Below are 245,932 nucleotides of genomic sequence, written 5' to 3' on the forward strand. Positions count from 1 at the left end.
CCCTTCCCTTCCCTTCCCTTCCCTTCCCTTCCCTTCCCTTCCCTGGAGGAACCACCAGCACAAGCAGTGTCGCACCTGGAGCATCACCTCTCTTTAATGCACTGCCCCTGGATGCTGGAAGCACAGGGAAGCATCAGGGCATGCACGGTATTGGCAGCTGTGGGCATGGTTTGAGATCCAGTCATGGTGGTTTAGGTGGGGATGACAGAGGAGGCACCTGTTGTGCACGGAGATTTCCAAGGCAAAGGCCCCATCTATTCTCACTTTCTTCAGAGGCTCACAGTGCCAGGAAAAGTTTCTCTTCCATGTGCCAGGAAAAGGTTAGTTCCGAGATGACCCAGCCCTTCTCTGAGGGGACTCTGCATCCTCCCCAGCGGTGGGTACCAGTAATGAAGCGTGAGACTGGGACAGGAAACAAACTACACCGTGGCCTGCAGGGTGGGAGGAATCATCACTGTGGCTGGTGGTGTCTGGTCCATGGAGGAACCTCAAGGGGAATCCAAGGCAAAGGTGGGGCTGCATGGAGAAGGACAATCAGGATGCTTAGCCCCATATTCCCACATCGAGATGACAACAAGGACCTAATCTTTAATTGCAACAGAAAGAGGTCCCAGTTTCTTGCTTTGCTAGACTTCAGAGACTGCTTCACATTACTGAGGTTTGTTTTACAGATAGTGTAAGGGCATTCCAGGCTTTCTCCACGCATGATATGTGCCTTGTCCAGGCCCCTCTAAAGTCTGCTTAGAAAGGGTGGGATGAATCCTGAATCCTGTGCAAGGACACATAGATTCAAGCAGGTAGATATTGCATGCAGGCAGATGCAACTAGTTGCTGCAGATGCACCTGGTAGGTTATCTGCTGTAGTAAATAGCCTGGGTGTTACAGTGACAGGAGGCTTTTTCCACAGTGTGGTTTGTTTTTCTCAGGCCCTCTCCAAAGCGTAGTTGGCTTGTCCTCTTCCCATCACCTCCCTGTGTGCCGTGCCCTAACGTGAAATGACGAGCTTGTCTCTCTTCCTTCTCCACATCAGAGCCAAGAGAGCCGAGATGTGCAGTGACACATTCACCCTCAGCTGAGCTTGCAGAGCTGCTGCCTGAATGAGGCTGTTCCCCTGCTCTGTGAGTGCACGTCTGGGAGGTTGTGTTTCCGCTTTTTGGAGGAGTGGAGCACATAAAACTGATTCTGTCCGAGCCTGGCATCAGAGTGTGCAGCAGGTTTGTCCGTCATAGTTTTCACTGATCTTCCCTTACCTCACCTCCAGTGTTTGAGTGTTACAATATGGTCACATCTCTCTTTTGCTCCCCTTATCGGGCTTATCCAACCATGAAGACCAATTACTGGTTTTAGTAAGTTAATTGTTTTATGAAAATTGAACCACTTAGTTACTCCTGGGACAGATCACTCTACATATTCATGGTGACACTCTATATATTCACTGTGACTTTCAAATGCAAGTGAGCACAGCGTGACTTCTGCTCATCTCCAGAGCCAGTCCCACATTCCAAGTGATAACAGACAAATGGAAGGAGGTACCAGAATATCATCACTGGCATAAATAATTTCCATTAGAAAGATGTAGAGAAAATGTTAGAAGCTTTGTCCCCTGCTAGAAGTGATTTTTTTTTTTTTTTTGGTAATGTGTTAAGATCTTGCAATGAGAAGGACCAGCAGCGTTATAAACTTTCAGGAATTCTGGTTGTAAAGACATGCTGCAAGTACTGCCACCTTTCTAAGAATGTCATGTGCATCTAAGTGGGCTGAAAATTAGAAGCAAACACTTCTCACACAGGCTCTCCCAGGGTTTATTAAACAGATTAGTTCTTCAAGTGTTATTTCAACACTGAAGGGTTGTGGGAGGTGCATTAGCTACACGAGAACAGAACAGGGATTTGATGCTTTATATGTAATTCCAAAACACACAATGGAGAGAAATCATTTGGAGCCTGCATGAATCTGAAATCCAACCAGGTTTAATGTGCTACCAAAAAATGCACATGGAAGAATTTGCTTTGGACTTCTCCCTCGAATTGCAGCTGTGAACGAGCATCTTTGAAAATACTCAAGCTGGTTTTCCACTAAAAACTGAGAAACAAGAATTTGGATTTTGATGTGTTAGACTAGAACAAAAAAAAAAAAAGGAAGACAAAAAATAACAGAAAGGGGTGATTCATGTGGAAGACCAGGGCAGAAAATAAAATCTCTTCCAAGTGCTTTGGGGAAAAATGGACATATGCAGCAGGAAATAAATTTATCACATGTTGTTGAGTATTTGCCAGCTTTAAAGTGGGATTTATTTCTTCCAGAGTTTTACATATGCAAAACTTGTTGTGAATATTTAATAATTAATAGCAGATTATCATTGCTGTGATTATAACAGGTGTTCTAAGCTCCTCAGGGCAGGACCCACACCTTTAGTAAGACTCTTTCAAGTCACAAACATTTTATAAATAATAGGCAGCATCAATGGTTTGGTTACTGCATTCCCTACATGTGGCTCCATAAATTCAATTCTGTCAGCTTGACAAGGCAAAACTGCTTCCAAAGGGAAACCCTCCCTGCTGGGCCATGGACAGGGAGCAAAGCAGGAGCAGCACAGCCTGCCAAGGCCACTGCCCATCCTTTGCTGCTGGGGCTACTCCAGGGCTACAGATCCCAGCTTCAGCTGCAGCTTGGAGCCTGCACTCCTCCTTCCAGAGGAAAAAAGTGCATTTGGAGGTTGTAGCACCTGTTACTATATCAAAAGTTTGACTACAATTTATTTCAGTTTTAATGCAAAGAGAGGGAGAAAATGATCAAAAAAATTACATATTTTTTTTTCAATTTCAGCTGTAGTTCTAAAGCCTGAACCGAATTGTGGATCTCCCGATGTCAGTGCCCACTGCCTGAAAGTCCAAAGGGCTGCAATGAGATAGGACAAAGGTACAAAGCAAAAACCTACACGTTATCCATCTCAAAATGTATAAGATTGGTTTTAAAGACTGCCACTTTCATTTAAAAACTTGTTTAGCTGGATAACATCATTTTTGACTGAGGGACCAACTCACAGATGGATTTTTTTCCCCATAGGAGAAGAGGAGGGGGCAGTGGTGAGAAACACGGCTCCAGCCTTACCAGCCACAATTGGATACCAAAAGCAGAGCCAAACAAAATCCCTTGAACAGATCTGAAGGCAGGAGGTTTAAGAGAGACCAATATGCTCTGGTCGTGTGGTTTTTGTTCATTGTTCCGTGTCCTCTCAGGAGCGGTGCGGGTTTGTCGGGCCGGGGACTGCGGCGTCCCCGGGGCCGGGCTGGCGGTCCCGTGCTGACATCTAGCGAGCACCGGCGGCGTGCGGGCACCCACCGGCCCCGGCACCCCCCGGCCCCGGCATCGAGACAGAGGTGGGCAAAGTGCTACAAATTCCCAAGTGACCCCCAAGGCTGAGCGGCACAGTAAGAGCCGTGAGCGCGTTCGGGTCTCAGGTTGCAATCCCACACCTCTGCTATGGATACCGGGAAATACAGCCCTGCTCGCTGCTGCGAGATCCTCAGGGCTCGGATCTTACCTCCAGGCAAACACAAGGAGGGTGGAAGAGGTGTGTTCGAGCATCAAAATATGTGGTTGGATCATCTTCTGCTGGGTACAAATGGTGGTGGGATGGGCGGAGTTGCTCTACTGGAAGGTCCCTGGAATTGCTGGGGGTGGTGGGTGAACACTCTGTCGCCTGCGAGTAACAGCAGGAAATCAGCAAGAACAGCTGTGCAGAAAAAGCATAATCAGTGGCAATGCTGTGCTGGAAACGGTTGGTAGGTAGAGAGAAAAGCTCAAGGTGGGGAAAGCAAGCCAGATCTCAGTCTGGCACGTATGTGCCAAAACCACAGGTCTGGACTAGCCAGAGGGCATGGAAGCGTAACAGGAGTGCAAGAAGAACTGGAGCTGCTGAAGTGTTTGTGTTTCTGCTGACTCCTTGTCTGTCACCTGTCTGTCACACAGCTGAGGCTTTCCTCCCGAAAATTCCTGAGGGCTGCAGAAATGTGGCATTTTTATTTAGGGGAAGGAAGATCTTAGCCAAGGCTGAGGCACAGGACTCTGGATTTGAGATTCTGTTCCCAGTCCTGAAGCTCACTCAGGTCCTAATGAGGAGTTTGATTCCGCTTATAAAACCTGCCTGAGAAGTTAGGTGGGTGTGTAGAGATTGTGCTTATGATCCTCCTGCAGTAATTGCATATTCATGGTAATATAGAAGCCAGTGAACGCTTCCATTAGTGCCTGATCCTGCAAAGACCACCACAATTCCTACAGCTTTTAAGAGCAGCCTGAAGAGTTTCAGTACAACAAAATGGTCATTCTTGGATTGCTCTTCAGACATAAGTGATGACAAAGTAAGGCTTGTCCATTAAGGACCTAGGAGTGCGCTTTCTGAAGGAGATTTCCAAAAGGGAGCTCTTCATGCAACTTTGAAGGTTGTTTTGAAGCAGTTTATTCAAAGTTAAGAGTTTGTTTAACAAGTACAAGCCTCTGGGATAGGTTTTGCTCTGCTCATGTCACTCAAGTCATACTTTTTCCCGTTCACTAGATGGCAGCAAGAAGATAGCTATAGGGATTTTCAGGATTATTATTATTATTTTTAAATACAGGAGAGAGTTTTCAATTGTTTTCTTGTTTTTGAATGGATTTCTTTAGCAGTCCCCGTAGAGAGAAAGCCCTCAACAACCAAACCAGCCAGCAGAAAGCTGGTCAAGAGCAATGGTAGAGGTGTCTGAAACATCTCTTTTCCAGATAGGAGAGGAGACACTCAGCGTACCTACGGGGCTCGGTGAGTGTTTCAGCAGGGAAGGAGCGATTATCCGGTCTGTACTTCCCTCTGCTGGCAAAGTCTCTTCTTGCATCAGCCGGGCTCGGAAGCAGCGGTGACTCCGGCAGAGCCGCGCTGTCGCAGTGGAGGCTTCGGGAGGAGGGACAGGCGCACCCAAGCAGCCTCGGATGTGCTGCCGGGGCACAGGGCCACAGGAGACCCTGCCCCTGAAGAGAACAAGGGGACATCATCCTCTCTTTCCCATCTGGCTCCACTTCAAGCTTGCAGATGAGATACAGGATGTTTAAACTGGATGCACAGTTCTTGCTTCTCCGAAGTCCCAGTCTCCTTCTCCTTTTCCTCTTGAGTCTCCTGAGACTACGAGTCCTTTAGCACTAGGATGAAGTTCTTTATGGCAGCTGGAAATGCGTGGATGATCCTTAGCTCTGGCTACACCCTCTAAAAACTGCACAGCCCTCATTATTGCTTCTGCTGAGGGAAAGGACCTACAGATAGCGAGCCCTGCACAGAGAGGAGAAAGCAGGTGTTTTCAGGGAGAGCTTGAATTCTCTTATGCAGAACCACCCCAGAACATGCAACTACTGAAGAGAAGGCAGTGACAGGGACCCCAGCTACCCCCTTGGAGTCCCAGCATAGGTGTTGCCTCCCTTCAGTGAAACAAAACCGAGTGCCAGGGGGCAAGCACAAGGGGCTGCATGACACCAGTGGGAAGGTGCTTGGTTTGCCAAGGACGAAGTGTTGATGGAAGCAGCAGGATGCAGAAGGAACGGGTGGGCTGACTGCTCAGAGCTGAATAACTCTGTATAGTCATGATGTGGTTAGTGGGACATGGATGGTCAGGCTGGCAGTCACGGGTTTGGTGTCTGTGCTCAAGCCCATGTAACAACCCCATGTTGTCATATCCTTAAACCTCAGAGGCACTAAGGAAGGTGAAGGGGATTCTCCTGCTCACTGACTTTCTGGCTTCTCCCACTGAGTGTGCTTGTTTGGCTCTTACACCTCTGCAGAACTGACCCATGAGAAGAGGAGGTGATGCTTGAGGTGCTTGAGAGAGCTGGATGTGACAGACGGCCCTGAAGAACAACTAAAAGTGAAAGATGTTCCAGTGGGTCAGGGCTGGCAGCGGATGCAGGATGTGCCACGATTCACAGAAGTGGGGCAGGCTTTCCATCAGAAGGTTTTTAAAGTAGGAGTTTGGGTACAGGATGATGTCTAGGCTTCTGCCCCAAACATAAATGCTTTGTTCTCTTTCCAGCTTTTCTAGAGGTTTGTGCTTCTCTGGGAGCTTTCAGTTCCCTCCTGCGACATGAACATCCCAGCCTAACAAGTGAGGGAAAACTTGGCTGTTCTAATAAGACAAGGGAGCAGTCGAAAATGGATTAAGAAGGGATTGAATGTGTCTTGTGAGAGCTTGGCTATTGATTTCTAACCCTCCCATTCTGATGTTATTGCAGAAATGATTTTCTTCTGCACTGTGCAGAGATTAAATATTAATAAATAGAAAATTAAAAAAAAAAGGGGAGAAAAAGACCAGATCCCAAGACATCCTGCTGCACAATTAAAAACCAAATGAAGGATTTCTAGAATGAAAAACTTTATTTCCTGAAGTTTTCTTGAGCTCTGAGTAAAACATAAAGGGTTTTGATAAGATAATTTGTAATGTTTCTATTTAGTGTTTTGCAACAGAGATGTGTGATTTTGAGCCACATCTCACTGCAGTAGGTTGAGGATAAAGACAGAATAAAAAAGGGATGGAGATTTACTTCGATCTGATTCACCAGTGACCCATTTACCCACTGATGATGAAGTAAGGGGGAACACGCAGGTCTGCTCTGCCTTCACTTGCACTGCATCCTGCAGCCATGCTCCGTTCCATTAGGCTTCTATTTATTATTTAACAGAGGAGATGGAAGACAAGGCACACAAAGGTGATTTTTATGTCCTGGAGGTTTCATTTGCACAAAGAATGCACAAGCTGCTACTTCCCATGAACTCTGTGGTTTCCAAGTGAAACCCGCATTCCCTGGGTGTCTGAAGGAGGAGGTGAATGGACAGGCAGGCTTTGCATGCAGGGCAGGGCTCACAGGCTCTGCAAGGAAATCTGCTCCCCACTTGGAGCTCTCCTAGGAGAGCTCCACTGATCATTCTGCCCCATCTTCCTCCTCATTCCATTGGACTGGGCACTAACTGAGGGGAAAAAGGGGCACAGCAAGAATCTCATGTCCAATTTCTTGCAAGACCAGTATTTCTTCTGCAGCAAGATTTGGGATAATGGAAAATGGAAATTAAATTTGAAGGCATTTAATATGGAAGACTTTTATATATCTTTTTTAAGGGAGTTGTAACCATGAGAAAGGGATTGTTAGGGTCTTACCCAAATCATTCATGTGCTCTTCCAGCACTCTAAAAAGTTGCTTATGTTGGTACATTGTCCAGCAAATTCAGAGCAAAATCAGGGAATGCAGACAGAAGGGGAAAGAAGAGGAAATAGGTCTATGGTCTCATGAGCACAAACAAAGGCAGGATTTGACCCACTGCTTTTCTCCAATCCACCTGCAGCAGTCAGTGGTGTTGCTGGCTGACTTCCATCCTAATTCAATAGTTTTCAAGCTGCACAAGATGTTTGATCAGTGTTTTACATCCCAAAGAGACCCATCTTTGACAGACTCATAGCTGGATGTACCCTGTCTGTTCCTGTCTCTATTAATCTTTTTAAATGATCTCTCTTGAATTTCGTGGCTGTGGCTGGTTGTGGCTTTGCTGCTGCCAGTTCTCCATGGCCTTGATGCTCAGCTCTTTCAAGTCAGCTCATTGACTTTGGATCTTGTCCCCACATTACTCATTTCATTATGGTCCTGCAGCCTGTCTTTGTTTCCTCAGCAAAGTGAGCTCAGATGGAACTTTCAAGCCTGTAGGGAGAGACCCAGCACTGGGATGGCAGAGGTACTGAGCTGTTCCTCTGGATTTAAGGGAATTTGGTAGGTAAATTTGCATCAAACATGTGGACAAGTGGAAATCTGGCCCTGGGCTTCAGATTCTGCTATAGGGCTCAGCAGATGAGGCTCCAGTCTTTAGTCTTTTACTGATTCCCTGTGCACCTGAGGTGACCCAGGTCTGTGAAATCAGTGGGAATCAAGAAGCTAAAAGCTTCTGGAACCCTGGTTATAAATTGCTGGAGCTTCTGTAGCTTAAAGAGTGGCTCCTGTCAGCAGAGCTGGAGTACCTCACCATGCACACTCTCAGTCCATCCTGAAAATAAAACACCCTAAACTGAGCAGAGGTCCAAGAATGCTCATAGAGGCTGCTGTGAGGGCTCAGCTGATGGCTGCAAACCCTGGAAGCCACAGGAGATCATTGCTTTCTGCCATTCCTCATGCTCTCAGCTGCTTTCTGTGCTTCAGTCCCTTGTCTTCAACAGAGCAGTGTGTGCAGTCCTGGGCCCTGAGAGGACCACACATGAAGGGTTGCAGAGCACTGATATGGTGGGCAGGGCTCCATCCCCTGCTGGCTCTCCAGTGTAGCAGCAGAAAAAAGGGAGTCAGTGTCCTTCCTGGGTGTCTAAAAAGAGCGTTCCCAGATTACCCAGCGTGTCACACCCAGGTTTAGAAGCACCATAAGGCATCATTTGGCAGACACCAGGCAATATTTAGTGACTACGGGAGCTATATATAATGGAATTACGGAGGGTGTGAGAAAGCAGTGCCTCCTCCCATCTGCCCCCTTAAGGGACGCAAATGCTTTGCTGTAATACTGTTCCCTGAGAGCTGGAACTTTAGCAAATAAGGGACTTTATTAAGTTGTTAATAAGATTTCATTTTCTCACTAATGCTGTGGTGCTACATTATTAATTTAAAACTGTATTTAGCCTGACATGCTAAAGTGCTAGGCCTCATTATTAATGCATAAACCCGTGCCTCTGTTGTTTAATTAAACACCATGATTATGAAGTTCTGATGTGGTTTAATGATAGCAGGCTGGAGTGGCAGTACATTCCTGTGCTCAGATCTCCCCCATTCCCCCCTCCTGCTACTTTCCCCTTTCATTTCCCTTCAAAAGCACAAATGCAGTTGTTGTTCTGCTGAATAAACACCACACAACAAATGATGTTGATCTTTCCAAGGTGACAGAGCACTGCATTTTTATTTTCCTAGGCTTAGCTTATTATTGACCAGAGATTTCTCTGCTCCTTCTGTTAATGGCTCTGAAGGTAACTGTTTGCATTCCCCCAGAAGACAACATAATCCTTGCTCCCAGTAAAGTCAACAGCAGCTTCCAACTGGCATCAACAGGGCAGAGTTTCACCCAAAGACAAGAAGAGACCTAGAGAAAAAGCCCAGGTTTTATATGTCTGTTTAGACGTGGTAATTCCTGAACACTCCTTATCTTGGACATGGAGCTTGGTCCAGGGAAGAGGGTGTTGTACTGAATCCCATAAGAATTAATGGATTATTACCAGGGTAATAAACCATGTGGAGATTTTTTTCCCCACCAGTATCCTTCTGAATCAGATTCAAGTGTTTCAGAGTCCTTGTTTTGTGCAGCCCATAATTGTATTCTCTTTGATGTCCTTTGCAGGACCAAGATTTTCTGGGTGTTTCTGGCATACTTTCTGCTATGTATTCCCCTCTTTTCTCCCTCAACATTTGGCTTCATCATCTTATTCCTCCCCATTTCTTGTGATGATTCTTTCTGAACAGCAGCTTACCCAATCTGGCTTGCAGAGCCTCTTACTTTATTGACTGGGAGTAAAATTAAACATATTCTTATGTACTCTCCTGCTTAATAAGGATTTGCACAGATCAGCCTTCTGTGCCTTTGTTTCTCTCCACACCCCTTGCCTCTTCGTCTGTTCAAACAGGAGGTTCTTGGCTTAGAGTGTCCCATCTCCCAAACTTTGGAGTCTCCTCTCTCTTTTGAAGGCAAAGGGGAATTTGCTGTGTCCTTCGCTGGAGCTAAAATTTTACCCCAAGCATTTTTTCAGCCGAGGAGGAGAGGGGACAAGGAAAAAGTTGCATGACAGCACCAAGGGTTCAGGGGCACTCGTCATTCTGGGCATTTCTAGCAGGACAGGTAGAGCCCCTCTTTAATGCCATCCAGGAGAATTCACAGCTGACAACCAATGCTTTGCTCAGCAGAGCCCAAATTCTCTTTTAAAGTAGCCATTTCTTTGAAACACATCTCAGATTCTCTTCCTTGTACCTCTCAAAGAAGAAAATTGTTCATTATAATCAACCATCCTTCACTTTCCTGCCCTGAAAGGGAGTGCACAGATCTGTTCTCTCCACGTGCAAATACAACAGAAATGTTACCAAGCTTAACTTCCTTTAGTAGATTATTTTTTTAAAGTATGTGTTCAGCAAAGTAACCTTTTTCTAACAAAGAGATGACCTTTTTGCATTTATGTAGTGCTTGTTGCTAGGATTTAGATCTTTGCTGAAAGCTGTTATTTCTAAGTACAGGAAAAAGTGCATTTTCACCTCCATTTGGGTAAACTGTCATTTTCGACTGTTCACCGCTTTTCTCACCATGGAATAATAATTTGAGGTTCAGTGGGTTTTTTGAGAGAATGCATTCCAGGAGTGTGGTGGGGCCTGGGAAGTCCTCCACGTTTGCTGGTGAGGGAGAAAAGGAAGAGGAGGGAGAAGGCTTCTGAAACAGTTCAGGCTCCTGAGCAGTACAGTTGCTCAGCTTCTGCCATCAAATGGCATTCAGTTTAGGAGGGTCATGCAGGTATTTTATAATCACACACAAAAAGCAGCCTGTGGGTAGCAGGGAAGCTGTACCTGTATGCACAATATATTATTTTTTGGTGGCAGCACCAGCATTCATAGGAAGCCACTTTAGGCAGATTTAAGAGGTTTCTGTCCAACCGTGATACTGATGAATAACAGAAATAATCTAATATTACTCTTTGTGTTGCTCTGTTCCCAGTGTTATTGCAAACCATCCCATTAATATGGGATGCAGGAGGTACCAGTGACTGCACATGCAGTGGGCTGTGACTGAGGGGAGGGCAGAGTTACTCACACGTGTGCAGATCCCTTATTGAGACACAGAACTGAGTCTCATCTCTCTTAAACCATTTCCCGTATTAGTTTCTGTAGATAGTGAGAGACTAAAAGAGACCACTGAGAGCAACTTGACTTGGGAGATCTCTTTTCTCTGCAAATCGAGCATGAAAAAATCCCTCAGACCCCTGGAAACCAGTGAAGACCCTGTCTAGTGGGGGAAAAAGACCCAAATACTTCCAGCATGTGCAGCTGAAGTTGTCTCCAAATAGAAACAGGCAAAGTCAAAATGTTCCCTAGGAATGTTCACACTTTTCTTGGTCAAAACTGCTCTTCAAACAGATGACTCCAGAAACTGGATGTGCTGTTTGCCAGTCTCACAGAATTTCAGGAGGTGGAAGGCAGTATCATAAGCATTTAGGAATCATGTGGAATAATTGAATTGAATTTATTGCTCTGTGCGGAGTGCAGTGGGTGCTGTGGTGTCCCAAAGCCCAGCCAGGCCAGCTGGGATGGCAGGAACAGTCCCTCTTACATCCTCTGTCTCTGCCTCACATGCACTTAGAAGAGAGCAATTGCCAGTTTCTCTACAATTGAAACAACTAAAATTAATCAGGTCCAAATCCATCCTGTCCAAGAGACCATGAATTCAGCAGGATCAGAAGCCCTTGGTTAAGCAGCCTCTGAAAGTCTATCAGAAGTTTATTAGTATGGTAATTTATCTGGGTAAGCACATAAAGATGCTAATTGAAATGCTTTTTTGGCATTATTTTTTGAAGGCAGAAAGGTTTGAGATTTTCTAGGTAGAAAAGTAGAGTTGTCAATTATGTTTCATCATTTCATAATGTTACAATTTCATTATTTTCTTATGCTTCATTTTAAATTTATTTTTTATTTTTTATTTTAAGCATAAACAACAAAGACCTGGATACTCCAAAGACTTGGGGCTCGTGCCACGTCTGGTTCTGGCCTTGATGCATGGAGATAGATTGAATTAATCAAACTTCTTCACACTGCTGTTTAATCGGGTTTACAATTAGTTGAGGGCTGCAGGTCTCCCGGGCCTATCAGCTGTAATACAGCAGCTCTGCAGCCACACACTGGGAGTGCCTCACAGACCAGATCGTCATAATGTGGCATGAAATTAAAGCGTGATGTTACTTGACAACAGAATTTATATCTCTCCCTCCCCCCCCTTTCTCCTCCCTAATAAAGTCCCTACCTAGAGACAGGCCTCCCTGTCGAGCTGCACCCACCTGCTCTAAGCTACACAGCTGCCTTCAAAAGAGTTTCTGATACTATTAAAGCAATCTGTGTTCCTTTACAGCCACTCTGATATTCTCCACTTTCAATGGCAGATTATTTGGCTGTGAGGAGCTAACAAGCATACAGCTCTTAACTTGTTTCAATTCTTACTCCAACCTACCGATCTCATCTCTCCCTCTCTTCTTTCTCACAGCACAGAGGCTTTCAGTGGTGTCTGCTCTCCCCAGACCTGCCTGCACAGTGTTTTCCAGCCTTCTCAAACCCACTGCCGTTCAGACTGACAAAAACAAAGAGGACTGGGGAAGCTGGTACTGGGGAACCTGGTTTTTCCATCCCTCACCCCTCATCTTGTGTCAAGCAGCATGGATGTACAGGTAGGAAATGGGATTTGTAACTCCACCCTACACGAACAAGTCAAGATCTGGTGGACAACACCCACCACCACCACTAACTAATTAACTGGCTGTTGATGATTTTGTGTCTTTCAGTAAACATAGGAAGAGCTGGAAAGAAGAGCGTAATGAACCCAGAAGAAGGCTGGAAAGAGGTGAGGATCAGGTTGAGCTGCTAATGGAGGATGTTATTCCCTCTTTGAACAGACCTGGACTCCAGTCTAATTCCATGTACACCTTAGAAATCCACGGGTAGATGATGAAGTGCTCCCTGTGGCTGAGAGGAAAGGGTTGGGGAAATGTTTCTGACGTTGAGGTTTGACTGTGGAATATTCTCCCCAGCTGCAGCCCTGGAAGGTGCTGGAGTGCCATGGACATGGAGAACCCCACACTAGGACAGGAAGCCTGGCCAAGTGGTGTACAGGGGGATCCAGCTCTGGCCCTGCTGAAGGGAATGAGTGAGGCTCCTGCAGAAACAAGGTCTGCCCTTTGATGACATGGTTTATTCTCTGCTCCTGGCTTCTTGTGACTTCTCTGGGTCAGGGAGGTGACCAGACCCACTGGTGGCCTGGCCCTTCGATTTGTAATGATGGATTCTGCTCATTAGCTCTGAGCATTTTTCTACCTCTGCTACTGAATTGAAAACCAAATCATATCCACGGAACAGCATCCGGAGAGAGGTGACGGAGGTGAGATTCATGTAAAACAGACAGAATTATAACTCCTACATTCACTTCAACTGTATCTGTTGCTTGAAACAGCACAGATCTACAATTCTGAGCATTATTTGGACATAATTAATCAGAGTAACCTCCATTTAGTTATCAAACATGGGAACAAAATGAATTTTTCTTATAACCCCCCCCCCCGCCAAACTCTTTAAACCTCTGTCTCCCGTTGCTCTCCAGTCTTTTTCCCTTCCTGCATGGTCCTGAGCATCTCCCAAGGAGGAAGTGATTATTCAGAAAATTGATTCTGCTCCCATTGAGGGTGATTACTTCCCCCATGCTGAACTCCACAAAAGCACAATCAGGTGCACAGCCAAGGTGGTTTGAAGCATTTGCATCTTACACAGGTTGTCCTGCAAAACACCTGTAGTTTTCCTGGCTGATAGCAGCCATTGATGGGCATAGGGGGTAAGGAAGAAATCAGGGAACTTTAAAAAGAAAAAAAAAAAAAAAAAAAAAAAGGCATTTTTCTGATTGAGAAAAATCAAGCTTAATGAACTGAGATGAAATTATTTCCTCAATTTACTTGGACATTTTAAATTACAAGCAGAGTGTAACCTCTGCTTGCAAATTGCTGTAAACATTTCAATCAGTCTCTAATTCATGGTAAAAGGGAGGAAAGGCTGGACTATGAAATACTAATCAAGGATCACTCCTGGGAAAGCAGAATCTTTGTTTTCCAGTGGTTTTTTTTGAGAACAGAGTTTCTAGGGCTGTCACTTTACAAAATTGCATATAATATATATATATGTGTCTATATAGACACACACATATATATACAAAATATGAATATTTATGAAGAGTTTGCTAGTGACAGACCAGGCTGGCCCTGCAGACCCAAAGGAATTAATGTAAATTCCAGTCAGCCATGAAAACCCACTAGAATTGAAGTGTATTTCAGCATGGTGGATAAAGCACATCAAAGAGCAGAATTTCTATAAGATAATTACACACAATGCAACTCTAATCACAGAAAGACTGTGGATATTGCTGATAAAGCGTAATAAATCTTTTATGACTACGCCTTGTTCTGCTGAATCAGCTTTCTGTTTCTATTGCACTAAACTCTAGATTCTTGCTCTTATTTATATATTTACAATTTTAAAAAACCCACATCAGCTAACAATTTACCGTAGATTCCATGAAAGGTTTGAGCTTATTTAGATTTTTGTTGTTGCACTTGTTGAAGAGCAGTGAGATCAACAACAGCAGATATTCTTCTCTTCTGTCTGGCAAATCTGCAGAAATAAATTGTCTATAAGACGAGAACTCCCCTTTCTCTGGTATTTTAAGAAATTGGAATAATTTCAGTTTTGACAGCTCAAAAAGCTCAAAATTCAGGCTCCTTCCTCCATACTATGGAGCAGACTCAGAGAATTGGTGAGGTGTCAGAGACCTCTGGAGATCATCGAGTCCAGCCCTCCTTGGGCCACCTCAGGACCATGCCCACACCCCTTTTGAATGTCCTCAAGGGTGGAGACTCTGAAACCCCTCTGAGCAACTGGTTCCTGTACTTCACCCTCACAGGAAAATGTTTTTCCACACATTTAAACAGAATTTCCCACACTTCAATTTGTGCCCATTGCCACTCCCAGTGGGCACCACTGGGGAGGATGTGTCTGTTTCCCTGCTTCCCTGAGCTGCTCTGTCCTTACACCCAGGTGTAAATCTGGGCACAGAGCCAGCCCTAGCAGCAGTGACCTGTGCAAGGGGTAGGGCCCAGTGCTGGTAAAACCCCAATCCTACATCTGTAGGGCAGCTGGAAACACAGAGCCTGTGGTCACCAGCTATTTCTTGACTGTTCTTGGGGACTCCTTGTGTTTCACTGTGGATCTTGCTCGTTTATCAAAACATCTGGGCACCAGAAGACACCTTTACAGAAGGGTCTGTACTGTTTTTTAATCAAGAAGTAAAAAGTTTGCCTTCTTCACAGGAGCTTTGCCCTTCATTTATCTTTCTGGCATATGGGCAGCAGAAGGTCTCTGCTTCTGACAGAGTGAAAGAGTCTTACACATGGCTTAATTACAGTAAATTATCAGCAGAGGGAAGGGCTTGCAGGGGGACAGCTGAATCCCGCTCATGGGCTCAGTGAACGTCCGCCCAGGATCTCAGTGCTGTGCCACATTTCACAGGGACACTTTGCTCCACCCCAGAGGACAAACTGTTCAGAGAAAAGTCCATCCTCTGGTGTCTCCCTGGGCTGGGAACCTTTCTGGAAACGACAGCATGGGAATTGTCTGGCTTCTCAGCCCTTTTGAGCACCATGACATCAGAGCCTGATTGACATTACCAGCATCACCCTGAGTGTCACCCAATGGGAAGTGCCTTTGCATGCAGCTCCCCAGGACGACACAAGAGACCGTGTCAGGACAATGGAGGGTTGCAGAAAATGTTCTTCCTTTGCCTGGTTTACGTCACATCTTTGAAAGTGTACCCCTCCTGTGACAGTCTGAAGTGAATAAACAAAGTTCTGGGGAAATGGTATGCAGTGTTCAAACACTTTGCTGAACTTTAATGTTCTGTAAGTTGTAAGGAAATGACTACAAAAGCCTTGGAAGAGCAAAGAGAGAGTTAGCTCAAGGCAAGGTGATATTCCCTCATTAAAATCTATTTGTGCAAAGTTAAGACGTCAAAGAAATTTCACTTGTTCCAGGAGGGTATGAAAGCCCATGTTATTAGTGATCAGAAGGGACTTGAGAGTCCTATTTGCCAAACAGGAGGGTGTAGGGAAAGAAAGGAACAGAAAAAAAAGCATTTGAGCATTTAATGTTATCTGAGAGGAATAACGAATTCAACTGCCTTAAAACAACAACTCTTTGGATCATAGAAAGTAGTTTTAAGGAAAAAAGTCTTCTAAATGTGGGTTGAGATCCTGTGTGCAGTTTTTCAAGCCAAACTGCTGCACAGCAATACTGACAGTCCAGTCCCAAGGGCAACCAGCCTTGTGTCCCTTCACCCATTTTATAGAGGGTGAATGAGGCTGTCAAAGACTCGATTATTAACTCTTAGATTATCTGGATGTGTGCTTGTGTGGGTGGTGTGTGCTGCAAAACCACAGGATCACAGGCAGATATTTAGCATTAAACTTGACACTTTTCATATTATCACTGCTCAGGGTGACATTGGGGTTTTTACGATCCAAGAACCAAGCCTTCCTCAGATGGAAGCTGTTTTGTGGTTGATGGTCGTTTGGCCCTTCAGATGCAGGGTTTTGGCAGAATTAGAATGCACCTGCATTCAGAGTTGTCTGAGCAGAGACTGGCACAGGTTGCCCAGAGAAGTTGTGGAAGGCCCATCTCTGGAAGTGTCCAAGACCAGGTTGGACAGGACTTGGAGCAGCCTGGTCTAGGAGAAGATGTCCCTGCCCATGGCAGGGGCTGGAACAAGATGACCTTTAAGATCCCTTTCAGCTCAGGCCAGTCTATGATTCTATGATTCTACGTGGCAAGAAACACCTCCTTACTCCATGGCTTGTAACTCCTGAGGATTTGTGCAGTGTTTGCTGAGCGTTCTTTCTCTTTCCCTGGGAAATCACCAGAATTCTCCCATCTCTGCCTGGGCTGGGCTGTCTGTCTGTTTTAACAGCTTCTTTTATCACTGGCAGCCATGTGAGGAATGACCATATTAAAAGGTGAGGCTCTCTTTCTGTGCTGATAGTAGCCAAGGCCCTCCCCCAGTTCTGCATTAATGCAGAATGGTGAAGTGGCCACGGGCTGATTGCATTTGCTAATGCTAATCACCGAGGGCCAGGCGAGGTGAAGAAGTGAACTATATTTTATTCAGTTTGACAGAAGGAGGAGTCAAATGGAAATGATTTTTATCTCTGGTTGTGGCCGAGCTAAATTAATGCTGAAAGGCTCATGAGAGCAGATGTCAGTATTTTATGTGCTCTCCTTGGTTGGGGCACCAAACTGCACATCAGCTTGTGCATTGACTTAGGGACAAAGCTGGGCTCTGTCCCCAGCTGCATGGGCTGAGCAGCCTGGAAGATGAAGATGTAGGGAGTGAAGTAATGGTTTATTTTGCCTGCTTGAAACAAAGACAGGTCACCAGAGCTGAATTCCAAGTGCTGTCAGGTCCTTTCCCATGACGTGCACAGAGGGAAAGCAGGGAGAGAAAAAACCCTAGCAACCCTTCAGCACAACACTAATTAATTGCTGAGCACCAGTGATGATTAGTACCCTGCCAGCACTGTAGACCTCTGCCTGTATTGGTTTTATCTGAGGAGCTCTGCACCCACGGACCAGGTAAATACAGCTGTGTGTTGGGCTGTTCCCCAGAGTCATCCAAACCTTGCCATCCTAGGAATCCTGGAAGCTTTCAAGGTTTAAACAGGGGGTAAGATACTGCAAGGGATAGATAGAGTTGCTGCTGTGCCCAGGTGAGAGGGGGGGTGGGTGAGAAAGCCTGGTAAGGACCCCTGTCTCTTACCTCCCTCTGGGGAGCTGTGGGCTCCTTGCCATGGGATCCTGGGTGCTCTGTGGCTAAGGGCTGTACAGGGGACTGGTGGGAGAGTAATCAAGGCCTGCCATTACCCAGGCACCAGGAAACCTTTCAGAAAGCCTTGCATCTTGCATTTTTTCTTGTAAAAGCATCTTGCATTTACTTCTTGGAAAAAAACCACTGGGCTAATGACAGCTGGGTGAAAGCGGAGCAGTCACTGGAAAGAGAGAGGATGGAAGAAGCTCAATGAAATCTGCCCAGTGAATGAGGGAGAGATGGGAAGAGAGCGAACAGGGAAGCAAATGTGATAATTGGCAGAGCATGGTGAGCAGTGCCACCCACACAGCGACGGGTGGGATGCTGGGAGCTGAGACAGGAGCCACTGCAAGCACATTTCCACGTCTTTATTCTCCATATCATGCTCCTCTTCTAATTTCAAGGTCTGATCAAGCCTTACTATTGTCACCCCTTTTTGCTGTAAAGACACCTAATAATGTTGACAGTTGAGGTGGCTGGGGGATGTGATATTAGTACTGACAAATGCTGGTAATTTGCAAGCAATGTTTTCCCTCTAGCACCAGTGGGAAATCACCTAACCTTTGCCAATAATTCTCAACATAACTCACAAAATCTCATCTTCTATCATTATGAGGAGCGGCATTTCTGGAAATTATCAGCTTCTGCTTGAATTTATCCATGCTAGACTATACAGAGGAGGCGATATTAATCAGTGTGTGAGGCCCACTGTAGTATTAAGGATTCTCTTACAAGATCTTTTTGCCATATGCTCTCTGATATTAAGCATACTTGATTATGCTTTCAGATAGTTTTTCCATCCTGTCACGTTGGCTTTAACTATTTTTTAGCTGTTGTTATCAGATCAAATTTTTTTAAATCATAATTTACTTAACATGTCTGGGGAGAGCACTTGGGTGTGTTTATGCTTGAAACCAACACTGATTAATCAATAGCTGGTGGACTGGTATCAGTGTAACTGGCACAGATTTGAAGGTTGCAATGGGGACAGTGAGCTGAGCATCTGACCTGCCACACTGAGCATAAGTAACAGATTTTCAGAAGTGCTGGGCTTAGGGGCAGCTTCTTTGGAGAATACATTGAGCTGTTGGCCAGTTAAGTCTTTGGCAAATCTTGCCTTAATTTTTCAGTTGAGAATATACAAAGAAACCACACTGATAGAAAATATCCCAACACCTGTGCCGAGCCAAGGAGCCTCCCGAGTTCACACACAGCCTGAGCTTATTTTACAGAAGCTGTAGCCAAACAATGCTGGTAGCAACTGTCTTTAAAGTGAAATTAAAATGTAATGAGGGTGGGAGGCAGGGACGAGCTCGCATGGACCATCTGAGCTGTTGCAATTCTAGAATTCATCAGTGCTGCTGAAAGCGGAGAGCGGCTGTTGTGTTATTGATGCAGGCGGGGAGCAGGTTATTGCATTATTGACATGCAGGAGGTGGAGAGAGATTACCATGCTAGCAGCGGGACAAGAAGAGAGATTATCCAAATGTAATAAGTCATTGTTACAGCAAAGACATTTTTCCACACCTCCTCCCCCACCACACTCCTTACCCCATCCTTTCCACCTCCCGCCTGCATAATATGAAAGGTCAGGGATATCCAGACAGATGGTTGGGAGGGTTTATGGAGAGGGGATGCTTTCTTTGGTCATTTTTTCTGAAATGGTGATTGTGCTCAGGAAAAAAAGGGAAAGCATTTGGGTTTTCTGCCTGGGATTAACTCACCCCAATGCCATACTAGGCAAGGGAGAATGTGGGTGAGGAGATGGTCCCTGTCATGGACATCTGTGCTGCTTTGTGTGGCAGCTCCGAGAGGCACAGCTGCATCCAAGGCACTGGAATAACCAGGGCATAAGTGCCACTGGATTCTGGCTTTTTATTTAATAAATAACTTCACTAATTTTTTTTTACTGTGTAAAAGGGGCAGTCAACTTTTCGAGGAGGCAACAACATCCTCAAAGGACTCTGATTGCTCATTGAGAGAGTATTTATCTCTCGAGTTCACTTATTTGCTTGTAGATAACACCTGTCTTTTATATTTCAGTTCCCTGGATTTAGTTCTCTCTTCATCTGGAACTGCCTGCTCTTAGAGCAGGCTTCTTAATACCAAAGCCTAATTGAGGAAAATTATTGCCCACTGTAGAGAAAGTGACTCACTATGTAAAATATCCCCCCTGGAAAGTACACCAAGCTGCGTTCGTGGGTCAGAGCTGCTGCTCAGAGAAGATCATGCCAGGATGCCCCATGGATAACTGTGAATTTTGGAGCTGGCCTGAAGTGATCAGCTCATATCCTCTCAGATTTAATTGGGTTACGGGGTGACTTCTGATCCCTGATCCCCAGGGAAGGAGCCACAAAGATTGCGGCATCTGCAGCAATCTCATCTGTCCACGGCCGCAGTCAGGGAGAGAAGAATGGCTGCTTAATCAGACACACAATCTAAAAATGTCACATTATTATTTATGAAGTGTTTAATAATCACACCACAATCATTGGACGCAGTGAGGTGGAAAAAGAAAATGTAATTTTTCAAATAATATATTCGAATTCTGTTATTTGGGGAAGAAAAAAAAAAACCCTAAGTAAATTATTTCTTTTAATTTGAAGAATACAGTTTGTGCTCGTCTTGCAACAATGCCTCATTTATGTGTGGATGAGGAGCCACAGGCAGCTGGGGCAGTCTGGAATTTAGCAGTTTGAATGAGCCTGATGTGCCCTTCTGCTGTCCACGTGCACCTTTCACTTGCTGTTGTGAAACCCTGCAAACTTTGTTCAGGAAGACACCTTGTCCGTAAGAAGCAGCACACTGGGAAGTTCAACCTGGCTGTGATGTGAATACTAACAAAAATCCATAACTTTTAGATAAAGCTATAGGATAATGGCACTTGCAGCTGGGATAAAGAAACAGCTCTACCACAGAAAAACACTTATTTATCTGTCCCAAGGGTGGCTGGAGAGCTAAGTGCATGTGCAGAGATGTGGGTCTGGGACCTGGACGGGTGCAGGGGGCATTTCTGCTGTGGGCATGAATTTCTGTGATGCTGGAGAACGTGACTTGTCTCACAAGAAAGGCAAGCAGACCACTGCGCTTGCAGAGGCACAAAAGGGAATACAGAATGTGTCTTTTCAGACAGAAATTAATCTGAAAAAATGAATTGGTGTATTTTGCAATTATTTGGCAGTTACGTCCGGTTTTGTCTGTATGTTTCATCTGATATCTTTTCCACCTACTATCTTTCCCCTTTTTGACTGGGGAAGTATTTTGTAGAAGAGAGCTAAGCTCAAAAATGTAAACCCTTATCCTGTCTTGTTTCATGTCCTTCCTTCCAGACTGGCCTTGCCTTTACTGGTGTCTTGCTTCATTTTCCTATTTTCAGATCACTGCTCATGTTTGGAGTAGGGTCCTCTGAGGAGCTGAGCTGTTCCAGGTCCTGTTGCAGGAGAAGGGAGTTCAGAGCACATTACTCCTCCAAGGCTGGCACCTTTTGCTGCCTCCTGGTTCGTGTGCCAGCATGATCAGCAGTCAAACAGCCGAGGGGATGGCAGAGTCCAGGCACGTTGTGCTGCTCAGGAATTCATGCTCCCTCTGTTGGCTGCCTGGCTCTGGAGCCATGGAGGGAAAGAGAAATGTCATTGGGTTATGTCAGGCAGAAACGATTTCTCTATTTCTAATTGCTGGGTGACCAGCAAGCCAGTTCTGGAGGTGACTATAAAAATAATTTTTTTGCCTCAGGAGCATCCCCCAACTGCTTCTGAACTTGGTGTGTTGTGGATAACTCCAGGTATTAGACCTTGGTTCATTTAAATGCTTCAATCTGAGTCGGGTGTCCCTGTGGGAGGAACAGTGGGAAGCTGAGGTCTGTGCGCTCAGGTCTGGGCAAACTCAAGCAGCTTTAGGGGACCTCCAGCACATCCCTGGGGAAAAGAGCCTTCACAGTCTGCTATGTCCCCAGATTTGTCACCTGTGCTTTGGGCCTGGCTGTGGGGATGGTGCAGAGCGCTCGGCGTGTGATGCCATCAGCTCATCTCAGTTTGCCTGCGCAGACCCTTGCAGGAGGAAAGGGCCTGCCTGCCTCCTCACACCCTCCTCCACACCAGCACCGCCCACCCCGTGGATGTGTAAGGGATGGGATGGGGAGGAAGGCAGCCCAGTCCCACACAGGTCTGTGTTCCATATAGCTCCCATGGATCGTATCACCTCTGCTGATTAATGCAGTGCAATCAACAGTTTAATATGTTACTACTAAATACGTTAATTATATTATTCCTTTCTGACACTGCAATCACTAGATTTTTATGCTTTGATGCTAAATCTAGTAAAATTTTAAATTGTAGTAATTAAATAATTAGCTGTAATATGTGACAAGCCAACAAAACGATTGCTGTTTTATTATTTTTGTGGTGACAATGTTGCTTCTGTTTGTGTTCAGGCAGCCAGGCCTTGAAAGGAGTTTGCAGTCAGAAATACCATCCTACTCCAGACCAGAGATCTCTGCCAGAGTCAATTTTGACTGGGGGAAGTAATTTGTATTGTCTTTAGCTCTAACAATAGCTCTCCATGTTTTTATGACTTCTCTGTCTTTAAGATATACTTCACCACCCCTCTCTCCTAAAGAATTATTTCTACACTTTTCCAAAGCTCTACTGTCCCTAATGGCTTTTCCCTCTCCGTTTAACCTTACACTTCAGTGCACTTGCTTAGGCTCTTATCCTTGGTTCAGGGCTCTGGCTGCTTTCTGCATGCCTTTTCTTTTTTAATGTATATATATTAGGTTCCCGACACATCCCTGTGACAACCAGAAAAACAAATATCCCCATTTCTGCCTGAGGAGCTCCTCCTGGGGAAAATGGGTTGGGTGAGGTTTCACAGCGCAGCACTGGCAACTTGAAATTTATAAAACTGGACAGCCCTGTAACAGAAATAGATCTATCAATGCTGTGTTATGACATGCTCAGAAATCCAATATCAGTGTAGATGAGCAGAAAGATTGGCAGCACAGGCTTGGGTTCTTCTTCTCTTTTGTTTTGCCTCTTTATCACTTCTTCCACTCCCTCTGGCTCTTCCTCTTGCTCTCCTGTTTATTCATGTGACCACTTGTTCCTTGAGCAGCACACAAAGTGCTTGGGATGTCACTGGTTGCAGCAATTATAATTAAAATATTTTATAAATCTTCTGGAGAACATGGAGATTTTTAACTTGACAGCTGAGCAAGGTTCTGCTAAGGAGGGTGTGAGTTTTTAATGGAGTTTTTCTTTGCTTGTTTGTTAATTTTAATGCCAGCCTGCACTTCTTACAGGTTACCAGGAGGAAATCCTGCTCTTGTATATTATTCAGGACCCTTTAGGTGGGTAGGGTCCTCCTGGACCACAGGCTTTGCCCCTCCTGCACAGATTCACCTGTTTCCAGCAGCTTCTTCCAAAACCTGAGAGCAGCAGTGATATGTTTTACAGCCCCACAGAGTGTGAGGAGAAGTGACAAGATTTTCCTATAAATATGACTCTAATCACACAAATGTGCAAACCCCTTAGGAGGGATCCAGGTGAATTTCACACTCTGTGATAGGTTTTTGTTGTCATTTCATTTTCTTGTCCTTTTTTTTTTTTATCCCCCCTAATTTTTTACATTGCTGCAATTTCTGAGCTGCACCTCACCTTTTTTCTTGTAGACAGCTCAGGCTACGTCCCCAGAAACACAAAAAGGATCTAAATTAAATACTTCACAGCAATGCAGCACTTTACAGCCTTGAATTGACTATCAGTCCTCACACTCTCTCTCTCGGCCAGCAGCATAAAAATAGGCTGTCTCCTCTAAAATAAGTGGAAAACAAAGAAAAAGAGCCAGGTTGTCTTTGGTTGCCCAGTAGCACCATCAGATTTAGTGGGCTTACATCAGGGGTTAATTTGCCTTAGAGAGATTCTGTTTTTTTAAAAAAGAAGCCTCCAATTTTCCTCTCACTCTATCTGTGCTTTTATTTGGTGGGTACCAACCCAGTAATGACACCCATGTCCCTGTGAAACACGAAACTGCCGAGCCTGTCGCTGTTGTTGTTTTCTGAACACTACATATATTCCTAATTTCAAGCATTTTACATCACCTCTATGTGTCTGGCATCACTGCTCCCTGAGAAGCTGCTTGCTGGGCTATGAATTTTGTTCGCTTCCCTGGGGAAAATTCATTCTCTCACTTGTTTTAACTTCTTGTTTTAATCTTAAAAAGGAGCAGTAGGGAGTAACCTTGCAAAGTGAGATGGATATTTAAGGGGAAAGAAAAAAAGAAAGTAATTGTTGAGCAGGCCTTTTATATATATATAAGAAGCACTATTTTAAAATGTTAGAAATTTAAGTATAGAGACACTCAAATGGATTTTTAGCAAAATTAGTGGAAACCCAAAAATAACACTGTAAGAATAATTAAGGCACTTTGCTATTCACTCCTTAGGCATTTGGTAGGCTTGGCTCTTGTACAGCAGGAGCTGGATATCATTGCAGGGGGAGGGCTGTAAAGTAACTTACACCAGGTGAAGTCTGATGAGATGTAACTTAATAGGTGCCTTTTAGGGAATGTTACAATAGCTCTACCTTTCAGCCCACTGCAGCAGCCTGCTTGCATAGCAGTGGGATTTATTGTCCGTCACCTCCGGTGCTATTTATATGGGTAATTTAATTTAACGCCAGCAGGAGACTCCAAATAACTCTCCCCAGCATGGGAAGAACAATAACCTCGAGTGCATATTCACACAATATTTCTGACCTGCAGGGCTGGCCAAGTTTGGGAGCGGATGTGCCTTGTTCTGCTTGGAGGAGAACTGAAGGCAGATATGCCCCTGCCCTCTTTCTGTTTCATTTAAGGGGTTTCCTAATTCTCCTTTCTCAGAGCTGGGTCTCCAGGGTCCATCCTGTCCCTGCCATCTCTTCCTCCCAGCTCTTGCATCTGCTGTATTATATTAAACTGCACAAATCACATCTGCCTTTATGACCAAGCCTTGATCCTGGATTTTTTGACAATACACAAGTCCAGTTTCAACAGCTGACCCAGGAGCGGAGTGTGTGGCTTTTAGGGGACAGGGACATGGTGGGTAAAGGATAGGAAACTCAGAACTGCATCCCTCACCTCGTTGTGCCAGCCTGTGTTTGGGGTGATGGCCCCTCTTGTTTTGGCTACCATGACATTAAACCTCACTGGAAGTGCCAGTTCCACCAAGGTTCTGTCCCACCCATTGCAATATGGTGCCTGTCTGTGTTGAGAGAGCATTTATAGGCTTGTGGAAAGGTGCCACATGCTTCCTCGCCGGTGAACAGAAATAAGGGAGCACTAATTAGGTCTGTGGTGTTGGCAGGGGGATCCATGTGTCAGGAAAAGAAAGCACAGGGCTCTGCAGAAATCCGGCCATCTCTCCAGTGTATTCATCAATATGTGTGAACCAGGAGGAAGAGTAATTCCACATTTAAGGATCACAACACAGGTTTCGGCGCCAGGCTCCTGTGAAAGATGCAACCTTCCCAGCCGAGCCGTGTCTGAATACATCATTTAACGTTATCTCACAGTGCAGCTGCCTCATGTGTTCCAAATGTCACCAAGTTTGGGGAGATTTCTGAAAGGGAATGTGCTCAGTGCTTCTTCAGCTGCCTTTATTAATGGAACCGGTGAGGGAACAACTGGAGACAAATGATTCTGCTTGGCACATGGGATATGTTGATGCTGGTATTTCATCCTGCAAATATTATTGGCTGGAGTGGAAGTTTTCCAAGGTGGGTACCAGTTTAATTTAGTGCATTCACGTGTCTGGGGGCAGCTGGTGGCCTTATCTGCAAATCTGGTGGCCCAGGTGAGCACAAGATGCTCTGACTTTGCCTGCTGATGTTACTCCTCACCTTACATTTCCTTGCAGCACTAAACCCTCCTTTATTTTGGCTTCTTCCAAACAGGGCAACGAGAGCCAATTCCCTGCATCAGCTCCACTGCCCAGGCCTGAGCACGTCCAACCCCAGCATTTTGCATTGGCTGCATCACATGAAAACCCTCTGCTGCATCCTGCCAGATGCTGCTGCTCCTTACACTGCTGCTCCACAGTAGGTGAGTCCTGGCAAATCCTGGAGGCATTCCCACCCCTCACTCAGGGTGCTGATGGCTGAAGAAACATTCTCAGCTTTTTTGGGATCTGTGTTTAATTATTGCACTCAATTAGTCACTTCCCCCACCCCCACACTTCATTTATAATTTTTTTTTCCACGAGTCATGAGAAGGTTGTAGCCAAAAGAGATGACAGATGATTCACAGACAACCTTCTCTCCTGTTTTGTACTCCCAAGAACTTTGGGAGCCAGAAAGGAAGTAATTTTTGGACTAATGAAACAGCTCCTGCTGGGGCCGTGTAGCGATCAATTACCCGGCCTCTCCGTTCTCCTTCCCTTTGGAGGCTCTGGCACCTGCACATGATGATTAACACAGGCATTGCAGGTAACACTGAGCACATTGGAAGGTTTCCACGAGCCAAAGGCCATTTCACAGGCTGGAACGAAGGCTGTTAGGGAAAATAAGGGCATTGCAATTTCATACAATACATGGAGAGCTGGCTCTAGAGGAAGACACACCACCCTCCTTTGAGAGAGCACCCCAGAAAGGCAAAGCTCTATTTTCCCAGAGCCTTTTAGTGCCTGCTTAAGTTCTTGAGCTGTTACAGAAAATAGGAACATTTGGGCCCTATCAGTGTAATAGCTAATAATGGCCTCACAGTTTACTTATCTTCCCAGGAACCCTTTAATATAGCCGGCCATTTGCTAACAGATGGGAAACAGGTATGGAGGAAACCTAAGCAGCTGGTCCAAGGTCGTAAGGGAAGGCTGTGGCAGAGCCAGGGCTGAGTCCAAGCCTGCAGATCCTGAGCCAGATCTGTGACCAGTGACATCCTGGTGACATCCTTGCCTGGGGAGCATCAGGAGATGACACAGGGAGAGCCAGGCCCTGTCCTGGGCTGTCCTCAGCCCCATCTGCTGACAGAGGAGCTCTCAGATTGCGGCTGAGGCTGAGCTGCCCGGACAGATGTCGCAGCCTGACCCGGAGCAGGAGCCTCAGGAGGAGGATTTTTATGAGTGGTAGCCAGGATTTGGCTTTGTTCAGCAGCACCTTTGCTGGGAGACCTGAAGGAGCTGCTCATCTTGCAGAATGCAGATATGCAAATACATCTGTATCTATAAACCTGCCTCCCTCATGCAGCTGGGGAGGTTCAGCTCAGCACCAGGGGCTTTGCTCCCTTTTTTACTGAGCCCACCCCGCTCAGGCTCGTGATGCTCCCGATTGATTCCTGTTTATACAGAATTTCCATGTTAATGTTTTGTTTGGTGCCTCTCACAGTGAGATGCAGCAAGGCGTTTGTACAAACACCTCCAGGGAAAAGAAAGGGACCTCCTGCCTTGCCCTGCAGCTCACTGACAGCCTGGGAGCACCTTGCAGAGGGGATGGTCACTGCTGGGCTCCCCAACACCTCCTCTGGGAGCCCCCAGACCCAGGAGGTGACATCTTAAAATCTGTCAGGCTATTTTAAAGAGGGCCATGTCTTTTTTTGAAAACGCTTCAGGGAAACAGATGCTTGAGTTGTTCTTTAATGTAGAAGGTAACTGCTAATTAGTTTTGTATACAGCATAAGCCTTCGCTCCACATGGCATATTTTGTGTCAGCGAAGGATCCCTGTCAGGGACTTTATCTGCTTGCTGTCCTCCCCCGGCACTCAAGAAAGAAATGGAGTTTCCATCTTCAACCCTACCTTTCCATTTTCATCATTTCTCTCTTAAAAATCAGATCATGCATCCTCTGTGGCTGACATGGGGCGTTTGGAGGAGAGGACCAGCCCCTTCCCCCTGGCCCTACTCACCCTTTCTCCACGCAGCCTGCCCGCGTTCCACGTGTGTGCTGTGGTGGCAAGGCAGGTTTTTTTTCTTTCAGCAGGGCCCCTCTGCCACATGGGGATTGCACATATGTGGGAGGAATACAGTGCATGGCCCATTTGAAGTCGTCTTTATAAATATTCAATTCCCCTTGACGCAACGGGCAACACAGCAAAGCAGCCCCTCATGGTCTTGCATGCCAATAATTTGCAGATTAAAACTCCTCCAATGTGCATCTCCACAATGGGGCCTGCCTTATCTGGAATGGGCCTGTGAAACTATTGTGGTGATAATCTGGGGATTAAGAGACTTTAATAAAAAGCTTTGACATGACAGGTCATAGCTGCTCTGGAGAAAAAAAATAAAGAAAAAAAAAAAATCAAATCTGTTACTCCCGAATGGCTTAATCCCATGTGAGCCAGGATCCTCACTCTCCAAGGGTGCCAGGGGGATTCAAAGGTGCTCAGCACCTTGCTCCAGGAGCTCATGGTCCCCCCGACAGGGTTAATTGCCTCCCGAGCCTGCTGTCCTCACTGTGCCCTCTACAGCCACCCTGGGGGGCACCCTGGGGCCTTTCCAGAGCTTTTCTTAAAATCCACCACTCCAGGGCTGCTCCTGCCCTTACCCTTGGCTGCAGAGGGTCCACATTGTTTCCATCCTCCTGGCCATGGCCCAGCCCACACTCCTTGTGCTGGTCCCAGTGTGTTTTGGGGAGGACTCCCTGTTCAGGACCCCACATGGAGCCTGTGCCCACCCACATTAATTACATTTGGGTTTCTCATGGAAATACAAGGCTGCAGCAATCCTCGTCCAGCACTTGTCTCTAAACAAACTGTTAATATTTTAAGTGTCTTTCATGAGCCTGAGTCTAATTAATTAAAGGTTTATAAAAACAATTAGGTTTTGATAGGGATCACCTTCTCTGGAGTCCCATGTCTGCACTGAAAAAAGAGAGGGGTTAGAAAGGCTCAGGTTGAAATTTAGAACTGCAGTGAATAAGAGAATACACAAATCCCACATGGATTGGGGAAATTAGGACATTTGGTGCCAGATTGTCTGACTAATTAGATTTCTATCAAGTCCTCAGGGACTGGCTGATGCAGCATTTTAATTTAAAGCTGCAGCGGTAGCAGCAGCAGCAGCTTCTTTCCTTCTTCTCATGCTCTTTATATCAAATGGTCTGTGTTTTTCACCAGCAATCATTTCCCTTTCTAATGCTGGACCTCTGCAAGGACCAAACCTTGTTCTGTGTTTTGCGGGATGGGTCTGCTTTGCTGAGTTTTGTTGGAATGAGAACTGCTGGGTTTTGTTTGAATGAGAAAACCCTCTGTGCCTGCAAAGGGATTTTCCCATTCCATGGAGCATGGCATTCCTTGACAGACACGTGGGATAAACTCATAGAGGAAAAAAGCTGAGGTGCCTCAGAGTTACCCAGTTCATCAGTGAGTTTTTCTAACTGAGAGCATCTTCAAAAATTGTTGTATTCCACAGAACCAGGAAAAGCAGACCTAAGGAAATGTTCCACCATGCTGCTCTCTGAACCTGCCCCCTGAACATTGTACCAGGCACCAGGAGCTTTGCGTTCCAGATGAAATACTGGCAGTTTCTTGGAGTCAGTTCATTTCCACCCTGAACCACCTGAAATTAAGATCAATGCTCAACAGATGCTCCCTGCAGGGAGAATAGGGTGGCACCTCTCTCAATTATATTCATTTAAAATAAGGTGATGCAATTGTTCTGCAGCCAGATAGGGGCTGGAAAACAGAGCAGGTTGGTGGCAAAAGCCAAGTCCAAGGTGCCTGTCCCTGAACCATATTGCTGGTTCAGGTGCCTATTTAGAGCAGGTGCCTAACTTTTAAGCCTGTGAAGTTAAAGGGACTGAATTTGGGCTTAAAGTGTATAGAGCAAAGCACAAACCATCAAATTCTTACTTAGTAGGCACCTAAATTTAGTGTTAATTGCTCCAAAAATAGTTTGTGTTATTGAAATAGAATAAGTGGGGTTTTTTTAAAGCCATTTCTTACTTGACAGTATGAGATTGCAAATATTCCTGTGCCCTATTTAATGAAAAATTATTATGCTATTATTGCTATTTTATATGATGGATACATAATTAACAATGTCTGTAGAATCATTTCTTCTCCCATTTTGCTCTACTTCTTCCAGACTATTTTATCAAAAAAAAAAAAAAAAAAAAAAAAAAAAGATAATGGAATTATATCTTATGCTTCAATGAAACTGAAAACTATTATTCCTCCCGATAACCAAACCCAGCAAAGTCAACCATTCCAGTGACTATTAAACACAAAAGGTACATTTTAGATGTATTATGAATCTACTGCTAAGTCTTTAACTTATTGCTTTGTGAAGAGAAGTTCAGCAGTGGAGGGAGCTCAAATGAAATCACAGCCTCTGAAGACACTGAATCTCCCAGCGTTCATTGATTGAAGGCAGGCCTATAACATTATTGAAATGGTTTCACTTAACCTCATTTCCCCGTTATTATTTTGTTATGCTTTTTGGGGAAGGTTATATAATACTTATTTACTCCTGTCAGTGATCCCTAGATGCTAAAAATGATTTAAGGCCCCTGTGATCCAGCCAGATGCACGATGCAGGAGGCAACAGGAGCCAGGCCAGGACCAACAGCCCTGTTTGTGGCCTGATCATTTCAATTTCCAGTCGATGTGCTGAAGAGGGAGAAGGCCAGCTATTGCTGTAAAAGCATTGAGAGCCCCAGAGACGGATGAGATCCCACTAAACTGAGTAATACAGAAACAGAACAGAGAGGACATTCCTAGCCCCCAAGTGCCCAGAGCTGCTGAACTCTGAAAGGTGCCATAAGCACCACGGGCAGAGCAAATGAGTTTGAGTTTCTGTGAAAATGCAGCTCTTATTTGGGGTCCTGAGAGGAATCTTGGGTCTCCTGAAAAGCTGAAAAGCCTGACTTCTCACACCCAGATCTGTGGACCTATGAAGTGCTCCTACAATTTTGTGCTGGTGCTTTTTCACCCTTGAAATGTCAGAACAGATAGAAAAGGCAGAATGATGCTTATAAAATATGTTTTCAGTGAGGTGCTTCTGGACAGAGATGTTTTTTCCCTTCAATGTTTCTCTCCTCACCCAACAGATAAATATAACAATTTCCAAGCTATTTGGATTAACTAGAAATTAATTTTCTTTCTTCTCCTTTTCCTTTCACCGAAAGAAAAACAACAGAACAAGCCACCGTTTTGCATTGATAATACTGTTTCATTTCCCTTTCTTTCATTTTAAGTCCTGTTTTATTTTCAAATCAAGACAAGGCACATCCAGAGAATAATTTTTCTCATTGGAAGGTAGTCATCAGAAATGGGAGAGATGTGGTTTGTGTTCCTGTACTGTGAAACCTGGCTGACATGTCTACCTGAGGTATTGGCTTGAAAATTATCAAAATGTGATCATTTTTACTTTTCTTAAATATAATTTCTGCATATACTCTGCATTATACCCATGAAAAATTGTCTGTGGCTCCACCAGAACTAATATAGTTTTGAAAATGAACTTGTTACCTGAAAATGCATTTATTTTGGTTTGCAAAGTGCATACTGTGAAAACATTGTCCTGAGTGACCGTGATAAATGTTATTTATATTGTTCTGTGAATAACAATCTGATGAACAACTTGAGGATTTCTTCCCAACCATAATCTAACAAATCTAGCTGGAGTTTTTGAAGAAAAGGCCAAAAGGTCTTGTTTCAGCAGTCTCCAGATACAAATAGTTTTGTTCCTAATTCAATCGCTTCCAGGATTTATCCATCTCTCCTGATTTTAAGCAGGGTGGGTGACCTGGAACAATCACGAGAGGGAGGGGCACAGGTCCTGCAGGCAGCAGGGCTGATGTGGTGGTGGGCTGTGTGTCACACTGTGGAGATGTGACACACCATTCAATCATTCTTCACAGTGTAAAAGTGAGACTGCTTGTGGAAGGTGCCTTGCTGCCTTCCTTCAGGCAACTGGGAAACTGGGACAGGGCTACTGAAAATCCTGAGGACAGTGCAATATTCTTTAATTCTATTGCTTGTAATGTCAGACCTTTTTGCTCTCTACACCTACCTGCAAGGAGGTGGTAGCCAGGTGGGGGTCAGTCTCTTTTCCCAGGTGAGAAGCAACAGAACAAGAAGAAATGTCCTCAAGTTGCACCAGGGTAGGTTTAGATTGGTTATTAAGGAAAATTTCTTCACTGGAAGGGTTGTCCAGCACTGGCACAGGCTGTCCAGGGCACTGGTGGAGTCCCCATCCCTGCAGGGTTTAAAAGCCATGTGGATGTGGCGGCTGGGGATGTGGTTTAGTGATGGGCTTGGCAGTGCTGGGGGAACGGTTGGACTTGATGATCTTAGAGGGCTTTTCCAACCTAAACGATTCCATGATTCTATGATTCTAATTAGTCTCATTTGCTGACACACAAGCCTTTAATTGCAAGTTGAATAATTAGACATATCTGCATATGCAAATGAATAGGGTTATACTATGTCACTCAACATGATTTCTCTGGAGACAAATAGCTCTCTATATTTCAGGAGAGAATATGATATATTAATTTACTTAGACAAATAACTTTATTTAGAATGAGCCGCTCTCATGTTTGTTTATATAAAGCAATAAGAGAAGAAATAGAAGAGATTTTATGTGGAAGGAAACAGCTGGAAGATACTAATTTATGAGGGGGGAATCCTTGCAAACCGTAATGCTTCTGTGCAGTGAGAGATGGGAGCAGGGAACCTTCTCCGGGCAGGAACCTGCTCTTGGGGGCTCGAGAGCTGCAGCACGGGGCTGTGGCCTCACTGGGACCACCGCTCCCATCCCGCCCATCCCAACCTCCTTCCTTCTTCCCGGCATTTCTGCATCCCCCTGCTGTGCTGGCGATGCTGGCAGTGCTCGGCCTGTTGTTCCCCACCCAGATGGCCGCTGCAGCGCAGCCATGGGCTGCAATTTGGGGCGGGCGCACGCCGGGATGCTCAGCCCTCCTCCGCCCACATGCGGGCCGAATCCTCATCAGGCAGCAGGGAGGGGGCTGCCGGTGGCGGGCACCCCGCTTTGGGCGTGGGCCAGCACTCGCCGGAGCACACGGGACAATTCCCACCGCGCTCCCAACGCTCCGTGTGGGAGCGAGACACGGCAGGAGGGGGAATCCCACGCTGGGCATTTGGGGGGCTTGGAAAAACCGCACGGGGAGGGGGGAGCAGCAGCTGCGAGTAGAGCACGTGGGAGCGGTGATGGCATTTGGAAGCAGGGATATTTGGAGGCGGTGATATTGGGAGCGGGGATATTTGGAAGCAGGGGATGTTTGGAAGAGGGGATGTTCGGAAGCGGGGATATTTCCGTGCCTGCCGGCACTGCCCCTGTCCCGGCCCGTTGTTAAGGTAATACCCAACACAGGATGGAAATCTGCTCCGCACCCCGGCCGCTTCCCGAGCAACGGGGACGAGGATGGCGCTGCCCGCCCGCCCCGGCGCTGCTCGCTCGGGACTGCCCCGGGGGCTGTGCTGCAGCCGCAGCGGCGGGACGGCCCCGTGGGGCCGGGATGGGACCCTCCGGTCCCGCCGGTGGCCCCGAGCCGCCCCCTCCTCCCGCGCCGTTACCTCGGCAACCGGGGCGGCTGCAGGGGCGCGCGGCGCCGGCAGGGGGCAGCACCCGCACGGGCCTGCCCGGAGCGGCGGCGGAGGGACCGGGCGGGATCGGGATCGGGATCGGGATCGGGATCGGGATCGGGATCGGGATCGGGGGTGCGGGATGGGGACGGGGTGGGGGCGCGATAAGGATGGGATGGGCATGGGATAGATGCGGGATAGGAATAGTATAGGAATGGGACGGGAGCAGGATAAGGATGGGATGGGCATGGGATGGGTGCAGGCAGGGTGCAGCATCCCCCCCCTCCTGCCGCACCCAGGATCCCATCCCAGCTGCCCTGCCCAGTAATCGCCCTGCCGGCTCCTGCCAGCTCCAATTGCAGCCACATCCCCCTCGTGTCACGCCGGGGTAGGGGGTTGCTCTGTCCCACGTCAGGATCAGCCCCGTGTCTCTGCACGCCGTGGTCACGGCAGTGCAAGGACCATCATTTGGGGTTGGCTGACTGCGTTTTCCCGTGTTATCCATGCAGCAAAACAAGGGTTGTGAACAGGATTCCCATTCAGGACTCATACCCCCAGCAGGATGCCTAAATCGTGTTCAGGATTTCTAAAACCGTCCTGAGACACCGACTTGGCAGGATCTGATGATGCAACCTGCTCCTCATCGTTTCTGAACTTCCTCTTCCTTCCTAATTTTGAACTTTTAGTTCAAGCATCACTGCCTTGATTTAGGCACTGAGGTATCCGTCATGGGAAGCTCACAGAAAGATTAGTGTCCCCCTGCTCTGTCCCTCTGCCCAGCTAAGGGAATGGCCACATCCGCTGTCGGCACAAATCAAATATGAAATTACTGTGAGTTACTCAGAGATATTCCTGGGTAAATTGGATGGTGGTTAAGGCACACTTTATTAGTGAAATACAGCTAAGATCTAAAGGAAGGTCCAGTAAACATCTACATTCTTAATGCAGGCTGGCGCAACACCCTTAATGCTCTACAGACAGCACATCTTTAATGCAAAGAAGTCTTGTGATATCAGAAACATGAGGAAAATGGCTGTTAAGGCACCCAGACCTCTGTGCCAATTTTTTAAAATCAAACTACCAGACAGACTCACTAAGGTGCTTGTCGTGTCTCAAAATCTTAGGATTCCCATGACCAAAAGCCTCCTGAAGCCCTTAAAGGTATTTTATGTGTCCTGGTGCTGCAGGAGTTAACCAGTGGAGAGGGTGGAATCTGCATAAGGCTGATTTGGGGAAAAAAAAATAATGAAATGCAGCTTAGCTGAGTCTGAGTGGGATTTGGGGAATGGCATTTCTGAAGGGAAACCTGTCCTAGATCGGCGCTGCCGTGCTGTGGAAGGGGCATCTTGCTGGAGGCTGGTGAGGCTCTAATTCACACCCAGAAACATCCCTCCATGAGACACAGGTTATTTATCACTTCCCATCTTGGTGCTTTCCCTGCACAGGGGTGCAGGGTGGTGATGGGTGGCCCTTGGTGCTTCCCATGGGTGCTGACACCCTGTCCTGGACACCACAGCACCACGACATGATTTTATGTGGAGCCACCTACCCCGAGGCTACACCAAGGCTGCTTTAATTTGCTCAAGATGAGCCTTTTCCCACTGAATTATTATTGTTGTTATTATTATTATAATTATTATCATTATTATTGAATATTTCTACATGCAACATCTGGGAGCCCCAGTCGATTCTGTGCAGTTTTTCCTATAAAAGAAGCTCCATGTGATTGATCCTTTCCCTTGCTCCGGAATCCATTTCCCACAGGGGTGGATGTGTGCTGGGAGCCATCCTGCCTTTCTCCCCAGATTCAGGGGGCAGGGGGGTCTCAGGATGCCTGAGCCCTATTGCAAACTCCTCTGTAAACCTCTGAGTTGATGAAATCACGCAGGTGCATTTCTGTGCCCCTCCCTAGGACAGCTCAGTGCCCTGTTCACGCTGTTCCAACGACACACAGAGTCCTTGCATGCTTCCCTGCTCTGCCTGTGGGTGTGTCTGTACATGGATTTCCATGTGCACATACCCAAATATGGTATTTTTTGGAAAGTTGAGGTCACAGTGCCATGATGCTTTGCTAAAACCCATCAAACTGTTGTTCCCATTAATGCTTTCCTAATCCCAGGGTCTTGGTGAAAAGCAATCAGACCACTTTGGCTTCAGAAAAGCCACGGAGCTCTTTTCCCTAATTCCTGGTTTTATTCTCCTTACGTGGGTGCAGCATTTTAAGGCAGGTTGCAGCTCAGCATCACCCTTTTGATTCTCTCTAACCATTTCTTTGCCTCGTGGCAACACAGAGCTTTCACTGCACAAACAAATCTAAGGGATAGATAGATTTCCTCGCTGTGAAATAAGTAAAGCAGATGATTGAATAAAGTTTCAGTTCCCTGCCTGGTTCAGCAGCTCTCTCTTGCTCTATTACATTTCCTGACTTGCCTCAGCAACTCTCTTACCCAGCTCTGTGACTCTCTGAGCAGGTGATGCTGTTGGGTTTCCTCTGCACTTGAAATCCTGGCCCGACCCTTTTACACAGGGCCAAATGCTGCTCTCAGTTCCCCAGGTTAATCCAGAGTAAGTCCCTGGGATTAACTGGATTTAACCCTGTGCTGGCTGAGCACTGTGTGCAGCCCTGACTGGTGGTGTTGCCCAGGGTCTGCTGGGAACCATGTCCTTGCCAGGAGCCACAGGATGGGTAAGGAGGTGCTCCCAGTAATGACCAATAAACCAGCCCACACTCCACAGGTAATGGCAGGGCAACCTGCAATGGAGGAGACAAAATCACCCAAAATCATCCTTCTTAACAAAGACCATCTCTTCTTCCCACTTTCACATCTTTCCTCCCTCCCTGCCTGCCCTGAGAGTTTCACTGCACAGTTTATCAGGATTCATTTTATTTTCATTCTCTCTGGTTTCCTCCCCAGAGCACATGACACCCAGAATGGGGGTTTGGGCAGCTGTGCAGGGTATTCCCTGCTCTTCCCTGCACTCCTTGGGGTGGGGGCACAGGGTTTTGTTCCAGTATTTTTCTCTTGGGAGCCTGGGTGAAATATTCAGGGCCTTTGTTTGACCAAGCCCAGGCTCAAAGCCTGTGTGAGGTTGGTTTTTCTATCTGCTGGATATTTTCTTGGCCTGAACTGAACAAGAGGAGGTTCTGCCTCCCTGGGACCTGGGCAAGGAGCTCATCCTTCCTCTGACTCTGCATTTTCCCGAGACTCTTTTCATGTCCATTATCCCCCGAGGGTGCTGTGGCTCCAGCTGGGTGCTGTAGGACGGAAGGCAAAAAGTGTGGGGTGAGGATGACTCTAGTCCTGCCAGCCTTGGATGGTGGGGGCTTTGGGCTCGCTCAAGCTCTGCCAAGTTGCTTCCCTCTGTTTGCATCCCTACCTCATCCTTCCCAGTCAGGCATGACCTGGAGCGAGTCCCTTTAGCTCTCCTCATGTGCAGCCGAGGGAGAAGCGCTCAACTCTCACTCCCCAAAGCCCCCTCTGTCTCCTCCGCCTCTATTCCACCCTCACCAGCAGAACCCTTCCCCTGGCACAGGAGGCTGCTGGAAAAAGAGAGCAGCAAGCCCCAAAGATGTGTCATTGTGCTGAGTGCTTTCAAACCTTGCAGGATGTCACTGTGTCACAATTTCAGTTCATTAGGTGGCGCAGGGAAGACGCTGTGACATCAAAGCGCTCCCTTTCCCTATAGAAACGGGAGCAGCTCTTTTGATCTCAGCCCCCACTATCCCCCCCAGATTAATATTTACTTGTACAACCCAAACCTACGGGGATCCTGTGCTTGATTCTGCCATATGTTCTGGGGCGCTTTTCCTTGCTTCCCTGCTTTTCTTTGGGAGGTGGTTTGTCAGCAGGGGGAGGAGTAAGCAGTAATTTTTAGATGTTTATTTATTTCCCTGCTACCCTCTGCTCCTCGGGCACAGCAGGGGAGGGCACCCAACCTATTTCGTGTCAACCAGTTGCTTTGAAGCTTGCCACAATCAAACGCTTTTATTTTGGGTAACCCGGCCAGCTGTTTGTTTGCTTCCGTGCCTTATATTGATTCAAGGAGATAATCTCCCAGGCCCCACGTGCTTAATCTGTGAGCTGCTAATGTTGCATGAGATATCGAAACAGTCCCTTTGCCCCTGGATTGCTGGGATATTTATGGCTGAAAGCAGAGGTTTAGAGCATAACGCTCATCTTCGGAGCAGCACAGAACATGTGTGTGGCTCAGAGCACAGACTGCTGGGGACTTTCATGGGGATGTTGTAGCTCTAATTCAGTGACAAAAGGTGGCCTTGTAATTTGTATTGTAGGAATATTCTGATATAATTTGGATCCTAGTGAGTCATTAGGATTTGTAATATGAGGGTTCAGCCACTGGCAGCATCTGAGTGACAGCAGTGGATGCTCCCTAAGAATCCAAAATGCAGGGCAGGAATTCAGGGTGGGGAAAAACTCAGCACAAGTGTGAAACCCCAGCTTCTTCCCCCCCAAAAAAGAGGGACCAAACCTCAAAGCCAATTTGAGCAGGATCTGGCTCTCGGTGCGTTAGCAGCTGACAAAATGGAGTGGAAATGAATTCAATTCAGAGACATCTAATTTAATGAGAGACTCTCTAAGAATAATTTTGCCGCAGATGCTTAAAGTGATTTCAACTTGAAAAGCAGGAAAGACAGACAAGATGATAGAAAATGACTATGGAATTTATACCTTCCCCTCCTTGCTTTAAGCCCTGCACATCCTGGCATCAAAGCTGGAGAAAACCCTGTGCAAGCAAAGCTGCTTCTCCTGGTTTTATGGCCCAGACACAAAGAGGTGGCCACTGAAGGTGTACACAGCCACCTGCCTTGCACCCACAGGGACCAGTCAGGGAGCAAAATCTGTGGTTTTTTTAATGAATTTTTTTAGTGGTGTTTTCAGTGCTGCTTGCAGAGTGCAAACAGGCAATATTTAAATGGTGTGCTCTGGGTATCAGTCATTCACACTATCCTGGGGAGCTCTAGATGATACTTCTGTGCCCTAAGTGCTGTTTGGGAAGGCAGATCTCAAAAGTCCTGACACAGAGACTGTTGCTGACAATAACATGACCGCTATTCTTTCTACTTTTTTTTCCCCTGCATTTTCCCTTCCTGCTGTTTGGGGGTTTAAACAGCCTTGATTTTCTGTGGCTGACAACACACCCCATATGCTATTTATCTTGTCAAAATTCTCTCCCTCTGCCCTCAGCTCCCATTTTGTTCTCATTAATAGTGATTATGAAAAATGGGGCTAAATACTTACTTTCACATGATTTATCCAAATGTTGAACTGCGTAATTGGAGAAGCTAAGACATTATCCCTTCAGATTCTGTCAAGACTCAATTTCTGCATTCGATTTAATTTTGAGACTCATGACCCTTAACAGTACATGTATTTATTGCCTTTATGGTGGCTCGGCTGTACAATATATCTATCAATCAGAGGCAGGAAGCTGCATATTATTTATAAGGATTTCAATAGTCAGTGTTTTTAAGAACACTTGTCCTTATTAACACTGGGCCCCTAGATACAACAAAATTGAAAGTCAGCTGGAAGGAATGCCCTTATAATGAAGATATTTAATAACTGGCATCACACTCTGATTTTCTTTTTGGTGACAGAAGTGACGCATGAGCAAAGGCAGGGGAGCGCTTTGTGCTGCAAAAACCTCGCCTGCCCCTTCCAGGGCCAGATCCCTTCCACTTCCCACTGGAAATGGCTCATGTCTGAAAGGCACTGGTGTGCAGGCATCTCAGATTTGGTGCTGCCTTCCTGAGCTCCCTCTCTACTGCGTGTGCACACACACACACACACACACACGGTGCTTACAGGAGCCGTGGCGCTGCCTCGCAGGGATTTGGTGCATCCCTCTCCCTTTTCTAATCCATCATTTCCACGCCTGTTTTTCACAAATTACTTTTGCCCAGCGTTGGCCCTGATGGCAGCTGAATGCAAATGCTTCTCTGCAGCCAAGGGCCTCCATTCTATGGATTGTCAACGTGCAACTTGGGTTGAAACCGCATCTCCTCGAGGCTTCGGAGCTGCTGTGAAGCACCAAAGCACCACAGAAACTCAACCCCACTGTTGCCAACAACACCACCCCACTGCCCAAATCAGCCCTGACACAGTGTTGAAATTGTTTATAAAACGAGTAATCAAGCTGCTAATATCTGCAAGCACCATTTTGGAAAAAAAGAAAAAGATAATAGAGCAACCATCAGGGAGTACAGTTAATGTATAAAACAATTACTGTAGTCAGATGCTTAAGCAAGAGCCATAGTGGCAACAAAGGCATTACTGTACAGAGCAGCAGTGTACAATACAGAGGAGATTTTATTTGTGATGCCAGGATGGAAAAGAAAAACTCTAAGAGGAAGCTGAGACATTTATCACCAAATTTTCACCAGCAGCTTCTTTCCTTGGCGTGAAACCTGCTAACACACGTGTGCACGCACACACATATATCTGCACACAAATACAGCTTTAACTTAGTATTACTTCTTGTAGAAATTAATGCAATTATTTAAAGCACACTTATTTGCTGCCAACTAGCTCATGTCAGCAGCCATATCTCTTTTAAATGCTATATTATACAATAGTAGCAGTTTCAAATCCTAACAGCAGTAATCAGCCAGGAGAGCTTTGGTTCAAGTGGGCCTTTTAAACAAAAGCTTCCCTGTCCCATTTTTGATAAGGATCTGACTGCTAATCTTTTATTTTGCAGCCAGACAGGGTCTTGGGCACGGCTCTTCCCTCCTTGTGAGACTCTTGCAGGGAACAATAAGAATATTGATTTTTGTTTTTAGACTCGTAACACCACAGTGATTTTTCCCCACTATATTTTCTCCAGCATTCAGTGGGTTTTGCTCAGCTTTAATTGCTACAAAGCTCTCCTATTTTCTGTTGTTAGCACTAAATCCGTGCCCTGGTCTCCGCCACACGGCAGCGGTTGGGACATTTTATTGTCTCTTTAATCCCAAATCTTCTGCTGTGCATCTTCCTCTGCAAGCAGGAAAAACTGCCTGAAGAACCCCAAAGTACAAACAAAAACCATCAAGGATATAAAGAAAAGCGCTGGCTGGGATATCCTGGTTAAATATCTGTGGAGCAGGAGCTGTTTGCTGGGAGAGGGGTGCTGGGAAGGAATTTTGCTGGTTTTAGTTTAAGGATGAAAGTGATAGTGGAATTACCTAAAACAGCTTAACTGGAGTGCTTTGGGTTTATTCAGAAAAGTTTCTGTCTATGCAGCCAATGTTGTCACCAATAATTTTTTTCTTAAACCTCTCCTTTTAGATATCCCAATTTTCCATTAATGAAATATTTTTCCCTGTAGTGAACACCTTTTTAATGTGTACAGGATATTTTAGTGCTTTCCCTGCCTTCAATTTCAAAAAGTTAATAAACAGTCAAAATTCAAAATACTTTTATCCACTTTAACAACAACATTATCACTCTAGTTTTGGGTTTATGCTATAATCTGCATATTAGTAGAACTCAAAGCCAGCAAAACTGTATCTCCATTTAAATAAATGAAGAGATTGATGCACTTTGCAATTCCTTCTGGTTGAATTGTAGATGGAGCAAAGACAAAAAACAATACTCAGGTCATCAAGAACTTTACATTAAAACTTGGTTTCACATTGTTCCAAATTCTAACTACTTTTAACCCAAATTTTAAACAGAAAAAATGCACTCATTTCTAAGAATAAGGTTAATGAAAATCAGAAAGTTTAGTCCAGCAAATAACTATTTTTGGAGCCTGTCTCATAGCACTTTCTGGGTATTTTCCCCTCACATTGGGATTTGCAAAGGGCTGTGTCCTCTTCCCCATGAACTTTGCATTTATCCATTCCTTTAGTGCTCTCTGGCTCCTGTGGGAAATCTCTTTAGTGCTGGAAATCCTGAGGTTAACTAGCTGCAATTGATATTTATTTATTAAAAGCGTCGGCTGGTCTGGAGGCTGAGCAAGGGTGAGTTTCTCATCCAGGAGATCCAGGGATTTACCTGGGGGAACAAAATCAGCCGAGCCCAAAGGGTCCCATCCATCCCTGGGTGATTCACCAGGATCATTTGATGCATCAGGGATGCAGGAGACCTCATCCCCTCACCCCAGTGTCCTTCACTGCACTGACCGCCAAGTCCTGGTTGTTATTATTAAGGATTTTTAAATTCTATCGCTTGCCTTTTTTACGGCCAGGCAGTCACCTGTCAGCATCAATTACGGGAGTTAATATTGACGTCCTCTTAAAAGAGGTTTAAATATTAAAGTGAAAAGGGACTTGCTCTGGGCTTCATCGCTTTGTGGTGCTCGTCAATAAAACCTGAACTTGCAGAACAGTTGTCACAGCGATTTTTTATGTCTCGCGCTGACGCGATGCCTGAGTGGCAAACGTCGCTGGAATCTTTCAAATGAGCAAACTGCACTTATTAATTATGGTAATAATGACGACTTCACAGAGCTGCTCTGAGGGACACGATAGCTGAAACTTGCTCCCTGCAAAAGGGGCAGCACAGGAGCTGTTGTCTTTGTCGTTTTTAGAGGCTTTAATGCAGGAAAAAATCATCCTCTGCTTCTGGGGAAACAACCGTTCACACACACAAACCCCAACCCTCAAAATGCATATCTTTATTTTAACCACCATGGTATTTATTGATTTCCCCTGCAATTATGCAGTGCTGTATTTATTTGCAGCAGGGCTCTGCTGTGCCATATATTAAACCTCCCTTCCTCCAGTGGTGGCTCTTTAGAAAAATGCTTCTGATTTCCCCTCAGAGTATGAGGTCAATAGGCCATAACTTATGATTTTGAACCTATAGCCAGACCTAATTTATGGATCATTTCTGGTTTCTGGTGTTTAACTGTTTCTGGGAGAGGGTTTCATCAGAGAGAAGGAGCAGATCCTTGAGCACAGCTGAGATCCAGACCTATGGACTGTAGGAAAACTCAGGGCAATGCTACAGCTAATTCAGACCTGCTTCTCTATAAATTATGTATAGTTCTTCTGAAAAATGTTTGTATTTCCTAATACAGCACTAGATTGTCTCACTAAAACAAGGGAAATGTTGTTAAGAAAGAAAATTCTCACGTATCAGAAATTAATTTCAATTTGCTAAGCACAGAATGCATTTAATTCTCAAATTTTGTTTATCGGGCTAATATTGACAAAATATGGATTTGCTTTTCTGACTCCACAACTTTGGCAATGTTTGCCATGGGCATAAGGTGAAGGTTTTACATTAGAATATGTAAACATTAAAAAGAAATAATCTCCTGGTCTCTGGCACAATCAGGTTTGCGTGTGCTGGGACATCAGGGCGATGCTGCAGCGGGCAGGATCACAACGGGGTGGGTGAACTGGGGTTCACACGCTGTTTGCTCTGACTCCAGCTGGCTCAGGGAGCTCAGGAAAGGGCTGATCCCCAATTCCAGCAGATTTTGGATCAGGCACAGAGAAAGCTGGGTGCATAAATGGGGCCAGCACAGGCTGCCTGTACAGAGGGGAGCACTGGGAGCTGTCCAGGCTGGGGCCGTGGCACTCTGCATGCATCAGTTCATTTTTGACTTAACTGCATGAGCAGCTTCTGGGAGTGATCCCCTTGTGCTTTCCATCACCAAAACCATCTGCTAGAGTTGTGCCTGGAATCGCCTGGTCCTCTGGAGGCAGCAGGGAGGGAAAAAAAAAAAAAAAAAAGAAAAGGCAAAGTGAAATCCTTCCCTGGAAAGAAGAAGTAAAATAATTAATTAAATAAATAAAAGGTTTAACCTGTTTGATCCCGAATGAAGTTTTTGCAGCCCCAGAGCAGGTCAGAGGGGGCTCGGTTGGATTCATCCTTCAAGAGCTCGCTGATGGTACCGGGTGCCCGGAGGTTTGCCAGGTGCCTGGAGAGCGTGTGGAACATGCCAGGGAACAAATAAATGGTGGAGTCAAAAGCTCCTGATGAGGGTCGGATGTGAACCGGTGCCAGGCGCACTCAGCAGCCGCTCTGCAGCCCCGGCTGCGTCAGCACCGAGCTTGCCACGACAACCCTCAGCTCTGCACAGCCAGGCACGTGGGAGCTCAGGAAACCCGGCAGGAAAAATGCCATGGGAAGTGCGGGCTGGGGGCTGAGCTGCTCCTCTCACCCCCGGCTGCACACACGGAGCGAGTGCGTGAGTGCTCATACCCACGGCAGGCTCTGCCCCTGCAGCGGCACCCAGGCACCACGGGGTGACTTGGAAACGAACCCACAGCCTTTAATTCTGGATTTATGGCTGCGACTGATCCTAAGCTAACCTTTTGCCATTACAGTGCCTGAATGCAACTTTGGGGATTAATAAATGGGAAAAGTCGAGACCTTAACTGTCAGGAATATAGTAGATGTGCCCGGCACTAAAACCAACAGCCATAAACCATGGAGGAGCTCACTTCACCTAAAGGAAAACCAGCTTCCTGGTGGATAGGGTTAACAGCATCCAGCCACAGTGCCAAGAGACACAGCCGTGGCTCCAGGCTCCAGCATCTGCCTTGCAGGAGCCCAAGGAGTTAAACCCAAGCAAACCTCCTCATGCGTTTTATGTCACAACTCCCCCTTTTTTGTCTGTGTGTGTGTGTGACCAAGCCAAGTTCTTTTTTAGCTCTACCCTTTTGAAAACTGCTGGTTACAGATAAATTAAAATGCCAGAACTGAAATTGCCCACGTTAGCCCCTAAGGGAGCCTGCACTGTCATCTTTCATTAGATGCTGATAGACCAAAAGCCCAAGGCAAAGTGAAAGCTGGTTCCTAAGAAAGGGCTGGGAGCCAGGAGCTGCATCTCTCTGCTGTAATCTTGCATCTCTGTCCTTTTAAGTTTAAGCTGAGCAATGCTTTCTTGGACATGTCTGTTTTCATACTGCAAATTTCAGTCTTAAAATCAACAGCAAATATGAACAGGGTAATCCACAGAGTCCTAAATTGTCAAGACAAGCCAGTGCATTTTCTCAGAGCAATCTGATGGTTTTGTCTGGTGTCAGCCCTTACATCCTCCAGTGCAGATGATATGTTTGGACGGTTTAATAAAGAGCCGTTTAGAAATGTGACTCTTATTAAATAATAGAACCACAGAATCTTTCAGTGACAAAGCTGGTATTTTCCCCCATGCTTCTCCCATCCCTTTTCAGGAGGGGTAGTGTCTTAGTGGGCTTTCTGGGGTGCAACACAGAGGTGAAGTGGTCTAGTCTCAAAAAAAATATCAAAGTCTGCAATTATGCCTGCACAAGGAGCTTAATAAACCATAAAGGCCAGTGGCCTTCCAGCATCCTTTCACTTCGTGTTTGCATTAGAGACGTGCTATGACTTAGAAAAACGGGACTTGTCCAGGGTGTGCACAGGCACTGGGCAGTGGGCAGAAGCATCCAAAAGGAGAAACAGCCCAAATCCAATCCCTTATGAGCAACTGCAACTGCATTTTGCTGTTGTGCCCAAAGGATAAAAGCTTCCTCATTTTCCCAGGGGCAGTGAATGGATGAGGATGCTCTTGGACACCATCCTTGTGCCACCTTATCCTTACAAAATCCTGCTGAGGGAATCAAACTGGGAAGCCATACTGGGGTGCCCAGCAGCTGTAACCTTTGGATTTCCAGACACCATGAAGTTCAATAGCAGGTAGCTGAATATGGTGTGTTTCAAGGCATGCAAAAGTGTTGAAAGCCTGGAGAAGCCGGCTCAGTTGGTTTTGCTCATCTGTCGCTCTAGGCAGTGAAATAATTTACTCCATTTCCATCCACCTTCTTCTCTTTATTTGTATTGAGTTATGATGGGGAAACGAGCTGCCTTAGATGTTGCTTACTTTCCTGGAGTCAGCAAGGCTTTAGTTTTCAGACCATTATATCTCTGCGCTCCTAATCTCAGTGGGTTTTTTTTTTTTCCTAGCTGCTCCTGAATTAATTTTTATTCTGTGTATACAATACAAAGCAAACATCCACCCAGCAAAGTCCAGCTTTTCTCTCTGCGGCAGGCAGGCCACCTCACCGCATGACACCCGCAGTTGATTGAGTGGAGGAAACCAGGACACAAAGTAAAGAAAACTGCAAAATATATTGTTCCAAAAGTTATTGGGCAAGGCCGTGGGGAATGAGTTTCCATTGCACTACAACTCCAGGGGAGGCAATAATAATGAGCTGCACTTGGCAAAAGTAAATACCTCCATGGAGGTGCACAGGGCTTGGGCTGCTGCACTGTGTCAGCGCTGTGAGCTGGACCCCTCGTGATTGTGAAGGGAGGGGAACGATTTTGGCTCTATTTCTGGTGAGTTTCTGCTGTATGAGAGCACTTCAGTGGAAGGCATTGTGGTAGGGATGGTATGAGAGGTCTTAGCGAGGACAAACATTCCCGCAATGCAATAATTTGGCATTTAAATTATAAATTTTCTTTCTGCATCCTGAAGACTTTCTCCAATATACAAGGAGAAAGGTACTGCCATGGGCTTCATGGACAGCACTGCCATGGCTCTGCCTGCCCAATTTCACTCCTCCTCACTTTTTAAATAAATGTATACTCGTATGCTGCAGATCAAGTCTGTTGCCAGGGGCTCTCATTTGGGATAAAGCAGGGGATTAATTTCGCATACATGATCCAAATATAATCAGAAGAGTGAAAAGAAGCAGATCAGACTTTGGGTCTCATTATGGTCACTTCTCCTGACTGCATAATTTTGGTCTTCATCTGGAGGGGTGGTGAAGGGTGTATGTGCACCCAGCAAGCCTTTGGGATGCCCAGCAAGGATGCAGCCCCATTTCCTTGCCTGGGTCCTCTGACCCTCTGGCATCCACTGTACATGGAAAGGCCATGGCATTAGACCAGCCAAGCCTCCAGCACTTTCCAACAGGTGCCTGGGAAAAGCCACCAGGCAGTGATGGTCCTGACAAGGTGCACATCAGTGTGCAGAGGTGGGTGCTGCAAAGAACCCTCTTTGGCCGTGGAGCAAAGCTGTGGGGTTGCCAGAGGGCAAATTTGGTCTAAAATCAGAAACACCATTTAGTTTCCTGCCTTATAAAAGAGGGTAATCACACTCCCTTTACATGGGTATCATGCTGTTTAATTAGTAAATGATTAATTTGCTAATGATTTCCCTGGCATGGAAAGCGCTACTGAACAGCTTCTTTTCCCAGCCATGGCAATCTGTGGCAGAAGGGAGGGACATCTGCACCTTCTCAGGCCTGTTTGGTTACTCCCCCATTCCTCCACTGCTCTGCCCAGATCTCTGCACTGGGTAGATGCAGCTCTGGGACCCCATTCCTGCAGCACCTCTGCAGTGAGGCAGGAAAGTTCTTTGTGAGCTGAGCCACAACATTGCTCTCCAGCAAGCAAAAAGAAATGTTTTCTCAGAGATGGACAAGAGCTGGGAACTGAGGACCATCTCTTCTGGCAGCCCCCCTTGTGCCTTGCTCAGAGCCACCTGCAGAAGAGACATGTTTGCATGGCAAACTCAGACATAAAACATGTTGTTCTGCTCTGTAAACACTCAAATGTCTCAAATTCTGTTTTATTCACAGTTTCAGCAAACGAGATTATCGGTGAAAGGAGAAGGAAGCAGAAGTGAATTGCAGCCTTGCTTAGGAAAAGGGAGAGAGACTAATTTAAGCCAATTTCTCCAATCAAGAAGAAAGGCTGTTTGAAAAACAGATCAAAACGAGAGTGGTTTCCTTGCAGAAGGAGTTTATCAGAATGGCATTTTCCACAAAAAGGGCTTGAGATGGACCTTGAGAAGGCTGGGGCTGATCCTCAGAGCAGTTTGCACCTTTGCAGCACACTCTGCAGCGTTCCCATTCCCTGGCGTGGCTGTTTCTCCACGTTCCTCTGGCTCCCAGGGGGTTATTCTGCCACAGAGACAGATAAAAAGCCCCAGAAAGTCTTCCCTTTTCCTGCTCCAAAGCTTCCCTGACCAAGATGAATATGTACCCTGGCCTCTGGGAGCACCCCAGGTTTCAAGCAGAGACAGGGCTCATGCCTGTCCTCTGCTGTGGGTCCTGCCCTTTTAATTCTTGTGAGCAGCTTATCTGCCTTTCCTTTATGTCAATTCTCTCCTTCCTTCCTCAGGATTTTCTCCTTACCCTTATCTTCCTGCCATCCTTTTCCCCAGCCCAGCTAAGCCTCCCTTGGGAGGGGCTGCCCCTTTTACAGCTTTTTGCCTGAAGCCACATATCTCCTAAGCAAGTGCTTTTTTGAGGGCTCTTGACATTAAAAACTCCAGTTTTGAAGCTTAATGGGGAAGTATAACTGTGACATCAGCATTGTGGCACCAGGAAAAAACCCACTGCAAATGTGAGCAGAGCTGGACCCCGCGCATCTTGAGTGGCTTCCTGTTCCTTAGGAAAGCTTGGCACAAAAATGCACTGCCTTTTGTGTGCAAAGCCGTGCACTCAGCCCTGCAAACTGGTGAGATCGGCTTAAAAATAACGATGTTTTAAAATAGAGTAAAATGCATTTTGGGCAACTTTCATATGCTCCTTGGCTTTGGAGTCGTTTTTGGTTTGGCCCTGGGGACCACTTCAATCCCATTTCCAAGTTCTTCTCTGTACCCTGAAGGGCCAGACATCTACTTGAAGAAATCAAATCAAATCTGAGATTGCCTGAAACCCCACAAAAATACTGATGCTTTTAAAACCAAACAAAATCTTCACTCCAAATGGAAGCTGGGTCCAGCCTGACAACAGAAATCACAAGTTGGCACTGCAGCCCTCCCAGCGAGGCATCCTGGCTGATTAGTGCTGCTGCCTCATTAACATGCATACCGTAATCTCATTTGCTCCAGGACTGCTTTGATGTTAATTCCAGCGTTTTGGTGCAGTGTGGTGCTGCACTCTGTGTTTCCAGGCTAGCATTCCTCTCTTCTGCAGCCCAAGCCTTTTCTTTTTTGTGAGTCTGTCCTTGCTGTGGCCACTAAAGCACTGGCCACCTTCATCCTCCCAGCCCTGTGGCTCTGCCCCGCACTTTCCAGCCTGGCCCCATACGGGTTGTGCTCTGCTTTCCATATCATTTTCTCTCCCTGTAATTTTCCAGCCATTTTTTCATGTATTTTTTCAAACTAAGAGCACCTTTTCCCCAACCCCTGTAACTCCTAGATAGGATATTCAACCATGACAGTTGTCCAGTTCGGGAACAAGAAGCCACTAAATGCTCTGAGGTAAATCCCACTGACCCCAAAGAGAAAATAAATGCACTGGTGCAGGATGGACAAGGCATAAGCAGATGTCCAGTGAGGTGGGGGACCAAAGTTTAATGGTCATTACAGGGAGCTGAGCTATCAAGAGAGCCAGACACACTGCCAGGGTTGTCTGGGGCTGGGCTAGAGGTTTTGTTCAGAGCAAGATGGAGACTTCACCTCTCCACAAAATCAATCACTTTCACACTTCTCCAATGTGGATTCCAGATATCCTGGGTATTTTTGATGGTGAGGGCTCAGAGCTGCCTCAAAACATGGGCAGGGCCAGAAAAATGAGGCTGCTTTATTGTCTGGGAGATCAATGGCTTTAATAATTAGCATCTTACTTACACATGATTTCTATACTCAATTTGAATCTTAATTAGAGATGGAGAGGGGGATTTAGAAATCCTGGTGTAGCTCACGAGTGTCTCCCGCCTCCTTGGAGGAGGAGACCCTGTGGTGAGACCTGTGACAAACCTGCTGCAGCGTCAGGGACCTCATCCTGCTGCTTCCTGGGGAGCATCCAGTCCCTCTGGAGAGGACATTGGAGCCAAGTCCCACAGCCAAGTCCTGTACACCCATAGAGCCCCAAAGCATAGCTCCAGCCTGCAAAGGGGAACACACCAGAGCTTGAGGCTGAGGCTAAGGGTGCTGCTCAGTCCTGGAGCTGCTCTGGATGGGGCTGAGGCTGAGGATGCTGCTCAAACCCAGAACTGTTCCAGATGGGGCTGGTGATGCTACTCAGCCCCAGCATCTGCCCAAAGTGCTCCGCAGCTGTAAAAATCCGCTGCAGTTTAGGACCAAGAAAGGGATGGAGGGGCCGTCAGTGCAGGCAGGCGGCTTTAAAGCTCAGCCTACATATCTTTACACAAGGACATGCATTAAAAAAATGCGAGGCATTTGAAGCCCACCATTTTAATTAAACTGATTTAACATCCGAGCTTGTGAGGGGCGCAGGGCTGGCAAGCACAAAGAAGCTGCACAATCACTTTGGCTCCATTGTTGACAGGCTTTTGCTCTCTGTTTGTACAATAACCTATTGAACTTTTCCAGACTGTAATTCAATACAGAATAGATCCTTGCAGGAGGCTTTTTTGGCAGGGAGCACTGAAGGCCTTGAATCAATTTCACTTTTCCAGCGTGGTTGTTTAATGTATTGATACCAGCTGGAAAAAAAAAAAAAAAAAAGGAAAAATAAAAAGGAATCAATGTTACTTTTATTTGTCCTGAGCTGAAGCCTTTTGGTTCTGTTCTTTGTGACACTGATACCATGCAGCGTGTGGCTATTGTCCCACCTTCGCCAGGAAAAGCAAAGGCTGTTAACGTGAAACAAGGCGGGTTTTTTGTCCGTAATACTTCCCGCTTTTGCAAAGGCTTAAAAGGTTTCGTAGGAAGAGAAAAGTCCAGCAATCCACCACTGCATGGCTTAGCTGGTTGTTCTGGTGATGCTGAGACAATGCTGCAGAACTGCTGGGACTCTGGGTGCGTGGCCAAGGCAGTGCTCCAGGTCAGGCGTCCCCCATCACTCGGGCTGAGTGATCACTCTGAGCACGGAGCCAGGGTTCCGCCAGCTCCTCTTTGGGGACCTGTTTTAAAAACAGCCCAGGGACCTCCTGCCATGCTCTGGCAGCACAGCTGGATCAGCCCTGTGAGGGACCTGTGCTGCATTGCCAGTGGGACACCTTCACCCTGGGCAGCATCACAGGAGTGTCTGTGCAGCCTTGGAGCGAGTGCCAGGGGAGAGGGAACATCAGCACGGCTCTGGCTGAGCTGGGGGTGGGCTGGCAGCACAGTGCAGCCCATCATCACCCTTCCATGCATCAGGATGAGGGGCGGGCAGGAGCTGGCCGATGCCCACAGTTCGGATTGCACGGCAGGAGCACGCCGGCTCCGGAGCAGGGGACGCGCAGCGCTCCAGAAGCACTCCCAAAAGACAGGGCTGTTAATTGTTACTTAAGCAATGAAGCTGTTTCAGATTGCCTGGGGTGAAGCAGCGGCGGTGGAAGGTGTCTCACTGCCAGAGTGAGAAGTGGCGTCGTTGGGGCCCCTCTTTACTGGGAAACTTTTACTGGGAGTGTGAAAGCAAGCTGGGGCCACTGGTGTGACCTGCGAGCACCTGGGAGAAAAAACAGAGAATCCAGCCCGAAGTGAGCATGCAGAGGGAAAACAAATCCCTCTGGGCTTGAGCCAAGCTTCCAGGCAAAACCAGGGAGCAGGACTGGGATGACTTAGATCTCCCTGGATTCCCAGGCATCCCTGCTGAGCCACTGTGCCTTTTCCAGCCCCAGAAGAGGAACCTTTCCCTGCCTTCCTCCCATCTCAGCCCTCCCCAGTCCATGCTTCCTGCGAGGCTCTGGCCTCCACCCCGTGTGACACAGATGTCTGTTCACCAGCAGAAGATTACACGTATGAACACACATGTAGAGGGAGGGGATCTGCTTGCTGACCATTACCAGTTTTCCTCGGAAAAGGAAAGGCTGGATTTCGCAAACCCTGAGTGATGTTAGAGCACACTGATTTACACTCTCAGGGGTTTTTTTCTGTTAGGATTTACCCCAAATGAAGAGGAGACTGATACTGCAGCAGTTAACTGCAGGAAACAGGAGGAGTGTTTTGAGTGGAGTTTCACTTGCTGAAGATCTGCCCTGAAGAGTTAGTCTTGGGTTTAGAAGGCAGATGCTGGAGGGCCAGACAGAGCTTTCTGCCCTGCAAGTTACCAGGGGTAGAGAGGGTAAAACACATCCCTAAAATAAATTTGTGTGCATGGCAAGGTGTCTGTTCCTCCCCCTGATTAGAAATTCAAGCTGTCTGATATTACTGTAGCGAGTCCTGACGAACGGAACTGGGAAACACAGTCACTGCTTATAATGAGGTACTGCAGTGTAAACCTAATCTTCATTTAGAGCAATTTCTGAAAGACAAAGAGAAATCCACCTGACGAGATGCCGCTGAACCGCGCGATGCACCTACAAATCAAAGCCCCACGTCCCAAAACTTAGCTGGGAAGGGGAAATAAATGGCAGGGGAGCGGCTGAGCAGGTGGAGGCCGCCTTGCAGGAGCATCCCTGGGCAGGATGGGGCCGGGAGGATGAAATGTGAGGAGCATCACAGCCCCCCCGGCTCACTCTGCCACGCACACGCGATGCACGCCTGACCCTCAGCATCCTCTCGCTCCCCTTCCTCCCCCCTCCACTTATAAATCAGAGCAGAATTAATTCAGGCGCCGCGTTTTATTTGATAAACGTCAAAATATGTAAATACCGGGCTCTCTTCCTACAGTCGCTAAAACAAATGGAAAACACATTTATTAGCATAGAGATGAGTTTAATCAAATCAGCGGCGAGTACAAATTAGCCACAGGAAACGTAATGAGCTGGGAATTAATTAGCAGCATAATGGTAATAACTTTGCCTGCTGATTGCCTTGCGGCCATGGCTCTCCCCCAGGGCTTTCCATGGGTTCTCCAACAGCTGATCTTTTCTGTTGCAGGAGCCCCTGAACTGGAACAGCATGGCCGACAGCTCCCGTGCAACAGACTGGAAGAGGGGAGGGAGACCGAGGGAGGGAGGGGGAAAAAAGCCAAGTGAAAGATCCACCGCCTTCACCTTCCTTCCTTTGCCCATCGCTCTCCCGGTTTGTTCTGCCAGGCTGAGGGCTCCCTGCGCTGTGTGGGGATGCCCTCATGGGTGGTGGGCTGGATGAGATATCTGGGTCACCTTCCCCACGTGAATGTTCCCTCCTGGGCCAAGCACATGGCACACTTCAGAGCAGCCACCTGCACCCCGGGCTTATTCCAGTTCACCCTGCTGCAGGGTGGGTAATGCTGGATCTGACTTGTCCAAAAATAAATACCCAGGCGGTTCCGGAGAGAGGCTGAAGTTGCCTCGGGAAGGGCAGGAGCAGGCTGACCCCGGAGACTCAGCTGGCTGTTTTGAGGAGCTGATGTTGCATGAGAAAGGGACAATTGGTGCTCCAGGGGCTTTGTAAAGTGCTGGGCTTGTAAATTAACTGTTTGACACCAACAGTGATGGAGAACAGTGGGGGGCAGGGGACGCATGGAAGGAAGGGGCAGTTTCTCTTGATTTATTTGTATTCCTCCTGCAATGCCTCTCCTCCTAACACCTGAGCAGTCCAAAACAACTTGCATAGAGCCTTCCGGTGCCGGAGCTAAAAGCACTTCATAAGCCTTAATGAATCAAGCTGTGCAACAGCCCTGCGAGGAATTATTATTCCCAATGGTGCGGGAAGGTAAAGGGAAAAATGCTCATGTTTGGGGGCCTCCATTTGGATGCTCCAGTCCATCCTCGTGCACCTCCTCACAGCAGCCTCCCAGGCAAGTGACTGAGGCAAAACCTGAGAAGTTAAAAAAAAATACATCTAAGTTAAAAAAATAAGCCAGACTGGGAAACACAGTGATTTCTGGATGGTGAAAAGTGGGAATCCTGCTTCCAGGTCTCTGGTACCTGCAGAGCCTCTGTCTTGTCCTTAAGCATAAAGAAGCTCCACATTCAGCTCTGCTCTTTGAAGCTGAGACTAATTTCTCCTGCTTAGGGATCCAAGTAAAATCCAGAACGGACCTCTGGATGCAAAAATAAGCAAGTAGGCATACAAATTCCAGCTTGGACACCCAAGATAAAGTTTTCCAAAGCCCTCTGTACTGCTTCCCCCAAACTTTTCTGGTAATAGGTATTCACCACTACCTTCAATTACAGTATCAGACCATTGCTTCTACCAACATCTCCCTGACAACTTTGATCAAACCTGCAGCACTGCAAACAGTGCTGATGGCAATGCCTCACCTCAGCAAGCTGACTGGGAGAAGAGTTTGACAGCTGTCCCTGGAAAATCTCACAGGTCCCTCCAAAATGAAGTCAGAGGAGAGCAAATGAGTCCTGCTGTGCTCTGGATCAGACCTGCTTTCATGCACGGACTGAAATGGATATTTAAAAGTCCCAAGATATGGCAATAATCTGGAATTCAGTCTCCATGGGATGTTTGGTGATGTGTGAACTTTTGTGGGAGCATTTGCTCCTCTGGAGAAGCAGACACAGAATTTCAACAGAGCAACTCTTTAGAGCCAGATCTGCAGAGGTGCATGGGGAAGGGATGTTTGCAGAGATCCTTACAGCATTTTTTCAGGATTCCTCCTTCCAGGAGGCAGTGCTGCCTGCCCTGTTAGAGGCTGGACTCAGCCTTCCTGTGCTTGTTGGGTTTGTACCCCGAGCTGAAGGGTCTTCAAGCCTGATGGGCCCTGTGGGCTGTGCAAGAGCTGCCATCCACTCTCAAAGGCCATCTCTGGGATGTTCCTCTCTGGAGATCCTACCCTGCAGAGTCAGGGCAACATGGGCCTGACCTCAGATGAAAGTTGTATTGCTTCAGTTAAAGATGCTTCATTTTTAACTCCTTTTATTGCCTCTGATTTTTTTTTTTTTTTATCCAAGGGAGCTTGTGCTAGTTGACACAATAGATTAAACCATGAGTCGTAGTAGAAGAATCCTGTGTTTTATTATCAGGGATAAATAATATCTCCCCCAGAGGAAAATGGGAGAACACAAGGTCACCCAGCATGCCCAGAGCGGAGCCTGAATAGAAGCTGTAAGTTGCTCCAGCCTCCTGTGCAGCCTGAGCTTCGTTCTGAAGGCAGAGGGGTTTATTCTTCAAAGTACCACTTTCCTTTGCTACCTGCAGACAAATAGGTTGCTCTAAGATGCGTTCCACGAGCTGATTTTTGATTCATGAAAGCCTGAACCAACACTGATCATAAGAGAATTGACAGTGATCGTAAAATATGAAAGGTTTTTAAGAAGGACTCTACATCATACTGAGGTCTGCAGCAGGATTTCTGCTTCAGAGCCGGAGGGGCCAAATGCATCCCTGGTTTATTGATGAAAACGTGGAAGTGAAAGCAGCAAAAGCAGAATTGTGCCCCTGTATGTTCAAGGCTACCTAATGCCACAGAAGCTTTTAGGAAATCTACCACTTTAAGCATAAACACAAGACAATTTTGTTCTCATGCAATTTTCTTGCCAATGCTTTTTCTTAAAAATCTGTACAGCTGTCATATAAAATATGCCTGGGTTTGTTCTAATTTAGATTACGCATATTTGTCCTCAGTGAATGATTGATTAAGTGCTCTGATCTTGACTGCTATATTAGCAGCAGGGTATCTGTGCAAGAGGATTGGGAAGCTCATTGGATAAATGGTAGAGATGAAATCTTAGCTGTTACAGATCTGCGTTTCTTGTTCACAGCCAAGGCAAATGCTGTCTTCTGTGCAATAACAAACATGCTTTGTAATGTGTTCCAGGATAGTGCTGAGCCTGACTTTGTTTCCTCATGGAGGGGCTTTAAGCTGTCACAATACCGTGGCACCAAACCCTTCGTGTCACAGATCTCACTGCAAAGAGGGTATCTCTGAGTTCACTGGATCAGTTGTGATTTACGCTGATGTAACTCAAAACAAAATGTGTCTCACTGACATCTGCGGAGCTGCTCAGATAAAACCAATACATAAGCAAAATTAGGGGAAAAATAAGATCTTTCTGTGAAACCGAGCTCATTCAAAGCAGCAAGCATGGCTTAGCAGGACTGACCAAAATGGAAAACCTCCTTCAGGGGTTAGCTACCCTGTCAATCTCACTTTACCATCACTGACCCTGAGCTGGGAGCAAATACATTGTTACCTACAGGAGCTGGGAGATATTTTCTTGCTTATTTGTATAATCTTAGGTTCTGTACTTCTTACAGGAAATTATATCAATTTATGTTTTGTCATCTTTTCATTTGTTCGTGTTTATGAGCTAGAATGGACACAACTAAAGGTACTTGAAAACACCAACTTAAAAAAAAATCCACTTTATTTTTCTTTAATGCATCTTCATTTCTACACTGGTCTATTGCATTGTCTTTGCAACACTGTAGCACTGAGAAGGTGTGGTAACAGAACAGGCAATTATGAAAAGAAAGGAGGATTTTTTTTTTTTCTCCTTTTCTCTTTCTGAATCATTTCCCTGACCTTCTTGGAGGTGTAGAGAAAGCTTCCAAAACCATCAGAATAAATAGGTTGTTTACTGTGATGTTTTCAGCCTTGGAAAAAAAAAAAAAAAGAAGATAAAGAATAAAGAAAAGAAAATCCCTATACCCGCTGTCTTCCAAAAGGAGACAGATCAAGTGTGAACTCTAGAGAAAATATTCCAAAATCTGAGCATGATGCTGTCACAGCAAAGCAGAGTAAAACAGAAAAAAGCTAAACAAAAAGTGACCCCAGGGGGACTCAGCACCCTCCTTCTTATCGTGGACTTGGGGGGGAAAAAAAGGGGCAGGTTGCAGAAATACCAAAACAAGGGGATTTATCTTGGCAAAGACTCTGTCCCAGCCTGATTTCCCGTGATTAGGGTATCATGATTGCCGGTGTCTGCACTGATGTGCTCCCAGCCCCTGCACACGCGGGGACAGGATCTCAGGTGACCCCTGAGCGATCCCGGCCGCCCAACGCGAGCCCTTTCCCGGGGAAAACCATGGCCTGCAGCCACGGAGGGAAGTGCTAAGCTGTGTTAATGATGCTGTGTTATCATCAGGCTCTAATGCTGCCTGGGATGGATGTCACCGCTGTGTATGTTCCTGCAGATCAGTTGGTAATTACACTTGGATCCAAAGTAATTACGCTGAGACTTGCACTTCGGTTTAGGAGACAGAAATAACCATGCACTCGCCTGGTCCCACACGTAGCACTTGTGATGTAATTTAATAGCCAGCTACTAACATGAAAGTAAAGAGGCATTTCTCTTGTATTTATGCCCTTTTAAATTAAACATCGGTGTTTTTCCCTGTGAAAGGAGCACTGTGCCACTGGTCTACTTTTCCTGCTCAAGCGCCCTCCTCTTTTCCTGACAAAATGAAATACACCGAAGGAAAATAAATATTTATGAGCTCCTCCTGGGGGGTGATTGTTTTGACGCAGGTCTTGCTTTGGCTTCACTCTCTGCCCTATTTAAAATTTCGTCAGGGAAAAGCCGTCCTTCTAAAGGCTGGAGGAAGATGAGGCATTTGGATGAGTTTTGTGGTCTCTGGGTGGGGAGCAGAGGGACCAACCTTCCTTTTGGAGGTTTTCCAGGTCACATCTGCCAGTGTGTTTCCTCTTTACCCTCCCAACACTAAACACCTGGACAGCTGTAGCACTGCATTAAGCACCTATTTTTGACGAGGAGCTCAGAGGCGAGGGAGGCAGCCGGGTGCCTGGAGCCCACCTGCAATGAGAACCTTCCCTGTCTGCAGTTCTGTTTCCCAACTGTCCATCAGCAGAGCACACAGCTTTTTTCTCATGTAGAATCCTCTTGTGCATTCCCAAATAAGCCAAGACTCTGCAAATATTCCCCTTCCTTCAGGGTGAGGAGCTTACTTTGGTTAGGAAAAGAAAGAGTTTACTGGGATCTCTTTCTTTTTGGCAATGTCTGGGTAATCATTGCTCGTGATAATGCCACCCCAGATGTTGAAACATCTCCTGTTTTAATTTTACCCAGAAGATAATTTCCCTTAGAAATCATGTGCAAATCCCCTGTTCTAATTTAAGAATTAATTCAGTACACTAAATCTTAGCTCTTCATCCTGGAAATGTTTTGCAGTGTCTGTTAACCCTTTGCAACAACAGCAACCAGCCCAAGTGGGGGATGTAGAGCTGTAACTAAGTCTGTCTCTCACACCAAGCTCTTTTTGAGGCCAGTACACAATATTTTGAAGCCTAGGCACCTAGAGCCTACCTGCTTATATGATTTCCTTGTCCTCAGAGAATAACAAGCATAGATTAATTTGTTGTTGCACTTATGGGGGGAGACACACCAGTGGTCCCACACACCGCACTGCAGTGGTGCCTGGAACTGCCATCTCACCCACCATCAGGGCTTCGACAGATGCTAGGAATGAAAATAGGATGATTCCACATTTAACCAGACATGGAGGAGAAAGAGGAGCTGAATGGTTTGGCTGAACCTGTGTAAGAAATGCATGGGAGAGCTGGGAACACATCACACTTCTTCAGAGTCCTGGATGTGGGTCAGTAGTACCTGACCATCTCTCCCTCCCTGGGTGGGCTCAGGCACACAGAAGTTCACACCAGTACTACTAGATAAAAGTACTGCTGGTGTGAACTGCTTCATGCCTTTGCTGGGCTTTCTTCATTTAATTTACAACGGAAAGTGTGTCACACTCCAGACCGGGCATTTTCCTGCCCTTCCACGTTGTGACAATCCTAAAGCATCACAGCCTTTATACTGAAAGTCTTTGACTGCCATTGAAAAGAGTGAAGAAAATAAAGAGGCCAAATCTCTGAATTTCCCCCTGATATGTGAGATCAGAGTGCAGTCCAGCACACCTTTTGTGGAGCAGGATGCTCCAAAAAAAATTTCCTGGTTCCTAGCAGAACAATATAACTTTATCCCATCCCAGTGGTAATACCCAGCAACTGCCTCATGCAACGTGAAGCTGCATTTGGGATTCCACTGGTTTTACTGGGGGTGGTTGTGTTTGCACAAGCAGCACCTCATGCACTTTGCAGAGCAGAGTGCCAGCCAAGGACCTGCTCCAAAGAGGATTCATTCGGAATCAGCTTTGATAATCATCATAAGGTGGTAATAGGTGATTAGAGCCAGGTTATTCCAGCATCTTCACCATCACCCCCTAAACTCCTGGATCCTGTACTGACACTGTGCAGCAACTTGTCGTCAGAGGAGAAGAATGATGCAATCCACTCCCCAAATCCTTTCTCTTTCATTTCAATGAAATAGACTGGGAAAATATTGCTGTGTCCTTGTGGTCCTTAAGCAAAGGAGGCTGCATTTGTGCTACCCTGAATTTCGGCACACTGACAGGCTGGATCTGCTGGCCCAGCAGTCCAAGCATGTGCATTGGTTATTATTCCTCCTGATGAATTCACTTGGGGGATCTGCTCCTTGAATGCAAAGCTCTCAGGTCAGAACAAATGGAAAATGCATTACACAGAGCGTGACATGCTGTGAGTCCCAGAAATGTGTTCAGATACGTCCATAGGCAGTGGGATAAAGCTGTTCCTTTATCTCACAGTTGCTGATGGAATCTCCTTCTAGAAACCTGTTTTTGCATCAGCAATGGCTATTTGCAGTGAATTACTGGAGTTTCTTGTATTTATTACATATTGAAATATAACAAGCTTAAATTACAGCTTTGTTCTAATTTTGATTAGTGGGGAACATGACAAAAAAGACCCAATATCAAATCTGAAATATTTAGAAAGCCTTTCTCTAAAAAAAACGAGAACTTGAAGTGTTTTGATAGGAAAGCTAGCTGCAGTTTTCCAACAAAAATTTTCATGCAACATCTCAGGATCTTGATCCCGAAACGGAACAATTTGTGGTGTCTGAGGCCCTGATCCTGCCACGAAACATGTACTGGCTGGTTCTGTGGGAGTTTTCGCCTTTCTTCAGCAAGGCAGAGACAGAGTTTAGTGTTATTTAGTGAATTGTCACAAGGCAAGACACAGATATTCTCACCCAACCCACTGATCTTTCTAGAAGACTTTATATATCATTTGTTTTGCTGTTTTCATTTGCTTTGCTGCTTTCCTGAGTTACAGGATACTACATTCTCATTCAGGGTGTTCCATATTTATCTTCGAAGGAACAGAACTGTGTTTCCAGACATGTTTTGCAGCTCAGATCAACATGCACAAGTCTTGGTCCCACCATTATTCTCCCAAATGTGTAGGATGTGGGAAGCTGAGGTGTGGATGTGTTGACATAATCAAGATTCAAGTGGGCAGAAGTTCACTGTTAGTTTGGCGGCCTGGGAGAGGTGTCCTGGTGTCTGCTGGAGGTGGGAGCAGAGGTCCTGTGCAGCAGCAAGGAAGGAAATATCTCAGCAATAAATGATGCCCACTGTCAGCACTGATCATGCCTCTCTGTGAACGCTCAACCCTGGCACCTCTTGCTCCCAGGACCCAGCTCCCAAGCTCAGTGTTTGAGCTGAGGACAGTGAGCATTGGCACAATCGAACATCTTCTTTTCCCTCCCTTCATTTCCCCTCCCACAGGGGAAAAAAACTTGGGTTTAAAGTCTGCTCTTGTTTGATAACTTCCCTTAACTACCAGCTAAATAATACATGAACACTGAGCCTCCATGCTGACTGATGACTCCCTCTCCTGACCCTGTTTTATTTTTATTGCTTGGCTCGGGCCAGTTCCTTCAAGTCCTGAATCATCAGAACAGAGACCTTGAGGTATTCCAGGCAAATCAATCCCTGGCCCATTGACATATTGCTTTAGCTAACCAACCATACAACTTCGCTTTTCCCTGATAATTTCTCAATTAATTGCTTTTCAGCTCTCATTTGTTACAAGGTCAGGCTGTGACTGGACTTGTACATTCCCATCTCTGATAAACTTTCCTGGTCCCCTAATCAGCCACGACTGGGATTTTAGTTCCATTAACTTATTCATCATCCAGACATTTTCATCTTGGGGAGCTTGACTTTTGATTGTATCAGGAGTATCTTCAATTATTTAAGAGGACTTAAAATTGCCTTCTTACCTAAAAGGAAAATGCATTTGGAGCCCTGAAAATTGATCATATTGGACCAGTGTCTTTTGGATGTTCATATGTGCAAGCCCATGTTAAAAAAAAAGCTCCTGCATGGCCAGAACAGAAGAATTTGCTGCTGGTGAACATGTGTGTGCATGAGGCTGACTCTATTAAGATGTCAGCTATAGGGGAATGACAGTGTGCTGATGACTGGTGGCTTACTAATGCTAAATCACGCCTGAGATTCTGTTCCATGATGTCAAACATTGATTCAGTTTCTGTGGGAAGTTATGCAAATGCCAGAGCCCTTCAACGAGATCTGAGACTGAAATTGCAAGCAAAAAAACCCCTAATAATAAAAAAAATTGCTTCCCTTCTCCTGGCAAGAAATCTTTTTGGAAAATCTTGAAGGGAGCTGCTGCAGGAAGGGGGTGCATTTTGAACAGGTCCCCACAGGCAGAAGGGCTCGTAGGACCCTTCTTCAGCTTTGGTGAGAGCTGGGAGCCACATCCTTCTCTTCTGCTGCATCCTTCTGTCTGGGGCTGTGCTTCACCTTTGCAGCAGCTGGTCCAGTCCAAGGCAGCAACGCACTAGAGCCATTTTCCACAAAATTTGTCTTTCAACAGAAGCAGCAGGCCACGTTACACAACAAGATGCCTCCATCCCAGCTCTTCTCCACGCCCCTCTTCCCACAGTTCACATCCAGGCAAAGCTCCTAAGAGCCTGCAAGATTCTCCCAAGGGCAAAACTGGTGGCAAAACCAGACAAACTGGCATCAGCTGGGAAATGGTGAATTTCTGAGCACAGTGATGGGACAAAGGAGTCTAGAATCCCACCTTGCTCTTTGTACCAGGCTCTGTGGCTTTCTCTTTGACTGAACCCCACCTTCCTAGGGTGGAACTGGGGAACTGTTCTAGATTATCTGAGTGCTTCAGGCTCTGAAGAATATGCAGAGAGAGGTCAAACTGTATTGACAAGCTGTCTAGGAGGAAATGCTGGTTTAATATTGGCAAGAAAAGACTACTGCATATTTAAAAGGAGCCTCTTCTTCCAGGAAATGTGGTCTTGTTTCAGTTCCCTTTCTGCTGAACATGGGTGGTAGCTTTTATCACCCATGATTTCATTGCAGGCCACAGAATGATGGATTTTTCTGGCAGAACTATATGCTCACACTTTTGAGTGCAAATTTTCATAATTCACTTAAAAAGAAAAGCTCACATTATCAGTGAGAAAAGACTAAAAGCACAGAAAATTGAAAAAAAACTGCACCAGAAGTGCCTTGTGATGAAGGAAAGTGCAACAGCAACAACAGTATGAACTCTGGGGTGTTGCTTTGCTTGTTTTTCCCCCCAAACTCCCATAACTCACCCATCCCACTGGAAAAAATACGCCCTTTCTTGACGCATCAGCAAGAAGGGCCTTTCCATGGTCTCTGTCTCTTCCTGTCAATGATGTACCAGAAGGCACCAACACTTGGAGGACGTGAAGAAACATACAGTTCTTTCCCCTCCTGTTGCTAGGATTCACAGCTCTACCCCACGACTTTCCGGGGCTTCAGCTCCTATTTTGGCTGTAGGGAAAAAGAAAGAAACCTTGTTGCTTCCAGGCTTTCTGCAGAAGGCTTGAGCAGCTCCAGTGCCAACCCTTATAATATTGCTACAGTCAGACATAAAATCTTAATGCACAATAGTGCCTTGGATCTCACATTCTTCTGAAAAAGGTGAGTCCCCAGTAGTAAATGAAATATTAAACATTATTAAATATGAAACAGCTAAACCTGGATTCCATTAAAATGAATCTTTCATGGTTTTCCTGGTTTCTTTTTCCCATTCCTTTTTTTTTTCCCCCAGGGACCACAGCGATCTCATGAGCTTTTATGTGTCCTTTTAAAGGCAGAAAAATCACAGATAATTTAAGTGTATTCTATTCAGATTTATTTTAGCCAGAAAACAAATCAAGGCAGTGAAACTCTCACTTGGTCGCATCTCTCTGACTGAACTATTCAGCAGTCAATATCAAAGGCTCACCTAAAGATACTCTTGTAATGCCTGCTGACATGTGCCACCTATTTAGAAATCTTGTACCCAGTTACACACTCTACTTTCATTTAGAATGGCTTTAATCTTCCACCATACACTAAAAAAACACGCTCTTATTACATAGGATGCATTTTGAGCTGGTTTTGCTGCTCCTGCAGGTTTTCTGGGAGTTAAACTCTGTCTGAGGTGAGTGCCCACATGGGAGCTGGCAGCTGGGCATCAAAGGGAATGTCTGGGAGAAAAAATCTGCGATTTTACAGAGCTGCCCTTAGATTGGCTGATGACACAAACTTGACTGAGAGTGTGACTGCACTGGTAGCACAGGGCAGTCAACAGGACAAGCCAGGACTCAATATCATCACTGTATTTCATGACTGTAGTATTTGCACCTCAAAATTTGTAAATATATGGCAATCTGTGAATCTCTGGTGCTGGAGCAAACCAAAGGTATGTCCTTCTCATGACATGTATGTATGTCCTTGCTTTCAGAATTTAAGCCCTTTCTGCTATTATTAACTTCCGTATTTGAAAAGGGTTGGTAGAAATTTTGAGAAGAGGATGGGAAAAAGAGCTCTTGGTCTTGCTAAGAGGATGCCAGAGCCTGAATCTGTGTGAGAGCATTCCCTGGCTCTGGCTGGGAGACTGCTGGATCAGGCTGGGTCTGGTGGGAGGTTGCATCTCCAGCGCACACCTTAATTCTTGACTTGCTGCTGCAAAACATGCATGAATTAATCTGCAGACACATTTCTGGACTGGAAGGCAATAAGTACTAAGAAAGACAAGTTAAAATGGCAAGGAAGGTAGAAGGCCATTAATTATTCATGACTACTGTTCCATTTTGTGCAAAAAGCCTTTCTGCCTTGCTTTCCATTTTGCTTTGCTTGGGTCACTTCTGAGGCCCAGCAAAGGAGATTTAAATGGACTCCCCACCTCAGGAGCTCGTGCTGATGGTTCCCTTGCACCCAGCTGGGTTTTGCATCTCTCCCTCCAGGAATTCAGCAGAGTGGGGTCCTGCAGCAAAGTGGGAAAATCCACACTCTGCCCTGGTTCAGAGTGTGCCATTTTTCAGATTTCTAAAAAAAAAAAGAAAAAAAAAAGAACAGTAAATGGTACAAGGTTATTTTCTGTATTTAAATACGCTAATATTTTCTTTTTGGTGTGGCTCTGCATCAGCTGAGATGGCAAGAGCATCCCACCAGCAATGGCCTTCTGGCAGCCTGACCAGAACATACACTCTTGGTCTGGTTTTGTGAGGGCTTTTTTTGCTTTTTTCTGGCCTGACACCCTTGGAAGAGAGAGCAGCGACTCCAAACTGCATTATTTATTTATTTTAATGAACTGCCTTTGGCCAGCTCATGTTTGGACCACAAAGATTTCAGATTGCCTCAGAGCACCAGAAAACATGCTGCAAACTGCTATGAAGCTGAGACACGAACATGTCAAATAAGTGATCCACATGAGAGTAGATAGACATGACATTTAGTAATCATCTTTCTTGGACAAAATGGGGCATTGCTGTCACTTTAAGTAAATCTCAGTCAAATTTCTGGCATTTTACCATAGGGGAAGCAGAAGGCATAATAGTAAATTTCTCTTTAAAAAATATAAAAGATCAACCTTGGGAAAAAAATATGGTTGCCACAATTTAAGGTGCAATACCTCATCCTAGCTCGGCCAGCCGTTTCCTGGCTGCTGATATCAATATGTCACTCCTAATGTTTACTGATGTTCACTTTATAAATTACTTTTCCTCACTGTCAGAGTATCTGTCACTGGCTTCTCTTCCCCCTCTTTGCCTCTCATCTCCTTTAATAAAGATTAATATCTTTGAGGTTAAGTAAAAAGATCACATACTACGTAAATCACACACATAGGTCTGCTATTTAAAAAAAAGATGAACATGTAATTGCTGAGATTATGTGAGCAAATTGGGTAATTCCTGGCCTAAATGAACAGAGTTGGCTTTTGTGGGATCAGTTAATCTAAGTGCACATTCAAATAAAGAGTATTTTGTGCAGGCATTTGAGCTTCTGAAGGTTCCACTGTTGAAGAAGTGTAGATGTTCAAAGCAAAAATTGGTGAGTTTAACTTCTACAGCTTCTCTGAAGTTTCAATATGTTTAAAAGACATACAGAATGGGGATTCTCTAAAAATGTGGCGCACTGGCTTTCCATATTTATAGTCCACCAGTGACTTCTATATTAAATGGTTTCAGTCTATGAGTCCAAACAAGATTTTTCAACCTGTCACTCCTGCAGCTCAGCCTGGTACATGAAATGCTAAACATGTTCAGGGTGCTTTGTACATCTTCCTTGACAAACACCTGCAGTAATGACTCCAGAATGAATATTTAGCTGGCAATTTTATGGATGAAGCACAAACCAGTTATTTTGGCTTTGCAACGCTAAGAGCAGTGAACGTGCACTTGGTTTTTAAACTGCAAGATGCAGCTTGGAAGACACAGTGAAGGAGATGATGGACCCTTCATATAAACTATGATCCAGGTAAGGTTTGCCTGGCTAGGAACTGCAGGATCAGACCAAAACATAGGATCATACCTATGTACCAAAACCTACAAGATCAGAATAAAACAGCTGCTGTAGAGGTCAAACTTAGGCTCATTTTTCTGACCACTGCCTTTGCTGTGCATGTAGGACAATTTTGTGGTAAGGGTGGAAGATACAGATTCATGGTCCAATGCAGACACTTCCTGCAGACTTCCCAGCCAGGCTCCATGGGGCAGACCTAATAAAGCAGGGAACATCTCAAAAGGGATTTCAGCCCTTCTTCCTGATCCATTAACCTGAAGTCCTTCCCTTTTTGGCACTCCAGCTTTGGTGTTTGAGCTCTCTGATACCCTCAGCAGTAATTCTGCATATCCTCAGATTTACCACAGTTCTGGTGTGGCTGAGCCACTCAGTTTGTGGTTTGTACATCTGACCCATTGGGAATTTGCACACAAAGGCTCTTCTGCTCTCTTCCAGGCACTGGAATTTCTCTGAAAGTGGTGGAGACTGAGCACAGGACACTGGAGATCCAGGTCTTGTGTTGTCTGGGAGGCCCCAGACCCACCTTGTTGCACAGGGCAGCATCTTCTTTTCTGCACTGTGGGTGTTTTGCATTTTGCATGGTTGTGTGTGGAGGTGATCTGGCTCCTCTCCATCTTGCCCCTTTGAGAAGCATCCCTGGAAATGGAGAAAACCCTGAGGACATGCTGGATCAGGAATGGAGCATGAAAAGGGTTGCAGCTTTGATGAAGACACTTCTTTAGGAGTGGAGCATTTTGGTTGTGTTTTGTTTTTTATCCAGAAGCAGTTTGACATAAATTGTTGGATTTAACCCCTAAACTCTGAGTAAAACCCAACTCCAGATGTCAAAGGTGACATCCCTGTCAGTGCCCAAACCACAGCCTCCTCTTTGAGCAGGTACATTTTGCTGTGTTGTGAACTCCAGTTCAGGGAGAACTGCAGTTCCTGGGTCTGCAGGGATGGGACAGTTTGAGAGGCAGATCTCATGCAAAGGACACTGATGGTGCTCTTTAGATTCACACAAAACCTTCCAGCTATCGGCAAGCTACAAAAAAAGAGTTGGTACCAAAAGCCAGTTCCTGAAGGGAGAATTGTGTGTGTTATTCCTCTCCAGTGCACAGACAAAACTAATGTGCTCAGAAGATGACTCTGAAACTGCCTTTTGTTGTATTTTGTAGGATTTTCTATTTGCAATAACTACTGTGTGATTTTATTTCTAGGAACTAGATTATTTTACAATAAAGGCAAAGAACCTCCAATCATTTTAGCAAGCAAAGAAAAAACACCTCTAAACGTTCCAAGAATATTACAAAACATCCTAAAACCAACTTAGTTTTCACTCACATGATTGATATGTGCACTATTTTACTGCACAACACTGTTTTTCTTACACAGAATTGTTTCTTTCAACTATAGCTAACTTGATTCTCTGTGTAGCAGGATCTGAGGCCAGTAAACCATGAAGAAATTTTACACTGCAGACTGCAGCAAGCAGAGGTCTCTCTAGTGAAGGCATTATTTTACAAAATGATGGATGTGCATATTTATTTGCTCTGTGACTTCCACGTCAGGTTTGTCATATTTCCTCAAATTACTAGTTAAACCAAGGTTTTGAGTTTTGTTTTGTTTTTGTTTCTGCTGAAGCCTGCAGGCTCAATATACCTTATAAAAATCAAGCTGTAATTTATCTGCTCCATAGATCATGTGTAACAATAATCACTCTGGAGTCTGTGCCGGGTTCGGATGTCTGGCTTTGTTGGAAGAGATGTATGAAGTGAACAAAAAGCTTCCTGATTTTCATACTCCGCAATAAACCTGAAATATGGAGAGAAGTGAAACATGTATTTAAATTAAACCGAGGAATCATGACAAAGAAGGAGTACAGAGAAATACACTCACACCCAGACACATATTTCGCAATGACACAGTATTATTTCTCCTACCAGATGGACCTCTACAAGTTCTGTGCACTCCATGTTGCAGACATTCAGCAATCCAGGCAGTGAAACAATTTTCACCCTCAACTTGGACTTACCAGAACAGTGAATTGTTAACTTGCATTTTGCAGGGATAAAAATCTTTGCCAACATGAAAACGTAGGGACCCCCAAAAGGGTTCGTACTCGCAGGCACTGCCTGCAGTGTTTAAGTGCTACTTCACTCAGTATTCACTGCTCAGTGTTACTGCTTATTTCACATACATATGGGTAATTTTGGAAAGGCCACGAGAAAACCTCAGAATCTTTTTCTAGGTGTTTGCAAAAATAATAATAACAACAGGCTAAAATTATTAGCTGACCAACCCCGCCATATACAAACAGAAAACTCACTGAAGATTATCGTAGCTTTAATCCCCTCCACACTCACCCCCACCTCTGGGGAAGGCAGGGAATAATCATAATACATTGAAATATTTTTTATTGCCCGGGGTGGGCAGTGCCTCCCACAGCCAAACTGCCTTTTGCAAGGCATTTCTCTCCTTGTTTTGTTTGTCACAACACCGAGAGGATACGTGATTCATGTTGCACCTCCCCGTGTGGGGATGCAGAGCGGGTGCGAGACTGTGCGAGGCGCCTGCCGGGGCCACGCGCGTCCCTCGTCACCGCACGGGTTAATCAGCAGCCAGGCTCTGTCACCGCCGGGGCCCCAAGGAAGCCAAGCACTGGGAAAAGATTTCTGGTCCATTGGCTGTAGGAACACAGAGCTGCAGCAAGGCCCCGGCGTGAGGAAGAGAATGCAATTTTAAAATTAATTAATTCTCTGCGATGAACTTTGTCGGAGAGCTGCAGCCCCGCTCTGGTTGGGGAGGGGGGGTACCTCCTCTGCTCCCCAGACAATGCCATGCCTGGGACTGGGTGGGTAAAACACATCCTGGGAGGCATTTCCAAAAGCCCAGTTTCTGGTCAGTCTGCAGCCTGAGTTACAGGGCAAATCTGATTCTGCCTGCAGCTCCCCAAATTCTCTCTTGTCTTTTTTTTTTTAAAAAAATCCTAAATTGCTGTGGCACCGCCATTAAGAGATCCACCAGAAGCCTGGAAGAAGAGATTAGCACATACCAGAGTGACAGGGCTGCTGGGAAGGGGAAAAAATAGACAACATCAGTGCAATGTACCATTAAAAGTATGGAGTGACAGATGACAGTTGGTCTGTGATGGGGTGATTCAGCTAAATGGTAAACAGAAGGGCGAATTCTGATCTTGCTTATGCCAACATAAACCTTGGGCTGCAGAGGAGCTGCTTCGCGTCTCTAGGACCAGAGTGAAGCCCGTACAAGCTGTGACTCAGCCAGATAATCTCTGACAACTGTTAGCACCGTGGTAAATATGGCAACGTGGCAGGCTGGAAAAGGGGCTAAAAAAAGTTTCGCTTCCACACTTCCAAAACGAAATGTTTCAGAGGTTTTTTATCTCAGAACAACGTCTAAAATCTTGGTAGCAGTAATAGAAGTGGTTGAGAAATATTGAGGTAAAACATGTTGGGTTTTTTTTTTTCAGGTTGGATGAAATATTTTGACTGAGGCCAAATTAATGAGGTTGCTGAGCCAATGGAGTGAAAAGTCAGTTATCCCCATAAATTCCAGTCCCTCCGGAGTGGACCTGATGGACACTGTGCTCAACCATTAATGGTGATGTGGTGGACAGACACTAACTCATGTCTGCATGAGATACATGAGGAAAGGCTTTTAAAAAGAGGTATTTGCTAAGAGAATGTTGAACATTTGTTTTTGCTTCAAAAACACATTTTCAAAGAGAGGATCCCATCCAAAACATATGTTCCCTCCCTGTGTGGGCAGGCGTGCAAACACTAACGTGGGACCCAGCAAACTGCAAAGGAGAGCATGGAAGCCAAAGCTAAAACTCCCATCTCACTGCTGAGGCTTCCTCGTGATAAAGCTGCTGCTCTCAGGTACTGGCACCAAGAAAAGGGTGGGTTGGGCCTGTCCTGGCTCCTGGATGTCTGAACCCACTTGTCCCTTCACCCATTGGCACCATCTGGCACCACATTGTTTGCATTTGGTAAATGACAATGTAAAAACTATCGGGATGTGAACCTGTGCCACATTGCTGTTCTGATTAAGAGAATAAATTCCCTTCTTTCTTTCCATGGCTTCACTTTGTGAGGTATTGGTATTTTAACTTCAGTCCGCACAGCGCCTTGTTTCACCAGCAAGCTACTGTGGTATCTGCAGAACTGCAAATAAGCCATTTCTCATGGAAAATGTTGAATTTTTCACATTTTAGCTGATCTGAAAGGCACCTATGCACAGAGATATGGAGATCTGAAACACATCATCCTTGATGGGAAAGGCCATGAGAAGGGACTGTCCCATGGGGAGGCCTCTATGGCAGCTGCATCACCCTCCAATGCTTTAGGAAATTTAGCACCACTCAGTGTCATTTAAGATTTGGGGAAAAGTTTTGTTTTCCCCAAATCTTAAATCAAATTGCTTCCTCCTGTGAGCCCGACTCGAGATAGCAGTGAAAATGGGTCTAGAAAATAAAGCTCTGCACCTTATATAGGAAAGCTACCAGAAATATATGGATTGTGGAATTACTCTTTGCTGAGAAGGGAATTCAGATTTTATTCCTCCTATTGCGTTTTATTTCTTGTGTCATTACAGAATACACAAGCAGATTATTCCCCAGCCACAAAACAGTTGCAGCGAGATGCTGCAGTTGAAAAGAACAAAACAGGCAACAGTTCAACATTCTCAGTTAAGATCATTATGATACTATTAATGGATATTAATTTCTGTTTATTTTACAAATATTGGGAAACTAGTTTTCAAATTCACACCTCACCAAATGCTTTACAACAATGATTTGTTTCATTAATTTTATCAGCTGCATGCCTTGTTTTTTTATAGCATGTTCTTTGCTGAGAGACATTAATCTGATGGAGCATCCTAAGAGCCTGTGCAGAGGATCCAAGCTGATAAATGTTGGTGCACAGGCTGCCCACCACTGTCAGTTTTTCAATTTGCAGTGTAGTTGGGGCACATAATAAATTTCTGGGGGTTTTATTTTTATTTTACAGAAGCCTTGAAATTTTCCTGTGCATATTTTCTCACTGTTTTATCATATATATGAGCCCTCAACATCCAAATGTCAAATTCTGTGTGATATGGGTTAGGTAATAAACCCTATGGCATTATTTTTAGAATACCTATAAAAATAACTAACACAGTTTAAAGTCATGTCTTAGTTAAATATTCAGTGTAGAATTGGTTTCTAGCTGAATTCAGTAGCCACTATTTCTGAATTTCTCACTAATAAATATAAAATGCTAATGGAAAGTGAACAGGAAAATATTCTGCATATGCTAAATTGACCTTATATTCAAAATGCAAAAATGCTTATGGCACGTGGTTAAAAAAAAATAAAGTGGGTTAATGCTTACACCTGGAGAACAGTGAAGAAGAATAGTGAACTCTAAAGAGAGCAGTGCACACATCATTATTTAAAATATTTTCCTTAGTTTCTCAAGGTTTACAAAATGTCATGGCTTTCTCTAAAATGGCAAGAGCAGAGAGAGGCAGCCAACACTAAATTCTATTTCTGATTTTGATCCAGACTCCTTCTTCCTGCCCGTTTCTGGAGGATGTTCTGGAGCTGAGTGTTGCAGTGTTACCCCAGTGCCCCTGTACCCATCTCAGGGATGGGCAAGTGGCCCAAGGGAGCAGAGTCAGGTCCCTCCAGTGACACCAGCTCCAGGCCAGTCACATCTGGCACACAGATCATGCAACACTCACGTGCCAGGAGTTTTACAGCCCATTTATCGGGGGTTGCCCACATCCTTACACCTCCCAGGTGATGAACTCCTCCCCAGAAGGAGCAGGAAGCAGGACTGGAGGTCTGCACAACCTTCCTCCGAGTCAGGGCATGCCCTGGGTGAGGGTTTTACAGGCTGAGTGGAATCCCAAGTGGCTTTTGCTCTGCTCTTCCCTGTCAGTCTGCTGTGAATGCTCCCCTGGATGCTGAATTCCTCTGCTGAAACCTGGAGATGGAGCTAAAACTCACGCGCTGGGATTGGACCTCCTGCCACTGCGCTGAATCTGGGGTCTGTCGAGCACTGCCAGTGGTGGAGCAGTGCAGGAATGGCAGTGGGGAAACACTACAACAACAAATGGGTGCTACTGCATTCCCTCCCCTCCCTCCCAGTCCCTGGGCCAAATTTCTTTATTCCTTTCAATGCAACTCAAAACCAATGAAGTCAATAGAAAAACCAGTTAACCAGACCCTGACTCAGCCCTTGGTTTGCTTAATCTCCCGTGCTGTGGAGTTAACCCATGACACACTTTAGTTTACCTTCATGTCTTTCCCCTGAGTAGACAGAGAATCCTATTTTTCATATTTGTTTCCCTGGACCTTGGCCAGCTGAATAGAGGTCAAATACGTCAAGCTGGGTCTAAACTACAGGAAAAAAATGAGCTGCATTTCAACCTTTTTCTCTAGCAGAGTGACAATATAATTCATGTTTATATTCCTGCCTTCACCACCGTCCTGCTGTTTGACCTTGGTGAAGTCACTTCATCTTTTTGGACCTTCATTTCTCCTCCAGCTTGTTCCTTTTGTCTTTAGACTAATATGGGGCAAAAATAAACAAATATCTACGGGGTAAAACATGGCTTAGGCAGTGCATTGGCAATGTTACGACAAAGTGCTTCCACCTCCTGGACTTGAGGTCCAGGCAGAAGTTATGGAAAATAATACCAGCATAAATTCCAAGCATGGGATAAACATAAAGCAATGTGCTGTCCCCATGCATGCCATGGGTTTTCAGCATTGCCACCCAGATTAGCAGGCAGCTCTCTCTGGTGCACAGCAGCACCGTGCCCACTAATTCTGCCATGCAGCAGGAAAAGCTGGTTCTGGTGAGACTAGGAGCTGTGCAAATGTGAAATGCCTTCAGCTGAGTGAAACTCCCATTTTTATGGAGATATTTGGCTGCCTTCAGATCTAATTTCAGGATCCAAACTCCCCAATTTCCCCATAAGAATGTGTTCAAACATTGCTTGACTGCTATTCTCCCTTGCTCAGAGCTGGGAAGTCATCACAACTGATGAGGAGTCGTTATAAAGTTGACAATTTGCCCCTTCCCTTCGAAAACCCAATTCTGCAGAGCTTCATTCCTTTCAGCCCACACTGACTCTCATCCAAAGCCTTCCCTGCTGCTCGAAAGAAACCTGAAATTTCCCAACTGCAGGATTAAACTCATCCTCACCCCCTCCAAACAAACAAACAAACAAACAAACGACTAAAGAGGGAAGAAATTATCTCTACAGTAGGGAGATGAATGTAAAGAGCTTATATGTTAATCATTAGCAGAAAAAAAAATCCCAACTGAAGTCAGAAGGAAAGAAAAGAAGAGATAAAGGGGAAATACAGACACTGGAAGGGAAAAAAAGGTGAAAGCAGGAGAAACAAAGTGCCGCTATCAAGAGTGTTGTTTGTCTGCTCTGTGAGAGCGGCCAGAGCCCTGTCCAGACTGGGCGAACAGAATGACTCAACTTCTAAACTCCCGACAATTCCTGCAGTGCGTCCCCTGGGTCCCAGCTCTCCCACACCCCCTGGGTGGGGGTCACCCTGTGCTCTGCCTGGCAGGAACCCTGAGAGCTGGGAAGGAGGGAGGGAAGGAGAGAGGGAGGGCAACCCAAACCCAGCACCCCCCTGTGCCCTGCGAGCCCGTGATCTCCTTTATATCCATCACTTACTCAGCCATTCCTTTCTCCCCATGATGACCACTTGCAAAATAAAGGCAAATGTCTTGATATTTATTATTGTATTTTAATTTTTTTTTTTTTTTTTTTGGTATCCCTGGTCTGGAAGGAGTTAAAGTCATTATCTCCTCGATGTCCACCGCAGCACTGCATCCCCGCTGAGCTCCATCAGAGCTGCCGGGGCAGTGGCAGCGGTGACTTCACCTCCGTGCGTCGCAGCCTCGCGCGGTGCCCAACTGCTGGAGTTTGCTAATTTGTGTGTTTTCACTCGAGGCCTGCTGATTCAATCATTTTAAAGATGCCCATTTCTTCCAAGCCAGGGATTTTATGACTCTAAGGATTAGAAGCTGTTATCCCAACAAACCCTGGAGCTCTATATATTCTGATTTTATGGTAAGCTTCACTAATAAACTGTTTAAAACATATGCTAATTGTGTTTATTGTATTCTTTAATTATCATATGTATCATTAAAGATGTACTATCCCGTTTGGAATCCTAATACCTAATGCCCTCCTTTTATTTATTTATTTTCCTTTTTTTGGTATCGTTTCACAGTACTGCATTACCTTAAAAAAAAAGAGGGAGGAATTGGAAATACAGATATATATTTTAACAAGGAAGCTTATTTTCAATTTTCATTGCTTATTTAAAAGTAGAGTCTTTGAATTTAATTTGAAATCTCTCTCATGAAGAAAGGCAGGCAGGGAATGACATAACAAAACATGGCATTTTGTCTCTGTGCGTTTTATTCTTTAATTCTTTTTTAAAATACGCCTCCCTATCATCTCCTGTGTTTAGTTTTCTGTTTTCAGACTGCTCAAAATGATAATTTTGAGCCAACCCAGCTGAGTTGGGTTACAAAAGATCAGAATAATTGTCCCCTCATTTTTGTTATATCTCATTATTCTTATCATACATACACACACTCACACACACACCCCAGCGTGTGCATAATAAATAAGGGTGTATTATGTATATGTACATGCACCCATGTATACAAATGTATATTCACACTAATTGTGCTCGTTTTTTACCCATTAATGAGGAGTTGTTTTTGCCAAATAGAGTTACCCACCATCCGAGCTGTGTGAGCAATTTTCACTATTTTGAAGCCTGATCTTGATCCTGAAAGCTGTTTTATCCTGTTGCTTTAAAATGAGGGTGCCCCAGCACAATAAAAGCCTGGATTCAGGAAATATTCCCCTCTCCTTACTTGCCCCCAACAGCCAGAACAATGTCCCCCAGCCCTGGTTGCTGTTGATGGCAGTGGCCTGCCCTGATTCCTATACTGCTTTTATTATTTTCATTTTTTTTCCTTTTTCACTTGGGAAAATGAACTGACATCAACATGGGGCATTTTGCTCATTGCTGAAAAAGAAAACAGCAATAAAAAATCCCAGCTTTTTTCAGCTGCGCAAGCCAGGGGAAGGGCAGGAAGACGCATGTGCAGCGAGATCAGTCCGTGGTCATCAATACTGCAGACGAGAATAATAAATATGTGCAGGCACATGACAGAAAAACACGGCCACGCTCATTTCTGCACTCATATGCTCCAGCTCAGACCTTTAAGTTCTTTCCCCCCCCTCCATATTTGAGGAACATCCTGGGAAAAACACGATTATCCCAACAGAGGGTTTTGTTTTGATGAAAAGGGATGAAGCTGCTGGGCTGCTTTGCTGCTGGCATAGTGGAGGATTTGCTCTCAGGAGTTTATCAATCAGATTTTTTTATTTTACTTGAAGAATGTTTCCTTTAGATACCAGATGTTAATGTCACCTCATGAATGAAACCGCATCTGCAAATTGAATAATGTCATTTGCATTCACTCATTCTAAATAACATTGAAAAGTGGCAATGCTGCGTGTGGTGAAAATTTTTTTCCAGGCAAAAGAGACTCTGCTTTGGTATCCAAGACATGATAAAACACTGGGATTTGGATTCTTTAATAAACTCATTAAATAAGTGTAGTATTGGGCCAAAAACTTAAAACCCATGTAACTTTGGTTCCTAAATAATGGCAACCCTCAGCCTAAGCATCCACATCACATAATACAGAACCTAATGTCAGGTCAGGTTCTCTTTATAGGGGTGATGGGTGAATTTGGGACAAGCTGCCTGCATAGGTGTTGGCACTTTTCACTTGCTGGGATCCCTGAGGACAGGCTTAATTGTTTGTTTTGTCTTTCTGAAGATGTAACCCGTTGTTGGTTTGACATCCCAGCCACAGGTGTGCTTCAAGCTGCAGGAAGAAATAGCAGATTGTATCCTGTCAAAACAAACCCACTGTGGTTAGAGACATCTCAGCCCATGGCTGATTTTATCCTGAATTCCATGGGTGTAATATTTGGGGTGTTGGTGTGTCTGGGGGGCCCACAGGGAGCACATCCTCCCTGCCTGCACCAGCCCAGCCAGCACAGCTCTGCCCTTGCTGCAGCCCCTGGAAATGATCATTTTGCACAGCCCCACACAAATTAAAGCATCGCCATCTCTCCCTATTATATTAATGGATTTTATGCTACTTTTTAAATTACACTGTTTTCAAACAGGAATACATTTGAATGTCAGACTCTAATACCCAAATATAAATGTCAAGACCTCTGTACTTCTCCGGCATGTAGGAACTAATTTAATCATCTCAGTGAAACGATTTCAGTTCAGACAATCACTTTGTTCGAGTGGAAGGGTTATGAAGAGGGTGCACAGCCACGGGAAAGTGCTTACACACTATTTAGGGCCTTGCTTTTTTTAGAGAAAGAAAACCAAGATGGGCATTTGTGCAAGAGTGGAAATTCCCAGCCCCTGCCCAGCTGATGGCAAAGGAGGTAATTGCACTGCGGGCTCAGAAAAATGATGCGCAGCACCGAGGAATAGCAAATGCTCATTTATTGGAGAAAAGAAGGGGAGGGAGCAGTGATGGAAAATGATTTTTTTCCCCCTGTGTCTGAAGAATAAAAAGAACCATCTTGTGAAATCCAGGCTGCCTGGTCAGTGAGTGCTGCTAGGCTCCCGAGTGGGTTATCCCATTGGCTGCGCACACGGAAACCACGGACACGGGAGAAAAGCAGCAGCAGTTTTGCGTATGGACTGTGGGCCTCCTGCTTCTAAAACTCAGCTTAGACAGCTTCATTCCTCCTTTTTACATATGGCATTTAAAAAAAGGCAAAGGCAGCGCTGGCAGGTTTTATCCAAAGGGTAACTGCTTATGCCCTATGTGGGCCTGCTACCCCCAACATCACAGTACTCCACCATAACTCATGGCTTCTGTCTGTTCTGGGAGGGAGGGAAGTTCCTCCAAAATTTCTGAGGTAGTTCAGATCGGCTCCAGGCCACTGCTGTGCAAAGACTCCCATCAGCAGGCATGCAGTGACTGTATGGGAAAGAGAAAGAAACATCCCAGCTCCTTTCTGGGGTTTCTGGAGGACTGGGGAGGCTTGAGAGGAGGAGGCATAGTCAGAGAAAGATGGGAAAGAGAAAGGGGAAGGGTAGATCAGAGCCTGGAGACATGGGGAAGGGATGGTTAGGGACCCCAGAGTTTATAAATGAAGGACATGCACCAATCCATGTGTGCAGGGAATGTTTGTCCTTTCCCTGGGTGTGCCATCACCTCCTGAGCTGCAGTCCAGCAGCCTGCACGGGAGCGGATCCAGTTCCCGGCGAAGTTGCTGGGAATAAGCACGGATTCAGTGCTGATCGCACTTGCCTGCCTTGAATGTAAAACTTTCAGCCCTAATTCTGTCTTTACAACAAGCAGGATTAAAATCTTTGAACTGAAATAATGTTGCTGCTGTGTCATGCACCCCTGAACAAAACAAGCTGGAGGAATAATCAAGGCTGCAGTCCGTTTTGGAGAGCTTGGGTGAAAGAGGCTTAATTTGTCGGGTTACTTGTTACAATTAGATGCAGTATAGATGATGTCAAGTTATATTAATAGCTCTAAGATTTTCCAAGTGTTGGTATGAAAACTGCCCAGGATTGATAATGAAAACATGCACAGGAGAGCTTTGTAAAACAATCAAAAATCAATCCCATGTGTCAAGCTGAACATATCAACGAGACAGTTTGCAGTCAGAGGGTTTTCTTATGAAGTGCTGTCAACAGTCAATGCTACACTTGTCTGATCCGTCCAGCTCCGCTAAGTGGAAAGATTTCTCTTTATATTAACCCAATAGAAAAGGAAAGGAAAACCAGGAAAATGTAAGCCACGGTAATTCATCTCAAGTATCCTGAAGGACAATTAGCAACAAAGGCTAGCGGTGGTAAGCCTGCTCTTTGGTGGGGTTTGGAGATCCGGGACTGTAATTATTGAGCCATCCTGCTGAATAGCACAATCAATGCTTGATGGCTGCGCCGGTGCGGCGGCTAGGGCTCTTGTGTAAATGAAATGTCAGGCTGGGGGAAAAGGGGCCATTGTGTTTACCCGAGCCTGGATTAGCTTTTAGAGAACAATGAATCTGCAATCGACGCAAGACATTTTAATGGTGTTGTCGGGATCTTTCTTAAAAGGAGGTTGGGGTGATGGAGAGGGAGGGAGAACGGCACTGGCGAGGAGGATGCATTCCACCCGTGCTGTGCAGGTGTGCACACATCCAGCCCCACTTCACGGCTTGTCCCAGCTGGACCGTGGTCCTTGGAGTTGGCAGCAGCCACCCAGGATCAGGGCAGTGGAACCACAGTGCAGTCTTGCCAGGCTTCACGACTGGCTGGGCAGGTGACAGGTTTTTGCACCCGGCTACACATCTTTCTGCCCAAAGTGCCTTAAGCCTCCCTCCCCTTGCTCCCTCGAGCATGGGTCTTCTGGATTTATAGCCTCAGGGTTTATCCCTCTCCCTCTTTCACAGTATTTTCACTCTTTCTCTCCTTCTCTCTCAAAAATAAGCTTCTCCCCAGAAGCATCAAGCTCAAGCTTTTCAGCCCTCCCCTTAAATTCCTGTCTAACTTCTCACGGACACATCTCTATTCTTGTCATGTCTTACTTCCTTCTTTCACAGCAGAAATATTTATCAAACTGTTCTTCAAACCTGCCAGTAGCTTCACTTCCCCCTTCAGTTTTCCCAGCACTGCTCCTTATATTGCAAAATCATCCCTTATTCCATGCACTGAATGAATATTCCAGCTTCAGCCATGGATGTTCTGGGAGAGTTTTGTGTGGGCACATGCCCAGAGATGAAGGACAGATTTTTGTGGCCATTCAAAGGTATTTGCTAATCTTTTCTCACCAATTGCAAGTATTCCAATCCTGGAGAGTGTTGCTGGGTGGGAAGGTGACAGGTATCCCAATCTCTTGTTTCCAGCCACATGCTGGAAGAGCAAACCTGCACCGCCAAGGGACATATGAAAATTTCCTTTTTGCCCTTGTGTAGAATGTAATGCTCATCCCTCCAGGAATATCAGGGTAAGTAAATACCTGTGGACTACACATTGCTGTGCTTGTTTTTACTACAGGGTGATGAAGCGAATGAAGCAGCCCTGGCTGTGCTAAGCTTGGAGAAGACAAGTGATGACAGGAATATCCAGAGGTTTTGGGAATGCATTTGCTTTCTTTACTCAGGCTTCATTCAAACACATTTTTGCAGACAACCTTTTCAGTGTTAATGACATGGTGTCCACCCTACCCAGACCCTGCTGACACTGTGGTGTCTGACTCCTGCCACTAAACCCAGAGAGTTTAGTCCCATTTTCCTTCCTCCAGCCCCAGCACCTGCTCAGCCATGGAGCAAACCAAGGCTGGTGGTCTGTGAAGTGCTCGGGGCAGGCACCGAGTCTCACCCGTAAACCACCACCACACACCTCCTCAGAGGAAGGCAAACTCTGCAGATGTAATTGATTAGTAACTATCAGCTAATTGCAGGGTAATCACATGATTATTTTTGCTTTGCAAACTGAATAGTTGCCATGAGATTGGATAATTGTGCGGGGCAATTTTACACGGAGGCACATACGAATGCAGAGTAAAACCAGTCTCAGAGCTGTGTACAGCAGGCAGGGTGATTTCATTCCTTGCAAGTCCAGCGTGCACATCAGTGCATTGTGTGCTTCTCAAGGCACCTTTGAATCCTGTGCTCTAAAGGAGAACCAAAAGATAAGAAATTGCTCTACCAGCATCACTAGAATGAAATAAAATCCCCAAACTTTTGGCAAGGCAGCATCTTGACAGGTCTGCCAGCCCAAAGTGAAGATGCAATGCTCCTGTCCTTTGAAGGAGGGCTTGGGCTGCTCCTCCAGGAGGAGGAGAGGCGGAGGCAGGGACACACTGCAGGAGCACACTCTGCTTAACCCCAGGAACTTGTTTGCCTGCAGCCCACGTAGGCACCACAGCCACAGCCACACCTGCAAATGAGTGCAAAGCATCTCCCTCTCCTCTCAAGGCCTCGTCACAAAACACAGAGATGGTGGTTGGAATAATTTGTCCTTTTGTAGCTCATTAAAATTTTGGTGTTGGCAGGAGAGTCAATCAAATGCTAGCAATGCAACCCAAATATTTTCCCAGATGGGTTGGACATTGTACCAGTAAGCAATTGAAGAAATTATTTTCTCTGTTGGCAGGGTGATTTCAAAGGCACTGTAGTCTCTGAATGTCTCTTAGATGATTAAATATTTCAAGCCATTTTCAATGTCACTGATTCAGATTAATCAAATATTGAAGAGATGGGGTTAAAGCTGGAAGATATGTTCTCTTTGGCCTCTCAGTATTGTGGCATCAAACCTGTGGGATAAATATTCCACACAAGAGGCCTGTATATTGCAAGTTTAATGGAAGTATGATTGCTTCTCTTGCCGGGGAATCCTAAAGCTTCCTACATGTCAGGATTCCTGCAAAAAACACTGGAACTACTAAAATAGGACCTACCGGGGAAAAAACTCACATCTCAGTGATTCAGAAAAAATAATGTAAAGAACTGGCATACATCTGAATTAAAAAAATGCCTGTATTAATTTCAGTTTGGTATTACAAGACACATTTCTGTGTGAGCCAAGAGCCAGCAGAACGTACATGGGAATATTTTTAGGCTTTATGTAGGAAAAATTAATATAAGAAACAAATGCCACAAGCACATTCATGGATGTACAGGAGGATGGTTTGGATCCTCAGCTGATGGAAGGAAGCCTCTGTCATCTGTTGCAAGGGAGATACAGGGATTTACCCCAGCTGAGGCTTCAGCTCAGTCTGTGGAAATGCTGTTGATGTCAAGTGGCCAGTGGCCACTGACTGGGAAGGAAGTTGGAGCAGGGAGCCTTTGTCTCTTTGGATTTCTTCAGGAAATAATGAAGGAAACACAATAGAATATATCTGTGAGGCCACAATGCTATCAGAGGGGTTGGGTACAAGAAAAACACCTTGAGGTCCACTCTTGTATTCTGGTATTCACTCCGATGTCCTCAGAAGCTGCCACCGGGAGGCTCTGCCCAAGGCCCCAGATGAACTGAAAAATGTTTCTGTGTGGGAAAAAACCCTCTCAGAATGAGTTACGTTGGTTTTTACAAGGAGCCACATGTGCTCATAGCCTGATTTAAAGAGAAAAACAACAACAAAAAAACCCCAATTCATTGCTGGCAGAAATGTTTTTGGTCCCAGAAGACAATCTATTGGTAATGTTGCATCTGCAATTAATTTTGAGTGAAACAGAAAGCTCACACACACTCACTGATCTGAATTTGGAAGAACAGACACACTCTGCCATCATTTTCATAATGCTCCCTGCTACTCCCACACCAGGCATTTCAGGGTGCACCAGCTCAACTTTCTTAGTTTCCTGGTATAGTTTTTTGTAACTGGAAAGTATATGTATCATGCAAAGTCTGGTTTTTTTAATATCTCTGGATTTTAAAATCTCAGTGGTTAAACTAAAAACTATGTTAGAAGTAGAAGGGAAATGTTGAAAGCTGAAAGTGAGAAAAAAAAAGGAGAAAAATCAGGGTCACCTGGTTACAGTCAGACAAAAGCCACATTTCAAAAAATGTACCCTGTAATTTAGTCAAAATGGAAAGGACAGAAAAAAGGTCAATATTGTTTTAAATGAGACTAACAGCTTCCTTTATGTAATGGGTGAACTCCAGTGTGTTTCCGGATGATTGGCAATTTAGCTGCTCGGGGGAAAAAAAGGTTAAACTTATCAGCACACAAAAGTGCCAGCAATTTATTTCTGTCACTTTCCTACAAATTAACCTATTTTAAGGCATTCTGAACCTCATCAGCAAGCCCAGGTGTGGCTGGGAATGAGGGTCAGCACCAGGCCCACATGCACGGGGAAAACGTGACAGCAGCTCCGGGAGGTGGCAACCACACAAAGGAGCTCTCGAAGATGAATCCCATGAGGAGAGGGCTTAAATTTTCAGAAAAGGAAATAAATACTCAACACTCTCCCAAATGAGTGAGGTTTGCTCAGCCCGTGCACTCTGTGGAGCCTGAGGTGGGATGCTCTGCATCCCTGTGCACGCTGGAGAGTGGAAGGGATGGATGCTCCAGGGGGATGAGCTTACAGAGTTCTGCTACATCAAAAGACATTTATGGATCTGCATCCTGCCCTGCCCAACCCCTGGCTTTGAAACTCAGAGAATAAGGGCAAGCAGAGGAAAACACAACTCTAACCCCATCCCTTCACAGACCTTTGCTCACCCAGCTCCAAACCCTGTGCAGCAGGCTGGGGTTTTTAGGCTGTAATCCCTGGAGTCACACAGACAGAACACCCTCTCGTGCAGCTACAGTACCAGTCTGTCTGTCTGTCTGTCTGTCTGTCTCTCTGTGGTGTTGAAGGCAGTTACAGCTTGATGAACAAACATAAAGCTGGGGTCACACCAGTGGTGACAGTCCCAAGAAGAGGGGTGGCACACAGTGTGTGCTTAGGCACGGAATCTTCCCATCACCTCATATTTTTTTTATTGATCAACCTCCATTTATTTTCCCCATGAGGTTGGCTTGGCTCTATTCCACATCTTTGGCTGGTGGGGTGTCAGGGTGTGGATGAAGTGGGACTGAGGAGGAGGTGGGAGAGAGATGGTCAGCAGCAGAGTTTGGGAAAGGATTGTGAGATCCACGGGATGGGAAAGCTGGAGAAATGGTACAGATGGAGGCAGGGAGAGGTCTGAGTAGGAAGGCAGGCTCAAACCCACCTCTGAGAGCCTCCAAAAGGCACAGATTCCCACAGCAGGGAAGGAATAAATGCAGAAAAACAGCATTTTTGTTCATTGGTTTATATTAGAGATATGGACTTTCCTAGAGACACCAGCTTAAAGGACACCTTTAGCAGTAACATTTTCAAACAACAGCTGGTATTTCCTTTCCATGCTGATTACAGCCTTTCTAAAAGCCCAGGGCAGGGCCTCCATTCACTTCATGTGCACCAGGGCTGGACAAGGCTCTACCACACAGCTCTCTGCAATTTCAACAGAAAATAGCATAATTAATTTAAACATAATAGCTACAGTTTTGAAGGGGGCCAACATGAAAGTAGTGGATTGAGGCTCCTGCACCATTTGTGGCCAGAAGGTTCCACAGTCCAGAGGTGTGGCGGTGCTGCCCTTCATGGAGAGGTGCTCGGAGCTCTGAAATTCCAGGATTTTTACCTGGTGCAGCTTCTCAAAGGAGACATTAATGGCTTGGATCTAAATCACTGAGCCTCACAGCTGACAATGCTTCTAGCCAAAGCAGTGGCTCTCCCTTTAAAACACACAGGGTAGATAAAGCAGCATCTTTCAATATCTAGATATTTTTTAGTGTTGATTTTAAATACAAGGATGCTTGACTGACTGTGCTACACCGTGACAAAGCTCTTAATGATTGCTCCAGATACATCCACAGGTGAACCTGCCAGTGAGTTAATCAGCAGAAGAGGCTTGACACAGTGGTATTTTGATCTTTGGGATTTCTGTGAGCGCTTATGGGCCTTTTTTTTCTTCTCTGACTACTAAAATCATCATCATCAGCGGGTTTCCTTCATAACCAGATTGCTTTAGAGCTAAATACTGACCAAGAACAAACTGCTGACCTCAAATTACAGCAAAGACAAGAGTCTTGTAAAACTTACAGGAGTATGATTTCAATTCAGACCATTAAAATATTTCAAATACTTCTGCTTGAACCTTATGGCTTCTTTTCTTGAATACCTGAAATACCTGGTTTAACCTGCTGCAGACATCATTATCTTTGCTATTACCTCTTGTGACACAACTTTTACTCTCATAATTACTCCTATAGATGATCAAGAGAAAAAGTGAAAATATGAGTATTTTCAAGCAGTGGAGGGAGCCTTTAAAATTTCTCTTTTATATCTAACTAGTACAACTTAATTATCTTTCAATAGAAGTTGCATTCACAATTGGAATAAAATATGATGTAAGCAGCATCAGGAGGGACGGGCTGTAAATGTCCAGTAAAGTTTTCAGGGTCAGTTACAGTGCCTGGTGTAAGGAGGTAGTAAATACCAGTTTAGGGAGAAAATTAGGAAGGATTAATTTTCTCTTGCTCTTTCCCCCCTCTGGTATGAGACAGTCAGGCAGCAGCTCATGTTACAAAAACATTAACTTCCAGAGGCCTTTAATAACAGCCTTCAATGAACCTAGAAATGCTAAGAGGGACAATTTTGCAGTCTAGGGTGTTTGAATCAGTAGCTTTTCATATCACAGTTGAGGCATAAATAGCCATTGTATCTGCTGAAATTATTTCGATCAACTTATGTATTCACCAAGTGGTGTCACTACCACCGTTCTCCATCGCAGTGCTGGAGGAGCTAAGATTCGAGGAACTTGACAGGATAATTAAGTATGAAAGCAGACTGGATTTAGCAGGACCCCAGTGAGTCAACAATCCCAATTGTTTCATCATCTCGGCTTTGTGCTGTTCATATCTTATCAGATTAGATAACAATCTGGTATAGCTACGAGTTGAATTACCATGTTGAACTGCACAGTTAGACCACATGAAAAACATCAATATACATTTAAATAATCCCATTTTCAAACTCAGATAAGAAATGGCCAACCTCTACAAATCAAAGGCATATCCTCAGGCTAAAATAAAGAGTGGTCTGATTACCTATTCAGTGATATCAAAGTGCGACAATCAAATGCTATCGCCAATATAATGCAGAGGGCCTTATAGCAGAGCAGCAACATGACGGCCTCCTGACAGCAAATTTCAGAGCTAAAATTCACAGGTGGCAAATTTCAAAGGTAAGGAAAGAATGCAGCCAGGTAGCTCCCACAGAGTGGAAATCTTCCAGTGCCTCAGAGCCTCTTCCTCCTCCTCCACATTCCTCCTTGCAGCGCTCACAGGGCTGATGCTCTCAGCCCGCAGTGCAGAAGCTCAGAGGGTCTGCAGGCAGCAGATCCCCCCTTTTCTTACCTTTCCATCACCCTTCCTGGACACAGAGTCTGTTGCCAGCCCACACACAGTTCCTCTTGCCCTGTCTTCCCAAAATGACCCCTGCTCTCCCAGAAGTCCCATTTGAAAGTCTTTTCCATGGGAGAACCCCCACTGCCACCTGCAAATGCAGGTGGCCACATGTGACCACCTGTGAGGTGGCCAGGCCATGGTACCTGTAGGAGCTTGAAATTGTTTCTAATTTGTACTGGGTTGAGAACAAAATTAAGCTTGGAGAAGTTAAGTTTGAGATGAATATGTGGCCCTTTTAATTACAGTCACATTTTCTGCCAGATCCTGACTCCCCATGAAAGCTGAGCGAAACTCTGCATTAAGAACCCTGTTCTTAATTGAGAATGAAAATCGAACTGAATAAAAATTAAACAGCGATCGATTCTCTTTAAGCACCGCCGGTCATTCCCCTTCCTTCCTCCTTTCCCCACCCCTCACACATTATCCTCTGATCTTTTATGCAGCTATTTGCAAACTAACCATTAGTTGTCAGTCTCCAGCCATGCAGAGCCGGCAGCCGGAGGATCCTGCAGCCGCTCCGGGAGAGAGTTGCACCCGTGGAGCCGCCAGCACCCTGGGAGCAGCACGGAGAGCATACACAAGGACAGGTGTGACCCTCCGGAGCAGGGGAACACTGCCATTAAACAAGGATACCTGGAAACAACCGAGGGATGATCCCAAAACAGAGCTCCTCCATTCCGGCTCTGCTCCCAGCACAAACAACCGGCCAATGTGCGACACAAGCTGAGGAGCCGATTCCCAGAGGTGGCGCTGAAATTGTGGCACCTGTCGTGGCACAGGGGTAGAGGGGGTGACATGGAATGCTGGGAGAGGCTTCTGCCTTTGGAATTTTATCAGTGGATAGCAGAAAGAGCTGGGGGAGGGCAGGGACATTAGCCATTTTTTCACATTTTTGTCCAATTATTTTCAAAGTTTCTTTTGCTGGAAATACTTTTGATCATGACATTCTCAGACAAAACAGTGAAGGAGCACATATTTCCCAGAAATTCCCCATGCCTAGAAGTGCTGGACAGGGCTTTGAACAACCTGGTCTAGTCAAAGGTGTCTCTGCCCACGACAAGGGGGTTGGAATGAGGTGAGACTTAGGTCCTTTCCAACTCAAACCATTATGGATTCTATGAAAACAGCCCGCTACATTTTATATATTTTCCTAAACTGGAGAACTCCCATCTGGGTTTGCTCAGAAGCTCTTTGGCTGCAGATTAAGTCCTGCAGCAAAGAATATCTGCAAATTTCCAGAGTAAATGGAAGCTGACCTGGCAATGAGCTCCATCCTCACGATGAAATGAGCAGTCTGCAAGTGTGGAGGGTAGTAAGTATGGGCTGTGGATATTCTGGGCACTCATCTTGAAAAGAGCAGGGTGTACACTAATAGGAAAAGAAAGTGTCAGAGTGGAAATACCTCTGGTGTGCTGATGCTGGATGAAGATGTGTGAATAAACCATAACTTGATCTGTTAAACTGTTATCTGCTCATGGCTTATATACCTTTCAGGACATGGTTCGTCTGACCAGGAGTGGTCAGAGAACAATTTCCCTCAAGGGGCACAGTGTAAGCGTTGAGAATAATTGATTTTTTGAATGGTGGCCAAATTGCAGGGCTGTGTGCATCTCTACTTCATTTTGGGCCAAACAGAGCGTGTTCTGTCCAAAACGAAATACCCAACTCCCAAACCCTTCTTTAAAACAAGATTTCTCCAGAGCTGAAGAGAAAACATGAGTTTGAAATTTGAATATATAATTTAGGAAATTTCTAACAAAAAATCCTGTTTCAATGTTTCCACCTTTGCTAGTTAAAATGATTTATGAATTCAAGCCCTATTATGGGGCAGTTTTGATTAACGTTGAATCCGATTTTTAGCGACTAAACCATCCCTACAGCACATTCTCTGGGACAGTACTTGCAATGCGATTGAAGAAACACCCCAAATCCAAAATTTGCAATGGCGTTTTGAACCCATCAGCTTTCCAAGGACAGAGGAGGAGGAGTTCAGCCATTGGCTCCACGTAACTCTGAGGATTCCCCTGCCATGCTTCCAGAGCAGATACTTGGAGCTCTGCTTGGCAGTACACGAACTCCCAGCCCTGCGTTCTCATCTCCTTTATGGGTATTGGCAGCATAAACCAACATTTTTCCTTACAACTTCCCCAGAACCCTTATGTGATGCAGGCCCAATGTCAAGAAATCAGTCAACTCCTCAGTTACAGTTTTCTCTCCCCCAACCTTTCACGGGTGCTCGAAGCGGCAGCCCCGGGAGACGGCGCATCCTCGGAGTCTCACAGCCCGTGTGTTTGGGATGATCTGAAGGGTCTTTTCCAACATAAATGGTTCTGTGATTCTAAGCTGAGGAATGTGATTGTGCAGCTCGTTCAGACTGTCACAGGTCATCACGTTCCCAGGACTCCTGTGAGCTGAGGTTAGAGAGACATTTCCAAAATAAGGCGCAAAATACCAAGGAGATAATTATGGATGGGAAACAGAGATTTTTTTTTCATTTAAAAATGTATTGATATATACATTGATGAGCTAAACTGACAAGCTGTGCTTGAGAAAGGAGTAATTGCGTCTTTAATAATATTAAACCTGACACCTGCCTTGGCCGATAACACGCAGTCCTGACACTATTTAGCTAACAATTGGGACACACAAAAAGAATGAAAGGGAAAACAGTATTAAACTGAATCTGCATTTTAAAGAACATAAAAATAAAAAGAAAGACTGTTAATTGTCTAACACTTTGCTAACTCAAAAAGGCATGCAATTTAAAAATAGCTTTGCTATTTCACTGAAAGAGGAATTACAATTTCTTCCTGAATCCCATATAGGAGAAAACATATTTAGGATAGGCACAGTGCTCTTAGAAAGAAAACCCCAATGCTAATTTGTATCATAAGCACAATTAGAAGAGATGTCCTCCACTTAAAAAAAGAACAGAGAGCTACATAGCTAAAGGATATTATTGCAAAATGATAAACTGTTCAAAGGTAGCAGTAAAAAAGAGGGTCTTGTCTTTAGTGGTAAAATGCCATGTTATCTTGTTTAAATGGCATAACTTTGCAAAAGGTGCCACAACATTTCAACCTTTTAAAATGTCATTATTAAAAAATGCATATCACAAATGGCGTCTTTATACACTTCTTTTTTTTTCCCTTTCCCTTTTTCTCTCTCTTTTTTTTTTTTTAAGGGCTTATGTAGTACTTGCAACTTCAAAGGGAAAAGGAAAGGAAATAGCAAAGATGGTTCAAGGTGATCTTGAGTACTGCCAAATGTAAATAGATTTAGAAGAAAATTTGGCTTTGCCGGGTTTCTTTCCCTCTGTGTGCATGTTCATCTGTGTTTTAAATAAAAACCACATCCGTCCTGCCAGCTGTGTGAATATTGTCTCTAGCGCTGGGGGTTTGAGATGGGAGGTCCTGCCTGTGCCGGGCTCTTCCCCATCCTGATTCCAGGGAGAGCTGTGGGATGACCCCGGCTGCGGCACAGTGCTGGGAGCCTCGGCTTATTTATTTATTTCTTGGAAGGGCACCTTAATCATCACCACCATGCTGCTTACTCCTCTCTCTCTCTTTTTTTTTTTTTTTATTTGTATTTTACCTTTGCAGTCACACTTGGGTTTCTTCAGGGAAATAAATCTGTGGCTCAGTGTAACAAGAGAAAATTATTTTTTCTCGGTTTGCTGCCTGAGCACAGTGAAACATTTTACGAGCACCTGTTTTTATCAGCAACGGTGGCAAAAAAACAAAGGGAGGAAGAAAAGAGACAGCAAAAATCCCTCATGCAAATGTCAGAGGCTCCCTGTTGAACCAACAGATAGATGACCATGCAGAAATTGTCAGGGATTAACCAAAATCATAGAATCCCAGAATGGTTTGTGTTGGAAATGTTGAAGCTCATCACATTCCAACCCTCTCGCTGTGGGCAGGGATACCTTCCACTAGACCAGGTTGCTTAAAACCTCATCCAACCTGGCCTCAAAGCAAGTTGAGACCATGGCTGGCAGCAGGATTTGCTGTTCTTTATTTCTAGATTTCATCCAGCCAAAGAGTGACCAAAAGCTCAAATGCATCCCTTAAAATAATTTTTTGTGGTGGAAACCCTTCTTCTATTCACCCAGGAGTTCTGCAGCTGGTTTCAGTGGGATCATAACTGTGCTTTGGGTAGGATTAAAAAGTAAAAGGGAGGTTGGGACTCCCCCATCCATCGATTTCTAAAGGTTGCTGTGTACAGCTGGAGGGAAGTGTGGAACTGTGAGCTGCCGTTCTTGGTTCTGTGCTGGGCTGGCTGGATAAACTCTGATTTCAGTCCAAGAACCCCAAACCAGGAATTTTGGTATAGTCACATCTGGAATATTCTGCAAATAAGCCATCAACGCTTGTATCTAAATGTGAGTGCACGCACACATTCATCTTCCTACAGACACATGTATCTGCACTCACACTTATATACGTATATAAAGATATCCAATCCCCTAATTTATGCTACATAGAAAACCCCACACTGCTCTTACACTGGGAACACAGATGACAATAACTGAACTTGATTTGTGGGGTTTTTTTGCAGTTTTTACATTGCACCTCTGTCAAATAATCAATGACACTGTATATATGCAACAGAAGCATATGCATTTATTTATACATATAGAACATGTTATATCTATACATACAAATGGATTATTTCCAAAGTATTTCTCAAAATTTCGTGACAGTTCATCATATTGAAGGTGCAGTAGTTGGGTTAAAATGACACTGTTGAGCCCCTGGGGTCTTTTTTAATAAATATATTTTTGGCTTCTGCCTTCTGGAAATCTGCACCAGGCTTTGAAACTCCTGAAAAATTGATTTGCTTTTTTATTGCTGCTTAGTCCACACTACAGGCTGGACATATTTTCTTCTTTTAATTGAATCTGCCCATTACACTGCACAAGTGCCAGGACATCAATTTAATATCTAGATTTTTTTGTGAGCTTTCAAACACACACAACCCCCCCTTATTTAATATGGTTGGATGTTTCTATTTCGCTCCTTGGAGTTTTGATTTGTCTATTAGCATTACAGTAGCTGTCCAAGTTGTGTGATATTCCTTGGGAGAAAAAGATATAACACACTAGAGGAATTTTTTTCTCGCTGCTGCTGCTGCTTTCCCGCTGTAGCTTATCTTCTTAACAAAGACAGGACTACAGTGGGTTTCACAATCTGAGGAAAAGCACTTTAGCTGAGAGATGCACCAATGGGTAAGAACTGAGCGAAGATAAACATCCCCACATCAAGAACACCATGAAAGCGCTCCAGCAAGGAGGGATGTGCAGAGGCTCTCAAGAGCAGCCAGGGAGTCTCTGGCACAAAGCAGGGCTGTGCCCTTCACTGCTGTGATAATCGTGCTGGGGACAAGTGTTCACCTTGCAAAAGTGAAAATCGTGCTTGCAAAAAAAAAAAAAAAAAACCAAGAAAACAAAAAAATCATGCCAAAACAGAAATCTAAAATATCCCCAGGCAGCCCAAAGTGCCTGATCCCAGTTATTGAATGAGGCTGGGGGCAGCAGCTCATGCAGTAAACACAGTGGCAATCAGGAGCATGAGTTTATTATTTAAATGCACAAACAGGTTTCAGCTGGGGTGGAGGCAGTGATTGCACCCCTCATGCCCTCAGGTCCATGAGTAACTTGGACCATCCCAGTGATGGAGAAGGACAGCACCAGGCAGCTGCACGTGCTCCAGGCTGGCTGAAAGACTTAACCCACACCCATTAACTAAACCTCTTGATTAACTTCTTGGAGAAGGAAGAAATAAGAAGTGTGAGGCAAATGGAGCTTAAGGCACTGTCTGCAATAATTTCCCTTTGTGTAACTGATGTATTTGCTTCCTTGAAAACCTCTTCTGCCGCAAGGATGCAGGAAAGGTGCAAAGCAAGATTTTCATCACTCAGAGTCTGACAGAATCTAAATAATTACTGGGACAAAGTAGATTGGTGCATACAAAGTAAGAGCAGCACAAATATCTCTAGTGCTCAGAGAAGTTCTAGATGTGTGCTCCTATTCCTGATTCTGCAGCACTGTCCTCATCTCCTGAATCCAATCCTTTACTCACTGCATCATTATTTTGAGGTTTTATCCATCCTCTCTTGAGCAGGAGCAGGACAAGCACTCCGAGAAGCCGCTTTACAGGCTGCACAGTGCCTGGCTCTGTGATTGCTGCCTGGGATTAGGAAAGATAGCCCAATGTCAAGCATTTTTGTTTAAAATACTTTGATTTCGTTCTGCTATCATGCTAAATAAGTATATTGTACTGGGGTAAAAGGAAAATGCATCAATACAGCCGGGTCCATGTGTTACTAAGGTGAGGCAGTTGTACAGGGGCACAGTCAGTCGGGATTAAGGAGTTTCCTCTCGTGCATTACTTTGATGTCCCCACTGGATCAGATAAACTCTCAGCTTCACCTAACTGTCAGCTTCCAAACCCAGAACAAAGCAGGGCCTCCACAATCCCAGAGAGAAAAAAAATTGCACTTTAAATGAATCTCAGGAATAAAAACAAATGCCAGAGTTATTCCAATAGGGTTGTATCATGTACCAGTGATATTCCTGGGCAAGGAGGGGCCAGCCCTGGAGCAAGTACTATTCATTATTATTGATGAATATTCTCAGGAGAAACAGAGGATGTTGCTTAATGGCTTGATCTAATATGCCATCAGAGAAGAGGGAAAAAATAGAGTGAAAGATATCCTCAAATGCAAAAGCTGAGGAATCTTCCAAGCTCTGACTGGTCCTTTAATTACCCACGCTGCAAGGGAGGAACACACAAAGAAGAAGATGGCTTCAGTGAAAGTCCTTTGAGAGGAAATCCTTTTACCACTTGTTAAAGCTGCAATAACGTCACCTGGAGGTTAGTTTTTCATTAGGACTTTGAGCCACCGGAACATTTAACACTGACCTGTGCACGTAATTTGCCACATGGTTGGCAAAACTACCTGTGCCAGGTGGGCAGGTGCAGGAAGGAGCTGATATAAATATGCAAGGAATTATTAGGCTTGTAGAGACAATGAGAAAAAAGTAGGGAAAAAGAGAATGTCAGAAGATGATCTGGCCCTAGCACGGAGCAGGTGTGTGCAGACAAAACCAAGATTGGCCAGGGAAGTTTTAGGGAAAGCAACACCTATGGCCAGCAGACCCACAGACATGGGTGTGCTGCTCCTCTGCAAAGTTAGACCTTTTATTTTCTAAGTTGTATGGATGACTGGGAGAGCAAAGCTGGATGAGAAGGCACCTTGTGACTGGTCAGGCAGGTTCAGAAGTGCCCAGTGGCAGCTGCTCATCTGCTGTCTGGTCGCCAGAATCACTCAGATGCTGCATCTAGCTGCAAGAGAAACCCTGAGACACCTCCTGCCATGTCCTGTAGGACACTTCCTCAGGATATCTCTGATGGCTGTGTGGACTTGCAAGCTCTGGGAACCAGGAATTCCCCCATCACAGCCTCCCACATCCCCCTTTGCCCTGAGTGGGGACTCAGAAAGTCCCTGCTGGCGATCAGTGGGCTCCTGGTGGCTTTGTGCTGGGCACCAGGGTTGCTCTGCCACCTGTACACAGGCTCCAAGCCCTGCATGCCCATGAAACCTCCCCAGCTGCCTGTGGGGGCCCAAGACCATCCCAGCCAGCTGGCAGGCAAGGAGGGCTGCGAGCAGAGCAGGCAGAGGAACCATTAGGAAAATATCCCTGGCACAAAGCCTGGCAGGCTTGTGGTGCCAGTGCACAGGGAGCTGCAGGAGGAGGGGTGGCACGATGCTGCCTGGACTGTCCCTGGGGCCCAGGTGACAGCAGAGTCCCCAGCCTCATCCTTAATTTGACTACAAGCTCCGCTTGTTCCCGTGGCAGTGGTGTCCAGGCTCTGGCAGTGCAGCTCCTTGGGCTTCAGGAAGGTTTCTGCACAAGGGCTGTGAGAAGAGACACAGCCACAGGGTTCTGAGGGAGGTGCAGCAGTGGAGCTTGCAGGACTCCAGCCAAGGGAAAGGAATGGGCAAGGAGCTGTCTCCCTGCACTGGGAAATGTAGGGAGACACTGGATTAGCAGTAATTAGCAACACTGGGTGCTGTGAGTTAATGGGCTACAGTGTGACAGCACCCAAACCACCCAGGCTGGGCCATCCCTGACTCTGCAGTTTGGATCTGCCCAGCTCCCACCCCACCAGGCATCCCACTGCTCTGTCAGCAGAAGGGAAAAATCGCTGCCTGATTCTCTCCTTGCTCACAGCTCATCTCCCCCCACTGGTTTTGTTAAATGCAGCACATTTCCAAAGAAGCAGATTTTAATTTCAATAAATTCTGTAAGAAATAGATCAGCGTTAAGGAGGGGAGCAGCCACAGGAAGTGACTTTAACTGCTTGGCTGCAGAATATTAATAGGATAGAATGTTATTAGAATAATTTTTCACCGTTTATTAGAATAATTTTTCATCATGAATAATAAATTAATAGAATAATTTAGTACCACTAGCCCTCTGTTTGAAAGGGTGTTTTATTTAAAAGTAGCTTGAAAAGTGGCATTTGGGGAGGTGGGATGGGGACAGGTCATGCTGTGAAACTGCTTCATGCAGGGACTCACTGCTTGCCTTTATTCCCCTCAGTTTTCCTTCTGGAAAACCCAAGGTGAGTTCCTCACTGCTGATGGCTCTGAGAGGGTCTTGCTTGGGACAGGAGATGGCTGAGGGTTCAATCCCTGGAATCCTGCAGCTCGGACCTCCAGCTATGCATCACCAGACATCCTCTGCTGCTCCACATCCCCGTGGAACGTCCCTTTTTTCTTCCAGCAGCCTGGGAAATGCCCACAATCACTCCCATGTACATTTACCTGGCTTTAACTCCTTGTTTCCCTACCTCACAGTGAGACACTGATGCCCATTGCAGTAGTTTTGTGCAAACCAAGAGGTCTCTCTCTCTCTCTCTCTCTGTGTCTTTTTTTTTTTTTTTGTTTGCATCTGTGTGGAAGATAATCATTCCTCGGAAGGCTATTCACACCACAAAAGCACAATGACATTATTCTCTCCCTCTCTCTCTCTTTCTACTGTTTTACTCTACAACTGACAATTAATGTTAGAAAGAACATGAAATGGAGGAGAAATTACAGCAATTTATCAGCCGAAATTATAGGTGTAGACACATGTCAGCAGTGGAAACAGTTTCTATCAAAATTAAAGTATTTAGAGATTTTCCTCAAATTTCAAATTATGCAAATCCCATTTTTGTGATACGCTGGTACTGTAGCTTTAATTGCAGGATTACCAGCAAGCTGCAAACTGCACTTGTAACCAGGATTCAGCTCTTCGGAGAGCAGCTCCCTTCCCTAGCACATCTTATTAATTCAACAAAGTTCCCATGTCTTTAACAAATTAAATATGTTTTGCAGAACAGGCAGCGGTTTTCTCGGTTTCAATCTGTCACGAAGGACCCTGCTGTTTGCAGAGGTTACTCGACAGCTGGATGAACAGACAGGTTTGAGTCCAAACACGGGTTCAAATGCATATTTATACATAAAACATATTTATACAACAACATCACAGGAACAGCTTGTGCAGCTGAAGTTGCTACAAGTCCCTTTACCGTGAGGACACCATCAGCAAAGGTGGGGAAGGAATTTGGATTTCACCTTCTTCCTCCAGGTCTTTCTGGATCAGTTAAGGCTGCTCTGCGACCTCAGGAGACCACATGAGATCCCACAAGGATGGAACTTGCTTTTCCTCTGGCAATAATGGGCATGGCTGGAAAGCCCTGTGCCAGCAAACCCTATACCGTGTGCTCCTGAGAAGCTGTTTGATCACTGCCAGCCTAATTAGAAGACACAATATTCAGGTGTTATTTCTCTTCCTTCCCTCCTTTTATGTTCCTCTGTTGTTGCAAAAGGAGCCGAGGATGAAGCACAGGAGCAGGCAGGAGCTGGGTAAGGCACTGGCATGGCAGAGAGTGCCAGGAGACTGCCGGGCCAGGGAGGGGAGATTCGATGTGCCACACCAGAGCCCGAGACATCCCTTGGCTGTGCTGGGATGGTTGCTGGGTTCCACTCCCAGCATCCACAGAGCCAGGACAAAGCAGAGCAGACGGGAGGAGTACAACACTGGAATCAAGCTGGGGTTTTTTAGGTGGTTTGAAATGATGCTCTTTAATGCAAGAACATTTCAGTGCTGTTCAACACATCAGTGGTAAGAGCCACCATCCTACAGGCACTGGGGCTGAAAATCCTTTCTCAGGCTCAACTGGGCAGTTATGAGGTCTGGCTGTAGATCATCACATGAAATTTGTAGACACCAACAGGACTGTGAGCTCCATATACAGAGGTGTAGAGTTTGTAACTGGTGCAAGCAGCACCAATTTGGGCTGGACTTTTGTGCACTCAGCTTGTTCATCTGCTGACTGACTGGGTGACACGCGGTGACCCTGAAAAAAGTTGGAGATAAACTAGCATTTAGTTTCCCTTTTTTGATTGTTCTGCCAACAACAAGCTAAACTGAGGTTGTTATTTTTAGGACTGTCCTGTGCAGGGCCAGGACTAGAACTTAATTATCCTTGTGTCTCCTTTTCAGCTCAGGATATTCTGTTTCAGTGATACCAAAGTGAAGTAAAAGGTGTGACAAGCATCCAAGGTGCATCAAACATTTCATAGAACCACAGAATGGGTCAGGTTGGAAGGGATCACAGTGGGTCACCTGGTCCAACCTGCCTGCTCAAGCAGGGCCACCTCAGAGCACATTGCACGGGATTGCATCAGATGGTTTTGGGATATCTCCAGTGAGAGAGACTCCACACCCTCTCCGGGCAATGTGTTCAGTGCTCAGTTACTGCACAGGGAAGTTCTTCCTCATATTTAGGCGGAACTTCCTGTGCATCAGTTTCTCCCTGTTGCCTTTATTTCATTTGAGTCACTGTTCCAGTAACAGCCCTTGGTGCTGGGGCTGCGGGTTCTGCCCCCGTCTGTTGCTGTGCTGTCACACCCCCCCGGCCCTGCAGCACCAGGTCACCTCTCAGGTGTGCACTTTGCATGACCATTTGTACTTCTACTACTTTTGAAAACTCCCCCTTCTCTGGCTTCCTACCCACCTCCTCATGGATCACACAGTGACTATCGCACGGTGCTGTCCCAGCCAGGGCCAGTGGTGCTCCCAAACCGAGAGGTTTCGTTTCCTGTTTTTGAACGTGACCAGCCCAAGACACAACCAGATGCCTGGGATCTATTTGCATATGCCAGGCAATGCAAGGCTGCTGACAGCCACTGTATCCAGCTTCAATAACCACGATATGCTCCATCTGCTGACGCCCCAGCATAGCCACAGCGGGGAGCTGTACTGCCAGAGGCACTATCCTGGAACAGCTGAATTGCTGAACAGCTGGGGAAGCATCAAAGGACACTTTTCATACAAGAGCAGGGTTGTTGGCCCCGTTTCTCATCACACACACGGCGTGGAGCACAGGCAGAGGAGCCACTAAGGCAGTGACAGGTTGTAGGGGCAGCCTCTGCGAGTGTTTGTGGCCCCTGCACCCCACACAGCCACAAAGAGAGGCCAGGGAAGTTCATGGGAAAGGAACTATCTAATTTGGAAAAGAGGCTACCTACAGGCCACCACACCCATTCAGATGGGGGAGCATTTAGCCTTTTTATGGATCCAGTGGTGATGCTCCCTGGGTACCAATAATCCTCTCTGCTGCTGTTTGTAAGGAGTGGTGAGGTCTGAGCTGAGCACCCAGGATCAGGGAGAGAGGCCAGAGACAGCTCATCCCTCTGTGCAGGGGCGATGAACCACCCAGGAGGGCTCCCTGGGCAGGCAGCTCCCAGCAGGTTGCAGGATCAGGCTGTTGGGATACACATTTTCCCATGCAGGGAGGAACGGAGATTGCTGAGTAACTGCACAAGGATGGCAGCAGGCACAGGATGGGACAGTGTGAGAGGGGTGATGGGTGATGCCCAGCACAGAGCTCCAGGCTGGGCTTTGGCTGGTGCTACCCTGCTTTTTTTTGGAAAAAGGGAGCGAGAAGACCGAGGTAGGAATGTTGAGTTTTGCGTGTTCAGGTAAAAAGACTGATTTTCCTTAGGCTTGGTGTGGGAGCTTGAGGGAAGGCTACAGATAGGTTTTACCTGAAACTGGGAAGGGAAACAGAGAAAGAAAGGGAAAAGGGAAGGGGAAGAGGAAAGGAAAAGAGAGAAAGAGAAAGAGAAAGAGAAAGGGAAAAAGAAATAAAAGAACAATCATTGAGAGAAGGGGGAAAACCAGAATTGATTCTATGATTTTTTTTTTTTCCAAAATAATTCAGTGATTCTCATTCAGCTGGTGCTTTTCTTAAAGACCAAAGAGCCTATATGATAAGCATATTTTACAAATTAGGTAGCGATTTATCCCGCTTTTGTTTTAATGATTGAAATGAATGATGTCGTGCCGCTTGCTGCTGCTGCTGCATTCAGCGCCTGCTGTTCTTGGGAGCTGAAGACACCGAGAAATTTGCATACCTAATGCCGGGAACTGGCACAGACTAAATAGCTTCTTTTCTTTCCTCTGTGTTTGTAGATTTACTGTAGTGCTGGGTTTAATCAAAGGCTTTTTAAAGCCGTCCGTGTGCCGTTTCACAATGCTGAACTTGCATGTGACAAAGGCAGCTATTTATTACTTATCAGCTTTATGGCAAGGACCACGGGCTACCCTAATTAAAGGTGTAGGGGCTGCGTGCCCCTGCAGGAAAAGGCACTGGCCAGTTAACATTTCTAATCCCTAATCAAGGCACGGCGTGGATTATTTTTCATTTTGTTTTGTTGCTGGTTAAGTATTCAGAAAAAATGTTAGGGCTAGGCAGGGGGCTAAGCCAACTTTGGATGGGATGTGAACTTCCAAAGGTGTGAGCTGTCCATGCGGATGTCATAGGCTTCATTCATTGAGGTGCTGTACACTTTCACCTGCACTAAAGCAGAACTGGCTGGGGCATAGTCTTCTTCATGAGATGTCACCAAAACAGGGTGATCATTGGATGCCCCATCCCTGGAAGTGTCCAAGGCCAGGTTGGATAGGGCTTGGAGTAACCTGGTCCAGTGGAAGGTGTCCCTGCACCTGGCAGGGGGTTGGGGGGTTGGAATGAGAGGAGCTTTAATGTCCCTTCCAACCCACACAATTCTGTGGTTCTGTGAGTCTATGATCAAGGGTAAAATGCTCTATAGAGACAAATCCACATCAACCAGCTTTCTTCTGGGCTTCCCTGCTCATTTCTCATGTGCACATGAGAGAGCAGAAAAGAGAGAGCTGTCATACCCCATCACTTGGTTTGGGGTTGAGTGGATCATCAAGATGATGCAGAGTGAAAAGCTCTTCTTCAGAAGGAGCTTTAACCTTGCATCTCTTATGACCAGGAAAACCACCCCAGAGACCAGGCTATGGCTCAAAAGTCTTTTCTATCTATTAAGGTCATCCAACACTCCCAAATCTAAGAAACCTTCCTATGATAACTAGGATTTGATTTGAAAACAAATATTTTGATACAATCCCGCATCTTCAAAAACTGGCCCCAAGTTTTTGGTTTTCATTTCTACCACAGACAAAAATAAATGCTGGACTTTGGTGGATGTTCATAAACCAGAAACACCTTATTGTGGACAGCTCTGCACGCAAATCAGCACCCATGAAACCCTTCAAGAACAACTACATTGTCTGTAGTGAAAGCAGGGCTGTCCCTTATTTACTATCAGCAAATTTAGAGCTCCTTTTCAAGTCAGTAAGAAATTTCCACAGGCAAATTATTATTATTTTGAACAGCAAGAAAACACATTTTTTCCTCTCTAAATATTTTCCAACTTAAGGAGACAAAACCAAAAGCGTAGGGGAGAGCAAAGAGAATTAATCTCTTGTCGGGGCTGGCCCATAAAGAGGCAAACTTCATAAAAAGAAATAAATAAATTGCCCCCTCCCCCCAACATCTGCTGGGAGCACTCGGAGATAACTGGCAGCTTGAACAATAACTCCGAGGACGGGAGTCCTGGAACAATGGCAGTGGGAAGAGAGCAGCCCTGGCTGTGGCATCGCTTCCAGGCCTTCTGCACACGCAATTGGTTCGCGGGAATAAAGATCAAGTTGGACCAATAGCACTATAATTTGGGAACAAATATATTGATTACAAGAGAGTCCCACTGGAATGAATGGGACCACTCGGGAAGCGCCGTTATTATTCTGCGTGCGCGGGGATTGCAGGATGTGCTCTGCCCGGGCTCTGAATTGATCAGCATGAGATTATCACCCTGCAAATGCAGTATCAGCCTGCTGCAGCACTGCCTGGCTGCACAGCCATGGGATGGCCCAGCCTGCAGGGCCACTCAGGCACATGGATTCCTCGTCACCCCTTTCCTGAGCCTGCTAATTCTTATGGATCCTTCAAAAACACCTCCCTCGCCAGACCCTGCAGGTTGTGTGCTCCTGAACGTCACTAAGAGGGAGTTTGTCTTCCTTCTAAAATGACTATTTAATAAAAGAAATAAAAACCAGCTATGAAATATTTAGGAGAAAGAGTAGTATTAAAATAACAGGATCTGCCAAAATCTCTATACCTATTAATAATATTTTAGAGAACAATAATGGGATTAATTTTGAACTCTTAGCTCCTTTTTCACCATCAGTGGGTTTTAGTTAGGTTCAGCATTTTATTTAGCTTTGGAAATGACATCATATCCCTCTGTTTTTATTCCCAACTGTTTATTTATTTATTTAAAATTAAATTAAAATAGGAGACGCACATCTAGGACTTTAAGTTCCCTAATGCATCTTTCCTAAAGCAGAAGAGTCCCAACATCATCAAATTATCATCTTGAAAGGAGGTCAACCTGCCAGATCCCTTTAAAAGTCCTCCAGTTTTCATTATTTCATAACTAGCAGCAACAAGTCCCAAAATCCTGGAGACCTCATGGTCTCTGTCCTCATAACCAAAGAATATTGACCACCTCGTGTTCTGCCACTGCTCTGTGACTACTACTTTAGAATAATTTAAAATCCTGTTTATTTCCACCTCCTTCTACCCTGAGCATCACTGCTGCCTTTTCACTGGTGTTTCCTCTTCTCAGATCTGGTTTTGTCCTCACTGCCCATGGGGTATCACAGTTACTCCATTGTACCTGGCTTAATTTTTATTATTTTTTAATTTAAGGATGAGCCAAGCTTTTTGAACAGATCATTTTTACCTGCCTGCTGAGAATGGCTTTTCCAAAGGTGGATGTTCAATATTTTCTGAAAATTGTCTTTCTTTAATGAGTCCAACCTCAGGCTCCCAAGGCGAAAGACACCCAAACTGCAAATTGTTTCTTAAAACTTCATCCCTGTAGCAAAGTTAAATTGCCAAGTTGCATTTTCTTCTCTAAATCACTTTCTCTGCATTTTAATTCCTTTCAGTTTGACAGCCTTAAAGCAGACGGATCAGGCTGAACCAAAGATTTCACCAAGTGTAAGCTAAGCCTGTTTAAAATGACTGCAATGTTCATCTCAAACTCAGAATTATAATGCAAAAAGTAATTTTTCCCTCAATGTGTAGGTAACAGCCCTGGGCAGGCCCTTTTGGGAAAACATATGCAACACCACAATGCTGACTGAATCAACCCCAAAAAATTAGGAGGACCACAAATTTGCAGAGAGGTTTTTGCATTCACTCCTCTCTGCTCGAAACCAGAGAGACTCTAATGGCCTTCTCAGGTCTCATCAGGTTGCTGCAGCTGTTGGTCCGAGACTAGTTAGTGCTAATCTTGGCCTAAAGGCTACAGAGATACTTACTTTTGGTTTGGGGAGGCTGCTGTGACTCCAGCAGCCTGATTCCTGTGCTGCTTTGCATATGCTCACCCACAAAAGCTGTGGACTGCTCTTTTCCACAAATCTGTACCACGAAAGCTGCCCTGGCAGTGATCAGTGGAGCTGCTCCACATGTTTGCCTGGCACGTATCCAGGATGGGAGGTGTGTTATCAGGCCACTCTGCAAGTGTCAGGTGCTGCCACCAACACTTGCTGATAATGCTCCATATGCAGGGAAAGATGGATGATATCGTAGCTGGGATATTTTATTTTTTTTCCCAGCAAAATGAGAGCTGTAACATTTCACATCTCCTGCCAGAGAGGACACTACCAGCACATCACTTGCAGGCCCAAACTGGTGATATCTATGTGCTGTAGTAACTGGCTCTCCAGCACTCCTTTGATGATAACCATAATTCCAATTCATAAAATACAACCTGAAAATATTCCTTGAGCACAAAATTTTGTTATTTATAGACACATTTCCCAGAATCTGATATTTCTGCAAGAAACCTAGATATTGTCTTTACTCTAGTCACCATCCAAACCTCTGAATAAATCTACAGTCCCATGATAATCTAAAAGACAAAGAGACAAATGAAGTCCCTGGGTAATCACAAGAGTGCCAGGTGATACCAGAATTGTCAGGAGGATGTTTCTGATACCTGGTGAAGCACCTGCCCTCTTGGTGAAGGTCATCAGACCTCAACATGAGCTGGACCATTCCCAGCTCCTCACCTTTGAGGGGACAAAGCTTTCAGACCCCTCTGCAGGCTCCCCTCTGCCCACAGGAAGCAGCACTCACTGTGCTGGTGTGTTGGGCAGGATAGAAACTCAGCTCTGTCATAGATTTTATTCCATTTTATTACTCTCAGCTCTTCCAGAGTATTACAAACTCTCAGGAGACCTTTTAAGACATTTGCTGATGCTTCACTTATAAATCAAATCTCTCTTTCCTGGATACTTTGCTGTACTCCATCCACCTCCTGGGCTGTGGGAATAAAATCTTGTGGAGAACTGAGCCCACCTCCACCTTCACACTGTCTCCCCCAAAAAAAATTTTAAAGGGAGAAATTTTCCCAGCGTGAGCTCAGATTTTACTGGTCAACCTTTTTTTTTGTTACAGCTTAATGAGATTTATCTCCCCTCTTTCCAAATGATAATTGCAACAGGTAAAACTAGCACTTCACTGCTCTTTCTGGGTCTGCAGAAGATTTTTTTGAGGCTTGTGGTGTCGGGTGGAGGTGGCACCTCTTCACCTTCCTGACTGACAAGGCTGTGTCAGATGGTGCCTGGGAGTGTGGGCGCGTCTGAGACAGGGGAAGGCTACTGGGAAAGAAGATATTCTCAACCAACATCTTTCCTGAATTGAAATTAAAAGCTGAAAAGATTTATTGCAGTAGCATATTCATGCTGCTATATTTAAGGTGATGTCAGTGTTCTCAGCATAATCCTTCTTATGCACCGAGGATTAAAACTCAGCCATAATAAAGTAGCCCAGACTGAGACTTGTCCTCAAATGTTTCCTGTTTGAAGCATTAATTTTATTTTATTAAATTAAAAATAAAATCAGTTCAAGACTTTTGTAGGTTTGGAGAAGAGAACAAGGAGGAATTCTGTCTAGAGACTTGCCCCTGCTGATTGCCAGAGAAGTCAAAAGACCCAGGCAGAGATGATACTGCAAAGGGAGAAAAATGTTGCTGCTTTTCTTGCTTTGAGCATGGGATATCAGCCTATGGACTAAAGAAGTGCCTTTCCACATAAACTGATGATAAAAATTCAAATAAACATCAATTCCTGTCTGCACTGTGGCCAATCCTGTGGTGCTTCCAGGACTTCTGGGTACCAGCTGAACTTCAAAAAGCCTTGGCTTCCTCCCTGGAGCCTGTGTTTACTCTTGAACACGCTACAAATAATTAATAGGTTTATCTGTTGAAATGATACATAGAACAGCAATAAAGGTATTTTGCTTGTGAAGTAGGAACAAATGTCTGTAAGGGAACTTGCTTTTTTCCAGTATACTGTCATTTCCAAGAATATCTAGTTTCCTGAGATCTCTTTTGTTGATGGCCAGTATTTTTATTCCCTAAGTTCAAATGAGAACATGAATCATAATTCTGATCATGTTAAAGAGTTTTAGCAGGATTGTTTTCCCCTTTGAACCAGGTGTAGGGCTCCAGGTCAGGATCCAGCTGGCTGTGCTGGACCAGTAGAGTGTATTCAGGATGGGGAATGCTCAACAAGCATGTGGGAGCAGGAGGAAACCAGACTAATTGTGGGATGTTCCCTGCATTGGCCACGCTCAAACCACAGCCTTGGGGACCAGCTGGAAAGAAAGACTGGTGGCTGTGCTGGCCCTGGGCACAGGGAGCAGGTCTGCCTTAATGCAGCCCTCTGCTCTGAGATAAGGATGAAATGATTCTTTGAAGCTGAGATAGTGAAAAGAGGGGAAAAATTTATAAAGCTGGTGAGAGAGCTTAGTGCTGCTCATAGCATCAGAAATGGCCGGAGTCAAGGTGTCCCTTTGGGGAGTTTTAATAGGAAACTCTCCCAAGAGCATGTTCCAGCTGGAGGAGGAGGAGGAGGGAGGACCACAAAGATGGGTAGTTAGTCCTGGAGCAATGTAATACCAGCAGGAGACTGTCCTTTCTAAGGATGCTAAAATCTGGGATTCAGAGAGATTGTGGAGCATAAAGATGTTATATACACAAGGCTGGGGTAATACATAGCCTGGAAATGTCAAATTAAATTTACCTGAACAATTTCAATTTGGTTCCTCTGGGGGTATACATGGATTTATGATCTTTAAGCTAAATATTCACATGCCTTTTTTTCCTGAAGTGTTCATGTGCACAAAGTGTACCTGCAAAGAGCTCCTTTAAAGAGCAACTGTTTGATATTTTAATTCCAGAAAACTGGTCAAACACTGCTCTGGAGGCAATGACTAACTTCCTCTCTGGCTTGTCTGTGGAATTCATAAGTTTAGAATTAATTTAGAGGAGGGTGACATTATTGCCACTTTACAGAGGAAAGCATTGAGTCACAAACAAGAGTTCTCCCAAGTGCAGTAATTGCAGAACCCAAATTGTGATGATGCAGGGCTGGGTACCTCATGCCCCAGGGTGTTTGCTCTGTTAAAATATCTGGATGCAGCTGGGGGAGCTCAGCACCCCTCTAAGGCCAAAGTCCAGGGTATCTCCCCAAAATGAGCAGCTTGCATCTATTAATGACTCCAAAAATGTTAGAACCTTGTGTAGGAACTCTGTGAGGGAGATAGAAGGGGGTAGTACATTATCCAGGACTTTGGAGACAACTGTTTTAAAACCAGGATGACCTTTCTAGTTGTTTTTATGGAGAATTTGTGGTTTGGATTGAAATTGTCTGATGGAGAATTTAAAAAAAAAAATTATGTAATAGAGATTAGAGGTTTCTGAGGGAAAAAAAAAAGAAGAAAGCATGAACAGAAATCTGCTCTGTTCATTTTTTGACTATTACAGGGGGATGTGGAAGGATTTTATGCTGGGAATATGCTTTTTGAAGTTCCCATAAAAATCTGTTCAAATTTGGCCATGCTAAATGCATTTGTGAAATTACTATTTGCACATGCTCAGAAGAGCCTTTTTAAATTTTATATTTGGCAGCTAAAATCTCCAGAGAACCACCTGAGCAGCTTGGAGCTGTGCCATACCCACGGGCTGATCAGACTCCAGCCCAGGACGTCAGCGTGAAATGTGGGATGGGGCGGGCTTTTCCCAGAAGAGGAAGATTTCAGCCCTATGGATGAACATGTGAATGGCACAAAATAGATGTCATTATACTCTCAAAATCCACAGATAGCATCAGCAGAGACTGAACCAGAGTCTTTGCAAGTCAAACAAAATTCCGAAGGGGTGGAGCTGTCAGACTGCTTGCAATAAATTCTGAGTGATGCTGCTCTCTGAATACACCCCTGATTTGGATGAGGTTTGTGGTGTGCATTGTCTGGACAGTCATTGCTCCGATTTTCCTGCTGCAAAGAAGGAACCATCCCAGACACAGTGGTGGCACAGAACGTTTCCTCTCACCTCCCCCACTCCTCGGCTTTTGGAAAGGCAGCAATGCCAGCCCATCAGCTGCCTGTCCAAATTGGATGTGTAAGTCTGGAGCAAGAAGAAAACATCCTTGCTGAGGGACAGAGAATCCAGCCCTGCTCAAGGATGGAGCAAACAGGACCTTTCCTTTGCACGTCACAGCCCTAAATGTGTCAACACATGGTTGGGTCAGCAAAGGGGAGTTTTACCTTGGAATGCCCACAGGGAGATAAGTGCAGCAACGCTGTTAAAGAGAATTAGTTATTTATTTGCATGGCATTTAATTGTGTTGAATAAAGGTCAGTGTGTTCTCACAGTCTTGCCATTTGTGTTGAGGAAAGGAGAGCAGCTGTGGCTCTTCTCCCCATCTCCAGGATATCAAACTCCCTTATTTTACAGCCAGGTATTCACAGCTGCCTTTTATGAACTCACTCCATAAAGAGAGGTTTCTTGCCAAAAACACAAAAAGAACTTATCTTAAAATTCTCATCCACCATGACAACAGAGACGGGATTGCACCCAGAAGTAGCAGGGCCGTGAAGAAACACCATTTCTCCAGGAAGCCTAACCAGAAAAGTTTGGCTGATACATTTTTCCCCTGGTCACTGGGATTTACCCACATGTGGTCCAACATGTCACACAGACCCCTGGCCATGTGATGTACTTTGAGTGTCCCTTGGTCCTGTGTCGTTTATATCTCACAGTGAGCTGCCGCAGCTCTACCTTGTAATAATGTTCAATTAACAGGGAGTCCTTTGAGACTCATCAGTGTCATCTTACACCTTTCTGTGCACACCTCACACTCACTCCAGCCCCAGCAGGCACCAGTGTGATAGGAACTGGGACTATGTCCCAGCAAATTCCACTAAAGTCTTTTGGTTGCAGGGCAGATTCTGCCTGCTCCCCTATGCTGGTGCAAGTGTCTGAGGGTGGAACACCCCTCACCCCACCTTGCAGGACACTGTAGAGCTACATGGACTCAACCCCCAGCCCACACAAATTAAAACACAATAGGTCTCCATGTGGGTGGTCTCATTCAGGAGGATTTAATTACAGTGAGATGAGGAGCCTCCATCCAAGGGTTTCACCTGCTTTAGTCTTACACCTTTTCCCGATAATTTTCATGGCCTTCCCTTAGGCTCTGTAAGGCTCAGGCAGCTACAGAAGTAGCAATATTTCCCTAAAAGAGCCATTCCCAAATGTCTCCTTTGGGTTTTTCATAACTTGGTACTGTACCAGCTCTTCTCACCGAGCTACCGTGTGGAATAATGTGCCCAGGCGAACATTGTTACATGAAAACACAAATACTGGAGATGCTGACAGATGGAGGAATCACACTGTTTTGAGGGAAGGAAGGGCAGGATAGGAGCAGGAATATCAGAATGAGTCTTGCCGTTTACATGTAACAAGCTACAGCTATATTTGGATACGCTGAGGCATTCACAACCTTCCCAATTGCCAGGCTTTCAAATACACACATTACCACCAGAAGTGCTCTTGCTTAAGTGCTCCCATCTCCAGGATTTCCTTTGAAGTATCTGACTGAAGTAATGTAAAGTGCATTTCAATTGGCAGTGAATGCAGGTTAAATGGTAACAGCACAACAGATCCAGTGTTTGTTCCCTGGGCTTTTTCTTTTACCAGTCTCTCTTTTTACGAGGCTTGGTTACTTACTGTAACTCTGCATTCAGGCACCTTCAGTCTATTAAGCCTCTTTCCTGACCCTCTATACAACTGCTCGAGGATGCTGTGAGCTGTATCAGTACTGCTTTAGTACACAAAAAAAGTGAGTAAATGCACTGCTGAGTGCACAGGCTGAGCAGCAAGCGGTGGGTAAACTCCCTTTAGAAATCTGTGCGCTTGCATTTACCCTTGGCTACACCGCCGAGCTGGCTGCAGACTGAGCCAAGCGCTGCGGATCACTTTGGATTTGTGTGTCACCTCCCATACATGTTGATGCAGTATCAACTGTTTAACCTTTAAACAGAGTGCTTTTCTAATCCATTGGATTGGCTGAAGGACGTATATTATGTTAACAAAATAGCCAAGCCTGCACTGAGCAATGAAATATCCCCCTGCCCATGCCAGACACTCTCTCCGCCTTCGATTGCTGAGCCAGTGCTGCAGCGCTGCTCTTTGAAAAGCAACCAAAAAATGCATGACAGGAACTGAGATTATCCTGAGTCACTGATGCTGTCCAGAGGTCCCTTGCCCTGTCTGGACCTGAGCAGGATCTCGGTCATCAGAAAGAGGAAAGACCCAGTGCAAAAGTCGGGAATGAATGCTCCTGGCAGTGAGACATCAGGCTGATTTATAATGGAAAAAGGACTGATCTGGGTCATGGATGTGCTAATACACCTTCCAGGTGTGTCAGGGAGAGGACAGGGATCAGCCAAAGAGGGACACAGAGTGGAGTCCTTCCACTTCCGTATCACAAAATCAGGCTGAGTGACTTCTAAGGGTAACAAGAGGAGGGATCACATCCTAAAACTGCTGTGTGGTACAGCCAGGCTGAGGTCTCCCGCCAAACCCCTATTTGTGCCTGTGTCTACGAAGCAGAGATTGGAATTGAACTGCTGCAGTTAACTTGCTTGTGCCTCATGCATACACACTCAAGAGGATTTTCTTGTTTTTTTTTTTTCTCTTAAAGCTGTGAGACATTTTTTTCAGATTCATCTTGTTGGAGCGGAAAGGGGGAGAAAAAGGAATGTTTCTTTAGGGCTTTGCTGAATTAAACCCCTTACATCTGAGCATCCTCCAGATCTGGATGTTGGCACCTCCCTACATCTTCCCCATGGCTTCTCTGAAGCTGCACCCATGATAGATGTTTAACATGCTGTAATGCATATTCCTCTGTAATGACTTTGGTGGGGCCATTACCATGAGTTACACCAGTGACAGATTGATACTTAAGTCAGTATATGTTTGCATAATATCTGTCTGCGTTCCCACGTAGCCCCCCATTACCAGTGCACATAATGACAGCACCGAGAGCCACATGACTGGTGGGTTCAGCCCCAGTCCCTGTCACTTATTGCCATGGCACCCAGCACTGAATCACTGAGGGTGTTTAAATAGGCAGACATTAATTTATAGAGTAAATCATTACGAAATGGAGGAAATAAGTGACTATCATTGGCACTGATTTGATCTAATGGAGTCTCACAGTAAATTGCTAATATTCTCCCTCCCCCACTGTATTTTTTTTTTTTAATGAGAAAAGCAAATAAAAATATAAACCTTTGTTCAACTTGCCATATACATTGCCAGGTATGCGGTTTGCTGATGATGTACAAATCCAGCTCACCTCCTCCCTGCTGCTTCTCCAGCTGGGGAACAGGATCTCCTCCTTGAGGTTTCAGTAGAGACTCGGTAACCTGAAAATTGGAGGAAGACACATTTATTGCTCTCTCCTACATGGCCTTTTCCCTTTCTTGTCTGAGAGAAGGCAGCTTTTGGTTCACTCGAGTGGAAGTTGGCTGTCCATTTCCTGATGGCAGCAAAGAGCAGACTCCCATCTGGTTGATGCAGATGCCACTGTTTTGACTTTATCCAGGTGGTCACCCAGCAAACCCTGTTGTGCCTAATTATTTAAGAGGGTTGTGAAACACTAGGTGATTTTATATACCATATGTGCTAGAAAACATAAGCATGAAGATGCTGTGACTTAATGATGTGGCAACTTCAGCTCCAAATCTTCCATGTTTTACGGCTTAAATCTGACCTTTCCCTTTCCTGTAATGTACTTTGTAGCATTTAGCATGAAAGAAGAGCAAACAGAACTGGAGATGGGGAGGTTATCAGCAGCAGTTACAGAGCCATCCTCCACCCTCTATCAAGATAAAGCACTTGACTCATTTTAGAATATCCATCCTAGGGGGAAGAAGGCGGGAGGAGAGAGGGGAGAGCCTGTCCATTAAATGGAATTTCAGGATTTGGAGATCAGAGACTTCCTTCATGGTGTTAGAGCAAATCACAGATCTCCTTCCTCAGAGCAAAACAAAAACACACCGGGTCTCCTGCTCTGGTTATTAATTTATTTATTTTTAACCCATGTAGTTTGTTGCTTTGACTTCCCAAACAATGGGAAGGTACAAGGAGAGAAGGATAATAAATTGCATTCCCTCCTTTTTACCATCACAGGAAACCTTGAGGGACTGTTCAGCAAGCTGGAGCTCTTATCTGCCTTTGGGCGATCTCATTATCAAACCTTCATTTTGCTCCCCAGCAGGAGAGATGGCCTGCAATGTATGATAACCTCTACTTATGAAACTCACACTCCAGAAATCTCTGATAATAGGCCAGCTAAAATGGAAAACCAAAGAGCAGGCACCAGGTTTTCAGCCACCAATGAAGACTACACACATGCACACACACAGAGGCAGGTACCAACACACATATATGTTTTTAGTTTTATTTATATTTCTATGCACCAGCTGCACTCTGATGGCACCTCCCAGAATTTAAACCACAAAGCTAATAGGACTAATGTTTTCCAGCATACTTGAAATAATATTTTCAAATAAGCCTGTGTGATATAGGAGCCTGTATTCCATCTACAGAGAGGTCAGTGAAATCAGTGGGAATTATAACCTATCTAACCTGCTCAGGTGTTTTATAAATCCCATTAAACACTTATTTAAAGACAGTTGAAAGTATGAGCTGTAGGAACAGAAGTAGTTCCTGGGGGTAGAGAGAAAAAGAGGAGAAAAGGCATAAAGAGAATCAAGTTCCCTAAGCACTTGGGCACTTTGATTAATACAATATAATATAACATGATAGAATATTTTATATTACTTTTCAATTAATTTCCCGTCATGATGGCACTGTCCAGGTAATCCTTCGTCCTCCAAATTCATTTCTGAACCCTACATCTCTGCATAGGACATTGGGGGATAAATGGGTTTGCAGCAATCCCAGTGCAACCCCTTCTGGGTATGGGCTAGAGAAGGTAAGAGACTGAGATCTGGGGAGTTCAGCTGCAAATCCCAGAATTCCTGACCATTTTTCCTGATTCAGACTGTGTGTCCTGCAAGTCTCCATGCCCAGCAAAGAGATCCAGCTGACAGAGGGCCATGAGGGCACAGTCGCAGCCCACACCCAATGCCTGCCCACCCCACTGTGGGAAGGTGAAGTGTTGGATCATGTGGCAAAGGTGAAGAGGTCCTTTTGAGCCCGGAAAGGTCTCCAGGAGGACTCCCCTGGATACACAACCTCACTAATCCATACATTCCCACTTGCAGGGCTGTGTTTCCCAGCTCCATGAGCTCCCACCAAGAGCAGCTGCTCTGCCATGGAGCAGCTTTGCTGCTCTCCACAGGCAGGGGATTAGGCCATGGGAATCAGCTACAGCTCAGCATCGCTTGGCCATCCCCATCCCCATCCCGCTGCCATGCCAGAACTTCCTCATCGTAACCTGAGAAACAGAGCAATCCAGGCTATGAACTTAATTTTTATCTCCTTTTGTTCTGTACCACTGGGAGATGTTCTGGATCACACAGAATGTGGTGTGAAGGCAAAACACCTGGAAGCATCAAAAATCCATCCCCTCTCTTTTTGTTTCCACTTTCCTATCAGTAAAAAAGGTCAGCAATAGTTAGTGCCTCACTTGTGCAGGGAATGCAAAAATATATTTGCTCTTGTAAAACCTCCCTAGGCATAACACACTGCTGCAAATATGATAACACTTTTAATTATGTTTTAATATATCATACAGATTATATTTTCAATACCTTAAAAAATAATCAACCTGAAAAATCCCAGCTAGTGAGGAAATAAAGGCGGAGAACAAAAATATTAAGATATGAAGAGATTTTTCTTATGAAGGCTAAATATGTCATATTTCCAAATTTCCATTAAATGGGAACAAATAGGAGGAAATAATCATAAAAAGCTGCAGTGAGGCACCTGGTTACCTGAACAGACCTTGTTGGAATGGGTTGTTCTTGCTGAACAAAAGAGTAAAAGTGAGAGAATTCTCCACATTTTCCTGCACTGGACTTTGGGGACATGCTCTTCTAGGGGTGTTTTCCCAAACAAGCAGAGGCAGGAAGGGAAGGGGAGTTCTCTTCACCCCAGGGCTCCCACCACAGGGAGAGCTCATCCACCCATGCTTTGGGAAGGGAATCATCATTGTCCATTTCCCATCCCTGGAACTGCTCCAGGTCGCGTTGCTTGGAGCAACCTGGTCTAGTGGAAGGTGTCCCTGCCCATGGCAGGGGGCTTGGAACAAGATGAGTTTTAAGGTGCTTTGCAGCCCAAACCATTCTGGGATTCTCTGATTCCTGTGGCCAGGCTGTGGATCATCACCACCACACACACCAGGAGGGTGAACAGGAACCAGCTCACAGTTATTCGTACCAAATGATTATTTTATTTTGTTAGATTAAAGGCTTTCATTTCCAATGGCAGCTAATCCTGTGCTTCTCAGAAATAACACATACCCTCTTAAAAGCACGTAAGGCGAAGATTGGGGTTTCTTTAATGGAAAGCAGAATCACACCTGCAGTGGCCAGGGCTGAAGGCAGATCTGTCTGGGCAGACCATGCAAGAGGTCTCGTGAAAACAGCAGTTTTATCAATAAAGTCAAGTCTACTTCAAATGAACACACAGAGGCCTTTCCTTAAGAAATGGGCGAGGCAATAGGCAAAACTCAAAGCAGTCCTCTTTTAACAGAGGTGTCTGAGCTCTTCTCAGCTGGTGTTTTGCAAGAGACAAAAACATGAACCCTAAAAACAAGGCAGTAGATCCCTGTTCCCAACATCTTCCATTCACATCCCACGCCAAGGCCGCAGTTGGATTCCTGGGAGCTGGAAGGAGAAGGAGCTCGCGCTCGTTCTCCTCTCCCATGCTAAGGGTAGGTAATTATCTCTGCATTCCTGGAGGAATGTTACAATAAATATGGCTCTCATTTTTCATTACTGCATAGTGAACAAAGGGAACAAAGAGAACAAAAGAAACTGTGGCTTTGCTAACCTGGGCTCACGTGTGCCTGGATATGTGCAAGGCAGGAGTAGAGGGGAGAGTTTATTTCTATTATTTACTGTGGATTAAGCAATCTGGGTCACTGTCCTAAAATTTACCAGTTTTTTGAACTAATTAAAAATTAATCTCTGGGAAAATCCTTCTCTCTTACTTGGTGTCCCACCACTGGGTTTCTTGGCTTAAAATGGAACTTATTTGACAGGCAAGAAATACAATCATGTCTCCCTAACTTCTACTATGCAAAGCACAAATATTCACTTTCTCATTTTTTCCCTATTTGACCTCTCAGTAGTGGCCAGATTTCTGAATTTATCTTAATGACCAACATCTTATGATGTTGGAAAATACGGCAAAAGAATTTGTGTAAATAAAAGTACATAGAAACTGTGTGTCTGTTAGTTCCTTCCCTCCAAAGTCATCCTCGATGCTTCTCTTTCAATGCAGACAAGATAAAATGGAAAATGTTCAATACCCTTAATCACTGAGAATACCTAATCTGAGACACAGCCAGCTCAGAGTCCAGCTCTATGCCTGTGTATTTTTTTTTGCATGGTTCCTAGGTGTTTTTCCTGCCTAAATGAACAGATACTTTGATTTGCCAAACTGTTATTAGAGAAAAAAAAAATTAGAAGGTTCACAGTGTTCACACTGACTGCAAAATTATCTCCTGAGTAGCAGAGAGAACAGTTTGCACTCATCTGTCTGAAGTCTAGCAGCAAATGGAAAATTACAGTGTAAGCAAAATTTCCCCTGGCAACTGTCTACGTATGAAACATCAAACTCTGGAGAGAACTGAAAACCACAGGTCACAAGAGTTACTCAAGAGTCTTGCCTCTCCCTTTCTCTGGTAATAGATTTGCTGAGACCTAGGAGTGAAAAATTCACTTCTCTTATATCCCAAATCCCATACTTCATCTTCCATGCGTTTTTCTACAGCTCTTGCATATCCTCTCCTTTTGATGGACATGGTGGTGCTGTCGCTTCTCCTCCCCAGGGCTCTGGTCCCTCATGGTGTCTGTTGCAGCCAAGTGGGTTTGCTACCAAGATCCAACTTACAGAGACCCAGCTTAGTCCTAATATCTGCACCAGACACACACTTGGGGATGTCTCTTCCCAGAGCAGCACGAAAACACCAACTCCATGAGGTCTTGCAGCCTCAAACTTCCCAAAAACTCCTGCCTTTAACTCCTCTCGAGAATTTCACGAGTGTCAAGCTGCTGCATGTTGTTCTGTTATTTCAAGTCGACTGTACTGATATATGAATATCTGTGTATCTCAGAGTTACAATGGGTGCATATGACCCTGGAGGTGATTTGGGAGAAGAGCAGCCAGCCCAGAAAATGAAGTTTTTCAGCACTGTGGACAATCTGCACGCACTGGCATGAGGAGAGCTGGGTTCTCTCCCAGTATTGCACACAAATCTTGTGCAGACACACAGGTGTGGGGCAAACGCTCAGCTGCAACCCTTCCTGATGGGCATTCCTACACTGTGGGAAGGTGCAGACACATCCCAGTTAGGTGCTCAGCAGCTTTAGCTGTGGGGTAGAGCATCTGCAAGCCCATCCCTGTCAGAAGCAAAAAAATAGAAATTGGTAGAAAAAAAAACTAAAATAAAGGAAATTGATGAAAAATGAGATATTTCTGATTTGCCACTCTCTGCTCTTATCTGATCTCAGCCTGTTCTCTCTAACAGGCACCTTCTTGTCAGTAGCCCCAATGACATCAATTGAGTGGGAGTGCAAAGCATCAACATTACTTGTGAGAACAATCCAGTTAGGGAAGCTTGCTCTGCTGGTAATATTAGAATCAAAACATTCAAATGCACAGACAGAGAGGCTAACAATTCAATTTATGCTGTGAATGCTGAACAGCACATTAAGCAAATCAGTTCAGATGGTTCTGGGTTGTTCGTGTTTAAAGAAGATCAGAAACAAAATTTCCAATCCTGTACCACATCTAAGAGCTCGAGAGGAAGCACTAAAACCTTCACTATTGATATATTTATTGTTCTGCATCTCCCTCAGCTGCTTGGTCTTTTACTGCTGCCCTGTGGTCCACAGGGAACTGCTGCGGTCCTTCACAGAAGATAAACCAAGTTTTCCATGTGGTTACACCTCATGCAGTGGGACATTTTAGGGATGCTAATGTTAATTTTTTCCTGAATATTATTCTGTTATAGATAATCTACAATGCAATATGCAATAAACCTTCCAGCAAGAGTTTGCCATTTCCCCTACAAGCCCAGATTTCCAGAGGACTGCAAGTTTCCAAAGTTGCAAACAGCCATTCCAAGGATTTATGAAGAGCTCTAAGCTAGTTTGTTATCTAACCACAGCAGGTCACATTAATGCCAACTGACCCATGAGTGCCTGGAGGTGTTCCCCCACCTCTGACACATTGCTTTGAGTCCTCCATCAACCCTCTTTCCATGATGGGCCTAATCTTGGGAGAAAGTCTCAAAATGTTCCTGGATTCAGACTTAAACCCTGGCTCATACATTACAGACGGTCTCCCAATACTGCAGGACGGCATAAATCCATATGGGTCCCTTCCAACTCAGGATATTCTGTGATTTTATCTTTATATATCTATATAAAATACTGGACATTACCAGACAGCTGGATACATGGATGAGAACAACCCCTACAGCAAGACCTGGGTGATTGCAGTTTCATAGCTGAAAACGTCTCTTTCCAAAAACTTGAAGAAAGGGTCCAAAGCAGAGATGTGGAGCCAGCAGGGCTGGAGGAAGCACAGCCATCCCCTGAACTGGCAGTGCCACCGTGTCCCCCGGTGCTCTGTGTTCCCAGATAGGGCTAATTAGCTCTTGTTGAGCAGCACATTAGCACAGCAATGCAGACTTTCTCGAGTACCCCGGCTTGCTTGGAGCTACACTGTGCCACTTACAGATGTTTTAAGATTCATTAACCTCCCTCTGCACTCCCCAGCTACAGAGACAATATATCAGGAGAGCAAACCTGCAGCAGTGGTGAGACAGACAGGATGATAATTTCTCACCCATTCTCCTCTCCTCTGCTCTAACACACTCCAGATAATCACACCCGAAGCTAGATCAGACAGGGACAAAATTAACTGGAACTAGAACTCGGGCTTCACACATTTCTTGCTTGTATCTACACAAGGCACTGCGACCCTTCCCCATCTGTCACCTTGTCCCTGCATCAGCCCCACTCGCTGACAGCCCAGCTCCACCAGCCTGGGGTGCTGCCAGGCTGAAATGATATTGAGGCACTAATGGTTCTGTGCTGTTCTGCAGGGCTGTGTGAGCCTGCACCAGGTGACATGAGCAATTCCACACCCAGTTATCCAGATCCTGTTTGTGTTTTCATGCTGGCGTGGAAATTCAAGGTATGTTCCCCCTATGTCTCCCTTTCTTTCCAAAACTCAAAAGAATCAGTGCCTACAATTTAACCATCACTGCAGCACTGCTATTCAGTAATTTGTGTTTTAAATTTATGGAGAATATTACTGGAAAAAATGAGCCTGGTAATGAATTCTGTATTTATCTTTATTTTTTTTTCCCCCACAGAAGATCTTTGAAAAACAAGTTTTCTTTGGTCAAAATGCAATCCCCTCAATTTCATCAAGGTTACTGAGAATTATACAGGTCTACTATGCTGTTCTGGACCTGAATTAATAGTGACTCGTTTGACACATACTACTTAGTTAACCTGGGTAGGGTATTACTTTCTTATCTAACTACATTAATTGATTCTACATCACTTAATAGCTCAATAGCTTATCAGGTTACTTCACTCACTAGACAAGCTAAATGTCTGGAGGCAATTAGAGTGTCATTCTCTGTAATAACAAGTTTCTTTGAGAAGTTGCTGATGAGGTTCTTTATTACACAGATTATAAAACGTATCTTCATACTGTTATAAATATAGGTACAAATTGAAATGACTTACCAGGAGTCCCACTTCCCTAGCAACCAGGCAGATTTTAGGCTCATTTTAGGAATGGTTGCTTTCTCCCCTTCCTCCCCCCTCCCCAATGCTCTCTCCTGCCTTCCTTGTGATCTGTGTCCAATTTTCTGTCACTCACAGGTGGTCTATGACCATGGAGAACCTGTCACTGGGTCCCTTGCAGTTTGCCATTGTCATTGCTCAGCTCAATCTGAGGATGTTACCTCCGGGACACCAGGCTCAGTGTAGGGGTTTAATTATGGCTGCTGCTCTGCGTGGCTGCCACTGACATGAGGAGTGAAAACACAGAGAGGAGCTCTGTCCTTCCACATTTCCCTACCCCGACAGCTGAGCCCTTCAAGGAGGATGGACACAAATTCCCAGCCTTACCCCAGCAGAAGGTCTGCTCTGTTTTCCACCCCATCCCTCGCACTTCAGCTTTGTTACCTGGTTCATTTCTCACCTGTGTGCCTGAAAAGCCATTAAACAGGGATGGAGAGTCCTCTCTCTGCGCCCCAAATACACCCTGGTGCTCAACAGAAACGTGAAAGCATTTTGCTTACTCCTGCATGAATTCAAACAGTAATAAATGCTTCTTCCCATGGATTAAATTAATAGCATTTAAAATTAAGTGGAAGATCATTAAATTAATTTTTTAAACTGTCAACAAGGCTGAATGGTATGGAAGAAAGAGCCAAAACCCAATACCTTTTGTGGTATCCCCAAACCTACCCCCACTCCACAAAGCCTAAATTAATATTTTCTTAGCCCAAACCAGTGTCAAATTTGGGAAGCAAAGAAAATGAGCAGAGGGGGGAAGTGAGGTTGTAAGAGATGGGCTTTGTGCTCTGGTGATCTCAGCACCATGCAAAAGGGACATTCAAGACTCTGGGGATCATCCCCCAGGAATGGGGCAGAAGCATGATTTTAAATGACAAAGGAAAAACTTTATTGTGTTTTTTCTTCTTGCCATTCCAAGTATTACTGCTGTTTCTCAGCCATCTCCTGTGGCCAGGCAGGTGGCTGAAACTGTCATTAATTGTGCTCTTCCTTCTGGCTCTTTAGGAATGTTTTTTGGTCACTGCTGGAAAAGCTGCAGGAGCTATGGGAAGACAGGAACACCGGTGGAGGTGAGGCAGAGTGTGAATAAACATTGCTTGTGATCTTGGTTTAAAGGAGGAGAGACCCTGTGTCCCTCCACAGAAGGAAAAATCATGATCTTGTCTGGGTTCCTGATGATTATTCAGCGGAGTGGTGACTTTTCCATCCCACATGGAGGCTTTGCCTGTAAGGAAAATCAGCAGCCCAAAGCTCTGGGCTGGGCAGAAGAGGAAGGCAATGCCAGATCACGTTCTGAATTTTCATCTTCTTCACTGACATCAGCACCTCCACTTTGACTCCCACCACAGATCCACATCTCCCTTCAAAAAGCAGTTCCTGTAGGTTCAGAGTTTGGTTGAGGAAATTGTGGTTTGCTTTTAAACCCCTGATTCTCATCACTTTTTCCACGAACACCCTGCTGAGTTGGAGGATAAAGGCAGAGCATCATTAAGAGATGTCGTCCTGAGCCAGCAGCTCCTTTGCCCGGCGGCTCCCCTTGCTCTGGAAGCACCTGGGCTCTGAGCCTGCAGGAAGGAGCCTACAAAGCACAAAAGCAGCCTCCAAACAATCCTACAGGAGCTACAGCTGCCCTGCTCAGCCCAGCACATTTGTTTTCTGTGTGTCTCCTATCTCTGGCATTTAAGATGTTCCGTAATTTTCAGAGGACAAACAAACAAAACCCTCGTGGTTCCCTTTAAACAGCCGGCAGCACCCACGGCTCGTTGATATTCATCAGCCAGAGATGTCTGCTACCTCCGAACAATTAGTCTAAAATATTTATCAGAAATAAGTGTTGGGGTTTTTTGTCCAAGTTTTTGAAGTTATGAGGCCTCAGATGGGATTAATGGAAATTTTAATTAAGATATGGAAATAAGCTGCTTTCTCCCTGTCTCTCTGAGACTGCAGGGAGTTCACATGATCCTCAACAGCATGTCTCAACCTGCTGGGGGAACCATTTGCAAGATGACTTTGTTTTTAAGTTCACCTTAGATAGGATGTTTAGTTGGAAATTTGATGTGAACCCCAAGTCCATGTCTGCAAAGAGCTGCTCTGCCCCTGAGTAAGGATCCCCCTGCTCTCTTCCACAGTCAGAATCATGAACCCTTTTCCCACTGCAGGGAAAAGCTTTCCTGAAGGAGGGAGAGGGATTTAAATCCTTTTATATGTTTTCTGACAGGCATCCTGTCCATCAGGCTGATTAGCTGGGCTCCATTCATAAGGAGAAGATAAACAGAAAGGAGAATTGAAGGGGCAACAGCTGAGCAGAGGAGCCCAGGCTGCCACAGGGCTGTCGGGGAGAGCATCCCAGAGGAGCAGAGGCTCTGCTCCAGCACTCTTCAGGTTCATGCTGCTGCAGACAGGACCCTGACGAGGCTGATAGTGAAGCAGATTTGAAACACAGATGATTTTAGGTCTGATTTTAGTCTCTGACTTCATTCACTGGTCACAGTGCAAATGCCCAACACCAGCAGGGTGAGCGCCCTCCTCTCAAACACCGCTGTTCCCCTTCCGAAAATATTTATTTTATGGATATTCATCTTCCTTACACTGTAGCATTGCTAAGAGTGTGAACTGAGCTTTTATTTTGGAGGCAAAGGATTTTAATTTGAGCCTTGGAGCAATTTTGGCCTCTGGTGTTTGCAGATTTCACTGGAAATAAGGAAGCTAAGTAGGCTGAAGAGTTAGATTCTTCCACAGAAGAGAAATTGTGACTTGCATGGAGAGGTTGTCTCAAAATATTGAGGAAAGCTGTCTGCAGGAACTGCCTGCAAGCTTTTCTGCTTCTCTTCTTCCTTTAGTCTCTATAGATAAACCTCACTTTTCCCAGTCTAAAGATGAGGGAAACTGAAGCACATAGGCACCTATATTCTCCAAAGAGAACTATATTTTTGGATGCTTTGGCTTCCGGATGCACTAAACATTTGTATTTCTAGCTGAGCCCAGCATGAGAAGAAGATTTAAGAGAAGGGCATTTTAAATCTGTTTCAAAAGGTAATGAAAAATATCTGGTAAAATTATTTCAAGTCATTCATGTAATTTTGCACCCTGTGGAATCACACTTAGACACCTATTGATATGGATAAAGATATCTTGTTTATGGGAAACAAATCTCATTCTCAAAGCTGTTAAAGCAATGGAAGCACATCTGAATGTGCTGTGAATAACTTATTTCATGTGTGCATTACAAAATAACTCGTGAGCATTAATTAATCAAATACTGAGACCTAAGCATGAGCTATCTGGGCATTTCTATATCAAATCCATCTTACTGACAAGGGGAAACCAAAAGGCATGAAATGACTTGTCCAGGGTCTCCTAAAAGTCCACAGCAAGGCTAAAACTGAAATGTGGCCACTCTTTTTCTCTTCTTTCCAAACTAGGGACCATCCTCCAGCTTTGGGAACAAAGGAAAAAAGAAAAAAGGAAAAGGAATAGATGCATTAAGGATGCCCAGATGTTCTTGACACAGAGGGCATAGGTCAAATCTGAGATCCTATTTCAAAATCTAGAGAAAATTACCTTTCCAATGACATGTGGCGTGACCTTCAACTCCTAATAGTGTAGGAGCAGTCCATTTCTGAACGTTTGCATCATGCATTTTACATTCTGGATCTCTAAATCATCTCTTATCATTTACTTACTTCTCCCTGATAATGAACACTATTTTTCTGCTGTATCTCTCTCTCTTTTTATTTTATTTTTTTTTTTTATGTGGGCTGCATCCTGCTACACCCTGCTTTTCAAAAGCACATGAAAAATCTCAAAGCACAAAACTGACATTTAATGCAAGGCTGGGGTATAGTTGCTGATTACTGCTTGCGTGTGTGTTTTGTACAAAACGGGCAGACAGACTGCAGAAGGCTGGGAGGCATTAAGCAGAGATGATTTTGAGGGGATCTCAACCAAATTAAACTTTTTTTTTTCAAGTAAAGCCCAGCAGGGGATAACAAAAATTAGGGTTGGATTTACTAAAAATGAAGTGCTCTGGTGATTAAAAAATGGTTGGCTGCAAAATCCCAAACTGCATTTGATTGTGAAACAGCACCAAGCCAAGATAGGGCAGCTTTAATAAATTGTGTTGCTAATTACAAATATTTCATAGTATCTCCGTTTAGACAATAAGGAGGGAACTGTTTAATGACAATTTATTAGTGCATGTGCACAGACATACTGTATTTTAATCTTCTTTTTATTTTCCTTTTTTTTTTTTCCAATTGGTTCTTCCAAATAGAAAAAATGATAATCGTTATCTAAGCTCTTGACTTCCCTTGACTTAATTGCAATCTAAGCCCACTTCTAATCTGTACAGATCATGGTTGCACGATTTGGAGTTTAATTTGAACCCCCGGTGAATACATGTGCAGAGGCTGGAGGGTTTGTGTGTGCACACATTTGTGTGCTCAGTGCTTTGAACGTGTCCTTTTTCCCCCACCAAAAAGAAAACCAAGCAGGAAAATGTCTCTCTGTATTTTCACTATTAGCACAGGCAGCATCCGCCTGCCTGCCAGGACTGCAGCTTTCTGAAGGATCAAGATTTTTTCCACAACTCTGTATTTCATGATATAAATATAATTCAGAGCTTTGGAAGTAGGAAACCATAATTTGCTGAGAGTGGGGAAGACCAGAGCAGTTCTTCTGTGCCTGGTCCACAGAGTGTGTCATGCCCCTGAGCTAGGGAGAAGATCCCTTTGTGCTTCAAGTCTGATATTGCAAAGCTGTTAAAGAAATCTGGATGCCTAATTCTTATTAGAATACTAAATTGAGGTTTTTCTTACACATCTTCACCTCGCATTTGCCTCAGGAGGATTCTTCCATCCATTTAGAGATGCTGGGAAGGGGATCTCAATCTCTGCATTAATGTGGCTCAGCTGGGGAGAACAGGCAATACAGATGAAGTAAGAAACAACGCACCTAAAATTTGAACCAATTCATATTTGAAGCTCAAGAGAGACGAGTTACCTATTTTTCCATCTTTTTGATTATTATGTTTAAGATATCTGCTCATCCTAGATCAGGCTGAAACCCTCGAGCACCGAGATATCTCTGTGTTTGGTAACTGTCTCTAAGTAAACACAGAAGGGCTGTGTTTGTCCCTGCAGGAACCACATCCCCTGCATGGTCAAGGAATAAGCTCAAAACAGCTCCTGCCATGGAGGAAAAGACCCTGCCTCCTCCCCTGCTCACTTACCAACAGAAAAGCAAAGCCACATACACTGAAAAAATATTTGTCATGCTTGTAGCTAAGATTTAGGTTGATTACAGCTGAAATAAGACTTCCACAGTTTTAATTAGCTACAGGGTGGGGGCAAAGCTCATTACTCTGAAAACGTAATGATGTTTCCGCTTCCATTTCCACAATCAGGTTCCTCTCCTTATGAAGAAGGCATATTAAAGATGGGCTGTGAGCTTGTCACGCTACATCCACTGTTGTTGGAGCAGTTTGGACCTGGATGTGGGAGTGTGGCTGGACTCCATCCTTTGCCCTGGGTTCAGAGGCTGCTTCAGCACTGCCCATACCTTGCCTGAGCTGAACTCTCCTGCCAAAAGCAGATCCCAAACCCTCCTGCATAGTATTTTTATCTGCAGCAAACCCAAGGTCATAATGAGCTCAGGATTATCCCCACCTGAGATGATGCATTGTCCAAGCACGCTCCCACATGCCTGGAAGCCCCAGTGCCTGATGATTAACAACGAGCCCAAGTGGGGACACAGAGACAGGCAATGAAAAATGTCCCTGCAAGACAGGGAGGCTGAATGGGAAGAAACAAATCCCTTTGAGGTGCCCTGAGAGTTACTTTTAGGCCCATGATAGCTCCATTAGTTGTATCTAAGGTGCCACTTCGCATTTCATGCTACAGCGAAGTTTTCGTTTGACCAGCAGTGATTTGCACAACTTGTGGAAGTTTCTTTCTCAGTGCTGGCACATTAAAGAAAAAGGCTCCCTGGCGCTGCAGGCGAGATCCAATATTTTGTTGTCATCTACGATTGCCTATTGACTGTGAAAAAGCAAATAACACACTCTGAACCAGGCAAGCTTTTGGATACCCGAATCCGAGCCGGTCTTGCTGCTTTCAAAGAGACCCTTTGGCAGATGTTTGGGGTTTGTGTGTGTGCATGTGCGTGTGTGTCCCATCTTCCATGACCCCACCAAATGTGTCAGACTCTTCCAGTTAAGAAAAAGGATATCTTTTCTTTTAACTCAATTAGCAAACACTGCCAGCTCTGAGAGTCCCTAGCTCAGTCCCCAGGCTGTCAGCTGCCAGTCCAATTTTAGTTTTGTGTACTGTCTAGATAGCAAATTTATTGATGAAATATGGTCGTAGGTGTAAGAAAAACTTGGAGGATTCAACACAACTTCTTGAACCTATACTTATGAAGACTAATGTATATCTTTACGAGCTGGCAAATGCATCTTTCTGTCTCTGAAGGTTTGTGTATGTGAAAAAATAAATCTGAAAAAAAGATGCTGATACTTTAAATTTTGGCTTGTGTTTTGTTTTTATTTTTTAGTCCTGCAGTCAGGAAAAAAAAAACAATCTGGAAAAAACCCCATATAAATAATTGTTACTATGACAGTGCTGAGGAGACTGAGCCCCAGAGCAGCACTCTGTTTCACAAGGGTTTTCCTTAGCTTAAAACCCCAAAAAACTTCTTATGGAAGACTTCTGTCCTAAACATTATTGGGCACTAACAGATGCAACTCCTTTCTTGCTGAACACATAGGTGATGTTGTGCCAAGAGACTGAGGTGGGAGGGGAGAGTGGCAGGAGGGACCTGTGGGTTGGCAGCTGGGTGCAAAGGTGACATCATTCACTGAAATCTTTGAATAAATTTTGTGTTTCTCATTTAAATTAATGCCAAATATATTTTGCACTGTAGCAAGGTACCGTCCAGTCCACGTGCCGTGTTATCTATGAATGGGGTCTCTGGACACATAGGATCAGCTCAGAAGAGGTCCTTGGGGACAGATTTAGCACACATTAGCCCCCAAAATCTGTGTTTATAAGATCTCTACCCATGCAACTCTGAAGCCAATGGGATTTGTTGGAAAAAACATAATCTCAGATAACCTGGACCACAAAGAATTGTAATGGAGAAGATTGGACCCTCCTACATCATTGCTTGGAGATCTTGGCATGCGTGGTGATTGCCCTTCACAACGGCAAGTGGAAATCAAATAGGTCAGGGAAAGGGGGATATGGCTCCATAGTACACTGAGAAAGAGCTGGAGGGGAAAGAAATCCCTCCAGTTCTGTAGAGATTCCCTGGAAATAACAATTAAAATTCTCCCTAAGGACTGTGAGCATTGGCCAGGAGGGAGTTACTTCAGGAGCAGACAAAATGGTGCAAACTCCTTGAAGTTAACACTCATGGCTTTCCTTCCCAGAGCCTCTGGAGAGGAAGCAGTGATTGAACCCAACAAATCACAGCCCATTTACGCACGGAGAGGGGAACAGGCAGAACTGCTGGCTATGGAGCCAGGTAGCAGGGGAGGCAGAAAGCCCTCAGAAGTGTGAGAAAAAATGTCCCCAGTGTGTGGGAGGAGAGAGAGAAGTCAGACAGATAATGCTGCTGGCTTCTGTTTTGTAGCTCAGGCCCTCTCATGTTCTCACTGACTGTGTGCGACATGGGCATCCCTCCTCATTTTAACTCTTTACGTTGCATTCAGTGCGTTGTTAATGCCTGGTGCCTCCTTTGGTAGAAGCAAAAGGTTCTGAGCCCATAAGGGGCAGGGGGGGAAATCAATAAATTACAATAAAAGTGAAAGAAAAGGATTTCTCTGGCAACCAGCAATTCAGCACCAGCAGGAGAAGCAGCCGCACCAAGGGGGGAGCAAAGACATGGGGGAAAAATAAACAAGATGTCTCATGTAAGGAAAAAAAAATAAAGCAAGGCACATGTTTTGCAGGAAAAGAATAGTGGTGAAAAGAGGAAATTTGCATGGAATAATTCCCCTTGAAACCTTGGATAAATTGGAAGGAATATATCCCAGACAATAGCTGGGCACTAAAGACAAGTAAGAGGAGGGAAGGGAAAACATCCCCAAATTAAAGGATGAGGCAGCAAACTGCCTTCCTGCATGGCTGAACCCTCAACAACCCCTACCCAGCAGCCTCCAAAGTGTGGAATTCCATGTGAGGGGGAAAAGACATTAGGACTGGGGGGGAGGACTAACATGCTGGGTGGCACTGGTGGCTCTGCCACAGTGAATTTCTTCAGGAACACTCAGGGCCAGGTCCCAGCTCAGTCCTGTGCTCTCCTGCCAGTGCTCTCCCTGCACCTTCCTCGGGGCTGAATTTTCAGTGGAGGGTTTTTATGTCTTTAAAAGCCTCTGATCTGGGGTCCAACATCAGTGGGGAAACAAAATGATGAAGGTCCCGACCTGCTCTAGGCCGGAGAGACTGGCTGGAGTGGGGAGTGGGGCAGGATCTGATCCTCAGGCTACATCCACACCCTTGTGCTGACACTTCCAAACCACTGCGTCTCTGCAGGTGCTTCAGCCCATTCCTTGTGCCCAAACTAATCAGCAATTCATTGCTAAACCACTCTTTGAGAAACTGCTTTGCAAATAAACTCTGGGCTTGGGCACTGGAAGAAAACAATCTCATTATTGGCTGCTGGGTTATTTTCTTCTTTAAGAGATCTTTAAGAGCAAGTCCGATCTATTCCCTTCGCAGTTTCTTCCTCCCCGTCAATACTGAGAACTCATGTGAAGCAAAACACTGGATGCATCAAATGATCTTCCTGCTTGCCTGAGAGTCACTTTGGGTGGGTCCAATACCTTTAGGTTTAAAAAGTAGTCAGAAGGTTTTAGAAGAAATGAGATGGAAACAGACTGGTTTGTATGCATGAAAAACATATATTCTTGTCAAAAAGCTCCTGGTAGCAGCTAACAGCAAAAGGGATGGGTTAAAGGAAAAAAACCAACATTGTTACTATGAGTTGAAAAGTAACAATGAAATTAAACAGGTCTGCAAATGGGGACTTAAAGGCAGGTTTCAGCCTGGGAGGCTCTGAAATAGCCAAAGGGAGGCACATGGCTGCAGAGAGCCTCGTGCTCCTGCAGTAAAACCCTGCAAGGCTGTTCGCTCCCATGAGAAATTCCCTGTGCCTTCCCATTGCACACATCCCTGAACGGCCTTTCCCTGCAAAGGGTCTCATCCTCCCCCTTTTACAAGAGGAGGGTTTGCACAGGAAGAAATAGATGCACTAATAAAGTCTTCAGTGTCTATTTTCACTAATTTAATCTGTGGAATCAAAGCAATTACCCAGCAGAATAAGGTCTCTCAACATTTTTGAGTCCTTGACAGTGACCAGAGGAACCGATACACCCAGGAAAGGTTGGGGTCAGTGGGAAACATGGAACATACAGCCACTATTTCAGTATGTAAATTACTCTCACCGGATGTAAGCTTTGTTCACTGCCTCTCTATAACCTGTGCTGCACAGACAGCCTCACTGACATTTCTCAGTCCAAATAAAGAATCCCTGTTGTAACAGGCCACCACAAATCCCTAATGCTAATCCTGATCTGACTGAAAAAAAAGGAGCAGGAGGTCTGTCAGGCACCTTTGCTATGCTAGGTGCTCTCCAAATGTAGACCAGAATGAGGATGCCCAGCAGACTGAAGTAAGTGAGAAAATCCTTTTCCCCCTCTGAACTTCTCTGGATTAACTTTTCCATGTGCTTCCCCTTATATGTGTGTGTGGGTGTCTTATCACCAAGGCCCTTCCTGCCCCCAGTCCCTGCTTGCCTGTTACCAGTCTACAAAAACACATAGACTCGCTCTGGAGTAAAATAAAAATATTGGAAAGCAATACAAGCAAAGCAATGGACGTGACCATTGTCTTCTCTGCAAGTGTGCTTGGAAAGAAAAGGCACAGGTGGAGAAAAAACGGAGAGGAGAGGGAGAGGGAGAGGGAGAGGGAGAGGGAGAGGGAGAGGGAGAGGGAGAGGGAGAGGGAGAGGAGAGGACAGGACATGACAGGAGGCCCAAGGAGAATCTCCTGGGCATGGATAAGTTGCTTGCTGCCATTGTGGATCGTGGAAATGCCCAGCTCCTCTGCACTGGGATGGATTTCAGAGGAAGTATTCCCACCTGCTTTGCTTTCTCCTCCTCTCCCAAAGCACTGTAACCTGCCAGGTGGTTTTGCAGAGGGGTCACTCAGGCTGAATGCTGCATAATATCAAATTCACCCTGTGTGGGGTCAAACACAGTGAGATATCTCAGCTCTGTGCTGATTCCCTTGGGTAGGGTTATACCATTGACTCTCCATCCCAATATCCTGCACACATGTGGTCAACGGACAGGAGCAACCAGAGGCCTCACTGTCCACCAGCCCTCAAACTCCTCCTCCTCCAGTGTCCAGGGCAGGCAAGAGCATCCCCCTGTCAGGAGACAGCCCTGTATCACAAAAGGAATTTGCCATCATTATTATTCTGTTGTAATCGTTCAACAGCAACCACCCCAAAACCATGACTTTTCAAGGAGAATTGGGGTATTTTTCAGCCTACTTGATCCACCTGTGCTGCAGCCTGGGAAGAGTCCTAGATTGAGGTTAGACCCTAAGGACCTGATTTCCAATATTCCTGCCCATTGGCCCCATTCAGAGAGAAACTGAAACTTGTGCCTAACTTGTCTCACTGAGCTCACAAGCACAGGACTCAGAACCAGGCAAGAAGGCAGAGCTGTCTTACACATCACCTTAGGCTTCAGTGTCAACAACACAGATGCTATGAGGCACTGCTGTGTCAAAGATGAAAAATGCACTTTATCTTCCTCATCATTCCATTGAGAGAATTCTAAGGAAATGTGTACATGTCTATATTTAACTCTTGTTCCTCTTCAAAAAAAAAAATATTATTCAGCTCATACAGGCAACGAATATAGGCCACAGAATCCAACACACAGCAGCAAAAGTACTCCATTATTAAGTCTGTAATTGCCAAGAATTAATTTGCTAATTGCATGCAACTAATCTGCGTCCTTTTTGTTTTATATCAATTAACAGAGTAATTAAAAAAGCAATCTTCTTGATAGTTCCTCACTGGCAGTCTTAGCCCAGCAGAGCTAATGAAAGAGGGCCACCCTTTAACTAACCTCATTAGTATCTCTTCTTTTGTTAAACATCCTACAAAAAATAGTTAATTTTGCTGCATGAAGGTCCTTGATATTCGACTGCTAATGAGGGGGCCACACTGCTCTGATTTGGTGTTTGTTTGGAGAGTGGCTGATCCCTGCTCCCTGCCTTGCTGCCCTTCTGGGGCTGGAGAGGCAGGTAGACAGCAGCAATCGTGGGCTGGGGTAGAGTTTTACGGATATCAGCAGTTACCAAGCATTTAAAGTTCCCTCCAGGACAGTGATTTAGTTTGTTTCATTCTAAAAAACTCAAACTAACTGACAAAAAAACCCACAAACCTCAAACAAAAAAAAGCCCCTACAAAACAAAAAGCAAAGCAGAGAAAAGAAGACCTAACAACAAGGAGAGAGCAGCAAAAGAGGGGAATCACCAAGAAGTAAGGACAGGAGGATGGGTGCACAGCTCTGTCTGTGTCACTGTGATGCAGGAAGGAAAACCTCCGCTCTCATCACTTTAAAAAATAAACTTCAAAATCTTCCCACCTGGTTGAACATCATGTGAACCTTCCTATGAATCATCTGTAAGTTCAGCTGGGCACTGAGCTCCAAACACAGCCTTCCTCAGAACCTGTGGGCTTGGTGCTGCCCTCACTCAGCAGGATAAAAGCACGTAAGCAATTTCTTTTTTGCTGTTGTAAGAGATATTCTATAACATTCCATTGTGCAAAGGAGATCTGTGGGGAGAGCTGCAGCACCACTGATGTAGCAGACGTTCACTGCTTCCCAGGGCCAGGGGGCTTTCATTTTGTTTGCTTTGGGCTCTGCTGAGTTGGGAGATGCCCGTGAATGTGACATGGACATCCCATTTCTGCAGCCCGTAGTCCCAGGTGCCGTGCGTGGGGCTGGCCATGCAGCGACTCCTTGGCTCCGGGGTAGCACCATGCCAGGCACCCGCTCCCTGTCAGGCTCCTCTGAAGGTGTTTGCAGCTCATGTCCTGCTTTTCACAAAGCTGCTGGAGCTGGAAGTCTCCCTGCTGTAATGAGACCTTCCACCAGGAGGCAAGTCGGGCTTCCCAGCGGCACAGCACAGCACGGGAACTGCCGCAGCCAGGAGCTGCCTTTCACCGCGGAGGGGTCCCAAATCGCGCTCAGGTACCAAAGTCACCAGCAATTTATCTCTGAACACACCAGATGAAATTTATAATTTTTCCCCCTCGCTGGATTTCTAGATTTTCTCAGCAGATTTACTGAGAAAATTTGTCAGAGTAGCAGGTGACAGCGTTAGCAGGGTTTGCCTGCTCCAAGGACTGGGCTTTGTCAGAGGAGACTGAAACGGGTCCAGATCACACTGAAATGACAAGTCAAAACCCACGCAGGTTCAAAAACCTCCTCCCAAACAAGCTGGGACACCATGGACAGAGGCAGAGCACTCTGTGTTCCTCTTTAGGAACTTTTTGGAAGCCACGTCTCCCTTCAGAGAGTTTCTCCTGTTTTGGGTGGATGTTCCTCACCACACTTAAGGGAGACTTGCCAGAGAAATGCTGGGTCCAATCCTCAAGCTCCTTAGACATGAAGCAGAGCTCATTTCACCACTCTCCTACCTGTTACCTGTGTCTTCAAGTTGTGCTCTCACAAGTAGCCAGAAATCTTCTGGTTATTTACAAGTGAAGAAAAGGAATAAAATAAGAAATAACCCACAACTGCTACTGCTATAGCACTGGTGACTTTGAGGCAAGGGCATCTGTGCACTGGTGAGAACCAAGAGCTAGGTGACAGTCTCTGTGTCACCGTGTCCTGGGACATCACCCTGTGACAGTGTGTGTGCTTGGTTTTATTTTGCCCAAAACTTCCACCCAGATATCAATTACAGTTAAGGATTGAGCTGACTCTCTCTGTGTCTCTGAAATAGTGAAAAACGTTTGCTACTGTTTAAAACCATCAAGATTTCCTTTTCTTTCCCCCATGCAGAGATGTCTTGGAACCTGGGGGATGGTGGGACCTGCATCCGTCTGCCTCGGCTTCCCCGCGCGGGGAACAAATGGAAGTGAAGCAGGGGAGGGGAGTGAGGTGATACCACCGAGGGGGAGAAAAAAGAGGAAAAAAACCAAGGAAGCCAGATTTATGCTTCAGCCATTTCCCTCCATAATCAGCTTATGTTGTAGAGTTAAATGAACCGACAGGGAACTCATGCAGGCGGATGGGGCTTGTCAGCTGGGAACCTGGAAATCAGCTGCTGGTGTGAGAAGTGTGTGCGAAGGTGGGCGGGCAAGGGTGGTCCATGGTGTGAGGGTGGTCAGTGGTGCAAGGGTGGTCAGCAGTGCAAGGGTGGGTGGGCGTGCAAGGGCGGTCAGCAGTGCAAGAGTGGTCAGTGCTGCAAGGACAGGTGTGCAAGGGTGGTCAGTGGAGCAAGGCTGGTCAGTGATTCAAGGTGGTCAGTGGTGTAAGGGTGGTCAGTGGAACAAGAGTGGTCAGTGCTGCAAAGGTGAGCGTGTGAGGCTGGTCAGTGGTGTGAGGATGGGTGTGCAAGGGTGGTCAGTAGAGCAAGGCTGGTCAGTGGTACCAAGATGGTCAGCAGTGCCAGGGTGGTCAGGGGTGAAAGGGTGGCTGTGCAAGGGTGGTCAGCGGTGCCAGCGTGGTCAGTGGTTCAGGCTGGAGGAGGCTGGCGGGGGCCGGTGCCCCTCCCTCCATGCCGGGTGTGAAGGAGCAGCTGAGAGGGATTGCAATACCTCCCACTCCTCTGCCCATTTGTTTCTTATGAATGCATAATGAATGCTAATGAATTCCTCACTTGGGGCATATGGTTAAGACATATAGAGCCTAACCTTGCTACAGAGAAGAAAGACCTTGATGTTACAAGATGGGGGAGGACCAGGGGGAAGCCAGTGATTCCTGAGCTGAGCTTGGGTCAGCAGGACCCAGCCCATGGTCTCCTTCAAATACAAGCACTGCAGAATCTGGAGGGGGACAGAGAAATTTTGTACTTCTCTACTAAAGGAAAGGCAAACATATATCAGCAGATGTGTTTTAGAGGCTGAGAGCTGCCATGAGGTTAAAGTAAAAGGATTTCTCATTTCTCTGGAGAAATGGAAGGTATCTGAAGGAAAATATATCACAGCAGTGAAGAAAGGAAATAGATACCCAAAGATCCAAAAGCAATGTTGGAAAAGACCAAAACCAAAGAAAAGACCACCCCAACGCAAAGTTACCAGCCTGCTCCAGCCCCAAGAGACTTCTCAACCCCCGTCCCTGCTGTCCCATGGCTCTCCGTGCTCCTTCACCTGCATTCAGCTTTCTGAACATGAAGGTTTAGGGCTATTTTAGACTCTGTAGTGTAACCAAGTCATCCTTGAGGAACTGGCAGATACAGCACAGGAGCCCTGAGTCCACTGCTGAGTACTGAAGTTGGAGACATTGATGTTCAGGCTATGGAATCCCACCCAGTGTGTCATGGGCTGGATTAGTGGCACTGTGTAAGCCTGATGGCATCAGTGGAGGTTGGGAGGTTCATGGCTCTGCTTTGGGCTGATGGGGGAACAAGACATTTATGACCTGATTTCTGCCATCCTTGCTAGAGATTTCTGGTGCCAGAGCCTCATGAATTATTGCTGTAAATCCTGGACTGTGCCCCAGCCTTTCACAGCCCTATGTGTTTGAAAACGACTGAGAGACTTCTTTTTTGAATCAGAAGAGCTAAAAACTTGATTCTCCTGACAACTTTGGATCTAGTCACAAAATTCTCCCACTACCCCAAGAAGCAAAAATGTACAGATCAAGATTTAAATGAGGTAGCTGAGATCCCTGTAACAGCACAGACCTCTTTGCTGGGTTATATGCCAAACTCCTCCTGTCTGAGTTCTGGGTCTCCATACAGCTCTCACCTCTGTGCTCAGTCTCAAGCCAGGCAGTGCTACTTAGATCCAGGATTCCCCCATGGGCTCCTGACATGAGCAAGACATCACCAAACATGCACCCTGATGTTTAGAAGACGTCAAGAAAATACTCAAGGACATTCAAAGTATTCACAAAAATTCTGAAGAAACTTTCACCCACACCAAAAATTCTTTCCATACCAAAAGCTGCCATAGGACTCTTCTGGAATTTTGCAGCAGGCAGATTTCTGAGTGGAAACACCTCTCTTGAACAGCTGGGGTCTAGGCTGACACGTGAGCTGGATGCTCCACCATCAGCATTAAGACTTTGATCAGGATGGGTGAAGGCTTCTCTTTCTCTCTGCCATTTTCTAACTCTCTCCCCTAAACTGTAGCAGGAGCATTTAGATGGACAATTTAGTAGCACTTTGAGACATTGTTGTTCTTTGCTGCCCATCTCATACCTTAGAACAGGAGCTGAGACTGGTCAGAGCAATGTAAAAAAGCAGCATTTGCCATAGCTCGAGACTGCTAATTCACCAATGCATTTCTGAGAACAAAGCAGCCCAGGTACCTCCCTGAGTGAGCGGTGAAAAACAGCAGAGAGAGAGAGAGAGCTGGAAAAATTTCAAAGTCCTTCTAAAAATTAAAATCTGAAAGCCAGCCAAGTCCCAGCAGCCGGGTGGAGGTGCGAGGCATTTTAGTCTCCAGGGTGGGCAAAAGCAGCCGACTGCCGTATGCATCAACACCTCTTGACACTTATGAATATGGGGCTGGTGCTGATGCCCACTTGGATGAAAGAACAGAGTGAGATTGCCAGCGCCAAAGTGGGTGGAAGGGAGGGAGGATCTGCAGCAAGATGTTGGGTTTTCTTTAACCCTCTCTCACACAAAGAACACCGTTCCAGTGGGGGTTTGGGCCGTGGGGGTTTAAAGATTGGAGATGTTTGGGTGCTGGTTAAGTGGAGGATGGATCTGGGCTAAGCCCACCAGAGGAGGTCTGTATGGTTGTGCGTGCAGATGAAACACATGTGGACACTGATCCTCAGGATTGGGGAAAAAGATCTGATGGATTTCTTGCAGCACTGAATGATTTGTGGGAAAGCTTCCCCTTGCAGGGAGCTGTGGTTGTTGAGCCACTCTGGAAACTCTGGGCCTTTGAATCTCCTGCAGTACTTTGCACAAAACTCAGCAGCAACCCCTGACTCCTGAAGAGCAGGGAATCCCACTGCCATTAAATTTCCAAGCCTTGATGACTTCTACAAGCCCAAAGAAGATACTGAGATCAGCTAAAATAGTTCTTTGTCATAAAAGATCATGGGAATGAGAAGTTTTTAGTGAAAGCTACTGATAAATGAGGACTCAGCATAGAGTATGTTTTAGATCCCTACACCATAAATACAAATTCATGTAGGTGAGGGCAGCCAGGTGAGGGTTTGGGTTGCGGCAGCCTCATCAACAGACAATGAACCTCTCTAATTTGAAACGTCAGTCTCCTTCACTTTCAGAATTCTCAGCTGTCATTTCTGGCTTTTGCCAAATTCTAAACAAAACAACAAAGTAATCCCAACCTGCTCAGCTCTCCTTCCTGCCCCTCCTCCTGCTCCTCTTGCAGGAGGCTATCCCTCTATAAAGCCTTCCCCACTCCCCCAGAGCCATCAGGATCTCACTCAGGAGCACTCCTCTTGCCTCTCCATTTGCATGACAGACGGCTCCTTTCCATTACCCACCTCTTCCCACAGAAGCCCCGTCCATCCCTCAGGCATCCTGTGGGGATATCTGCTGCCGCAGGCTGCTTTCCACCCCCTCACTGGCCACCCTTGCCCTCACTCCTACATGCTTCCAGCAAAGCACCGCTAGGATAAGTTGGCCCTGTGTTAACTTCTCCTTGTGCTAACTCCTTCTCTAATTTGTCTGAAATTTCAGGCCTCTGGGATGCAAAGAGTGAGGAGTCCTTTGATGCCTGTGATGCCCACCCTACATGGACATGCTCCAGGCTGGCTCCAAGCCCCCAGCCCACCCTGGAGAGGGGTTTTGGTGGTCAGGAGGAAGACAGGAGCATCTCTTTGGGAGACTGAGTCCTTACCCCAGCTGCAACATGCACCGTGCCTGATACATTGAAATGACATGAAAATGAATAGAATAAACTGACTGAGTGGCATTGTCATTAACCTTTGTTACCTCAATAAATCACACCAAAGAGCAGCAATTACTCCCGTTTCTGACAAATACTGGTTTATGCTCTGGATTCCCCCTTTTGCTCTCAGTCCCATACCCTCTCCCTCACTCTCTTTCTCAACTGGAACCAGGATGGTGCAGTGCATAGCAGAGTATTGAAAGAAACAGGAATAATTTAATACCATCATAAAGGTATGTAACAGACAGCATGGGCCTTCCATGGCACCCATCTACTTCATTCTTAAACTGTCTACTTCTCTCCTAAAGGCAGCAGGTTTTCCAGGGGCTCTGCATCCCAGGGTGGATCCTGGTTCCAGCCCCTCAGCCCAAATGCACAGCAGCACTAATTCCCCTCTCCATGCACAGACAGAGGCACGTGCATTTCTTTTGCTGGATATCAGGAATTACTGAATGAAAAGACCAGGAAGGAAAACTCACCCTCCTCCAAACTCTGGTCCAAGGCATGAGTCAAGCTTTTGGCCCCAGACCAGGACCAGCAATTGGGCTTTTTGCTCAGCTCTGACTTGGCTTGGGTTTTGTCACGCACTCGTGTCAACACCGATCCCAGTTTAGGAGTTTGATGCTGCTCCCGAGCCAGCTAATTTCTGAGGTCAGTGCCATGCTTTGAGATCGATAAGTTCCAAATTTAGTCAGCACAAACAGCCTCGCAGTAGAGTGCTATGCTTGCATATTTAAAGCAGTCTGGGGAAAGGACCTTTCAACAAAGGTATTCAATGAGACTTAAAAATCAATCCTCATTTGGAGAAACTGGCAAAATATTGTAGTAGCCATTGTTAAAATGCCTGGATTGATAATAAATCAGAGCTGACAAACATTTCTGGCTTTTTTTACTCTGTAGATTTGTTTTCACAGAGGACCTGGTTGTGGATACTATCTTTCTTCACAGAAATATTCAGAACTGTATTTCCATAAACTTTGAAGGACTTTTTATAAAGCTGGCAGAACCTGTGTTTTTTATTTTTTCATACTACCTTTTCTTCAGAAATCAACAGAAGCAATTTTGGAGATTTTAAAAGTTCCCTGGGGATTTCCAAATTCGCATATACAGTGAAAATAGTGGCACTATAATATTTACATATCACTCCCAGTCTTGAAATAGCTTGAAATGAGAACTGAACAAATGGTCTGTGGCCATAAATAGCTGAAGTTTGGGTTCTTCTTGCAGAGGTGGATTTGTTCATGTGTCAGTAGCATCCATGACTCTGCCTCACCTGTTCCAGGAGCCTGTGTGTGTCACACTATCTGTGCTTACACCCTGCTCTGTGGGCCAGAAAATACAGAAGCAGTGTAGGACTGGTTCTTGTGCCAGGTGAAACCTCCCTTTTGAGATTTGCTGGGCTGCATTTGCTTTGTCATGCTTAGATTTTCACTAGTCCAGCATGAAACACCCATATCTGATATCAGCACCCCTTGGTATAGGATCAGTGTCCCATGGCTGTAGGTGCTACACAAACCCATGAGACATAAGAGTGGCCCAGAAGCATGGTAGACCCTCATCTCTGTCTGGGAGAAAACAAGGGGACAATAGATAGGAGTGTGTTAATACTCTGCATAAATTCCTTATTTCCTCTGATACGATTTCAGGAGTGTGACAATGTGTGGGTTTCACCCAGGGAACTACAACAGGTAGGACCAAGGGGAAATACCCAGCTCTTCCTGAAGTGACTGCTTGTCTTGGTAGCTTTGCTGTTGCTGGATCTGCAGTGAGACCCAACCTTTGTTTTAGGTCAGCTCAAATCTAATTTAGGGAGGAATCTTTGTTGTATGGATGTCTGTGTGACTTATGTGCTCGGAGTTGATTTCACTGGCCCAATCTTATTAAGGACTGATTATAGAGTGAAGACTGCAGCAGAGTCCATGAGGGGATAGGAGAGGTGCCCTTTATTGCTAGTGAGGGGTAACTGTGCGAGCTAGGAAGAGTGAAAGGGAGGCAAACTGGGCATAAATCATCCAGAATGCCAGCCAGCAGAGCCTAAAACCCGTGGAAAAACAAGATTATTTCTCTTTTCCAAAGAGCAGAGGATGTGACCCAAGCTCTGTCAGTAAGCAGTGACTTCAGCAGGCACCAGGTGTGCAAGAAGCAAGACAGGACCTCTTGCTTCATTTTCTGCACTTTCATTACCCTAAAATAATCCTTCCTCTCCTGCCCCCCCCCCCACTGCTTCTGAAGAAAGAAGGTGGAATTTTGTCATTTCCATCAGTGTGAGAGAAGTGGGGCTCATTTGGGGACGAGGTGGCCAGAGCCCAGATTCCCTTCCCTTTCTTTTCCGCTGGAGCATGCGACAGTTTGCAATGTGAGGAGCGGGCGGCTGCAGGAGCAAAGTAGGAAAAAAACCCCACCCAGTCCCACATCACAATGACTTCTCTCAGATGATAAACATAATAATAAAACCCCTCCTAGTAGCCAATATGATGTTAATGCTTCTTAGCTCTGTCAAAAGTGAAAACAGCTCCTTGCTGTCAATTACTGGAGGGACAGCTGGAGTCTCTCCTCTCACTGTCAGGATGCAGACATATTGCATGTCATCGAGAAGGTAACAAATTCACCAGGACAGCATCACCATCTGTCACCAACAGAGACACCGCCGAAACAAAGGGTCAGGCTTCAGCACAGATCTCGGGCCCGATCTCTCCCCACACCGCTCGTCCTGCCCTGCAAAGAGGAGGGGCACAGGTGGAGGTGCCCCCAAAGCCAACCTTCATCCAGGGCATACAGAGGCGATTTGGGGTTTATAAACCAAGGGGATGCGTTTTGAGCTCCAAAATGATTGTTTTCACCAGAAAAACCTCGTGCTGAAGCCTTCAGACCCTGCTGATGGGTATCAGCCATGGGGTGAGACCCTGTAGGGTTCGGCACTGTCCCTCACCCGGCTTCCATGGCTCTGCCTGTGTGACCCCCTTCCGTGCCCTGTGTGCATGAGGAGATGTGTTTGGGCTACTCACAGGAGTAAATGACACCCAGGGAGGGCTGGGGGATCAGGCTGGAAGTCAATTTGTTTGCGGACAGATGGTTGAGTCCCCCCATTATTGAAGTCTGACTGCCCTGGATCTGCTCTTGTGAGGAGAAGCTTGCCACCCCAGGAGGGCACTTGCAGTGGGCCAAACTCTGCGCACGATCTGAAACCCAGTCAAATGACAAATAATTCAGTGATCTGTTTTGAGGTCATTTTCAGTATTTAACCATCTTTCCAAAAACTTCAAAAATCCTCTTCAAAAAAACCTTCTCAATTAATAATGCCATTTCTTAAAAACATGTTTTTGAAGACGCTGTTCGGAATAATAGTGTAAATAATGTAAATAATTTAAGCAATTTTTTTTCTCTAGAATATATTGTTGTGCTATTTAAAAATAACCCACATAACTCCATTCTTTCGCTCCAGACGAGGCTCGCTTCCAACGGATGATGTGCTAATTATTTCGAGAGCAAAGTTTATTTTTGACAGAAAAATCATTGTACTTAAAATCACGTAGAGTGCTGAGACTTTGGGTGGGTCTGAAAGAAAGATGTTTCTGCAAAACTAGCCCGATGTGACAATGCAGCATGTTCACATAGCTCCTGTGTTTGTGTCACAGCATTAATTTGGGATACCCTGCGGCTGCTGGCAAGTGCAGCTCTGTGGGGTCCAGCTGACATCTGGGGATACCCTTTGGGTTTCCAGAGTCAGATGGCAGCTTTCCTGTTTGCTGTCAGTTGCAAAATCCAGGACTTATAATTTATATTATTAAATATCTCATGTGCTATTTAAAAGTTAGCTCTTGAGTCACCCTGGTGAAGGAGATGAAGGTACCTGGAATTAACTGGCACATTTCAGACTTTGGTGGCCATTTGGAAGCTGGTCCTGCCAGATTTCCCTGAAAATCCTGCCTCTCCCCTGCTCTACTGAACAGTAATAATCCAAAATAAGCACAATTGAAATACGAGCTAATTCCAAGAATGCAGCACAAAATGGACTTGCTGCTGCTCATTCCCAACTTGCACTGCTTCTGCTGAGATTTACAACCAGCACACCGAGAAAAAGCTGCTACTGCAGACATAAGTATTTGTTTCTAACAAGGAGAAATATCCCATCCTCTAGTTACAGGCCTGCATGTCAAAATCCACTTCATACTTTAGGCTACAATAAATGACAACCGGTCACCCTGAATCACATGAAACAACTTGTAAAGAAATCACAATTGCTGCTTCCCTGCCTTTCCAGCGCCATTTAATTTCTCAAACCCAGGATGAACAGCTCCAGCAGGGAGAGGCAGAGCATGGAGCTGGGAGTGTGTGCCCACCATCCTCCCTTCCATCCCTTCCATCTCCCCAGTGCTCGTGGGCTGCCTTGGGGTTTCTCACTTGTTTCTCCTCCAAGGTTGTGTCAAGACTGCTGTGAAGTGGAAGTCACGGAATATTGCCAGCAAGAGGCTGGAAATTATCTTTGAATTGTGCCTGGTGGTCCTCCCTCCATCCCTCCCATCCCAAAATGCCTGTGCCCTTTCCTGCAGAAATCAGGAGATGTTTGGGGGAGCTGTGAAAATTCCATGCTGAGAGTTGTGTAAGGCTGCTGGAGTGAAAGGAGGAGTTTTGCAAACTGGTTTGGGAGAACCAGTTTGTGTTTGGGAAGGGAAGGGAAGGTGGTGGTTGTCCTCACTAGAACAGAGAGCACAGAACGGTCCCATGTCTGTCGCCATGGGCAGGGGGTTTGGACGGTGACTGCTGCCGTCATCCAGACCCACACTTGTCTCTTCCCTTGGGGAGGATGGGCGTGATTCACTCGTTACACAACTTCCACAAAACCCACTTCCCTGAACTCCCACCATTCTGGAGGTGGCTATTTGGCAGACTTTTAGGTGGACTTTGGTCTGCTACCCTCACTATTTTAATTTTGTTGTGAGAAGCAGACAGCCTAAAAATTCAGTTGTGGTTCCTCTACCAAAGCCTTTCAGGATGGTATTTTCCAGAAAACCGAGGGAGAGCTGTGATCTGGATCTCCACAGGGAAGCTGAGGCCATTGGGGAGGCTGTGACAGAGCAAGGAGGTGAGCTCTGAGATATTTTTCTGCCCTTCAGGAAATCCTTCATCCTCATCCCCACATATGACAACATTCTCCCCTGAGCAAATCCCCCACCCCCTCCAGAGAATCAAACCTGGACATTTTGCTGAAAGTCAGAATCTTACCTCTAAATTTGAACACAATCCTGCCAAAAGACAACCTCAACATTTTCATTTAGGAAATCATATCAAGAGTTGTTCCTTGAGGAATGTCCTGGTCTGCTTTGAACAGATCATCTCTGCACAGAACCTGCCTGGTTTATCCCACAAGTTGCAAGTTTAATGGCACTGAAGGTTGGAGTCTGGGACACACACATGGGATGTGGACAGGATTTTAATTCTATTGTTTGCCAAGGTTTTGTCAAAGCAAAGCAAATATTACCGTGGTTGCCCAGCTTGGTTTGCCCTGTGATAAGCTTAGAGTGGAATGAGGGTATTTTATCTTTATCTAAATAAGAAAAAGGCCAAATGAACAAATGTTCCTCGTGCCCCTCCCTGACTTGGTCCACGCAGGGCGCTGACTTCACAGCCAGTGCCTGCAGGCTTTCACAAAGCCCTCTGCAGCTATTTTGGAACTGGAGCTGATCTTTATGCATTAACCGGGACCCGGATTTTAGAAGAAAACTCGCATCTCCTTTGAGCTGCTGCTCAGAACATTTTGCTCCCTCGCTGGCTCTGCCTGCAAAGCCCTGTAGCCACCACCAGGAAAAGGGACATGAGAAACCCAAGGCTGCTCCTTTATTAAACAGAGCGGAAAGCTTTGAGAGAGAAAAACTGAGCTTGAAAGTAATATCTGCACTTAGATATTGTTTGGAATGTTACTGCAATATAGAGACATGTTAAAATACAGCCTGAGCTGTTGTCCTGAGCTCGCATTTTGGTGGTGCCCCCCCATCAGACGCTACAGCAGGGCTCTGTCTGTGGCATTGTACATAAAAATTGCTTCTTTCTCCAGTGAATCGCGTTTGTCTCTGGGGTGGAAAGAGCAGTTGATAAAAATGCAGCTGTTTCATTAGTTTGGACCGGGAATGGAAAAAAATTGGAGAGCTACAGGGGAAAGCCAGGTGGGAAAAACCTGATCTGAGGAGCTTTTCTAAGGAAAGATTTTCTTTTGTTTGAACACAAGTGGTTTGCAGCGTGAATTTTTGGTATTGACCACATTTTTCTCTCTGAAACAATTGTGACATTTCCATTAAAACTTTTCATTTCGACTCATGATTTGATTCAGTCCATAAAAATCAGCAAATGTTGTGATTTATCTCTTAGAAGCCATGCACATATTTGAAGAAATAAATGAAAATATGTCTAAAACCATCAAGAGTTTTGGAAATTCTGGGTTTTCTCAGTAACCTGACCACCTTTAGTAAGAAATAGGCAAATAGAAAAGGCACAGTTTTAACTGTGAGGACACAAAAAGGGGGAAGGGTTTAGATCACGAGGGTCATGAGGGACAGCACATAGCTGAGCCAAGGCTTGTCCAGGACTGGCTCAGAGGCCTTTTATAAACTGGGAACATTTTCATCACAGTTTCTACAAAATGTACCAAAGCTGTGTATGGGTGTAAGTGGTGCTAGCAAACAGGGTTATCCATTAAACAACAGATTTGTCTCTTCTGGTCTCGACTTATCAAAGACATCTCCTGCCTAAACACCAAAGATATTTCATGGATAAACACCAAAGATAACTCTGACTAAACACAGGAGAGGCACAGACTCTGTGTACGTTATAAATCCTGTGCCTCTGGGGCATGGCCCACACTTTGTGTTCCTGCATCCGTTTTATCAGTGGTTACTGATAAGAACATATTTTCTAGGAATGCAATTGTTCAGTCCTCCTATGTGACCACAATGCATGAGTGGAGCAGGTGAGGGCAATGGGTCCAGAAGTATTTTACTATTCCTTGAATATCCACAATGATAAAAAGTGATGCACACAATGAAGTGCGTTTCTTAGCAATTAACTTTTCTTCTTTAGTGAAACAACAAATTAGTGTTCTAAAACATTTGAGGTTTTAGAATCTCTGGGATTTTTGTTTTGGTTTTTTAAATAATTTCCCAAGTCAAGTCTAAGAGACTTGGCTCTGCTGACATCCAGAAGAGAGAGATTCATGCTCGAGACTTGGGGCAAGATTTGCCAAAGGCAAAATGAGGAGACTTTTTTGATATTTCTCCTTGGTGTACTGGATGAGCACTTTCACCACAGTCACTGCAACTGCTGTGGAACTGAAACCCCCTCGTTTGCTCCAGCTGAGGTGAGTCACAGGCAGATGCAATGAAGAAGCAGCACACATTTGCACACAAATACTGGGCAAAATACCAAGTACACAGCTAGTGTTTCTTGGTTGAAATCACTGTTTTTCCATAAAGGTCGATATATATCTAAAATTCATTGTTATATTTTGCATCCAACATGAGCTATTTTTTTAAAGTCTTACAGATCTAGATGCAGTTTACACTAAAAAAACCCAAAAGAATTAAACACCTGACGTACTTAAGCAAGTTCAAGCAAATTCAAGAAATCCTTACTACAATTTTAGGAGTTTTACTTGCAGCTGAAGTCCTTTCCTATCCAACAGACAGGGACTAACCACTTCTACACACTCAAAAATGGAATTTTACTGACATTTAAAAAATATCTGGGAACCTGAGGATGCACATACTGCGATTTTTGAAAGCTCTTGGATGTCTTTAACAACAGCTACATGCCGTAAGTTTTGAATGCTGAAGTAGATATCTGTAGGAATTTTCAGTCAGAGAAATGTTTCTATGAACACAGCTTACTGTTTGTAGGGATAAATATAGAAGAATGTAAACAAACACTCTTCTGAAGATGGTTGCTTTTGAGAATATTTTCTGGAATCCTCCAAAATTTTAACATTTAGACTGCTTTGGTAGAATGTAAAAGACAAAATGGGTGCCTGGACCTTCCTCAGGTTTTCCTACCAAGTAGCTCCACCAAATTAGGAATTTAAACTGAGTCTGAAGCAGCACTTAGTCTGCATTTACAGACGTATTGCCCCAGGATAAGAGATGTAATTCTCTGAAATGAAGAAAATTAAATCATTACCCTCTTCACCCAAGCCTTTTTGCTGTTGGAAAGTTAGTTTTGCATTTAATGAATATGGGCTCATGTCTTTCTAATGAGTATGAGATAGCTGATGTAATTGAAAACTTAAGCAGGGAAAAATCATTACAAGGTTTGGGTTTTTTTTAATTAATTTATTTTGTATATTTGTGTTATGAGTGATAGCTACCAGTAGAGTAATGGGGATGGAAAACCACAATTTACTCAACAGGCAATTCAAAACCATGTGTTGTAATAGGAGATTCCCCATATTTTACCTGCCTGAAGGGAAGCAGCTGGAGGAGAGCTTCCTAGGTACTTCCCTGTGTCTCTGGGAGATCCTTGGCACCTCCTCATTCCCACCTTTCTCCTACTTCTTGCCATTATGAACCCGTTCTCATATTTTCTGTTCTCCCTTTTTTATGACAGGAAACACTTCCTCTGCCCCTTATTCTTCAGGACTGTCAACCACCCTGACATTTGGGAAAGGCACCCTCAAACGGAGAGGTGGGTAGCAGATAACAGCTCCTGGGCTGGCTTCCCTCCACAGCCCCATAAAATCCTCCTCTCCCACACTGGGATGTATTTCAGGCTGAGGTTTTTATCTTCCTGAGGGTCAGGAACTAAGCAAGAGCCCAAGGAAATCCAGGGCAGAGTGGCTGCTCAAGGCCTGTGTGTGTCTGGGATCGCAGGGATGGCTGGGACCTGGACAAAGGACAGACTCTGGCCTCCTCTGCTCACTGCTCAGCCCTTCAGCCAATGTCCTCAGTGCTCCAAAGACTGATGGCGCTGATTGTCACTGTGTTCCCATGTATGAAATTGAGCAGAGAAACATGAATTTTTAATAATGAAAGGACATCCAGGGGAAGGGCAAAGGAGGTGCTGGGGAGAGAGGAAGGTGATTCATGAGGTTAATGTGATTCATAAGAGATCCATAAATCTCCATCATTAACAGGCAATGCTTTCCTCCATCTTTTTTGGTATCCTTCCCCAGGTTTTGATGGTCCCCATCAGCTCTCTGCACATTTACCTCTGGAAGCCAACCTTCATCCATAGGTCCATATATCATTTCCAGACACAGATTTTGCTTTTTAAGCTTTTGGTTTTCCTTTGATCTTTCACCAATAATTAGATATTTTGCGTGACTTTGCTCTCCCATGAATAGCTTTTCTTGGCCACTGCCATCCACAGCAGAATACCTGTCATTAACCCCACTTTGAACCCTGATATCATCCTCCTGAGAGTTCTTTCCATGCTTCCCTTACAAAGAAAAATTCATCCTCAAGCCCATTTCAGAGACCATGTTTGAGATATCATCTCTAATTTCAAGAACAAAATCAAAAGAGAGGGAAGATAAAATGATTCAGAGAAACTCTTGCTGCTGGGAATTTGCTTGGGAAGTCCCATTTGTCCCATTCTTTGGCTGTGGCAACAATCATGGTTAGCACCATGCTCCACCTGAAGGCTGGAGGAAATAAGATTTCCGAAGTAGCTGAGAGTGCGAGTTAAGAAAAGATATTTCTCTGCACACTGCAAAACTGATTGAAGGTTTTCCCAGCCTCCAGCTTTTCCTTCTTTCCTGCCACCAGCCAGGAGTGTGTGAGTGCTCCCTAATCAGTTCCACGTGGTCATCCATCTCCTACCTGCAGTCCCTGGCTGTCTAAACTAACCTGGCTGATTCTGCCCGAAGTGAATTAGGGAGTGCACGTCCCATCTCTCCAGCCCACAGGGCTGGTAATAGACAGCTGGGGAAAGTTAATGTCTTCAAGCAGCATCACTTGATCTGGGAGAGGATAAATATCTGAAACAGTAGCCAAGGGTTATGTCCTGATCCCAGCGCATAATTTATCCACAAATTGGCTTCCTGAAAAGAAGCAGGAGTAGAAAAACACCTCTGTTTCCAGGCAGATAGAGCTGAGACACAAGAAAGTTGCAGCTCTGCTCCAGAGCTGGATCTGGGCAGTGATTTTCCTGCTCTTCCCTTCCACAAACGCCCAATTTAAAACCAAATGTCAGTCCCTACTCAGTGTTCAGATTAGAACAGACGCATCTGGAAACCACGCATTGCCCTGAAAGCCACCCAAGCTGGCTCTGAAGTTGGAGACGAGGGTGGAATGTTCTTATCCCGGAGCCAAGGCTGTCGCTGCGCGAGCACAAAAGGCAGTTGGTAGGACATCAGCTTGTGGGAGTCTCCTTAGTTACCATAAGGAAAAGTTAAATGTCACAGTCTCCACTGGATCAAAACTACAAGAACAGAGATTATTTATTTGAGCTCAGATCTGGGCTTAGCCGCTGATCTGAAGGTGAGGATGGAATATGGAGATTGCAAGAAAAGTGAGTTTTGGTTTCGAAGGTAAAACTGGATAAGTCAAGGCAGCAAGTTTTAAGTGAGGTTGGGAGGTTGTGGCCTCCCTGATTTACGATTTCATTTATCTTCATCAATATTTTAATGTGTAGTTTGCTCATATGAGCTACATTTAACTAACAAATTCTATAACTGAAGAGAAAAGAGGCACAAGATCTGCAAAGCAGTGATTCTGATCTGGCTTTCCTGTCAGGTTTCTGATGACCTCAGTTATCTGGCCAATATCTGCTGCAGGGAAGTGAGGTGACATCTCTCTAAGATGGGATTTGCAGGTACAGTGACCCACATCTCCCACACCTCCACCACCCAAAAAGCAGCACCTAAGCCTTGCACCTCACACTCAGGTCTCTGCTGACCAGAAAAAAATCAGAAGAAAAGCCTGGTTGCCATGTTATTGGCAATTTAACAAGATGCTAATGCCACTGCCAGCACTGAGACCTTCAACAACACTTTTTTTTCAGCCCAAAACCCACCCTTTCAAAAGTCAGCAGCACTTTAAAGAGGCAGAGCAAAGGAAATGGTGCTCATTAATCATTCTGCCAGGACAACACTACAGGGTGATTTCTGCTCTACACCTTTTTGCACAATAGTATGCAATTTAATTGCTTTTAAAAACGCTTTAATGATACAGACCAAAAGCTGATCTTAGCAACATCTTTTCTAATTCAGTGGAATTAAGGACACAGTTGGTAGTTGACAGAAATGAGCGACTGAACCACTTCAAAAAAGACAAATACATCTCAAACCTCAGTCAGACTAAATACAACACTTTCTGCAAAGGGCCCAGTAGAACACCTCCTATCTATTCTCAATCTAAAATGCCTTTTAACTTTCTGTCTGGCCAACACATATCGGTTCAGAGTGTTTTCACCGGGACCCTCTTGTCTGTAAGAACTGCTCTCTGAGGAGCAGGTTTTACTGATAGAAAGAGGATGGAGACACAGATGCCTGGTTAGTAAATTGACAAGACAAAACAGATGAGGACACTGATGGAATGCCAGAGAGTCTTCATAAAAATTAGGAGTCATAGACCACCAGGTGTTCAAATAAATGTGGTGTATCAGCAGATCCAGCTTTCCAGCAGCACTCAGCAGGCTGGGTGCTGGATACACAGTGGGCACTTCACTAGGACTGTGTTAGATGCCAGGAACTCCTCTGAAAAAGTCAGATTATTATGTGAATGCATCAGCTCTGAAGCTGGACTTTTCTGCAGGTCTGACCTAGAAAACAAGGGCTCGAAGCTGCAAACCTGTATGGATTTTGCAGAGAGTTTAGAAGACCAAACTATGTTAAACAGGGGATGCAGAGACTTCTTTTATGATAAAACATGTGCAAAAGTCAATGAAAGAGTTTTGTATTTGTGCCACCAACTATAAAGAACTCGTTTTAAGAGTGATTCAGGTCACTTTGGCTGTCACTCATTGTGATGTGTGGGCACTCATTGTGATGTCCATTGTACAGAGCAATGAGGCCTTTCCCTGCTAAAGGGACAAGCCTGTGACGTGTGCACTTCTCGAGATGCCTGGTGAACATGCCACTCACAGATTACTAAATCCATCCATGCTTTTATACCTCTGGACTTTGGGAGCAAATTCTCTGATCTCAGATTGCATTTTTCTCCCTGTGTAGGATTTTCGAGTTTTTTGACAACTTCTCAGCTTCTAACATGGCAGAACAGGAAAGTCTTGTTCTGGCATCCCTTCTCAGAGAGGGCTTTGCTGAAATGTCACAAGGATTCCTGCCTTTTCTGGATTTGAAGGAATAGTGCCTTTCCCGTATCATTGCCAGGAGAAGCAGAATTTTGGAACACTGGGGTAGGAACCAAACTGAAGCACCACAAAAGGGATAAAGCTGTCCCAGTGCTGCAAGTGGAAGCCAGGTCCTTGAGAAAGGAGTTCAGAATTCAGGCTGGAGGCACAAAGAGGATGAAAAATGTTGCTTGTTAGGGAGGAGGGGGGAGAGAGGAGGAATGCAATTTGTGAATAAAAGAGAGACCTCATTCCATGTGGCTTTGCCTCTGGATAAGCATCTGTGACCATCTTCTCCCAGCCAGAAATGTGCACTGTGACTCTCTCCAAACCACACAACATGCTCTGAGTCCTGAGGTTTCCATCTGCTATCAGATGGAAACAGAGCCAAGGCCAATCCAGAAGAGATTACCTTCCTAAGGTGGAGGACTTTGTTTTCTCTAAGAGCCATTCATGACAACCACATTCAACGCAGGAACAGACACACCAAACTTATTGGAAAATATTCACCTCAATGGAAAACTTTGCTCATGGACAGAGTGTTACATCTCTTCACACAGCACCTTAAAAATTCCTCTGGGATCATTTTTTTCAAAGGGATTAGTTTCAGTGCTGATGGGGCTGCCTAGAAGGATATTTTCAAATCAATCTGTAGATATGAGTGATTCATTATATTTAAAAATAAAATAAATAATGCTTTGCGAGTTGCATGCCATGGACAGGTTTCCCTTTTGAACCAGGATTGCCGGTGAAGGGGCTGGCACCACTCTGTGCTCCTGTTTTCCAACCCTTGCTGTCTATGACTGAGGAGATCACAAGCACTCTCAATTTGCCCCATGCAAAAGCCCCAGCCCTGGTGAAGCGAGGAAATTTCATTATTGTTAAAGGAAGTATGGAAATAGATTTGAGAGCAAACATCCCAGCCGTGCTCCAAAAGAACAAGAAGCAAAAGTTGCCTTTTAGGTGAGCTGATATATTTAGCTGTCGAGAGAAAACAAAGAAGAGAGGTAAGGTCACAGAGCAGGTCGATGGCAGGAACAGGAACAGAACAGATCTCTCTCCTTCCCAGCTGGTGCCCTACTCACAACAAGGTCTCTCCAGCTGGAGCAAAGCCTATCCTAGAAACTTTGGCCCCATACATGCAATTTTCTTCCTCTGGTTTTCATTTGATAAATGGGATACAAGGCTCACTCTTGTGCCATTGTATTAGTTTAATGTACATTTATTTTGTATACATTATCTTTCCTTTCAAGCACTTCAATATGTCTGAAAATAAGAGATAAAAAGGGATAACACATTAGACATAGCAACTCCCAGAGAGGCAGCCAGAACACTGAATTCCCACATGATATTATTATATTGCCTTCTTTGCTGCACAGTGTTACAGTAAGTAAGGGGATTAGCTGCTTGTCTCCCAATATATAGATGAAGAGAAGAAAAAAATGGCTTTGGTTTCAGTAGCTCTTTTCGCCTACAGGAAGAAAAAATCCTGCCTATTCAAAATACTTCTGCTGCATCACCCACTTTTCTCAAGAAACCATCTCTGTCTGACCAGAGGGAGAAAGGAGAAGGGAGAGCAAGCTAAAAGATGGCTCAGATATTCATCATCATAACTACACATGCAACTCCTCTGTAGGGTAATAAGCCTCAAGTAGACATTGCCCTTTGGAGTTGGCACAACTTTCGGGGCTTGTTCCTACCCTGGGAGTTTGAACCTTCCCTTATTGATTCAGGGAGAGCCAAAGAGGAGAGCGTCCCAGAACCTGGAGAGAGTGTTTAGGTCCTGTAGTAAGAATAAAGTTAGATTCTGGTGAAAGTGTGTGTCTGTCAGCCTGAGAAAGGTACAGGCAAACTCCTGAGTATTTCAGATGTTCCCCATGACACTGGCTGTTGAGGGAAAAGCAAAGTGCAAGGTTGTGCCAGCTCTCTTGCTTCAGGAAAGGACTTGCAAAGAAGCTGGAGGAACCTCCCCACGTGTGAAAGCCCCACTCATCCAGCTGCAAGGAGGTGCAGCACAGCTGGAGAGGTCAGGCCATTACTGGAGCAGTTCCTGTAGAGCTGGGGCAGCACAAACTGACACAAAATGTCACCTCATGCTGAAGGCAAACCACAGCAGCAGATACCGCAAGGGAAGGAAGAGAGATCATTTCCAAACATGCCCAGCTCATTCCAGGATCAGGTCCTCTCACCTGACGTGCCACTCAGCCTGGTGTCTGACCTAGCAATTAAGATGTCCTTCGTTGTCTAGTAAGCGTGGAAAGCCTCTCTCTCTTTACCCCAAACATTCATTTAGAAAGCAAAATGCCAGAGTGACTGCCTCTCTCGGGTAATTTTTCCCCCTTCAGATTCCCTTGCTTCCTTTATTTAGTGCCAGCAGAAAACAATATGGTTTCTTTCATTGTCTTCTATGAAGACTTCCAAGCGAGGGGGAAGATTATTACTGTTCCAGCGTGTGACGACATAATAGGCTCCTGTCCCAGAAAACAAAAGTCTTTGCAAGACGATAAAGAGACAAGTCCTACTTATGATGTCACCAAGAAGACAGTAATAAAAATAAAGAAAGGAAGGGGGGGGAAAAAGATAAGAATAAACATCTGTATATTGGGAATAACAATAACATTTGTTCTGCCTTTTATTTCTGAAAGATGCCTTAAATTGTGCCTTGTACAGAACAGAAAAGACTTTTTTTGGTGTGTGTGTGTGTGTGAGCACAGATGGATTTATAATAATAAAAAAATCCATTGAAATGCAAAGTTTAGGATTTCCTCCCTCCCCCTCAAAAATAAAAAGATCAAATAATTTTTGACAAAGAAAACTGCTCCGGTTCTATTTTTTTTCCTGATCTTCTCAAGTTCTGCCCCTTTTTTAACCACGAAGAGCAAAATGTAGGATTCTTTTCAAAAGAGAAATGTGTATATTTCTGGAAATATGCTTTAGGTTGTCTAATTAATAAGGCATGTGAACAGCAGGAATTAGAAATATAGGAACTGATTTGCCTTCAGTGCCAGTACCACTGGGAAGATGGAGGAGTCACCCCTCACTCATGGGCTTTTCCCTGAGGACAAGGAAGGGAGGATGCTGGGCCTGGAGAAAGTCACAGGCAGTGGGTGGGGATCCCTGTCCTGCATCTGAGCAGCACAGGGTGGGGATGTGCAGCAGCACCAGCCTGGCTCCTGGCAGCAGCACGGCTCCGTTCCCACTGTGGGATGCTCCGGCGAGGAGGCTGCTTGGGCAGATTGGGAATGCTCCCAAATTTGGAGACGGCTCAGACACAGCCACCCCAGGGCTCTGCACCACGGTGGGCTCTGTGCATGGTCACAGCAATGAATCAGGCTTCCACAGGGACAATCTGGATATGCACCAGCCTGCCTGCAAGCAGAGTTTGTCCCTCTGCTTGGAAAAGAAGGGGGGAAATATCTCCCTCGTTTTCAAATGAGTGTGAGTTGTACATGAATTACCATGCAGCTTGCGGGCCTCTGATCTGTGAGGTGAGATCATGGGGTGCTCTCTGATGTGGAAAGAGGGGAACCAAGGCACTGCAAGGCTCCAGCAGTAGCGCCAGTTTGCTCACTGGCTCTGAGGAGGTCCTAAAGCAGTAAGGTAGATCAGAGCACACAAATCACAACCTTGTGCAAGGAGGGACAGCATCACTTCCCACAACTGCTGCTGTGGGGAACACCCGGAGTTGTTTCTCACAGATTGCCCAAAACCCCAAGAAGATCAGCCTCATTTCATCAATGGCTCTAATGATTATTTCTTGCTCCTGAAGGCAGCATTGTAACAAAGGTGGGAATTATTGGATAAACAGCATCAAACTAGGCATTTACATCTGATTTACCTCTCCTAGCATGGTTATTCCTAAGACTTGCATAGCTTTATTAGATCTATATTCACGTGTATTAATAATAACAATTGTACTTGCAATTAATTTTAAAGCCCACCATCAATCTTTCTTAGAATTCAATCTGATGCACAGCCAGAGGGAAGGGACGTGTGCACTGAATTCCATTTTAACCCCTTCCTTTTTTTGTTTCCCACCACTGGATTTATGGTGGATCATAAACCATGTTTGCAGGCCAGACTTGAAGAGTTAAATTTGCCATCTCAGGGAGACTGGACATCATCAAACCCTAAAATATCAATACATGAACAGGGGCGAACAATGCGCTCCTCCCTCACGTGACTGACGTTACTGGTGGAATTAGGAATTAACGACGAGATTAAAGCCACCATTTTAATTTCTCAGACAAAGCTGGTTATCTGGACAGCCATCATAAGCAGGTGGCCAGCTCCCAGCTCCCATGGACACAAGTGCCAGTATAATGCAAAGTGGACTGGGAGGTAATAATTCAGCAGATAACCCCTGACACGCTCATTCAGTTGCTAATTCACCCTGCGTGCAGGAGCTGTAACCAGCGTTTAAAGATGCGTTATGATATTTAAAGCCTAATTTATTCTCTTTATTAAAAATGATATCAAACAATATTTCACTCTCCCTTTTGGTGAAGATTAACTGCTTATGATCCTTGTGTGTTATGTGGGGCCATAACCATTACTCACATCAGTGGCTTGGCCAGGGCATCTGAGGCCCTTTTAGATTAATTGTCTGGTGGTTGTTTGTTAAAGCGCAGGAGGTGTCGTGGAAGGAAACAGCCTCAGTTCTGAATCAACTTAAGCCAAGTATTAAAAACGTCTACTTGAGCTTGATTATAATGACCTTCATATTATGATGCTTTTTAGCATAGGTAGAGATATATTTTCAAATTGGAGTACAGAAGATTCATTGTTAGGTTTGTTTAACACCCACTTTTCTGCAACTGGATTCTTTCTAAAAGCATATATTGATCACTAGCTAAGCAGCTTCACTTCCCAGACATCCCAGTGTTCAGGAACTTGTAAAATGCATCACTGGTGTGAGCAGGTTACAAATATTGTGTCGAAGCTGCACCATCTGAACCCCTCCAGCAAGCCCTGGATGGGCCACTGGGCATTAATGTTTCCAACTTCCCTGGGGAATGAATTTATTTTTTCGGCTCTGGACTGTCTGGCACATTTCCTCATGCATCCTTTTGCCTTGCACGGAAAGCAAACCTCACTGCTTAGCTACTTTAGCCTACAAAGACCAATGCTGATCCTCCAGGTGCTTCACAGGCCCCCTGAACTAGCTCCGTAGGAAGGAACCATAAAAGCCCTAGAAATATACGTGAAGTACCATTGCAATGGCCAGGGAATTGCTAAGGAAATAAGGCTATTTCTTTCAGTTGCTTGTAGCTAATGAAATATCATTAAAGCAGGTCACTCCTGTTAAGGAGGTGAAGTTTGAAATTACAAAATGGAATTAATGTAGAAATAGTAATGAACTGTCCTTCTGAAAAGCAATGAAGAGAAATGAATGGACATTATAAAGCCAGGTACCACTACCTGAAAGGGTTAAAAAAGCACAACCTCCCCCAAACTTTCTATGAAACAGAAATGGAGCGTTAATGGAACAGTACTGCAATGCAATACAATAACGTGGAGTTGTGAGTGGGAAGAGACATTCAGACTCCAATTTAGACACAGCCACAGAAGCCGTAAGAGCCCTCTTTGGGCTCTCTTTGTCTTGATGCTCGTCTCCAGGATTCCAGAGATCACTTCCAGCAGCATTTATTATTTGAGGGCACTACAACAGTTAAACTGCATCACACATCCCACGCCTCCTTTTCATTCATTTGTACCTCCAGATTTTCTAAATTTTAACCCACTGAGAGTGCTTTGATTTTTCTGCCTGCCATAAAAACCCAGCGGCTCTGGAGGGATTCTGCTGGCTCGTCATAAAAGGCGCAGATGTGAGGAGCTTCCCACGAGCGGCAGAGCCGGCCCTGCAGGAGCTCCCAGCCCTGTCCTGTGCTGCTGCAGGCCTGGAACAACTCCACAGATTCCAGGAGGTTGCACTGGTGCTGCAGGGAGCAGAATCTGGGCCACTGTCTGGAAAGAGTAGGACAGCATGTGGTTTTTTTGTTGTAAAGCTAAGGTGGAAGCAAACGGCTCTTACAGCTCCACACCTCCGTGGAGTTGCATGGATTTATAGCCACAGAGAACCTCTGGTGTCCCTTGGCCTAAAGAGGATCCTAATTCAGAATGAGGGAAGGCAGGCAAGCAAACAAGGCAGCAAACAAAGCCCTCTCCATCTTTCATCAGTCCCATCACACCACAGAGCTTTGTTTTCTTCTCAGTGAGAGTAGTGCTACTCAAAAATAGTTCATAGAATCTATTTCTATGAATGGTTTGGTCTGGAAGGGACACTAAAGATCATTTTGTTCCAATTCCTTGCCGTGGGTGGGGTCACCTTCCACTAGACCAGGTTGCTCCAACCTGACCTTGACCACTTCCAGGGGCACCCGCAACTTCCCTGAGCTATATGTGCTAGTGACTCACTATTCTCACAGGGAAGAATTTGTTCTTAACTTCTAATCCAAATCCCTCCTCTTTTAGTTTAAAACCATTCCCACTTGTCCTATCATTATCTGCCTATGTAAAAGTTGAGTGAAGGAACTGCAGCTATGTAGAATAAACTCCATGTTAGTGATGGTAATTTTGGATATATAGGATACCCCTTCAGTCCTATTCCTTTAAGCCCCCTTTCCCATTTTGTCCTCCTAGTTGTGTGCATGCAGCTACCTGGGCACACAAAGCCACCTGCACACCCATTTTAGCTGCCCCTTTGCACAGTTAAATCACCCAGAACACCTCCCTCCCTCCTGGTGCTCCAGAAGGGACTAAACTAAAGCAGTTGTTCATCTCATGCAAGTAGAAATTTGATGGCAGGAATGCCAGGAGATTGTTTGACATGAGGAGAATAAAATGGGTCCCTCCTGCTCCCCACCTCTAAAAGAACGATTGAGCTGAAGGTCCTGGGACCAAGGGGCAAAGTACTGGAGTTGGGGATTTGGTCCTGGGTCTTTCCTGGGGCTCTGCTTCCATTCCACATCACACAGGGACAACTGCACTTTCATGAGAATATGACAGCTTATCTTGGAAAAGGACTGAGATAAATAGATTAAAACTGTGCTGGTGGAGAGCCACAGAGAAGAGGGTCATGCGACAGCCTATTCAGACAGTTCCTATTATTAATATGTAAAGCTGTCATACTTCATAAGATCACATCCAATGTAATCAAGAGGATTTAGTTCACTAATATAGCAGCAGTCACACTAGATAAGATTGCTTATAGGGATAAGAGTGTACATTTGTTGCTCCATTTTAATTAAAAACAACCTTAATAAAAGGTTGTAATGATAAACTGATAAGCAATTGCATCTCCCCTTCTCCCTGTAGGTTACCATGCAAAACTCATATTGCAATTAGAAACCTCCCCTAAGACACCATAGGACATATATCAATGTTGGCTCAGCAGCAGAGAGTTACTGGTCACCCCAGTTTGTATGTTCAATTGCTGCTAACTAGATTTTTCTTCCCCCACCTTGATTCACAAATTATATTGCCAGACAAGGAACAACCCAGAGTGAATTTATTTAACACATCCTAGTGTTATGACTAAGTGGGAAGAAAACCCTCTCTCCAAAGAAAACTAATTGAAAATGGAAGTAATTCCAGTAAGAGACCCCTGCTGCACACTCTCCCTCAAAAAGGAGCGGCTCTCCCAGTGGTAGCACTGCTACACATTCCCCCTTGTCAGCTGAGGTGTTAAATCCCCTTTTTGGGAGATGAATGATAAAATGGTGTGATCCAGAGCTCCAGCCTGGTTGGATGAGAGGTGCATGTCGATTTATACAACGGAGCATATACATTCTTGTAGCAGCATGAAGAGCATGCTGCTATTGAAATTTCAGATCATTTTGCAGCTGCAAACTATAATAGCAGTAATAATAAACCAGAAGCTGTGCTATCCATTAAAAAGAACCCCAGACACTCGAGCATGTTTGTTTTGCCTCTGATTTTAAACATTCAGCACCAGCTGAACTTCTTGTTCACGACTCATTAAAAACGTCCTGCATCTTTTCATACACACAGGCTACTGGCTCTGCCCAGAGAGAAGTGCACAGGGTGGGAGGAGGGACAAACCCCGAGCTCTCCCCTGGGTGAGGTGACATCTCAGGGTGAGGTTAGATGGCTCTCTCCACCTTGCTGGGTCTCAGGTGCTCAGAGGACAGGATGGAGGCGGGACTGCCTTACACAGCAGATGTTTTCCTGCTGATAAATCCTGTAAAAAGTTTAGAGAGGAGCTGGGTTGGGGACAAGCAGGCACAGAAACTGGCTGGTGGTGTGCTCATGTCCTGCTGAAGGCAGCTGTGCATCACGGTGTGGATGCAGTGCCAGTCCTGCAGCACAGGGACAGGCTCAGAGCTCCAGTGCAGGCAACACTCAACAGTTCTGACACCCTTTCTGCTGTGTCAGACGGAGAAATGTCTGGTTTCAGGTCACAAGTGCTGCTGTGCTGGATGAAGGATGGAACTTTCGGCTAAGAGAGGCTTCCAGTGCTGTGTGGGACGTGGGTTAAGAGGTTTGTCCACAAAGCCAAGCCCAAGGAACCTGGGCTGCCCCTGCCTTCAGCACAGCATGGATCTTTGGCTTTAATGGAAGGGCTTCTCTGCCTCACAAGATCTCACAAGCATTTAACTTCATTAGTCAGACTGTGAGGAAGAGCAAGATCCAGTCCTGATCCTGTCCTTTGCAATGCTGGACAACTGACTGAGTATGGCCAACCAAAAAGCTACACTGGGTTTTGTGACCCTGAGAAAAGCACTGAATCCCTGTAAGAAAATAGAAACATTTATTTATCAATAATATTCTCTTGCTTAGCTTTTTTTTTTTTTTTAAATTGTGCCAAATTAACACAATAACGGCAATGTTGATTTTTTTTATCTCTACTTTTCAGTGAATATGAATGCCCAACTCTGGCAGGGCTTAACTTTGTGTATGAAGAGGGAAAAAAATCCGCTGGTAAATATGTTGTTACTGATTTAAAAATCTATTTGTTCAGTAATTTCTGCTGGAGCCATCATTATCTTGCCAAAGCAGCTGTTGGAATATTAACTAGACACAGCAGTAACAAGTGGAATATAATTAGCACTCCTTGTTCCAGTGAATTTTCAGTTTTAACTAGGAACAATTTGCAATGAATCTCTGTGCTGTTGTAATTAACTTAACTAATGCACCACACATACCAACGACTGTACTGAGTACTGTAGGAAATCACCGAGGGTGCTGCGGGTGGGGCAGAGCTGTTGCCTAATTCTGGCCAGCTATTACATTCCAAGGATATCCCTCCTTGCTTTGCAGTGCCTTGTCTGCAATCAAAGACTCACAGCCTGTATTTGTGAAACCATAAAAATGAAATTACATGGGGATACTTATGCCTCACGCTTGGGGTTTTTTGGGTGTATTTTTACAGCATGTGCTTTTAATACACTAATCGTTTCCCAAGCTTTGAGACTAAAATGGTGAGGGCAGAAACATATGCATCAAAGTGAGCTTTCCCAAGAAAAGCTGCTTCAGCAGCCCCATCCTGCATGGTTAATGTACCATTTCACTTTTACTGCCCCAAGGAACTCTTTGCAGCCCCTGGCATAAGCTAGAGTGGCCAGAGAGGCTGCTGGTGATAAATGAATCACTGCCACTGCTCTGGTGTCCACCAGCGCTCCAGCCCACCATTCTCTGAGGCTCACCTCTCCTCTTTACCAGCTTATTTCTTCCAGCTGCACCTCTCTCACTTGATTTTTACCCTGGATATTGGCCTGAAACTCCAGTCCTGCAGTATTTTTGTGATGGGCAATTTCTTCATGGGGCTTTGTCAGACCTCACTGCACCAAGCTCTTGCCTACATCATTTGGGGTTGAACCCCCTGCATCCAAGCACTTCTCCAGAGACTACATCTCCATCACCTTCACCTAGAGGAGTTGTGCTGTCCTTGCCAAAGCAAAACTCTCAGGGAATTGGCAGCAAACACAGAAGTTGTTTCTGTGCTGTCCTTGTGTTGTTATCATTGGAAGCTTCACGGTTGTTTGAGGTTATCCCAGCAACTGAGATATTGTTAAATGCTTGGGGGGCTCTGGGGACACAGGTAGAGCTGAAGCCTTGCTGTTTCCTCTTGCCTTTTTCTGCCAGAAAGTCCAGTCTTGCTAGTGAGGGAAACCTGCCCCTACGCTCCTCCACAGAGGAGACTCCAGCACAAGGTGTCTCCTCTGAGCAGACCTACACTTCCTACAGGGAAAAGAGCAGAGCCAGTGTCAACTCCACTTTTATTTGCCTCCTCCGTGGTCAATTTTTCACTCAGCTGTAATATTACCTCCTGCACCTGTGTATATGTGACTAAAAGTACAGTTAAGGCCAAAGCATTCTGGGCATGATCAAGATGTTCTTGCAGAATATCACCTCACAATACTCTCCAGACTTCAGCTCCTGGAAAGGTGCTGGGGGAGACTCTCAGCTTTCCAGCTTTATTAGAAAAGGGTAAGTTGCTCCCTAGACCTTACAAGCTATTCCAGGAACTGCCCCAAAGCAAACTGGCTGGAAGCAAAGAAAAGAAACTCAAAACATCTGGAATTTTTCAGTTGGAGTCATAAGACTGCTTTTGGAGACAGGCTCACGAGTTGCAGTTTCACCCACAAGTTTCTGTCTCTGCTTCCTCATCCTTGTACACAATTAAAAAGTATTAAAATATTAAAAAGTCATGTATTTGAACATTTTTACAGAATAAACCGCTGAAAACTTGATCACTTCAGTTGAAGAATCAGCATTTCAGCACGGCCACCTCTGGCACTGCTGCCCAGGGCTGGATCAGCCCCACATCAGCCTCCATGTGAGATGGCATGTAAATTAAAGTGGTTAAAACCTCTCCTGTACTGTCTTTTCTAAAGGAAATTGTCTTTTTCAAAAGTCAATTTTGAATGAGAAATGTTCACAATACATCAGTTTCTAAATTTTTTATGCCAAAGTCTCATTTTTCTCTGAACCCCTGCGGTGCAAAGGTGGGGGGAAGCAAAGCTGAAATATTTTTGCATAAATTTTTTAAGTTTCTTTCCACCAAAATTTTACGCACAAATAACTCATTTTCTATTAATCCTAGTCTACCCTTTTCCTCCTGAATAGCTGTATCTTCTTCTTTTTATTATTATCACCATCATCATACATTTGTCCTACCTGTTAATGTGATATCAGCAATCAGAACCTTTATTGCATTTTAGTTTCTATAACTGATCTCATAAGAATTCTCCTGCAATAAGGAACAGTGTGTGGTTGTAGGATTTTCGTGTCAGGGCAGCAAGCAGATCGCATTGGAAGAGTCACACTGGTCTAGCAGTTTTTCTTTAAATACTTGGTGTGCTAGGAAGGGGAAACAAATTAAAAAACCATGAGAGCATAAAAATAAAACGGAAATGGAAAAAATAAAATAAGAAATAAGAAATCTGCTATTTTTACAAGCAATTGGAGTGCTACAAATAGCAAGTCAAGCTGATACTTAGTCACCAATATGGAGAATAAAGATTAGAAGGAAGCGAGAAATGGGGTGGGGACTGTAAAGAGCTGCTTCCCTGTCTATAAATATTTTCTCTTGCCTGTGTTTCTGCAACAGAAGGGAGTTTGGAGATGGTCCATCTTTTGGACACCTTCATCACAGCCCTGCAGACAGGAAGGTGTGTGATGATGGGTTCTATCAAAGCCTCCAGCACCCCATGAAAGGCGAACCAGGGGAGCTGTTGCTCCGCAGGCACCTTCACGGCCTCTGAACCAGGTGTGAGCTTCCAAAGCCCCGCAAAATCCCACAGCCAAAAACCATGCTGAGAAAATGCCCTTTGCTGGCTCAGGAGACATCATCAGAGGAGGCAGCAAAGGGAAAATTTATTAAGTCATGCTGTTGCAAAACACAGTTCTTGACATCTAACTCCTGAAAGGCGAGCGAGGTGGGCTCTTCGCACGCGCTCTGGAAAGCATCGCTTCATGCTCCCTTGTCTTTTCCCATTAAGATCCCACACGCGTGGCTATTCATCCCCTCAGCACACAGCAGCCAGATTGTTTGCCGAAGTGATAGATGAAAAATTCATTCTGCTTTTGAGGGTGTTTAAACATTCAGTGCAGGAGTGTCACTGGCTGCTGGGCAGCCAGCTTAGCAGTGGCTCTGCAGCTCCGAGTCTCTAAGGTTCAGGCTGAAAATTCCAGCTCTCATCCGTGGTCAAGTGAAATCATCAAAAATTTGACTCAGATTTTTTTTTTCTTTGTTTTCAATAAAGGGTTTTCAGTTTATAGATCCATCCACACTGCAGCATTTGACAATTTTTTTCTCCTGGGCTTCACCAGGGTTGTTGTAATGAAAATCTTTGGGTCCAAAGAGAAACACCTCTCTGTATTTGCATGTGTGTGTACACATACACATATTATTTTGAAAAGTGAATTGACAGACACCCCTATGAGATCGTGTTTGCAGGCTGAATTTCTGACCCTATTTTTTGCCTACAAGACTAAATCAAGAGGTTTATGCTACAGAGGAAAAGATTTGAATATCTAACCCTTCCCCACCCATACATGCTTGCCCACACACAAAGCCAAGGCAGAAAATCACATTGCTTCCTCAGCAGATCCATATTCCACCCCTGCAAAAATAGTGTAATCTATTTTCCCTGTAACTGGAATTCATGATATTAGGGATGTTGATGGCAGTGTCATGAAATCAGCTGAACCTCTCTTACTGGCATTTTCACATATGACCTTTTAGAATTCTTCCTTCTTTATGATTTAAACTCCACAGTTTAACCTGTACCCACCATCCCACACGAGGACTTTAAAACACCCACGTACCCTGACACAGAAACAGCCAATGCACTTCTCTATTGTCAGCCATTGCTGTCCGAGGCCAAAAGAAAGAGGTCACCCATAATAATGTCAACCATCACCATGGTATCTGAGAACCATTTGATTTAAAGAATGCTCTAAGAGCCTATGGAAAATGTAGAGGCTGTAAAGGCAAAGCACTCACAGTAACTTCAGAAATAATTGCAATGCAATTAAGATATGCCACCAAAATGAATATTTCAGAGCAGAGTTCATCTGCGGAGAGGTTGCCTGGATTAGAAAAGTTGGAGACATTCAGGCTTGATTAGGTTCTCACATGAAACTCAGCAGCCAAACACAGAAATCAATGGATTTGTATCCATAAAAATCCTCTGTGACAGAAAAACCTGATGTAGAAGGATGTAACTGTGCCCATCATCAGCCCCAAAGCCTCTGATATCACTGGGTGTCCAGCACAGCTCAGGGTCAAGCTCTGAAGCTGAAATATTGCTGGACAAAGGAAGGGAAGGAAAGGAGGGACAATGGAGCTGCCATATTTTTGAAAGGGGGTTTTTACATCTGTCTTTGCATCTGCAACAGGCAACACCTTCGCTTTGGCTCCTTCCAGTGTCACCATTTAAATGCACAAGGAAATGGTACTGGGAAAGATCTCTGTGATCCCTTTTGTTTCCAATGTCTCATTTAAAAGGATCTTTGTTTTCACACTACCATAGCAAGCACAGAAGGGCTGTGATCCCACAGCAGGGACCAGGACCAGAGGAAGAGGCAAGGATCCTACCAGCAGGCAAATCACAGGTTAAGCTGCCCAACTCCATCAGGGAGAGGTTGGTGCTTCACTTGGAAAATGATGTTATTTCTGCTAAAAAAGAAAAAAGGTGTCTCCAACCCTGATCATTTTTTCCCCACCAGCACTGGGCAGGGTGGGCTCTGCTTTCAGCAAAGGAGCAACCCCAAGTGAAGCCAGCTGCCTTCAGTAAACACAGGTTTAAAATTAAAATGAAACATGTTTTGCTTAAATCCCTAATGTTTGAATGTTTTGGTGAAGGGGATCAGTTCTGGCAGCCCAGAGGGTTCAATCCCAAAACACACAGAAGGATTATGAGGACCAGTTAAAAACCCACAGAAAACTCTTTGGAGAAGCACAGGGGAGCAGCTTTCAGAGGCTGCTTTTCCCAGAGCCACGCCAGAACTCTCAGCAGCAGGACTGTTGTGAGCAAAGATAGAGCTGTTTATCTACTGGAGGTGAGGATTTATTTTCTAGAGGGCAGGTGCAACTCTAGGGACGACTATTTTAGTCATTAATGCAGGTTTAGCAGGCACCAGTATGTATCGAGCTTTGCTGGTAAGAAGTTGTAAATATGTTTAAAATTCCCATGATTGAAAACATGGAACAAGGCTCCCCCAGCCAGGCACTGGTCCAAGCTGAAGGTGAATATGAGCACGGGGCAGCTGTGTTGCCTTTTTATGATCCCCACTGTACAGTAGGCTGTGATGTTTATTATGAAATATTATGATTTAAGTGGCTAGAGTAGTTCATGAAAAATGACCCCTGTAAAAGCTGCCTGGGAAACTGGATTCAGCAAATTAGCACATTCCTTAACATGATCCTCCTCATTGTGTATTGTGTGTTAACTTAAATGTGCCTAAATGGACAGTTAAGGAGCCTATACATAAAGTCTGTACATGATTATCCTATTAAGGACTATTATTGGAGTGGTTTAGTCTTGTGCTGTATATCACTTATGCAAATGAGAGAAAATCTGAAGTTACTGTTACTTTTAGACAAAGTGCAAATAAGCTTTTCACTGCATATTAATGAATTGCTAATACCCAGCTCTTCTGCACCCATCTTTATGCAGATTAAAGTAATGCTGTTTGCACAGTTGCAGCATTTCAACTTTTTCATTTGGAAGCACCTAGACTAAGATTTAAAAACAAACCCAAACTCCATACCCTGCAAGTTAAAGCAATCAAAAACCCAAATAGAACTCCTGCAGAAATTGAAAATTGAAGCTGCAGAGTTGGTGAACATGTTCATCTGACTGCATTTTGTGTTAAATAGTTCAAAACTAATTTTTCATAGTTTGCCATAAAACTTAGCAGATCCAAGCTGCAGATCAAGAAAGTGAAGAAGAGATTGAAGAACAGATTGAAATCCATCCATATTTGAGATGGCTCTTAATTTCAAGCACATTTAAATCCCACTAATTGCAGAGATATTTCAATATATGTTTCAGTGCATCCCAGAAGGAAATGTTTCCTTGATTCAGGGCTTGAAAAAACACATCCCAGCTCTGGACCCAATCATGCAACCTTAACTCATAGAAGCAACCCCTGTGAAATGAGAACCCTTATTTCTGGGCAAATTCTTCAAAGTCAAAACTTCAAAGAGAGCTATAAATGCTCACTAGATCCTTTAGGAAGAGTATGAGGTCCAGAGAGAAAAACAGTGTTGATAAACATGATCAATAATGACTGTAACTTAAGCTTTATCTCTGTTGAAAACAAGGAACCACTTCCAACTTCTTTCCAGTAAGAAAGGTGGGGAAGAAATATATATACACTATTTCAGAGAAGTGATAATGTGTTATGTGCCTTAGCCACACAGTCATTAGTAAAAGTTATCCTCATAAAGCCATCTGGTCCATATTTACAACATTACATTTAAAAAAAATTAGAAAAATGAAAATCAGAGTCATTCAGGAAGCAAGCAGTTGTTCTCGAAACACCATTTAGTGCAAAACAAAGGGAGAAAAGTCTGGCCAAAAGACACCCTTCTTACAGGTCCCTTCCAACCCAGCTCTGTGATTCCCAGCAGTTGATCTCCTGGATTTGCAGAGGGGTGGTTTCTCTGCAAGAGTCTCTGAATCCAGATTTGTGACAGCAGCAACACAGCTGGTGGCACCAGAGTGGTGTTTACGTTCAGTTTCTGGTACTCTCAACACTGGTTGCTTTTCCTTCCTCTGTTGAAGAAGACAGCAATATTTGATAATATTCCTCTGTGAAATCCTGATCTTCCTACAAAGGGGAAGCACTGTGTTCAGATGGGAGCACTATATAAGTTTTGGGTGGCTTTACGTTCATTTATGTTCATGGTTACAGGGTAAATAAATTGAATTTTTAAGAGCTCCCATCTTCCAGGGACTCACACACACACACAAACATTCCTTTCTTTTGCAACCACCCAACTAAATACAGATAATTGTGTTTGAAAGGGGAGATTCTGGCTACAAAACAACCTGAGGACTTTAACAGCAATAGTCTGTGGTTTTCCATTACCACCATTCATGTTTACATCATTCCAAGGCTGGCAAAGAGCAGCAGCAGCCACAAATCAGCCAGGTGAGGGAGGTGAGATTCCTGGTGCTCCATCCCCATTTTCTCTGTCCTGAAATCCTCAGACGTTCCTATTTACCCTGGATCATCACAACTGCTCCACAGCCATTACCAGCTCTTCAGTAAATAATACGTATTCTGTCTAAATGCATAACATACAATTGCTCAAATACATAATTAATGCGGGTTTACCCTTGAGAGCTGTTGTTGGTCTCTGAGGTAAGTAATAGGTCTTTTATTGTTTAGACTTAAAGATCTCTTGAGCCTCTTTTAAGGACGTGCTTTGAGCAGCTGAGGGAAGGAAAAAAAAAGAATTCTGCACAAGAAATCTATAGGTAAGTCCATTAGCAAGGAGCCAAAACTATTCTGTTCTGCTTTGCCCCGGCAGGTCTCCATAGAAGATTGAACAACAAAAGTGTCAGCAAGACAGACTGAACAAACCTCTTGCAGAAGACAAGGATTTGAGTGAAGGATGAAGGTTCAGGTCTGGTCTTACCTTAAAGAGGACCTTGTCCAGCTGCTGCCCTCCCATGAACTGGCTGGAGTTTGCAGAAGGGCTCACAAACATCCCCACAAAACAGGGAAAGACCTCAGAGACCAGCATGAGAGGAGGCTGAATTTGAACCAACAGCTTACAGGTAGAAGGGCAGTCCTATTTGCTTGTCAATTATTAGGAGCATTCAAGACCCTCATGACCCTGATTTGGAGAGGTTACAACATGAAATTCCTCTGTGGCACCCAGGCAAACCATTTCTACACAGCTCTGTGAAGCCATGGTGACCTGGTCCAGCTGGGCTGGGCAGCCACATTCACCAGGAGAACATGAGGTGAATCCAAGCAATGCTGTGGTGTGCTCAGGAGTGGCTCCTGAACACAATCCTAAAAACTCCACACAGGTGATCGTGGTATTCCATAAAAACCACTAGTGCCATCCTATCAGTTTGCACATGTTCAACATTTTCATTTCTTATGTGCATAAAAAGTTAACATCCCTTATTTCTGATGTGGAACAGAGCCTGTCCAGAGCAGAGGCAACATCCCACCACGGCTGTGCCCGTTCACACTTCACTCACTGCTGGTGAGCTTCTCCTTTAAGGGCTTAGTGATGCTAAAGCCACTTTAGATCCCTCTTCCAGCATAAAGGAATAGATTATTTCTCAGCCTGCCTTAACCAGAGCTGTGCAGGGACAAGTGTGTGTGCACCACACCAACCCTGGGCTTCCATCACGGCTCAGGAGATCCAGGCACACAACTCCAAATCATTTCAATCTCTGTTGAAGGCTGCACCATGACTTGGGAATGGTGCTTGCAAACACAGGTGTGCAGGGCAGATTCCAGCTCTCACCAGGGGCTTGTGCAATAATTACTACAGGTATTAATGAATTTATCAGAGAACATCAAAGGGGAATGTACCCCAAAGTACTTAATTTAGAATCATAATATGAACAGCAACGCTGCTACAAACGTGGAACACAAATGGAAGTCAGGCCTTTCCAACACTGTAACAATTTTGAGGAGGTCAATGACTATTTTCACACACAGACAGCATTTGCTTTTGCATTTCCTTTTATAAATGATCAAATTAAATTTGCACCGTTACTCCATTTGGGCTCCCCTCCTTTTATGTTTAAAACACAACATTATTATAGACTTACTTTATGGGTAGAGTAACTAAGAACAATGCAAGCATCATAATGAAAAAGATGTGCAGCATTTTACACTGCATAATAAATGTGTGTCCGTATCAATGTAAAACATACAAATGGCAATAATTTAACGCTGAATATTTTTCTGCCTTTAATTAAAATAAACTAATAAAGATTTCAGAGATGCATTTGCTTTAATAGAATGCAGAGTTATAATTGGTGACCTATTTTAAGCAATTTAATTTCCCATGACCTGTTTTCCAAATTAACATAGTAATAGAAGAATGTTTATTGTGTTTGGGAATATAAGTTTCTCCTTCAAAGATGTCATATGCCTTTGTGATTTGATTTAAAGGTGTGTTCTTTTATTAAAATGTTCATATAAAGAGCTTGTAAATTATGTAAATGTTTCTTTTTATGGCATTTAATAAGTCTAGAATTTTAAATCAAAGCACAATCAAAGAAAATAAACAAGGACATTTTGAAGATTCAGAAGATCACTTTAAAAAAAGCATATCAGCTGGGTTGTACCAAATTCATTTGAATCCCCTTTTTCTTAGAGCATTCATAAGAATACTTTTTCCAACTATTTTATTGCATTCTTGTGTTTATATATACACATAAACACACCCAAGCACAAAATTATGTATTTTACACACACAAGCTCAATCTGCAGCTGTTTGGAGATGGCTCTTTTTGGAATCTCATTAAACTCTCGTGGCATTGTGTGCCAAGGGCTGATTAGGCGTTATTAAAAAAAAAAAAATTCCCTTGTGTGATTTTGAGGCACCTGAATTATTCACAAGTTGCACAGGGGGCCCATTTATTTCCTGGGCCTGATGCTTCTGCACCAGCTGAATGCAGCAAAGAGCGAGTTCAATCCACTCTTACAAGAGAGGCCAAGCCCAGCAGTTGGGGCTGAGTTTTAAATATTAAATCCTCACCTTTAAATAAAGCCCAGATGACTTGTGGATGGATTTATTGAAAATAAATATTTTTTTAACTGCTATTAGAGAGTATTTTAATTTTCTCCTGGTCCTTATTCAGTTTGAGGGCAAACAGCCTGATAAAATGATAAACTGAAATGCTTCAAGCCAGGGAAGCTCATGTGAGGTGAAGGTGCTGTAGAGACCTGGGAAAGCCTCTGTGCCCCTCCTGTTCAGGGCAGCTGAAATCTCTATCCAGGTAAGCAGCCCAACACCATCATCATGCAAAGATGAGTCCTGCACGTGTTACACTGGAGCTAATCCTGCTTTTCATTATGGGATTATGGAGCAATGATTTTCGAGACTTCAGAAGAACTCCAGTTTGTTTGGCATGGGAGGGATGACCCAAGATTAAGGCTAGCACGTAGTAAAAAAACAGGGAAAACCATTTATTGTCTGCTCAAACATTGTGTACACAAACTCCAGGTAGGAGTGCAATCCTAGGTCATACAGAGTAGGGGAATAGTTTCAAGGTGTTATGCAGGGTTAATAAAATATGTCACCTCTGTATAAAACCAGTTCTAATGTTCTCTATTTCAATTATTTTGCCACGTTGCAGATCGACTTCTTTTTCTGAAGGGTTCCTTTCTTATATTTAATTAGGGCTGCTCATTATTCAAATATACAAATGCAACTGTAATACACCCATGTGCACATTTTGCTGCTCATATGTATATGTATTTATGTACACACCTCCATAACTGCACACACCGCACCACAGGTCTACACGTGCCAAACACAACTCAGTCACTGCCCACATAAAGTCTCATTGACTCCCCACAGGACCCCATCACCTGAAAAGTTGAGAGAGGGAAAACCCCTCCACAGAACCGACTCTTTAATGTGCCACAGCTGCATGTGGCCTGCCCCAAAACCTCTCCTGCTCTCTAAACCATCTCCAAACCACCTGTGAAATGTTCGGGACAGCAAAGGCACATGTCTAACAAGAGGAAACTCTCCTCATGGTGTAAATATGCAGAGGAGCCGAGTGAGTTTAACAGGGGGTCAACTGCTTGGCTGGATCTCCGGGTGACGAGCAGGACATCAACACCTAGACAGATGACAGCCTCCTCCTCCAGCTCGTCTCAGTTTCGTGAGGGCTCAGACAGCCACGTGGCATCATTTCAGCAGTGCAACCTCACCGCAGAGGAGATGCTCTGTAACAGCTTGTTACAGCCCCATCTGTTAGGAATTTACAGCTAATGTATCTTACAGCACGGGTTTTTATAGGTAAGAGAGAAGCATTTGGCCTGCTTAGGAGATCTCTGCGTGCCTCTGTTCGTGATTTCGCTGCTTAACATGCTGGCTTTAGTATTTTGGGGAATTGGTATCAAAAATATCAATGATTCATCCATCATTGATAAACACGACGGGATCTTCAATAAGCCTACTTTAGCAGCAGTATCTTTATATATGTAAATATAGATAGACAAATACGTCTCCAACATGTGTTTCAAGCACGATTCCCTCAGAGCAGTCCAAGCTTTAAGGTACTTTATGCCCAAATCCAGGGTTTGTACCCTGACAGTTTAAACCATGAGATCCATTAAAGTGCAGGGTCCGAGGGCTGGTGGAATTGGAGTGCCCAGCAGGACCCCTCAGACAGCTGCTGCTGTCAGGGCTCCTGGAAGCATTGAGAAGAAAAGGTCAAGTCCCTCAATCTAAGAAGTTTCCATTACATTATTTGTTCTTTACAGCCTTGTTAAAGCATCCAACGGCTGAAGGCTCTGCCAGGCAGACCCAGAGAGAATGAGCAAAATGTTTTAGGGTGGAGAAAGCAGGACTAAATGAGTCTTTTACTCCAAAGACTAGGGCTGACAGAGTTCTTTACATCTGCCCACAGAGTTGAAGCCCTCCCTCCATCCAGATCCCTAAAGCATGCACAATCTAAGGCTTAGATACATCCCATAACCCCAGGAGCTGCACACAGCCCACCCAATGAGCATACAGGGACAGGTTTGCCCCGTGTCCCTCGCTGATGAGATGCAGTGTATCCTCCCTGCTCCAGTCACCCCAGCAACCCTTGTCAGAGAGCGGGAGAAATGGGGAGAGAAAGCCCTAAAATAGACGATAAAGAGAACACTTCAGAAACCTATCCAAAGGGGATCTTTGAAAGGCATTGATTTCTGGGCTTCAAGAGAGGAAAAGAAAGAGAAAAATAATTCAAGGGGGGAAAAAAAGCCCTCAGAACAGACTTCTAGCTGCCTAAATTTCCTATTGCCTTCAGGAGCAGCAGCCGAGGTTCACTGGGGTTTAGTGCCTGTGCTGCTGGGTCGGACCCCAGCATGTGCTTCACGGGGACACTGCCCCAACGCAAAACCAGCCAAAGCTGCCACCACATTTTTGGCTGCTCTCACATCACTTCCAACCCTCAGGCAAATCTGACTCCAAACAAGCACCCACTGACAGAAACAGCTCCGCGTGGAAGCAAAAAAACCAGGCTCTCCATTTCCTTTCTGCTTTATTTTTAAAGGCTCTGAACTGAAAACAGGAGGAGGGGAGTATCTGGAGGTCTCTGCGTATCTTCTTTATTCAGGGGGTAACAAGGAGAAGCATTTTGCTGCTCGGAGGGTGCCCAGTCAGTGATCTGAGCAGCGCGTTATGTAACTCTGCCGAGGGGATGACAGACAGCCGGGGTTCGAAGGGCGAGCCAAGCACATCAAAGTGCCCCGGTGACGACACGAACCACGCGAACACAGCTTGAGTGTGCTCGCTGTCGCTCCAAAAAGCATCCTCGTGGCAGCCTGCCTTGCTTTAATCTATGCAACAAGCTCATCTCGCCCTCAGAATCCCCCCCACCGAACGCTGATGCTTTTCTGGCCTGTCTTCTCGCCTTTAGGAACCTGCCCGTCCAACACCCCACACCACCACTGACCTTTCAGGCTGCCTGTTCTTCCCTCAGTCTCACCCTGTTCCCACTCCTCTGCTCCTCTTTCAGTCCAGCAGCAAAAATACTGCTGAAATAAATCATTCTGGGTCCTATATAGGGCAAAAAAAAATTACTTCTGTGGTTAGCAGCCTGGAATATCCACACAGCTCTGCCTTGACCTTATGTGCCCTTAGTTAAAGGGATGTTCCATTATTAATCCAGCTTAGAGCTGGATTAACTTTTAAAGATACAAAAATGCCCACAAGCCAAGGAAGGTGATATATTTTTGGCTGGTTGGAACTGGCAGACTGCCGGGCAGGGCTAGCAAGCATCTAGAGCTTAGGAGAGGTGCTTTTAGATAAAAATCCTGATATAAAAAACCAAGCCAAACCACTCTAAAATAAATTACGTAATTAAGTGACAGCCAGCAGGTCATGCAGGACAGTTAACATCCCCCAGATATATTTGTGCTCTGTGAGAAATTCCCATTACGGATTGAATCTGCCCAGTCTGGAAAGCAGAATCACATTCCTACCTGACAACAGGGATTTTGAAAGGGAAGGGATGAGCAAAAGGTAATTCCAAAGAAGAACAGAAAAACATGCTGAAGAGAAAAACATTAAAGGTCTGCTCCAAAGCCTAAAAAAACTGATGTCAAGGGGAGGTTTTGTTTTCCTCCTTTCAATAGACATCAGATCGTGTCCCTCCCTGGAGGACAGTTTCCAAATGTGGCTGTTCTAATGAAGCATTGAGAATCTGCATTTGGAGGCTGGAATTTCACAGTGATTGCAGCCCCCCAGGTAAGGACTCTGCCTCATTTGCTGTTTGACTGAACCGAGCACAGGGTGGGCATTCCTGGAAATGAGACCTGACTAGCAGGAATATGACTGGGAAGAGAGCAGAGCGATGGCTGTGGTTAGTGAAATGTGGATTTGCACATGCATCTGCACAAAGAGAGCTGAAATGCCAACCTAAGTTACCCCCTCACATTTCAAATCAGATACTTGGAACTTGTAAACACGCTGAGAATATTAAGTTATGCATCAACAGAAAGATGGATTTTAACATATCCTTGAGAACAAACTCTGAAATACTTCTAATGAGTGCCTCTCATGGAACTCTGCACATCCACACCCATGGACTGCTGCTGGCTGCAAATCCACATCCATTGTGTTTGCTTCCCTCGCTGCCTGGAGAAGGGATTTATGAGCAGGATACCTGCTTTTGATGAGCATTCCAGTGAGGAGCTGAGCAGAAAGGGAGAGGGATGATGTTACAAATAAACCAGGAACTGTTGAGCTGCTACTGTTTTGCTCATTGCAATAAAGTTCCTTGTTCAGCATAAAAAGGAGGCGATTCTGGCTGGTTTATCTCTATTACCATGTATCAAACATGTATAAGCAAAAATAGTCAGATAATGAGAAAAATTACCTTTGAATAAGCATCACATAAAAGGAAATGGTTAAGATCTGCCATGAATTATTCAAGCAGCTCCAAATATAAATTGCCACAAATAGCAAGGCAAGATTTTTTTGCCTGTGTGTTGCATATGTCCTGCAACCACCCAAACAGCACATCCTGCTTTGGAAGCTGCATACGGAGAATTGCATCGCCTCGAGGAAATCCAATGGGAGGCAACGGTACACAGGACAGATTATGCTCTTCCTCGCCTTACATCTTGCATATATATATGTTTTAAAGCCATTTTGTGCAACTAGGAGCTTTCAGCACATTATGCCTCTGTTGAAAGCCCACTACTACACCCAGAGGGCTTCACAGAAAATACTGCAGCTGAGGGGAAGCCTGGGTCCCTCAGCTGGAAATTAGGGCCGTGGAGCTGCGAGGGAATCCGGGCTGCAGCATAATTAAGAGTGATTCTTCACTAAAATGGCAATTCTGTTACTGCAATACTGACAGCTATTTAGACGCACGTGGAAAAAAACAAAAAACACTGGCTGGTGGCTGAACCTGAGTAAATCTGTTTGTTCCAGCAGCACGCAGGTCAAACAGCAGATTTGGCACGGGGATGGTGGCACTTGGGCTCGCCTGCCCTTTCTAGGACACAGCACGCAAAGGACAGTGGTAATCTGCACTTGTGCTTGTCTGAGGCTGCAGGGAACAGAGCTCCTCTCCCCTTACTTTGGTCACCGTGTAACACCTCTGACGCCTGATCAAATTAAACAGATCGAAGGCAGAAGCACATCCTCATGTGACCTGTGAGAGCCCAGCTCAGCCCCTCTCTGCATCCACGGGATTCTGCATCCTCCCTCTTACTCGGCTTCCTCCTTCACCCTTCCCCTCAGCCTCTCCTTTTCTTTAAAAATTTGGGTCACCTTGCATACACTGGCACAGATTTGCCCAATGAAAACTGCTTTTGTGCAGTCCTCCAGGGTAGGAATAAAGTGGGGATTGATGCTACAGGGAGAGAGACGGCTCTCTGTGCACAGGAATTCAGTTCTCTCTGTCTGGGGGGAATATACAGATAAGAACTTAGATTACTTTTTTTCAGAGTATTCCAGATAAAGTTCGTAATATTCCAAACATGCAATCTGCGGAAATGCATTGCTTTTCTTAAATGCTCAGAGGAAAACAGAAGTCTTTGCTTTCTGAGACCTTTTTTCTTTAAAAAAACAAACTAAAAAACAACAAATTTTCTGCTGCTTTGAAAGCAGCACACATGTGTGCGTGCCCACTGCTTGAGTGTCTCTCTGCCTTGCCCGAGGAGCATGTGCCTAGCTCGAGTCCCCACGGTGAGTGGCAGAATCTGCCATATGGAGGTCACCTTGTCCAGGTCCATAAATAGCTCTTTTTCCTAAGCAGGGAAGGAGCTACTGAGAGTAATGAAAGAGGAGGCTAGCTCACATCCGTGGCACTGATTGGTGCCAGGGTTACAGCACGCAGAGACTTGTCATGCCAGCAGCAGCGATACCGTCAATCTGCAGGCACAGAAGTCACCTCCTTCCACCGTGGAAACATGTGCCAGCCAGTTTTTCATTTCAGCTTTCACACAGGGGTTTGGATGCCTTTCAGGAGTGGAGAACAGATACTTCAGGAAGGGTGTCCTTGGGGAGACAGCAGCAGGCCCCAGGCAAAGGGATTTGCTGCTTAAGGACATGAGGTGGGGGCTGCCAAGTGGGTCCCACACTGTGGGTCAGGGCATGCAGGAAGTTTGATGAGCAGCACCATCCAACCCCCCCTCCTACTGATGCTGAGAGCTCTGTAAAGGCACAGGCATGAAACGGTTCAGGTACAGTGACAAAACCACCATCATTCAGCCCCTCAGTTTGTGGCAAGGACTCCTCTTCCATGCACTGACAACCAGAGATGGAAATATTTACAACTGCACCTTGTGCAGTGAACCTTTTTGCTTTATTCAGCTTTCAAGATACCAACAACTATGAAAATGTTACAGCAAAACCACCTGATAGCCAACAAGGTGCTCAGCTAGGACTAAGTAATTGGTACCTTCATTTAAAAACAAGACTGGAACGTGTCAGCCAGAATGTCGTGTCAGAATGCCTTTCACAGACCAGAAAGCACACTGAGGTGTTTGCATTACAACATCCTGGGGAACAATGGGAAAATGAGCAAAACAGGGCAAAAATAATGCTTCCAGGTAAATCACAGGATATTTAAAGGAGAATAGAATGCAAGAAGGAGATAAAACTGTTTTCTTTGATTCTAATTCAAAATTATTTCAGAGTACAAACACTGGAAGTCTGAACTAGCACCATCCTCTTTTTACCTCAAAACATTTAGCTGATAAATCATATCAGGACATAAGGTTAAGGAGGAAGCAGAAGCACCAATCTTGATGCATTCAGATTGCAACTTTTTAGAGAGTTACACCTGGTAGTAGGGAGGTGGTAACCCAGCTGTTAACACCCCTTTGTGAGGGTGATGCCTGCGCTCTGCTCCCCATCCTGCTCAGAACGATCCCCTCCCATTTGCCAATATAGGAAGGGAAGAGCACGTATCCCTCCATGACATCTTTTTGCATCCCACAGGCTGCAAATCCCTGGTTTGATCTTGTTCGGTGTGGAACATCTGACATGCCTGTGATGGGGAAGCTTTAACCGCTCTTATTCCTTCTTATGATACCCATGACTATAGGATTGGATAAAAGGGATGAACAGATGGATGGATCACGTATACACGCTGCAAAGCCTTTATCCTTCGCTAGGTGTTGGTTTAAGCGATGCACAGTATTTTTAAATAGCCTCTTCTCTTTTTCCTTTCCCCTTCACAAGTTTTCCTCTAATGTTCCTCCCCTCGGCAGTCTCTTCCCCCCTCTCCCATACAAACACTTTGAGCTCAAGTTTTGATATATAAAAAAACACCCAACCATGAAGCAGCCCTGAGCCAATGTTTCCTTTGTCCTTGCTCTTTAAAAGCTGTAGTTGCTGCTCAGATGAGGTAACGGGCCTCATAACACAAGAAGTATGTTTTTCAGAACTTAATGTCCTCTGCCACAGATGTCGTCTCTGCCAGAGGCTTATTAACACCTTAGAAGAGCAAAGCCCTGCCCACAAAGGCAAGGGAATCTAAAGAAGATACACAAACAAAGGAGGTGAATGTTAAAAGCAGCTAATGAGGGGGAAAAAAACCCTCCACCTTCCCATCACGGCACTTCAGAACAAGTAGCATTGCCAAGCACTAAAAACCTGGGGATTAAAGAGACAATTTAGGAAGACTTGATGTGGGGAATGGAAATCTCCTGGAAGACATTAAAAGAACACAGAAGATCAGCACACGTATTTGGGGAAGAGAAGAACCACCTAGAAAAAATATAGATGTGTGTATATGGACAACTTTGCCAGGACTAACAGAAAAGCTATTTAGAAATAATCAGGCTCATTTATTTCCTATAAAGGAAATTCTAATTTGATGGGAAATTGAAACAGGGGGACATGCAAAAAGAGGTTTCATTATCAAAAAAGATGCACTTTCAGAGGAACTAACTGAAAAAGCAAACCTGTTTGTTTACCAACCTTTCTCCTTAAACCAATCCTCTTAGAAACACTAAGGAGCACTCAGATAAAATATCCACTTCACTGACTTGTCTTTCCTGCTCTGGAAATGCTATGTGCTGTTTTTCAAATTATTTTTATTCCCCCCACTGATGCACTTGGTCCTCCTTTTTGGTTTTGAGTACTCCAAGGCTGCGTTAGAGGCACTCAAGCAGTTCTCCCAAGGTGTCCGTGGGCATCCCATGGGGCTCCCATCACCTCATGCACTGGGATGGAGTTTCCCTTCTCTTTCTCTCTGGGGCAAAGTGAGGCAAGCGTCCCTTTATTCCTTTGGAGAAACTGAGACAGATCATAAAGATCAGGATTTTCTTGCCAGAGCAAGATCCTTGCTCAGAGACTCATGTGAGTGGCAGGAATGCGGCAGAGGTCTGGGGCCAGACTGGAGGGTGAGACTCCTTGTATGAAAAATGGATGGGTGAGCAGTCATTATGGGGCCATGAAAATCAGCAGAAATAAACAATAAGTCAGGATGTTCAAAAGGGCACTATGAGTGATCTGAGCCACAGCAAGGACAATAAAATCAGCCCCTGAGATTGTTGCTATTTAAAGAAATGTTTCATATGGAAATGAACAGCCCGTAGAGGGATGAGCTGGGTTTGTAACACACATAATGCTAAAACTGCCTGGCATTTATCCCCAGTGCAGCACACAGAGGCTGCAGGGATCACGAAATATATCACAGGGGTTAAGAAAACTCAAGGGGCTAAAGGATTGAAAGAGCTCTTAAACCAGGTTAGACACTCCTGCAAGAACTGGATGGTAATTAAAGCATTTCCAGTTAGTTAAGTTGCATTCACTCATTCAAGGAGAGGCAAACTTTTAGCAGGGGTCTCACACTTCCTGCCCTTGGCATGAAAAACAAGTCAATGTGAAAATTATCCTGAACTGAGGCTGCAGCAGATGCTGAGCAACCCATTGCTTGGAAAGAGCAGAAACACTGAGATGTCCTGTCCACACAGCGGGGCTGGAAGTCTCCATGCTGATAAGGACCCTTGGAGGAGACAGTATTGTCCCTGTGGTACTTTTATCTGTAAAATGGAAGGGGTCATAATTACTTGTTCTTTGAGGCTGTCCAATACAGCCGTGTTAACAGCTCACGTGCTGGAAAGGAAACCCACGGAACCCCAGCTCCACCCCAGGGTCAAGAATCATGTCTTGGGCACTGCGTGCACAGCAAAGAGTATTATAATTTTTCAAATTGTCCACCCCTTTCAGATGATCCATCCCCAGTTTTGTCAGATGTCCTTCCCTCTGCAGGGCTGAGCCAGACCACAGAAAAATCAGGATCATTCAAAGGGCAGAAGGATGCAGTCTGTCTCAGATGGTGCAGGCTTGGATTGCAGTCAAAGAACTGAATCTTCTGCAGAGATTAACAAGCTCCACAGGTGCAGGGGAAGAACAGACTCTTCGAACACAGGAGAAGAAAAACACACAGTATGGAAAAATGCCCACTGCCTGACTCGCTACTGAAACTGTTAAACAACTGTCAGTGGGTTTTCTGGAGGGAGGCTGGGAGATGCAAAGGTGTGGAAATAGAGAAAGCAGCAGCCGCCGATGTCCCACAGGAAGGAAACGGCGGCCAGTGCTAGGAGATACAATCTGATCTTTTGTGTGTTCTGCAAGTTGCCTTGTAGGAATCAAAGACCGTAGAAAACCAGTTTGTGAAATAATGGTGGTGACAGAGCAGCACCTCCCTGTGTCAGGGCTGTTTCACAGAGTGGGGCTAATTCACCTTTTGTCTGCCTAATAGCACTGCAAAACCAGAATCCCTCCGATCAGAGAGGCTGAGCTATTTCATGCTGTAAACTCTTTGCAGGCAGTCTGACAACAGAACGGGCTCTGTAAAGCATTTCTGAGTAGCAATGAGCCTCAAATGGCACTTCCCAAAGCCCTTCTATCCCATGGAGAGCAAAAAATGTGGCAGGGAAATACCAGCTTCTCCGGGAACGGGCGTAAATAGCTCTAAGTGGGTATGGCAGCAAAAGCAATGTGATAATATGAAGGAAGAGCTGCTGAGATTATCAGTTCCTGGCATTATATTCCCAAAACACTCCTGAAGCCTCACAGCTTCCATATGGCTCATCAGACACATACAATAACATGATCGCTCAGAACATTCAGTCCTATAGAAAGGAAACAAGAAACACAGACACGTCCCTGTGCTCCTGCACACACAGAGAGGTGACACCAGGGCCTGGAACAAAAGGGACAAGAGCAAATTCTGTGCTGGAGTCAGCTTCCTCCAGGCCTCCTGCTCACAAGTTCACTGTGAACATCAAACCGTTGCAGAGACGTTGCTTCCACATGGGGCACAGACCCCACAGAGCCACCAGGCCCGTCTCCTCAGGTGACGAATTTTGGGCTCTGTGGAGACATGATTCAAACCCAAGCTCCCTGGGGGCACCATGCAGGCCTCTACTGCAGACAAGGAGCTATCACTGAGCACTTCCAGAGCCATGGCTCCATGTCAGCCTGCCAAAAATCTTGCCTATGAGCAAACTGGAGAGCAATTCTGCTGGAGAGAGCAAAGCTGCACTAAAGTGACTCTGGGTGGTGGTGACTCTGTGCAAACATGGCAGTTGTCACATCTTAGTGACACAGAAGCTGTGGATACCCCATCCCTGGAAACGTTCTAGGTGAGGTTGGACAGGGCTTGGAGCAACCTGGTCTAGTGGAAGGTGTCCCTGCCCATGGCAGGGTGTGGAATGAGACGAGCTGTAAGATTCCTTCCAACCCAACCCTTTCTGTGATTCTGTGATTCCACAACAGCGGAATGGGGCCTCAAAGTCCTCATCCCTTTGCCCTATCAACAGAGCAAGGTTTTAAGAGAGCAGAAGTTGTTATTGGTGGTGCTAGAAAAACTTGGCTGTTCTCCAGAATTTTCCTAGATGATTTCCTCGGGTAGCAACTCTGGCCCATCCCAGAGCTGCTGGAATCACAGTCTTCGCTGACTGCAGCATTTTATTTTCAGTCTAAGGAAGGATCGGGCCTGTAGCGAGCTCCAGAAAAACTTCTCAGTCATGGCTTGTAACCATGAAAACTCCTTCCCCAGCCTACTGAGGCTCAAAAAGATGCAGTTTCAGTTTCTGTGATTCTCTTCCAAGACTGATAAGCCAGCAACAGTATTACTTGTTTCTCAGTCATCTGTTCTTCAGTTTTCAGAAACTATTTCAGTTCTACAAACCCAGCCTGCCATCTTTTTCCTTCTATGAGACTTTAGAAAGAAAAAAAGGATGAATCACCCTTTTTAAAATTACTTTTCCAAGTGGGGGGTCTCTTTCACAAAGTTACTTACTCCTAGCATCGACTGCACTGTTCCTTCTGTGGTACCCCTCATTTCTTTGATGTTTCCTCTTTCCTCACTGAGTGGCTTGTTTATTTTTATTTTTTTTATAAGCAAAGCCTAATTCTTGGTTTTCTTGTTTAAACTCCTCAGCCAAGCTCCTTGAGGAGTAAAGTAGGCATACAGAAAGTTAATGAGAAATTCTCCCTCTATCCCTGAGGACTGAAGAGGGGATAATTTAGGTAGTGTTTGGAGCCAGCTTCGGCCCTTTTAAGACTTTCCGGCATCGCTGCGGGAGGAGGAGGATCCAGCTGTCCTACATTTTCCTTGTAGATGCTACCACTGCTGACAGAGCATGGCTTTTCTTCCATGTATTTTCTTCCGTGGCTCTGCCAGGTCTGAGCAGAGCGGGCGGAGCAGGAGCTGCAGCGCTGAGCACACAGCCCCGTGCCAGCACCCAGGCAGCGCTGGGATGCCGCGCGGTGGCAGGCTCCTGGCAATAAGTGCTAATTCCCATCACCTCCCTCCACTGGACACCCCCAATGCTGATGACTGGTTATGGCACCTTCCGCTGGATGCGATCATCTCATCATCTCCTAATTAGCCAGATCAGCTTTCCTCCTCATCAAGAGCAGCCACTGAACGCCTTCTCCCTCTTCCCAGGATGGGCTCTCCCCCCGCTCTGCTCTGCCGCGCTTCACCCTGGGAAACGTTTTGTGATACTCTGGATCCCTTGTAAACCGTATTCTTCCATTTGGGCAGTCTTTCAACTCCATGAAAGTTACACGTTGTTTTCATTTCTTCTCAAGTACCTCAGGTCAAAGAAAGACCTGTGTCACAGTGGCTCTAAAAGCCTAATAAAGTCTTTCATCCAGAGACCTGCTTGCTGGCGCAAAGTCAGGGAAAACAAACTAAGTCATCGAGTGTTGTTCAAACTGTCAGATCCTTTTCAGCATGCTCTTCCTGCCAGCCTGTTCGTGTGCGTTTGGGGGCTGGGATGGGGAGGAAGGGAAGGGGGGAAAAGAAAATTCCTGATGGCAGAAAGCCCATGGAACAACTGGCACCTTTCCAAAGCAGCCTCCCCCCAGCCCCCAGCCCGCCTTCGTGGGCACAGGCGTCTGCCAATCTGTTCTGCACACACACACACTGCACAACACAAGCAACAAAATGACTTTCCAACAACTTTGCTCACAAGTGCCACTCTACCCTGAGTTTGGCACCTTGAGCTTTCTCCTCACCCCCGCCTCTCCGGGCTCTGCCTCCCAACGAGCTGGACAGGTTCCAGTGTTTAAAAGCCCATTTAACCACTCCCTTTTGTTTAGAAATACTAAGCCTTGATCTGATTTTATCGACCCTGCCGTGCCAAGAGGAGGAGGATGCTGAGGGTTTCTGAGGATCCTGCAATGAGCTGAAAAGCTCCATGAGCCCTTCAAGAAGGGCTTTGCCCACTTTGCAGCAGCCCTTGTGCTATTGTGGAGGCCCAGAAGGAGAGAGTGTACCATTTACAGGACCACACAGGATGGCTTCCACTCTTGCTGTTGTGCGCATTTCTCCCTGTAAAAACTTCATTATTGGCACTGAGGAGGTGAAATTCAGCTCTGTGCTTGGCTGGCACTGTCTTTTGATGGCTAAATAGCTTTCTTTACACTCTTCACCTTGTTCAGTGCTGCTATGCCCAGAAAAATCAGAGCAGCAGGGGAGTGAGGCAAAGAGGCACGAACAGGACCTCTGCTCTGATTGACAATTGTAATCTTCCTGGGTATTGTTAGGAGACATCTTTCTGCACTTGATAAACCCAGCATGATTACATGAAACATATCCTTTTAAAATATATTTCTCTTTTTCATAAAGCAGGTAAAGCCAACTGCATTTAGAGCTAATTTCAATTCCTTTGTACAGTGCAGCATTTGGATGCCCTCTTAAGGATGCTGGGTTTGGAAGTTTGTCTTTTCTCATAACCCCAGAGAAGCTCTTAACATCAGTGACAGAAAGGGCTGTCAGATTACAAGTCAGACAGAACCAGAGAGCTCTGGAGTAAGAGGAGAATCTTCCCAAAAATACACCTCCATTCCCCACATGATTATTTCTTTGAGTAAGAACACATGTTCTGTGGAAAGATGTAACCACACACCGACCACTGAGATCACCAGCCACATTTTGGTTCAATTCTTCGTATCCATCATCCCACCAGTTCAGTGCTGTGGCTCATCAGGGCACTGCTAAACAGGATGAGGAATTTAAACATCCACAGCGCTGCTATAAATTTGAATGAATACGAATAGTTTCTCATCTATGGCAATTTGCACCAATCAAGGCTGTACCTTCATGTATCCGGCAATCTGGAGGAAGGAGTCTGCCTCCTGCTAGGCAGTTACTGACACATTTTTAGCTTCCCTGCGCTGGCTCTGCCCTCCTCTACTTTTCATTTCCCACCAAAGAGAAACATAAAGGAAGTGATGATGAACAGGCAGCTGTGGTCAACAGAACAAGTAGCATGATCGAGAGATCCTATCTGAAAAGTTCACAGAAGAACAGCCTCACTAGCATTGAGAACAGCAGAGCCTGGAACAATATCACTGAAAAACAAATTACACACAGGCACTATCCAAGTCCAAACCAGTCAGATATTTTTGATATCCTGCAGCTTCAAAGGGGATAACAGGCAGTTGAGTGCTAGTGCTGAAGATCACGTTAGCCCCACCAGATTATTCAGGTCATGCTAAACAGCAAATTCAGTGGATTAAAAGAGTTCTCATTCCTGCTGTGCACTTTTAACAGTCTGCGAGTTACACAGAGGGCTGAGGATGCTATGTACATCGCACGTCTTGTGCAGCACTTTATAGTCAGGCAAGCTCAGCAAGGGGCATCTGCCTTCCTAAAAATTGCCATTGACCCACTCCTGTTCAGGAACACTGAGAAACCAATGGACTCACCCAGCAGCTATGTGAAAATCTCTTTGCCAAGCCATGCAGAACTCACTTTTGTGTCTGCAGTGCATCGGCGCTGTATTACCATGACAAAACCAAATTGCCACCATTGAGGATGGTCTTTGCTAACACAACAGCCCTTCTCTGGTAATAAACTCGTGTGCACAAATGACGGCACAATGAGGGGATGTGGAACCGCTAGAGGATCTCTGGGGTAGCAGCCAACAGCTTTTCAGCTTTTTTCTTGTCTGACCCAAGTCATTCTCCACGCAGGCGTTGGTGTAAAGCTCAGCAGCACAAAGCTTGGCCAACATCAGGGTGGTGTCATTGTCTCACATTAATGTACAATTCCCACAATTGCTGCAGAGCAAAGGCAGCACAGCCCCGTTTGTCATTTGAAAACATTTTGGGGGTTCTGCTGTGTCTAGCACTACCCTTGCTCTCATTATGGGTCAGTTAAATCACGGGTGTTCCTGCAGAATGTCCAAAACCCACGTGGTACCAACCCCGCTGATACTGAAACCACCCACAGTAATTCAGGCTGTATTTCAGATGTCAATTACAAGTCTTTCGTAATCATTACAAATGAGGATGTACTGGGACAGGCAGGAAGAGAAGCTCCCAGGTCCAACCCAGCTCCTACCGCCTTCTTGCCAACCGCCAGCCCAGCACAACAGAGACAGAGCTCCCCAGAACCATTCTGTGCTGGTCATTGCTCATTTGAAAAAACAAACCCTTCAATGGCTGAGTGAGCAAATGGCAAATAAATGAACAGTGGTATTTCTACATGATTTTTCAAAATACCTTCTGCTGAGATGGAGTCTCTGATGTCTAATAGAGGTATAAACTGCATTTCGCTCCCTTTCAGGGGGAGCAGCAATGGGGTTAGCTCTCTCCCCCACTGCCCATGCTGGAAAACTACTAGGAATTAAATATCATTGAGATTTCTACCTCTGTCAAAACTGGGAGAGATTAGCTGACAGGCTTAAAAAAATATTATGGAAACTGATAGACAGAGACACCTACGCACTGCTTCATATGGCACAGAACTGTTTTCCCCAAAAAAAAAAAAGGGCTAAAAATGAAAACGGTCAGTCCTTGAGCAGGTCAAGACATGGATATGAGCTTGTTGCTGGTGGGCTGACAGATTCCTTGTGGAGGCAGACAGCTCTCCTGAGATTCAATGAACAATGTGAGAGAAAGATTTGCTTTAGAGTAAAATGCTAAGTTGTGCACAAGGGTTTGGGAGGAGAATTCTCCCCAAGACTAAACTCAACCTGCAGTTTCACAGAACAGCTTTGACCTCACAATCAGCACGTTATGGACTCAAGTCCCACACCTGCACCCAAAACTAGAAGTCGAAGTAGCTGTTTTTTCCACCCATAATTATCATCTTATTGGTGTTTTAAGACAGAAGACAGCAAAATTTTAACAGGCACTGTACTCATGAAGTCTTCAACAACCATTACATGGATACAACAGCACTGCAGCATTCACAGTAACAATTTGACAAAGGTTTTTTTCACAAAAGTTCGCAGACATTCCTGGGTATCTTTTTCAGCTGAGAAAAGTCACCCAGAGCTCCCACAGAGGACATCTCGAGGTTAGGAGATGGCAAAGCTTAACATTCATCACCAGCAGATCAGGGAGCAGATGGAAAAACCACAGAAAGACGTTGCACCGAGTTTGCTGTTTCTTTAAGTCGCTGATGGATTCACACATGATGCAACTAGACACAACACAGCACTTGCATCTTCCTGCATCAGTGATTCTGCAGACATAGATCTTCCCACCCTCCTTTTCCCTCTTCCAAGGCCCAGATGTAATTTTTGTCTGCAACTGGATACAATCACTTTCTGCACACAAGCCCAGCAAAACAAAACATCCCATTTTCAGTTCACAGAGCTGCCATGGCAGAAATAAATATTATTTTGTTTGTTGGGGATTTCTTTCTGGTTACTGTCATTTTGTTTTCCAAAAATCATTGTTCTGCAGAACAATTTAACATAATGCATTCTTCCTGCTTCAAGACTTTGCAGTTAGCTGAACAGCGGTTAGGTTCTCAGTGGAAAAGCAAGTCCTGAAAAAGCCAAACCCCAAATTTCTCTGAAATCTCAACCTTTAGACAACTTCCTAAATCAACAAACCTGAGACAAGCACTGTGCCTCCTCCCATTTCAGCAGGGGTTTCCCCAACACAAATGTCTGCACCACTGCCATGGTTTGCAAGCAGAAGGTGACAGCTTTGGGTTTGCCCTTCTACTTGGAGCATGCTGTGGCTGATCTGGACAGAGTATCCCCTTCCTTATTCCCTGAGCTCTGTTTGCAATTGGTATCTGAATTTCTTGAGAAGTATGGAAGCAACTGCCTGTCTGACTGATACCCCAGGAGTTTAAGATAAAACCCAGAGCAGAGCAGCAGCCTTGCCCCAGCCATAACAAGGGCAGTATTTTCAGAAGCACATTGCTTGATATTGCTGATTTGAGGCAGGGGATGGGTCCTCCTTGGAAGAGAAACCTACTTAAGGTACGGCTTTGTGGTCCTGGCTCAAGCACGTGTAAAGGAGCCTGAACTCTGTTTGCAGGGGGCAGCTTCAGGAATTAGCCTCTGTTTTCTCCTTCTCTCTCCCTTCTCACTTCCATTGCCTGATCTGGTGGTAATTTTCCTCTCTCTGGTGCCTCCCTCCCCATCCTTTCCTTCTCCCTTCCCACCCTGTCAGCCAACGACAAAAATAGAGATGAGAAGAGACACAATTGCATAAAAGAAGGGATTTTTCCATCTTTAATAGCAGAGGGGGATTGGTTTGTGCTCTGCCTCTCTGCAAAAGCTTCGCAGGTTGGGCAGGTAAGATTTGAAGGGAGGCTGTGTGATGCATTGAGCTGAGCTTGCCCTTGACCTCCAGCTCCGTGCCTGCTCTGCCTCCAGCTTTAGTGAAGGCACCAGGCGTGGAATGGCACCAGCAGTGCTGCTTGGTGCTTTTCTAAGCAGCCTTTGAGAGGAAGGAGCAGCAGTCTCAAATGTGCTCTCTCCGTGGTGCGCGCACCTTCCTCAGGCACACCTGGGGAGGAACCTTGTTCTGGGATGGCAGCACTAACACAAAAAGCACCTTTCTGTGCACACACTGAGGCTGGGTCCAGTAGATACAATGCTGTTGTACTCCAAAATAAGAATCCATTTAAAAAATCCAAGTTGCTGATAACTTAAGAATGAAGGAAAAAGAAAAATTAATCGTCGCTTACCTTGCTTTTTGGTGGGTTAGGCTTGGGGGTTTCTTGTACCTCAAGAGCACTGGATACTTTGTAGCTAAGAAAAAAAAGAAAATAGAAGAAATCAAAAGAAGAAATTATATCAGCACACCATTTAAAAAAAAGCTGTATATGCTTTAGTTTTATCTTTGCATAGTATTATAGCTGTTCAGATTAAACTTTGCAAAAAAATATTCTCCATAGGTATATCCTCATTTTTGTTAGACAACATCAGCTCTTTGATCTTTATTCACTTGGAGAAATGTTCTTTTCCTTCCAGCTCTTTGCTTTCTTGCCTTTTGCCACACTTGAAACCGAGGCTGGCCCAAAACTGCTCTGAGACATCTCATCATTTTCACCAGGGTAGTTTATCACCAAACTCAGTGTATTTTTCTGCTCCCGAACAGGGCAATCAAAACAACACCTTAACAAAGGATGAATTTCCAGGTACCATCAGCACAACTGCAGGATGATGCCTCATACACACCAGGGCACTTTCGTGCATTTCCACCAGCACCATGGCAAACTACTCAACCATTTCTGAGTGCAGAGCGGGTTCTGCGAGCAACACGTGCTGCTTTGCCTTTGTGAGCAGGGGTCATTGCCTTTTTTATTTCTCCTCCATGTTGATTTCCTAGAGGAACAGTCCTGTCCTTCCTCCATAGGCATTTGTACCAGCACAAACCAGATTCAAACCTCAGAAAAGCCCCATAAGGAGATGCCAAGCCTATGGCACTACCGGCCTAAGGGACAGTGTCATCATGCTCAGTGTTTGATTGTATATTCCCCACACAAAATTAATTGATCCTGTCGTTTCAATGGACCACCAACAGCTCTCAGAATTAACCACAAGGAAGTAGAGAGACTCGATTCAGAGATTTGAATCGACAAATTCAGAACACCAAAATAAAATCATTCCCATTATGATTTTTTTAAATAAATGCTACTCAGTAAGGCTACATAAAGGATTTTCTCTAGCGTACTTTGGTCTGGACTTCTTAAACACATTTGAGAAATTTCCCAACACAATTTTTGTAGAGAAATGGATCTACCAAGATTAATATTTCCCCTGGAAATTCACTGTAAATATTTTTTTAACCTACTTTTCTTCCTCACTCCCTCCCCAGGAGCTCTTTGTCTCACATCAGTGCTCTGCCACTCTTGGATCCTATGAGTCCTTCTGCCTCAATGCTTCCTGGGATAAAATGATCTTTCCCAGGAGCTCTGATAGGCTGCTTTAAATCAGGTCTTTCTTGATTCATGCATTTCACAATTCTCTCTCCTCTCCATTCTTGCAACTATAGTTACTGGTGAATTTAAATTTTATTAAAAAAACCCAAAAACCTAGCCAAACCAAACACAAAACAACAAAAACCAAGCCACAAAGAAACAAAAGTAAAACCCACTAAAATGCATCCTAAACCTCTCTTCCTCCCAAAATATCCATCTTTTCCTGCTGGAAATGACCCCCACTGAGCTGTGCTCAGGGTGGCAGCAGGGCTGCAGGGCCAGATGGAAGCTGCTGAAGACCTTGGAGATCAAACCACCAGCCTTCAATCTTGACATTTGGTCGTGGGTGGCAGATTTTTTTCCTTTCACACTTAAAAATGTTGCAAACCACAGTAGTTCTCTTTGACGTGGAACTGGAGGCTGATTAACCTTATCTGCTTATGTGCAGATACAGATGTTGAGAAACATTTTCCCACCCACACTGGCCATAACTGGTGCCTGGACCACTGGCCAACACACAATCCACCATCCCGAGCCCTACACCATCCAGAGATCTCTAATGGGGTTTTGGTGCCATTCAGGGCATGGGAATCAGGGGAAAATAAAGTTTTCCCCTTTCTATGCTGCTCTGAGAACCAGCCCTGAATATCCCCACATTTTTAGCATCATTACAGAACATTTTCCTGATGGGTGAAAAAAATGAGCCCTCTTTTCCATTTATGCTCCCCCCAGCACACAGTGCTGAACCAGCAGGACCTTTCCCATCACAGGTGGCAGGACATGGGACAATGATCCCCCTGGTTTTTTTTTCAATAAGGAGGATCCTTCTTCATCTGCTTTCATTAAACCAAGTGCCTGCACCGTGAGCTCAAAATGACACTTTTGAATAATTTAAGATAACGATAATAGAAACATTAAAAAAAACCTCTCGTAGAGACCAAACCCAATTCCTCTCGCAGCTTCTGAATTAGCTTTTCACTTGTAGCCATTTCTACTCTATCTTAAGAGCTATTAAAAAAAAAAAAAAAAAAGCACGATAGAAGAGAATATTAGGAAATTACTAATGCTTTTTTGAAAGCACCTTTTGCTTAATCTTCTGCAGGACTATTTCTGGATTCCTGTGCAGCTTTCATCTTTACCCTGAGTGTTTTACAAGGCACCTCGCATGCTCACAGCCCGAGTCCAAAGAGGACGGGTTGTTTTTGCGCATTTTCCCTGCAGCTGTTTTGTTCCATTGGAGATGATGCCTCACTGGGTCAGGACTTTTTTTTTTTTTTATTTGCTTTAAGGGATGAGCTTTATTTACCAGACAACATTAACCATTTGGATTTCCCAGCTCCAAAATTCCTTGCAGGCATTCTGAATATATTAGGGTAGTTTGTTGTTTGTTTGTTTGTTTTTTCCTTTTAAATTCTATTTTTAAAGCCCGGAATGCTGGGTCTGACACAGCTGGGGACTTTTCATATTTTGCTTTCAGGGAGGCAGAAACACAAACTACTCCTAAAACACCAGGATCAGGACATCATCATTTTTTCCCCAGCAACATCTGGAATATTAAGAGGCTGGAGTGGGATTGGAGTTGCGTTGGCTGAACCAATCTCTGGCAGGAGCCTCCCCCTGCTCGCATGAAGGGAGAAGCAGCCGGAACGTGAGGAGCAGCAGCCGCACTCACCACTCCGTGACTCCAGCTCCATGCCTGCACTTCTCCATTGATTTATGGGGCAGCTCATTTCCAGATCCACCTCCTTCAGGAGGAGGAACTTCAACTCGATGTGGATAATAGGGTCCTATAGCCCTTAAAACACTCGCTGCTTCTTCCTGGGGTGGGGAGGGGAGCGTTACGGCAGAGAGGAATATTCCTCCTCCATGTGAACGGGTCTGGAAATGAACCGAGAGAGGTGATGCATTTTTAATTTAAATAAAATGAAATAAAAAATGTAAAGCTCGTAACCCACAGCAGAGCTTGGGCTGTGGAGGAGGAGATCCCTCACCCCATTCCCGTCGTGAAAGCTGCACAATGGAAGACACACTCGCCTTCCGCCCATTCAATCTCTGCCTTACATCTCTATATCTATACACACATGCCCCACAAAGACATATTTTCTACGTTAAGCCTATGGATTACTGGCTCAGGCCCTCACAAAAAAAAAAAAAAAAAAAAAAAAATTAAAAAAAATGTTTCCAAGGCAACGAGCCAGGGGTTGCTATGGCATCTCGGAGCGAGCAGCTGGGCCAATCCCGCTCCCTTCGAGCTGGGAAGGCGCAAAGCCTCTAAATTTAATGTCAGTGCGGAGAGGAAGGGAAGCTGTTGAGGCATGCATGATGCTGAGCGTGCGCTTGCTAAATGCGGACAACATGGCCCCCATGATTAGGACCAGCACGCTAATGAATATTCATTGGGCTGATTAAAGCAAAGTCAATTAACTACTTGACTGCTTGATTTTTTCCTGGATTTTAGTCATCTCTTTTAACCATTTTGCCACTGGGGATGCTCTCGTTCTCCCCTTCATCTCCCTCTTTCCTCCTCTATATTTCCTTCACCGACAATTAAGGTTTAGATTTTTTTTTTCCCCTTGTCTTCATGCTTTTTACTGACAATCACCCATCCTCCTCTTATTTTACAGATCACTTTATCTCACCAATAGATCACATTCTTCTAGGGTCACTGTCTTCCACTACAGTTGCAGGTAAGGCAGAAGGTCACAGTTTTCCATCAAATTTTTAAATCTCACGTGTGATTTAATTCCTAATCCACAGCTAAGCAATAATGCTGATTTTCTACTTCACAGTGGGATTTCCCCCCATCACCACAGCCCTTTGTTTTCTAGCACAGGGGGTTGTTGTGAGCCAGGTCAAGGGCTGCAGATTTTTTTTTTTGATTTGTTAGGTCAGAATTCCTTCAGACAGACAACTCAGACTGAATGTTCTAGGAAACCTAAAGGGATCCTAAAATAAAACAACAATTCATTAAAGACGGTTTTCAATTTAAAGAGATGTCTCTCCCAGTGCAGTAGTGATGTAATAAGACCGTGAAGAGGACTGCATATTTTATAAAGATCATTTTTCAGAATGTGCCTGAAAACTAAAACGTGATTAAATTAAAAATAAATGAAAAATTGTTGGTCAAAAAAAAAAAAAGTCTACATTTGTGAATTCAGCCCTTACAACCTAACCTGGGAAAATACACTAATTTTCACCATATTATTTGGCTTGTTCTGAAAACTCTCTCAGGTTCCTGTATTATATATACAGAGAAAGATGCATTTACATGACTGTTATGACTCTTCTGGAATGGAGTTATTAATAGTTTGAAGTAATACATCCGATGGAAAGATTGGAAAACCTGACCATAATCACCCAGCATTTGAGCTCCTGCCTTTGTCAGCAACTGAAGGAAAAACATGCAGAAAAAGGCAGAGTGTACAGCGGGGTAGGGACAACACTGACTTCAATATCGTTTGTTCAATCTAGCAACTTGCAAACAAAAAAAGAGAAAAATAGTGAAAGAGGACAAATTAGACAGAATATAACTGTGTAGGGGAAGTTTGCATTATTTTCAAGCGCAAATGAAAAAATGCTCAGTTTCCATTCTATAAATTCCATGGATGTACTGGTTTCTCTATTATTTTACTGGATTATGCATATATTTACATGTTTTATAGCTATGCAGTTATAAAAACAAACAGTTGCTTTTCCACCAAAACACAGAAAACCGGGAGTGACAATGCTTCCCTACACAAGTTGTATTTTGGGAGCGCGACGTGGCGTTTCCCTGCAAACCCGCTGCACGTCCACCATCCCCCTGTTAACACCATTATCCCAACTTCTAATCTTCTCATTTGCAGCCTAAAATTCGGCCCCTGTTTGGGCTCAGGGAGTCATCGAGGTGGGGAAGGCTGCTGCAAGGATGAAATCACAGGCACGAGTCGGAGCGCGCGTCCCCGGATTGCCGAGATGACGCCCTTCTTTGCAGAGCTTTATGTTCCTGCCATCAAAATCAGGAATCTGCATAGCAACACTCAGCTCCACGTTGCAGCCACCCAAATCTGAAGAAAAACCCCCAACAAATAATTACCCATTTACAAATTAAGAGAGCAGCAAAAGAAAAGGAACGGGAGCGTGTTAAGCTGTCACGTTCAATTTAAAGAAATATAGATTGGGGGCTCTGTTTCAAAATAACACTTTTTCATCTCTGTGCAGTGGAAATTTCTTCACAGGGGGCAATGTGCTAGCATAGATGTACATGCACACAAAGAGAAGTGGAGTAATTCCATTCTCACAAAAAATTTAGAGAATTGGATTCAAATCCTATCTAGGTCACAAATGAAATGTAGTCAGCAACCTACAAACAGGGGAAAAATGAAAGAAAAAGACAAAATCCCAGCCCAGTGCCACACAACTCAGCAGTCTGCAATTCCTGGTCATGAGAGGCCACAGCATTAGCCAGGCAGGGTGTTACAGGTCAGGATTAAGACGCATTAACAAATTCATGTGGAGGAAGCTGGCCCAGCACCTGCCCACAATTTGCCAATTCATTTTGTCCCCCTTCCATGTGAATCAAATTCTCTTTTTCTACTTGGAAGATGATTTTTTTTTTTTTTTAATAATGTTATACTGGGTAAAATGTACATCCCCAAGCTGTGAAAAGCATTTTAACTCAAAATCTACACAGGAGCAAGAGCAATGTAATTATTGTTCTTGTACTGTGAATGATACCAATGTAAAAATGCTCAAAGACGTATGTGAACATCCACATACTGAGAAATGACAGTAAACTGTATCTATTCTGGTTCTAAGACACATTGCAAATTCAGTAAACTCTAAAAAAAAAAACTCACCACACAAATACAAACCCAGAAATCTACATCTGCACAATGGAAAATATTCTGAGCACAAACCCATTGCGGGAGCAGTAAATTCAGGGTTAAGTCTCTGGATTCTTGTCTGATACTCTCAGCCTTTCATCATGTCTCTATGAATTTTTATTTCTGTACTCTGGGGTAAATTAAGGCTGATGGTGTCAGTACGGGGTTTTGAGTCCGATTTCAACATTTCTCATGTTTCGCCTGTTTAACTCAGACCCTTTAAGTTTGGTTTTTCAACAATTTAGGAGGAAGGCTTGGGGGCTTTCTAATCCTCTTTCAAAATACCATATTTTCCAGGAGGCTATTCCCCACCGAGCTCGCCCCCAACACGTTGTGTCAAGGCAGTAGCCATTTTCCCGGGCAGAACAAACTCCTCAGTCCTGGAGAGCTGATGGTGAACAAACCCCAAGAGCAGGAGCACCCTGAGGCTGCAGAGACCCTGAACTCCTGCATCTCCCCACTCCTGAAAAAAGCATCACCCCAGAACCCTCCAGGAAAAGCCTGATGTGTTTGAGATTAAGAACGTGCTGTGTCTGGGATTAAAGCAGAACACGTTTGCAGCCCTCGCAGTGCTAACCAACCAGAGGAGTTATCTGGTACAGGATTCATGTGATTGCTTGAATAATATTCCAGGAGCCGCCGCGTCCCTTCCTCCCCGCATGCACAGCCCTCGATGCAGGCACACACATGGTATTTCTAATAGGATCTCTTCTCCCCTCTCTCTCTCCCCCGCTTTCACAATCTGTCGCTCTCCAATCTGCCCACTCTGCTCTATTTTCCCATCCAATATTCCCCCTCTAACACCTTCCCCTCCTCTTCAGCCCCCACCCTTGCTCTCTCTCCCCCTCCTCCAGGCTCTGCTATCAGTCACCTTAGCCCTGGTGCTGAGTTTTGGGTCTCTGGACATTGAAAGCATTTAGCAGTGTGATTAAAAAGAAGCAATAAAACAAAAAGAAATTTCTCCCCTACTACTAGCATGTAAACAATGTGGTAACTAACTGGCCCCTCTAATAATTTGGTGCCTAAAATAATTTTCCTTTTCTTTTTTTTTTTTTTTTTTTTGCTGGACTATGTTATTAATATTTTATCTCACTTGGTGCTATTTTATCAGAAACTTTACAAACAAGTTCACCATTGCTACCTCCTCTTTGTGGAGGGGAAGAAACAGCAGAGGGAAGGGAAAGGCTCAGTCAGAGCTCCCCAGCAGGCTGGTAGTGTAGCCTGAAATAAATGAGGTCTCCTGGGTTCCAGTGCAGTGGTCTAACCATTAGTCTCTGACTAAGAAACAAATGCAGAGAGGCCAGAAAATGTGTAAATTAAAGCAACACTTCGCTTTTCCTTGTAGTCTGTAGAATAATTACAAGATGCAGATGTAGCTAGAGATGCCTGAGGCTCTGGTGATCCCAGGAATACATTTCTAAGATCAGGCTTCTCCTCCAGACCATCCTGCTGCTCTTAGGTGCTGCAGGAACTATTCACTCTGGCTGAAATGTGACCCTAACCTGGACAGCACGGGGCACAAACGCATCTGAGCACAGCAATTGGTTTAAGGAGTTCAGGGGAAGCATCAGGCTTTATCTAGGCCTGGCAGGATTACAGAAATAAGTATTTAATTTCTCAGAAGAGAACAAGCTCGTGGCCAGCTTATGTGTGCCTACACATGGATACATACAGGGACACATGGGAACACAGGAGCGCCTCGGCACCACACGCAAGGAGGGCAGAGAAGGGTTTTACACAGCATGTGAGGTAATAATAGCTCTTACCACGAGGAAAGATTTACATTCACACTCTTAACTTTTAGGTTGTAGGTGCCCCTTGATTTGTGCCGTGCTGCACAGTCCATGGGGTGAGGACAGCTCTGATCCCACAGAGCAGCAGGCATGGCAGCAGCTATGGAAAGGGGATGCAGAGCAAGGACTGCTCTAGGATCTAGTGACAGGGATTCTAGAAGATTAGGACATTCAGCTCCCCTTTCCTAAAGATAAAAGCAACTACCACTAGGAAAAAGAACACTGTCCCCATAGAGAAAGCATTAAACACCACAGAAACTGGAGCCAGTCCTGCAGACCAAGCAAACACTGCATTTAAGCACAAAAAGAAACCAAATCTCCTTAAAGGTCCAGAAAGCTGAGTTAGGTTCTCATTCTCTCTACTCACATCTACAACATGTTATTTTTAGATGGAGTAAAACACAGGGCACCTGATCTCATGGACTGTTGCAAAGCAATTCCTGTATTACACAACAAATCAGGAGCACCACAGAGCTGCTCTGGAAGAGGTGGGATCCAGAGACGTCCTGGTGTGGGCCATGGTTGGAATCATGATTATAACTGGAAGAACCTCAGCTGTTCAAGCTGTTTCCCTGCATGGAACTTCTCCAGCACCACCAGGTTCCCCAATACAAGAGAGATGTGAGTACACAGGAAGTTCAATGAAGGAGCACAAGGATGGTGAAGGGACCAGAGTGTGTTTCCTACAAGGAAAGGCTGAGAAAGCCAGGACAGTTCAGCCTAGTGAAGAGAAGGCTCAGAACATCCAGCCTTCTTTACCAGAAACATGGGCTTCCTGCCTTGGGCAAATACATCTTTATAGAAACAATCCAAGAAGAGATCAGACATGATAAAGATGTGAAATGTCACAGCAATTTGGAAAAGCTGAACCCAAGGACTCTAAACTGGTAAATATGACTCGCCTAACTAGCGGAAAATATTTGCAATCCTGTCAACATAGGCAAATTCCTAAGATCTGTGGCAGACTTCTGAGGTGTGACTAATTCACTCAGCACAAAGGTGACACTGTTGTGACAGAGCACTTGCATCTCTGAACTCTGAAACCAAGATGAAACCATTTCCTACTCTCTGGGGTATAGTTTGAGTGACGTAACTTTCCTATGCCAATACAACAGGTTTGAAAACCAGGTTAGAGAGAGTCAAAGCCTCCAGGCTTTAAGTATGGACACAGTCATCTCTTTAGTGTGCATGTGGACACCAAAAATCCAGAATAATTCACACCCTATCTTCTCCTGACAGAGGGTGCAAGAGGTTGTGCATTGGTTCACTTGATATTGTGCCTACGAGACATGAAAACCCCTCCAAAATCTCAGTGCCTCAGTGCATGGCTTGCCCATGTGGAGATCCCAGCTCCAAGGAAGCCCTAAGGTCCATCACGAGTCAAATGTGTTCAACATGCAGGGACTTTTCAGGCTCAGAGCAGCCCATCTCTGTGGCCCCTCCATCCATGCCAAGGACCTGCCCTTTGGCTTCACCCACCAAAGCCTTTGTGCTGCTCAGCACCTGCAGAACATGAAGCCACCTCTGTGCTGAGCCGAGCCCTTCCAACAAGTGCAAGTGGGAGGCAGGAGCAGCACACGAGTGCCCCAGCTCCCCGCAGTCCCGGCAGAGCTGCACGCACACGTCACCTCCCCAGGAAGTTGTTTGTATTCTTGAGAGAATGTTGAAAAATCTCTCTGACCCCCAAACATTTACCTTTTGATCGGAGGTTTCCAATGTTTCTGTAGTGTATTAAAGCTGAGATGCTCATAAAAAAACCCTTTGTGTCAACATAGTAAATGACTCTAATTAGGCTGGTGGTGCAATGAAAATGCTTAATTCATTCTGATGAGGCAGAAGGAAGAGCTAAAATGTTTATAGACAATGGGTGAACAGGGAGATATAATGCTGAGTGCCAGCTTTAAATGCAAATTACCACAGAAATCTTTCCCTCTCCACCATCCCATTCCTCCCCCTTCCTCTCTCTCTCTGTCGCCAGCACCACACTGTAATCTCCTAGTGCAGTAATTAGAAGCGAAAGGAGCCACATAGAGGGGCCTCTAAAGGCAACTCTAAAGAGAATTACGGAAAAAAATACCTACCTTTAATAGAAGACAGCACTATTTTCCAAAGTGCACCACCATTGCAGCACTTGGCATGGTGGTAGGATCAGAGAGGTGATAATTTGGAGGGCTATTACTGAAATGGGATGTAAATGTCTTTCATTTCTCCCTCCATCTGAACTGGCTTCATCTACAGTATCTGCTCATGGGGCTGGGGACACTGCCTCTTGGAAGAAGGCCTGGCCAGCAGCAGCAAGCAAATATTTTTGGGGTGATGGCTCTCAAAGTGTTTCTTCACCTCACCAGAAGTACGGAGCTGCAAGTGGACAAGAGTTGTGAGCTTGAAAAAACACACCCTGGAAGTTACTATGAGAGAGTAAACATGGAAACCCTACAACGTCTTCCTTAGAAATGTTTCTCATCACACTTGTGGTATCCGACCTTCTTTTAGAAGAGAAATGATACATTTGGTGAGAAGGGAAGAGGACAGAGAGGGAGAGAGAAAAGGCAACCGCTGTTTGGTTTTCACATAGGGTGTGACACTTTTCTCTAAACATTCTCATTTGAAACACCCAGAGTAGCTTTTCCCTGGGAGTTTAAGTGAAGAAATGCTCCTGATGCCAACTTGACAGTCTCAATGCTTTAGGATCTCCAGTATGAGCAATGCACAGCAGCATGCAGATGTGTCTTAGAGCTTCACATCTGGAGTCTGAGCCAAAACCAGGGGCTTTTACATCATCTATGAATTAAATGCTCGCAGTCTTGTTTCAGCATTGAACAAATCCCCTTCTCCTTCCCACACACAGGCACACAAATCACCCCAGTGCTGCGGAAGGTCAGACCAGGAGACTAGAAAGTCTGTCACAGTCTGAGACTGAGCCAAATGAAGTCCTGGTAAAAAGCTGCTGAAATTACATTCTGGATTGAAATCCCTGAAACAAAACTATTTTCTTTCCTCCTTGCAGCAGCATTTGAGCCTCAAGCTTAAGAACAGGTGAGTACACCCTGAGGCACACAAGCAGGATAAGGCAGACCTGGACTTTTGCCAGCAGGAGCAGGGCAGGGAAAAGGGGCAAATATCAGGCAGAATTTTTGTGGGCACTATGAATTTTTGTCATCTTTCCACACTGACACAGCTGTGTTGTCAGTGGACAAGGTCATGCTCACTGTGGGCACATCATTTAACACTGTGCTCACCTCTGCAGGCAAGCCTGGTGATGTGCCCTGCCCTTTTCTGCAGGTGGCCTGACCACAGCAGCCCACCTGGGCTTGCTTTTTCTTGAGGGATTCAACACCCTTTAGGAAAGCTGCCAGAGACTGAGGTGTGCTGCTGGAGGTCAGTGCTCAGACCCCGCTGCCAGATCGTGTTATGTTACCAAATCCCAATAAAGCTGGATTCCCTGACTTAAAATACTTTTATTTGCTAAAAAAATAAAGATGATTTTTTTTTCCCCTCCCTTAAGGCCAGCATCCAGGAGAGGTCCAGCTTTATCCCAGATTCTGGTCTGGGCAGAGTCACATTCCTGCAGGACAGTTGTCACAGAGGTGATGCCACATTTGTGCACTGCATAAACATAAGGGAGCACCCTCCCCTGCATGTCCTCTGCTGCATAAACAGAAACCCCAGACAAAGCTGGACTTGAAAAAAAAAGGCACAGATTGCTTGTGCCTGCACTTCATTCCCAAGGCTCGGCTCAGCTCCTTCATAAAAGATCTCCATCTGACCCGCAGAGCCACCTCCAGCCCCTGGTGTGCAGGTGACGCTGGGCTCTCCTCGAGGATGCCCCTGGGCACGGAGCCGTGTGCCAACAGCTCCCTCTCCCCAGCCGCCAGCGGGAGCATCCCACCGTCTCCTTCTCCCACTCCCTCTCTGTGTTTGCTCACTGAGACAGAAGCAATACCAGTTTGCAGCACAATAAACCATGTAAAGGAAGCATCAATTAACTAGAATACACGGATATAGTATTTAATTAACTGTTAGGCTCACAGTTACCGTATGATGTCATGGAAACCTCGAATCTCCTGGGTGCTGCCTCACACATGCCAACTGGGAATTGGAGCCATCACAAATCCCATGTAAAGTTTGAATCCTGACATTTTTAATTAAAGAAAAAAAAAAAAAAAAAGAAAAGGAGATTCTGACTCTCATAAGTACCTTTTAATTGATATAAACGTGAGCACATCTTTGGTACTCCAGGAGTCCTGGGTGGGATTGCTCCCCCATTCAAGGCCACTGTTGCCAACCAGGGCTTTGTGTGGAGGAACCACAAGAATGAGCCCAGAAGGCTCTATGGAAATAAAAAAGAGGGCAAAATCATACTGGATGGGTTTTCAAGGATATAAGAAGATATACACTACATTTACACTACCTTTGGTATGAGGATCTCAAAGTACTTTGCAAAACAAAAATCCAAACGTCTGAGGTTGTTTGAACAAGGGCGTGTAGTGACAAAAAGGGGAGTGGCTTAAAACTGAGAGAGAGTAGGTTTAGATTGGATATTGGGAAAAAACTCTCCCCTATAAGGGCACTGAGGCCCTGGCACAGCTCACCCAGAGAAGCTGTGACTGCTCCACCCCCGGAAGTGTCCAAGGCCAGGCTGGATGGGGCTGGGAGCAGTCTGGGATAGTGGAAGGTGTCCCTGCCCATGGCAGAGGGTTGGAAAAAGATGGTCCCTTCCATTCTGTGGCTCTATAATTTCCTGGTTCCTAATTCAGTATGGAAGATCATTTAAGTCTACAACTTCTTGTTCAGCACATTCCAGAGAGGCATCCAGCTCTAGTTCAGATACTGAAATAATGTAGCCTCATCTGTTTAAGAAGTAAGAGGTATTTTACAGGATTTACAGCTGAGGAAACTGAGGCAAGGGGAGGCTGGGACCATAGATCCAAAAGTCAGTGGCTGTTGAGAGCCAGAGCAAGGAACAGAGCTGAGTCACTCCACACATGCTTGTGGTGACCAGTGAGAGCCAGGTAGAAGGACTGGCACCCTCACATGCTGCTGGCAATGTCCAAGCACTTCTAATCCCCCAGGAAGCACCCAGCATCCCTGAGCATCCCTGCTCACACCGGGTCTGTCAGGGCCTCTCACACCCCAGCACTTGCTGTGCCTCCTTGAAGAGCTGTTCTATAATGCACAGGGTCTGGTTTCCACAGGACCAGGCAGCAGCAAGTATTGGAGTGGGATCCTTGCCGCCCATGAACAAATGCCAACAATCAGCCTCAAGCAACATCCCCACAGAAGTAATTTTACTTCTCCAGCTGCAAACATTAATACTTTCATTCCATCTACTGCAAGATATTTGTTGCCCAATACTAATTTAGTCCCAACACCTTGAATTGCAGGAAAAGTCCTGTATTAAAACCCATCAGGCTGAGATGCCTACCTTCCTTTAGCACTTTGCCAGTAGAGCATTAGACTTACACAGACCCAGACAGGTAAGTACAGTATTATTTTCCGTGAATGAAGGTGTGTGTTCATTTCCTGTATCCATTGTCTGTGTTTATGTGGGAATTAGTTTATGGATCACTCTTGACAGAGCTACAGCGCCCTCCCTTAAGGACATTGCTGATATATTACCTTTGAAAGAGAATCACAATTTATTCATTCAAACACGGAGCTAAAGATAGATGCGCCCTGGAATATTTTGAAATATTGCATTATATATAAAATGAAATAGGGGGAAGCTAAATTATACAGCTATAATTACTTAGAGTTCAGGTGGCATTGTAAATAATCTATTCACAACTCGCTCAGTGTTTATTATGTCAGAGCAGAGCAATATAATTAACATGGTATAGATGGGAACTGTGCAAGGCAGATGCCTGATACACCCAGATCAAACCCACTAGGACACAAGCACAAAAACACACAAACACATGCGATGCCATTCATAAAAATTCATGTGAAAGTGAGGAAAAATGAGAAAAAAAGGAGCAATTTGAGAATGCTGATGCTTCAGGCCTGCCAACAGCACCAGCACCTCTTTGGAACAGTCATAGTCAAATTTATGGATGTGCTTCAGTGTTTGCATAGCAGGGGCAGAGGTGGTTTTGCATTGACTGTGTTCATGCTACCTATGAAATTCTTTCTGTGCTGCTCTAAAATTGGCTTCGTGGCTGTTAGAAATGAAATTGTTACAAGGAATAAGAAGCTGTCAAACAAAACTTGGAATCTGAAAGTCATCGTCCAACCCTTCCCCACAAATACACAAGTTCAGATGCCAGGACTGAACTGCCTGGAAATTATTAAAAAAGCAGTTAGGCAAAAAACCAAGGAAAATATCAAGGGAATCAGAATACATTATAAAGGGGGAAAAAACTCTAACATCAAAAGTGCCAATACAGCAGTTACATTTATAAGAAAAGATCTCCTGTTTTACCTTGAAATCACAGGATTTGTGCAAAGTCTTGTTTCCAAAAATCTCTGCTCACACAATAGAATTCATATTTACCTTAGCACTGAAGCAATGTTTTAGAAACACATGAAGGTGCCTTTCACAGGCTCAAAGGAGGAATGAGATAAGCAGGTGGCAAACAAAGTCCACTAAAGAAACAGAAAGCTTAGAGGAATAGCTTTTCAAGAGGGTTGGTTTGGGGTTACCATTTCCCTATGTATTTTTTTTTCCCAATTCTGTTTCTGTATCAGGGAAGAAATACAGCAGGGGAACAAAACTCCATCACTGCTCCCAAACTGGAGGTGAGAAAGTGAGGCAGGAATCAGATTTTTCCCTTTACACCTACTTTTCTCTTCTGTAATCAATGTTTGTGGACAGTTTATTACCTGCTTCTCCATTGCAGAGACCCAATAAATATATGAGCAGAGGAGTTTGAAGTTTGCTCTTTCATGGGTTTATTGGTCCAATCTCTTTTCTCTAGAAGCCAGAGAACTTCCCCCATCAGCCACCAGATCTCCTCTACTATTAAGACTTTATCATACCCTCCAAACAGGAACCAGAGCAAGCCCAGAGGACACATCCTTTGACTGTTGGATTTGGTGATCTTAGAGGTCTTTCCCAACCTTAATGACTCCATGATTCCATGACTGGAAGGGCTGCAGCCCAGCCTCCCACAGCACCAATATCACCAGGATTTGAACACACGATTTCTACTGAAGATGGAGAAGTTGCCCAAATAAGTTCAGTTTAAAAAAAATACCATCATTCCAATCAGCTGCACTGAAATCACAATTTCCTTTTTCCTGCAGTTGAATTGGAGGTAGAAAACATGTCCTTAAAGAGTTTTGGCCCAGCACAGAGCTTGTTCTCGGCCCATCTCATCACCTTGCAGCAGAGGTGAAAGCAGGCTGGAAGTGATTCAGGAGGCTGGATGCAGAGCAGAAGCAAGTGCTGTGTCTTTTATTAAACAGCATCTGCCCTTCTACTGGATATATTACTTTATGCCAAGTGGTGTGGATTTTTTTTTTTAAGTAAAGAATATTTAACGTCATATAACAAGAAAAATGGTCCCTTAAATTATTTGTGGCATGTCCTCTGTGCTGCAGAGGAACAAAGCTCACTCTCCCAATGTGCTGCACCAGAGTCCAGGAGCAGTGGTGACAGTCAGGAAAGAATTTATGGTCCCTGGGGAGAGATCTGCTTGGGTCCTGCAGAGCAAGATAAAATATTTGAGGGTTGGGGCTTTTTTTCCTTCTTCTCCATGGGGATAGCAGAGATGAAAGATGTAAATCCATCTCCCTGGGACCAAGACTCCACCAAAACACCTGGAAGTCAGACTTTGACTTGCAAAAGGAAAGTTAATCTAGTTTTGTTTTCAATGCACTTTTCTGCGTTCCTAAAAAATTTCATGGCATGAACGGGAATTCTCCAAAGGCAAAAACCCAACTCTGAAAAAGGCAAAAGACAGCAGCACACCGGGTTCCATTCCCCTTGGGCCTTCATGATGTTTTGTTTTTTTTTTAATGGGATGTCTTTGTGGCATACTTTGTGATTAACATGATTTGGGAATACTTGCAGAGGTCACTCCACTGAGGTATGACCATGACCTGCCTCGTGCTTTTAAATGCCTCTCGCTGGCTGCTCCCTTAGGGCAAGGCTGAGCTCAGGACTCAGTTAGTGGTCACATCTTGGAGACAGGAGCCAGCATGACCCAAAGGCCGCCACCAAAGGAACAGCAGCTTTTCTGTAGTCTCAGTGGTGTTTTGGATCTGGCTTGTAACTCCTGTGTCACCACAATCTTCAGTGGTGCCCCTTTATTTGCAAAGTCTTTTCTACCTTGTCAGCCAGAAGGGCCCAGAACAGCTCAAACAGGTAAATTATTTAAAGTGCTGATCCTGCCTCAAAATCTGCTATGGATTATCCATCAACTCCAGCCCAAGCACATGGAACATTTTCTTCAGCAAGTCAGCAAGATTCAAGAGTGACAATCTCTGGCTGATGCAAAGTGCCAAAGGATCATTTAACCAGGAAGTGCCATAGCAATTAATACTACCTAAAAAATCACTCTAATTTTTAAGCACATCCCATGAGCACACAGGTGCCTTCAAAGCTGAGTTTTTAAGCCTGAACCACACTCACCTTTAATACAGAACAAGGTAGTGACAGGGTTTGAATGGCAGCACCAATGCTGCTCACACATCCCCACCAAGGGGTCCTATTTCCTGCAGGCTGTTGCGAATTGCACTCAGCACCACCTTGGGAACAAAAAAAACCCAAGTCAATCCCATGCATAGGCTGGAGGAAAACAATTTGTGCCTCCAGGTGGAAAATGTTAAAAGTTATAAGCAGGTTTGCTGCCCACCCAAAGCAGGCACCAGCATCCACACACTCACAGGGCACCTCTGGTCTCAGCCTGCTTCAATTCCAACAGCACTTTTTTTTTTTTTTTTTTTTGCCCCAAGACTCCCAGAAACATCCCTCTTTAAGAGACTGATTTCTCTGGAAATCAGCACATCAGCAAACTGCACATTCCACTTTCTGGTAGGAAGATTTCAAAGGTGGCTGCAGTCCTCCCTTCTGCTGCAGGGAAGTGGAACTAATTATCCCACAGTTCTGAAGCACAAGTTTGGCCCCTGGATTCCCACCCAGGCAGTCCCAACACATGGGACAGTCTCTCCTACCAGAGCACCAAGGCACCCTGGAGGGAGTGACAACAGTAATGAGAGATTTGATCTTCTTATATTCATTTAGAAAGATGTTTATGGCAGGCTGGCATGAATTTCAATTCAAACCTCACTCTCTTCCCATAGCATCTGCAGCTCTCAGAACCTGCAAGTGTAGGCAAACACACTGTTCTTTAAAAACTGAAGATGTAGGTCAAAATTAAAAAAAAAAAAAAGTTATGAGAGTCCTGCGTTATCTGAGCTCTTTTACGGTTCCACCAAGGTGTTCAGGTGTCTCAGCTCTGTTAAAAAGAAGGGCTGACCATAAAAACTGGTCTCTGTGCATGGCTGATGACACCTCTCGCAATGTTATGGAGTTAGAACCAGCTCCATTTCACAATGGACTTGAATCCTCAAATGTGTGCAAATATTTAGACTTTTACTGCTCAAGACCAGCAAGCTCTAGAACAGAATTGCTGCAAGACTGAGACTGAAATGGTGAGGAGCAGAAACAAATGCTCCCCCCATCACACAGCACCCCAAAATCCTGATCCCAGACCTTGTCCAGGCTCTCCTGGGCCCCAGTCCTCTCATGGCACCCTCAGCAATAGCCAGCTCCCCTCAGCAGCAGTTCAGACCAAGGCTAATTGTATTTGAATCTACAGGGCACCAATTTTCCAGCGAAGGGGTTTTAATCTAACATGCAGATCTCTTGTCTACATTCACGTCACCCCAGAGACCCATAACATAGGTCATTTGTGCATACACAATCTCAGTAATAGGATGCACAATTTTAAAATGGCTAAATCTGTAGCATAGAAAAAAATGTTATTACAGGAGGAAAAAGAAAAGATTAGCTCACAGGCTGAGATCATGTTTGCCAAGTTTCCACCCAGAGAATTATTCCAGTACCGAATTCTCTGCTACCAAAATAACGGGTTTATACAGCAGGCATTGTGCCAGCTTTTTGGCTATAATTATAGTGTTTTCCTCTCTCAAGTTCCTTATTGATATCTGGAATTTTTTTTTTTTTTTAAAAAGAGGAGGTGGAGAAGTGATTTTATACGTTCAACAAACTACAGCAACACTTGATGCAGTTAAAAAAAAAAAAAAAACAGGCAAGTTTTAACAACCTGCCAGCCTCCAACTTCACAGGAAATGTCAGTGCCACTATCAGACTTTAGAGAAACCCCAGGGATCCATTACTGCAGTTTGAAGATGTCCCTGCACTTCCCTTTTAAGTAAACGCCGGAGCCGCTTGCTTCATTCGGCTGCTGCTGCGCTGCACAATATTCCTTTGAGGAGACGCTTTGCAGTGACAAAATAACTGCTGACAATGTGAATACCGACTTCATTTTAATTTTGTTTTACATTTTCTTTGGTATGTTTTGATCCTAAAAATCTTTAGAGTGCAATTTTTTTTATGATAATAAAGCAACTATTTATACAGTACCACAGAGTCATTGCTCCTCCCCCCCGCCCCTTTCCCTTTTTCCTCCCCCATCCAAAGGGAGGGGGTTGTGAAGGAATGACACATCCTCAGCACAGGTTCAGTAAAGGAAAGAGGTGGTTGGGAAGAGAAACACCCTAGAAAAAGAGGTGACACAAAATAGGGCAACACTTCTCTTCTTTTGCAAGCTGTAAAAACAAACATTGAAGAACATGACGTCAACATGACTGTCAGGGAATCGAGCCCTTGCCACAGTCAGTTCTTGTAGAAAATGCTGCTTCTCCATCCCATCTCCATCCCAAAAGAAGCAGCCAAGGTTAGTAAGTCCCAGCTGAGGAATCTCTTTTTCAGGGATGCATTTGACTGAAACCTTGGATTCCCTGAATCCAGGATATTAATAATATACTTCTGAAAACAAGGCTTTTTCATCATCTTTTATAATTCTGGGAAACTTTACAAGCCCTTAAATTAAAATTCCATCAGCCCTGAACCCAGGAACAATTAGCCCAGCTGAGATGATTCCTGATAGTCTTCTGCATATAATAACCAATATCCAATATACCTCAACATTGTGAGGATCTCTGTAAATGAAGTGACATCTCTTGCTGGACAAAGCCTGGAAATGTTATCCTTGGGTGATAGGAATCCTAAGGGGACAACTATTCTCCCTCGTTCCAAGGCTTACTTAATTGTTCCAGTTGCTGGAAATTTTAAACAATTTCCCCAGCCGCTCTGCCAAGTTGCGTTAAGCTCTTTGTCTGGCTGATATGCCAACCAAAGGCACAGGGAGATAAGGAGAGCTCTGGGAATTGCACAAGCCGACTTACAGAGCCAGAGTTCCCCCACCCCAGCTCCTGCCTTCAGCTTTGCCACTACTTCTACTGCTTATTATTATTGTCACATCACTGGAACCAGCAGCTCTTTCACCTCCAGCGCCTCAGCTGCACTTACACGAGAAGGACTCTAAAAACAGGACCTGGTGTTTAACACCTTCTTTTTGTTCATCTCCCTTCTATATTTGCCTTACTTTCCAGCAAAATTATACATATTATGCTATTTATTTCAGTATTCCAACAGCAGAGTGGGCGTGTCTAAGCACAGATTCATTGACTGCATTTGCAGTTATTTCCCCAGGTCAGATTTTCAGAGGTGATAATGGTGGGAAGTGTCTGAATTTCCAAGAATGAGCTGAGCCGCAGCTGAAATCAATCTTCTGGATTTTTAAGCAGGTGGACAGAATTTGGGCTCACTCTCCTATGGTGATCAAACAGCACAACAGGTCACTGATAATATGTTATTTTATGGCATTTAGTCATAAAAAATGTACCTTCTTGCAAAACATGTCCTTAATGAGCAAAAAATTGCTTCATTACTATCTCAACCATCTTTGCTGCCTAGACAAAAAAAAAAGTTAACAAAACCCCTTTTCTAAGGTATCTCCTCCCAGGATCAAACTACGATGCAAAGGCCAGGGCATTTAGTGGAGGGTTGTGGTCTGTAGCTCCAAGAAGCAAAGGTTGATTATATTGGATTTCAGAAAGGCTAAATCTTCTCTGAGAAGCAGTTATGAGAATCATTGGGGGCTCTCTCCTTTTAAATGGACCTTTCCCATCAGATCCATGAGCAGGTCATTGACAATACCGTGAGGGATCCTTGGAAGGGATTGATCATTGATATTTCCAACCCTAATTCTAGGGTTGTATGACTATTTCATGACTTGCAAGCTTGCTGGGAGCTTGGAGAAGACAGTGTGACCTCTCAGACCTTGCCCTCCACTCACCTGCACAGTTGTTTGTCAGTGCAGCCACAGCGCTGGTCTGCACCCCAATGGCAGAGGAGCTGCTCTTTGGCACAAGACCTCCTCCCTTCAGTTTTGGCTAAAGGAACTTGCCAAAGGGTTCAACTTCCAGAACAAAACAAACCTCATTAGACTTCCTGACAGATTGCCCTCACACACCACATGGCTTTAGTTTCACCCCAAACCTTCATGTCAACATTTATATTTGTTTCAACCTCAGGAAGTAGAAGCATCCAGTTTCCTGGTAGTTCTTAAAATATCACTCATTTTACCTAATCCATTTTAGCTCTGCATGAAGACAAACTTCAGGACAGACCTTCAAATTGGCATGAACTTGGGCCACTTCAGCACTGACAGTATTTCTAAAGGTTTGAAGAGCCAGTATAATTTCAATATCATGTTCTGTTTTGCAGCGTTATGTCCAGGGATTTTCTAGCTCTACACTATGACAGGGAAATTTTCCTTTTCCATATCCCCTTTTCCCCATTATAACAGTACCAGGATATAGAAGTGTGCAAAAAGGAAGTGTCTTCTCTCTACAGTCCTTTTTTCCTTCCTTCTCCAAGAAAAAAGCCAACAGGAGCCCGGAAGGACCAGGAGAAACTGCTCTGCAGTCTTCTAGTTCAAGCTTGTTACCAAGTTAAAAATCAGAACTGATGTCAACACTGGTGGTACCAGCCCACAAGTGTTTCTCCTCCACCAAAATGATTTTTTAGAACACTGTGATTTCCTATCTCTTTAAAATGTTTTCAAACCTGAAAACTTTTTATAAAATATTTTGGGGCAACAAGTGAAACATTTGAGCTAAAAAAACTTGAACTGTAGCTTGAAAAACCCCTTAACACTTTTTGCAAAAGCTGTTTTCAAAAGTGGGAGGTTTTCCTCCCCAGAAAATATGGAGAACATCGTGTACAGGTACTTGTTCTGCTAAAAAGACATTTTCATTTCAAAAATTCCTAAAATATGCTCCCTTCAGGAATCAGTTTTTAAAATACACTGATTGTTTTGTTTTGTTTCAGGGGGACACCAGCAGTGACTGAGCAGGGGTAGCAGTGCCTGCCCTCACAGCTACACACAGAGCAGAGCATGTTTTCCACTGCAGATTCAGCAGGCAGGACAATTATCCATAACTCTCCATTTCAGCAGAGCTACAGTGCTTTAGAGCTGCAAACCTGACCCATAGTCCCTACTCCTGGACGTTTAAAGCTCTGATTTGTGCCCTCCCATAGCAAAGAGCCCCACTGGTTTCCCTGGGACCATCCAAGCCCAGTGGCATTAGAACCCCCTGTGCCCCCCGCAAGGTTTTCCCTGCAAGTCGGTAACGCTCAGCTCCCGACCTTAAACCGATTTCATGGTAGGGTGGAGGCAACAACAGCCTCTGACATCGGCCTCCACCACGGTGTCACAAGCTTTGCCACTTCAGCAGGATGGGTGTTTGCCAGCAGGAGCAGGCGGCTCAGGATGCAGCCTGTATTCCTTCCTTGAAAACAAAATATATTAGTTTTAAATGCAAGTCGCAGCTTACAAATGCCAAGAAATTCCTCTTGCCACATGAATGTTTCCAGAATGCTGTGCTGAATTAAATGGATTCAGCTTGCCTTCAGATCCACACATACAAAGAGACAGCTTGATAGATAAATACATTTAGGGTGCAGACAGCTCTGGTCAGTGGACAATTAAGGATGGAAAGACGATGGTGCCTGGGTAGCTTCAGATCCAGAGCACAAATTATTCCTGCTAGAGAATTCTATTAGTAATATTTGCATCTTGCTAATAGAAATCCAATTACTCAGAATGACTCTGAGCACGTTATCCATTTTTAGCAAAATTTGCCTTATTCTGCAAACAGGTTTTTGCTTGATCGTCACTTTACTTTTGTTCCCGCGGTCCTCTGGGACGCAGCATCCTTCAAGGACATGTCAGAGGAGCATGCTATCCCGTCAGCCCCTCGCTTTGAGGCCTAGCAGCTGAATCACCCCCAGCCCTATTTTCTTTTCCAGTGTTAGATTAGCGAGAGGGCTTATGACCTGCCATCTGTCACTGCAGTCTGCTGACTGTGAGGCTCTGCTCTCGCCACAACATTGCTGAGGAGGTGGAAGGCTCTGGCGGGGGAGGAGGGCAGGGGAAAGAGCCTTTCCATCCTGCTGCTGCTCCTTGCTCCAAAGCCATCCCTCAAAGCCTAGCCCAGCAGAGCATGCACCAGGGAGGAGCAGCACCCACCACCGAGGGTTTTTGGTTTGGCTGAGGGGACATTTGCCATGCAGGGGCTCTGGTGATGAAGTGTGGTGGTACCTCGGAGGCAGGCGGCTCTGGACCTGCGGCTCCCGCATGCTGTTTGATCACACCTGCTGAAGCTTTCCCAGCCTTGCCAGGGAGAGCCAGGCAATGTGACCATGCATCTGGCTTCCTGGCAAGGAGAGGGATGCCTCTGGCCCCATGCCAGCACAGTCCATCTCCTCCTGAAAATAGTGCGCTGTTTAAAAAAAACCCCACCAAAATCCGCACACCCCGCTGCGTGCACAGAGCCAGGGCACAGCTTTGTCACCCACCAAGGATGGGTGACCCATGTGGCCTGCCACAGGACCAGAAGTGCAGAGGGTTTGGGGAGAAAGCAATGCATCCACTGCTGAATTTTCCTGCCTGGCTTAGAGGGTTCTGACTGCAAAGCTCCTGCCCTGAAGAAAGGAAATAACTTCTCATTGCAGCAAGGAGTCATAAGACAGCAACTCTCCTTGCAAGCCAAGGGAAGGAGTGTTCCCACCTCCTGTTGGTTTGCTTGGAAAAAAAAAATCTCTGTAGAACTTCTCCAATATTTTCCACTGAGTCTCAGTATAATTGTACCAAAGCTCACCAGCTCCATCCCTGCTACAGCAGATGGGACTTTTTCAGATCAACTTATTTCTGTCTTAAAAACAAGACAATGTACAACGTGAGCAAACACCAAATCATTCCAGTTGCGGTATCAAATTTCTCCCCACGGCAATTCTTCACCCTCCAGTTCCTGAAATGGTTTCTACTTCAATGTCTAGCCTAAATTCTGCTCTCAGTATCTCTGCTGGGATATGCTCAGGTCGTTTCCACCCAGCAGCCACTATTGTTATAAAACCATGAACATGTATGGAAAACCCAGCAGTCTGAGGATCAGAAACCTGATTTGGGACTTTGTGTGTCAGCAGCAAGGGTGAACCTGCCCATACATTGAGCTCTGGTGCTCAGGGAGGGGCAGCCCTCCAAACTGGCCTCCAAATAGGTCCCCTGCCTTCTGCATTTGGGTCTGTCAGCACTGGGCTGCTCACACCCTCCCATGTCGTATGAGAAACCTCCAGAGATGTTTCTCTGACTGAGAAGGAAGAAAGGACTCGCGAAACCAAAGGAAGGGAGCAAGTTAAAATATTTCCCCAGCCTGAAATTCCCTGGGATTGTTTCAGCAGAAGCTGATCCAGCTCTGGAGATCCAAGCAGCCTCAGCCAGACCTCTTTTCACTGGAATAGGGCAGGACAGGGGTACACTGCCACCTTGCCAGAGCATTTCTTTATACAGAGACCCTTTTGTATCCACAGGTAAGCATGGAAATAAGCCTTGCACACCATGGTCAGATGCCACGTCCTGCCATCCCTTTCCAAACAGTGATCCATCCAGCAGATGGTATTGTTGACAAGGAGCCTGTGAAACTGGCACTGCCAGTCCTGCCTTCCCCGCAGTGGTCCATGACCTCACCGCAGAGCTGTTCGGGATGTTGCTAAGGCACATGTGGGCAGTCTGGTGTTCACCAGCAGATATTTCCAGAAATAAGATTATACCTCCTCCTAATTGATATCAGCAAGAGCCACCAAGCCAGGGCGAGCCTCCCCCGGGCACCCCCATCCATGCTGTCGCCCAGAGCATTTTATCTGGATGTAGTATGAAGATTTTGGCCTCATGGGCATTCAGAAATCCCAGAGAAGTGGCCCCTGGACACACAGAGATCATCTCAGCGCATTTGGGTTTGCTGCAAGTGGTCAAGCTATTTTTGCAGCATATGTGTAGCAGGCCAAACACAGCTTGAAGAATCACTGGACATGTGTGTATGTGCACATATTTCTGCACCAGAAGCCTCCATCAGGAGCATGACACCTTTTATCATAAGACAGCAGGACCCAAACATCCAGCTCCGCTCTGAAGCCACGCACACAATTTGAGTGCAGAAAAAGCAACAGTGTGCACAGGCATAAAATTAACTGAGCTCTGTTATCCCCTCCAGCAACTCTGCATTCAGGGATGCTGCAAAAACACAATAGCAGAAGAGGACAAAGGACAAGGATGTGGGTGGTAGAATTTGGCATCAAAGCAGGAGCTGTTCAGCTTCAGTTTTCCTAAGACAATCTGGCCTCTTGCAGCCCAAGGAGCACACAACAGGTACCGTGCAGAGCTGGCACTGAGCAAAGCTGCTGTGGGAGATGCAGATTAGACCCATGCACAGGCTGTGCGACTCACCAGGGTATCTTGGACCTACATTTCTGGACCCAACCCCTCTATTTCAAACAGCTACTGGAATTGCACTCAGGTGGGTGATCAGGCACAGCCACAGGCAGGGATACAGGTTTCCAGTGAGAACCCCAAGCTTCCTTGCCTGCCCAACAGAAGGCTGATGCCAACCCAAGGGGTTGCATCCCCCAGCACAGAAATGAGCTGGGGAGACTTACTGGGGTGCAAGTCTGGAGGGGTAAAAACCATTGAGCCACTCACCCTCTCCTTGAGTGCCCATTGCAGCCCATTAAGCAATCCTGGCTTCTCTTTGCACCAAAACCCCAGGGGAAATCAGTGCCCTGGGTCTGCTCGTGGACATTTTGCAGCATGAACTGGGCACGTCAAATCCTTGTGCATTAGACATGCAGAAAAGCCAAAAAGTCATTTGGAAATAAGGAAGTGTATAAGTTACTCTAGCTTGAGGGCTCTAGTAATTTATGCACTGAGAATTTATACAGGTCATGTACCTATTTACATTGCTGTGCTCTAAAAAAATGTACAGTTACCTTAGCAACTTTAACATTGCAAGAGAGTACAGAGCTTTCTTAAAGAGACATTGTCAAGAGTGGTCAGCCTGACCAGCCTTTCCCTTGCTTCCCTGTGTCTGCTGGATCCACATCCTCCTGTGCTTTTCCCCTCAAATATCCATGTTGTTATTTTAACAATGAAAAAACCACCTCAGAACTCGCATCACCTAATAGTAAACAAAACAAGCCTACCATGTGCAAGAATGAGGAAATGTCATCAAAAAAATAGACAGAACTTACTCATTTCATCATCCTGACATGTTCTGAAAGCTTAAAATGATTTTTCAATTTGTGGAAATTGCCTAGACTCTATAAAAACATAAAGCATGCTAGTTACACCTTGGGGCTTTCAGGTTTTTAAAAAAACATTGTAGAAGAAATCTAATAAGCTGACTAGGCAATAAGCACCCAACCTCTCTAATTTTTTTTAGTCAATTCTCCCCTCTTGCCAGGATTTTTCACTAGATGTGTTCATACAGTGTTTTTCCCAAAGCCAAATTAAAAGAGAATCTCTTCAAAATGTTCCCTAGCACCCAAAATGCAAAAGCAGCTACTCAAAAGATAAACATTTTCTCTGCCCATCACAAGAGGTCTGGTACAGTGAGGTCCTACCAAGTCTGTTGCCAATCTTTTGCCAGCCCTGTGAAAAGTTTTACAAACTAAGAAAAGATGTCTGATAAATCCCCCAAGCTGACAGTTGTGGAGAAGGACAATGAAGGAGAAATTCAGGACGTGGAGGAGAGCATGGCCACCCTGCTCAGGGAATCAGGCAGCCCTTCCCTTTCTGACTGGAGTGCCCAGAGCAAGCACTGATTGATCCCCAGCACAATTCTCAGTGTGGCTCCCAAAACACAAACTTGCCACCCCAGATGATTCAGGGTGCACTTCACCAGCTGCCAAAACTCCTCCCTCATTCTCTGCAGCTGCTAAGAGCAGAGTAAAGCAATGGCAGGACACACTGTCGAGGAGGGATTGTGCTACAGAAAACAATAATGATTTTTTACAAAACCCTTAGAGACACAATCAGAAATGGCCCAGAAATTCGGCACTGTGACACTTCTGGAATTTTGACCCTTCTCTTCCACGCTACCCACATCTACAAGCCACTGAAAACACAAAACACACAATAAAACACCTCTTTTCCCCCCATAGCTACATAACAACCATCCATCTTTCAGTATTAAGAAAAAAAAAAGGTTTATCTCCCAAACAACTCTGGTTTTGCAAACCTTAGAGAGCACACAATAGATTTAAACAACAGCTTTTTTTTCCCCAAAAAGCTATAAACGTGATATATTCCCTGCCGCATCCTGTGAATAGTGAAGGTGCCTCTTTTTTTGCACACAAAGGTTGTGCATGTTGAGCTGGGGCAGAGAGATCAAGAGGAAAGCTGTAAACCTCCTGTTTTCTGGCAACCACTTATTCCTACATGATCAAAAAAACCAGTCAAACTGTGGCTCATTGCAATCACAGGTACAACAACAAAAAAAGAAGATGCAAAGCAGCGAGATGCTGACTCCTGATGAAAAGTGTATGCCCCCAGTCAAGTTCTACAGTTCTGGGCCCACACAGTTGGATTTTAAACCAGTTGGGCCAGAGAATTAGGGGAAATACCTGCCACAAAACTCAGGGATTTTGCATTTCCAACTGTCCCTTTTCCTGGTAAGCATAGCACACCTTGGGGACTCCATTTTAGGAAAAGATGTGGGAGTGGATCTCAGAAATCACCTTCATAAGCAGCACAAGTAGACTCCCTCCAAAGCAATACAGCTGGGCTGGGAATTCATTCCTCTTCCCTCTTGCCCTTCTGGTTATACACAACCAAGCCACAGTGATTTTCTCTCAGTATTGCACCCAGCTGTCCCATCCCCACAGGGCTGCTGAGACAGTTTGGAAGAGGCTGGGCAGCAGCATCTGGAGTTCTTGTAACCTGCTCCACCTCTGCAGGGGGGCCCTGAGTGACCCCCCCATGAACACCCTTCCTTCACATCACCACCCTCCCCATGGAAACCAGCAGAGGATAATGCAATTTTAAGCCATATCAGTTGTTGCAAGGAAACATCTCTTCTAAATCCAACTTCCAGACCTGCACTGAGGAGCAAAATTCCCAGGTTTCTGAGGCTCCAAACAAACAGTACAGCCACTGTCCAAAGCAGCATCCCACCTGCCTTACAGCCTCCCTTCTCCCACTGCCCTGCAGCAGGAGGAGTCTGGGAGCAGACAGGATGGGGAGAGGAGCAGCTCTGCACAGCTCCCCCCTCTCCCCATCCTCCAGGCCGTGTCCTTCCCTGTTTTCCGTGGAGGGAGCGCTGTGCCCGCCGTGCCCAGGTGCCACAGGCAGTGTGACACTTTGCCAAGGCACTGTCAGGTCTGTGCTGCGTCACAAGGAGCCCCTCCACATTAATTCAACTTGGTGGAATAAAAAAAAAAAAAAAAAATGGAGGGAAGGCAGGACAAGGCACAGCAGATACTGCATCCCATTCTTCCTTGCTCTGCAAGGAAACAGCTTCACTCTCTGCTGTTTATCGTGCTGCTCCTAGCTTTCTTCTTTCCACCAAAAAAAATTTGCAGAAATTGGTGTCCAAATACCCAAGGTCTCCATGTTTTTGTTGCCTCCACTTAAATTTTGTGGCTTTCTCTCCCCATTGCAGCTCTTGAGGCCACATAGCACAATGAGGGTGCGATTGCTATGAGATAATCACACCCTTGGGGTGTTATTAAGCACAAGGCTATGCCTCGTGCCTCTCACTCTCCAGGGATGTGATTATATCATGATAACCAAACTCCCCAGAGACACCTTATTGCAATTATGACATTTCTTTCAGGTTTATGTATGAATACATTATTCAAGGAAATTACTTTGATCACCAGAAACTTCCACTTAGTGTTCAAATACTTAAACTGGATGGCTTACCAAGATGAAGTTCCTTCCTTACAGTGTTTGACAGGGAGAGAAACGGGGCTTTTAATCTGAGCAGAGCAGCACCAGGGCCTAATCACCAACATGCAGATGCACTCTCTCTTATTTAGGATGGCAGTTTTGCAAATATCCCAACTAATCCAAATATTCAACCCATATTTTGGCAATTCCAATCCTTGGAGAACTCATCCCACAAGTAATTCCTCTGAAGAAACATTTAAGATAAAAAGAATTAAAGATGGAGCTGTTACCTTCTGGCTTCTTAAGCACTCAGACCTGCTGGTTCGAGGATCAGAAAGAAGTAAGAGCTCCTCTTACTGACTTTATAAACTTGGCTGGGCCACTGAACTGGAGTAGCCTCACCTGTGTAAGGCACCCAGCATCCCACCAAGTGTTTCCAATGACCTCCAATGACTCTTTGCAATGACTGACCCAAATGCTCCAGCAAAACTCGTTAGTTTAATGTGCCCACCTGCCTCCCCTGACTATGGAAGTCTCTGCAGCAGCAGGAGCTGTTTGTACAGCTGGTTTTCTGCTTCCACTGTGGTGCAAGAACAATCAGATCTACAATGCTGAAGGGTTAAATAGTTGAGGGGCCAGAACTAGTTCTACAGATTAGTGGTGGGGCAAAATCAAGGTCACACAGCAGATAGGTCACAGGAAAGGCCAGCACTGTGCCACAGATGGATAGTGTTAGCTGATAAAAGGTGCAGCCAGAAGGTCTCCAAAGCCCATCAGATCCTTCAGGGACCAACTGAATTAAAACAGAGAAGCAGAAATAACACCTGCACCCCAATAGCAATGAATATTCCCCAGGGACATATGGACTGAGCAGGAGGGTACTGTGGATCTGTTCCTGTGCTTGTTTTAGTGACCTTGGCTGAGTGTTTATGAAATACATATTGGTTATCGATCGCTGTCCCCATCCCTCACCACAGAGAAACCACAGTTAATGGCATCGGTCTGGTGTCAGAGAAGCACAGAAAACATGCACAGAAGAGGACACAGCCTTAGTGCTTTGTGGCAGGGATCAGAAAATACACATCCAAACTCAGTGGCATCATCCAAAGGCTTTTTCCATAGTTTCTGTACAGCTGGGCTGTGTTCCACAGCAACACTTCCTGCTCCAAACAGCCCTGCTATCGCTGCTTCTTTAACAGCCAGCAATTCCAAATGTCTGTGCCACCTTCTACACCAGTCCAAGGGGTACAAACAATATGTACCTAATTTTTTATGCTCTCTTTCAAATGAAAAAATAAAATAAAAGGCTTGTGCCAGAAAAAAAAATAAGCTCTTATTAACCAAATTCTGGCAGTTTGGTTAAATAGTTTGTTTTTTAAAAAGTCCTGAATGAGATGGGAATTTTAACAAGAGCTCAGTGTGCACAGTACAGCTGAACAACCTACAGGAACATTCCCACTCTGGGTACTCAGTTAATATCTTACTGATGTTATTCCTCCACTTGTGACCAACAGCCACAGAAGATATCTCATCATTGTTCCAAATTTCCTATGCCAAGCCTGTCTTTCCTATGCAAAGTATTAGTCCCTGATCACCTGTCTCTGCTAAACATAATTGCATCCTGTCATGAGCTTTGATCTCTAAAATAGAGATCATCTCTAAAATTGCCAGTGCTCGGGGGCCTCTGCCTTGCTGACACGTGCTGCAGCAGAGCTCCCTCACGGAACAGTTTAAAACAGCAGGAATTTGGCTGTGCTGGCTGTGAGGTGGTTCAGCCTTTTATTTGGGACTTTAGAGAACAGCTTATTGGGGAAGCTCCTGACACCCTTGTCCATGGTAGGACTGAATTCCGTGGAGGTGCCTGTGCTAATGCTTCTTCAGCCCCAGGTGGCTGCCAGGAAAAGGCATCTGCTGGTCCCAGAGGTCACAGACCACGCTCTGGTGCTCTTGGAAAGCTTTGTCTTGCTGGGCAATAGTGCTGTCATGCACCTACAAGCCCACCTGCAAACGGGGAATACAAATTCCTCCAGTCAGCACAAGACCTTCTGAGAGCTGCTGCAATTCTCCTGTGCCTTCCTCAGCCTTCCCACCACCTTCCGAGCCCATCACGCTCACACCTCTTCCTCTGAATTTGAGAAGCAAAGTGGAAGCGTCAGAAAATCTGTTACACAGGTGATGCTTCACTTACAACAGCCATGAGAACGTTTCTGCCACAGGAGCCAAATATATATATAAAGTGCTAAAGATAATGACAGAGTGTGCATTACCAGCCTCTCATCGCTGTATAGTTATTGGTGATAAATACAAATCCATGGTGAATGTCATATATCTCACATCCTTTGCTGACTATCAGTAAAGGTGACTCCAGGCAGGGGCAGCTTATCTCCAGCAGTGTACCAAGTTAATTGAAATGAGTTTAATACCAGCTCAAATGATCAAATTCCTACACACACGACTTTGTTTCTATCTCTTCAGCAACGTGAAAGGCGACCTGCAGAATTACAATGTGATGGAAAGTGCCAAGAGAGCTGGTCAGACACATCAGAGGGGGGAAAGAATGGGGAATTTGGTTAAGAAGTGCATTTTATTGCTAAACAATCCCTGTTGTTTGAAAGCTCTGGATGATGATAAACAAAAATATTAATGCAGAGTAGATTCATTACTAATGTCACTATGAACTGGTATTTACAACCTTTGCACTGCTGCTCACCCAGCCTTCCTCAAACAGTGTTTTTCTTTACACTATGAAGTTGAGCAGAAACCAAACATTTATGTGTTATCAGGAAAATTGCCTCTTGCTTATCCTGTTATCACAGCACGTGGGGAGTGATGCTGGGAGGCTGAAGCAGCTGCTCCCACAAAATAACTGACAAAGAGCATCCTTGGGGTTTCTGTGCACCAGGACTTGCTGATGGAGGCAAATGTGAATTATGGTAGAGCTCAGCCCAGCACAACTCTCTGCATCAATTTTAGTCCTAATTCAGCCACCAATTCTTCCCCTTTATTTGGCCCAAACCTTCTTTTTTTACACCATTCATGTGCCCCACTAACCCAGACGTGGTAGTCCAGGCTTAAGGTGGGTAAACTGAGGCTGAAGAAGATTATGTGTGGAAAAAGCCCTTTCTGTGATAAAAGAGAGTGGGAGGCCCTGGTTTGTTTGGCCTGGAAAACCTGAGGCCATGGGTGATGCCCTCTGGCTCTCTCCCCTGGTTTGGAAACAAAACATACACCTTGGAAAGCTGCTTAGACCTTCCCTCAATGCACCCACTGCACAGTAGGAAGAGCCTCCTGTGTTCATCATGAATGCAAATAACAAATGCAATTTGTATACAACAAACGCTCCTTTGGACAACCAGCAAGAGCAATAATTATATTTCTAAAAATCCCCCGTGAATCAGATCCTCTGTTTGCAGCGACTGTATCGCTCAAGAGGAGGTCTTAGATCACTGTATTTCTCCAAGCTAAACCACTCTCCTCATGGTAACAAATAAATGCACTTGTTATGGTGTACTTGGTTCTCATAAGGACAATTACGCAAGGACAGCATCAGTGCTGCCAGAAAATGAAATCAAGGGAGGAGGCAGTGGTTGCCAAAGCTGAGCCTGTACTTTATGAAATCCGATTCTCTCCCAAAGACACAACTCGAGCCTGGCAGTATTTGCAGAGGTGACACAACTCAGGACATATTCCCGTGTTGCAAAATTCATTGAGGGCAGAAGAAGACAAAAAAAAACCAAACAAAAAAAACCAAAACAAAGCAAAACCTCAAACGCTTTACCATCTAAGGAGAGGAGTTTAAAATAAATGCACAATGAAAGGTTATGCTGTCATTAAAGGAGTAGCCAACACTTTCCAGCATGAGTTAACACAGTACTGCACAGACACTTTGCATTTGCAGCTAATCTGCCAATGATTAAATGAGCTGTTATTGAGCATTTGCCCTGTTGAACTAGGTTTTTCTTATCCTTATTAATCATTCATTTTGCACTACAGTAGCCTCCTGTCTTTAAGCAAAACATCTCTTTTTTTTCCTTTTTTTTTCACTTAGGCAAATTTACCCTTTTTTTTTCCTTTTCTTTCGTCTGGTGATGCCCTTTCTGATCCCAAGAGCAGATAGCTGAGCAAAGGCATGGACAAAACCTGGGAGAGCTCGAAAGAGCGTGGGGAAGCAAATTCTTTTTCCACTCAAACTTCAGGAGTTGAAAGTAGAGGACATGGCTGGAGCCACTAAGCTGTGGTGTAAACACGGCCATTTAAGAGGATTTGCATACCATTTATTAACCTTCCAGAGGAACTACACAGACCCCAGTCAGGGAAAACAACTGTGTACACATGTTCCTTCCATTCTTGTTATCGAAATTTCGCTTCTGCCAGCCACCTCCCAGCATTGTCCACAGGCAGATAAATACAGGGAATGGGAAGGGGGTGGATGGATCCAGCCTCTTCCCTGTCCCCTTCGGGTTTCATGAGATCTGGAATTCATTTTTAGCTACATTTTAAGAAGAAAGGTGTGAGCAGGCACCTGCTGTGCTTCAGGTATTTGTTAATGTCCAGAAAGGAAGGTGATCCTGTGATCCAGGCAGTCCTGTCAGGAGGGACTGTGGATGCTGGGTGGATGCGGGTGCTGAGTGCTGGTGTGGACCATCTGCAGTGCCGGGGGCTGTGGCAGAGCCTGCAGCACCTCCCATGTCCTCAGGTTCCTCCACGAGGTCCCAGTCTCACCTTCACCCTAATTTAGGATTTCTCCGTGTGCCACCACAGTTTGTGCCTCAGTTTCCTCAGGATGAAATGGGGACACCAAGGCCTCCTCCCCTTCCTTAGGCACTCCCAGATCCCTCCTGGCCCTGTAAGCACCATCCCTTGCTTTCTTTTTGCTGTATTTACTGCATACATTTCAAGGTGCTTAGTAAAAATTCTCAACAGTCAATTTTACAACATTCTGGAAAGAAAATCTTCTCTATACAGGCATATTACTGAGATTTTTTTTTTTTGAGAAATACAGAGGAAACAAAAGCAAAAAACTGTTCCCTGAGTAGTAAGTAAATTGTGCACCCACACAGGTTAAGAGCAGACGGCTGGCACACAGACACAAACGGGGTGGGGAGATGCTGGATGGAGAAATTCCAAAGGCACCAACTGCCCCATCTCCCACAGAGCTTGAATTGCATCTCCACAAAACCCTCCAGCCTGTTTTTTTTTTTGGATGTCTGTGCTTCATGGAGAGCAACCCAGTGGGAGGGGGTACAAAATACCCTGGGACTTAGGAGATACAGACTCTCATCCCCATCCTACCATGTATTTGCAGAGCTCCAGAGTCCCTCCAGTTTCATCTGCACCACCTTGAGAAAAGGCCAGAGCCTTGATTCTGCAACCTGCACTTCCTTGGAACCAGTGGTGCCTTTTACCATGGCAATATCTTGGCGCCCCAGTGCCTTAGCAGGAGTCCTGGTGTGCTGGGACTGCATGAAGATGCATGAATTTCCACGAATTTCCCTGGAAAGCCCAGATTTCTATCCTTGAGAATTCTCTGCACCATTTCTAAGAGTAAAGGTGTGAGCTGAGTTTGGAGCTGGGGGTGAATGGGGATGAAGATCAAACATCACTGTAAAGGCGTTAAAGGCACCAGGGACTCCTCCAGCCCCTGCTCCTTCCCCACCACACACACAAACGTTCTCCTACTTCAAAGCTTAATACATTATGTTACTTGCTTTAAATAAATAAATAGATAAATAAATAAAATCAGGAAGCAAAGCTTGTTAGAAGGGTTTTTTCCTCTGCTATTTCTTCTATTTTTTAACTTTAAACACATGTTTCATTCACTTTACTCTTTGGTTTAGAAGCTGGATTCACTAATACGTTTCTTTGCTTTCGTATAACAGCGTGTTGTAAAGTTTACTCTGCAAGCACTGCGTAGGAAATGCTTTGAAATAAAGCTCTGTAATTGATTTTTCATTGATTTTTTTGGTTAAACTACCAGACCTATGCCATTTTATAAAACCGTATTGTTATGTGTTTTTTATTCAGGTTATAATTTATTTTAAGAATAACTTCTTTAAACTCTTAACGTAATGAAATCCACCTTCATGATAGCTACGCTACCACTAAAAATCCAACACCTTCCAAAACCCAAGGTGGTCACACAAATCCTGACATCCAATATGTTAAAGATATGTTTGGAAAGTGTAATTAATGTAAGATAGAAAGCAAAAAAGAAAGTTCTGAAATCTCTCCCGGCAATCACATACTTCTCAGTGTACTACAAATGCAGTTCCAAGGGCTATTTTCAGCCTGGCACACACGGGTATATTGTTACCCAGCCTGCTGCTAGAATTAATTTTACATATCTTTCTGATGGAAGAAGATGCTATATTCAAGAGCAGGCACAGAAATCATCCTTATCTTGCATTCTCCATGAGAACATTTGACCTTCCTGATTTGGGTTCATTTGACAAGAATTTCCTGGCTGCTGGATGATCTGCATCTCATGTAGAATGATTATAATAAAAGTTGGTATCACAAACCCTACACAGAGCAGCATTCTCTTCACCTACTGAAAGGTGACATTTTCCAAGCTGTTACCTAGAGAGCAAAGGACAAATGGAAAAGATCAGTCACATAAAAGCAGCATTATCATAACATCCCATGGCAATTTCAGGGTCCTTTGAAGGCCAGATGCTTCTGCTCCATATCTAAATTTCCTATAATAAGAGACTCAATGGAAACACAAACGTCGCAAAGTAAGAAATCCTGGCTAACCTGCAATTTCAAGTAATTTTCTGTTTAGAGTTGGTCAATGTTTTTCTGTGTGAAAGCAGAACATTTTCCCTGCAGTGCCAAGGAGAGACAACCAAATATTGCGAGTGAAGTTGTACAAAACACTGTGGACAGATTGGAACTTTTGGACTGGCTCAGCTGGGTGGGAGCTGCAGCTGAGGAGCTTCAAGTGAGGCTGAATTTCCTCAAAGGGCAGCAATTGTCTGGCAGGATCCCACCTCATCCGTGGCAGCTGCTTCACAGCAAACACAAGACACCCTAGGATTGATAATCCCAAACCAACCTGGACACAGTGAAAGCTTTTTGGTGGTTTCTTCCCACACCAAAGCAGAGAACTTCCAATGCTTTTTTAAAAATGTTTGGTTCTGCTGCAACATATTGGGTGTATCTGTTGTTGGTGTTCAGTGCTCAGACTCTTCTGAAGCCTCCAAAGTTTGCAAATCAAGGGTTGGAGTGAAACCCAAGAAAAGCCAGTCCCTCACAAGATCTGAGTGTGGTTTGGGCTCAGCAATGAGCAGCTCCTGGGTACACCCCCAGCAAGCTGACGTATTCCAAACTCTGCAAGCTCCATTTCCTTGCACAGATGGCAACCTTGCATGGAAGGTCCACAGCGAACTCTAAAACTGTCATTTCGACCAAACCCTCGTGTTGGCCCTGCCTTTCTTAGGCCAAAATCATGCCAGACTATCTGCAGGAGCTGGGGAAAGAGACTGGCTTTAGGAGAGTGCAAACTGACTTCATTGGAACCACTGCCAAGCCAGGCTGATGGAAATAAGAGGAAAATCACTGTCCTCCAGCCTGAATTCCCAGAGGAAGCAGAGCCTTTGCACAGCCCTGGTTCCCACTTGCTCAGTCAAAAGAGAACAAAAACAAATAAGGAAGGCAGGGGACAACATCCATGGAGTCTGACCAATGCACGTATCTACCTGGCTTTGCTCTGCTAAATCATCTCAAAATATAGGCTGGTTTCCTGGTTGCTGTTCTTTATTTATATATTTTGGAAGGAGTGGGGGGGGGGGGGGGGGCGGGAGAGAAAGGAAAAAGAAAAAATCGATTCCTCTATGATTTACGGTCGGGTTAAGGCAAACGTGAAGCCCATGTTAAGGCTGTTCATCTCATGATAAGGCAGCAAAAAGGTCAACAAATTACTCTCTCCCTAATGGTTCATTTGAACCAATGAAAACAGGATATTTTATCCTCCCGGGTCAGGCCTGCTTAGAAATCCTACGTCCCTTTCCTTCTCTCCCTCCTCAGCCTCCCCCATACCCCCTCCCTCCCTCCCATTCCCGGCCCCTTTCTTTTAACTCTCTATCTCTGATCCTCCAAGGTGACCTTTTCTCCCACTCCTAATACCAAATTTTCTGGCTGAGTGGCGCTGAGCGCTGCTGCCGCCCTGGCCGGGAGTCCCTGGGCTGCAGGGGCCGGGTTTGGAGCTGCAGCCCAGCCTCGGGACGGGCTGTGCCACGCTGATGCTGCTGTGCCGAGCGGGAAAAGGATCCAGAGCCGGAGCGATGGAGGGGGGAGAGCCCTGCGGTTCCTGCCCTGCTTGGGAGAGGTTTATGTGGCCATCGGAGCCTCATCAGTTGTAACCTCTCAGGGGATGATCCAGGGTTCTCCTGCTTTAGCCAGAACTGGAGCAGCGAGCGCTAACTGCTGCCTATTAGGAATAGCTATCACATCTAATTGTTACCCTCGCTGCTGATTGAGGGGGGAAGTGGAGGGATGGGAAGTTCAGCCGGGTGACATGATGCAGTTTTAATGAGTCTCTCTTTTTCTTTCCCTTTTCTTCTTCCATTGTTTTTTTTCCCCCCGGCCTGGCTGTTTTAATATGGAAATATAGTAAATTCCAGCAAAATCAGGCTGGCACGCAGAGCACAGACCGAAGGCAAACCTCCAGGAGGCTTTCAGCAGTGGCTGGGCAGCAATAGCAATACAGAAGCAATTAGTTCCTTAGGTTCTTTAGTGCAGGGCCTTTGGAAGGGGGTGGACACTAGATTAAGCCCTGCTTCATTTGCCTATTTATTCAGCTGTCAGAAAGCTGAAAGGGTTAAATCGTGTGTTGGAGCAGAAAGCGTCCCCAGAGCCCCCTCCCGAGTGACCGTCCCCGGCAGACAGCGCTGGCTCCACCGCAGCACCGCCGCTCGCTGCAGCCTGACCTCACGCATTAAACAGTTAAAAATGTACTTTTTCCCCTCTCCCAGCAGATGCAGAGCTGCGAGGTGGGGCGCCAGCACAACCTGACTCAGCAAAGGCTCCTGATGCCAGCGCAGCCCCATCGGTGCTGGAATTCACCCCAACAGAGGCGAGCGGAGCCCGGGGCTGCTCCCAAAGCCAAACACACGCTCTGCAGAATTAGCCCCAGTTTAGAAAAAGAGGATTTCTGAGCTGGGGTGCATATCTGACACCGGGAGAGGCTGGTACACAGCGACGGACTCTCTGTCTCTAAATAATGGAGAGATTAAGCTCTACACTGGGATCTGGTTTGTATTTGTTTCTTGCCTTGCTTCCCCATCCCTGCAGCCGTGTGTGTGTCTGAGCCGTGCATCCCAGGGCTGCCCTGCACATCCCAGCTCGTATTTTCCACATTTCATCAGAACTAGATAAAAAAAGTTAACTCTCCCAGTGTAGTTGTTTTGCTTTGTATGCCTCAACGCGCACACTGGGCATCAATTGTGTCTGTACCAGGGAAGGTTTTAATTACAGAATCATGTTTGTGGTGCATGACCAGTTTATCCCCAATATAGGTCACTAATTTGGATTCTCTTTTGGCTGGAGGATCCCGTAGTGCTGCTCGCTGTGATGTCTGGCAGCTCATACCCAACCCCAGAGCTTTTGCTCTTTCTCTCTGAGTTGTTTGAGATACAAATTCGAGAGAATCTGTTTTCACAATCGAAGAAATGTGTGTGTTTGGTTGGTTGTTGTTCCAGGATTTTTTTTTTCCTTGAAGAATTAAAAATGTAACATATTTGAAACGTATTTAGAGACAGGGCTCACATACAATCACACACTCAGAGGAGGGATGCCAGTGCGTATGGAGTATGATAGCTCAAAACACAGAGAGAGCATGTAATGCAATTTTGTTGTAGCATATCATTGAATTTTGTTAATATAATAACCTGAAATAAAGTATTAAGACAGATTGACATGCCTGGGTAGCACAGCTGAGGATTCAAATATTTAAATCTAACATGTTCTAGCTTGTTCCTACTGAAATCGATGGAAGTTCTCCTTCACAGCTGATTGCAGTGGGGAAAAATGGATCCAGCTTATGCAGAATAATGACAGGAAGGGGAATGGGTAAGTTCAGCTGAGTTTTCAAATGTTGATTTCTCAGCTCAAATCAGCTCTAATTTCCATTTGGCTTTTGGTGGGGTTTGGGGGTGGGTTTTGGGGTTTTTTGTTTGTTAGAGGAAAAAAAAGGAAGCTGTTTTCTTCGACATCCAGAAATAAAATAGAAATCATCCCAATGCAAGGAAAGAGAGAGGGGAAGAGAGTGAAAAATCTGTTTTATCTGCGTCTTCCCTTCATGCCTTTCACTTCTTTCACCACTCTTCTATTTGCCACTTTATCTACCCAAAGGATGAGACCATATCCTGCTGGAACCTGGGGGTTCTCTAAGTCTGCTCACAACAAAAACTTCAAACCATGTTTTTGAGCTCCAAATCAGAAAACACAAATATTGCAAAAAATATCATAGCCTCACGCTCAATTTATGGGTGGTCACATTCTCATTCCAGTCACCTGTCTCTGTTCCAAGACCATTCTGAGCAGGTAGTCGCTCTTTTAGCTGTCTGATAACATAATTTTAATTTTTTTTTTCCAGGACTCTGCAGCTTAACATTAGCAATTTGTGTCTGGGCATTCACCTCCAAACACACTTCAAAAGATTTTAGCAACAAGGCACTGGTTTGTATTTCCATCTAGACCACAGGGATGCCCCAGTTAATCACAGGAGAAACAGGCTCCAACCCAGACCCCAAAAAGATGAAATCTTTCAAAAAAGACTGCACCTATTTCAAATTATTTCTACAGAGGGTATTCTCCATCACCCCTCCCCAGGACCATCTCCTTTGATTGACTTTAAATGTCATGGAAGTTCTGGGAAATAGAAAACTTCTGTAATAAGACTCACACAAACACATTTAAAGCTCATTTAAAGCAAATGCAAATTTCCATGCTAAAAACTTGCTGTTTCAAAATGCTTTCTCACATTAAAAGCCGAGTTTTCAAAAAGGAAGCTGTAGCAGCTACAAAAGCAGACGGGAGAATTTTGCTAGAAATAAGGAGGAAACACCTCTTTTCCTTCAAACAAAACTAAATGAAATGGATTAATGAATGGCTGGGAAAATCGACAGGAAGGGTCCTGACATTTCCAATAGGAGCTTTGAAGGGAAAGAAAATGGCAATTCCCAGACCTCCCAAAACAACCCAAAGAAATCCTTTCTGTGGTAGAAGTCTGGAAAGAGGAAAAATGCATATCCCAAAATACTGCAACACCGCTCAGGGAAGGGCAAGAGAAAACCCTTCCACTATTTCCAGTCTCCTGACTGAAAACTCAACCTAAATGATGTCAGGTTTTAGCTACAAGGTTCTTTTGGTATGTTTTGTTCAGGTGGGGTGTTGGCTTGGTTTTGTGCTGTTTTTTGCTCCAGTTGCGCTTGACAAAAATCACAAACCTTTTCAGCTGCTGAATCCTTCCTGCACTGCTCGCAGCATTCCCGGGAAGGTTCACCTTCTGTGGGAAACAAAGAGTTGGGGGAGGCAGACGGGAGCAGCAGCCCAGCCCTACTGCCCCATCCCGCATCCCGGGGAAGGCACAAGCCCCTCGCAGGGTGCGACCTTGCTCAGGACGTTCCCTTTGCACCTTCCCGGGAAAGGAAAATGCCATTCCCGGCTCCTTCGGGCTCGCTTTTACATTCAAATCAGCCTCCCGGGGCACGGGGCTGGGCGCTCACCCCAAGACACGAGCCAAAGTGTGACTGTGTGTTCCTGAGCTGGAGGAAAACACCGGGAATACAAATTGGAGCTCGGATCGTTTCCTGGCGTTATTTCACTGTAAATTTAAATGGCCTTGGCATTGTGAAGCTCTCTCATTTATTTTAAAAGCAGGAAAGATTTATTTTACCCAGAAGTCGTTCAGAGTGGGATGGAGAACAACCAGGACTTGGGTTTTGCTGTTTTCCTAACAACAGCTGAAGTCAGGGCTGCCTCTGGGCTGAATTGCAGAGGGGTTTGGGGTACTTTTATTTCTCTTCCAAAATACCCTCACATTTTTCCTTTATTTCCTACACATCATCTTCTGACATAACTCCTGGTACTGTGATGTGACATTTACCCTTTTAAAACCCACCTGGGTTTTAAGTCGCAGCTTTCAGAGCCATCCCTGTATTTCTTGTACATGCTAAACATAAAAGTCCCTTCATAGGAATTCAGGTTATTTTGGCAAATGTGGGGTCAATCTCCTGGTCACAAACAAAGTGTTGCTGCTGAGAAGTGTTCTGAGACACAAACAAATACTTAGCATTAACCTCCTCCCTTTCAGAGATGGAAGAACAGGCTGGGGAACGAAAAATGACCCTAAGACAAAGAACAGACCTGCAGGGAAGCTGAGCTTACTGCTCATGCTCCTGGCTGGCAGCCCCATCCCTGTACCACTACTCAAGCTCTACATCTTTGCAGAGTATGCAACTGGCATATGGAATTTTCAAAAGCAATTTTGTAAAGATGGGCTTCTATTTCTGTGCATGCCATAGCTTTTAATCCTGAGGCAGAAACAACCAATGCCTGAGTTTTGCATGCATGCATATGCATTACCTGGAAAAGGCAGGCGAATGTCAGTTTTGGGTTTCTACCAAAATCTTCCCTTAGCTGAGTTTTTCTCAGAAACTAGAGAACAGACAGAAGCAGAGCCCTTAAAATATGTTTTCAGGATTTAAAATGCAAACTGCAGCCTTCCTCCCTTCCCTACTTGTACCTGGGGTGACATTCAGCACTCTGGGGACTCACAGATCATCCCCTAGATGCAGCACAAAGTGGCCGAGGTGGACATCACACCACAGAGGCGAATGCTGAATTTGGGTACAAGCTCTCTGTCGGACAAAGAACATGCAGAGAGAGGCTGGAGAGGAATAAAAGCAGGGATGAGAGATATTCCTGACTGACCCGCTGTTATTTGAATACACAGACTCAGGCTGTGCAGAGAGGCCGGTTCTGGATATTAACACAGAGGAGATTTCAAGCTCTGCCTTCAGGGTTGGAGCTGGACTCTCTTTTGTCATATATTCACATCTCCTTTGTGTACAGCCCATTAGCTGAGGCTGTGCCCAGGCTGTCAGGGGTAGGAATAGAGCCATGTGCATGTTGGATCAGGAGTGTCGAATCCCTGGGTTTTCATGGATGCTCAGCAGCCAGCCAGGGCACCCATTGTTGGACTTGGTTGTACATGGCTAAGAAATTCTGAATCTGAATCACTCATTTACTGCCCACTCCGAGAGGAACTGGCCCTAAAATCTGGGAGAGCTGTAAACAGCCCTTCTTCTATGAACTAAGATGAAGGTTTGTTCATATCTGTTCCTTTAGATGTTTATTGCCCTAACTGGCTTTTCATTAACTCAAGAGCTCTGCTATTAATTTTAATATTCCCAGCATTTATGACCTTGTAGCTATATCATCTGATTCCCTCCATATATACATTCTAGGTCATCAAGAGTTTGTTTCATTTTCCCAACGAAAATGGAAAAACTGGCTTTTAAAACTATCTGACCAGGTCATGCAAATTCCTACAGAGGAGTTCTGAAAAATACTCAAAGCCTGATCTTTTCTGGGCACAGACTCCTCACTGAAATTTGGGGTATGTATTCAAGTGTAGAAATTACATTTGTTGAAATCATGCATCAAAAAGTAATGTTTTCCCTTTTTAAAAAAAAATTTAGAATTCTGTGGTCCACTTCCATAGGGCTGTGTCCAGTTTAAAATTTGGGGTCCAGATAAACTTTGTTCTTCAGACACAGAGGGGAGAAAGAAAGTAAAAGGGAAAAAAAAATCAGCTTTTTTGTGAGCGAACTTCTTTTTCCTGTTACTATTTACTCTGACCCCAATGAATCACTTATTTTTTAACCTTTTAAAGGTTTATATTACCAAGACAGAAAAAGATACTTAAAGTATGGATAACCATCACTTTTCCATTTGTGGCCTGTCTAGAAGCTTCCAGTCTTTGGATCAAACACCCCAGAGATATCGGTGTGGCCCAGGTGTCACCTTCCATCCTCGGCTCGCAGGAGCTGGTTAAGCTCTGCAGATTTCATTGGTATCTGTGTTCACTGATGTGAGGTTTTTAATCTTGTCCTTGGGTTGGCTCTAACTATGATCTGAGCTAAGTGGCAGCAAGGTGAAAGGAAGTGATTAATATTGTTTTCAGTGGTGACTGCATTGAGCCTCTCGCTCTGAGGGTCTGTGAGCGATGGCCATGGTCAACTCTGCACCACACAGGATTCGGCTCTGCTGATACACAATTCTCTTGAACTATCACATATGCAAGAGAACAACAGAGTCTGAGGGGAAGGAAAAGCCCAGAAATGAAATCAGGCCGTAAAATAATAAATTTTCTGCTGGACTAGAACTGTCATGTCATGGGAAAGGAGCAAACTGAAGAGGCTGAAAGTTTGAATCATCTCCCTTCATCGTCAGGGCGGTGGGGATGCAGGGATCAGAGAGCTCTGGCTACCCCAGCTAAACCTACCACAGACCTTCAGGCATGGAAAACACCCTTCAGACCTTCCACATCTTTGGCTTTCTTCTCACTATCTTCAGCTTCTCTCCTTGATTTGAGGGGGAGAAAAATCCACTTGGCATTTGCAAATGGCTGTGATTCAATGCAGCGAAGGGTCTCTACCGCCGCCAACCTCGCTGAGCCTTGGGAACTCCTTGTGCCATAATGAAATCACATCTGCTGCCGAGTAGGGAGTCAGTGAAGGATGGATGAGTGGGGAGATGCTTTCTCAGGCAGGCTGGGCTCTACTACTTCCCGAGTTTAACATCCGTGTGCTGCACCATCTGGGCATTGGCCCAGGCATCTGCCCCGGCTACAGCGACTCTCGGGCAGGTGAGGGGGTGGAGCACGGTGGCACTGTTTGCAATGGATCAGCTGCTAGGGAGTGGAAGTCCTGATCTTTTTAGGCACTCTCTCACAAAACCCAGTGTCACAAATGGATGCCCTGATTCCAATGAGAGGCTACAGCAGGCTTGGGAAAGCCCAGAGAAGTGGGCATAAAGGCAAACAGTGAATCTCATAATGGATTCATGGTAACAAGTGCCTACAGAAGTAGCACTCTTAACAAATTTCTCCAAGCTCTTAGAGCATCTTAAGGGGAGATCACTCTGTTGCTTGCTTTATGAGTCTGTGGAGGATCCTACTGGGTAAGAAATGCACATATTTAAGTTTATGGGAAGCTAAACCTAACATTTAGTGCCCAGCTCTGTTCATATTCAGCTCTTTGCATTCTGAGGTATATTCCTGCCATATGGGGCATTCTGGCTGACCAAACCAGAATGGGTTCTGTAATTATTTAATTGCTATAGCACGATGATACCTGTTATTAATATTATAAATAATAAACAATATGTCTTAAATTATAAACCCCAAAGAGCAAGTCAGACAGATGCATGGGGTAAAAAAAAGAGCAATGTGAAAAATACATCCCTCCAGTAAAGATGGAACTGTGGCACTGTAGGAGTCAGGGAAGTGGAAATACTGGGAAAATAACAGTTTGGTCCCTGCCTTGTGCTGAATCTGCACAAACACACACCATATGAAATAGTCTCTGTCCCGAGGACTTAAAATTCATGGCTTAGGCTGAGTGAGAAACTGCCTTTATGATCTCTCTCTCCCGTGTCTCACTGAGGAAAGATCTTCAGGGGTAGAAAGAGCCAAGTCAGTGGATTTTATCGTCTCCAGCTGGGTTTTCACCTCCATGCCCACCGAGAAGAGCTCTCTCACAGAAAAGGTTTGCAGAGGGAGAGAGGGCAGGGACTGCCAGAGAGAGAAGTACAGGAGCAGAGACCAACAAAAGGGAGAGAGCAAGAAAAGAAAGAGGCAGGACAAGGTCTCCGCTCATCTTTTTTCAAGGGACAATGGAAATGCTTTAGGGGGAAAAGCCAAGCAGGGTAAGAAGCAGGGCTGGAAGTGATAAAGAAATGTTTCACTGCCAGTGAGGGTGACATTCAACTAATCTTTCCCTGCTGTCAGTGAGCGGAGCCTGGACCTGACATCTCCACAGACAGGTCCTACATGGGCTCCCTGCCACAGCCACCTCCCCAGCTCTCCCTTCCTCTCATGTCTGTGCAGAGCAAGAGAAGGGACAACATTTACTGCGTTTTGTTTTTATGTAAAAAAAGAGTGACTTGGATAGAAATCACTCAATATCTCTTAACCCCCCATCCCATCTCCTCTCCTAGAAAAACTCCTGTCTTTACTTTTTACTGCCTCCATCAAATGAGAAGCAGAAGTTCCCTCAGTGCTGGAGAGCCTGGTGAGGATCCCCATCCCTCTGCTTCCTCACCCTGCCCCTTCCAGCTCTGGAGGCACCAGCTCACATCTCTAGCAGCAAAGCCAAGGAAAGTGCTTTAACCCTGAGGGTTTTCCCTGAGTACCTTGGAGAGGCTGGGAATTTTGGCAACGAGGAGGGAAAAGAGAGGAGATAATAATAAGAGGAATGAGAATACCCAAGCACAGAACTCCACATGAATGAACGGCTCCAAGGTCACCCGGTAGATGGCATGGAGACAGGTGGGACAGATTTCATCCGTGCTCCCTGTCCTCTAACGAAAGATGCACTTTAATGTGCTGATTTCATTTGCACCAACTTCTTTTAAGTGCAAAGCAAATGCAGAAACTCCAGAGATTTGCTGCACTGCTAAAAAAAAATCTTTAGTAAATAATTAGCTTAAATCATGCATTTATGTATGTAAGTTTTGTGGTGTTTACAAATTAATGATAGTAACAGACCTTGTGTGGTAGGGTCGGGGCAGTGGGTTTACACCTCATCCCTGATTTCTTCAAAATTGTCCAGCAAAATTTTTATTCTTTTATTCTAGGGTGTTGGTGATGACACAAGGAGAGAGAAGAAATAAATCTCACTGGGACAGTGTGGACAGGAGTGCCTGTTTGCCCTGGGAAGAATTGGAAGAAGAAGAAGAAGAAAAGAAGTGGATCGCTGCGGTACATTAATTGTACAAGAACTGCAAAATGGCTGAAAACAGAGGGATGGTATTTATAAAGCTGTCTAGTTTTGAAAAGATCAAAGGCAGAGGCAGAGAAATAATCCATTGGACGTGTCTAATTGCAAAGCGCATATTGTAAAAAAAAAAAAAAAAAAAAAAATTAAAAAAAGGAATCCCACGCTGTTTCCTTTGGCTCCTGCCTCTGCCCGGGGCTCGGTCCGCACGGCTGGGCAGGCGCTCACCGGCAGCCGAGGCTGCAGCGCTCCCTGCACCGCCCTGCCCGCTGTGACAGCGCGGGTGTCCGCGGGAAGGACAAACCCGGAGCGTCTGTGGAGGAGAGAGCTGGGAGCAGGTCACCGGGCCACTGGCTGTGACACCCAGGGCTGTCACGCTGGGGACACACCAGCCAGATCCACTCAGGGCTCGATTTAAGGGAAAAAAACCCAAGCGCCCTTTGATGCGTGATGGGGAGAGGCCGGGTCCCCTCGAAAGCCACCCCCAAGTGCTCGATGGCTGCGTGGCCTCTGCAGTTCATCCATCCCAAACTGCGCCCGATCTCCTTCAAAACCCACCTACTGCTGTCCCCACTGCCCCGGGAGCCAGGACAGGGGCCGCTGGCTGGGGGGAGCTCCGAGGGTTGGGGAGGGGACAGGGGCAGGCAGGGCCAGGCAGGGCAGGCGTAGACTGGGACAGGCAGGGCTGGGACAGGGCAGGGACAGGCAAGCCAGGGAGAGTCGAGACAGGCACGGGGGAGGCTGAGGGGGGAAGCAGTGTCTCTGTCCCTGCCTTTTGAGCCAAGGACCGTGTCCGGGACTGGCTCTGGGAGCGGAGCGGCAGAGACCCACCCTGTGCCCGCAGGCGGCCGCGGAGGGCAGGGAGGGATGCCCGCAGCCCCTGGGCACCGCGGGGACGGGAGAACCCCTTGTGCCCACCCACCGCTGCTGTTCCCCAGCTGCAAAGGGGAGAAAGCGGCTTCCCTGGGCCCGCCCCGAGCGCTCCCCGGAACCGGGAGAGGGGGGCGCAGCCGCCGGTCCCCGAGGGTGCCCCCGGCCCCGGGGCTCCCGCGGCCGCCGCCCCCTCACCCCGGCGCAGAGCTGAGGCAGAGACTCAAAAGAGCAATTTCACAATCGCCTATTAAAATGAGGCTGGGCGGAATTGCATTTCCCCGTCCCTTTAATCCAATAAGTCAGAACTTCTTAACTGATTAATTACAAAATTAATGAGTAAAATGGCAGCGTTTGGGTGAGGTGGGATGGTGGGGGATTTTATTTTTTTTTAGTGTTGTGCTCTTTAAAAAGACTGATGGAAATAAAGTTACCTCAAAGCATCAGGGTGCTTTGATGCCTGTAATAGCAATTTAGTTATTACATTAATAGATTTCCTCTTTATTTTTAACAAGGCATTGTTAAATATGGTCTTGTTTTGTCTGAAGGAGGAACATTGGAGTTTGCATTTCCCATTATACGAATTCTCCCCGTGCAAGGAACTATTTTGCACTATTTCTCTGCCTTAGATCTCGGCATTAATGTGAGATTATCAGCGCATTTCACGGGGGGAGCAGGACTGGCAAACCCCCAAGCCCGAGTATCCCCCGGCGTCCCAGCACCCCTCGGGCAGCACCAGGGCTTGTGTTTACATGCACACTTTTCCCTCTGGAAACTACAGCATCCAACTCAGCACAACCAACCCCCGAGATGAACCCCTCTACCCAGAATCCCAAACAGACAGGGCTGATGGTTCGAGACAGCACCAAAGCAGCAGTTCAACGCACACAAAATGTATGTTTCCCCCCCCGCCAAAACTCCGCTGGAGAAAATACGGAGGTGACGCTGCAGCAGCAGAGATGCAGGAGTGTTACTGTGTCGTAATCAACTGTGAGGTGCTTTCCTTTCATTCAGCGATTGTCACGCTCGTCGCAGAGGAATGCCAGGCAGAGATGTCGGCCGGGGTGGTATCCGCAGGTACCTGCACTGGCTTTTCCCCACCGCGGCCCCAGCTCGGGATGCTGCGGCTCAGGGGCTGCTGCAGCGGCTCGCAGCAGTGCCGGGAGCCGCTGCCGGGCTGCTCACACGAGCTGAATGTGTTTGGGAAGCTCTCTTGGATCAAACAGGCTCCTACCTCCAGTAGGGGCTCGTATTTTTAGGACAAATATATAAGGAGAGGTGAAACCTGAGGTGGGTGGCAGATCTTTTTTTCTTCTCTAAGCGCTTTTGGTAAACAAAGAAAGGGGGAAAGGGGAAGACAGGGATGCTCAGTAAAGCACTAATGGGTATTTGTCCCCTCGGCAGTTGCTTGGAGTGTGGCATCAGGCACAGGAAGGTGCCTGTCCCCTTTACTGGGACCTTTGCTTCAGATGGGCTGATTCGGTAAGTGAGGGGGGAAACCCACAATGCCAAACCTGTTTTCCCCCCATTCCTTAAGGTAAAACATTCTCTGCAAAGCCCTCATAGCCAGGACCACATTCCTGGGGATGGCTCAGGATAAACACGTTTTTCAAGAGCAAAAAAAATCCAGTCAGAAATTTGGTGTGTTTCCTTTTTTTCCTTTTTTTTCCTACAAAAAAGCTCTTCCCATAGCCTACCTGGGAGCACTCCCTAATGTCAGGCTGCTCTCCCATACAGTGAGTATTGAAGATACCTGCAGGAAGGGCTTTGGGGTTAGAGGGGGGGGTGCAGGGATGCTCCAGCCCCACTGAGTGGGGGCCTCCAGCTCAGCCTTGGCTCAGCCCCAGCTCAGTCACCACTCCCGAGTGGAGGAATGACTGAGCTGAAAGTGCTGCTCAACTTCTGCAGGGGAAGCCGAGGCAACAACACCAGAATTCACACATGGAATGGGGAAACAACACCTCTGCAGGCAAGACGTGTCCTTGTGTCTGGACAGATGGACACCAGCACAGCCGGCCCAGCTTGGAGTTGTAGAGATTTTACAGACACATTCTGCAAAATATCTCCATGAAGTCAATGTGTCCTGCAGGCTCCGAGCGAGCCGTGCAGGCTGCACAGACACGGCTGCGGGGATGTGGAGCACGCAGGGCGTTACAGCATCAGCTCACACGCAGCCTGGCCATCCAGAGACACGTGCCACCCCAGCATATATGTGTTACATAAATATATAAATAAACCCTGGTGCACTCAGCATATCCATGAGGAAGGAGCTGTAAAGCTGCCCCAACACATGGGAAGTGTCACACGCATGGGAGAGGGGCTGTGGCTGTGCCCACCAGAGCCATGGGGGAGTTTGCTCCCATTTTCCCCCCGTGAGGCAGATCCGTGCTTGGCTCTGGGGTGCCCTGAGCAGATGGTGGGGAGCAGGGCAGGGGCGTCAGGCCTGGGGGGTCAAAGACCGTGCCAAGGGATGGGGGGAGCCCTGAACACCCCCCTCCTGCACCTCCCCACCCAGGATGAAAATCACAGCTGGGCTGAGAGGGGGGTGCAGGGGAAAGCAAAGCCAGAGGGATGGGGACAGGGGGGAAGGAATTGTGGGGGTCCTTGGTGGGGCAGCAGCATCAGCCAGGGATGTCTCCAGCCCTCGCACCCCCTTTCCCAGCGTTCAGGACCCATTCACAGCCAGACTCCCCTCCCACGGCCCTCAGTGCAGGCAGAGTCTGCACCCGGTTTCCCAGAGCCATTTCCCAACATTTTGCAGAAACCCCATTAAATAAGTGGAGAGCAGTATTTAAACACAGCACTGTAATTATTAATTCCCCCCACATCCCCCCCTGAAATGCGAGGGTTTAATTGGCTCCAAGATGAGGAAGCTACGAGCAGTGTTATAAAATGAACTGACCCCGCGAAATGATGCAACATCTGGAGGCAGGGCAGGCGGGGAGGCAAGAGCATCTCTGCGGAGCATCCGTACGTGCAGCCTGCGCCGATGGGAAGGGCCCTACGGAGCTGCATCCCAGCTCTGCCTCGGCAATCCCGTGCTAAGAAAGAAAAGCCCCTCAGAGCTTACCTGCCCGCAGCGAGGCGCGTCCCCTCAGCACCTGCAGAACGAGAGCTCTGTCCTTTCAAACAGCCCTAAAAAATTTCCCCTAAGTCCACCCGGGTGATTATTTTTTTAGAGCTAATCAAGGAAATAAAGTTAAAGAGGAGGAGAGTTCCTCTTGTTTGGGGTCTGATTTGGGAGAAGGAGGGGGTGGGGGGAGTTAAAGAGACCAGTTGCTGCCCACTGCTTTGACCACTGAGGGATTCAACCCTTATTACCATTTTGTTTTTGTCCAGATTTGCAAGTAGGGCCCCCTGCATTCAAATCATCGCCCTCCATCCTTATTGTAAAGGACAGGCCTTAGTGGGCCCCCTTTGGATTGTCCTCCATTAACAATCCCTTCTTTTGTGGAGGTGTTTCTTTTTCTATTCACACACATCGCTGATGGTACTTCAGGCCCAGCTCTTAAAGAAACTGTTTGCAAAATTATACCTTTCCACACACTACTCCACAAGGAAGCAGGGAACTGTAGTTAGGAAAACATTATTGAGGCTTGTAATTTAATTAAAAATGCTAAAGCTGGCAAAGGGGAAAGGAGAGAGGGGAAAAGAGCATAAGGGTGCAAAAGCAGGAACCAGGTTTCTTTTCTTTTTGAGCTCTGCAGTCCCTGCACAGGCGGGGCTGGGGGTGTGGGGCAGTGCTCACGCTCCTGCCCGTGCACACCCAGAGTGTGCCAGCCTGCACAGGGACAGGGGCTGCCCACGGCCGTCTGTGTGCCACGCTCCCGGCCCGGGCGCAGATGAGGCAGCCAGACACCCTTAAGCAAATAATGTTTTTAAAATGTGGATGCAAGCTCGGACATGCGTGGACAGAGCCCGAGGGGCACGGCTGTGCAGCGGGCGCCTGCAGCTGCCGGCCGCTCGGGGCAAAGCCCTCGCCTGAGGTGGCTGTGGGGGGAGTTGCACCCCATCAGCCTCCTCCTGAAAAACTCTCGCGTGAGGAGTTTAGGCTGAAAGAAAGCTGGAGGAGCTGCATCCTGCTCAGCATCCTCGCTCTCAGAAAGGCTCAGAAGCATGTCTGCAGTGAGGACACCCTTCCTTTGGTTATTGTTGTTATCCCCGTCGCCAACAGATCTGTAAATGTTCAAAGAACAACACGACTTTAAAAAAAATCATAATAATTCAGCTGGCGAAGCAGGGCAGAGCCTGACCTCCGGCTCCATGGATGAGTGCTTCGCTGGGACCCCTGCTGAGCCAATGTGGACCTTCAACATCAACTCAGAAATTGGTGTGATTTGCCTGGGAAACCAGCAGTCATAGAGCAACTGGCCTTGACAAGATGAAGAGGAAATGTATAGAAGACGTTTAATGGGTCGCAAGAGGAGGGGGGGGGGAGAAACTCAGCCTGGAGTGCTGCATTTTATATGTCTGGAGGGGCCCTTCTGCAGGAAGGGAAGGAGCAGGGCTGGGGAGGGGAGACTTTCTCAGGTTGGGCTTCACTTCCCAGCCATCAGAAGCCATCTGGGAATGCTCTGCCCTGCAAAAGGTTATTTCCCCATCCCTGGCTGGGACTCAGGCCCGGTCTGGGTTTCCAATAAACCTGGTGATTTCTTTAATGTCAGTGAATAGCTGAAGGCAGCCCGGCTGGCGAGGCTTTGTACATAGACGCACTGGGCTTGGATTATGCACGCCTAATCGCCTAATTTTCTTCAAGTGATCTGGATGCCGTACTCTTGGGCTGTGGAACATTTTATAAATAGCTGTGCTTGGAGTTAATATGATTTACTGGAGAAAGACCAGTTAAGCAATTCCCCACCTAAGTAGAGCAGTAATGAACAGGCTCTGGAGAAGATGCCTTCCCCACCGGCTCCAAGAGGGGGTGGGCAGGGAAGCGAGGATGCAGAGAGGTGATGTTTATTTGTGTGCGTGCACAGAGCGTCATTGATTTTTAATTGTATTAAAAGAATTGCAGTAGCCACAGGCTGCCTCTAGGACTGGACTTTTCCCTCAAACATGTGCAGCAGAGCTGTGGCCTCCCCCTCCTGCTAATGCTTGTGCTGCTGCAACATCCCACTGCAGGAGTGAGTGGCGACAGCAGAGCCCTGCCCTGCTGCACATCTCTTCCCCTTCCCCTTCCTCTTCCCTTTTCCTTCCCTCATTCCTTTCTCCTTCCCTTTCAGCAGCCAAACCAAATCAGGGGGTCCCTGTGCTGCCCTGTTCCCTATTCTGAGGGAACTCCATTGTCAAGGGTGTCAGCAGAGCCAGGCTGAGCCCTGAGGGCCAGGAGCACCACTTGGCCTGTCCCCTCCACCAGGGAGGGCACAGCGGCTGCAGCCTCGGTCAGGAGAGTCAGCAGTGCCTGGAAACCCAGTGAAGCCTCTGCTGAGCACAGTGATCCCCTGCCACCACCACTGAAGACCTGAACCAAAACCACCTGGATTTCAGTGAGAACCCCAGAGGGCTCTCATGCAGGGACCTCTCTCCTCCCCATTCCCAGGAAAAATATACCCTGGGACAATGTCCTGGAGTTTGGGGGAGCATTGTTGGGATCAGGGTGCTCCTTGGGGAAGAAGGGGGCGATCAGAAGGTTGAGATGATAAAAACAACACTCTTAGAAAATGCAAAAAGGAGAAATACACAGGCTTCAAACCCTGGTGGTGTTGGTGTGGGGAAACTGTGTCCAAGTCTGGCTCTGGCTCTGTTCAGCAGCCAGCAGAGGCTGGAGATGGGGATAAAGTGGCCAGGCCTGAGCTCCGCAGCCCAGGCTGGCAGGAGCAGGGCAGGAGCAACATTTCTAGGGGGGAGATGGTGGCTCATTGGTCACATCCCATCTGAGAGGTAGGAGACACCTTCCCCTTGGTGGGGCAGGAGAGGGTCCCCCATCCCCACCAGGATGAACCCCCCACCCCAGTTGTGCCACCACCACAGGGAAGGAGCTGTGCACCCCATTACACCAGCACAGGGGTGACCCCCGGGCTTGGGGGAGCCCGGGGGATGTCAGACCCCACTCCCAACCCCACACAAGTGCAGCATCCGCACCACAAGCACACAATAACCTGGACCCCCCCACGCCCCCAGCCCCTCCCTGCCCTCAGCTGTGCCTTCTCGAGGTGACCAGGAAAAATTAGGCTGGAAACTGTCCTGGTGATTGATCCAACCAAATAAACATCTCCAGGGAAAGGGGGGGAAGGAAGAGAAAAGCCTTTCTGCAGCACGGAGCCCGAGAGGGGAAGCAGGTAATTAGCTATGTGATGGAGCAATCCTCTCCTGCCGAGGAAATTCTTGACACCAGAATCCTGCCCTGAGAAACCAAGTGTGACCCAAGTGAGGATTTTTTTCCCCCCCTTCCCCTTTTTAAAATTAAGATCATTATATGTTTTTTAAATGTCAAGCCCAGGAAGAAGTGGTGGGGTGGGGGTTGGGGAGCTGCGGGCATTCTTCACTTCAGAAGCTTGAATGTTTCAAAGTTGCTGCTGTGCTGTTAGCTGACGGCTATTGTGTGTGTTTAAGGCTGGGGGGGGCCCGGGGAGGGGGCTCGGACCCCCCGTTGGTGTGGATTTGCTGTCCAAAGACCGTTAGAAAGAGGCAAGAATGAATGAGATTGAATGGAATTGTAATGCACAAGGCCCTCCTCCTTTCTCAAGGAGCTGGGAGGCCAGGAAAGCGAGTTGTGGGGAGAGCAGGCAGCTTTCCTCCACATAGGAAGAGGCTTTGCAAATCAGCAAATTGTATATTTCTAGGGGAAGAGGGGAGGGAGGGGGGTTATTTATTTTTTTTATTACAGATCTGGAAAAAAAAAAAAGCCCTGCAGCAGCTAAGAAGACCAAAAGGAGACAGAGAGAGAAAAGAGGGAGAGGAGACTTGATAGAAAAATCTGATTCCCAAACCTCTTGTAAGTGTAATTACTTTCTAAGAAAATGAATTGCTTTCTAAGAAAGATTAAAAAATGTAGAAGAATGTCTGAAATTATAGCAGGGAACAAACTCTGTTGATGCCTTTCCTACACAGAGAGATTTCTGGGGCAGGAACCAGAGGCCTAGAACCCGCAAAACCTTTGTCTGAGATTTGAAAGAGATCTGGGCTTAATTTTTAAGAGATTTTGCTTTCTCCTCCAGGCTGTGGGTCAGCTCCGAGGCAATGCTCGGGCTGGTGACGGGGCAGCGGCCGCTCGGCGCTGCTCTGGTGCCTGGGCCGCATCCCGGTGGCAACAGACAGACAAAGGCTGCTTATTATTGACTTATTCAGCAGAAATGAGGAGGGGGATGAGATTTTGGGGTGGTTTTGAGCGCTCTGCAATGTGTGTGTGTGTGTGTGAGCACGTGTGTGGTGTCTGTGTGTGTGTGCGTGTCACGTTGTCCAGGACAGGGCTGAGCGCACGTTTTCCACGGTTTGTTGTGCCGCAGTTGATTTGGGGTTCAATCTTGTATATTTTTCTAATGTGGTCATCTATGCGTGGTGGAGCAGGGGCTTGGAAATGGAAGGAAAGTGGAGGCATGTTGCTTGTCTCTGGGATTCCTTTGTTCGGGGAACAGTAGGTGGTAGGTTTAAAACGGCAGAGAGCGACAGAGGAGGAGAAGAAGAAAGAAACGAAAAAGGGGGAAAAAAAATGGCCCTTTACGAATCATCTGACTGTTTTCTTCTGGGATGGAGAAATGCTGCATTAGAGATTAAGGAAGGGCTATGCTTAAGACAAAATGTCTCACTGGAAGTGTTGGTAAAATAGCAGCCAAACCCAGCCTGCCTTTAAAGCCTGGGATCACGAAAAGGCTGCAGGGCCGCAGAAGCGGGGGATGAGCTGGTGAGGGTATTTAATGGTAAACTTTCGAGGGGCTGAGCCGATGATGGGTTTGTTTTAAAGGAGAAATAAACCCTGCTGCCAGCCTGCCGAGCAGCAGCGCTCCCCCCCGCCATATGACATCGCTCAGTCACCACCGCGAGGCTTCGCAGTGACAGGAGGCTCAAAATACCCCAACCCCGCTCCGCCGGGGGAGGGGAGAGGAAAATCAACCCCTCGGGTTTTCGGGGAGGATTCGCGGGGGGACAGGGGCAGCTGGAGGAGCGAGCGCTCGGGGACAGACAGACCGACAGAGCAGCTCCCCGCAGGGCCCTCCGGCCGGGTGCGGACCCGTCGGGAAGGGCACGGAGGGAAACACCGCCTCCTCTTCGGCGAGAAACAACCCGGGGGTGTCCCGTGGGTCCCCCCAGGGCTGACCCGGGCGCCCCCGCGCCCGCTGCTGCGGCTCCGCGCCTTCAACACCATGGACAGCGAAGCGGGGCCGGGCCGGGCCGGGCCGGGGGGAGGACGGGGACCGGCTACCGGGGACGGGGGGCAGAGGGCTGGGGGCCGGTGACGGAGGGACCGGAGGTCTCGAGGAGGCCGGGCCCGGGCCGGACGGGAGGCCGAGGGCCGGGTCTCGCAGGGGGGAGGCGGCCCAGCCGCCCCCGCATCCCGAGCATCCCTAGAGCCCCTCCGCATCCCTCGTCCCCAGCTCGGAGCGGCACCCTCGGGACTGGATGCGAGGTCCGAGTCTCCCCCGGGGACGGGCCCCGTGCAAACGGTAAACCTGAGCGTTTTCCTCCGTGTTAATTTGTTTAGGTTGTTTTCTTTTAAATCGATAAAAGATTGAGGGCCTCGGTCTGGTGGAGTAAATAGGTCAATATGGAACAGGCTCTAAATAAGCAGATTTTTTTTTTTTTTTTAAGTTTCAGAAGATGAAAAGCGAAGGGAAAATTCCCTTTGCTGTGTAATGTCAAACTCTGATTGTCCCTGGTTTGTGCTTGTCATGAACCGCAGTATTATAAAAGAGGAAGAGGGAAAGGCACGCAAACAGGGACGGGGGCTCTCAGTGCTGTGGATGCCTTGAAAATATGGCTCTTGAGTTTGGGAGGTGATATTTCACCTCCCTGCGAGTATTTCAGTAGCCAAACGGGGCCCACCAGTTTTTTACAAGCTGCTATTTGGAGGCCGTTTCCCCTTCGGAGCCTGGCCTGGCAGGGCACGGCCCTCAGAGAGGGAGACGAAGGCCTCAAAACAATTGTTTTGCTCCAGCGGGGAAGGGAATAGATCCCTCTTCCAGCGGTTGTTGCCCAGCTGTTCTGGAAATGCTCATACTGCTGAGGCAGGGAGAGACTTCCAGCACTGGAGCAAGACACCTTCCATCAAAATAATTGTATCCTGCCTTCCCCCACCTTACACCCTTCCTTACCATGGAGGAAAATACCACAGTGCATGGAAACACACCCAGGCAAATAAATCGTCGCCTGAAAGCTCTGCCAGCAAACACGCATAGCACTGCTGGTCATAAAAGTTACTCTAGGCAGGGAGTCAGGGCGTGTAGAAAGCCACAGACCTGCACCTCCTGTCACAAAAATGAGTGTGAATGTGCCTCAGGTTTTTTGGGGGGGTGTGTGTTTGGAGCAGGAGGGATGGATAATTAGCACTGAAGAAGCGGCATGCTTACCAAAAAATTAAACACATGCAAGGGTTCTAAGCAAGACCTCTCCTTACTGGACATAACCAGCTTGTTATTAAACATGATTTCTCTTCCCAGAGATTAAATTTGGTGACCTGAGATAAATAAATAAATCTCAGAGCCTATTCCCATTGTAGCAGCCGCCCTGTGATGAGGTCTGTAAGTTTAACCAACAAGAGGTGCAGCAAACCCATCTCTGCTTCCCAGCTCGCAAAATGGATGTGGTGGAAGGATATGGTGAGGCACCAGCTAAACTGCAAGTGCAGGATGCCTGAGAGGGATGGGGAGAGACGCCTGGATGCCACGGCACAGGTTAGAGCAGGTTGAGGGCAGCAAATCTATACGTGATTTCGGCATTTTCCAGGGTGGAAGTCTTAGCTTAAAGAAAAAACAAAATACTCTCTCGGTTTGCCACTTGGAAGTCAAAACCATTTCCTTCCAGGTCCTCACTCCTGTGAATCTGAGCTCATGCAACGTTAAGAAAAATCTAGCGTTAAACCCCAAAATATGAAACTCGTATTGTATATTTAAAGGGAGCCTCTTACTTTATATAACTCAGGACACATTGTCTCTTCTTGGAGAGAACGGGGGTGAAATCCTACACATTACTTAAAAAAAAAAAAAAGAAAAAGAAAACACGTTTTAAAATTACATCCATGTCAGCTCTAAAGAAAATTATCGCTGATGTCTTTCTGAGCTTGGAAATATAACTGTAGGATTCAGCTTTCCCCTCCCCCTCTGCCCCTCCACCCCCTCCCTTCCCAACCAAAAAAAAAAAAAAAAAAGAAAAAGAAAAGAAAAAGCAACAGAATATATAAAGCTCCTCTGATTAACAGTTTAGGTGCAGAACCCTATTTATAGGGTACACGTTCTCCTGTGCCGCCTCGATCCTCCAGCCTGGAGCGGTGCATTATTGATGCAGCTGCAAGTGCTCAAAGCTTAAACAATATTTTTTCCGAAAGCCCCAGCAGCCCGCCCGGGAGGAAGGTGGGGACGGGCTGGCGATGGAGTCCTGAATGTTACTCCTCCAGTTTCAAGGACATCTTGCTGATGAGGATTTGGTTAATGGAGGAGAACTTATGTCCTAGCGGTGACGTCATTGGGTCCCAATGTAATCCTCTTGTGCTGAACCCAATCAGCAGATGTGCTGAGAGCCGGGATGCGGAGAAGAAGCTCTAATCCCTTAGACTGGATGAGATCAGCTGAAACAGCCAGGACTAGACCCCAAACCCCTCTGCTAGGAAGATCAAGAGAAAAGGGATAAATTGAGAGAGACGCCTCATAACCCCTTTAAAGAGCTTTGGAGAAGAGAAGAGAAAGATGGGTGGTGCACCAAGTTCATCTTGCTTTTAAAGCCTAGCGGGAGCCTGGTTTTCACTCTGATGAGGTCCTTCTGCATTGTTCCAGGGCAGGAGGAGAAAAGAGGAAAAAAAAAAGAGAGAGAGAAAGAGAAAAGGAAAAAAAAAAAAGAGAGAGGAAAAAAAAAGTCTGAAATTCAAAGATAATGAGAGACTAGGCGCCTTTCTTATTCATCTCCAGCTTGCCTACACAAAAACAAGCGTCCTGAGCCACGGGAGGGCGTTTGCACTGGATCTGAGCGAGGAGCGGAGTTTGTGCCGCCGGAGCCGCCGGGCGCCGCGTCCACGAGTGGGTAAATCCGCTACGAGCGGGGCTCCGGCTGTGAGCGCGGGGTGCGGGCGACAGTGGCGGGGAGCGACCGGCTCTATCGCTGACTTGGAACAGCATCAGGATTTTTTCCTCCCCTTGTGCAAGCGACCTTAATGGGCTTGTGATTTTTTTTGTTCTTTCTTTCTTCCTTTTTTTTTTTTTTTTTTTTTTTTGCTTTTGGACAAAAAAGAGGGGAGGAAGGGGAGGGGGCGAGGATTTTTCAGACGCGATATCTAGAGAGAGAAATCGTCCTAAATTCATAAGGCGACTCTAAGTCTGACGGCGATCAACGAAACCGGTTTAATTGCTTTACCCCTTTTCAATCCTTCTCAATTTAAAATTTTTTTTTCCTCTTTGCATTGCTATTATTTTTTTTTAATGAAGCTATTATTGTGCCAACCGCGGCGGAGCGGAGAGATGGGAAACGCGTGTTTAACCTCCGCCGGTTTCCCTTCAAGAGGAGAGAAATCGGCTCCTTTGCCTGGCCAGCAAAGACAAACACACGAGCGGGATTTTCATTTCGCTCTGGGGAGGGAGCGGGGGTCCCCCGCATCCCCCACGGCCCCCGCATCCCCCCGCCGGCTGCCCGGGGCTCGGACGGCGGCGGCCCGGCGTGGAGGGGAGAGCCGCTCCTGCAGCCCCGGGACCGGGGGGGCTGTGAAGCATCTCCGGGCGCTTTGCCGCCGCTCCTGCCTCCGTGCCGGGACGCGCCGCACGGCACCGGCAGCCGGAGGCTTGTTGCGAGATGTCCTCGGCGCTACCGGCTTTATTATTATTGTTGTTGTTGTTATTATTATTATTATTATCACCACCAGCCGCATTTTTCTCGCTGGTAAGGCCGGAGCTCGGGATGTGTCCGTCTGTCCGCCCCTCTGCCCCTGGGGCTTCTCCGCGCCCGGCGCTCCGCATCTGCCCGGGTGCGCTGCAGCGGTGCGGCTGGGAGGGGGTCCGGGGCACGCTGCCGACCCCGGCAGGGCGAGGAGCGGGGGGAAAAGGACGGCAGCGGCCCCCGGCAGCAAGGCAGCCCCTCCTCGCCGCCCTCCTCCGCTCCCCGCCGCCCCCGGCCCCGCCGCGCCCCCGCGGCCGCCTCGGCGGAGGGGGGCCCCGGGCGGCGGGGAGGGCGGCCGGCGGTCCCGGCGGGGTGGACCCTGCACTGACAGCCTCTCTCTCTCTTTCTCTCCCCCCCCGCTCTCTCCCGCAAGTCCCGCTCGCCGCCTGCCCTGCTCCGAGCGGGGACAGCCCGAGCCCCTCTCTGCGTGTTCACAGCGGACCTTGATTTAATGTCCATACAATTAAGGCACGCGGTGAATGCCAAGAGAGGAGCCTCACAGCTTCATTTTCATGGAAATTGGGGACATAAACCCTCTAATTACACTTAACAACAGCCACGGAGCGATCTATGGAGCATCCTCGGCCTTTTGACAAATAGGAGTAACAATGCGCCAGCGCCCGGCGGGGCAGCTGTCTCCTCGCATTAACGGGGGCACGGGGGGAGGCGGGGGGAGGCCCCACTCCGGCCCCGCCGGGACTTGCGGGGGCTCCCGGCGTACAAAGGGCAGGAGGAGCGGCAGGACAATGCGGGCAGAGCTGGGGGGGCCGCGGGCAGGGACCGCTCCGAGGAGCGGGGCGTGGGCGGGGGGTGACGAGCGGCCCCTCGTCGCAGAGCGAGGGACCCCCCTCCCAAAGAGACACCCCCCTCTTCTCAGCCTCCACAATGCCGTTCAGAAAGCTCCCTGAAAAAACACCCCTCTGGAGGATTTTAGGAAGGGGGGCGCTTTTTGCTTCATTTTTTCAGTAGGTCTTTTTTTGGTTTTATTTTTGCCGTTGCCCCTGCAATGCTCCTCCCTCACGTGGGGGCTCGGCCATGTGGCTCCCGCTGCTCTGCGGAGCCGCAAGACAGGTCCAGGGTCCTGTCCTGCCCCTCTGAGCCCCTTTGCAGCTCAACTATCCACAGAACAAAACGATGAGCCTGCTTTTTTTCAAAAGCAGGGCTGGCAAGGTGAGGGGCTGCAGCGCTGCAGCCTCCCCAGTGCCACCTCCGGCCCTGTCACCGCAGCCTGCAAGGTGGCACACATCCCCTTTTGCAGTCTCCAGCGAGACTGCAGTAACCCACACCGGTTCTTAGGTCAGGCTTTAGACCTCAATAAATCTCTGTTGTAAGACTCGTGTATTCAACTTCCTAAAGACATGCCGAGCCCTAAGTTTGAGCTTCCTGAGGACTGTGCTTGGGCAAGGGAGGATTTGATAATTTGGCAGCAAAAAGCCATAGAGCCGGATTGAGCCGCATACACCCAACTCTCTGCGCCCCCTCCCCGCTTCATCTCTGCTCCACTTTTGTCAGCATTGCGTCTGTCCAAGGAACCGAGGCCGTGGATGTCTCCATCCTCCATCCCTGCAGTGCTTGTGTGGGACACACGACCTTGTCTGCAGCAGAAATGTCAGTGGCAGAGCACTCACCTTGCTTAGGAGGGGGGAAAGGAAAACCTTCCCATACTTTGTGGGATTACTCGATTTCAAGCTGGCCTGTGAAAAGCAGGGACTTTCAGGCAGGGCTCCTGGGGGAAGTGGGGCAAGGGAAGAAGCAGAGGACACGGCCGTGGAGGAGCGTGGTGTTGAGGCTGTTCTGCTGCAGAGGCATTGCACAACTGAGCAGTTGTGGACGGGTCATGCCTCCAAAGCTGGCAGGAGACAGGAGCGAGGAAGCACGCAATGCCCACAGAGCTCCATCGAGCGGTGCAGCCGCCTGTCCCTCTCCTGGACCTGATCGTGAGCATTGCTCCAACGAGGCCAGGTACCATGTAACTGCAGCAGCTCACAGGGCAAGAGGCTGCGGGGTGCAGGAGGGCCCAGCTTCATCAGGAGGGCTCTAGAGGCACAGAGATTCTTAAAAGAAGCTGGATTTTCCCCCTCTCTCTTTCCCAATAGATCAGCACAGGTACTGAGGTGTCGGAGACCTGCTTGCTCCCACATCCATCGTGTGCTGCAATGTCACAGGATGCATTTTGACCTCATATGCCCCCAATGTAAGTTGGGCTATGCGGTGACTGGATTCACTGCTGGGGGAAGGGAACATCGCTGATCTCTTCCATGCAACCCTGTGGGGGCAGATCTCCAGCCACAGGGCAGTTCTGCTCTTGAACAAGTCCTTGGTTCTTTGCAAAGCTGGTAGGGAGGAGTAAGAAGCCAAGTGCAGGGAGACAGATCCTGATAAACGTAAAGTTGACATTGAGAAGGGAGTGAGCCACTCCAAGGTAATCTGCAGTGCAGCAGGAAAGCTGCTGGCTTCCTCCAGGGGCCACCAAGAGGCCAAGGATAGCTCTGAAGGAATGCAGGTAACTGGTGGGAGCTGTGTGGGGCCAAATGGACCACACTGGGCCCAGTCCCCAGATTGGCATTGAGAATCAAGATCAGTTGTGCCAAGACGGTGCAAGTCAGATGCTTATCCTGGACCAGATCGCTCTCCAGGTTTGCCGGGGAGGGTGCTGCACAGACTCCTCAGCAAACAGGACTGCCTCAATTCGCAAATGCTCTTCCTCAGACTTTCTATGTGCTCCCTTCTTAGCCAAGAGGGGATTCATTAAATTTGATCACTGAGATGTAACCCTCCTCCCTCACACAAAGCCCCCTCCAGTGCTACCACACCTATTGCTCCGGCGTGCCTGGCAGCAGCCGTGCCCATCCCTGATCTGTGCAGAGCCAGCGGCTGCAGCACAGCCGGGGGGTCACACAAACCCCACCAAGCTCTGGGGCCACGGTGCTGCAAGGGGCCCTCCCCACCGCTGTGACACCCAGGGAGGCAGCAGGAGCCAGATCAGTGCGGCTGGCAGGAACGAGCGGGGAAGGCTGGCAGTGCAGCCAGCCGTGGTTTCATGTTGCACCTTCCCTGCTCCTACACTGACCCCTCTTTAGGTAAGTCAAGGCTCAGTCACCAGGGAGCAGAGAGTTATTGCACAGAGACGTCCATGTGCCCATAAACTGCTCTCCCCGGCCTTCTCCATCGTCTTTGCTGCTCAGTGTGGATTCACAGGTCCCTCAAGGATAAGGTCCCACTTCTGTGCAGCTCCTTAGCCGTGGTTGGTGGTGATCCTGCAGTGATTCCTGGCTGGCTCAGAGGCTCAGCTCTGCTGTGGTTCAGCTGGAGGCACCTCCTCCAGGAAGTCACACATCCCACAGGTTGCTCAGCTGAAAAAAGCCCCCAGAGTAACACCATTAGTCGCACAGCAAGGACAGCACTGCCACCAAGTCACCTCCGGTTGCAGGCACCACTTCCTTGACATTCAGAAGGAGAATTTATCCAAGATCAGATACACTCCTGTGGCAGTCACAGCTTTAGTCCAGTTTCCTGATGGGAAAGCCTTGGGGAAAATACGAGCTGCAACATGGGGCTGGATCAGGCCATTCTATGATAGACTCACCATGGAGGAGAAATCATCATCTTATTTCCCCTGTACAGCCCCCCCACACTCAGGAGAGTGACACAGTTTCCTCCCCACAGGGAAAAGCACAGCTGGAGCCAAGTTGGGGTGAGAAGGAAGCATCACCTTCCACCCTCTAAGCACCTCTTCCTTGTAGATGTACACAAAGCACCAGCCTCCAGTCCACGTCCACATGACAACTGCTCAAGAATTTGCACATGACAGGCTCATCCTTTACAAGTCCTGACATCAATCATTAAGGACAGGTTAAAAAATAGGTGTCTTTTCTCCCAAATCACCACAGGGCAGGTGGAGCTGCCTTGTCAGCCCACTGTGTGTGCCAGGGAGGCCTTGGGTTTGAGCTACATTGAGAAATACAGGCACCACTTGGCAATAGGATAAGGAGAAACCCACCTGGGCAGAGGCCTGACTTTTGATGACATGAGTGGGTAAACCTAAGAAAGAAAGGTTAACAGTGAAGTGCATAAAAGGCTGCTGCAAGGAGAGGCAACCAGACAATTTCCATGGCTTTGCAGGTAGGAACAGGCCCAACCTGCAGCAGGAATGATTCAGGTAGTAGGAAAAGAGCCTTCTGGTAGAAAGGATAGAAAAGCACTGGAACAGCCTGGGAAGGAGGAGAAATTCCTGCCCAGGGAAGATCTGGGAGAAGCACATAGCAGGAGTCCCAAGGTGGCACTGGTCCCTCCAGCCTAACAGTGCCACTAGCAGAAAGTGGCATCACACATCTATTTCTCCTGAAAATACAGCGAAGCTTCCTCACATCTTCATGTCTTTTCCTAAACCCAAAGGGCTCATCATCTGTGTCTCCACAGAGACCAGAAATGTGCCTCTGCTCAAGTGACAATGGCAGAGTGCAGTGCCTTGTTGTCCTCATACAAAGACAAGGTTGAGGAATCGCAACAGAAGTGGTCAAATTCAAGCATCATTTTTTTCTAAAACGATAGAAATGGGATGTATCTTCATCAGTCCTATGAAAGTAATCCTATTTGGGATTACTTCCTCACATGGTTTGTCCCAAGCCAGCTCAAAACCAATTGAGAGCATTACCAAGGTATAATACCCTCAGGTGACATCCCAGAGGGATTGCCATTTTCTGTCACCTCCTAATAGCTCCCTTTCAATTGACTGCACACCTTCCTGGGTACATCTACAGAAACAGAGGAAAACATTGATAATCAGATATGTGTGGGATCATAAAATATATCTTACACAGGTGCATCTGAAGATACATATTTATAATACATACATATATATATATAGATATACATAATATATATGTTATACAGCTGTCTCTCTGTCCAGGGACTTGCAAAGTCAGACACAGAAGGATTCAAAGCACTCACTCAAGGACCCTGAACCACGGCCTACCCTCAAGGGAGGGGAGATTTTTAGGAGGAGAGGTGATTTAAGCTGTCAGAACAATTCACCTCACCTGCAGCCCAGCTTTCCCAGCCTGGGCTGCCCGACTTTTGCCACTAGAAAGTGAGGGACCCTCAGCACATCATCCTCCCTCCCTGCAGATCCTGCCTGTATTTTAGAGCAGCTTTCCTGCGCTGTTTGTGGAGCTGCTCTAGGACTGGGAGAGCACAGGGATCGCTTTCACAGCCCGCTCTCATAACCCTCTAAGTAACCCCACCGCCAGCTGCTGCCCAGCCCGAGCGGGCAACACCTCTTTAAACTTTTATCACCTTTCGTACAAAGCGAGAACCGAGACAGAAGCAGCTCCTGCAGGACAGAGGAGACAAAAGCGGGACAAAGGCACTGTGCCTCCTGCAAAGGGCCAGGTGACCGCAGGATGGCACCACTGTGGCTTCTCCTGCAGGGACAGCAGGGACAGCAGGGACAGCAGGGACACCGTGCCAGGGCCGGGCGGCGGAGCGGCCGCGCTCCCGCTGACAGAGGCGCCGGCCCTCGGGCCTCCCGGGTGGCCTTTGTGTCACCGAACCGCCGATGAATGATTCAGTATCCGGCACCTACACACGCCCTGAGCTACGATTTTGGTTTCAAGACTGTGGCTTGAATTAAATTTCATTCTGAACTGAGGAGGCAACTCTGCCTCCTCCTGACCGTCCAGTCCCGCTTCCTGCGAGGCCAGAGCCGCCCCTCTGCTCCGGCATTTAGGGAAACAACCAAAAGAGGTCTTCTACTACATTCTTTCACCCTCAACATTTTAGCCCACCGCCCCTGCCTGCCACTGGCTTTGCCACTCTGGCTCAGCTCTGAAACCCTCTCTGCCTGGCAGCCCAGCACGCTGCAGCCTGGTACCCCTGGTACCCCTGGTACCCCTCCCGTCTGCCGGGGCTGCCGGGCCCCCTGCAAGGCGCAGGAGGCGGCTGCGGAAGGGGCAGGGACCCCCGTGCTCCGGGTGGGAGCCATGGCTGCTGCTGGGCACACGGTGGCACTCGCTCTCCATCCCAGCAGAGCTGCGGGAAGCGACAGCCGGTGTAAGATGCAAAGCAGGCATTGGGTTGCTCCGTCAGAAGATGCGTGCTCGGCTCCTTCCCTGCATCCCCCGGCCCCTCTCTGGATCCTCCAGGCACGGCCGGATCGCTCGTGTCCCGGTCCTTTCTCTCACACGCAGCAGTTCTGGACGCCAGGGCTGCCACTTCACGGGGTGTCGGCCAAGAGCTCGTGTCTAAAATGACAAGGCCGGGAGAGTGCAAGGAGCAAAGCCTTTCCTGCTGGTCTGCAAATGACCACTGTGATAAACCAGACTGTCTGAAGCCCTTTCTCCCCATAAGGATGGGAGAAGGTTACCGTCTTCACTTAAAAACTAGTTCTCCCTCCTCTCTCTCATTGCCACAGGATTCCCAACTGAGATCCACCCCAGAGGATGGATCTCCATCCCCGGAGGCAACACAAATCTCCTCTTCCCCGGCCTTGCCCCCATAAATTAACCCAATCTCCAGGGGGAATGGATGCTCCTGAGCACTTCACATCATGGTAGTAACATCCAGCCTTCCCCCACCTCGTTCCAGCAAAGCTTGCATCCCTTCCCCTATGGAAATGCCAGCTGATTCAGAGAGCTTCATGTTTTGTGCAAAGCAGTGATCAAAGGCTTGCTTGCAGCTGCTGAGCTTCATTTTAGCTATTGCACAACACAAGAAGCTGCCTCCTAGCCCACCTTATCCCCAACAGCATCTCCAAAGCAGGAGTGGTATTTAGATGAGACCTACAGAAATCACCTAATATGATGCGTCAGATCTCTTGCATTCAGATGGGAAAAGAAAAAAGGCAGAAGCAATGGAGAGGAGGAGGTGGTAGGTGCACATGAGATAATTTGTCAGGAGCCTGTACGTCAGCTCCCAGAGAGAGGACTTGTATCACATACTTGGAAATGAGCAACTTCCATTTTAGAGGGGTTACTTGTAGGGTGGCACCCTCATAAAAGACACCCCACGGGGTCCTGCAGCAGGAGAGGTTGTGCAGTGTTAATGCCGAGGCACAAGGATGCCAGATCTGGAGGCAGCAAAGCTGTAGGCTTGGAGCGTAAGGCACGAGGAGCTGACACCCAAGTGTCTGCAAATAAATGAAATCAGGGAGAAGGGAGGTGGAGCTGGGATGGAGCAAAGCAGCACTGCAAACCGGCCAGTGGAAGCAGGAGGATATGGGGGCTGTTTTCCTGGGCTGCCCTGCAGCTTTCTGCTCTAAACTCTGCTGGCAGCACAAACCCTTCCCACCCAAGGCTCCCCCTTTTCCCAGTGCAAGTGACAGCCAGACAAAGTCAGACATCTACACTGTCAAATCCTGATGGAAAGCCTTACCACTGGAAACCTGTCATTCCACAGCTGAACTCAGGTGCAGGCCCCAGAGACAGAAAAGCTTTTGGCATCGTTACAGGAAAAGATCTGGAAGTGCTGTAGGAAGTTACATCCCAATTAGCTTCACGTAAAGGTGGGGTAAGCATTACAAAGCATTTAAAAGATCAAATGCAAAAGCACAGCTTGAGTAATAGGGACCAAGGTGATTTCAGCAAGGAACAGTTGTGGTTAATCTGGTGGAGCTCTTTGAGGCTGGAACTGCTGCAGCAGCCAAAGGGGAGGGAACAGCACAGCACAATTAGGTTTGCAGCATGCAGTGGACAGGGCTTTGCAAAAGAAGCTAATGACTGAGATGGGGAGTCCCAGAATAAGAGGATGTGCTGTGGCTTAATGCTCTGGAAATTGCCCAGAAACAAAGATGCAAGCAGGAAGGTATTAATGGAAGCCTTCTGTGTCAGAAGGAAATGATTCCAGGGATGCAGCAGTGCAGCCAGCTTGTCTGGAGCAGAACAAAAGGCAGTGAGGGAGGACAGGGCTTCCTAGGGCAGGGAGCTGCATTTCAGTGCTGAACATCATATTCCATGACCCCTCATACCCCGAATAAACAATTCCCTCCTTTTTTTTTTTTTTTTTT

General features: G+C 45.7%; 6 long non-coding RNA genes across 8 annotated transcripts; 3 read left to right on the forward strand and 3 right to left on the reverse strand.

Moving 5' to 3' along the window:
* Positions 1-39,492: 39,492 nt before the first annotated feature.
* On the reverse strand, positions 39,493-44,379 carry LOC121673331. Its single transcript, XR_006019181.1, has 2 exons — positions 42,942-44,379; positions 39,493-42,832 (listed from the first exon to the last, which is right to left on the reverse strand). It is a non-coding gene; the product is annotated as an uncharacterized LOC121673331 (long non-coding RNA).
* Positions 44,380-51,555: 7,176 nt separating this feature from the next.
* LOC121673337 lies at positions 51,556-84,368 on the reverse strand. 2 transcript variants are annotated; one of them, XR_006019182.1, is made up of 4 exons: positions 84,022-84,368; positions 62,856-62,998; positions 61,255-61,456; positions 51,556-52,693 (listed from the first exon to the last, which is right to left on the reverse strand). It is a non-coding gene; the product is annotated as an uncharacterized LOC121673337 (long non-coding RNA). The 2 variants fall into 2 exon arrangements; XR_006019183.1 differs by having other exon boundaries at positions 84,196-84,367.
* A 22,282-nt stretch (positions 84,369-106,650) lies between these two features.
* Positions 106,651-228,944, reverse strand: LOC121673367. The gene is made up of 3 exons (XR_006019192.1): positions 228,821-228,944; positions 179,888-179,951; positions 106,651-106,787 (listed from the first exon to the last, which is right to left on the reverse strand). It is a non-coding gene; the product is annotated as an uncharacterized LOC121673367 (long non-coding RNA).
* On the forward strand, positions 165,894-189,950 carry LOC121673361. The gene is made up of 3 exons (XR_006019190.1): positions 165,894-166,209; positions 183,748-183,810; positions 184,969-189,950. It is a non-coding gene; the product is annotated as an uncharacterized LOC121673361 (long non-coding RNA).
* On the forward strand, positions 216,664-225,199 carry LOC121673357. The gene is made up of 3 exons (XR_006019189.1): positions 216,664-217,296; positions 218,014-218,113; positions 224,909-225,199. It is a non-coding gene; the product is annotated as an uncharacterized LOC121673357 (long non-coding RNA).
* Positions 228,945-236,255: 7,311 nt separating the features above from the next.
* Positions 236,256-239,263, forward strand: LOC121673371. 2 transcript variants are annotated; one of them, XR_006019194.1, is made up of 2 exons: positions 236,256-237,084; positions 238,304-239,263. It is a non-coding gene; the product is annotated as an uncharacterized LOC121673371 (long non-coding RNA). The 2 variants fall into 2 exon arrangements; XR_006019195.1 differs by having other exon boundaries at positions 236,256-237,080.
* Positions 239,264-245,932: the final 6,669 nt, after the last annotated feature.

This window comes from Corvus kubaryi, unplaced genomic scaffold, assembly GCF_017639235.1.
Source record: "Corvus kubaryi isolate FWS band 111438036 unplaced genomic scaffold, C.kubaryi_AGA036_p1.0 134, whole genome shotgun sequence".
Taxonomy (NCBI): Eukaryota; Metazoa; Chordata; class Aves; order Passeriformes; family Corvidae; genus Corvus; species Corvus kubaryi.